Source organism: Panthera tigris, chromosome B2, assembly GCF_018350195.1.
Source record: "Panthera tigris isolate Pti1 chromosome B2, P.tigris_Pti1_mat1.1, whole genome shotgun sequence".
Classification (NCBI taxonomy): domain Eukaryota; kingdom Metazoa; phylum Chordata; class Mammalia; order Carnivora; family Felidae; genus Panthera; species Panthera tigris.
The window spans coordinates 32833799-33101411 of record NC_056664.1 but is presented as its reverse complement, the minus strand read 5'-3'; the positions used below and the strand labels follow the sequence as shown (position 1 = coordinate 33101411).

Here is a 267613-nt window from a genome sequence, read left to right as displayed (position 1 = left end):
ATTCTTCCGGCCCTGACCGTCCGTCTGTCGGTTTCTGGCCTCTCCTAAACCTACGTGTTCTGGTACGAGCGGGTGCGTGTATGGTGAGAGTGAGTGTGTGTGTGTGTGTGTGTGTGTGTGTGTGTGTGTGTGTGTGTGAGCGAGCGCGCTCTGGAGGGACGGCCCCTCCTCCCCCATCCCATCCTCCCCCGCCCCACATCACCTTCGCCCAGAAGTGCCCCCGTTGACCCCATGGGGCAGGCATTAAACCTCGTGCCCTAGTTCCTGTTGGACGTGCTGTCCCCAAGATAGACCCTAGGCCATCTCCTCGGGGCTGGGGGGGGAGTGGGGGGGGAGGGGGGGAGTGGGGAGAGGGTTGTTGTAACCCCCACCGGCTTTGCCTTGACCCCTCGCTCTTCTTGCCCTGAACCGGGAATGTTTCGGGGAGCGTGGACACTGCAGGGAGACTGGGGCAACTCTCCTCACTGTAGATAGATGCAAGGGGCTGATCATTTATTCAACACCGATCTGTTGAGAGCCTATCTTGTGCAAGGCACCACCGGGGCTGGGCTCCCTCCGGTAGAGTGCAAAATAGACCAAATCTCTACCCTCAGGCAGAGCATGTGTGAGGGAAAAATGCTGAGTATAATAAATAGTATAAAGAATATGTTTTAAGATTGTATGCACAAAGTAGGAAAATAAAGCTAGGGAAAGGGGAAGATAATGGGAGTATTCACAGGGTGATTAGGTACTAGGCATTTATGGGGAACGGGGGTGGCTGAATCTGATTGTAAGCCCCTCAGGTGGTCCTGCAAACTCTCCTTAGCCACAGACCTCACCACTCCCTATTGTGTGTACCTGGGCTGATCACACATGTTTCCTGCCATCCCTCTCCCATCCTCCCTCACCAGAGGCACCAAACGAAATTCATGACCCTAGTGACCAGGGGGAATGCCCACGTGCAGCATTTGTTCAATGAGAATTCTCTGAGTACTGATTTCCTGTTAGGTGTTAGAGCCTGGAGGAATTCAACAATTCAACACCTAGTTAGGGGGGCCAGATGACAGTACCTACCCCAAGGATGAAGAGGATAGCCACGTGAGTGCACAACGTCCCAGAGAAGGTCAAAGGGCTCTGGTTTAGGGTCATCCAGGAAGGCTTCCTGAAGGAGGCAGCATCCCGATGAGTGTGCTGGGATTCTGATGAGCCAGATGGGGCAAGAGGCAGCAAAGGATTATTGAGACAGGCCAGCAAAGCCAGGAGACATTTGGCAGGTGGCTGGGCTGGGGTCCCAGAGCATACTGGACACCCTCCATGTAAGGAATACGTTCATGTCTGGAACTGATGAAATCCCACCATCTTCCACACCCTAGCAGTTCCTGGTTCCAGTTGCCCTCTCATCAACCTGGAATTTCCCATTGCCAGGAGGAGATGTGTTGAGCATGTAGAGGAGAAATCACGGACTCCACTCAATTGCTTGTTTGCTGGGTAAAAAAGGACATATTACTTAACCCCTCTGAGGTTTAACTTCCTTGTCTTAATAAGCTGTGTGACAACTTACTTAATTGATCTATGCCTTGGTTCCCTTGTTTGGAAAATGGACACGGCAACAACACCTGCCTCACAGGTCCTGTGAATGTTACACAAGACAATAAAGATGAATTGCTTAGCACGTAAGTACTCAGAGACTTTTCTTGTTTTTATTATCATGATAATTACACTTGCTTCACAGGTTGTTGGAATTAGACAAAGGATGTCAGGCACCTAGTTTAGTGCCTGGAACATAACAGGTGTGAAATAAATCGTGACTATTATTACCATTAACTACATGTACCCCCAAATCTCTCCCCTTTTGGTCTACCGTGGTGCTGTGACGTTCCTGTTAGAATTTTCTTAATGTGAAGAGGCTAATTCCCCAAGAGCTCTTAAAATACAATCTGGGATGGATACACTACAATACCTGCCCCTCCCCTACGTTAGCCTGCTTTGATGTAGATGGAATGGAGCCCAGGACTGGTATGTTTTAAAAAGGTAGTAAAATCCAGAGCATGGGACACTGACGGATAAAAGACACTCGGTGTCCCTTGGCAGCCAGGCATTTGGTGGAGGATGGTAAGAGTGGGAAGGGTATGGGTATTCCCAGGGGATGGGGTCATAATGCAGAGGGGAAGAAGGGCTAGGGGGCTGGAGGTTGACAGAAGCTGAAACCAGTTAGGGCAGCTGTGGGAAGGAGAATAGAGGGTTAGACCTGATGGGGCAGATGATGGAGAGAGCAGTAGGGAAGTGAAGAGGCTGACAGGCTGGGCTTACTCCCCTTGAAGTTGAGATATGCCCAACCTACAATTAAGACCCTAGCAGCCCAAGCCCGGGGGGGGGGGGGGGGAAATGGGAGTGGAAAACACACACACACTGGTCCATGTGTAAACAAAATAACATTTTATTTTGGAAATTGACACAGAATTTCCATGCTTCTTAAAATTGAACTAGCTTCCTTCTCCATTTTCTGATTGTAAAACTTATGCTTATCAGAGCTGACCACCCCCATCTCTCTCCCCCCTTATTGTTCTGTGCCCCATCCAGAGAATAATACATTTATCTGTTTCACTCTTCAAGGCACTTTTCACATCTCGTTTCCCCAACAATTCACTGTTCTCAGTCCCATTAAGTTCCAGATACAGGGATTCAATGGGACCCTTCTCCCCACTGAGAGCCCCAAGCCATGCCTCGGTCATGCTAGCCTCCTGTGCTAGACTCTGCATGCCACACAGAGCAAGGAGGCAGGCACAGCCCTCCCCGGATGAGTTTCCAATGCAGACAAGACAAAAAGGACATGTTCAGACCGGCACTGAACAAGCCTGTGGAATCCACCAACGAGCGAATAATGGATTAGTGATCAACATCACATGGTTAGCCTGGGAACGATGGAGGGGAGATGGGAAAGATTTGGATTCCCTTTTTGTTCCATCCAATATGGAAGGCTTCAAGGAGGAGGTGAAGTTTTGAAGAGTTTCTCTATACTCCCCACATCTCTGGTTGGAAAGGAAGGGCAGGAAGTGTGTCCCAATTTTGACAGAGCAGGACTCTGAAGCCCAGAGAGGAAAAGTGACTCGTCAAGGTCACACAGCGCATCGGTGACAGAGCTGGGCTAAAAACAGATCTCCTGACTTTTGGTCAGGTGCTGTCGTCACCAGATTCCTCTACCTCCCCCGCAAACCTGCACGGAGGTGGGGCAGGACAGAGCAGGGAAGCCATTGGCCCAGGAGCCCATGGTGTTTTATTTTTTGAGCTGCCTCCCAACAGCACAGAGGTGAGCAAGACACCCCCAAGGGACAAAAGTACTGTAAAAACAGCCTCACAGCCCCTTCTGCCCTCTCCTTATCTTCCCACCAGCTGGCTTCACACTTGCAAATTGGTTTCCATCACCTGCTGGGTGGACAGAGGCTGTTGCCAGCTGTGCCCTGAATCTGGAGACCAAAGTGTCAGGAGTCTTGGAATTGTAGCTTTCTCTGCTCATGACTCATGCCAGGGGGGTTAAAAATGTCCCGAAGACCTATTGTCTTGACAAGACATTCAATCTTGGGAGGTGCCCAGAGTTGGGACCCAGACTATGCATGAGAGAGGGCTCACCCTAGGACATACACAGACAATGGCAAAGTCGGAGTGCTTTTCTTAGACCAGGCACTTTCCAAGCACTTTACACACATTAACTATGAGGATAGGTTCGATTACTACAGACGTGGAAACGAAGGCCCAGAGAGGTTAGGTAACTTGCCCAAGGTCACACAGTTGGTAAGCAACAAAGCTGAAATTCAAACCCAGGCAATCTGGTTCCAAAAGCCAGGCTTTTAATCATTTAGCTAGGAAAGGAGCAAACACTTACTGAGGGTCTTATTGTGCACAGGAGGATTTTACATGACCTCATTTAGTACTATTATCCCCATTTTACAGATAAGGAAACTGAGGTTTCGCCAGGTCTTTCCATGAGGCCTCAAAGCATAAAAAAGGAGATCTTTGATACGGTCCATAGGGTTTCTGCTCTGGAACACACGACAGTGGCCTGGACACCATCGCCACCTAGTGGCATTGTACCTTAAATGCGTGCAGGTTACCTAATTGGATGCTGGGTATCAAGTTCAACAACACCCAATGAAGATTTTGTGTTCTGGCTTTGGTTTTTAATTCGTGTCCTGAACAACAGAGAGACGTGGTTCACTAATATCTGATATTGAAGACGCGGTAATGGGCAGAGTTCACCATTTGTAATATCAGCCTCAAAATTAATACCTAGGGGAGAAGAATGTATATGGTGTGTTGATTTTTTAGTTTTCTAAGAGCTTTTGTATACATTATCTCCTTTGACTCTTACCACATCTGGTACTACTTTGACTCCTACTATTTTTTAAATGTTTATTTATTTTTGAGGGGGAGGGGGAGAGGCAGAGAGAGAGGGGGACAGAGGTTTTGAATCCAACTCTGTGCTGACAGCAGAGAGCCCAGTGCAGGGCTTGAACTCACGAACTGTGAGATCGTGACCTGAGCGAAGTCAGACACTTAACCAACTGAGCCACCCAGGCGCCCCTTGACTCTGACTATTTTTAATGAGGAAATGAGATTTGTCAAGGGAGCCTTGATTGAGTTGGCATTGGAACCTAATCCTAGTGGCTCCAGAACCTGTATCTTATGATTGGAGAAGCCCCATTGGGTCAAACTCCCACCTTCCAGACCCAGAGACTTGCCCAAGGATTTCATGGGTCAGTGGCAGGCCTGAGTCTTGATCGCAGGTCTCCTGAATACTAGGGCTGAGTTCCTTTCCAACCCTGGACTGTATTTTGGCTTCCAAAGCAAACCCTACCAGAAGGAAAAACCAAGGTTTATGCAAAGGCTTTGCCATGAGGCTCGCTGCTGCAAAACACCCCCTTCAGCCCATGGTCTCTGCTTTGCTGCTTTCCAGGCTGAGGGTCTGGGGTCTTCCTTCCAACTGGTTCTCCTTCATCATGCAGCCAGTGTTAGGCCGAGGAAGAGAAAAAAAAAATGACACTGGTAAATTTGTCTGCTCGCCACCCCCACCCTCCTGCCACTCGTCCCCTTTCATGCTGGTCCCCCCCCCTCCCCATTCCAGAGCCAGGAAGCCCAAGCCAAGAGGAAAATACCCTCATGGGATGTAGAGCAAGGGGACTGGAATCTGATCCTGGTTCTGCCACCAACTCTCCAGGTGGCCTCTCAAACCTCAGTTTCCTCACCAACACAATGGGTATGGATCCCAGCATAGTGTGTTAGAGCTGCAGACTGCAAACCACCCAAGTGCCCCTCTACATGGGATGTATTAGAAATGCCATGGCATAGCCAAGCGATGGAGTATTGTTCCTTTTTAAAGGAAAGCTATTTGGGGCGCCTGAGTGGCTCAGTCGGTTGAGCGTCCGACTTCGGCTCAGGTCATGATCTCGTGGTCTGTGAGTTCGAGCCCTGCGTCGGGCTCTGTGCTGACAGCTCAGAGCCTGGAGCCTGCTTTGGAGTCTGTGTGTGTCTCTCTCTCTGCCCTTCCCCTGCTCATGCTCTGTCTCTCTCGCGCGCTCTCTCAAAAATAAATAAGCATTTAAATAAAGGAAAACTATTTTATTTTATCTTCCGTAGGCTTCAGGCCAGCACAGAGTCCAACGTGAGGCTTGAACCCATGACCCTGAGATCGAGAGTCGCATGCTCTACCAACTGAGCCAGGCAGGCACCCCTCGAGCAATGGAATATGATGCAACTGATAAAAAAAAAAAAAAAAAAAAAAGTGGGGCTGGGGCACCTGGCCGGGTCAGTTGGTGTAACATGTGACTCTTGATCTCAGGGTTGTGGGTTTGAGCCCCACGTTGGGCGAGGAGACCACTTAAAAAAATCGAACAAGGCAGCTCTTGGTGTTCTGATACAAAACAATCACCAAATATCTACTTTAAGGGAAAAAAGGTGCAAGGTTGTGAGTATAGTCACTACCATTGTGTGTGTGTGTGTGTGTGTGTGTGTGTGTGTATTCTTTTAAGTGGTGGTGGAAGAATATATACCCATGTTTGCTTGTAAATGCAGAGGGTATTTCTAGCAGGACACAAGACCTGGTTGCCTCCTGGGAAGAAAAGAAGGTGGCTGGATACCAGGCAGGAAGACTCTGCTTTGTGGACCCTCATATTCCTCTCTGATGTGTGAACTATTTAAGCATTTAACTTAACTCAAAAAATTAAATCACATATTTTAAAGTCTATTCATTTTGACAGAAGGAGAGAGAGAGAGAGTATGAGCAGGGAAAGGGCAGAAAGAGAGGGAGAGAGGGAGAGTCCCAAGCAGGCTCTGCACCAGCAATGCTGAGCCCGACACGGGGCTTGAACCCACGAAACCATGCGATCATGACCTGAGCTGAAACCAAGAGTCAGACACTTAATGGAGTGAGCCACCCAGGCTCCCTGAAGATAGAAACAAATACAGTCGGGGGAGGGGGCAATAATCATAATCACCGCTCACATGGGCTTGCCCACCGCTCATAAGAGCCCCACAGCCAATACCTCTCTTGTCACAATGAAGCTACCAGGGAGGCATCCTTATTATCTCATTTTGCGGATGAGGAAACTGAGGCTTAGAGAGGCGAAGGAAGGAAGGAAGCAGTGGCACTTGGATGCAGACCCAGGTGGCCTGGCCGCCCACTGTGATACCGCCTCCTGCACACTGCCAGTCCCCGTCCCCCGCAGGGATCGTGATGGACATGGGATGCAAGCCCTTTAAGAGTCGAGAGTGCCCTGCCGATCTGGGCAGAACCGCACCACAATGCATTCTGAAGCTATGACAGAGCGCACTTCCCAAAGATGGCCCCACAATGACTCCCACCCATATGCCCTCCTGCATGTTTCCCCGGGAAGAGGTGGGGTCTATTTCTCCACCAGCCTTCAATCCGGGTGCCCAGGGACTACATGGACCAACGCAACGTGGCAGGAGCGAGGCTCTGTTAGCTCCCAGTGTAGCCCTGAACCAACCTGCATCTTCGGCTCCCTGCTACCCGTCACTGCTCTGGCTGACTGCCGGCACCAACCAGCACCAATGAGCAGCCGTGAGAGAGAAAGCGGTCCTGGGCTTCCAGACCAGTCAGGCCTTCAGAAGACTCCAGCCCTGGCAGCAGTCTGACTGCAGACACACCAGAGATCGGGAGTGAGAAAACCACCCAGCTGAGCTGAGTCAACCCACAGAGTCAGGAGACCACGTAACACATTTTTGTTTGAAGCCACTGAGCTTTGGCCTGGTTTGTCATCAAACCAGCAGTGGATAACCAGAATGGAGGCCCTACGGTGAGCCTGCTCTTCTTGCCGCCCAGTTCTTGGCTGCGGCACTGTTGCACTGTAGTGTTCGATTGGCAGAGGGGAGGGAGAGAGGCAGAGACCCTGGACGGCTCCTCGGTGACAGCCTCCAGCGACGACAGCCATCACGAAGCTCGAAGCTCGAAGCTCGAAGCTCAGCTTGAGTGTTGTCACAGCTCCACCTCCTTGTCTGTCTCAGTCTCTCCTTTTGCCCTGATGGCCTGGGAGGCGCCAGCAGCACCATTTCCGGTTGTGTTGACAATGTGCCCTGCTGCCCCTAAGCCACGTGTCACCACATCATAGCACCGCTCAATCACACTGTGGGGCACAGGCTACTCCGTCGGGTATCTGTCTCCCTGGCAAAATTGGGAGCTCCTTGGAACTTGGCTCACCCTCAGTGTGGAGTGGGACGGCTTGGCCCCATCATCCGGGCCCCGGGACCCTTCTCAGTCCCGCATTGTTTCTCTCTTACTCTCTGCCTCTCTGTCTGATAAGGTTCCGCGTGGTCTCACTCACAGACTCACTGAGAAACAAATACAGACCGGCAGCATTCTATCCAAGCCATACTTCGTTTCTTCATTCATTCCAAGTATGGAGGGCCTATTGTGTCCCAGGCACTGTTCTGGGTGCTGGGAATACAGCCATGAACAAGCGAGGCAAAATCTTTGCCCTCCTGGGGCTCCCAGCCCAGTGGGAAGAGAGACAATAAGCAGATAAACAAATACACAGTCATGTCAGGTGAGTGGTGGTACTATGGAAAATAATAGGACCTGAGAGTTAGATAATCTTTAACAAGGATAATCTTTAATAAGGAAGATCAATGAAAGTTCCCGAAAAGTCATCAAAACAACATGAAAATGACTCAAAGAAAGAATCGAAACTTCTTCTTTTTTTTTTTTTTTAATTTACTTACTTATTTTCATAAGAGAGAGAATCCCAAGCAGGCTCTGCACTGTCAGCGCAGAGCCTGACTTGGGGCTCAAACTCAACAACCGTGAGATCACGACCTGAGCTGAAATCAAGAGGCAGATGCTTACCTGACTGAGCCACCCAGCTACCCCAGAATCAAAACTTCTTGACAAAATTCACATCTGCAAAATCTGATCAGGGAAATTATACTTGGTAAAAATAGGAGCACAAAGAAAATTCACAAACATAGGAGCTTTAGATAGTAACACCTGGTGTGTACTTTCCTTCCATAAAAAAAAGTCAATAAATCACATGGAAGGGGCGTCTGGGTGGCTCAGTCTGTTAAGTGTCCAATTCTTGATTTTGACTCAGGTCATGATCACATCGTTCGTGAGATGGAGCCCCGCTTCAGGCTCTGTGCTGACAGCGTGGAGCCTGCTCAGGATTCTCTCCCTCTCTCTCTCTCTCCCTCTCTTTCTCTCTCCCTGCCCCTCCCCTGCTTGTACATGCACGAGCTCTCTCTCTCTCTCTCAAAAATAAATACATAAATATTAAAAAAATAAATCACATGGGATTTTTTTTTAATTACTCGAAAATAATTGGTCCTGGGGCACCTGGGTGGCTCAGTCGGTTAAGCATCCAACTCTTGACCTCGGCTCAGGTCGTGATCTTATGGTTTTGAGATCGAGCCTTGCATTGGGCTCTGCACTGAGCATGGAACCTGCTCGGGATTCTCTCTTTCCATCTCTCTCTGCCCCTCCCCCATTTATTCTCATGCACTCTCTCTCTCTCAAAATAAATAAATAAACATTTTTTATAAAGGCATAAAATAAAATAAAATAAAATAAAACAAAATAAAATCTTGAAAAATTTTTTCCAAGGGACTCCTGAGTGGCTCAGTTGGTTAAGCATCCAACTTCAGCTCAGGTCATGATTTCACAATTTGTGAGATCAAGCCCCACATCAGGATCTGTGCTGACAGTGTGGAGCCTGCTTGGGATTCTGTCTCTCTCCCTCTCCCTCTGCTCTTCCCTGACGTGAGCTTTTCTCTCTCTCTCAAAATAAATAAATGAATTTTAAAAATTAAAAAATAAAACTTAAAAATTTGTTTTCCAAAAAAATATTTTTCCAACCTGTTTTGTTAAACCTTTTTTTTTTTTTTTTTTAACAGTTTATTTATTTATTTTGAGAAAGAGAGTGCATGAGCAGGGGAGGGAAGACAAAGAGAATTCCAGGCAGGCTCCTTTCTGTCTGCGTGGAGCCCGATTCGGGGCTTGAACCCACGAACTATGAAATCATGACCTGAGCCAAAATCAAGAGCCGGACACTCAACCGAATGAGCTACCCAGGAGCCCCTCCATCTGAACTATTTTTAAGTGCATGGTTCACCAGTGTTAAGTGTATTTAAATTACTGCGCCATAGATATCTGGAACTTTTTCATCTTACAAAACTCTATAGCCATTAAACACTAATTTCCCCTTCTCCCTCCCCTAGCCCTTGACAACCACCTATTTTCTGTTTCTATAATTTTGACTACTTCAAGTACTTCCTATCAGTGCAATCATAAAGAATTTGTCCTTCTGTGACTGGCTTATTTTGTTGGGCATAACGTCCTTGAGTTTCATCCACGTTGTAGCATAGGACAGTATTTCTTTCTTTTTTAAGGCCATGTAATATTGCCTCGCGTGTAGACGCCACATTTTCTCCACCTGTTCATTGAACCGTGGACATTTGGGTTACTTCTGCCTCTTGGCTACTGGGAACGATGGCTGCGATGAACATGACATGTGCAAATATCTCTTGGAGACTGCTTTCAGTTCTTCTGGTTACATACCAGGAAATGGGATTGCCAAACCATATAGCAATTCTACTTTTAATTTTTTGAGGAATCTCGATATTATTTTCCACAGTGGTCACACCGTCTTCCATTCCCACCAACAGCGTGCAGGGTTTCAACCTGTCCACATCCCCACCAGCACTTGGTGTCTTCTGGGGTTTTGATCGTTGCCATGCTAATGTCTATGAAGTGATATTTAGCTGCATTTTTACTTGGAACCTGACATTTTCTAAAGCTCCCCGGGTGACTCCCACATGGGACCAGGGCTACACTCTGAGAATCTGAGCGCTAAGATGTTTCCCAGTTCAAAAAAAACCCAAGGACATCAAGCACAGGGGGACAACAGGCACCAGGAGATGACAGTAGCAGGGACGCTCAGAGCCTCCACAGCTGGTAGGGGCTCCACACCCAGCCTGGCTCATCTTTGTCCCCTCCGGTCCTCCTGACACCGCAACTCACCGGGAGCCCGACAGCAAAGGTGTTTGGGGAATTCTGGAAGGTACCACTCCCTGTTTCTGATTCTTAAGGATGAAAGGTTCAGTCTGTGGAATTTGACTGGAGGCAGAAAGTCAAATCGTCACCCTGAAGGGAAAAGCCAGGCGCAGAAGGCAGCTGGAACACGGTTCAGCGCCTGCTCCCAATTTGCAAAAACCCACTTCTATTGTTGAGGAAGTGGACCCACCATATGGCATCAGCCTTGCCAGCCCTCCCAGCCAGCCCCAGAACAAAAGCTGAGGCATCAGAGGGGAACATGACCAGCCATTCCATCCATCAGAATGCCGGGGCTCCAGGAGGTAACTCGTCTCCACACTCAGCCAGGTGGCTCCCTCCCACACAGGGAAGGGCAGCAAGGCAGGAACAAAATGATGACTTTTGGAGTGGCCCTGATACATCAAATTATCTGCCTTCCCCTTCATCTGGCCTCGCCCTGCAGGCTGCAAGGAGCTTTGGTGTCTGGCTGCTCAGTTTGTCATTTCAGGCCAGAGGCGAGGGAGGGGGTGCCTCCAGGATACTCCAAGGCCAGTGAAATGGGCCTGCAGGGCGACCACCACGCCCGCAGTGTTATTTATGGCACCGGCCAGGCCAGCTGGTTTGTGCCTTCCTCCTGCTCCATCTGGCCCTCCCTGGCAGGGCTCCCGCCTTGACTTACCACCGGCAGGGCCATATGTCCTGCCAGCCTTCAGGGGGCCTGTGAGTGCCAGGGGCGGGGAGGAAGATGAGAGCTAATTTTCCTTCTCTTTTCACCGTGCTGGTCCCCAGGAGGAGGGTCCACCCATCCTGGTGTTTCCCAGAGCCCCAGGTAGAAACTCCCAACCGGGTGGAAAGGGTGGAGGACGGTGGAGTTGGAACAGCAGGATTCCCTTCTGGAACTGGAGGCTGGGAGCCATCCATTCCTCCCTCCTTGGGTTACCCCTTAGTGACAGTGACAGGTACAGGCTTCTGTTAGCCCCAGGCAAGTTTCCCAAGGGCTGGGGATGGTACTTGCTTGGGCTCTGGGTCAGACTGGGATTCCAAAGATGGCCCCATCCATCGCCCTCTGCGTGCACCTGCTGCTCCCTTCAGGAGGTGGAGTCTGTGTCCCTCTCCTTGAATCTGGGTGGGATTTATCTCACACTGGGGAGAAACTGCTGGTCATGGAAAAAAACTGAGTTGCGGGACAGGGATGACAGAAACGGAGGGAGAAGGGCCAGACAAAAAGTGGATGGGCCAGTTACAAGTTTACTTGCCTCTTGGCTCCAACACCTCCTTTCTTCTCCATACCAGCTGAGCTCACAAGGTAGCACATAGAGCACCTAGTCTGTCCACCAAAAAGGCTAGATGCAGTGATCAACCCAACAGCAATGAGCTTCCCGAAAGCCCAGATTGTGGTCCTGAAATATCATTTCCCAAGAAAATGGGAGAAATGCCTGGCTTCAAGGCTGGAGCAGAAAGGTAGGAAGTGCAAGGTACGTGATGAGCCTTGATGCACCAACTAGCCAGAGGCTCCAGAGACTAAGAGGATCGTGTCAAAAGGACTCAGAGCCAGTTTGAAGAGGTTCCCACTGGACCCTGTGAGCTCTAATGAGGATAAGAAATACCATGGATTCAAATCAATCAAATACGCATAAATCCATGGGTTCACAATGCTATTAAAAAATAATTGGGGGGAGCCTGGGTGGCTCAGTCGGTTAAGCAACTGACTTCGGCTCAGGTCATGATCTCATGGTTCGTGGGTTCGAGCCCCATGTCGGGCTCTGTGCTGACAGCTTGGAGCCTAGAGCCTGCTTCAGATTCTGTGTCTCCCTTTCTCTCTGCCCCTCCCCCACTTGTGTGCGCGCACTCTCTCTCTCTCTCTCTCTTTCTCTCTCTGTTTCTCTCTCTCTCAAAAATAAATAAAATGTAAAAAAAATTTTTTTTAAATAAAGTAAAATAAAATAAAATAATTGGCCATGCCCTGATTCTCAGAACGACCTGACCTTCCTTGCACATCGCCAGCCAGTTTGCGAAACCCCAAAAACGTGCGTCTCCACTTCTCTTGAAAGTTTACGCCAAAGAGGGGTTGGGTTTTTTTCCTTTACAGGGTTGGCACACAAAATCACTGAGTGGCCATGGCTCTGGGAATACAAGTGGAGTGCCCCCCACCCCCACAATAATTGGCCTCCTTGATAGGGAACCAATTCATTGTCTTGGAAATTGGTAAATAAAAGGAATGACCCAAGCATTTATCCTGCCTTCCCAAGATGAACTATGTGACTGGGTAGCCAGGTAACAGATAAGGGGAAGCATCTCTTTATAAAAGTATTGAACCAATAAATGAAATCATAGAAATTGAACATCATCATTTTGCTACAGCCTGTGAATTAACTGATATAGGCATTGAGCACTAATGGCTGCTAACATCACAAAAAGAGAGACAGCCAGACATCATGTGCCTCCTGAGGGAGTATCCCACCACCACCTAAATGTTGGCAAAGGAGTCTGACCTGAATCTGATCAATCCTCTGGGTCCCGCTGCCGATTTGCCATAAACGCAGGAGACAGAGGGACATGTTGAATTGCACTCTGCATCGATTAGAAAATCTAGGCTGGGAAACTCTACAGTAACAACCCAGGACTTCAACAAATTCACCGTTAAGAAAAAAAAAAAATGGGTGAAGAGTGTGGCCAACATAGCCTCAGTGACCCTGAGTGAGTCATGTCCCTGTATAATCCCTTCCTCTTGAGTACAAGCATGACCTACGGCTTGCTCCTACCCAAGAGAATAAGGCAAAGTGATGGGATGTCACTACCATGACTATGTTTTGTTATATAAGACTCCATCTTTTTTTTAAGGTTTTTTAAAATTTATTTTTGACAAAGAGACAGAGCATGAGCAGGGGAGGGGCAGAGAGAGAGAGAGAGACAGAAGTACAGAATCCGAAGCACGCTCCAGGCTCCGAGCTTCAGCACAGAGCCCAACACAGGGCTCGAACCCATGAACCTGGAGATCATGACTTGAGTTGGAGTCAGACACCCAACCAACTGAGCATCCAGGCACCCCAAAAAACCTTTTTGTTCTGGACTAATTGTAGACCTAGACAAAAGTTGAAAACATAGTACCCAGAGTTGTCTTATACCCTCCACCTGGCTTCTCTTAGTGTTATTCTGTGTCGCCAAGAGTAGGGAGGTAACACAGGTACAACACTAGTTAAACTACAGACCTGACTTGAATTTCATGAATTTTTTTACTAATGTCCCTTTTTGTTTCCATGATCTGATCCGGGACCCCACACTGCATTTAGTTGTTATTTTCCCTTAAACTGCTTGAATCTATAAGTCTTTCCTTGTCCTTATGATGCTTATCAAGAATATTTTTTTAATGAGCAAACCAAAACAAAAATTTTTTTTTTTTAAAAGAACAAAGTGGGGCGCCTGGGTGGCTCAGCCAGTTAAGCATTCGGCTTTGGCTCAGGTCACGATCTCACGGCTCATGCGTTAAGAGCCCCGAGTCAGGCTTTTTGCTGTCAGCACAGAGCCCACTTCAGATCCTCTCTCTCTCTCTCTCTCTCTCTCTCTCTCTCTGTCTCAATCTCTCTCTCTCATTCTGCCCCTTCCTTAATCATGTGCTTTCTCTCTTTCTCTCAAAAATAATAAATAAAAAATTTTTAATAATAATAAAGAAAAGGAAAGAAAGAAAGAAAGAAAGAAAGAAAGAAAGAAAGAAAGAAAGAAGGAAAGAAGTTAGAAAACTTACACTACCTGATTTCAAGACTTCTGCAAAGCAATGGCATCCAGAAAGTGTCGTGCCCGTGTCAGGACAGGCCCAGGGAGCAGTAGAAGAGAAAAGAGAATCCAGAAGCAGATCCAGAAATTTATGGTCTGTTGATTTTTGACAAAGATGCCAAAGCTATTCAACGTGGAAAGAATGGTCTGTTCAACAAATACACTGGGAGAACTAGATGGCCGTTGGAAACAAAAAGAATCTCCATCCTCACACACACACACAAAATTGAATTTGAAATCGATCATAGATGTGAGTGTAAAAGGTAAAAACGACAAAACTTCTAAAAGAAAACATAGGAGGCAATCCTTGTGAACTTCAGGTAGACGAAGATTTCTTAGCTAGGACACAAAAAGCACGGTTGTTAAAAAATTAATAACGTAGTCTATTAATAATTAATTAATTAATTTAAAACTTCTGGTCTTCAAAAGACACTGTCAAGAAAATGAAAAGACAAGCCACAGAATAGGAGAAAACAGTCACAGCACATGTATCTGCAAAAAGGACTGGTATCCAGATTATATAAATAACTCCTACAATTCAATAACAGGAGGAAAAAACGATCCAGGCTTAGAAACAGGCAAAAGACTGATCACACGCTTGAAAATGGTTATGATGGTGAGTTATGTGCATTTTACCACAATTTAAGGAAATGTTCACGGGCAAAAGATAAAAAGACCTTTCAGAAAAGAAGGTATCAAAACACCAGGTGTCCACCTTAAATATAGGCCATGATTGTTTGTCAATCATACCTCAGTAAAGCTGGGAGGGAAAAGAAAAAGACGGATGAATGGTCAATATGCCAATGAAAAGATACTTAACATGATTGGTCATTAGGGAAATGCAAATTAGAACTATCGTGAGATACCACTATATACCCTACATACCATAGAACGGGTTAAAAAAAAAAACAGAAAGAAACAAACCAACGGATTTAAAAAGAACTCTGATGATTCTAAATGCTAGCAGCGATGCAAAGTAACTAGAATTCTCATACGTTGCTGATGAGAATGTTCTCCGCTTTGGAGAATAATCTGACAATTTCATGCAGATTTTAACACACACTTCTTATGCAACCTAGCAATCCCACTTGTGGGTATTTACCCAAGGGAATGAAAAGCATACGTCTGTACCAAAACCTGTACACTCATGTTCACAGAAGCTTTAGTCAGATAGAGAAAAATTGATGTTTTTGATGGTGTTTTGATGGTGCCCATCAAAACGGAATGCATAAACACATTCAATATATTTGTTCAGTGGAATATTACACAGCAACAATAAGGAAGAAAATATTGATACAGTCTACAAGGTGAATAATTTTTTTACTGTTTTATTTATTTTTGAGAGACAGATAGAGTGCAAGTGGGGGAGGGGCAGAGAGTGAGGGAGACACAGACTCTGAAGCAGGCTCCAGGCCCCGAGCTGCCAGCACAGAGCCCGACATGGGGCTCGAACCTATGAGCTGTGAGATCATGATCTAAGCCAAAGTCAGATGCTCAACCGACTGAGCCACCCAGGCGCCCCCTCCGCCATGTGAATAAAATTTAAAACCATTATGTTGAGTGAAAGAAGCCATTTGCAAAAAGGAATATACCATATATGATTTCATATATATAAAAGTTTATTTTTGTTTCAAAATTTTAGAAAAGGGAAATTTAATCTATTGTGACAAAGCAGATCAGTAGTTGCCTGGACCGAGGAGTGGGAAGGAGGGAGGAGTGTAAAGGGGCACAAGGGAATTTTCCGGGTGATTGAAATGTTCTTCTATCATGATTGATGGTTATATGACTATATATTTGTCAAAACTCATCAAACCGCACACTTAAAATTGGTGAACGTTCTTGGGTATAAATTTTACCTCCATTAAGTTCATTTTCAAACTGGGCACTGAACTACAGCATCTAGAGATGGACACATAGGTGACAATGCTCCGTGGAAGTGAATACTATGAGCCGGGCTGGTGGACACTGTTGGAGGCAGCCAGGGGCCGTACTCGGGATGATGTAGGGAGGGGCTTCTGGATGGGGGGGTGCACAGCAAAGTTCTAGTTCTTGACATGGACGGTGGTTACAAGAGCATTTGCCTTACAAAAATTCATGAAACTAGGGGAGCCCGGATGGCTTTGTCGGTTAAGCGTCTGACACTTGGTTTGAGCTCAAGTCACGATCTTAGGGTTTGTGAGTTTGAGCCCCACACCAGGCTCCACACTGACAGCAGCGGGCCTGCTTGAGATTCTCTCTCTCTCTCAAAATAAATAAATCATCTTTTTTTAAAAATTCGTGAAACTGTACCTTTCTTTTCTATGGTTTCCTGTATGGTTTTATTTTATAATGGAATAGTAAAAAATAAATATGAAAAATTTTAAATACTAAATAATTAACGTCTTGAGTGCACGCCGTGTGCGAGGCACTGCTCCAAATCCATCACTTGTGTGAACTCTTATAATCCTTCCCACAACCCCACAAGGTTGGTACGACTGTTATTTCCACAAAGGAGATGAGGCAACTGAGGCACAGAGAGGAGAAGCGATCTGCCCAAGGCCCCACAGTGACAGTGGCAGAGCCGAGATTTGCAGCAGACCGGGTAGAGGGAAAGACAGGCTCCAGTGGGGGCGGGGAGAGGAAACTCCAGAGAGGAGCGTGGCTACCTTGCTCATCCTACTGGACTGAGCCGAGGAAGGAAGTTCAGTAGGAAGAGCATATTGACTTAGGAATTCCAAAACCAAAATGCACCACAAGCTTCGTTTATTAAGAAATCTTTACTGAGCCCCTCCTGTGTGCCAGGCACTGTCCAGGCTGCTGGGACAGCAGCTCACCAGCTGTGAGCACTGCTGGCAGAAATCCGTGCCCTCGTGGAGCTGACATTCCAAAGCTTCCCAAGCATCAGTTTTTCCTGCCATAAACGGGTACTCAAAGCTATAATTAGGCAGTTGAAAGGAAAACACGGGAATAGGAGAAATGCTCAGAGGTTTACAGGTGACAGTGGATGAACCAGACCTTGACAGCAATGTGGATCATCTCTGCAGCAGCAAAAAGAGCAGGGACTCAAGGCAACAGACCCAACAGACTGTAAAAATGTGGCATTCCTGGGGTGCCTGGGTGGCTCAGTCGGTTAAGCATCCGAGTTCGGCTCAGGTCATGATCTTGCGGCTCTTGAGTTCGAGCCCCATGTCGGGCTCTGTGCTGACAGCTCAGAGCCTGGAGCCTGCTTCAGATTCTGTGTCTCCCTCTCTCTCTGCCCCTTCCCTGCTCGTGCTCTCTGTGTCTCATAAATGAATAAATGTTAAAAAAAAAATCTAAACAAAAAATGTGTCATTCCTGAACTCTGTCTACCGTTTTTGTCTCAACACTGATCATTATCAAATAATTTGGGGAACTAATCATGGCTGCTCCATGCAGGTGAGGTCAGAGGAGCTGCCCCAGTGACATACAAAGAGATGACAGTCCCTGAGGGAGAGGTTGTCCATAAGGCATATGTGGAAGGCATGTTCAGGCTCCATTTAGAGGAGAAATCCTACCATCAGCCCCATGGCGCCAGATGTGGGTAACTCATGTATGCATGCGTGTGCGTGTGTGCGTGTGTGCGTGTGTGCGTGTGTGTGTGTGTGTGTGTGTGTGTCCGGGAATGTATCTGCAGCCATCTACCTACATATCACAAACTCACATATGCTGTGGGAGCTATAAATGAAAATTCGCAGCACAGATGGCTCTTTTGAGGAGGTTTCTTCAGGAGTGGGAGGAGGTAACAGGCTACAGGATTAGAAAGCTATTCTAGATGTGGCGAAGGGAGATGCAGGGAACCGGTGAGGCCCAAGGTGTCTGTTGGTGACATGTGATTCACTGCTGTTACAGCCAGTGCATCACCTTACTTGGACCATGAAAGAGTGTGTGCACTGGGTTCCCAGAGGCTCAGAAATAGAGGCCACCCTGCGGGCCATAGGGGCACTGCTCCCCAGGTCTCCCTCCATTCCTGCCGTGACACAGATTCTACTAAAGGCTCCGGAACCTCAAAAGGAAAGGAACTGCAACCAAAAAAATCTTTACAAGCCACAGTTACCTCATTTCAAACCTGGAGCTCCCAGGGGCTCCAGGGACCCCGACCCTGACTTTCATCTTTTGCAATAGCAAAAGGAGTTTATAGATTCCTCAAAGTCAGTGGTTCTCAAGGTTTGCTGCTTTAGAAACTGCTGCTACTCAGCACCCGGGTCCACCAGAAGACGTGTGTAAGACCATTCATTCTCAGCAGCTTTGTTACTTTTTTTCTTTGAGAGAGAGAGAGAGAGAGAGAGAGAGAGAGAGAGAGAGAGACTGGGGGAGGGGCAGGGAGAGGGAGAGAGAGAGAATCCCAAGTAGGCTCCACGTCCAGCACAGAACCCGATGCAGGGCTCAATCCCACAACCCTGGGATCACGACCTGAGCCGAAATCAAGAGTTGGGCACTCAACCTGCTAAGCCACCCAGGAGCCCCTCAGCAGCTTTATGTATAGTGGCCAAACACTGGCAACAACTTAGATGTCCATCAACTGGTAAATAGATAAACAAATTGTGATCTATCTATACAACGGAATGTCACTCAGCAACAAAAAGCAACAGACTGCCCATACCTGTGACACGGATCCTCACAGACCTAGTGACTGGGAGTTGGGCGGGGGGGGGGGGGGGGGGGGGGGGGAGGGGGGGGCGTGTAGCCAGACCCAAACAGACACATCTGTGGTGCCATCAGTCAGAATAGTGTGTATGTGGGAATTGGGGTGGGGCATCGATGGAGACCAAGACTAGGGTTTTGGTCATACCCCATTCTCTCTCTTTATTTTTATTTATTTATTTATTTTTTAATTTTAATGTTTATGTATTTTTGAGACAGAGAGAGAACATGAGCCAGGGAGGGGCAGAGAGAGAGGGAGACACAGAATTGGAAGCAGGCTCCAGGCTCCGAGCTGTCAGCACAGAGCCCAATGTGGGGCTCGAACTCACAAACCGTGAGATCTTGACCTAAACTGAAGTCAGATGCTTAACCGACTGAGCCACCCAGGCGCCCCTCTCTTTATTTTTTTTAAGTTTATTTATTTATTTTTGAGAGAGAAAGAGAGAGGGCACAGGCAGGGGAGGGGCAGAGAGAGAGGGTAAGAGAGAGAATCCCACACTTGTCAGTGCGGAGCCCGACTCAGGGCTCAAACTCACGAACAGCAAATTCATGACCTGAGCTGAAACCAAGAGTTGGACACTTAACCAACGGAGCCACCCAGGTGCCCCACATACTCCATCTCTTGATCTGGATGGTAGTTAACATGGAGTCACATGTACACACACGTAACGACACATTGACTTGTAGTCTTAAGATGTGTGCACTTTACCGCATGTATATTACACATCAAGAAAAATGACAAAATAAAATACTGATGCCTGGGCTCCACCCCCAGAGCAGTTGACTAAATTGGTCTGGGGTATGGACTGGGTGAATGGATTTTTAAAAGCCTCCCAAGCTATTCTGATGGGCAGCAGGGGTGAGACCAAACCCCAGGAGAGCTAGAGTCCCTCCTCTCACTGTGCTAAGTCCTGGGCTCTGGCTCCCTGCCCCTGACCTTGACCCCAGTAGAAAGACCCCATTGCAGAGGGACAGCCTAGGGCAACAGGGGAGGCTTGGGGCTCTGCAGTCAGACTCCACTTCCATCATTTCCTACGTCTTGTAACCTAGAAAGAAGCATCTGTTTCTCTAAGCCTCAGTTTTGGGCTTTTGGTTCTTTGTGGTTTCTGAACCTTTAACATGTGGTAGGTGACGTAATTACACCTTATGCACAGTATAGCATGGCAGTGGTAAAAATGGTGTTGATCTTTATAAAAGTTAATCTTCCTAAAACATACATCTGATCCTGTCACTACTTTCTTTCTTTCTTTCTTTTTTTTTTTTTTTTTTTTTTTTACGTTTTATTTCTAAGTAATCTCTAGACCCAACGTGGAGCTTGAACTTATAACCCTGAGAGTCACATGCCCTCCCGACTGAGCCCACCAAGAGCCCCCTGTTGCTCTTCTTGAAAGCTGTTGCTTTTCACTGCCCTTTGAATAAAATCCTGCTTCCTTCCTGAGGCCACTTGTGCCTTGTCTGTCCCAGCCAGGCTGGCTGCCTTTCAACTCAAGTGCTCTTCTGCAGTAGAACCTGTTGTAGGAACTGCTCCCCTAGCCTGTTCTCAACCCAAGCTCGACTCCTCCATAGGTGTTAACCTCCTTACTCCCCCTTGCTTTCTGTCACCACACCCTGATCATTTTCTTCATAGCTTCCAGCACATAATGGAGGTTTTTGTTGCTTGGCATGGGATCCATGTGTGTTCCTGCCCCGACTCTTGCCCCACCACCTGGCCCAGCGCCAGGCGCTCAGTGCCTAACTGATGCATGGAATTCAGTGAATTCAAGGATATACTGTCATCAGAGAAGTCTTCTATAAAGTCAGAGGGTATTATTATTCGTCCTCATTCCCCATGAGGTTGCTGTTTATTCTGGAAACATTTATTTAAAATTTTTTTTTAATGTTTATTTATTTTTGAGAGACGGAGAGAGAGAGACAGAGCATGAGCAGGGGAGGGGCAGAAAGAGAGGGAGACACAGAATCAAGAGCAGGTTCCAGACTCTGGGCTGACAGCACAGAGCCCACATGGGCTAGAACCCACAAACCGTGAGATCACGACCTGAGCTAAAGTCAGACACCTAACGGACTGAGCCACCCAGGCACCCCTGGAAACATTTATTAAGTATACCTAACGTGTGAGACTTTGTGCTCACTGCTGGAGAGGACACAGAGAGAAAAGCATGGTCCTTGCCCATCAGAAGGGATCTACCCAGGGAAGGAGACACCTACAGGAATACCATCCACAGGTATTTCCAGGTGAGCTGAGAAGTTCTGTGAGGTCCTTCTTCACCCACACCCTCTCTAGATGATCTCAGATACTTACAAGGTCTTAGATGACTCCCTTACCTAATCTAACCCAACTCTATCCCACAGAACAAATTCTGAGCTTTTTATCTAAAATTATACTGGGGTCGAACCACTCTACTGAAACCACACCTGAAACTAATATAATACTGCATGTTAACTAATGGGAATTAAAAACTTTAAAAAAAATTTTTTTTTTAATTTTTTTGACGTTTATTTATTCTTGAGACAGAGAGAGACAGAGCATGAACGGGGGAGGGGCAGAGAGAGAGGGAGACACACAATCGGAAGCAGGCTCCAGGCTCTGAGCCATCAGCCCAGGCCGGATGCGGGGCTCGAACTCGCGGACCGCGAGATCGTGACCTGAGCTGAAGTCGGACGCTTAACCGACTGAGCCACCCAGGCGCCCCAAACTTTAAAAAATTTTTAAAAGAAAATGAGACTGGTATTTCACCAGTGCGTCTCATAGGCACAAATGCAACAAAACCTGAAATTGAATTCATCTCTCATAAACAATTCAGCGGGATTTCAGAGAAATAGAAGCGTAGCTTATTGAGGAAATGATGTTGAGATAGCAGCTAACCCTTTGGAGTTAAAAATTTTACATCAGAAAACACTGCGGAATAAAAGATCTAAACACAAACAGTTAAGTCACAAAAAAAGACTGAGTATTTTTGCAAGTGAACTAGGGAGTTATTGGAGGGTTTTACGCAGGGGAATGATATGGTCTGATATAATAGAGGGATCACTCTAGCCATTACCAGGGAGGTGACCTGGGAGACTCCATTTCGGCAGAGGGCATTCTATTGCTGCTCTGGGAAGAGAGCAGTCCTACTTGTCTTTTCCAGCTTTTAAGATCTTCTCTTTGTTTTTGATGCGCTGCAATTTCATTATATGTTTAGGCATGGATGTATAAATTTTTTATGTTTTGGGGTTTTTTGTTTGTTTGTGGGCATGGATATGTTCTTAGGTAAATCCACCTTGGGATTCGATGAGCTCAGTGAATCTGAAGTGTGTTGTTTTCCAATAATTCTGGAAAATATTCTGACAGTGTTTCCTTCTTACATACTCTATTATGAGACTTCACTTGATAGTAGACTTTCTCACTCTATCCGTCATACTTCTTATCCTTTCTTTCAAATATTCCATCTCTTTTATTCCCTGAACTACAGTGTCAATTTTTTTCACTTCCATCTCCCATTTCACTGAAATGTGTGAAATCTATTGTCTGTTCTTCAAGTGTGTCAAATCTATTGTTTATTCTTTATTAAATGAAATTTTAAATTTCAGAGGCGCCTGGGTGGCTCAGTCAGTAAAGCGTCCAACTTTGGCTCAGGTCATGATCTCATGGCTGGTGAGTTTGAGCCCCACATCAGGCTCTCTGCTGTCAGTACAGAGCCCTGCTTCGCATCCTCTGTCCTCCTCTCTTTCTACCCCTCCCCCAATCGTGCTCTCAAAAATAAACATTTGAAAAAATAAACAAAAATTTTAAAAAATTCTTTTTTATTTTTTCAAACGTTTATTTCTGTTTGAGAAAGAGAAAGATACAGACCAGGAGCAGGGGAGGGGCCAAGAGAGAAGGAGACACAGAATCTGAAGCAGGCTCGAGGCTCTTGAGCTGTCAGCACAGAGCCCAACATAGGGCTCGAACTCCCAAGCCGTGAGATCATGACCTGAACCAAAGTCTGATGCTTACTCGACTAAGCCACCCAGGTGACCCCAAAATAAAAAATTTCTGTAAACATGTTATGAATACTTATTTTTCAAATTGTGGTAAAATATACATAACAGAATATTTACTATCTTACCCATTTTTAGGTATACAGTTCAGTAGCATTAAGTAATTCACATTGTTGTGCAACCAATCTCCAAAATTTTTTCCATCTTGAAAAAGTGACAAATATTTTTTAGGTAATAAGACCACAGAAATACTTGAAGAAACTAGATGAATATGTATATAATCGTGAGATGTTGAGTGATGTTTTAAGCATTGTACCAAAGTCTGAAAATCATAAAGATCTGGATATAAAGAAACGTGAAACTTCTACTTCCAAATACCATGAAAATCAAGACAAATGAAAAAAATGGGGAAATTCTTGAAAAAGTATGTGATAAATGATTAATAGCTTTCATATGTAAAGAGTGATTTCAAACCAATAGAAAAAAAAGTTTTCAATAGGAAAACTGATCATGGAAACGAACAATTCATAAAAGAAGGAACACAAACGCCTAAAAAGAAAACTGTTTAACCACAGAAGTAATCAATAAAAATAAATTAAAAGAGCATCTATCAAACTGACAAAAATGAGTAACAATATTACCCAATCCCAGCAGGGTTAATGGGGAAGTGAGTCTTGTTAATAACTGCTGGCTAGAATGAAATTGATAATGCCTTCCTGAAAGTCAGTGTAGAATGTGTCAAAAATGTAGAATGTGCTTTGTTGGTGTGTGTGGGTGGTTCAGTCGGTTAACCATGGCACTCTTGATTTCAGCTCAGGTCATGATCTCATGGTTTGTGAGATGGACACCCCCTAGGCTCTGTGCTATTATTAGCTTGGGATTCTCTCTCTCCCTCTTTCTCTTCCCTCACCCGCTCTCTGTCAAATAAAAAAGTAAATAAACAGTTTTTTAAAAACGTGTGCCTTAGGGGCACCTGGGTGACTCAGGCAGTTAAACATCCGACTTTGGCCTAGGTCATGATCTCACAGGTCCCAAGTTCCAGCCCTGCTTCAGGCTCTGTGCTGACAGCTCAGAGCCAGGAGCCTGTTTTGGATTCTGTGTCTCCCTCTCTCTCTCTCTGCTCCTCCCCCACTCACACTCTCTCTCTCAAAAATAAATGTCAAAAAATAAAAATTTTAAAAAAATGTGTGCTTTATTGCTCAACAATTATACTTCCAGGAATTTATGCTAAAGAAAATACTGGACAATGGTGCAAATATGTGTGTGGTATTGTTACTTATAACAGTGAAGGATTTTAAAAATACATATCCAGGGGCATCTGGGTGGCTCAGTTGGTTAAACGCTGGGTTGACAACCGCTCAGGTCATGATCTCACAGCTCATGAGTTCAGGTCGCGCGTTGGGCTCTCTGCTGTCAGCACAGGGCCTGCTTCGGATCCTCTGTCCCCCTCTCTCTCTCTGCCCCTCCCCAAGTTGCTCTTTCTATCTCAAAATAAATAAACTTAAAAAAAAAAAAAAAGAAAATCCCTGGGCACCTGGGTGGCTCAGTTGTTAAGCATCTTACTTCCCGCTGAGGTCATCATCTCACAGTTCATGAGTTGGAGGCCCGCATCAGGGGAGCTCCAGCCCCACTTCAGATGAACACGAGTCCCCCTTCGGGTAAAACACGAGCTCCGGGCGAGCCCCACTTCTCTGTCTCTCTCTGCCCCTCGTGGGATTCTCTCTCTGCCCCTCGTTCCCTTGGGCCCTCTTCTCTCTCAAAAAGAAAAAAAAACAACAACAAAAACAACCATACCCACAGTGTTGATTCAACTATCCACCAGTGGACTCCCCTCAATTACATGAAAAGAGATTCATGATGTGTGATAAGCAGAAAAACACAGGTCACCACCATATCTTACATAATGTACATACAAGACATCCCATTGTTGCTATCTATCTATCTATCTATCTATCTACATACTTGCTTGGGTGCGTTTGAGTGTAGAAGCATACATACCAAAATGTCAATAGTCATTACCTTTAGCTCATGGGATTCTGTATTTATTCTTATATTATTGTTATTGTTTCGCCTATATGTTCTCTACCTGCTCAAAAAACATGTATTACTTCCACAATAAGAAGTTGAATTATCGGTGGGAAATAAAGAATTAGCGTGTTTCTGAAGGGACTGCGCAAGCATAAAAGGGATCATTTTCCGACAAAACACGCAGGCTCACAAGCTCCGGCGTCGGCTCCCACGTGCGTGGAGTCCCCCGGGCGGTCGAGGTTCCGAGCCGCAAGGAGCCAACCAGTCCCTCAGGCACCGCCGAGGCCACCCCAGGCAGCCCGCGGGTCCTCGCAGGGGGCGGGGCACGTCAGCCCGGAAGAGACGCCGCGCCGCGCATGCCCCTTCTTTTCGGCCCCGGTCCCGGACGTAGTAGCTGCAGAGGTGAGTTTCTCCGTGGTGCGGGTTCCATCGGCCTCCATCCTGGCCATCCAGTTGTCGTAGTCGCCGCTCCGCCCCGCAGTCGGGGCGGAGGGGCCACTCTCCTGCTTCCCGCGCGTCTATTTCTGAGTAGTGAGAGGGGCCGCGGGCGCTCTTTGGCGGGTAGTGGGGCGCTGAAAGAAGATCGGCGTCCCGTTTGCGGAGGCTGAGGAGGGGGGGATGGAAGCCCTTGTGTCGCGGCGACCCTAGTGGCGAGTTTGAAGACACTGTGCTCCTCTTGCCCGTTTTTGTTTCGATTCTGAATTCTTTCCTCCGGGCTCCCTCCTTGCCTGGCCTTGCAGCTCTAGTGGAAGAGTGGTAGGAGATGAGGGAGGGAAGGCCTTGGCCCTTCGGTTTGGGGTCCTGCGTCCCTGAAAGCATGCCTCGCCGTTCCGCGCTAGGTACAGTTCCCCAAATCCCCCCAAATACTGCCGAGAGTACAGGGTTTGCGCCCCCCATTATGCTTCCGTGAGTGTGAGAATGAAGTCTGGCGCGAAGGGCCACCCCACATCTGTTTTGCCCAAACGTCACGGCACCTTCTTCCTCGAGCGTTTTTGGCAGGTGGAGGAGGGTAACTGGCGGGTGTCAGTTTTGAGGAGTTTTGAACTTCTCTTTCCTGCATATTTTCAAGTGCGTGGTTTGAGATTTCAACCCACTGGACGATAATTTTGTGTGATCGTTTTGGGGTCATGAACTTTGTTGCTGGACCCTGGCTATTTTGCCCAGAAATGCTCTTGGATCACTTCCTTCTAGATGTTGATGCCCAAGAAGAACCGAATTGCCATTTATGAACTCCTTTTCAAGGAGGGAGTGATGGTGGCCAAGAAGGATGTCCACATGCCTAAACACCCTGAGCTGGCAGACAAGAATGTGCCCAATCTTCACGTCATGAAAGCCATGCAGGTAGCCTGGGGGCTGCTGGAGTGGGGTGCAGATGGAGGGATTTTCCACTAAATGTTGGAGGCAGATTCCAAGGAGAGGTCAGGATAGCCAGAGCTGCTTGCTGCCTTGAAGGGCGCTGAGGTAGATACATCCTGAAAGCTTGTCTACGTAATTTAGCTTCCTTTTGCACCAAGTTTCTAGATTCGGGTCTCTAGTTGCATCTTGACAGTTGTTTTCTGTTTTACAGTCTCTCAAATCACGAGGCTACGTAAAGGAACAGTTTGCCTGGAGACATTTCTATTGGTACCTTACCAACGAGGGTATCCAGTATCTTCGTGATTACCTCCACCTGCCCCCTGAGATCGTGCCTGCCACTCTGCGTCGCAGCCGTCCTGAGACCGGCAGGCCGCGGCCCAAAGGTATGTTGCCCACATGAAGGCCTGCTCTGAAGTTGCTCTCTCTCTCAGAGGAAGGGTATATGTGAAACGGTGGGGAGCAAAAGGGCTCTTATAATACACCATTGGTGTCAGCTGGACCATGGGCCAAGTCCTGGAACCTTTGTCCCCTGGCGTAGGACTCGTAATGGAACTGCAATCATGCCAGGTCTTCAGGCCATTCCAGGTGATGCCATTAAACAGAATATAGTCTGTGGCCAGGCACATGTGGTAGAGCATGGAATAACTTTTCCAGGACAGAGATTGTGCTGGTCTCCAAAAGTCCAGAACAAAGCTGTTTACCACATGTGAAAAAAACGGAGAGTTTATTTATAGAGTCTCCTAGCAATAGGAGCAAAAATGATCAAGGGGTGCCTGGGTGGCTCAGTCGGTTAAGCATCCGACTTCGGCCTAGGTCACGATCTCACTGTTCAGAGTTCGAGCCCCACGTTGGGCTCTGGTTGATTTGATTTAAAATAATCAAAACTGGGGCACCTGGGTGGCTCAGTCGGTTGAGCGTCCGACTTCGGCTCGGGTCACGATCTCGCGGTCCGTGAGTTCGAGCCCCGCGTCGGGCTCTGGGCTGATGGCTCAGAGCCTGGAGCCTGCTTCCGATTCTGTGTCTCCCTCTCTCTCTGCCCCTCCCCCGTTCATGCTCTGTCTGTCTCTCTCTCTCAAAAATAAATGTTTAAAAAAAATTAAAATAATCAAAACTCAAACTCCTAATCATAGTGTGAAAGGATGTGCTTGTGAGAAGGGTGGTGAATTACCTTCTGGCTGGGGATCACTGCTGGCTCACAGTTGTGTTTTGTCAAGGTTATGGTTTTCTTTCCTTAGGTTATGGAAGAACTTGTCATAGGAATTTTGTGGGAGGAGCAGTTTGTGGGCTTGGGTAACGAGGTGCAGTGTCCTAAAACCAGATAATCACCACACTGTCCAGGTTCCCCTGGCGAGAGACTTCTTAGCGCTCAGGAATCTATTTTTTTGTGAACGTTCCCTAGGGGATTCTGGTGGTTACGTGGGATTATGTATCAGTAGAGCAAAGGTTCTCTGCTGTATCTTGGAATCCCCGGCAGGGGGAAGAACAGTCTGTGCCCCCACAGATTCTGATTTAGTTGGCATAAATGAGACTTGGCATGCGTTTTAGCCACTCACTACAGGTTCAGTCTTACTTCTTGTACTTAAAAAAAAAAAAAATACACTTGACCTTTGGAACAATATGGAGGTTAGAGGTGTCTCTGTATTTACTGTACTATTCGTTTATCAAAAGAAATTGTGTCTGGGTAGACCCCTGCAGTTCAGATGTGTTTCAGATCAATTATAGTTTATATTCTAATCATGGATTCTAGGTAAAGTTCTAGGGTGCTGGGTAGAGAGAATGAGATTGACTTCTAGTGTTTTGGAGAGTGTTTTAAAAGTACCTTTTAAATCTGCCTAGGGGCACCTGGGTGGCTCAGTTAAGCATCTGACTCTTGGTTTCTTCTAAGGTCATGATCTCCCAGTTGGTGAGTTCACACCCTGCATTGGGCTCTGTGCTGCTGGTGCAGAGCCTGCTTGGAATATTCATTCATATTCATTCTCTCTCTGTCTCTGTCACTCTCTCAAAATAAAGAAACTCTGAAATAAGTTAATCTGCCTTAACATACATCCCACAGCCCAGGGACTAAAGGGTTCTTGGTGGCCTGTATATTTATATGCTGACTGTTGGAGGTGGGGCTTTCAGCACCTCCTTTCCCATTTGCACAGGAGATTTTCCACTTCAGAGATGGGTCAAGTTCAAAATTTTGGCTCTTCAGAGATTTGTAGAAATGGTCAGATTGCTTAATTTGCCAAGTATTTGGAAGATGTGTATCTGTGTTGAGAAGTGCGCTAGAAGAAAGCAATACTTTTGCAGATGGGTGGCATTTTAATTGTGCGTTTTCTCCATCACATTTGAGGAGCCGGTGTCAGTGATGACAAAACTTCTGGCCAGTAGTTCTGTGTCAGTTCTGTCCCCTTGAACTCATCGTAACTAAGTTGCCAGTGAGAACAGGAGAGCAATTTCACTTTTCTTGGCCTGGAGGCAGCAGAGTTCCCACATTGCTCTATGTTCACAGTGTGGTTTCATTTGTCTAGGTCTGGAAGGAGAGCGGCCTGCAAGACTCACACGAGGGGAAGCTGACAGAGACACCTACAGACGAAGCGCTGTGCCCCGTGAGTAATGCATCATCTGTATCGGGGATTTGGGGCGGGATCTCTGGATTCTCAGTCACCTTGGCTGGGGCTCAGCCCTTGAAAATGCCAAGGTGACCAGGAAAGATTCTTGGTTTCAATCTTTAGGTCATCTTTAGCTGGATTCCTTTATGTTTCTTGCCTTGTGCGGGGATTGGATAGATGGGATTAGGAGAAAAGGCCTTTTCACTGGGGACACGGAAGACTTGATTGAAGACCTTAACTAGAGCAAAACTGAAAACTTTCAAGAAAGCAACGTGCTTTTGTTAGTTGGTGGTTGTGTTCCTGTGTCGCAAGCTCGTTGCGGGCAGGGCCCATTCACATTGTCTTTTTCTTCTTATTGCAAAAATGGTTCAAAACCTTGTCTTTAAATAGGTGTTTGCATTGTCTTAGAATAACAGGTGTTTGTTCATTCAACCAATATATATATATTTCTGTGATGCACCGGGCAATGTTGTAGGAGCTGGAGAGACAGTAGCGTACGTAACAGATAAAGGGTCCTTCTCACTGAAATTGCATTTTAGTAGTAGGAGACTGGTAAGCAAAAATGAGTATATAGTCTGCCTCTGGTGTGGATGCTTCAGGGAAAAAAATAAAGCAGGGGGATGGTGCAGTTTTCAATAGGGTTTTCAGTCACAGAAGCGAGATTTAAGCAAACATCTGAAGGAGGTATGGGGAGTCAGCCAGTAGCTCTCTGTGGGGTGAGCATTAAGGCACCTGGTCTGGCTTGTCTGAACCACAGAAGACAGGAGAGTCAGATGAGGGTGTAGGTCTCATAGCTTTGTGGGCCACTTAAAGAGTCCTTCTCTTTGTTGAGAAGCAGTTAATTGTAATACGAAAGCAGGGTATAAAGGAATTTTTGTCAACTTCTTCCACACATACCTGCCTCATGTCCTGGTTCCTGATTCTTCATAAAAGAAATAGACATGAGCATCTGATGTGAATTTGTTACTGGATAGTAAGAAAGAATTTCTCCAGCCCCTAGTTCAGAGAAAGTTAATGGTTGCTCTTACTAGATGTCACATCACCGGGCACCTGGGTGGCTCAGTTGGTTGAGCTTCTGACTTGCGCTCAGGTCGTGATCTTGTGGTCCGTGAGTTCGAGCCCCGTGTTGGTCTCTGTGCTGATGGCTCAGAGCCTGGAGCCTGCTTCAGGTTCTGTGTTTCCCTCTCTCTCTCTGACCCTCCCCCGTTCATGCTGTGTCTCTCTCTGTCTCAAAAATAAATAAACAGTAAAAAAAAATTTTAAAAAGTCACATCACGTGGGGATTGGAGTAGTTCTCCAGAGGATGTGAGGTTGGGCCTGAGCCCCAGTTTGAGTGGCAATGAGCATTTCGGGTGAGAGCAACATGAACAAAAGTACAGCATTGGGAACACGATAGCTTGCTTGTCGAAGGGGCCGGGGAGGGAGGGGAGAAAAGCAAGATTTTATTTGTTTATTTTTTAAGCTCTATATCCGATGTGGGGCTCCAACCTACAACCCTGAGATTGCGTTGTGTGCTCTACTGATTGAGCCAGCCATGTACCCCAAATCCAGTATTTTTAAAAATGTTATTTTAGGGGCACCTGGGTGGCTCACTCAGTTAAGCGTCTGACTCTTGGTTTCGGCTCATGTAAATGATCTCATGGTTCATGAGATTGAGACCTGCATTGGGCTCTGTGCCAACAGCATGGCACCTCCTTGAGATTCTCTCTTGCTCTCAAACTAAAATTTTAAGAAAAATAAAATATGGTGCTATTTTAACATGTAATCTGTATAAACATTGTTTTGCGCTCTCTCAAGTCTTTAAGTCTGATGTATTCTGCACATACCTCAGTTTGGACCAGTTTCTGCCACACAGGACAGGGCAGCACCGGATCTTTTCATCTTTGTTCTTTACCGTGGTCATAATGAAGTTACTTTTTCCTTCTGTGAGCCTTTATGTTCTTTATCTCTTCCTTCTTTATTGCGCTGTCTCTGTAAGCTAGGTGCTGATCTGAAGCATGTAAGTAACTCGATGGGAAGTGGGGGACTATATGAAGGGCACATAATTCAGACTTGGTGGTCTGGGCAGCCTTCCTGGAGGAAGCGGTAGTTTGAACTGTGAGTTCTGAAGGATGACGTAAGGAAAGCTGCCACAGGAGAGGGATGGGGCAGAAGTGATTCACCATTGGGTATAATTTACCTGCACTTCATGGTGTACAATTGTTGAAATGGCTTCCCTTGGTCTGTAGTAGATCACCTCATCTGATGGTTCTAAAGTGATGTTTCTTGTTCCAGCTGGTGCCGACAAAAAAGCTGAGGCCGGGGCTGGGTCAGCAACTGAATTCCAGTTTGTGAGTATCCCCCTGATTGCTCTCCGTAGATAGGCAGTCATTGTTCTGGCCTCTGCCCTGGGGGTCTGCAAGTTCTGGGGGTACGGTGTAGTGTCGTGGGTCCCACCCCTTGTTGCAGTGGAGCCCCCTCCCAGAGAAGTATGAACCAGGTTTTTACATTAAGATATAGCATACAAACTTCTATAAATATGTAAGTTACTGAAACCTTAAGACCCCAAATCAATACGACATATAGCATAGTGATTTCTTCATTGATGAGCATCATAATTCTAACTGCCGTAAGTAGTTTTGTGAACTAAAACTTACAATTAAGAACTACAAACTGGAGATTGAGCTCCAGGACCAAGATGGTGTGGAATCAGGTCCTTCATCTTCCTTTTGGTGGTGTCATATTGGGCACATTCTCTCCATGCCTGTTTCCTCATCCTTAAAATAGAGGTGATGGTCTTAGCTGTCGCGAGTACTTGTGAGATTAATTGATCTAGGTAAAGTGCTCGGGGCAGGTGCTGGCATATCACTGTTGAGGCCACAGCTGTCCCGTGCTGGGGGTGCTTCTGTGTGTGTGTGATTGGAGCACACTCTTGAATGGGTCTCCATATTCCCATTTTACAAATGTGGAAACAGGCCTAGGAGGTGGCCTTGTAGCTAGTAAAGAGCAGGGCTGGGAGTTACGGCTTGAAGTCTTGAGCCCTTACATTGGATAATGAGGCCTGTCTGGCATCCTGCTAATGCTGATGTCATATGTTTTCTCTTGCAGAGAGGCGGATTTGGTCGTGGACGTGGTCAGCCACCTCAGTAAAGTTGGAGATTGTTTTGTGTTGAATAAATCTGTAGCCAGAAAAAAGTTAATCTTGTGTGTCCTGTTTGGTTTGCATTCTGTGGGCTGAACAGGAATGATATAAGGATCAGAGTGTAAATGGGGCAAGACCGTATACGTCTAAAGAGTTGTCTTCATCCAGGGTGGCATCACTTGTGGCTGTTAGAGCTGCAGTAGTTGGCTGAGACACAGGCCGTCTGTTGCAGCACGTGCTCCCCTGTTGAGTCCCATCCAGCGTGGTTACCATACTGGGGGGTAGTTGGAAAGTTAGCATCTTCACTAGACGAGGCCATGCTGGTGCTACTCTGTGTGGCAGGAAGGTAGCTGTTTTGTTAGCCCTGGAATTAACAAATCTCAACCTTCTCGAAGCTTAGGGCTTACACAAATCAGGAGAAAACTGCATCAAGATTGCACAAAATCCTCTGAAAGAGACTGCCAGCAATATGAAGACCCCTGGGAGTTTTTGGTCTTTACGTAATCAGAATAACCGCAGTTGGAGCTCTTGATCTCGCAGGGCTCCTTCAAGGAGGAAACACTTGTCCATGCTTTTAGAGCCTTTGAAAGTGGTGACCCTGCATATGACATGAGTAAATGGATAAGAGCAGCAATGTTGTCCAACAGGGCCAAGTGCCATCTTGGTACCAAGAGGGCTTTTTGGGGACCATGTCTGGCCCTGCACTGCAATACGGCCGGCTCGGTGTTGGGCAGGGGCCGTGAAGGTGCAACCTGTGAAAGGGGACGATACTGCAGACAGGTTTGCTAGGTGAGATGCCGGCTTGGCTTGCAGATGGAACCACAACTGACGACGGTTGCAGTGAGCACACGGCACAGTCCCAAGTGTTTGAGGCAGCAGCTCTGGGCCAACTAGCAACTCTGGACGTGCCCACCCACTGAGGTAAGGTTTTTCAGTCAGCAGGACTGGTAACTCATAGTGGACCTTAAGGGGGTGTGGACACTTGGGAGTCGTATTTATGAGCTACTACAGGCCAAGCATTGTGTGGATTTGGACAGTAATTAGCCAAGTGAGATTTGTAACCTTGAAATCCTGAAGGGGTGTGCCTGGGTGGCTCAGTTAAGTGTCCAACTCTTGATTTCAGCTCAGGTCATGATCTCGGTGGGTTTGAGCGCCATGTCACGCTCTGCTGATGGTGCAGAGCCTGCTTGGGATTCTCTCTCCAGAGAAATGAACTTTTTAAAGAGATGTAAAAATTTAAAATTCCTGGAGTGGTTTTGTGCTGGTAGCCATCTATTTCAGTCTTGATAGGCAGTTGTAATTTGGGCCACAAGGTGGCAGCCGACAGCAACTCCCAATGTGCACTTAATATTTAGTTTTGGGAGATGAGCTTTGTATTCTGAGGCACCAATGAGTAGAAGCTTGCCTTGGCAGAAAGAGGTGGTGTTTGGGGAAGCTGTTTCAGTGCGGCCTTGGCTGCCTAGCCAAAGATTGCTTTTTATCCAATTTTTCTGCTGGCTCAAGTGATGTCAAGTGGTTTGCCCGTGTTCACACGCCTTGTGATTGTTTAACCTGGATTCCACTGTGAAATGTTAGTAGCTCCCGGCCTTTCTGTTTCCCACCCAAGCCAGCAAGCAAGCAGATGGGTTTCCATTATAGCCCTGGTGATTTTCTGGCCCTTAAATGTTACTTTTTCAGCTGGGGCTCCTTGCCAACCCTCTCCCTCATGATTTCAATTAGTCCTAGGATGTGTTCTCCAAGATCACCCATGGACTCTGGGAAAACCCAAAGATTCTACAAAGTAGAGTCATAGCCCGTGGATAAAAACAAGCTGTTGGAGGCAGCTCTTTTGCTGCCGGCCAGCGCCCTCCCCCTCCCCTGGTAGATTGGCTACTGCCGGCCAATAATCATTGATTAGCTGTTCAGGGATCGGTGTTAAGTGCTCTGGGAAACAGAAGCCTCAAGATTTGCCTTCAAGAACTTCACAGTCTAAGTAGGAAAACAAAACCAAAGCTAAGCTTTAAAAGTCCATACGCAGGCCACCCAGCTGGCTCTCAGGGTCTTGGGTTCAAGCCCCATGTTGGGCATTGAGCTTACTTTTTGAAAGAAGTCCCTATGCCAAATACTACATAAGAGGTAAATGTTTATGTCCAGAGCTAAGTGCAGGGCAGGACGGATGAATGTCAGCTGAAGTGACACACAGGTGGGCTTGTGGATCAGAGGAAGGGTCAGAACAGTCGGGGCATCCTGAGGATTTACTGGAAAATAAAGATGTCAGATGGTGTCAGGTTATGAAACTCCTATAAAAACTTGAGGGTTTTGGGGTAAAAATGGATGTTGATTATTACGGGTGCCTAGGAAGGTCATCTGGGGTGGCTCGTTACAAGGGACAGGGAGAGGGATGCCTGGGTGGCTCAGTTGGTTAAGCATCCAACTTGGGCTCATGGGTTCAAGTCCTGCCTTGGGCTCTGCTGACAGCTCAGAGTCTGGAGCCTGCTTTGGATTCTGTATCTCCCTCTCTCTGCCCCTCAGCCTCTTGCTCGAGGGTGCTCTCTCTTTTTCTCCCAAAAATAAAAACATTAAAAAAGGTGGGGGGAGTGCAGGGAGAGGCCTCCATGGCCACATCTATCAGTGGGTGAAAGCTTTAGGACAATTTTGGGGTCAGTTTCCATCATGGCCTCACATCTGCCCACTAGCCCCGAAGCTCACCAGCTAAGCCCCACCACCACTACTGCCACCAACAAAGGTTCCGAAGGATTTGTAAGGGATTTTGGAAACGCGGCTGAAGAGACATTTTCCAATTTATCACAAACTTCCTGATACACAAACCATCTCTCCCTGAAGCATAGTTCCCCTGTGGTAGTGCCAATAGCAGCTTTAAGTCTCTGTGATGCTTTTAAAGTCCTAACTAGATCTACCGTATACCTATGTTAGTTGCTGGGAGACAAAGATGTTGAGAAGGATGCATCCTGAAGACATGAGGACCCGCTGGAACACTCCTTACATGGATGGATGGGCCTCCAGTAGGGCAGCATGAGTCCATCGTGGCTAGGAGTTCCCCCATCCCAAGCCCCATCCAGAAGCCAAGGCCCGCTTAATGCCCAGACTGTGCTCCAAGGTAGCAGCCAGTAGCAGCCCCACAGTAATGAGGGGTCATGGGCTCCTGCTGCTGCTTTAATGCTGAACCCTTAGAATGGATTTATCAGCCCCTTTACTTCTTAGACCTTGGAGAAAGATGGGAGAAAGTCTTGCTGAAAGCACTAATTAGGACAATTGTATCAAAGCCCACAGGTGAGGGAGATCTTGGTTTGATCAGTCTTGGGACAAGGTTTGCCTATTTCCAAGGAGTGTGAAGCACTCTTGGCTCCCAGAGGAAGTATCAGCGACTTTGGGGAGAGATGGCTTTTTTTGGTTAGGCTTTCAGGACAAGAACTTGGTCTTAGGATGCTATGGAAGGAAGCCGGTGGTCTACGGGCAAGTAGGTTACTGGGCCGGGAGTGGGAGTGGAAGTGTAACAGGTCCTCCTACTTCAACTTTCCCTCTTTGCCAGTGCCTCAGGCTGCCAATAACTTCCCCAAAACCACTGCAGTCCCTTCCCAAGAGGTCCCCTGCCCCTAGCTTTGCCCTACCAAGGTTATTTTTTGGAAACACAAATGTGAACGAGATATTCCCCAACTTAAAATCTTTCAAAAGCTCTATGTTGCCTTCCAGAGTCTTCTAGAATCTAAACAAATGCCAAACTCCTCACATGGCCTGACGGATCCATCACAACTTCACCTGCCTACCAAATCAAGCCTCCAAATTTCAGCATCCAGCTAAACTAGCTTGCTCTCTTTCTCAGCATGCAGTGGTCCATTTACAGGGAAACTCTTCCCACCCCACCCCACTCAGGACTCTTATTCATTCTTCATTGTTCAGATTAAATACCACCTCCAAGAAGCTTTTCCTGACAGAACCCACCCCTACTTCAACATCCAGTTTGGTGTCTTCTTGTTAGTGCCCGCGTCATCTCTCACTTAGGCTGTGTTGCAACTGCTTGAACCTTTGTTCATTTCCTCTCTGACACTGAGCCTTGCTCCAGGGGCCCAGCCCAGGGCCTCACATGCAGTAGCTCCTTTGTAGTTGTTAGCTGCATGAATGATGTCCCTAAAGAGTTGTCTCTGAGACTCTGTCCCCTTATGTGCAAAGAACACTTGTAAAGTTAAAAACAAAAATCTCTGCAAGCCTAAATTAGGAATATGAAAGTAGCTGAAACACATCCTTACTACAGAGGTTCTGCCGGAATTAGAGAAGGCAGACCTAGAAATAAATACTAAATAGTAAATGGTCTGGTGGCAATGGCAAGAGTTTAATTGGTAGCCTGCAGGGAGGAGAGAAGCAAACACTATTCAGGGGAAGGCTAGTGGGTCTTCTGTGACCAGTGGGTCCCCATGACCATCTGAACTGAATCTTACAGTTTGGACTAAGACAGTATGAGGCAATAATGGTGGCTGACCCTAGTGGTGCCCCATTGAGCATTGGAGAAGGCTGGGGCTTCCTTGGCCAGGTCTAGGACTTGCCTTATTTTCAATTCTTTTCTTTTTCAGCTCTAATGAGGTATAATTGACATTTGATAAAGGGCATATATTTGGACATACAATCCAATAAATTTTTACATACGTATATGCCCAAGAAATCAAGATAATCACTGTTAAGAGTTTCCTTCTGTTAGTTTGTAATCCCTCACCCTACCCCACCCTCATCTCCAGGTAAACGGTGATCTGCTTTCTGTCATATAGGGAAGTTTGCATTTTCTAGAGGTTTATAAAAATGGCATTTTACAGTATGCATTCTTGTATAGTCTGGGTTCTTTTACTTAGCATCATTGTTTTGACATTCATCAGTGTTGTTGCTTGCATCAGTACTTACTGCTGTGTGCATTCCCTTGTGTGGATATGCCACACGTTTTTTAAATGTTTGTTTATTTTTGAGAGAGAGCGCACATGCGAGCGGGGCAGAGGCAGAGAGAGGGAGACAAAGAAGCCAAAGCAGGCTCTGCGCTGTCAGTGTAAAGCCTGATGTGAGGCTCCAACCCACGAACCGTTGAGATCATGACCTGAGCCAAAGTCAGACACTCAACCAACTGAGCCACCCGAACTCTCCAGACACACATTTTTAATCCATTCACCTGTTGGTGGGCATTTGAGCAGTTTCCAGTTTTTGGCTATTATGACTAACACTGCTACGAACATTCATGTACGAGTTTTGTGTGGACATGTATTTTCAGTTCTCTTGGGTATCTAATTAGGAATGGAGTTGCTGGGTCATATGGTAACTCTATGATTAACATTTTGAGGGCCTGCCAGCCTTTTCCAAAGTGGCTCCACCATCTTACATTTCCCATCAACAGTGTATGAGTTTCAGCGGCTTCTCATCTTCATCAGTAGTACTTGGTCTGTTCAGTCTTTATTTTAGCCATTCTTATAGCTATCAAGAGTTTGGATTTTGTCCTGTAGATGATAGAGAGCCAATTAACAATAGAAAGGTGAGGACTGATGCTTCCAGGAGTGCTGGCTGGTTGGCAAATACTTAACCACCTGCTGCCGGAAAGAGTAGACTGAATCTGGGTCCACACAGTGACCACACTGGGGCACTGAGTGGTCATGGGTAAACCACTCGGTCAATAGTGACCACAATACACATTCAGCCTGCTAACGGGAAAGGGAGGGGGGAACTCCATCATTTGATTGCTCAGTTTTAGAAAGGGAAACTAGGACAGAAGGAGGGCATTAAGGGGGAGAAATGAAAGGAATTGTTTAAAAAGTTACAGCCCATAGAAAGCCTGGAGCCTATTTCTTTTTAAAAGTGCTTTATTGGAAGCCTGTGATAAATGCATGGCACAACTCCAAAAGAACAGCCACTTGAAAAATAAGCCCTGAATGGTTTACTGACACATCAAAGAGGCCATTGTGAGGAAAAGGGCATCTTTAAAAATAAATAAATATTAAATGGCAGAGGATACCCAAGCCAAGGGAATAAGGAGATCTTAAAACAGGGCGAAAAATTGTGAAAGCTCAGAATCAAATGGCATTAAACATTTTTGAGGAGTACCAGCAAAAAAATGTCCAAGTAAATAAGCTCTAGCTTATTTAAGTGCATGAAAAGCAGGAAGTCAGTTTGAGAATCTAGGGGCATCAGTTCATTAATGTGCAAAAAGTGTCCTGGGGGGATGAATAGTCAACTGACTTCTGTGACATCTTTGCCTCCATCACATAATTTCCCCTTCCATCAAAATTAACAGGAACAACTTTTTATTATGGAATATTCCAAACCTACATAAACATATAGTATAATAAACTACCATATACCCACCACTGAGCTTCAACATTCTGCCTCCTGTGTTATATCCATCCCCACACCCAGGCCTTCTCAGCCATAACACAGTTGTTTTTTTACAGTCAGGCTTATTGAGGTATCATTTACATGCAATAAAATCCATCCTTTATACAGGTACAGTTCTGAGTTTTGATAAACAGGGATAGTTGTGTATCCTATACAGTCGTATTATCCTGTATCATCTGAGTGGCCACAGTACAATCACAAGGATCCTTATAAGGAAAGAGGGAGGCAGGAAAGTCCGAGACAGAGATGCGATGACGGAAGTAGAGGGCAGAGAGAGAGGAGTGACCAGAAATGGTGGTCACGTGGCAAGGAGTCAAACCCCTGCAGGAAATAGTAGACTGAATTTAGCTCTGCACAGTGACCACACTGCTATAGCGAAGCAATGGAACGTTTCTATCACCTTAAAAAGATCCCCCATGCTGACCCGTTGTGGTCAACACCTTGGCAACTGCTGTTTTGGTCTCTATAATTTTGAGTTTTCTGGAATATTACATAAACAAATGCAACCATTTATCTAATGTCTTCTTTCTTTCGCTCAGTGTAATGTTTTGAGATTCACCCATGAGGTTGCATGTATCCATAGTTGATTCCTTTTTATTGTTGAGTACTATTCCATTGAGTGGATGTTCTACCCTTTGTGTAGTCATCTTGATTTTTTTTTTTTTTTTAAGTAAGCTTTACGTCCAACTTGGGCCTTGAACTCATCACCCTGAGATCAAGAGTTGCGTGCTCTACCGACTAGGCCAGCCAGGCCAAGCACCCAGTCATGGTGAGTTTTTTGTTTTTTTTTTTTAATGCAGACATTTGTGGGTAAAAATTGAAATAAACCAATCTTAACTCCATCCTTTTGACGAATAGCTATAACCATGTAACTCACACCCCTGAGAAAGAGAAAACCAGCCCCTGACATCCAGGAACTGGCCTCACCCTTACAGCTGGGTCTTGGTATGTTTAAAGTTGGCCTGGCATTCATAGTGAGGTCATGTCATTCTCTTGGACATCAATAGCATCATCAAACAACAACATAAGACAAGGTCGCTTTGTGACTCTGATAAAGTAGACAAAAAAATCAAGACTATTTTATGATCTTATCTAAAGACAGACAAAAACAAGTTCACTGTGAAAACCACTGAAATACCAAAGATCCTCTCTCCCAGCTAACAGGAGTGACTACTGCTTCTCTACCAGTTATCACATTAGCTGTGTTCATTCCAGCCTCCTTCTAGGTAAGGTTTTTGAAGATACCCAATCACAGAATCATCCTGCTTCCTGAAAGCATCTGATCCAGAGCAAAGCCCTACTTCCTTAAAACCTCCCCCAAAATCACCCAGCACAAACCCAAATCCTACAAAACATCCTTTTTTAAAAATAAAAAAAAAATATTTATTATTTATTTTTGAGAGAGAGAGACAGAGAGAGCACAAGCGGGGAAGGAGCAGGGAGAGAGGGAGACACAGAATCTGAAGCAGGCTCCAGGCTCCAAACTGTCAGCATAGAGCCCGACATGGGCTCGAACTCATGAACCGTGAGATGATGACCTGAGCCGAAGTCAGATGCTTAATGGACTGAGCCATCCCAGCCACCCCTGTAATAAGTCATTCTTAATATCTTCTTCCAGAGACACCCCATGGTTTTCAATGGTATGTATTTCTCCCTCATTGCAACAAGCAAAAAACCCAACCTTGTTCAACTACAAGTGTCTTCTTGGTCTTTGGCTGGAGGGCACTGACACCCCTGTCAGATCCAGAACATTTCACTGTCCCATGGACACATGTGTTGTTTGGTTGTTATGCATAAAGCTGCTGTGAACATTTTGTAAAGTTTTTTTACGAACATGTTTTCATTCTTGCTAGGTGTATTAGTTTCTTAATTTGCTGCTGAACAAATGATCACAAACTTAGTGGCCACAAATCAATATAAAATTGTCTTGCAGTTCCAGTGGTCAGAAGTCCAAAATGGGTCAGCAGAACTGCGTTTTCTCTGGCAGCTTTAAGGAGAATCTGTTCTCTTGCCTCATCAGCTTCTAGAAGCCACCTGCATACTGTGGCCCCTTCCTCTATCTTAAAGCCAGTTGAGCTCTTTAAATCTGTCTCTATGCTCTCTACTCTCATCACCACATCTCTGACTCTGAATCTCCTGTGTCCCTCTTTCCCCTGTAAGGACCTGCATTGGGCCCACCCAGATAATACACGATAATATCCCCAACTTGACATCCTTAACTTAACCTCTGCAAAATCTCTATTCCCGTGTAAGGCAATGTATTCACAGGTTCTGGGGATTGGGATGTGGACCTCTTCGGGGGGCCATGATTCTGCCTACCACACCGGGTAAATACACCCAGGAGTGGAATTGCCTTGTTACTAGGTAGATATATATTTAGCTTTATGAGACACTGCCAAACAGCCCTCCAAAGTGTTTGTACTATTTTGTATTCTCACTAGCAATGTAGGAGAGTTCCCATTAACTCAACATTTGATACTGCCAGTCTTTTTAATTTTAGCCACTCTAATAGAGGTGTATAAAGTGAGAAATTATAAAGAATTTGCATGATTATGCAAATTCAAAATAGATGTAGTGGCTTCTCATGGTAGTTTTAATTTGCACTTTGCTGATTACCAATTATGTTGACCACTTTTTCTGGGGCTTGTTGGCCATTTATATATTTTTCTTTGTATCTATTCCACTATTTTGCCCATTTTTATTTTTTTTAATTTTTTTTTTTTTACGTTTATTTATTTTTGATAGAGAGAGACAGAGTGCAAGGGGGGGAGGGACAGAGAGAGAAGGAGACATAGAATCTGAAGCAGGCTCCAGGCTCCGAGCTGTCAGCACCGAGCCCGACGTGGGGCCCGAACCCACAAATCTCGAGATCATGACCTGAGCTGAAGTCAGATGCTCAGCCGACTGAGCCAGCCAGGCGCCCCATGGCTATCCATTTTCTGATGAACAGAATTTTAAAATTTTGATGAAGTCTAATTTATCATATTTTTCTTTTATTGTCATTGCTTTCTGGGTCCTACTCAGAAATCTTTAACCTCAGGCCCTGGAAATATTCTCTATGATTTCTTCTAAAAGTTTTATGGTTTTAAATTTTACTTTAGGTTTATAGGTTTATGATCCATCTTGAATTAATTATTGTGTATAGTGTCAGGTAGGAATCAAGGCTCTTTATTTTTTATGCAAATATCCAGTTGTTCCAGCACTGTTAGTTGAAATTTTTTCCTTTTCATTGAAGTCAGTTGATTGTATAAGGGTGGATTGATTCCTGGACTCTATTCTGTATAATTTCATGTTCTTCCTAAGACCAAAATCACAGCCTTGACTACTATTGGCTTTAGACTGTTAGACAGATAAGTCCCCCAGCATTTTTCTTTTTCAAGATTGTATTGGCTACTGACTTTTTACATTTATATGTAAATTTTAGAATCAGTTTGTCAATTTCTAAAAAAAAAAACAAAAACAAAAACCAATTAGCTCTCCATGATTTTGATTGGGATTGCTTTGAATACATAGATCAGGTTGAGGAGAGGTGACTCCTTAACCATGTCAATCAAGTCTCTCAATTCACTCGTGTAACATCTCTCTCCATTTATTTAGATCTTCTTCACTCTCTACAAAATTTTGTAATTTGTAGTGCAAGGTGTTTTGTTAAATTTATTCCCATTTTTGTGATATTTTAATATTTTTTAAATTTGAGAGAGAGAGAGAGAGAGAGAGAATGTGGAACTCGACGTGGGGCTTCATCCCATGACCCTGGGATCATAACCTGAGCCATAATCAAGAATCTGGTGCTCAACCAACTGAGACACCCAAGCACCTCTCTATATAGATTTTATATAAGTGGAATTATGTAATATATATTTTTTATTTTTTAAAGTTTATTTATTTTGAGAGAGAGAGAGAGCATGAACAGGGGAGGGGCAGAGAGAGAGGGAGAGAAAAGATCCCAAAAAGTCTCCATGTGGCCAGAGCAGAGCTCAACACAAGGCTCGAACCCATGAAAATGAGATCATGACCTGAGCCGAAATCAACAGTTGGATGCTTAACTGACGGAGCCACCCAGGTGCCCCTAGTCTAGTTACCATATGTCACCATACAAAATTGTTACAATATGATTGACTGTATTTCTTATGCTGTACCTTACATCCCCATGACTCATTTTAAAATTAGAAGTCTTGGGGCGCCTGGGTGGCGCAGTCAGTTAAGCGTCCGACTTCAGCCAGGTCACGATCTCGCGGTCCGTGAGTTCGAGCCCCGCGTCAGGCTCTGGGCTGATGGCTCGGAGCCTGGAGCCTGTTTCCGATTCTGTGTCTCCCTCTCCCTCTGCCCCTCCCCCGTTCATGCTCTGTCTCTCTCTGTCCCAAAAATAAATTAAAAAAAAACGTTGAAAAAAAAATTTTTTTTTAAATAAATAAATAAAATTAGAAGTCTGGGGGTGCTTGGCTGGCTCAGTCAGTAGAGCGTGCAACTCTTGTTCTCAGGGTTGTAAATTCAAGCCCCACGTTGGATGTAGAGATTACTTAAAAATAAAACCCTAAAAAAAATAACGATTATAAAATTAAATTAAAAAAAATAAAATTGGAAGTCTGTACCTCTTAATTCCCTTTACCTATTTCTGCCCATTTCCCTCTATCTTCTCCTCTAGGATCCCTATAATGCCGATGTCAGCGCACTTGATGTTTGTTGTCCCAGAGGTCCCTTACAATAAATATCCTCATGTTTTAAAATTCTTTTTTCTTGGGGCACCTGGGTGGTTCAGTCGGTTAAGTGTCCAACTTCGGCTCAGGTCATGATCTCATGGTTCATGACTTCAAGCCCCACATCAGGTTACCTGCTGTCAGTGCAGAGCCTGCTTTGGATCCTCCGTCTCCCTCTCTCTTTGCTCCTCCCCTTGCTTGCATTCTCTCTCTCTCAAAAATAAACATTTAAAACAGTAAAGTAAAAATTCTTGCTTCCTTTCGCTCTTCAGCTTGGGTGATTACTGCTACCCTGTCTCCACATCCATTCTTCTGCACCCTCTAATCTTCTGTTGATTCCCTCCAGTATCTTTTTCTTTTTATAACTTTTTTTTAAGTTTATTTATTTTGAGACAGAGAGAAAGAGAGAGAGAGATTGAGGGAGGGGCAGAGAGGGAGAGAGAGAATCCCAAGGAGGTTCCACACTGTCAGCACAGAGTCTGATGCAGGGCACGAACCCATGAACCATGAGACCATGACCCAAGCCAAAATCAAGAGTCGAATACCCAACCAACTGAGAGCCACCCAGGTGCCCCGCCCCAGTGTATTTTTCAGTTCAGTTATTGTATGCTTCAGCTCTGAATGGTTCTTTTTTATATTTTCTTTTTTTTCCTTATTTATTTATTTAAATTATTTTTTTAGTTTCCATCCAAGTTAGCATATAATGCAATAATTATTTCAGGACTAGATTCCAGTGATTCATCCCCTATGTATAACACTCAGTGCTCATCCCAAGTGTCCCGCTTAATGCCCCTTACCCATTTAGCCCATCCCACCACCCACAACCCTCCAGTAACCCTTAGTTTGTTCTCTGTATTTAAGAGTCTCTTGTGCTTTGTCCCCCTCCCTGTTTCTGTATTTTTTTGCTTCCCTTCCCTTATGTTCATCTGTTTTGTATCTTAAATTCCACACATGAGTGGAGTCATATGATGTTTGTCTTTCTCTGACTGACTAGTTTTTTTATATTTTCTGTCTCTTCGTTGAAGTTCTCACTGTTCATCCACTTCTCTCCTGAGTTTGGCGAGCATTTATGACCATTAGTTTGAACTCTATCAGGTAGATTGTTCATCTTCTTTTCATTTAGTTCTTTTTCTGAAGTTTTGTCTTGTTCTTTTGTTTGGAGCATAGTCCTCTGTCTCTCCATTTTGCATGACTCTCTGTGTTTGTGTCTATGTATTAGGCCAATCAGCTATGTCTCTTGGTCTTGAAGGAGTGGCCTTATGTAGAAGGCATCCTGTGGGGCTCAGAAGTACAGTCCGTCCTGGTCACCAGAACCAGGTGCTCTGGCTCATGAGTCCCCCATCGGCTGGCTGTGATGCCTGGATGCTGGTGCTGGAGTGAGCTTGTGGGTGGGGCTGGCCCCCTACTCCGCATGGAAGCCAGTCCGCCCTGAGGCTGTGGAATACCTAGCAGGGTGAGAGGTACTAGCAAGGTAGATAGAGAAATTGTGCCTACCAGTGCCAATCCAGCTAGGTAGAAAGAGAGTAAGAAAAATGGTGCCTGCCAGTGCTTCCATTCCCAGAGAAAGTTCCTACTGATCCTTGCCCCTCTGGCGCATGCCCTAAAATTAGTCAGTAAGTTTCCTTCTCATACGGCCCAGGCACTTTTCAAACTGCTGGGTTCACAATGATTAAGTTTGTGCAAGTGCCCTTTAAGGGCAGAGTCTTGGTTTCCTAAGGCCCCCTGCTCTTCCAGAATTAAGCACTGCTGATTTCCTGAGCCAGATATTATGTGGGCTCTTTCTGGTGCAGGTCTCCAGGGCAGGGCTGCCTCACGTGAGGCTTGAACTCCTCGCTCCTCAGGGAGGACCTCTGCGTTGGTGATATCCCTCCTGTTTGTGGGTCCCTGTGCCCAGGCTGTGGGTCCTGACTAGACCACATCTCTGCCCCTTCTGCCTTTCGATGTGGCTTTTTCTTTATATCCCTAGCTGTGGAAGAGCTGTTCTGCTAGTCTACAGGTCATTCTCAGAAAGAGTTGCTCTACATGTAGCTGTAGCTTTGGTCCTGTCTGTGGGAGGACATGAGCTCAGTACTCCATTACCTGTTCCTCCTCCTCCCTAGCTCATTTTATTTTATTATTGAGTGGTATTCCATTGAATGAATATGCCGCTATTTATTCACTCTCCTAGTGATGTATGTTTGGGCTACTTCCATTTTGAGGCTATAAAGAATAGGACTGCCACAAACATTCCTGTACAAATTTGTGTGTGTGTGTGTGTGTGTGTGTGTGTATGTGTGTGTGTAAATTTGTTTTCACTTCTGTTGGATAAAATATCTAGGACTAGGCATGTTTTTAACTTAATAAGAATGTTCTAAATACTTCCTCGGTTTCATTGTACAACCACTATACACCAATTATTTGAGAGTCTCAGTCATTCCATATCCTAGCTAGTCGATATTCGCTGTTATGAGTCGTCTTTATTTTACCTATTCGAGTGTGAACTTGTATCTCATTGTAGTTTTGTTGATGGTTACCTGATAACTAATGGTCTTAAGCACTTTTTTTATGTGCTTGCTGGACATTTTTACGTCTGATTTTGGGAGGCATCTGTTTAATTGTATTTTCCATTTAAGTTTATTTATTTACTTTGAGAGAGAGAGAGAGAGAGAGAGAGAGCAGGGGAGGGGCAGAGAGAGAGGGAGAGAGTCCCAGGCAGGGTCCACACTGTTTGTGCAGAGCCTGACTCGGGGCTCGAACTCACGAACCATGAGATCATGACCTGAGCTGAAATCAGACACTTAACCAACTGATACACCCAGGTGCCCCAATTTGCATAAATTTAAAAATATATTTTGGATACCAATCATCTGTCACACATATATGTATTACAAATGTGTTTTCCAGGCTGGTCCGTTTGTTTTCTTAATGGTGTCTTTTGGTGAGCAGGCTATAACTAATTAATCAAGTTTTTCCTTTTATGGATTGTGCTTTTTGTGGCCTCTAAGAAATTTTTGCCTGCTTTGAGGTCATGAAAATATTCTCCTATACTTTCTTCTAGAAGTATTGTGAGTCTTGGTTTTATGTTTAGGTCTATGACCTCAAATAAATTTTTGTGTATGGAGTGGCATAGAGGTCAAGGTCCATTTTTAACCAACATTTTATGAAAATCTAGCCACATACTGTAAAATCCATTATTGAATATTTGTATTCCCACTACCTACATTCTACCATTAACATTTTACTATGTTTTCTCACTTATTGCTATCCTTCCATCTGTTCATCCATATATCCATCCATTAATACATATTTTTCTTTCTTTCTTTTTCTTTTTTTTTTTTTTTTAAGTAGGCTCCATGCCCAGTGTGGATCTCAGTGTGGGGCCTGAACTCATGACCCTGAGATTAAGACCTGAGCTGAGATCAAGAGTCACTTATCTCACATCAAGAGTCAACTTAGCCAACTGAGCCACCCAGGTGCGCTGTTTACATCTTATTTTTCAAATTCATTTCCAAATAAACTGCAGATAGTAGTACTTTGTCTCCACATCGCCTGGGTGGCTCAGTCAGTTAAGCATCTGACTTCAGCTCAGGTCATAATTTCATGGTTTATGGGTTTGAGCCCCACATCTGGCTCTGTGTTGACAGCTTAGAGCCTGGAACTTGCTTCAGATTCTGTGTCTCCCTCTCTCTCTCTCTGTCCTTCCCTCGCTTGTGCTCTGTCTCTCTCTCAAAAGTAAATAAATAAACATTAAAAAAAAAAAATGCTGTATCTCCTAAATGTTTCAGCATGGATATTATTAGTTATAGCTCAATACTATTTCCACAGGTGAAAAACACAAATCCTAAGAATATGTTCACTGGGTTGTGACAACGGGACTTGTGTAACCCAAACCTCTAAGAAATAGAATTTTACCATCATTCTAGAAAGTTCCCTCATTCTTCTTCCCAGTTAATCACCATCATCCATACCCACAAAGCAACCATTGTTCTCTTTTGTTTGTTTTTTTTCCTCACCTTAGATTAGTCCTCCCCGTTCTAGGACTTCCTATAATGGAATTATACAGTATGACTCTTTTGTATGAGGCTTATTTTTACTGTTTCTGAGATTCGTCAATGTTGATGTATCTATCAATAATGCATTCCTGTTTGTGGATGAATAATATTCTATTGTATAGTTACACCTCGATTTGTTTACCCACCCTTCTATTGATGGTTGCCAACATCCTTCTGGGATGTCGCTAACTTTTTTTTTATATAGATTTTTTTTAACGTTTATTTATTATTATTGAGAGACAGAGAGAGACAGAGCATGAACATGGGAGGGGCAGAGAGAGGAGCAGACACAGAAATCTGAAGCAGGCTCCAGGCTCTGAGCTGTCAGCACAGAGCCTGATGCAGGGCTCAAACTCACAAACCGCAAGAAGTTGGGGCTTGAACTCACAAGCTGAAGGTGGATGCTTAACCGACTGAGCCCCCCAGGTGCCCCTGGCTTTATGGACATTCTTATACAAATTTTCGGTGACTATATATTTTCAATTCCCTTGGGTAAATACCTAGAAGTGGAATTGTTGGGTCATGTGGTAGGTATATTTCTCACTTTTTGAGAAATTGTCATGCAGTTTTCACAAGTGGTTGTACCATTTTACGTTTCCACCAACCATGGATAAGAGTTGCAGTTGCCCTACATTCTCCCAACAACATATGTTGTCAGTCTTTTTCATTTAACTATTTCAAAATTTAGCCATGCTGGTATATTTCATGTGGTTTTCCTTTGCACTTCCCTGACAACTAATGATGTTGAACACTTAAAAGAATTTTTTTTTAAATGTTTATTTTTTGCGGGGGGAGGAGCAGAAGGGAGGGAGACACAGAATCTGAAGCAGGCTACAGGCTCTGAGCTCTCAGCAAAGCCTGATGCTGTGCTCGAACTCATGAAACCCGAGATCATGACCTGAGCTGAGGTCAGACGCTTAACTGAACCACGCAGGTGCCCCTGAATACTTTTTTAAGGTGCTTATTGGCCATTCCTTACATCTTTTAAATGAAATATCTGTTAAATCTTTTGCCCAATTAAAAAAAAAATGAAACTTTAAAAGCTTTTAAAATGATACTTCCCACAAAGCTGGAAAAAAATAAAATTGAACATTCAAGAAATTAATCTTTTGGGGCACCTGGATGGCTCAGTCACTGGAGTGTCCGACTCTTGATTTCGTCTCAGGTCATGATCTCACAGTTCATGGAATGGAGCCCTGCATAGGGCTCTGTGCTGGCAGTGTAGAGCCTACTTGGTATTCTCTCTCCCCTCTCTCTCTGTCCCTCCCTCTCTCTCTGTCTCTCTCCGTCTATCTCAAAAATAAACAAATAAACATTAAAAAAAAAAAAAAACCTGTACATAAATGTTTATAGAAATGTACTAGAAATGTTCATTTCCAGTAGCCCCAAACTGGTAACAGTCTAGATGTCCTTCAATGAATGACAGGTTAGATAAATTCTGGTGTATCCATACCATGGAATGTTAGTTACTAAGCAATAAAGAGGAATAAACTATTGAAATAGGAAACAATATGGATGATCTCCAGAGAATTATGTTGAGTGAAAAAAGCCAATCCCAAAAGGTTACATATTGTATGATTCCCTATATATAACATTTATGAAATAACAAAATTGTAGAAATGGAGTATGTACCAATGGTTGCCAGGGGTTAAGAAGGATATTGGGTTGGAGGGAAGTAGGTGTAACTATAAAGAGCAAGAGAGAGATCCTTATGGTGATAGAAATACTCTATATCTTAACTGTATCAATATCAATATCCTGGTGGTGATAGTGTTTTGCAATATTTTATTTTTAAGATATGGTTTTGCAGGGTGCCCGTGTGTCTCAGTCAGTTAAGTGACTGACTCTTGATTTTGGATCAGGTCATGATCCCAGGGTGGTGGGATCAAGCCTCAAGCCCCATGTCGGGCTCTGTGCTGAGCATAGAGCCTGCTTGAGATCCTCTCTCTCTCTCTCTCTCTCTCTAAAAAAAAAAAAAAAAGATATAGTTTTGCAAGATGTTGATGTTACCATTAGGAGAAATTGGATAAAAGTACAGTCTCTCTGTACTATTTTTTTCTTTACAACATACACATTTACAAATATCTCAAAATTAAAAGATTAATTTTTTAATGTTTATTTTTTGAGAGAGAGAGAGAGAGAGAGAGAGAGAGAGAGAGAGAGAGAGAGAGAGAATATGCATGTGCCGATCAGCACAGAGCCCAGTGCAGGGCTGGATCCCACGACCCTGGGATCATGACCTGAGCCAAAATCAAGAGTCAGACTTAATGGACTTAGTCCCCCAGATGCCCCTATGTACAGGTTTTTGAATAAACATAAATCTGCATTTCTCTGAAATAAATGCCCAGGAGTTACAATTGCTGGTTTGTATATGGTTGTTGCATGTTTAATTTTTTAAGAAACTGTCCAGCTGTTTTCCAGAGAATACGGTAAAATGTACCAAATTACATCCCTACCAGCAACATATGAGTGATTCAGTTTCTCTGCGTCTTTGCCAGCATTTAATATTAATCCTATTTTTAATTTTAGCCATTCTCTTGGTGAGGAGTGAGATTTCAGTTGGTTTTAGTATGCATTTCCCTAATGGATAGTGGTGCTGAATGTCTTGTCATGTATTTATTTACCATTTGTATACCCCTTTGGTGAACTGTCTGTTCATGTCTTTTGCCCATTTTCTAATTAAATTGTGTGGGTTTTGAAAAAAAATTTTAATGTTTATTTTTGAGAGGGAGAGAAAGCATGAGTAGGGGAGAGGCAGAGAGAGAAGGGGACAGAGGATCCAAAGTGGGCTCCCCAATGAAAGGAGAGAACCCTGTGTGAGGCTGAAACTCACGAAAAGTAAGATTGTGACCTGAGCTGAAGACAGATGCTCAACTGACTGAGCCACCCAGGCGCCCCAAATTGTGTGTGGTGGGGGGTGTTAGTTTTTTTAATGTTTTTATTTATTTTTGAGAGAGAGAGACCGAGCATGAGCTGGGAGAGAGAGCATGAGAGAGAGAGGGAGACACACAATGTGAAGCAGGCTCCAGACTCTGAGTTGTCAGCACAGAGCCCAGTGTGAGGCTTGAACTCACGAACTGTGAGATCATGACCCGAGCTGAAGTCGGATGCCTAACCAACTCAGTCATCCAGGTGCCCCATTGTGTGTTTTTTTAATCACTGTGTTTTGAGAACTCTTTATTGTAGATACTAGTCCTCTGTCATATATGTGCTATGCAAACATTTTCTTCCAGTCTGTAGCTTGTCTTTTCATACTCTTAACAGGGTCTTTCACAGAGCAAAATACTTAAATTTTAATGAAGTCTGATTTACCATTTTAAAAAATTTTGTTTTAACTTTTTTTTATTTTTAACGCTTATTTATTTTTGAGACAGAGAGAGACAGAGCATGAACAGGGGAGGAGCAGAGAGAGAGGGAGACACAGAATCTGAAACAGGTTCCAGGATCTGAGCTGTCAGCACAGAGCCCGACGCGGGACTCGAAATCACGGACCGTGAGATCGTGACCTGAGCCGAAGTTGGACGCTTAACCGACCGAGCCACCCAGGCGCCATTTTTTAAAAATTTTATAGGTCATATTTTTCTTGTCAAATCTAAGAAGTCTGCTTAGCACTAGATCTGAAGATTTTGCCATATGTTTTTTTCCTGTAAGTTTTATAGTTTTTTATATCTTACATTTTTTTTAAGTAGCCTCTATGCCCATGGGATCAACAGTCAGATGCTCTACTGACTGAGCCAGCCAGGTGCCCCTATGTCTTACATTTGAATCCATGATCTACTTTGAATTAATTTTAAAAAATATTTAAAAATGTTTACTTATTTTTGAGAGAGAGAGAGAGTCAGAGTGCAAGCGGGGGACGGCAGAGACAGGGAGACACAGAATCTGAAGCAGGCTCCATGCTCTGAGCTGTCAGCACAGAGCCTGATGCGGGGCTCATGACCTGAGATCATGACCTGAGCTGAAGTCTGACACTTAACCAACTGAGCCAACCAGACGCCCCGACTTTGAATTAATTTTTGTATGAAATTTAGGTTGAGTTTCTTTTTTATTTGTTATGGATTATTCTAGCATCATTTGTTGGAAAATCTATATTTTTTCCCAGTTTTAAATTAGGTTATGTGTCTTTATTATTACTGAGTTGTAGTAGTTACTAATATATCCTGGATACTATCCTTTTGTCAGATATGTTTTATAAATATTTTCTTCACATTGATGACTTATCTATTAATTGTCTTAATGATGTCTTTTGATGAGTAGAAATTTTTAGTTTTGATGAAGTCTAACTTATCAATTTCCTTTCATGGTTATTGCTTTTTTTTAAGTTTACCTTTTGAGTAATGAAGATATTTTATGTTTTGCACAAAAGTCTTTATGGGTTTTGCTTTTATGTTAATGTCTACAATCCATCTTGAATTAATCTTTGCATATGGTGTGAGGTAAGAGTTATAGTTCATTTTTTTCACATGAATATCCATTTATTCCAGCACCGCTTGTTAAAACGTCTGTCCTTTCTCCACTGAATTGCTCAGGTGTCTTTGCTGAAAATCAAATAATCATATAAGTGCGGGTTTATTTTTGGGTTCTCTATTTTCTTCCATTTATTTATTAGTGTGTCTTTACACTGCTATTCCACAACCCTGATTACTGTCATTTTACAGTAAGTATTAAAATTTGGTAATATCAATGCTGTTTCTGTTCTTCTTTGAGATTTTTTTGGCTATTCTACATCCTTTTTGTTTCCATGTATATTTTAGAATTACTATACCTACTTTTTCCAAATAATCTGATAATTTTTTTAAAATAGAAATTACACTGAATATATATATCAACTTAGGGAGAATGGATTCTTTTCAATATTGAGTTTCCTAACCCATAAACATGACACATCCCCTTCATTCATTTAGGTCTTCTTTAATTTCTCTCAGCAATATTTGTAGTTTTCAGTATACAGGACTTACACGATTTTTGTTAGGTTTATTTTTAGATATTTGACTTAAACATTTTTTTTTAATGTTTATTTATTTTGAGAGAGAGAGAGAGAGAGAGAGAGAGATAGCGTGGGCAGGAGAGGGGCAGAGAGAGGGAGACACAGAATATGACGAAGGCTCCAGGCTCTGAGCAGTCGCACAGAGCCTGATGTGGAACTTCAACTCCCAAATGTGGGATCATGAGCTGAGCCAAAATCAGCTGCTTAAATGACTGAGCCACCCAGGTGCCCCTAGATATTTGACATTTTTGATGCTATTGTAAATGATATTTTGTTTAAATTTCATTTTCCAATTGTTTGTTGCTTGTTATACAATAAACCGACTTTTTATGTATTGATCTTGATTCCTTTCGTTTTGCTAATTTCACTTATTAGTGCTAGTATTTTGGGTGGAGCCTTGTTTTTAGATTTTCTTACATATACACTCGTGTTGTCTATGAATAGTGATGGTTTTATTTCCTTCCCAATCTTATGCCTTATATTTATTTTTCATTTTTTATTTCACTAAGTTCTCTAATATAATATTTACTATAGTGGTGGGAAGGTATTCTTGCCCTGTTTCTTATCTTAGTGGGGAAGGATTTATCTTACCTTTTACCTTTAAGTATAGTGTTAGTTATTGTTGAGAGATATCCTTTAACAGGTTGAGAAGTTTCACTTTTTGAAAAAAATTTTATTTTTATTTTTTTTATTTTATATTTATTTTTTTTAAGATTTTATTTTTAAGTAATCTCTACACGCAACATGGGGCTTCAACTTACAACCCTGGGATCGAGAATCACACGCTCCACCAACTGAACCAGCGGGGCACCCCCCCCCCCCCCCCCGCCAAGTTCACTTTTATTCCTAGTTTGCTAACCATTTTTATTATGAAACAATTTTATTACACATTTTTTATAAAATACTTTTCCTGGATCAAGATGATCATATAGTTATTCTCTTTTAGTCTGTTCATGAGGTTTATGTCATTGTTTGATCTTTGTAAAGTTAAGCTAACCTTGCATTCTTGTATTTCCCTGTATATGTAGGTGGATTCTTTTTTTTTTTTTTTTAAGTTTATTTTGAGAGAGATCAAAGCACGAGTAGGAGTGGGGCAGAAAGAGAGGAGAGATAGAGAATCCCAAGCAGGCTCCACACTGTTAGTGCAGAACCCCATACAGGGCTCAAATCCACAAAGCCCCAGAGATCATGACCTGAGGCAAAACCACCCAGGCGCCCATATTTACTGATATTTTTACTGATATTTTTGTTCAGGATTGGTTTTTTTTTTTTTTTTGTATGCATATTCGTAAGGAATATAGGTCTGTAACTCTTATCTTGTAATGTCTTTATCAGATTTTGGAATCAGGGTTATCTTTGCCTTATAAGACAAATTGGGAAGTACTCTTACGTCTTCTATTTTCTGAATGTTTGTGTAGGATTAGTATTACTTCTTTGGATATTTGATAGATTTCACCAAAATACCACCTGACACTGGAGTTTTCTTTGTAGGGAGACTTTTTTTTTTAAATAGACTTTTTGTTTTAGAATAGTTTTAGATCTACAGAAAAGTTGTGAAGGTAACTGAGTTCCTAACCCCACCCAGATCCTATTGCTGACATCTTACATTAATATGGTAATGTTTGTCACCAATGTCAATCTTTGTCACCAATGTCAATACATTTTTATTAACTAAAGTGTGAGAAGGCTTTCAACAAATTCAATTTGTTACATAGATAAGGATGTTCAAATTTTTTATTTTGTTATTTTTGGTAAATTGTTTTTCTAGGAATTTGTCTATTTCACCTACTTGTTGACATTGTTGGCTTAAAGTTTTTCATTATATTCCCTTATTACTCTTTTGCTGTCTAAAGATCTATTGTGCCCCCGTTTTTCATTAATAATATTGGTAATTTGCTTTTTCCTCTTTTTTTTCTTTATCAGTCTTGCTCATGATTTATGAATTTTATTAGTGTTTTCAAAGAACAAACTTTTGGGCTTTGTTAATTTTCTCTATTGTTTGTTTTCTATTTCATTGATTTCTTCTCTATTCTACTTACATTGGGTTTAATTTACTTGTTTTTTTTCTAACTTTTTAAAGTAGGAACTTAGATCATTGATGATTTTAAGTTTATTTATTTATTTTGAAGGAGAGAGAGAGAGAGCGAGTGGTCATGAGAGAGAGGGAGATAGAGGATTCTGAAGCAGGCTGTGTGCTGACAGCAGAGAGCCCAATGTGGGGCTGGAACTCACAAACTGTGAGATCATGACCTGAGCCAAAATCAAGAGTCCCACACTTAACCAACTGAGCCACCTAGTCACCCTAGATTTTGATCTTTTTTTTTTTATGTTTATTTATTTTGAGAGACAGAGAGAGACGGAGCTCGAGGGTGGGGTGGTGCAGAGAGAGGCAGAGGGAGACACAGAATCCAAAGCAGGCTCCAGTCTCTGAGCTGTCAGCACAGAGTCCGACACGGGGCTCGAACTCACAGACAGCGAGACCATGACCTGAGCCAAAGTCGGACGCTTAACCAACTGAGCCACCCAGGCACCCTGGATTCTTTTTTTTTTTTAATGTTTATTTTTTGAGGGAGAGAAAGAGCAGGGGAGGGGCAGAGAGAGACAGAGACTGTCAAGCAGGCTCCATGCCCAGCACAAAGAGCCTGATGTGGGGCACCATCCCATGATCTGTGAAATCGTGACCTGAGCCGAAATCAAGACCTGTAGCTTTACCTACAGAACCACCCAGGTGCCTCAACTCCAAGATTCTTAACCACAGAAATCATGAGAAATGATTCATGTTTTAAGTCACTATGTTTTGAGATTTGTTATGCATCAATGGGTAAGTACTACAACAGCAGGGATCAGAAACACTAGGTGCTCCTGGGGGACTTGATGGGATGGACAAGGTAGTCCTGGGAGGTGGACAGAGTGAATGGCATGTTAAGGACGCAGGATGGAGCAAGGAACCTGTGAAAACCAATTTTCTGTATTTTGTCATTCCATTCAGGATTAACCCTAAAAAGTTACTATGGATGATCCCTGAAGTGTGGGATCAGGAGAATGCTATGTGGTCTTCATTCAAAGGGCAGATTTTGGGTGTGTCGTTGAGCGGGGGGGGGGGGGGGGGGGGGGGGGGGGGGGGGGGGTCCTACAGACAAGTGAGTCTCATTCCATACTGAGCAAGTAATTAAGCTCTGTACTCAAGATCAGGTTTTGGAAGAGCAGGAGTTGTTTTTTCATTAACAAAATTGTTTTGAGGTGTGTTCTGTGTCAGGCCCTGAGATAACTGCAGAGTGAAATAAACAAGGATAAGTGAAACATAGACTGCCTTCAAGAAGTTTAAAATGTGAGATTGGCAAGAAAACTGTGACAGTACTGTACCATGTGACAATGTGATAAAGCAGGACAAACTCAGGCCAGAGGTAGCCTTTTTTTTTTTTTTTTTAAAGTAGGCTACATGCCCAGCTCGGGGCCCTGTGTGGTGGGGCTTGAACTCACAACCCTGAGATCAAGACCTGAGCTGAGATCAAGAGTCAGACACCTAACTGACTAAGCCACCCTGGCACCCCTGGAGGAGGTAACTTTTAATTTGTTTATTTATTTATTGTTTATATCTTTTTATGTTTATTTTTGAGATAGAGAGAAACAGAGCATGAGTGGGGTAGGGGGAGAGTGAGAGGGAGACACAGAATCTGAAGCAGGCTCCAGGCTCTGAGCTGTCAGCACAGAGCCTGACATGGGGCTTGAAACCACCAACTGTGAGATATGACCTAAGCTGAAGTCGGATGCTTAACCAACTGAGCCACCCAGGTGCCCCTTAATTCAAGTTTTTAAAAATATTTATTTTGAGAGGGAGAGAGAGACGGTGGGGTAGAGAGAGAGGGTGAGAGAGAATCCCAAGCATGTTCTGTGCTGTCAGGGTAGAGCCTGACGTGGGGCTTGATCACATGAACTATGAGGTTATGACCTGAGCTGAAATCAAGAGCCCCTCAAGTTGAGTTTCGAAGGATAAATATAATTTGGCTTCTTCTGGGTTGGTGGGGAGAAACAATGAAGTGAGGGTCTTGGAAGAAAAGCCTTCTAGACACCAGGGAAGCATGTTCAAAGACCTGGATGATGCCCTAGAGGTTCAAGAAACTGTAAGTAGGTTTTTTTTTTTTTTTTTAATTTTTAAAATGTTTTTTATTTATTTTTGAGAGAGAGACAGAGAGAGGGAGAGAGAGAGAACAAGCAGGGGAGGGGCAAAGAGAGAGGGAGACACAAAATCTGAAGCAGGCTCCAGGCTCTGAACTGTCAGCACAACTACGGGCTCGAACTCACGAATGGTGAGATCATGACCTGAGCTGAAGTCGGACACTTCAACCCACTGAGCCACCTAGGTGCCCCCATACTAGTTCTTTCTTGTAGCACTTTTGGAGAAGTATTTAACTGGAATAATATAATAATTTTTTAATGAATTTAAATCTGGTCTTTACTGCTATCTTCCAGGAAAGGGTGGGATCCTTTGGTTGAAAGTAAAAAGAAAAATTACAAAGAAAAAGTAATTACTACAAAAGCAAGAAACCTGGAGTGGTCCTGTGGGTTCTTGCAACTACACAGGCCCGTAAGCTGGGGAAGGAATTAGAAACAACAGAAAAACTGCATCCACCTACTTAATCAACATTTACTGAGCTCTTATTTTGGACAATATGCTAAAGGTGCTAGAAGGTGGAGGCATGCAGGTAGATGACACAGGGCCTGCCCGTGAGGAGTTTACAATCTAACTTACTTATTATCTTCACTCTGGTGTGCTGAGACCAGGAATGTCATTTTGCATTTCTGCTCTCAACCTTAAGAAAACAGCAGATAGTACAGTGTGGCTGTATAGCTGCTGGATTGATTACACTCATAGACTTTTCTGCAAAGGCTTTGGCAACAGGCAGCAAGAGCCACAAAGATATTCCTACCCCCTTGATCTGCCTCTGGGAATTTATCTTGAGGAAATACCTGAGATAGGGTTAAGGATTTATGTTCATGGACATTCATTGCTGTTCTAATGAAACAGGGGACATAACCTAAACTTCTAACAATGGGGAAAAGATAAAATAATTGATGGGGCATCCCTATGATGGACTATTAGGTAGTAATTAGAAGTGTTATTAAAAAAAAAGTAATAACATGGGGGAAAAGGCTGGGGGTCGGGGGGAGGGCTACAAGTCTCTACTGAATGTGCTCAGAGATACGTGATTTAATTTTGTATGCCCTCTGTATTTTTCAGATTTTTGACAAACACGTTAGAGGATTTCTACAGTCAGAACTTGTTTTCTTTCTTCCTTCCTTTCAGAGATGTAATGGCAGAAGAGAAAGCTATAAAGACAACCAAAATGACCAAGATTTTGGGAATTGTATTGCATGTGGATTGACCCAAATTAACTGAAACTCCACATTTTACATGTCAAGCATTGAGTGAAGTATCACTAATACTAGTTGCAATGTATTAAGTTACTACCATGTGCCAGTTGCCAAATAGAGGGGTAAATAAATATAATTGAGATCCCAACCCAGGTTTGGTTTAGAACCTGTTTTTTTTTTGACTGTGCCAAATACAAGCAAGTTAAAGAAGGGAAATAAACAATTCATAGACAAATACTGCACATTCAGGGAACGGGCATCGTATTATGTTTGGTCTGGGCTGCTGAGAATATCCACAGGTTATACGTTTTTCCTTGTTCTACAGTGTGTGGGTATATATTTTCCCCTGGAGAATATATGTGTTTGACATCCACACTATATAGTCCTAGTTTATTGCCAGGAACGATGATGCCTTATGATTTGCATTATGTGTGTACGTACACACACACACACCCATCTTCCTTTTCTGGACCTTCTGTTTACCTTAAGAGAAAACATTTGTTTTTGCACCTATCAAGGATTGCAGGATAAACATCTGTTAATGTCCCAGCCCCTGAGACTTCCACAGCTTCTGGATGTCAATTGAATGTGCACCCGCCACCCCCCACCCGCGTTGACGTGCAGTGCCTAATCCCAGATAATTTAGGTTGCACACTCCAGGGCGTTTAATCGCATCCCACTTTTTCCTCCAGACCTTCCCCTTCACCCCCTCCCAGATGAACGGACAAGGCCGAGATCGGGCGGCCTGACCTTGGGTCATCTTCGCCCGTGGAACTGCGGTGTGACCTTGGGCAAGTCCCCCGCTCTCCCTTCGCCAGGCCGCGTAGCTGGATAGCCGGATCTCCGCTCCGGCCGCTGCTCAGCCGAGCGGGGAGACCGTGCGTCCGCACCCCTTTCTCCCCGGACTTCCTCCGCGCACGCCCCACCTTCCCCACCCCTACGCTCCTGGCGTTGCGGCCGCCTCCATTCGCACGGCCCTTTCATTCCAGACGCTCGTTTACGCCGCGCGGACTGGGAGGGTGCGATTCCCGGACGCGGCCTGCGCTGCGAGCGCGTGGCCGTCCCGCAGGCCGGCGCGGCTTTACGCCGCTGACGCAGCGCGCCCAAGATGGCGGCGCGGTCGTCGTCGGGGGTGGCGGCGGCAGAGGGGGCGGCGGCCGTGGCGGCAGCGGCGACGGCAGCCGTGACGGCGGCGGCGGCGCGGGGCCTGGGCCGGGGGGAATGAGGCAGCCGTGGCGGGCCAGCGGCCGAGCCGTGTAGCGGAGAAGCGGCTTCCCCTCCCTGCTTCCCTTGGCCGAGCCGAGGACGCGCGCGCGCGTCCGTCCGGAGCGGGCTCCCCACCCTCGACTCCCGCGACCCGCTCCGCACCCCCACCCGGGCCCGGAGGATGATGAAGCTCAAGTCGAATCAGACTCGCACCTATGACGGCGACGGCTACAAGAAGCGGGCCGCGTGCCTGTGTTTCCGCAGCGAGAGCGAGGAGGAGGTGAGGCTCCGGGCCCGGCGGGTTCGGGGGTCGCCGGAGTCGGCGGCCACCGCCAGCCGAGGCGCGGGGGGCGCGGCCGCCGGGGGACGGTGTGCTGCCGCCCCTGGCAGGGCCGCTCCTTTCGTCTGAATGAAGTTCCGACGGAATTTCTTGAGCCGAGGAAGAGGAGAGAGGAAAAAGGACGGTGGGCGGAGGGGAAGCGGGTCCGAGCGTGGCCACACGGCACCGATCCGGCCGAGGGAGCTTCAGAGCCCGTCGCCTGTCATAGGGGAGAGTGGCGGCGGAGACAAGGCGGTGGGTGGGGAAGTGTGTGGCTTTCGGGCCAGGCCTCCAGCTTTGGATCCAGGAAGGGCAGCTCAGCACTTGTCAGCCCGCACATGTGTGCAGAGGCCGCGGTGCACGAGGCGCAGGCCGGCCCTTTGTGCCAGAGAAATAGTCCACTTCACTGGCGGGTTTCGGGGTTGCAGAGGGATTATGTGTGTCTGTGAGTTTAAGGGGGGGGGGGTTGGGAAGATTTAGGGCGTAGTGCAAAAGCCAAAGCTAATTGTTTATTTTACAATGCGCTGGGTAGCCCCTTCTGGTGTAGCTGAGAAGAAAGGACATTTGATAAGATAATTTTTATGGGCTGAAAATATTTCATTTTCATTGGGAAGGCCAAAGGCGGTGTTTCAGATCTGTGCCCTGACATTGCCCTATAGGAAGGCCTTTAGGATTAAATTTGCTAGCTAAATAGAAATGCTTAAAATCAGTTTTTGCTTGGGGTACTTAAAAAAAAATCTCAGCTTTTCAGAGCCGTTTCTGTTGTGATAAAGGGAATTTAGAGAAGGCAAACGTTTTTGTAAATCCACAAAGAATTAGCTGCTTTGGAAATTCATAAGATGCCTGTGGGGAAAGCGTTTGTCTCCTGTGCATGGTGGTAAAATGGCAGTTAAAGTGGAAACAATGAAGGACAGTGAAATTCAATATGCTATATTCTGGCATTCAGCAGTGGGCTGTCGCGGCAGGCTACAAGTACAGTGCATGGTGTTGAAATGGGGGGAGCGGAACTTGACCCGTTAGTTATGAAAAGAAGCTGTGATGAAAGAGACAGATGGATTGCCAAGAGTTGCTGTCCAGAGATATTTAGGAGGAAGTGGGACTTTAAATTATTGCCTGAAAAAATTTAGTAAAGCAGTAATTGTGCTGTTGAGGGACTGTGTGTGTGTGTGTGTGTGTGTGTGTGTTCCCTTTCAGCAAAACAGAAGGAAATGGAATTTGGAAATATATACTTTGTGTCCTATCATATATTGTAAAAGTCCCCAAAACAGATGTCTGGTAATAGAGGTACTAAGTAGGGCCATGTTGTAAATTACATAGTTTTGGAATACATACTTGAGTAAGGTAAAATTGTTGGTGGTGTTTACTGCTCCACAGGCTTTGTTCTCTTATCATATCATATTATGGGAAATCAGATGGGATCACAGTCTGTTTTAACTGGAGGGAAAATTAATTAGCATAATAACATGTCTTCAGTACTGTGGTTAAGTCTGTGAGCACCCCAATTATAAGTAGAAGGGTGTATAATTTAGTTGTATGAAGGATGCAAGACTTTATTCGTTTTTAAAAACTCATACTAGAAATTGAGAACATGTGAGTATTTTGGATAAATTGGCAACTCTTTGTAGGCATACACAAACTCAAACTTGATTTTCCATTTTCTGTTAGTTTTATTATGTACTGACATTAGCCATTAGCAGGCTTAATGTTAAAACATTTGACTGATTGTGGAGTTCCCTTGAATTTCTTTTTGAACATTGGTTAATGAGCAGAAGATTCATGCAAATTTTTAATTACAGATTCAGTGGATGTTACAGCTAAAAGCCCAGAAAGAACAAGAAAATTAATGAAATGCACCCATTTTAGACTTGTTCAGTTCAACTAAACAAGTATGTATTAAGAGCCTACTATGGGTGCAGAACCCTATAATGTGGGATTTAAAGATAAACATCCTTCCCTGTCCCCCCAAATTGAGTACTTACTGATGGGATCCCTTAATTGGGAGGGATTTTGGACCACAAAATAATCTCTAGGGTGTCGTTCAACTCTCAGATTACATAATTGTGTTAGAAGGGAAGTAATTTGTTAGTTCCGGGAGAACTTTTATGTTCTCAATAGAAGTGCCAGAAACTGGAAGTATTAACTGCCACATATTGTGGGAATGTGAAATTCAAACTCAGTAGGACATTCAGCCTGGTTTTATTTTGTAATGGGAATTTATGGCTTTAATCAAGATGGAATAGTTCATAGAATATTATCAGTATTAATATAACAGTAATATAAATATAAATGGAACTCTGGTTAATAAATTCAATTAACCAGTGTCAGGAAACATACATACAATGTAAAGAAAAAGAGATAGAAAATATTAGTAGGTAGTAGACTGTGAATCAGACCTTCTAACGTTTTTTTTTAGCCCCAGGAAATTTTACTTGTAAGATCCACGTTAGGAAGTGGGAACATACTCAGCAAGTGAACTGAGCAAGTTTATTGAGATAAAAGGAAACAGACATGTAGGGAGCTTGGAGTCTAGTGGGAGAGAGAACAAACAGGCCCAACAGCATGAAGACAAGGAATTTCCTTTCCTTCAAACCTCTGGCTGTTTTTCCTGTTGATAAATAAGAATCAATAGCCAGAAAATCCACACACACCCCCCCCCCCTTACAAGTTTTACTGATTGTTAATTTTGGGGCATTCATGATAAGTAACATATTTATTACAGTACTTTGAGCCTGGTACACAGTAGAGAGTCTTTTACCCAGCCACTGCTTTAACCAGCTTGGTGCACTGAATACTTGGTGTTGCCCTCTCCACCACTGGGTCTGATATAACCCCCCAACCATGAGGCCTCCCAGCCAATGTGTGCTTACAAAGATTCAGTTATATTTATTCCTGTATTTGTTTATATTCATCATTCTTGTTATTGTAATTCTGCAGTGTAATTAAATATGATGTAAGCCCATGAAATTTGAATTCAAAAAGAATGGTTTTGTATTTCAAATGCTTTATTTATTTATTAAAATTTTTTTTTAATGTTTATTTATTTTTGAGAGAGATAGAGACAGAATGTGAGTGGGTTAGGGGCAGAGAGAGAGGGAGACACAGAATCCGAAGCAGGCTCCAGGCTCTGAGCTGTCAGCACAGAGCCTGACGCAGGGCTCTAACTCATGAGCTGTGAGATCATGACCTGAGCCGAAGTCGGATGCTCAACTGACTGAGCCACTGAGGCGCCCCTCAAATGCTTTAGAATGACTCAATTGCAAGTCATTAAAAGAAATTACTGCTCAGTTGTATGGGTAAGCAAACTGTAAGAGTTGGAAAGGGAGTCTTGAAGGTCTAGAAGGACTCTGCACATAGATCTGCACATGAATGTTTTCAGGGTTTTTTTTTCTTTATAGAAACCTGAACTGGAAAACATAGGTCATGGTGGGTGTGGTATGTGAAAGACAACTCACTGTTCAATAGTAGGCCTACATTTAAGATAAGATCTTGGACCCACAAAAAAGATTAGCAAATACATATGCGTGTATGTTTTTAATCTGCCGTATCTTCCAGTTAATATTTTATCCTAAACAGTATAGAAGACTGAAACTGATCTCTTGAGTAAGACTTTATTGTTCTGGATTGGGTAATATAACATTCATCTTTGTCCTGTTATTCAACTTTGCCTCTCCGAAAGCACTTCCAGTTGTGATTTTCCTTCTTCCCCCTTTTTGGAGCCTCTATAATGACAGGAAGTGAGGCACACTAGGAGTGGGCTTGCTTTGTACCCTCCCCAGAGTGGAGTGGGGGGAGTATAACAGGCCTTTTAGACAGTTGAACTATCTAGCAGTGTGAAATACTCACAAAGGCCAGTGACACAGGCTATACACCAGATGATGTCACAGTCCCTAGGAAAGTTAAAGCTGTGCCTATTGGGTCTGTTTTTACTCAAGGGGAAAAAAAAAAGTACTGATAGGATCTTTCTCAGTTAGATTTCCCTGTATATTAAAAATTAAAACTGCTTTTATTGTTTTTTAATTTTTATTATTTTTTAAATTTATTTTTGAGAGACACAGAGAGAGAGAGAGAGAGCACGAGCAGAGGAGGGGCAGACACAGAATCTGACACAGGTTCCAGGCTCCGAGCTGTCAGCCCAGAGCCCGACGTGGGGCTCGAACTCATGGACCGCGAGATCATGACCTGAGCCGAAGTCGGACGCTTAACCGACTGAGCCACCCAGGTGTCCCTAAAACTGCTTTTAATAAGAAAGGACAATACTGTCTTTAAGGGTCTTAGTTTGGTTTGTTGAGCTTTTCCATCTCTTGGCAAGGGGTTGCCGTTTCATTTTCTCAGCTCCTTGAACTCATGAGGTTGGGTGTGTAGATGATTGATACAGGAGATCCTCAGTGGGCAGAGACTCTGGTGGCCTTAGTGTTTGTCAGTAAAACTGACTCCTAGAGGAGCAGGTGGAAGGACGTCACTGCAAGACCACACCTTCCCCTGGGCTCTAGACAGGGGAGTAAAACACGGGTGGTAATCCCAGAGGCGATAACCATGACGAAGAGCTTCCAGTAGATCCCAGGCTGTTTGGAGAGTCTTTTTGTAACAGATCTTGGTGATTGTCCGGTATTACATTGTTCTAAGATCAGGATGGGTGCGTTGATCCAGTCACCTGACTGGACATTTCTGATTCTCATTTCTCTGTCTTTCATGGAAGCTTTCTTGTGTGCGTGTGTTCCCTTGTGCCTACCTAATAATGCCGGTTAGTCAGTTAGACACTTCTCCCACTACCTCCTTTTCTGCCTGTTTCCTGAGATGTGACTTCTGTTCTGAAATCATACTGCAATCTCCATTTTCTCCCATTCTTTGCCCTAACCTTTTTTTTTTTTTTTTTTTGCTTTTGAGCAATTCTCATTTCTCCGTAAATATAGTGTTGCCTATCTACTTTGTGTGAAGCAATCTATATTTTTCTTCATAGCCTAGTACAGAAAGGAAGGGCCCTTGTTCGAGAATATTTATTTATTTATTTGTTTAGTTTATTTAGTTTATTTATTTTTTGTTTATTTTTAGTTTATTTATTTAGTTTATTTATTTATTTATTTATTTAGTTTATTTATTTTTTGAGAGCCCTATTACGGACTAGTCTCTGTGTAAGAACCTGGGAATTCCCAGGTAAATAAGGCTGTGGTTCCTCATGAAGCCAGCCTGTCTGCCTGCTGTGCATTTGTATGCACCCCCTCCCACCTGCCCAGGGGCCTCACTCTGATCGGTGTCCTGTCTTTCCTGCTTCATTGCCTTTCCTTCTCTACTTTATCATTCCCAGGGCAAATAGGCTATAGTATTTCCCATCTTAAAAGAACTGCTCCCTTGCCCCTTGTTCCCTCCAGCTACCATCCCATTTCTCTCTTTTCCTTTTACAGCAAAACTTTTCTGTACTTGCTGTCTCCACGATCCCGGTTCCCATTCTCTCTCGAACTCATTCCAGTCAGGCACTCTTTCCTGTGATTCTGCCAAAACCAGTCTTTAAGATAACAAGTTAACAAATCCAGTTCTCAGTCCTTGTTACCCCATCTTTCCTTTCTTCCTGAAACACTTTCCTTACCTTGCTTCTAGGGTATCTTTCTAGTTCTTCCCTTTCTTTCTGGTTGTTCCTTGTTAGTATTGTTGTATGCCTCCTCATTTTCCTGACTTCTTCCATTGCAGTGCACGAGGACACAGTCTTTGAACCACCCTCCACCCCAACACGCACTAGTAGGTGATCTCATCTAGTCTCATCTTTAAGTACCGTATTTATACTGATTACTTTCGGCTGTCTCTGTTTAGCCCTAATTTCTCTCCTGAAATCAGGGCTTGAATATCCTGCAGTCTACTCAGTATTTCCATTTCGGTATCTGGTAGGCATCTCAAACTTATAATACCCAAACTGAACTCTTGATTCCATCCACCAAAAAACAAACAGCAACAAACCTGCTTCTCCTACTGTTGTGCCTCTTTCAGTAAGTGAAGTCTCCATGCTACCAGTTGCTCAGGTTAGATATCTAGGAGTCATCCTTTACTTCTCCCTTTGTCATACCCATGTCTAATCTGACAGCAGATCCTGCCTAACCTTAACCCTTCAACCTCCACTGTGCTGTCCTACCCTAACCCATGATTGCCGCTTGTCTGGACTACTGCTGAATCTTCCTGACTGGTCTCCTTGCTTCTGCCCTCACTCCTCTAGTCTTGTCTACCACAGCTGCTGGAGTGATTCTTCCAACACAGAAGTCAGATCATGTCACTCCTCTGCTCCAGTGGTATTCTGTCTCTGTGAATCCACAGTCTTCACCATGACCTCTAAGGCTCTGGATGTTCGGGTCCCCTGCCGTAGTTCTGATCTCATCTCTTACCACTCTCCCTCTTACTCATTCCTCTCCTCCAGCCACACTGGCCTCTGTACTGTTTGTTCTCCGTATTATCTGCATGGCTAGCTCCCTTCTTTTGGGTCTTTGCTTAGTTTTCGTCTCATCAGACAGGTCTTTAAGGATCATGCTACATAATACACCAGTCCATTGTCACTGTGTCTCTTAGGCTTTGTTTTTTCTTGGCAGCACAAATCACCACCAAGACATGGTATGTACTCATTTGTTGTTGTCTGTTTCCTCTCACTAGAATATAAGCTAGTTCATGGGGATAGGAGTTTTTGTCCGTTTTATTCACTCCTGTATCCTTGTTGTTTAGGACATAGTATATGCTCAATACTATTTGTTGACTCTATGAATGAATGAATGAAGACATTGCCCCTGTTTTTTAAGCTTACGGTCTAGTAGAGGAATTGAAAATACCCCAAATACACTGAATGCTAGGGTCTACCAATAATGTGGTGATAACAGTGTTTCAGGGAAGTCTTCTGTCTCTTTTTTCCAGTATCTTAGTGACAAGGTGTCTGATAATGTTGAGTATCAGCCCAGTGGGAGTGTATGTGTATTTGGTTGTAAATCTTTTTGGAATCTCAGTGGATCGTCCCATGACAGGGCACTTAGGATTTCTTTCAGATGTTGAACTTGTGAATCTATGCCATCTTGCAGGATTTGTGTTGGATGGTTGATAAAATGTACTGATCCTCAATCCTAGTGATTCATCACCTGAGGAAAAGGATTTTCATTTTGCTGATAGCTTGGAACCTTTTATTTCTAAGTAAATAAATACATCAACAAACTATAATCAAGCAGTGGATAGCCAGGGCGCCTGGGTGACTCAGTTGGGTAAGCATCTGCCTTCGGCTCAGGTCATGATCTCATGGTTTGTGAGTTCAAGCCCCGCATCAGGCTCTCTGCTAGCTGCACAGAGCCCACTTCAGATCCTCTGTCCCCTCTCTCTCTGTACCTCCCCCTCCCGCATGCTGTCTCTCTCTCAGAAAAAAAAAAAAAAAAATATTGTGGTTCATAGCCAACAGTGTATGTCAAATCTGGATTCCAAAGTTTAGTTGATAGTAGAGTAATTAATTTGAAAATGAAGGTTGATAGGGATGGTCATAATATTTTCCTGTCATCATCGTTTTGTTCCTTATCTAGGTCAAAGTGAAAGAGATATGATGTCAAGTTTGTGAGTGCTGAGTCTTGAAGTGTTTCCTTTATGGTGGTTAACATACGAAACAGAACAAAGGAACCATCACAGGCAAAAAAGATATGTGGATAAAAGAATAGGGAATTGGATTTGGAAATAAAACCCCCAAACCTAAAACTTAGTAATAAAACATATGCACCTGAAGACAACTTGTTGAGTAAAATCCTCTCAGACCGAAGAAAACTTTCTTGAATCCAGTTCGAGAATTTCTGCCCTAAAGTAACATGGCTCAAGAATGTCCACAGTCTTTTTCCTAGCCTTCTTGAAACCCTTGCTTCCTAGCTTACTAACCCTTTGAGTAGGGAAAAATGTTCATTCTTATATTCATTCATTCATTTTACAAACTTTATCGAATGCCTGCTTCTGGGCCAGACACTGTTCTTGGAATGCAGCTGTGAATGAGGCAGAGTGGAGGCTCTTGCTCTTGTGAAGTTTCTGATAACAAATGCGGGGAGACAGTCAATGAGCAGAAATGTCAGTGAACTTGATTTTAGGCAGTGGTGGTGCTGGGCAGGAGATAAGTGTGTGATGGTCCTGAGAGTGGGGAGGGGATTGGCAAATTGTGGCTGGGTAGGCTCTGAATGGCAGGGCAGGGGAAGAGCAATTACCGAGGCCCCAAGAGGGGGACGACTTTGGCCAGGAGGAAAAGCAGCAAGCAGGCCAGAGTGGCTGGCGGCCAAGTGGAGGAGAGTGGTGGGAGATATTGCAGAGGTGGGAGGCCACCATTTCCCATGAGGCTTTGTTACCCACCCTTCCAGTTCTCCTGGTTTTCCTTTACTCTGTCCTCTGTCCCTTAAAGCAACCCAGCAGACACGCCAGCAACAGCCCTCAAAACCACCTTCTTTCCCTTGACTGTGAGGCACAGAAGTGGTGGTGACAGGATGGTGAGAGTTTATTTAAAAAGGTTGTGGTTAAGAAATGTACAAGTGGAGAGAAAAGAAAGTACTGTACTGCAATCTTTTTAAAAGAGAAATCTGAAAGGACCCAAAGAAAAGACCCTAACGTTTCTTTACACAATCTTAGGGTAATTTAGTCAGAAAAGCTACTTTGGATAGATAATATATGTGCCCAGTACAAAATTCAAAAGGTACAAAGAACATGGAGTGAAGGACTCAGGTAGTTATCTTATAAAAGATAAGACTGTGGTGCATTGCAAATGAAAGATTGAAGGGTATTTTTGTTTAATCGAGGCTTGCCACTTTTTCCTAGGAATATATTTGAGTCCAGGCCACTTGGGCACCTATGATTTTTCAGCACTTACCTAGTTTTATTGAGGTTTGGTTACCTTAAGTGCCAGGGATCCTTCTAGAATGAAGAACTGCTGGGAATGGAGTGGTGTGTGTGTGTGTGTGTGTGTGTGTGTGTGTGTGTAGAATCAGTGTTGGCAGTGGGCTGTGTGTGTGTCAGGAAAGCACTCCTGTGTAGAAGCTCCTTGTCTAACTGGCCTTCGGGCCCCTGAAAAGCAGCTTAGCAGTTGTCTGGGTCAGATGGGGTTTGCTGATTTCTAAGCTCTCATTGTTTGGACTACTCAGAGTCAGCCTTTTAAGCCAAAGTACCTTCCCAGCACTGGTAGGAAGCTGTTCACTTGGGCCATGTGCCTCTGTCCCCAGCTGTGGAACGGGGGGTAGGCAGCATTCTGAGTGGAATTGTGGCCTTCCAGCTCTTCCTGGGACAGACTGTGAGATACTAGAAGGTGTGTGTTGGTCTCTGGCCCCGCTTCCTGGCACAGAGCTCCTGATCCTCTTGTGATTTCTTACGCGGTAACATTAGGAGCATCTCTTGCTCTAATATTGGTCTTTGACCTCTATTCCTGACACAGGGCTCCTGAAACTCATGTAATTTCCTGGGTGATAGGAGGGTCTTTGGTTCTAATGAGGCCATTCTGGGTGGGCTCCTGGATAGTTTCTGGGTGAAGGCTGGTCGCTAGAAAGACTAAGCCATGAGTAGACGCTTGAAATTTTCAGCCCTGCCCCCCATTCCCTTGAGCAGGCAGAAGGGCTGAAAATGGAGTTAATGATCAATCATGCCCATGTGATGAAGCCTCCATAAAAATCCCGATAGTACAGGGTTCGGAGAATTTCCAGGTTGGTGAACACATACTGGTGGGGGGGGCTGGGGGGGTGACACACCCCACCTCTACCGGGACAGAAGCTCCTTGCCCTGTGTATCTCTTCATCTGGCTTTTCATCTGTATCCTTTACCATATTCTTCAATAAACTGGGAAACATAATGAAGTATTTCTCTGAGTTCTGTGAGCCACTCCAGCAGATTAATTGAACCCATGGAGGGGTTGTTGGAACCTCTGGTCAGTAGCCAGTTGGTCATAACCAACACCGGTGATAACGTGGGCTCGTGACTGGCATCTGAAAGGGCGGTGGCAGTCTTATGGGACTAAGCTCTTAACCTGTGGGATGTGATGCTATCTTTGGGTTGAGAGATGCCTGTCAGAATTCAATTAAATTGTAGGACCCCTAGCTGGTGTTGCAGAGACCTGCTTGGTGTAGGGGAACCCCACTCATTTGGTGACCAGAAGTGCCCGAAGTGAAATGTGCTTTGTGAGTAGTGAAGGAGACTCTCAGGAAAGAAACACACAGTAGGGAAGAACTGGGTTTTTCCCTTTTCAAGTAGGAAGAAAACTGGGGTTTTTCTTCTTATAAACTGTGCCTTACCCTTCTTTTCTATCTCCTTGCACCAGTCCCCCAAAAGGCTAACCCAGAGTTAGGTATGAGAAACCTAACTGAAGAAGATCATCATAGTGTGATGTCCTTATTTTATGAAATAGGAAAAAAAAATTACCAGAATGATACAAAAATACTCATACGTGAGCACCAAAAGTATTTGCAAAACAAACATGAGTGGTTCCCCCCCCCCCATTTTTGACATTTTATCATTTGTATTGTGTGTGCTGCTGCTTTCTTATTAGCACAGTTACCCAGAAGTGGACTGTGTGCAAATCGGGTTATGTATCTGAGGCAGATAAGATCATGCTTTTTGTGTGCTTTATCCAAATATACTTGAAGAAATTCTGAGGCAGTTTAGGATACTTTTTAACTCATTTTCAAAATGGGAAGTTAGTAACTCGATTATCATGAAACATTTTTGAGCACTTCCAAAAGGAGATAGAGTGAATGAATTTCTACTCCATGTAAAAAAAATTATTACAAAACAATAAAAACTTAAATCTGACACAAGTAGAAACAAACTTATAGAGAAGACAAGACTATTATAAACATAGAAAAGAAATGATCCCTTAAATAGACTTTCTTTGTATACACTTAGTTGATCTCTTTGTTCATAAAACAGTCAAGTCCTTTTAAAGAACTGCTTGGAGGGACTCTTGGCTGGCTCAGTCGGTAGAGCATGTGACTCTTGTTCTCGGGGTTGGGAGTTTGAGCCCCATGTTGGGCTTAGAGATTACTTTAAAAAAAAAAAAATGGATGTGTTTTAGATGATATTAAAAAAAAAAGAACTGCCTGGAAAATCTTTTCTTAGTTGGTTATTTAAGACTATTCTGATTTTCTCTTTGTTTCTTTCATTCTTTCTTTATTAAAAAAAATGTTTTTAATGTTTATTTTTGAGAGAGAGAGAAAGAGAGACAGAGACCGAGTGTGAGTGGGGGAAGGGCAGAGAGAGAGAGGGAGACACAGAATCAGAAGCAGGCTCCAGGCTCTGAGCTGTCAGCACAGAGCCCGACGTGGGGCCTGAACCCACAAACCTCGAGATCATGACCTGAGCCGAAGTTGGAGGCTTAACTGACAGAGCCACCCAGGTGCCCCTCTGATGTACTTTATAAGAGCAGCTTAGCAGTGATGAACAGAAATGGATATGAACTCAGACATACAGTGCTTCTATTTCTGTTAAAAGGAAGAAACACATGGGGGCACCTAGCTGGGTCAGTCAGAGTGTGCGACTCGTGATCTCACGGTCATGAGTTCGAGCCCCACATTGGGTGTAGAGATCACGAAAAAAATTAAAAACAAAGGAAAGATAGTGATTTTCCTTTGAATATTTAGGAATCCTAATAAAATATGCTTTAAAAGAAGTTATGTGCTTTTATAGAACACTTTATTTTTGTGAGTAGCTTGAAATAATATATATTTTGAATCATTGGAATTTTAATTATATTTCCTTCCTCTTCGCAGAAATGACTTGGTTGTTAGACTTATATTCAGTCATCATTTGCTAAATGTGCTGAGCCCTCACTGAGGGCTTTTACACCTATCACTGTAGTGATTTTTTTCCTGGGAGGTTTTGCACTTTGGGGAGACTGCCTTTAATAATAATAATAATAATAATAAGATGAAACTTTTAGATTTTATTGGTAAAATGAGTTAGAAAAAGAATCCAGAAAGTTTCTGTGTGTAATAATTATATTTCTATGTTATTTAAATAAGTTCACCAACTATTTTTTTTTAAATGTTTTTAATGTTTTTTATTTTATTTTTGAGAGACAGAGACAGCATGAGTGGGGGAGGAGCAGAGAGAGAGGGAGACACAGAATCCGAAGCAGGCTCCAGGCTCCGAGCTGTCAGCACAGAGCCCGATGTGGGGCTCGAACCCACAAACCGTGAGATCATGACCTGAGCTGAAGTCGGACGCCCAACCGACTGAGCCACCCAGGCGCCCCATAGGGTTCATCAACTATTTAATAAGGACGTAGCTTGGGATCATCCTTGTGCTAGACACCATGAGTGATTTTTTTCAACAGAATTGTTTTTTAATTACAAAAATAGTTGTCATATATCTATAAAGAATACTCTAAACTGAGGAGGTTAAGATGTGTAGAACAGAATGTGTGCTCCTAAGGGGCTGTGAGCTGTTGGCAGGATGTAGTGTAGAATGTAAAATATAAGCCTATTAGAGAAGTGATGGAGAGGAGTGTTTAAGGGAATTTGGGGGAGTCTGTGAAGATGAGCTGAAGTGTCAGGAGCAGTTTTATGGAGTGTGTGGGGCCATACCTAGAAGTCTCGGTTAGATTTGGGTAGCTGATGAAGAATATTCCAGGTGGAGGACATCGGGCCAGATAGGTGACCTCATGGAAAGTCAGAGGCCTTTGGAAACCTGTTTGCCCTGAAGTGTCATGAGGACCACAGACTGATGGCTCATGGCTGTGTTTGGGCTGCAAGATGATTAAACAATTTTTTAAAATTAGTTGCCAATATTTTAGTATTGAAAATGTTCAAATAGGAAACCTGGTCTTTAGGTTTGTTGGAAAATCGGAAGATCTGGCAGTTCTGGGCCAGCTTTCCTGTATGATGGCTGTAGCCAGAGCTGACTGGTGGCTGCCCTTTGGACTGTCCACCCCTCTTGAGTTGGCCACAGTCCTTGCCACTCCGCGTGGTCCCTTTGATATCGAGGCCCAGCAACAGCTACCATTTATTGTGGTAGCTGAGGTGTTACTGCCTCCCTGAGGTAGCGCTAAGAGGAAGGTCAAATAGTTCTTGTACCCTTGTAAATTTCACTCTGAAGTGGAAGGGTCGAGATAAAAGGGCTACATGTTGCAAGGACAATGGGAGAGTGCCTATTTCTTTATGGAGATGGAAATACTCCTACCTCTTTGCTTTGGACCCACGATGAGTCCTTGTCAGAATAGTCTGACTGACTTCACACACTTGTGCCCCCTTGCCCAGGCCTCATAGAGTAGCATTTGAGTTTTGATGTTTGTAGTGGTTAAGAGCTTGGGCCCTGGAGTCAGACAGACATGGGTTGGAACCCTGGCTCTTACACTCACTACGCCGGTGATCTTAAGCAAATTACTTTATGTCTCTGCCTCGTCTTCCCTCTTGTAGCAATAATAGTACCTCCCTATTCTATTGTATTGTTGGAGACCTGAGGAAAATCACTTAATATATAGAACAGTTAGCCCAGGGCCTGGCACCAGTTAACACTCAGTGTCAGCTGTGTAAATAGAAAGCTAAGAAAAAGGCAGTTTCTGACTTCATTGTAACCCGCGCTTGTAGTGAATTGTGGTGAGAAGAACGTTGTGGCATTCGTGAGCCCCGGTTTGCATTTGTTTATGAGTTCGGTTTGTGCTTCTCGAGCAGTACCGCACGGGGCTGCATTTCAGCGAATGAGGCCGACACAGGCCCTGCTTTCATGTTCTTGCAGTTTGACGGTGGAGATCGATAACTAAACCAGCGATTGCAGTACGGTGTGATATTTGAAGTAGAAGATCTTAAAATAGAGTCCTTCAGTGGTTCTCTGGTTTCGTCATCTTCTATGACAGTTTCAGCGTGAGGAGAGGTACCAGACAGGGCAGAGTACTTGGTGACGGTGGGTCCTGTTCATAGGAGCACGGCACTGTTAAGTAGTATACGTCTTTCCTCAGATCATCATTTATGGAGCACCTACCGTCATTTAGGCAAATGTCCAAGCCTGACAGAAAAAAGAGAAAGAAGCCTTTCTCTGGATAAAGAAAGCTTTTGTCCTCAGCCTGCCTCTCCCCCTCTGCCCCAGATCTGTACTTGGAGAAAGAGAAAGTAAGAGGGTCTCACCCAACCAACGTCTGAGAGAGGAATAAAGACACTTCTCATCCCCAAGGACTTGAAAACAAGAAACTCAACAGAAAACCCTACCAGTTTGGAACCTTGGAGCTGCCACCAGAACCAGGAAAATCCTTCAGAATTTAACTTACTTTTTATTTCATGGTATCAATACTTTGTACCATTAAAAGCTAGTACTTTATTGCATGTCTAAGAAAGTATTTTAAGTACATAAACAAAAACTGATTTAACAACTTACATTTTATTTAAAATAGTCCCTGTGGGGGCGCCTGGGTGGCTCAGTTGGTTAAGCGTCTGACTCTTGGTTTTGGCTCAGGTCATGATCTCACAGGCCCCACATGGGGCTCTGTGCTGACAGCGCAGAGCCAGCTTGGAATTCTCTAGCTCCTTCTCTGTCTGTCCCTCCCCCACTCATGCACTTGCTCGCGTGCGCGCTCTCTCTCTCTCTCTCTCTCTTTCTCTTTCATAAAATAAATAAACTTTACAAAAAAATTTAAAAAATAATCTCTGTGGATTAGTTTTATAATAAAACAAAATTTTTAAACTAGAAATACAGTGCTGTGTGAGAAAGAAGTGGGGGGATGAATTCTTTGGTTTTATAAGGTGTGCGTCTGGGAAGGACTTGGCAGAGGACTTGATCAAGGGACTTGGGGGGAGGGTATACTGTGGCCAGACTGGGCAGAAGAGGCCAAGGGCAGCTGAGGCAATAGCATACACATTAGAGCCTCTAGAGAGGAGTTTGTGGGCCCTAGTGCAGGGATTTAGAGTGTATTGAACGATTGATTTTTCTGGCAGAAAATCAGAGCATAGAATGTTTGTAGAGTCATTCTGAGAGTGACTCTGCAAGTGGGTATGTCTCTGACGAGAGGGATAAGTGCTTTTTATTTCTAGGGTCTCTGGTCAGCTCTTCTTTCCTCAATGCATTCTTCTTTTTTGGAGAAATCCTCTTTTGGAGAGGAGGAAGGGCCCACACTACCATCCCCAAAACTGAATGGCCAGTGCGCTAGCTCCCTTCTCTGGTGTGCCTGTGTGGATGCAGGACTCAGGCTCCGTTAGTTGGTGGCTCAGTCCTTGGAATCTGGGTCCTGAGAAGGCTGTGGGGAGTGCTGGGGAAGGGGAGTGGCTACCTTGCTAACCAGATATTTGTGTTTCAGATCCTGGCTGAGGCCCTAGCTGCCAGTCCTGGAGTGCCATGGTGTGGGCTTATCTTCCCAGCCTGGCCTTCTAGTCCCTGCCTCTCCAATTATCTGAGCCTGTGGTATTTCTTTCAGCACATTTCCTTTGGCTACAGATGGCCAGACTTGGTTTCTGTTGCTTGCAACCCAAAAACCCTGTCTTATGCCTTGGGTAGTTTTTAAGGTAACGTCCTCACTAATTCAGTACCCCAGAAGAAATGTGTATTCGTTGAGTCCAAATTATCTTATCTTTTCTTATCTTTTCTTATCTTTTCTGGGAGAGCTTTAACATTTTTCTATTTTTTTCTGTGGTAAAAATTTCTTCCTGCTAAAGTAATGGCCAAAGAATAATCCAGTCAGATTAGAGCCAGTGTAGCTAACATTGGCCTGAACACTGGTGTTTTTACTAAATGCTTATCAGCATGATCATACCCTCCCTACCCTTGATGCTTATAGTTTCTCTTTTTAGAATTGTCCTAAAGAATATCTGAGGATGTGTGAATTTTTAATATTTTAAACCTTGTGGATGTCAAGGACCAGATTAAAAAATGTTTTTTTTTTAATTAAAAAAATATTTATTTATTTTGGGGGAGAGTATAAGCAGGGGAGATAGAGGGGGACAGAGGATCCGAAGCAGGCTCTGCACTGATGGGCTGTCAGCACTGAGCCCATTGTGGGGCTAGCGCTCACAAACTGCGAGATCATGACCTGAGCAGAAGTTGGATGCTCAACCGACTGAGCCACCCAGGCGTCCCAGTGTTTTTTTTTTTTTAAGATTTTATTTTTCCAAAGTAATCTCTGCACCCAATATAGGACTTGAACTTATAACCCAAAGGTCAAGAGTTGCATGCTCTACATACCGACTGAGCCACCCAGGCACCTGAAAAATGCTTTTTAAATGCAGGTTTATGAAAGCTCTAGGATGTTTCTTAAAATATACATTGTAGTCTCCCAAGTTCTATCTTGATCAACAAGAATTTATTGAAGCCTTTATATAAAGCACTAGTCTAGATGCAGTGATGATTTTTAATACTGGGGATGTGTTCACTGGTGTCCAGGAAGAATGCTTTTCTATATTGATAATTAAATTTTCTTTAGGCATTTCAGTGCAGTTGAGCAAGCAGCTATTTTGTGTCTTAAGTGGGGGCAGATAGACAATTGGAAGAGACAGGACTAAAGTACATGGTACAATTAGAAGTATAGAGAGGCTGTGCTTTGGAGGGGCTTCATGTTGGAGACAGAATACTGAAGTAGTCAATCTTGGGCTTTAGGAGATGGATAGGATTTAGGTAGGTAGGAAGGAGGAGAACAGGTATGTTTAGAAGGGGATCCAGTGTGGTTTTGGGTTGATTAGGACTGGTTTCAGGAAAGAAGTGAATTTTAATCTGAGATGGCAGGGTGGAGAAAAGAAAAAACCTAGAGCCTGAATTATATTGATGTGAATTTGAGGAAACTCCTTCCAGATGGCCCCATCATTCTGAGAAGGAAAATGTATATACTGAAAGGGGTCTGGTCAGAGGCATTTTAGAGGCGAGAGAAAGTCTGACAGACTGGTATGGTTGGGATCAAAATGATTGCTTTTTAAGTTTGGAAGTTGAATGGTATGTATCCTCACGAGCAGTTGTGGGCCTGCTGTGTATAGAGCACCATGGAGAATAAACTATAAACAGGAAGGAGAATTTTAGAACTCTGGAAACTTAAATCCTGTCTTCAAAAGAGAGGCTAGAAGCATTTATATTTTTTGTATTTCCCTATGCCTTTGCATGTAGGAGCTGTAGAGAGGAAGGGGAACAGAAGAGGTGTTTCAAGGGTGGGGACTGATTCAAGAGCATTATGTAAGGTCAGAGGAGTCCGTGTTTTCATCTGTAAAGTGGGAATAAGTAGCACCTAACTCATGAAGTTCTGTGAAACTTGAATGAGGGAAGATAAAGCGCCTCCCAGGTACTTGTGGAGCATTCGGGAATTGTTAGCCATTGTTACTAAGACAGGATCCACTGAAGGAATCACAGTGGTCAAGTAATTATGAGGCAGTGAGATAAGTGTCGTAAAGGGACCCTGTCCAGAATGCTTAAGGCATAGTGGGTTGACTAATACTGAATTGGGAAGTTGGAAATAGTGGGAAAGAAGTAAATCTGGGTGTCGAAGGGTGAGTAGAGGTTTGCTTCCACTACATTAATACAGATTGTGCAGATCTTGAAAAAATACCAGATCCCGATCTTAACAGCCTAGCACACTGCACAAAGATAGGCTTCAGTGTGATGTGTGATCCAAAAGCGTAGGAATTGGAAAAGAAAGAATTTAAATGGAGCAAATTGTAAAAAGGATTTATTTATGGGGCGCCTGAGTGGCTCAGTCGGTTAAGCGTCCGACTTTGGCTCAGGTCATGATCTCGCGGTCTGTGAGTTCAAGCCCTGTGTTGGGCTCTATGCTGACAGTTCAGAGACTGGACCTTGCTTTGGATTCTATGTCTCCTTCTCTCTCTACCCCTGCCCTGCTTTCTCTCTCTCTCTCTCTCTCTCTCTCTCTCTCTCAAAAAGAAATAAATATTTTAAAAAAATTTTTAAAAAAAGGATTTATTTATTTAATTTTTTTTTTAATTAAAAAAAATTTTTTTTTAAACTTATTTTTGAGAGAGACAGAACACAAGCAGGGGAGGGGCAGAAAGAGAGAGAGACACAAAATCTGAATCAGGCTCCGGAGTCTGAGCTGTCAGAGGGCTTGAACTCACAAGCTGCAAGACCATGACCTGAGCCAAAGTCGGACGCTCAACCAACTGAGTCACCCAGGCTTCCCTAAAAAGGATTTAAATGCAGGAAATGAAGCTATATGAGTTTGCTTTCAAAGGGCTTTATCTTCGGAAGGAGGGAAGAATCTTTACATTTGTAAGCCTGGAAGTAACCTTAGACAAAATCCAGCCACTTCAGTGAGATAAGGGAACTGAAACCAAAAGGGTGTTCAGAGCTGTCTACTGTGGTATTTCTGGTGAAATAATGTGTCCAAAAGAAGAAAAGGGCACAGTTTTTTTCTGACAGATCCACAAGAAGAAGGTAAATATGTGGAAAGGAAGAAATGTGAATAAAGATATATTTCTAAAGCTGTCTCCCAGCACCAGCATGGAAAACAAAACAAAAAGCAGGTGGAATGAGAGGCTGTGATACAATTATAGAAATAAAATCTATACTGACTTTAGCAGCGTCTATTGGTTATTGTCACTTTTGGCTGCATCTGCTCACACATCCCAGAGCCAGCACATGTGTGTTGTGGGAAGAAGTGAATTTATCAGAAACATGGATATTTTTGGCAAATTTTGAATGCCAAAAACTTATTTTGGAAGGCAGTTTTATTAGTCTTTCTTACATTATAATGATATTTCACGCTCGTTGTAGTGAATTTGGAAAACTTCCCTTCTTTTGAGCCCACTGGGTTGTAAATTACCAGAGATCTAATGCGTCTCTCCTGCTTCTAGTTTATCTTCCCTGGTGCCTACATGGTGCTTTATACATGGCAGGCTCACAGTTGTTGGGAGGATAAATACCTACTCTTAATTTCTTCCAAAACATAGGGAGGAAATTCTTTAATCATTATGGTTTTTGTTTTTTACAGCATTGTGATTGGTTTAAATACAGTTTTGTAAACTGGTTTTTCATGTATGATAAACTTTTTTTTTTCCTAATCTGAACTCACCATATACATTTTAACGTCTGTGTGTCCATTGAATAGATTAAATAATTTATTTAAATGTTCCTCTGTTGCTGTAAATGCCGTGTAAATGACATTGTTAAATCACAAATATAATATTGGCAGCCACAGTAATTACTGTTTTATCTTTCTCCAGTCTCACAAAATACACATTTTTTTGAAGATGACAGCCCACCATCTTAAAGAATTGCCACCGTCTTCCCCCAGTGCTCATTAATAAGAAACAAGTGTGAGATTTAGTGACAAGATTGGTGGTATTTTACACTTTTTACAAATCCACAGATATTCTTAGATAATTGATAGCCGGGTTTTCGTATCTGCTATTCAGTACAGGTTCAGTGTTTTGATAGGTTGTTTTGAAGTATCTGAAGAAAATTGAGTCTCACACAGAATATGTAGTGAATTATTTTGTAGAATGTTCCTTAACTTGGGTCTCATGGTTTCTTAAGATTAGATTGAGGTCATGCATTTTTGGCGATAATGTCTCAGAAGTGATGTCCCCTTGTCAGTGCATCATATCAAAAGGTACGTGATGTCAGTATAACTTATTGGTGATGTTAACCGTGATTGTTGGGTTAAGGTGAGGTCTGTCTGGTTTCTCCACTATAACATAGTTACAAATCTTTTTTTCTGTTGTTGAGCACTTTTGAGATTTACTTTCTTAGCAACTTTCAAATAACTGTATACAACAGAGTGTTGTTGTTGTTGTTGTTGTTGTTGTTGTTGTTGTTTTTAAAGCAAACCTCACTTTATTTAGCTCACGATTTTGTTGGTCTGCTGCATAGTTTTTGTCCTCTGGATGAGCTCAGCCGATCTACATCTCTCATACATACTTCTATATAACCTGGATCATGTAGGGGGGCCCCCCCATCCGTGTGTCTGGTTGTTGGCCAGTTCCAAGCTGCATTACCTTGGTTTCCCTCCAGGTGTCCTCTTAACGTCCTGGGGGATAGCTCAGGTCCAGTCACATGGCCATCTTGGAATTTCAGGAGTTTGCAGCCATTCTTTCAATCTATGTCAATCTTGATTTAAATGTTATTTACATGGGTGTATACACATTGTCCAAATGTATACTCAAAACCAGTATGTTTTAGTGTATGTAAGATTTGTCTTTTTTTTTATTGTGATTTTTTCTTTTTTTTATTATTTTTTCAATATATGAAATTTATTGTCAAATTGGTTTCCATACAACACCCCGTGCTCATCCCAAAAGGTGCCCTCCTCAATACCCATCACCCACCTTCCCCCCCTCCCACGCCCCCAGAGTATTGTTAGCTATAGTACATAACATCCCCAGAACTTTTTTTATTAAATTTTTTTAACGTTTATTTACTTTTGAGAGTGAGAGAGACAGAGATAGAGCAGGGGAGGAACAGAGAGAGAGGGAGACAATCTGAAGCAGGCTCCAGGCTCTGAGCTGTCAGCACAGAGCCAGACTCAGGTCTGGAACTCATGAGCTGTGAGATCATGACCTGAGCTGAAGTCTGACACTTAACCAACTGAGCCACCCAGGCACTCATCCCAAGAACCTATTTATCTTGTAACTGAAAGTTTGTAGCTTTTGACCCTGTTCACACCCTCCCATCCCCACCTCTCATAACCATCAGTCTGTTCTCGGTTTCTGTGAGTTTGTTTTTTAGATTCCACATGTAAATGAGATTATATAGTGTGTATTTTTGATTTATTTACAAAGCACAATGCCCTCCAGGTTAATCCAGGTTGTTGCAAATGGCAGTTTCTCTTTTCTTTGGCTGAATAATACTCTTATGTGTGTGTGTCGCATTTTCTTTATCCATTCATCCATCTGATGGACACTTAGGTTGTTCCTGTGTCTTGGCTATTGTGATAATGCTTCAGTGAACATGGGCATATAGATACCTCTTCGAGGTAGTGATTTTGTTTCCTTTGGCTATACCCAGAAGTTGGATTGCTGGATCATATATAGTTCTGTTTTTAATTTTTTGAGGAACCTCCATACTGTTTTCCATAATGGCTGCACCAGTTTACATTCCCACCAATAGCACACAGGTTCTCTTTTCTCCATATCCAGTGCTTGTGATCTCGTCATTTTAATGACAGCCATTATAACAGGTGTGAGGTGATGCTCATTGTGGTTTTGATTTATATTTCTCTGATGATGTTGAGCATCCTTTCAGGTACCTGTTGGCCATTTGTATGTCATCTTTGAAAAAGTGGTTTAAAATTTCCCTCCCCAACCCCTGAAAAAATGTTTATTTAGTTCTGCCCATTTTAAAATCAGATCTTCTTCTTTCTTTTTTGTTTTGTTGTTGTTGTGGAGTTATATGAGTTCTCTGTATACTTGGGATATTACCCTTATCAGATGTATGATTTGCAAATGTTTTCTGTTATTTGGTAGGTTGCCTTTTTATGGTTTCCTTTGCTTGCAGCTTTTTAGTTTGATGTAATCCCACTTGTTTATTTTTGCTTTTGTTGCCTTTGCTTTTTTTTTTAAGGAGTTTTATGATTAAAAAAAATATTTTTTAATGTTTATTTATTTTTGAGAGAGCATGCACGAGAGTGGGGAACAGGGGCAGAGGATCCGAAGTGCGCTCTGTGCATACTGCAGAGAGCCCAATGTGGGGCTTGAACTCAACAACCCTGAGATCATGACTTGAGCCAAAATCGGATGCTCAACCAACTGAGCCACCCAGGCACCCTAGCTTTTTTTTTTTTTTTTTTTTTTTTTTTAAGTAAAATCTGTGCCCAACGCAGGGCTCAAACTCACGACCCTGAGGTCAAGACTCACATGCTCTACTGACTGAGCCAGAGTGGCACCTCTGTTACCTTTGCTTTTGGTCTCAAATTAAAAAAATCATTGCCAAGACTGATGTTAAGGAGCTTATCTGCTGTGTGTTTTCTTTTAGGAATTTTCTGATTTCAGATCTCACGTTAAAGTCTTTAATTCATTTTGAGTTAATTTTTGTGTATAATGTAACACAGTGGTCCAGTTTCATTCTTTGGCATGTGGCTGTCCAGTTTAACCAAGAGTTGGACATTTAACCAACTGAGCCACCCAAGTGACCCTCCCAGCACCATTTATTAAAGAGACTGTCCTTTCCCTGTTACATATTTTTGGCTTCTTTGTCATAAATTAATTGACCATAAATTCATGGTTTTATTTCTTGACACCCTGTTCTGTCCCATTGATCTATGTATGTTTGACACCAATACTGTTTTGATTACTGTAGCTTGGTAATGTGGTTTGGAACTGGAAGCATGATGCCTCCAGCTTTGTTGTTGTTTTTTTTTTCTTTTATAAAAAAATTTTTTTTTTACATTTTATTTATTTTTGAGAGACAGAGAGAGACAGAGCACAAGTGGGGGAGGGGCAGAGAGAGAAGGAGACACAGACTCCAAAGCAGGCTTCAGGCTCTCAGCACAGAGCCCGATGTGGGGCTTGAACCTACAAACCGTGAGATCATGACCTGAGCCGAAGTCGGACACCTAACCACTGAGCCACCCAGGCGCCCCAGCCAGCTTTGTTCTTCTTAAGATTGCTTTGGCTATTAGGGTCTTCTGTGGTTCCATACAAGTTTTAGGATTGATTCTTCTCTTTTTGTGAAAAATGTCATTCAAATTTGGGTAGGGATTGCATTCAATTTGTAGATTGCTTTGGGTAGTATGGAGCATTTTAATAATATTCTTTCATCCATGGTCATGGGATATCTGCCCATTTATTTGTGTCTTTGGTTTCTTTCATGAATGTGTTACAGTTTTCAGTGTAAATATCTTTCACCCCCCCTTGGTTAAATTTATTCCTAAGTATTTTATTCTTTTTAATGCAACTGCAAATGGGATTTTCTTAATTTCTTTTTCTGATATTTCATTTTTAGTGTATAGAAATGCAGTTGATTTTTTGAATATGGAATTTGTATCCTACAACTTCATGAAATTTATTAGTTCTAACTTTGGCAGAGTCTTTAAGGTTTGCTTACATATAAGACCATGTTATCTGCAAATAGTCAGTTTTACTTTTTCTCTTCTGACTTGGATGCCTTTTCTTTTCTTTTCTTTTCTTTTCTTTTCTTTTCTTTTCTTTTCTTTTCTTTTCTTTTCTTTCGCCTAATTGCTTTGGCTAGGGCTTCCAGTACTGTGTTGAATAAAAGTGGCAACAGTGGGCATCCTTGTTCTGTTCCTGATTTTGGAGGAAAAGCTTTCAGTTTTTCACCTTTGAGTATGATGTTAGTCTTGGGCTTGTCATATGTGGCCTTTATTATGTTGAGGCACATTCTTTTTTTACCCACTTTGATGAGAGTTTTTATTATGAATTGATGTTTAATTTTGTCAAAAGCTTTTTCTGTATCTACTGAGATGACAATATAATTTTCAGAATTAAAAAAAATTAAAAAAATTTTTTTAACATTTATTTATTTTTGAGACAGAGAGAGACAGAGCATGAACGGGGGAGGGTCAGAGAGAGAGAGAGGGAGACACAGAATCTGAAACAGGCTCCAGGCTCTGAGCTGTCAGCACAGAGCCCGACGCAGGGCTTGAGCTCACGAACCGCGAGATCATGACCTGAGCCAAAGTTGGACGCTTAACTGACTGAGCCACCCAGGCACCCCAAAAATTTTTTAATGTTTATTTATTTTTGACAGAGAGAGAGAGACAGAGCATGAGTGGGGGAGGGGCAGAGAGAGAGTGAGACACAGAATCTAAAGCAGGCTCCAGGCTCTGAGCTGTCAGCACAGAGCCCGACACGGGACTCGAACCCACAGACCGCGAGATCATGACCCAAGCCAAAGTCAGATGCTCAACTGACTGAGCCACCCAGGCGACCCAGAGATGATAATGTAATTTTTGTGTTTTATTTTGTTAGTGTAGTGTATTGTATTGATATGTGGAGGTCAAACTATCTTTACATCCTGGAATAAATCCCACTTGATTATGGTGTGTAAAATATTCAGTTCCTTTTTTTTTTTTTTTGAATGATTAGTCTCAGTATGATGCTTCAGTAATAATATTAAAAAATACTTTGTTGGGGCGTCTGGGTGGCACAGTTGGTTAAGTGACCAAGTCTTGATCTTGGCTCTGGTCATGATCTCACAGTACATGAGTTCAAGCCCCGCATCGGGCTCTGCTCTGATGGTGTGGAGCCTGCTTGGAATTCTGTCTCTCCTTCTCTCTGATCCTGCTTGTGCTCAATTTCTCAAAACAAATAAACTTTAAAAAGGTTAAAAAAAACCAAAAAACCTTTGTTGCATAAAACATAATAAGGTAGATTATTAACATCTACAAATCTAAGGGTAAGATGGCTTCCATCTTCCATATTTTTGTTTCTTACTACAGTTTCATCCAGTTTCCTTGGAGTAGACTCCTCCCTTTCATGAATCCGACAACTCACTGATATGGTCAGTTTCATCATTTTCAGCATCTTTAGACATGGATGGTGCAACTGTGGGTTGAGAAATCAAGTCTTCTAATCTTCCTTTTTTAAAGAAATAGTCTATCCTTAAATATAAAAAAGTTATAGACACATTGTCTTTTATTTGAGAATAAAATATTGTTAAAGTAATAAAATGGTGGTAAAGTAACAGTTTTAGATACAATTTAAAAATTTAGAAAAATTTAAAAATTTGAAATATACTATTGCCAAACTAGGCTACAGAATGTATTGTTTGTGTTTTTGTGTAGGCATAAGCAAAGCTTCAGAATTTGGATTAATGATATGTAGGGCAATATTCAGGTTGTAGGAATTTATAGCAGGTGTAAATGACTGGTAAGAGCACAGAACGATCAAACTGAGTTAATCTCTGAGAAGCATATTTGTATCCTAAACCTGTTATCTTAGAAAATTCTAGATAACAAGACTATACAAGTACACATTCCATTAACGGTCGGAGTGATGACATTGTTACCTGTCACGTAGCCTCTGGAAAACTCCACTGTACACACATGAGAGAATAAGAGTGCAAAGGGCAGATAATATCTTAGTATTAATATGAAAATAGTATTGGCCCCTCAGGGACCTGTGCCCCCCAGCCCCCAAAGGAGGTTTTGAGAACCTCTTTTTCTGAGTGATTCTTAACTGCAGCCTGATGTGAAATTTTGGTGGGAGGAAGGGCATTGTTATTAGTCAAGTGCTTTTTTGTGCCAGACACTGTTAGGAATTTTATTAGATACAATCTCATTTAGTCAAGGTCTTTGGAATGGTGACAGTGGAGGTCATATGAAGTCACAATTGGGTTATTCTTGAAGGTGGGATTTTGTTGATTGGTTGAGTGTAAGATGTGAGTAGGGTCAAGGGGGGCCTTAAGCTTTTTGACCAGAGTATCTGGAAGGGTAGAGCTGCCATTTCCCTGGAATGGAGTAAACGACTGAAGGAGCAGGTTTGGGATGGGGAAAAGATGAGGTATATATAGAAAATGGCATTCAGGGGAGAGGAATGGGCTGGAGGTATAAATTTGAAAGTTGTCAGCCTATCAGTGGCATTTTAAGCCACAATCCTGGACAGAATCACAAAGAGAATGAGTAGGTATAGAAGAGAAGACACTTTGAGGACTAAGCCCTTCAACACTGCATGATTTAGAGGCCGAGGAGATAAGGAAAGAGTAGCAAGCAAGGGAGCGAGGAAATCGGAAGAGTATGTGTTCTGGAAGCCAAGGAAAAGTTGATTCAGCGCAGAGTGAGAATGTCATCATGACAAGGGCTACTGATGGGTCAAGTGGATGAAGACTGAATTGGCCATCGGATTGAGCAACAAGAAGGTAATTGGTGACTTTGATAAGGGGGAAAAATTCTGTTTGCAGTGGATTCAGGAGTGAGTGGGAAAAGAATATAGATCAGTAGTTACAGACAATTTTACTGAATAATTTTGCTGTAAAGGAGAGCAGTAGATAGAAGGGGGATATGGGGTCAAGAGAGGGTTTTGTTTCTTCTTGAGGGAGAAATACAGCATGTTTTATGCTTTGGTAGAGAGGTAAAGTCGTTATGCAGAAGAGAGGGGGAGAATCGCTTGGAGCAATGTTTTTAAGTGGGGCATAGAGAACCACTGGGTTGGTTTCCACTTGGAGCACAAATAGTGCCTCTGTGGTACTAAGAGGAGAGACCCGGTTTATGGGCCTGGGTGCAGCAAGGTAGGGAGATGTAGAGATGGAAGCAAGTGGATATTCTTTTCAGATTGCATCTGCATTTTCAGCAAAACAAAACCAAGAGAGTGAGGGTGGAGCAATTAAGGGCAACGTGCCGCGTCAGGTATAGCTGTGAAATGGCAAAGAAGCCGCAAAAGGACAGCCTGGGGTAATGTGATATAACCAGAAGTTAGGCCGCTTGCGAACTTCACGTCTGATTACCTCATGCGAATTCTAGGATTATCTGTGACAGAGCTTCCATTTTGGCTCCATAGTCTCACTGAGTGAGACGTACTTACATTTTTTTAAGTTTATTTAAATTTTTGCATCCTACCTTTCGTATCAAGGAGTATTTTTAAATGTACTGCCTGGTTAGTGTTTGATATCTTAATATTTGTGTTCAAACAATTAGCTTTTGCAGTCATGTTGTACCTTAGAATTATCCTTGTTTTAATGGTCGTGTTATACTTCACCGTTCTTGTAAATAATATAGAAAGGTGTCAGAAAACTTTATTAACTGGAAAGCAAAAGGGTAAAAACAGCTGATTACATCAAGTCTGTTTTATAGGCTACTAGCACTAATAATAAAAGCAGCAGGCATTAGTTATGGAAAATGTGTTTTTGAACTTTGATACATGATGCAGATCTGTAAAACCAATGGCCAGTTGCTTTCTAGTGAAGGAAGAAAAGCAAACAAACCCATAGATCACAGTTTTGTCAAGTCACCCATGTCTAGAACTGCTTAAGGACTTTGCCCAGAGTGGTCTGTTACACATTTGAAATTATGTTGCTTAATATTTACTCTTTTGTGTGAAGCTCAAATTCATTTTCATTATTGAAGTATATCATCATAGCCTTCAAACAGCTACCTTTAGGAGAAGCAACAAAACAAAACCGACCCTCCATCATTCATGCTTTTGCAGCTTTTCCTCTGCTCTTGATCTTTAGCGTGTCATACACATATGGTCATTTTTTTTGTATTTGCGATGTTGTAAACTGGTATTTGATGTGCAGGTTTGAAAAGACAAAGGTGATTAGCTGGTTTCTCACTCGCTTTGTTGCTATGTCGCTAAGTCCAGGACTTATGGAGCTTGTTTTGGTGGTGGGTCACCTCTTACTGGTAGCACAGCCCTTCTGAAATGGTCAGGCTGATCAGCTGTCACATTTCTTTCCCTTCAGGTCACATCTCTTGGCATTGCTGTAGGTTGAGTTTCAGTGCCCTTAACGTGTTTCTTTTGCATCCTGGATTAATGGTACAGGGGCTTCTTGAGAATGATCATTGCCTTGGTTGTGTACAGGAGGAGGACAGCCTATTCTGCAGAATTGGCACTATATTGTGGACTGACAGTAATCCTGAAGATTGCCGGGTACATAGCTTAGACTTCACTGGAAAAATTACATATACAGGCAAAGCTTTTCATTGTGAGTATGGAAGAACTGGAAGCTGTCACCTAATTCCACCTGTAGGCAATATGCCGAAAGATAAAGAAGTAGAAGACTGATAAAAAAATTCTATACATGGGGCGCCTGGCTGGCTCATTCGGTAGAGCATATGACTCTTGATCTCAGGGTCATGAGTTCCAGCCCCACGTTGGGCATAGAGCCAACTTAAAAAAAAAAAAAAAGTTCTATACACATTTTAAGAAATTGGCAGGCAAGCTGTGCAGTGAATGTGATATCAAGTTATTTGGTTCTGTGCAACGATAGGTATCAACAACCTTCTTAAGGGCCCTGATACTGGAGGCTGGCTAAACACACTGAAGGGCTGATTTAAACATTTGGTCAGTGCCACCTAGGAACACTAGTGCTGTGGTTGGTGCTCCATAGGAGCATATGATTAATTGGCAATATAGGGTTATCGCTTTAAGTCTTCTAGTAACCACCAGATAAACAGCCATACTTCTTTTTTTTTTTTTTATTTAAAAATGTTTAATTGTGATAAAATACACACAATGAAGTTTATCACTATTTTGTGCAGAGTTCCATAGTACTAAGTACACTTACATTGTCAAAGCTTACATTTACATTTACAAAGTCCAGAACTTTTTCATCTTCCCAAATGGAAACTATATTCATCAAATAATTTTCTGTCTGCCCTTCTTCCCCCAGGAACCAGCATTTTACTTCATTTCTGAGTTTGATTACCCTAGGTATCTCATATAAGTGGAATTATACAGTATTTATCTTTTTGTGACTGGTTTATCTCATTTAGCACAGTGTCTTACAAGTTTCATCCATGTTGTAGCATGTGTCAGAATTTCCTTTTTATTTATTTATTTTTTTAAGTTTATGTATTTTTGAGAGAGAGACAGAGCACGAGCAGGGGAGGGGCAGAGAGAGAGAGGGAGACAAATTTTCTGACACCAAAAACAGCCATACTTCTTAAAGAGAAAAACGGAAGAGGGATTACTTAGTCAGTGGCCTGGTATATATAACCAACTCAACCTCCAGTAAACACCAGAATGGGACTAATGTTACCAGGGGGAATTAGTGAAATACAAGGGCAAACATTTGACCCCAGTGATAATCAGGAAATAAATACTGTAATAGGCTGTCAAGTCTTTCCTTAAAGATAGTCTCCCACTGTCTGAAATTGAAATGCAGCCTTTCCTGCAGGTAGAGAATGATCTAGTTTTCAGGTCTGCCCTTTAGCTCTGGTTTTATAATAGCAAATAATAAAGCAATCTTTTCTTTTTTTTTTTTCCAGTTTATTTTTTGAGAGAAAGAGCGAGAGCACACAAGCAGGGGAGGGACAGACAGAGAGGGAGAGAGAGAGAATTCCATGCAGTCTTCATACCATCAGTGCAGAACCTGATGTGGGGCTTGGACTCCTTAACCATGAGATCATGACCCGAGCTGAAGTTGGACACATAAGCTGCCTGAGCCACTCAGGCACCCCAATAATAAAGCAGTCTTAAGAACTCTCCTTATTAGATTAGGAAAGAATTTCTGTTAAACCTTTTTACTGAAAATTTCTTAGCAAAAAAATTTCTAAAAATGAATGAAAATCTTTTAATGCCCTTATTCAGGTTTCGAGTAGTCTTATTCTTACAAGTTTAGCAGTTGCTTAATGTTTATGAAGAGAGGTTACCCCAAATTTTTACAAAGGAATTTAAAGTTTGCTTACTCCCATGCTCTGCATTGGGGCCAATTTTGTGTTTTTAAACAAAAAATATGTAGAACCTTTTTTATGTTTTTAAGCAGAACCTTCTTAATTCAGACTCATTTTCCAGTAATTGCGAGTTAATAGTCTGGACTACATACAGGCATATCTCATTCTACTGTGCGTTGTAGATACTATGCTTTTTACAAATTGGAGGTTTGTGGCAACCCTGCATCAAGCAGGTGTGATTGGTCTATTTTTCCAATAGCATTTTCTGGCTTTGTGTTTGTCACATTTTGAAAATTCTTGCAATATTTCAAACTTTTCCATTATTATATTTGTTAGTGTAACCTGTGATCAGAGATTACAACTTGCTGAAAGCTCAAATGACAGTTAACATTTTTGGCACTAAAGTATTTTAAAATTAAGATATGTATTTTGTTTTTTGAGACATAATACTATTGCACACAGAATAGACTACAGTATAATGTATACATAGCTTTTATATACACTGGGAAACCAAAAAACTCGTTTGACTCACTTCACGGAGATATTCACTTTATTTCGGTGGCTTTTGGAAACCAAACCCTTAATATCTTGGAGATATGCCTATACTATGGAGCTTTCTTTCTTTCTTTTTTTTTCAATTTTTTTTTTTTTTAACATTTATTTATTTTTTGAGAGACAAAGAGCATGAGCGGGGAGGGGACAGAGAGAGAGAGAGAGTCACAGATTCCGAAGCAGGCTTCAGGCTCTGAGCCATCAGCACAGAGCCCGATGCGGGGCTCGAACTCACAAACCCCAAGATCATGACCTGAGCCAAAGCCAGACTCTTAACCGACCCAGGCACCCCCTATGGAGCTTTCTTGATTGATAGATACATATATACATAGGGTTCAAGTATTTCCTACTGAGTGAAGGGCCCTACTATCTAGCTGTAATTGACAAGAAGAGTGATTAGTAGTTAACATGGATTATTTCCATATGAGCAAGTGCTTGAGGGTGCTTAAATTGTTTTTGGACTTTACTGTCAGTTTACTTAGCAGGTCATAGGTAGAATAAAAGTTAAATTTGTAAGCAGCTCCTCAGTTATAAATTTGGATTAATGGTGGCTGAATTAATTGGTGAAGTCTTTTCCACATACTTGATGCAGTCTTTATTTAAAAGATATTTTGATAAATTTAGTCTCTTGGCTGGCCATAAAATTATTTCTTAGGGTCCTAATAGCACTGTAGTTCTAAGAAATACTGAAATAAATGTTCAAGATGTCACTGTCCAGATACATGAGTTGTTACCCTAAATGTTCACACGTTAAAATAATCAGAATTATTTAAATCTCATTTCTGCCTGTCACCCAGGTGTTTTGATAAAATAAAAAGACAGACCCATTTAATGTTACAGTTTCCCACATGAATTATACAACTTAAATGGCATTGTGACGATGCCTGGAATATATTACAGAAGGACTGTCTGTGGCGATCACAAGGGAAGCAGAATGGTGAAGTCCTGGGGCCTCTGTTGAAGCATTCCTAATAGAAAGCTGCTTGCCAGCCATCTGGAGCAGGACGTGAAGGGAAGTTCCTGGGGTCCGAGAGAGAATTCATCGCCATGTGTCCTCTACTCCTTTGATCTTGATTTTGGGAAGGAGGAGAAGCAACTATAAAAAGAGTGAAAAGAGACCGGGTTGTGGGTTTGTGTGGTTATTTTTGGTGGGTAATCATGATACTTCCATGACGGGAATGCTAAGGACTCCAATATCCCAAAAGAAAGACACTACTGAGGGAACAAATAAGAATGATTCCTCTGTGCCACTTGCAGAAAACGGAGACCAAATGGCAAATAATTTTCAAAACTTTAGAATGTGTTTTGTTACAGGGAGTTTGAAAGCAGTTCCATTGATAGTCTTAGATAGTAAAATAGATCATTCAGCTACCTTTAAATCATTGGCTCTCTGCCAAGTCCTGTGCTAGATGCTTGATACTCACCGATAAGCAAAAACATGGACTCTGTTCTTATGAACTTTAGAGTTGTCACACTCAGAAATGTTTGATCACAAACTAAAGTGACATTGTGTGGGAAAAGAACATCAGTCAAGTGAGTGCATTTGACAGAAAACCTTGATGTGGACGTGGTGGGCAGGGGTGTATTGGGGAAGGCCGCCCTGGTCTCTGAAGAATGAGTAGGAGTTGAGTAAGAATTGGGAAGGGCATTCCAGATTGATGGAACAGCATGTGCAAATACTTTGTATCAAGCAGGAGTGCAGTGTTTAAAGAATTGAAATTAGGCCAGTGGTGCAGAGGTGCGGAGCACAAACATGAAGTGGGGCCAGACCGTAGAGGTCCTTGTCAGCCATAGTCTTTGGCCTTAGGTCTTTGTTTCTTGGTTGTTATTTATTTTTTAACTTTTTTTTTTTTTATTATTGTGGAAAATCTCAGACATACACAGAAGAGAGGCTAGTATTAATACACTCATCTAGCTTTCGTCGGTACTTGGCCAATCTTGTCTCATTTCTGTTTTCACCCATCTAATCACAGTTGTGATTCTTAAAGTAATGGGAGGCATTGCTTTGAAGAGTTTTAATAAAAGCAGGGATGAGTAGGATATTTGACCAGATTTTTGTTTTGAAAGATAATTCGGGCTACAGGGTAGGGAATAGATGAGAGAGGGAAGAGCACACATACTGGCGGACAGTTGGGTAGTTTACTGTAGTGGTCCTGTCAAGTACATACCTTGAATCAGGTTAGCCGCTGCAGAGCTAGGAGAATGGACAGATTTCCGAGGTGTAGAGGGGAAGATCCCCTGGACTTGGGAACAGGTTGGCTACGAGGGATAAAGGAGAGGGAGAAGGTGACCCCTTGGTTTCTGACTTGAACCTGGGATGGTTGAAAGATCCTGAACTTAAAGGATAGTTGTGTGAAGACCAAGTGCAAGAGGAAAGAAGGCAACCAGTTTTGCCATCTCCCCTCCCCACACTTCCCAAACTCTGCCTTTCTCCAGGTTACATGACAGCTTGGCTTCTCACACTAAGACCAAAGAACCAAGCTGATTTGAACTGTGCGCTTTTTTTAAATTATATTTTTAATGTTTTTATTTATTTTTGAAGGACAGAGAGAGAGAGAGAGAGAGAGAGAGAGAGAGAGCATGAGCAGGGGAGGAGCAGAGAGAGAGGGAGACACAGAATCCGAAGCAGGCTCCAGGCCCTAAGCTGTCAGCACAGAGCCTGACGCGGGGCTCGAACTCACGAACTGCGAGATCATGACCTGAGCCAAAGTCGGACGCCCAACTGACTGAGCCACCCAGGCGCCCCATGAACTGTGCGCTTTAAAAAAAAAAATTTTTTTTTAAGTTCATTTATTTTGAGAGAGCATGTGCACACATGTGCAGGGGAGGGGCAGAGAGAGAGGAGAATCCCAAGCAGGCTCTGTACTCTCACACAGAGCCCGACATGGGGCTCGATCTCACAAACCGTGAGATCATGACCTGAGCCAAAATCAAAAATCAGATACTCAACCGACTGAACCACCTAGGTGCCCCTGAACTGTTTGCTTTTAATATTTCTCTGGAGCAAAAAACATGGTCCTGTTTGGGTTCAAAGAACATCCTGGAGCTGTCTCATAGAATGGTGCCAAGAAGGCAGCAAAACCAAGCTTAGGGCAGGTTTAAACTGTCAGAAATATTCTATGAGTAATCTGTTTAGATTTTGAGTGTTTGCCATGTTCTTTCAGAAGTCACCAATTCTTAAAAATAAACCAGAAAAAAAGTAAGACTTTCTAAATATTATGTTTCAGGTCCTTATTCAGGTTAAGAGATTTATAATAAACTTCCTCTAGGCAATCTCAGATTTGTTTCCAGGATTTTGAGTAGTATGTATTGTAGCACAGGTGCAAGCGTTAGTCATTCCAGGAAGAGGTCAGGGTTAGAGTTCCTGTCTTCAGAGTCCATACCAGCTAGCTGCCTGATAACTCCGTGAGGTTCCTGAGAAGACCATCTGGGCACCTGTTCAGCTCATTGCTAGCTGTAATCTTCTGTAGGGATTCTTAAAAATCTTTTCACCATTCTGAGGTGGCATGTGATAAATGATGTGAAGTAATTAAGATGAGTCCCTTTAGATCAGTCTGTTGGTTTTTTTCTGAGAGGTCTTCCCTGGCCCTCTTTCATGTAGCATTCCATCCACATCACACACTATCACATCATGCTCTTTCTTCTCCCTAGCACCTGTGACCGTCTGAAGTCCCCTTATTTATCTGTGACGTGACTCCCTGCCTTAACAGTGGACTCCACGAGAGCCGCAGTCTCCTGTCACTTTCATCTGTGTATCCCCAGTGCCCAGACAAGAAAGAGCCTCATGCATATACATCCTCAAGAGATAATTTTTGGATGAATAAATGAATGTTAATATCTAAATATATTTCTACATTTTCCTCATTTACCAGATAATTCACATTGCTCAATTTAGTTTAATCATGTAGGAAAAGTGTGATTTCTCAACAAAGAAATTATTTGGTACCTAATACATGTTGAAATGTACATTGAAATGTAACTGTGCATTATGGTTTTACAGAATAGACAAAAGTTGCTTATATGTTAGGACGTTTGGATTTTTTACCTTTGAATCTTAAAAAACTACTGGTTTATTTCATATTTTTAGAATAATTTTATTTCTAAATGATGAAAGAGAAGAGATTTCAGGATGCTTTTTGGAAGAATCTTTCAGTAAGCAACATGGAAGGTATGAATAACCTTTAATTCCCACTAAGAAAATTCCAGATGCACATATTCATCATTCTGTTTTTTCTTTTGCTATTAGTTTTGAAGTGTGGGAACATACTCCTGTTATATATTAGAGATTTTGTCCAGTTGAGTACAATTTGCACATCTGATAGATATTGTTGTGAAAGAAATTTGTTCCTTCTGTATCCTATATTCAACTGATGGCCTGTTATAGGTTGTGACATGTGTTGAGCCTTAAAGGATGGATAGAATTTACATATGGATTTCTGTTGTTTGGATTTAGAAACTGTCCTTAGCGGTTTATTTAGAAATTATTAGTAAAAATATAAGTTTTTTAAAATTTATTTATTTTTATTTTACTTTTATTTTTTTATTTTGAGAGAAAAAGTGGGCGGGGGGAGGGGCAGAGGAAAAGAGAGAGAGAATCCCAAGCAGGCTCCGTGCTCAGTGCAGAGCCCGATGTGGGGGCTCCATCTCATGACCCTGGGATCATGACCTGAGCAGCAATCAGGAGTTGGCTGCTCAACTGACTAAGCCACCCAGGTGCCCCCAAAATATAAGAATTTTAAAATACAAGTACTTATTTTTTATTTACTATTTAAAATTTTTTTTATTCAAGTATAATTTACATAGTGTTACATTAGTTTCAGGTATACGGTATGATTTAAAAATTCTATACATTATTCAGTGCTCATCATGATTAGTGTACTCCTAATCCCCATTATGTATTTTACTCCTCTCCCCACCTACCTCCCCTCTGGCAACCACCAATTCTCTGTATTTAAGAGTTCTTTTGTTTTATTTGTTTCTTAAATTCCACGTATGAGTGAAATCGTATGGTATTTGTCTTTATCTGACTTATGCCACTTAGCATTGTACCCTCTAGATCCATCCATGGTATTGCAAATGGCAAGATTTCATTCATTTTTATGACTGAGTAACATTCCATTGTATATATATGTATGTCTTCTTTATCCATTCATCTGTGGATGGTCACTTGAATTGCTCCCATGTCTTGGTATTGTAAATAATGCTGCAATAACATCGGGATGCACATATCTTTCCAAATGAGTGTTTTCATTTTTGGGGGGTAAATACTTGGTAGTGGAATTACTGGGCCATATGGTAATTCTATTTTTTAATTTTTTGAGAAACCTCCATACTGTTTTCCACAGTGGCTGCACCAGTTTGGATTCCCACCAGCAGTTTCATGAGGGTTCCTTTTTCTCCACGTCTTTGCCAACACTTGTTTCTTGTGTTTTTGATTTTAGCCACTCCGACAGGTGTGAGATGATAGCTCTTTGTGGTTTTGATTTGTATTTCCCTGATGATGAGTGATGTTGAGCAACTTTTCATGTTTCTGTTAGCCATCTTTATGTACTTCTTTGGAGAAATGTCTGTTCAAGCCCTCTGCCCATTTTTAAATTGGATTATTTTGGGTTTTTGCGTGTTGAATTCTACAAGTGTTTTATGTATTTTGGATATTAACCTCTCATCAGACATACCATTTGCAAATATCTTCTCCCATTCGGTAGGTTGCCTTTCTGTTGATGGTTTCCTTTGCTATGCAAACAAGTCCTAACTAAAAAAAAATTTTTTTTTAATGTTTTATTTATTCTTGAGAGAGAGACAGAGCATAAGCAGGGGAGGAGCAGAGCGAGAGAGGGACACAGAATCTGAAGTGGGCTCCAGGCTCTGAGTCGTCAGCACAGAGCCCAATGCGGGGCTTGAACTCACAGACCGTGAGATCATGATCTGAGCTGAAGTTGGATGCTCAACCGACTGAGCCACCCAGGCACCCCAAGTCCTAATTTTTCTAAAAGCTTCTAAAGAAGGGATGCACAGGTTGAACTGCTGTTGGAAATATTGGAAATGATGCAGGAGCTTTTTTAGTGCTAGAGAACAAAGGGACTGAGCTTCTAAATGAGAGCATATAAATTTAGTTATATTTGCAATGATTGACAATAAGGGCAACTTAAGAACTATTACTGTTTCCTCTGTCAGCCTTCATTTTCTGACTTTTTAAAATCTTCTAAAATATGTCTTTTGATTCTTGATGTCCAAAGTAGATTAAAAACAGCCTTTGTGACATAATAATTTGACAACAGCGGAAAATACCACCTGAGAATTTTGTGACCTAAGACAATTTGTGGTCAAGCATAGTTTTACTTGAAAGCTTGACTCAATCTGGTTAGTTAGCAATAGCTTCCTTGTTTAGCCTCCCAAGGATGAAGCCAGGAACAGATACTGGGGGACAACTAGGAGTCATCTTTGCCACATTTCTCTTCTTTCCCTTCCTGCTTTCCTTAGGCTGCCCCACCATCATACCCACCTGCAAATCAGATGTGGAACATAGAGGTTCCTTTTGACTGGAGGCAGGGGTGCAGGGGAGAAGGTGTATGGTGGGGGTGAACACTGTCCGGGTGGCTTTACAAGGTTACAGGACAATGGCATAGTCGGTGCTGGGCTTTGAACTTGTAATTATTTCCATGGTGAAGACGGTTGTGGGGAGAGGAATAATTTTTCTGGCATTTCAAAAGACTGGTAGCTAAACTAATTTTGAACTCGGCATATGAACGTTATAAATGCGCAATCACTAAAAATATGTGCTGATCAGAATTCTCACCTAGCTGTGTTTAATACATCTATTTTGGGCCCTCTTTTCCCACTGCCAAGACTCCCTAATCTCCCATGACTGCTGAGTTTGCTTCTTACCCTTAAATGACAAGCCTGCTTCTCTTACTCCCCCCCCCTTTTTTTTTTTTTACTGTTTATTTCATTTTGAGAGACAGACAGAGTACAAGTGGGGGAGGGGCAGAGAGAGGAGAGGGAGACACAGAATCCGAAGCAGGCTCCAGGCTCTGAGCTGTCAGCACAGAGCTTGACGTGGGGCTCAAACTCACAAATTGTGAGATCATGACCTGATCTGAAGTCAGATGCTTAATGGACTGAGCCACCCAGGCGCCTCTTCTCTTACTCCTTTTAATGGGTAAGGATAAAAATTGAGTTTTCAGTGTTGTGGGTGGTTGAGGAGTTAAGTCTGCTGTTGTGTTTTTATTTCTCGTTGGTTATTTCCAACTTTTGCTGATCTGTTTTATATAGCTGCCTTCCTCTAGTGGAAATGATGAAATACCAGTACGTGTTAACTTGTAAAAGGACCCAAGTAACCCTTTATCCTTGTTGAGGTGAGCATGGGCATCTGGAGGACTCCCAGGCTATGCAGGCTTAGAACAGAACGAACCTTGGTGTGGCTGCTAGCACGTAATGTAGCCACACAGTTCCTACACCAGCTATGAACATCTGTCGGCATTTGGTTCCTTAGAAAAATGGAGAGGAGGATGATATTCTTGCTGGGTTGAGTATTCCGATGAATCATTATCATATACTAAGCATGTTTTGCGAATTGGCACCATGTGCTATAGAACTGAAGCTACAAGTGTAATTTGCTCTTCATCCAGATGCAGACTCCCAGGATTCTCGTTAGCTAATGGTGTTAGCTAATGGGGGCCAGTGCTGCAGCATTCAGATGGAGTCAGTGTGGTGGAAAGAACGTGGTTTTAGGGTCAGGCCTGTAGTTCAGGGCTGAGTTACCCTCCTAAAACCACAGTTTCTTCAAGTGTAAAATAGAAATGCATCCACTAACAGCATCTAATTCCCAGGGTTATTATGAGAATTGCGTTAGATTATATTTACACGCTTAGCATTTAGGACATTTCAGTTGCTTGTAGATACATTAGTTATAACTGTTACTAATAATTCTATGAATTTAGGTTGACCTTTACCGACCCTTTAAAGTAATCCAGCAATTGTGTTTTAAAATAAATCCAGTACCTTTAAAACACATTTTAATACTTTTTTTAAGATTTTATTTTTAAGTAGTCTCTACACCCAATGTGGGGCTCAAACTTAAACCCTGAGATCAAGAGTCCCATGCTCTACAGACTGAGCCAGGAAGGTGCCCCTTAATACTTTTTATTTTTTTATTTTTTTAATGTTTATTTATTTTTGAGGGGGAGAGAGAGAGAGAGTGTGTGTGTGAGCGGGGGTGTGGGGGACAGAGAGAGACACACACACAGAATCTGAAGCAGGCTCCAGGCTGTCAGCACAGGGCCCGACGCGGGGCTCGAACTCACAAGCTGCGAGATCATGACCTGAGTCGAAGTCGGACGTTCAACTGACTGAACCACCCAAGAGCCCCCGCCCCTTAATACTTAATAGACTTTATATTCTAGAACAGTTTCTGGTTCACAAAAAAAATTGAGTGGCAAGTGTAGAAAGTGCCCATGTACCCTCTGACTTCACACACTTAACACCTTCCCTACTGTCAACATCCCCCACCAGAGTGTCACATGTGTTACAGTCACTGAGCCTACATGGCTACATCATTATCATCCCAAAGCCATACTTTATATTAGTGTTCACTCTTGGTGTTGTACATTCTGTGGATTTTGACCAATATATAATGACATGTATCACCCTTATAGTATCGTACAGAATAGTTTCACTGCCCTAAAAATCTCTGCTTTTCCTGTTCATCCTTCCCTGGCTCCACTCCCTGGCAACTGTTCATCTTTTTACTGTCCCCATAGTCTTGCCTTTTCCAGTATGTCATGCGATTGGAATCATACAGTATGTAGCCTTTTCAGGTCGTCTTCATTCACTTAGTAATATGTTTTTAAGGTTCCTTCATGAACTTTTCACGGTTTTGATAGCTCCTTTCTTTTTAACGCTGAATAATATTCCATTGTCTGCATGTACCACAGTTTATTTATCTATTCACCTGTTGAAGGACACCTTGATTGCTTCCAAGTTTTGGTGATCATGAATGAAGCTGTTGTAAATGTTTGTGTGCAGGCGTTTGTGTGGTCATGTTTTCAACTCCTTTGGGCGAATATAACGGAGCATGACTGCTGAATTGTATGGTAAGAATATGTTTAATTTTGTAAGAGACTGCCAGATGTCTTCCAAAGTGCTCATACCATTTTGCATTCCCACCAACAGCAGTTCCTCTCACTCCATGTCTTCCCCAGCATAGCATTTAGTGTCAGTATTGTGACACCATATGGATTTTGGCCATTCTCAGAGTGTGTACTGGTATCTTATTGTTTTAACTTACACTTTCCTAGTGACATATGGGGTTGAGCATCTTTTCATATGTTTATTTGCCCTCTGTATAGCTTCTTTGGTGAGGTGTCGGTTCAGGTCTTTTACCCAATTGTTTTTAAGTTTTTTTTTTTTTTTAAGATTTTAAGTAATCTATACACTCAATTGTGGGGCTCGAATTTACAACCCTGAGATCAAAAGTCACATGCTCCACTGACAAAGCCAGCCAGGTGCCCCTCTTTTAACCATTTTATTTTTTATTAAAAAAATTTTTTTTTAATTTTTATTTATTTTTGAGAGAGAGAGACAGAGTGTGAGCAGGGGAGGGGCAGAGAGAGAGGGAGACACAGAATCTGAAACAGGCTCCAGGCTCTGAGCTGTCAGCACAGAGCCTGACACAGGGCTTGAACTCAATGAACTGTGAGATCATGACCTGAGCCAAAGTTGGATGCTTAACTGAGCCACCCAGGTGCCCCACTTTGACCCATTTTTAAATCAGTTACTTATTTTCTTCTTGTGAGTTCTAAGAATTCTTTTGGATGAGTCCTTTACAAGATATGGCTTTTTTTGTTTTTTAATGCTTGTTTTTGAGAGAGACAGAGCCCGAACAGGCTAGGGGCAGGGCGAGAGGGAAACACAGAATCTGAAGCAGGCTCCAGGCTCTGAGCTATCAGCACAGAGCCCAATGCAGGGCTCGAACTCACGAACTGAAAGATCATGACCTGAGCCAAAGTTGGATGCTCAACCGACTGAGCCACCCAGGTGCCCCTCATATACGACTTTTGTAAATGTTTTCTCCTAGTCTGTGACTTGTTTTCTCATTCTCTTGATATCTAATACATTTTTACTTATTTTCTGGGAGAAAAAGTCTACTTATTTGAGTTTTCTGTGGGGTGGGGGGAAGAGGAGGAAATAGGAGTTTAATATTTCCCATTCCTGCTTATCACTATTCTACTTTCCTTCAGTATTTAAGTAATTATTAGGACATTCTTAGAACTAGGTTTTACACTTTCCACCCACTAGGATAGCTATAATTTTAAACATGGAAAATAACAAGTTAGGATGTGGAGAAATTGGAAGCCTTGTACACTGCTGGTGGAAATTTAGAGTGGGTCAGTTGTGGAAACAGTTTGATGGTTCCTGAAAAAGTCAAACATTAAGGAATTATGTTTGACTTAGCAATTCCATTCCTAGGTATGTACCTAAAAGAACTGAAAACAGGTACTCAAATATTTGTACATAAATGTTTAGCACTGTTCATGATAACTGAAGGTGAAAACAGCCAGACGTTTATCAGTGAATGAATAAACAAATTGTAATGTGTATATATAATGGGCTAATATTACCCATAAAAAAGAATGAAGTACTGGTACATGCTAATACATTGCAGATGAACCTCAGAAACATGCTAAGTGAAAGAAGCCAGACCTCTTGTCACATTGATTCCATTTACATAAAATATGCAGATAGGTAAATCTGTAGATGCAGATAGCAAGATTGATGGTTACCAGGGGCTGGAGGTCTGAGGTCCTGGATGAGGAGTAACTGCTTAATGGGTATGAGGTTTTATTTTGCGGTGATAAAAGTGTTTTGGGATTAGATAGAGGTGGTGGTTTTATGACATTGTGAATGTATTAAATGTCACTGACCTGTTTACTCTGAAATGGTTAATTTTAGGGGCACCTGGCTGACTCAGTTGAAGAGCATGCAACTCTTGATCCTAAGGGTTGTGAGTTCGAGCCCCATGTTGGGTGTAGAGATTACTTAAATAACTTAATAAAAACCAAAAAAAAAAAAAAGGTTAATTTCAAGTTGTGTGTATTTCACCTTTTTTAAAAAGGCTACTTTTAAGATTATAGTAATTTTTAAGAAGTATTCTCTTAAAAGTTTTCCTTTTAGAGTGGTCTGTTATTAAATGGCAATTTATAATTTAATATGATTTCATGGATAAAAAGGCTTTGTTTTCTACATACTTCATTGGGTGGGTGTTGTTGAGGGTATTTCATTCTCCACATGCTTTGAAGTATAATCGAGAGATAAATTTAGGGTCAAATTGTTACAGTAAAAGTTTTAGAGGCACTACCAAAATGTGGCCAAATTAATTGTTCAAGAATGATGCTTTTCCAGAGTAGAGCAGAGTAAATTTTTGTTTTGGCCTCTTAATGGTTGAAAAAAGGAATGTCAAGAGTAATTTATAATTTTGGTTTTCTTTAAGAAAAAGATTTATGAGAGTTTGCATTAAAAATATATGAAACAGGTCAGCTAAAAGTTTTAAAAGATCAGTAGAAGAGATATTACAAGAATGGGCAGTTGTCCACTAAATCTAGCTCTCTTATGGGTTAGTTAAAAAGAAAGAGGAAAATGTGATGGGACTAATGGCTTTTTAGTGACTGATAAAAGAACAAATGTAAGTTAGTCTAGAAATAGACTTTTACTTTAAGATTCACTTATGTAGGGAATTTGAGTGTTCTAATGATTTTTTTTTTTTTTTTTTTTTTTTTTTTTTTACTGTTTATTCATTTTTGAGAGAGTGATCAGGGGAAGGGCACAGAGAGAGAGGAACAGAGGATCTGAAGTAGGCTCTGAGCTGACAGCAGCGATCCCGATGTGGGGCTCAAACTTAGCAACTTGTGAGATCATGACCTGAGTCCAAGTCAGACACTCAACCAACTGCACCACCCAGGTGCCCCAACAATGTCTTTAAGCGTTGTTTATAGAAGGTTCAGAATTGTTCTTCAGTTGGTCATTTTATAGCATCTAATGAGCCCTTTAAAAAAAATTTTTTTTTAATGTTTATTAATTTCTGAGACAGAGACAGAGCATGAGTTGGGGAGGGGCAGAGAGAGAGGGAGACACAGAATCTGAAGCAGGCTCCAGGCTCCGAGCTGTCAGCACAGAGCCCGATGTGGGGCTCAAACTCCCAAACTGTGAGATTATGACCTGAGCCGAAGTCGGTCGCTCAACCGACTGAGCCACCCAGGCGCCCCCCTGTAATGAGCTCTTAAAATTAAATTTTTTAAGTTTTTTATTTAAGTAATCTCTACACCCAACATGGGACTTGAACTCATGACCCCAAGACCAAGAGTTGCATGCTCTTCTGACCTAGCCAGCCAGGTGCCCCAAAATGAAATTTATTTTTGAATAGGCAGTACATTTACTTGGTTTAAAATTCAAAAGACACAATTGGGATACAATGAAAATTCTCCTTCCCATACCTGTCCCCCCCTTTATCCAGTTTCCTTCCTCACAGACAACCAGTGTTATAATCAGTTTCTTATGGTTCTTTTATTGATGTTTGATTATATAAGATTTATTCATACTAATTTTCTATGAAGTTGAAATAATTAAAACATCTTGGGTATAATGAACCCTCGCTCTCTCTGTTTACTCCTCTTTATTCTGAGTCTTAGAACAATGGATTGTCTTCAGGTAAAGGACTCTCAGCCAAGGTTTCTCAATCTTAATGCAGTTGCTACCTAGTTTTTTCTGATTTCTGGTGATACTCTCCATCTTCTACTAGAGTAAATGAAGCATAATTTATGGTAGAATAAAACAGTTTGACAGTTCAGTTATGTTAGAAACATGGAAAGTTGTGAAATACAGTATTTGAAATTACATGAAAATTATCTTTCCGTCTTAATTTTCTCATATATAGTTAAATGTTTCGTTTATTCTTGGTGCACCATATGTGTTTGGCCCTTTTTTGTTTTCGTTTTTGTAAGAATGGTAAGTTGGAATCTACAGATATGTGGTCAGAATTGCAACAGAATAGTTACTTGTGACCTGCCTGCCCCCTGCTTACTGCTCATCTGACCCCACCATATGATGTGGCTTTCCTGTACACCTGCTCGTGGCCATAACTGGGCAGCTGTAGTCATGATGGAAACCATGATGGTTTATAGTACATTAGCATAAGGTAAAAATTGCTTTTTTACTGAAAATAATTTTCTCTTAATCATTTGTGCTTATGCATGGATTTAATATAATCTTAATAGTAATCTATAAAAAGTTGGTATGATTTTTTTGAAATAATAAGCAGTAGAATAGGAGCTCAAGAGTAACAAAAAAGAATAAACTGAAGAAATCGGCAAGATCTGTGGAAAGAAAACTTTAAAAATGTCACTGAGAGGATTTGAATAAGTGGAAAAATGTACAGTATTCCTAGGTAGGAAGGTTCAGCATTGTAAGATGTCAATTCTTGCTAAGTTGATCTGTAAATTTAACTTGATCCTTGTAGAAATTACAAGTCAGTCATTTTTTTAAAAATGTTCATTTGTTTTTGAGAGACAGAAAGAACACAAGTTGGGGAGGGGCAGAGAGGGGGAGATGTAGAATCCGGAGCTGGTGCCCGGCTCCAAGGCATCAGTGCAGAGCCTGTCGCAGGGCTCAAACCCACGAACTGTGAGATCGTGACCTGAGCCAGAGTCAGATGCTTAACCAACTGAGCCACCCAGGCGCCCCACAAGTTGTTTTATTTAAACTACTCAAGCAGTTTCTGAAGGTCAAATGGATAAGCAATCATGGAAGAATAGCTAGTAAAATTATTGTTATTTTTTAAAGATTTTATTTTATTTGCATTTTTTTTAAGTTTATTTATCTTTGAGAGAAAGAGAGAGAGCGAGAGAGAGGGCACACGCAAGGGCAGGGCAAAGAGAGAGACAGAGAATCCCAAGCAGGCTCTGTGCAGTCAGTAAGAGCCTGACATGGGGCTCAAACCCACGAACCATGATATCATGACCTGAGCTGAAACCAAGAGTCAAATGCTTAATGGACTGAGCCACCCAGGCTCCCCAAGATTATATTTTCTTTTTTGAATACTCTCTACACCCAACGTGGGGTTCAGACTCACAACCCCAAGGTCAAGAGTCTTGTGCTCTATCAACTGAGCCCACCAGGTGCCCCTGGCCAGTAAAACTCTGAAACAGAAGAGTGAAGGGTGGGAATGTTAATGTCTAGTCCAATTAAACCATGTTGCAAAGCTATAGTACTTAAAATAGAATGCTTGGAAACTGGATCAGGAGTAGGCAAACTAATCAATACAACAGAATAAGTTGTCCAGAAATAAATTGGCAGGTCATCTAGAAAAAAAAGTTGGATTCTTTTTTTAGGTTTATACTAGAGTAATTTCCATTGTAGATAGGAAGTGTAAACATTTAGAAAGTTAAAACCATAAATTGCTACAGGAAGACATGAGGCAGTTTTGTTATAGTCTTGGACGGGCAGGACCTTCTAAATTTATGCCATTTAATTCGAGTCATAAAAGAAAAGATTTGAAGAACAGCCTACATAAGTGGAAAGCCACACCTCGCTAATGAATGAGAAGACATTATCGTTCTTACCAAATCATCTATTGGTTTTCCATTACTACTAAAAATCTCAGTAGGTGTTTTAAAAAAATAAATTCATTCCTGAATATATATGGAAGTATATGGCTAAGAATAACCAAGACATTAAAAAAAAATTGAAAATTTCAAATCTTTACAAAAGTAGACCAGATAGTATAATGAGCTCCCATGTACCTCTCACTCAATGTCAACTGTTACCAACTTATCGCCAGTTTTGTTTCACGTGTATTGTTAACCACTTCTCTCCTCTTGTGATATCTGATCAAATCTTAGACAATAATTTCACCCATAAATTTTTATTTTTTTTTTTATTTTTGGGACAGAGAGAGACAGAGCATGAACGGGGGAGGGGCAGAGAGAGAGGGAGACACAGAATCGGAAACAGGCTCCAGGCTCCGAGCCATCAGCCCAGAGCCTGACGCGGGGCTCGAACTCACGGACCGCGAGATCGTGACCTGGCTGAAGTCGGACGCTTAACCGACTGTGCCACCCAGGCGCCCCCACCCATAAATTTTTAGAACGTACTTCTAAAAGAGAACACTCTTAGAAGTCCCGTACAGTATCCTAATCATACTGTAAAAAGTTCATATAGGAATGACAAGATAAATAATTGGTATTTCCCCCCTCAATTTACCATTATCGCTCAAATTAATGAGTTACTGTACATCAAGTATGCTTCAGTCCATGAGTTCATATTGATTTTTGACCAGGTAGAGCCTCTTGAAGTTAACTAAGTCCTATTTATATTAACTAAATATTAGCAACTTGAATCCACCAATATACGAAAGAGTAACATATCATGACTATCTAACTGGGTTTATTCCAGAAATGCAAGGCTGATTTAACATTTGAAAATCAATCAATGTAATCTACTACATTAACAGACTAAAAAAGAAAAGTCATTTGACAGAATCCAACATCCATTTATGATAAAATGCCTCAGCAAACTAGGAATAGATAGGAACTTCCTCAACATGATAATGGGCTATTCAAAACAGCTAACATTATACTTTAATATTGAAAAAATAAGTACATTGCCCCTAAGTTGTGAACCAGACAAGGATGTCTATTCTCACCACTTCTATTAATCATTTTTCTGGAAGTTCTATCCAGTACAGTAAGGCATGCATGCATTAATTAATTAACTAATTAATTTAAAATATAAATTAGGAAGAAGTAAAACTCTTGATTTTCAAATGACTTGATCTTCTGTGTAGAAAATCCTAAGGAATCTATCAAAAAGGAACTAGAACTATTAAGTGATGTTGGTAGGGCCACAAGATAATAAGGTCAGTATGCAGAAATCAGTTGTGTTTCTGTACACCAGCAGTTAACAGAAATTGAAATTTTAAAAGAGCATCAAAAGATAGTGTCGGACAGGGACTGGCAGATGATGACTCATTTTTGTAAGTAAGGTTTTCTTGAATCACAGCCACATTCATGTACATATTTAGTGTCCGTGATGCTTCTGTGCTACATTGGTAGAGCTGAGGAGTTGCGACAAGGTATACAGCCCACAGAGCTGAAAATATCAACCACCTGGCCATTAAAAAAAAAAAAAAAGTTTGCCAACACCTGATATAGAAGAGCTTTATAATCTCAGGGAAGGGGAGGATTTTTTATACAGGAAACAGAAAACACTAACCATAAAAGGTAATACAGTGTCTTCATCAAAATTAGTAACTTGTGGGGGCGCCTGGGTGGCACAGTCGGTTAAGCGTCCTACTTCAGCCAGGTCACGATCTCGCGGTCCGTGAGTTCGAGCCCCGCGTCAGGCTCTGGGCTGATGGCTCGGAGCCTGGAGCCTGTTTCCGATTCTGTGTCTCCCTTTCTCTCTGCCCCTCCCCCGTTCATGCTCTGTCTCTCTCTGTCCCAAAAATAAATAAATAAACGTTGAAAAAAAAATTAGTAACTTGTGTTCATCAAAAGATACGAAAGAATGGAAGGAGAAGTCTTCAAGAGTGGGAGAAAATATTTGCAAAATATAGCAAAAAGCTATAACAATCAGAAAAGAACACAGTAGGAAAATGGACCCTAGACTTGGCCAATAAAGCCTGTCATAAAAGCAGATGGCCTGAGAACATTTTTTAAAGTACTCCAACCCATTCATAATCAAAGAAATGCAAAAAAATCCCACAATGACATACTATTAAACACTCACCAGAGGAAATGTAAATTGAAACAGCCATTATGGAGAGCAGTATGGAGGTTTCTCCAAAAATTAAACTACCATATGATCCAGCAATTCTGTCTCTGGGAGCATCTGAGGGAAATGAAATGAGCATCTCAAAGAGATAACTGTACCCCCATGTTCATTGCAGCATTATTCACAGTAGTCAAGATATGGGAGCAACTTAAGTGTCTATTGATGGATGAATGGGTAAGGAAAACGAGGCATGTGTGCACTCACAATGGATATTATTCAGCTATAGAAAGAAGGAGATCCTGCCATTTGTAACAACTATGGATAAACCTTGAGGGCATTATGCTAAATGAAATGTCAGAGGAAGACAAATACTGTATGATCTCACTTATATGTGGAATCTAGAAGAGTCGAACTTGGAAACACAGTGGAATGGTGGTTACCAGAGTCTGGGGGATGGAGGAAATTGAGAGGTGTTGATATAAGGGTGTAAACTTTAAGGGTTTTTTTGTTTGTTTGTTTGTTTAAACTAACCTCTACCCTCAACATGGGGCTCAAACTCGTGACCCTGAGACCGAGAATCTCTACCAACTGAGTCAGCCAGGCACCCAAACTTTAAGTTATAAGATGAAGTTCTGGAAATCTAATGTGTCACATGATGACTCTAGTTAATAATACTGTATTGCATGCTTGAAATGGAATATTCTCGCCACACACTCACACAGTGGTAACTATATGAAGTGATGAAGTGAAGTATTAACTAACTTTATTATTGCAGTAATCATTTTACAATATATGTTGTACCCTGTAAATTTACACAATTTTATTTGTCAATAAATAAGCTAATAAACAAACATTACCTCAGTAAAACTGGGGAAAGCATCTGATTGGCGGGGAAAAAAAAGAATACAATTAATTACGTAAAAACAGAAGGCTTCTACACGGCAAAATCACTATAAAGTCAAATCAACAATCACCAGGTCAGCATTTATTAAAATTACAACTATGTCTTATATTTGACATAGCAGTTCTTAGGTTCTGTAAAGAAATACCTTTATCATGATACAAATGGCCTCTATGTTGTCAAATCCAGTGGTCAGTTCTTAGCCTTTATCTTACTTGATCTCTTAGTGGCATTTAATCTAGTTGATCATTCTTTCAAACACTTCACTTGGCTTCTCGTATGCCTTATGGTTTGGTTTTCTTTTGCACTTACTGTTGGTTCCTTCTCGGACTCCTTCGTTGGATCCTTCAAAACATTGAAGAGCCCCAGGGTTCAGGCCAGCAGTGCTCCAGACTTTTTCTCTAAGTGATCTCATCCAGCCCCAAATTCTGCATACTGCTAGATGTTAATCTCCAGCTCTGACCTCTTTGCTGAACAGCAGACTCCTCTCTCCAGCTGCCTTCTCAGCAATTCCATCTATGTTGTCATTTAGGCAGCTCAGGCTTAACATGTGCAAAACTGAACTCCTGGAATTACCAAACCTGCTCCTCCCATTGTTTTCCCACCTGGTCCATTTGCTCAGGTCAGGGAACCAAAGTCATCCTTGACTTCCTTCTTTTTCTCATAGACCAAATCAAGAATTCTATTGGCTCTACCTTTGGAAGAAGTCAGAATGTTATGACTTCTCACTCTCCCCACTGTTACCTCTTTAGTCTAAAACCATCTTCACTTCTCTCCTTGGATTATCGTAGATCCTCCTAACTGGTCTGATCCCGCCTTCATTCCACCTTGCAGTCTATTTTCTATGCTACGCTCTGGTGATTCTGTTCCAGGTGTTTACTTAGAACCCCTAAGGGGCGTAACTTCAGATCTTATCCCAAGTGAAGAAGAATTAACTTGTTCTGGGAAGCCCTCTTTGACCTGTCCCGCTCCTCATCCTTTTTTCCTTGCTTATTCTGCTCTAGCCACTCTGGCCTTCTTACTTTGATCTTGTGGCCTCAGGGCAGGACCTATGTTTCAGAGGGTACCTTTCCCTAGAGAACCAAAGGCTTGTTTTCCTCACTTCAGTCAGATCTGTGCTCAAACCTCACCTCTTAGGAGAGACCTTCCCTGACTTCCCAATCTAAAAGTACTCTGTTAATTTCTGCTTCCTTATTTGGTCTTAGGTTTCTTATTACTACTTCTGACCACCTGACATTATTTTTGTTTATTGCCTGTCTTCTCCCATTAGATTGTATATTCCAAAAGAACAGGGCCTTTGTTTGCTTATTGCTGTATCCACAGTGCCTAGAACAGTGATTGGCACTGAGCAGATAGTCAGTGAATATTATTTGAATGAATGAGTGAGTGTGTGAATTCTACCAATATATTCATATTTGGGAAGTGATTCGTGTATAGGGCTATTTATTGTAGCATTGTTTAATAGCAGAAATTGGAAATGCCCAAAATGTCCATCAAGAGGTCTAATGAAATAAATTGTGGTACAACCATATAATAAAATCCCCTGTATGAACTCATTTATATGAAGATCCAGAACAGGCAAAACTAATCTGATGGTATAAATCACAATAGTGATTGCCCCTGGGTTGGAGGCATTGATAGGAAAGAGTCACAGGGAACTTTTTGGGGAGACGGAAACATGTATCTTTATAGGAATGTGTGTGAAATCAGGTGCATGTGTTAGACTTTGACCATCTGTAAATTCCAGTGAATGTGAATTGTAATTCAGTTACAACAAAATGCATTCCTAAAAATGGAAAACAAACAAATGAACTTGTGTATCAAGCTGTGGCATAATCCTACAGAAAATCTTTCATGTGGCTCTAAAATAGTGTTTTGATTGAACATCTCTAGTGGGATCTGTCCTTAGGCTAAGAAAACTACAAAGAAACCTTAAACTGTAGTTAGTAGTTTTATGGTTAATAGTGCTATTAATTTGACACTATTAAATTATATTACAGGACAACTCAGATAATTCTATTAATGTTATTTTGAGCATAAAAGATACATAGGGATTAAATCCAAGAAGTCAAAAGCTCAGTAACTTTTTTTTTTTAAGATTTTTAAAAAATAATGTTTTTATTTTTGAGGGAGGTGGGTAAGGGCAGAGAGGGAGACAGAGGATCCGAAGTGGGCTCCATGCTGAAAGCGGAGAGCCCTTTGTGGGGCTTGAACCCATGAACTGTGAGATCATGACCTGAACAGAAGTCGGGTGCTTAATTGACTGAGCCACCCAGGCACCCCTAAGATTTTATTATTTTATTTTAATTTTTTTAATGTTTATTTATTTTGGAGAGAGTGTGCGTGTGTAAGTGAGGGAGGGGCAGAGAGAGAGACATGGAATCCTAAGCAGGCTCCAGGCACTGAGCTGTTAGCACAGAGCCCAATGTGGGCTTGAACTCAAAAACCATGAGATCATGACCTAAGCCAAAGTAGACGCTTAACCGGCTGAGCCACTCAGGTGCGCCCCTGCCTCAGATTTTAAGTAATCTCTACACTCACCATGGGGCTGGAGCTCATAACCGCAAGGTCAAGAATTGCATGCTCCACCAGCTGAGCCAGCAAGGTGCCCCAAAAGCTCAGTAACTTTATTTATTTTTTATTTTTATTTTTTTACCGTTTTTTTTAATATAATTTATTGTCAAATTGGTTTCCATACAATACCCAAAAGCTCAGTAACTTTAAACCAGAAATGGAAATATCGGTATAACCCATAATTCATTTTTCTTTTCAATTATTCTCTTTATTGTTTTTGTTTTAATAATACACGTTTCCTATCTGCTATTGAAAAGCCATAGAGCGATGACAACACAACAGCGCCTGTACCTAAATTGAGGTCTCTAAATATCCTTTCCCACCAAGAACCAGAGCTCCTTAGAGAAATACCTGAATTCAGATCTGGGGCAGGCAATGCTTACAATGAGCCTGAGATGTTACAGTGACAAAAAAGCAAGACAAAACCAAGATTAAAGATTTATGTCAAAAGGATATGAGATAAACAATATTTGTACAACATTACTGGTAGAATATAAGTGGTAGGCATATGGGTGGTTACTGTACAGTTCTTTCAACTTAGCTGTATGTCTGTAAATTTTTATAATTAAGTGCTGGAGAAAAAAAAGACAAGAGCCAGTCTGAAGCAGCTCTTGCTAAAGGTGGGGGCATCAAAAGATTAATGACTGCAGTAGATTGAAACACAGGAAGTATTAAATCTACTAGTTAATTGTACAACAGTAACAAAAAATATTTGGAGACTGCTTGGATGCTATCTCATTTTTCTTTTACTTTTTCTTTCTTTTTTTGTGTGTGTGTGTTTATTTTTGAAACAGGGAGAGACAGAGCACAAGTGGGAGAAGGGCAGAGAGAGAGGGAGACACAGAATCTGAAGCAGGCTCCAGGCTCCAAGCTCCAAGCTGGCAGCACAGAGCGTTGACGCGGGGCTGGAACTCGCACACCACAAGATCATGACCTGAGCCGAAGTCGAACACTTAACCAACTGAGCCACCCAGGCGCCCCTCATTTTTCTTAAAATTAGTAAATTAGGAAGGAAAAAAATCAAGTATTTAGCTTGCCTTTCTTACATTAGGGTAATCAATGAGGAAATTTCTTTGTGGAAATTTCAGCTAATAAATATAAAAGGGACAATAGAACTAGAAAATAACCATTTGCATTCCCTAATGCGATTATGGATATAGATGGCTGTCATTAATAGACGATAAAACCAATAAAAGAAAGGCTGCTGATGTGTTCTGTAGTGGACAGATCATGTGATGGTACTTGAAACCAGTTTCATCGTCTCATCACTAAAGGTGATGTCAGATCTTATTATCCGACAGTGCGATCCTATAGGAAGCATGTCGCACCGTCTGTGAAGTTTTTTTGCCAAAACAAATCCAAACCTGATCAGGCTTCAAGATCTAACAACCTGGATACAGGAACTATGAGAGAAGAGATTGAGGACCAAGTTGAATATTACAACAGAGGGAGGGCATTAGCAAATGCAGGAATGTGGGAAATCCTACAAGATAATTAAATGATCTGTTTTCTTCAACAAATAAATGGCTTGAAAACAATGGGCCATGATGGGGAACTGTTTTAGAAAACCAAGGCTTAAGAGTCCTTCTATCAGTCAAATGCAATGTATGTATGGGCTTGGTTTGGATTCTTCATTTAAATAAACCAGTTGTAAAATAACATCTTTTAAACAGTTGGAGAAATTGTCATATGGCTTGTTTACTAGCTGATTGAAGCAATTGTTCATTTGCTAGGTATGATAAGGATATATTTTTCAAAAGTCCTTATCTGTTAGTGATATGTAACTGAAGTATTTAATAATGAAATATGTTAATGTCTGGGATTTGCTTTAAAATACTCTGGCATCTGGGGTGCCTGGGTAGCTCAGTCAGTTAAATGTTGGACTCTTGGTTTCTGCTCAGGTCATGACCCCACATCAGGCTTGTGCTGCCTGCTTGGGGTTCTCTCTCTCTCTCTCTCTCTCTCTCTCTCTCTCTCTCTCTCTCTCTCTCTCTCTCAGAATAAATAAACTTAAAAAAATACTCTGGCATCTAAAATTAAAAAAAGGAGGGGGACACCTAGATGGGTCAGTTGGTTGAGCTGCAGACTCTTGATTTCGGCTCAGGTCATCATCCCAGGATCGTGAGATGGAGCCCTTAGCTGGGCTCCGTGCTGAGCGTGGAGCCTGCTTAGGATTCTCTCTCTCCCTCCCTCTGCCCCCCTCCCCTGTTTGCGTTCTCTCTCCTTCTCTCTCTCTCTCTCTGTCTCTCTCTCTCTCTCTTTCTCTCTCTCTCAAGTAAACAAAATACTCTGGAAATGGGTTTAGGTAAATGAAACATGATAGGCAAAATGTTAATAATTATTGAAGCTGGGTAATGAAAACATGGAGATTCATATGGATTTTCCTCTACTTTTGTGTATGTTTGGAATTTTCTACAATAAAAGAGTTTTTAAAAATACCACATAGTTGGGGCCCCTGGGTGGCTCAGTCGGTTAAACTGTGGTCTCAAGTCATGATCTCAGAGCTCCTGAGTTCAAGCCCCGAGTGGGACTCTGCTGACCGCTCAGAGCTTGGAGCCTGCTTCGGATTCTGTCTTCATCCCTCTCTGCTCTTCCCCTCTTGCATTCTATCTCTCTCTGTCTCTCAAAAATAAACGTTAAAAAAATTTTTTTTATTAAAAATATTACGTAGTCTTTAAAGGAAAAAAGAGGCTTTGTGGTTATCTAGTGATAAAATGATTGCTGCGATTTAAGTTAAAAAATAAGGTAGAACAGTGTGTCTGATGGGTTACTATTTGATTTAACAGAGAGAAAAGAAAATAATAAATGTGTTTCTATTTATACTCCTATATGCTAAAATATCTCAAGAAGTCTTCATAAGCAGTGCCTCTGGGGAGAGAGGTAGGAGAGAAGGCTTACTTTTCAAGGAATGTCCCTTTGTACCTTTTTAACAAGTGCCATGTGTACTATTGAAAAAATAGGTCATAAAAGAAAGAGTAGAATTAGGAACCACTATTCCAGGCACAAACATGTGTGTAAATTTAGAGCAATAGAATGTTAATACTGGGAGGGGTTTTGAGGTTATTTGAACAGTCTCATAAAACTGAGAAAGTTGAAGTATGTGGATTTTTTTTTTTTTTTTTTGCAGTTGTATGGCTGATTGGTGTGAGGCAGACCTGTAAGCCAAGTCTCTGACTGTTCTCTATAAAGTAGACAGCATACAACTGTGGTTTTAAACTTCCACATCTCTGTAATTAATATAATCTCAAGTTAGATTGAAACGTGATTGATACGTTGATGGCTACTGTAGGGACACAATACATACCTGTCTTTGAGTCCACTGTCAACGTCTTTTTTATGAACCTGTATTTTAGAAGACTTCATTTGTGTTTGGCTCAGCAGAATCAGTGTATTGATGAACAGTGATTTTACAGTGTATTCCCACAGTTCTAAGATCGTGTGTGGGAAAATAATGCAGTTTGTGGATGTCAGGAATGTTGTTGCTGTGGCTTCGTTTGTTTTAATGACCTCAAGAAGCTTGAATGTTCTAAATATTTCATTCACTCTTATTTGGCTTTCAGAAATTTCCTAGGGAATAATGCTTGGCATTCTTCTTGGCCAAATATAAAAATCTTAAATGCTTGTTCTAAAATATTCAAGCTGTACATGAAGTTTTAAAGAAATGCCTTTAAAGAAAATGCTTTCTCCTCCTTAGTGCCACCAATTGTACTGTTACAGAGGCAGTCTTTGTTTCTGGGGTGAATGCTTTCAAATGGACATTTAAATTGAAGCTGTGAAGTTCCCATCACATAGAGTGCAGGAAGCTTCACTTCTCCTGCCGGTGCCTCAACCTTTTTCTCTTTTCCCATCTGCTCCCCTCCTGTTTGTCTCTTGAAAACTGGGTATCTGTGTCCATCTGCTAACCCCAGTAGGAAGCCATAGCCCTTACATCCCTTTTTTTAAAAAAAAATCTTTAAGGTTTATTTGTTTATTTTTAGAGAGGGGGAAGTGAAGGGGCAGAGAGACAGAGAGAATGAGAATCCCAAGCAGACTCTTCACTGTCAGTGCAGAGCCGGATGCGAGGCTCGAATCTGTGACCCGTGGGATCATGACCTGAGCTGAAATCAAGAGTTGGACGCTTAACCGACAGCCATCCAGGTGCCCCGCCCTTACATCCCTTTCACAGCACCCTCCTTTCTGATTAATTACCAGTCCCTGCCATTGCTGCCCCCTAAATGAGACGTAACGCACTGGTTGCTCCCCATCTCCAGGGATGCCGATTATATCCAGGTCCCTAATCCTCTCTAACCAACCCCTCTGCCCCAGCTCCAGCCCATCGCTCATTCAGCCTTCAGATTCAGGCTTCGAAAAGAAATGAAATTGCCATCTTCCTCTTCAAAAACCAAGGAGGATTCCTAGTTGCCTTCTGTTGCTGTAACTCTTTGGCATGCTTGCTGTATGAGTTTTTTAGACTGGTTTCCAGTCTGATTAATCTGCCTCCTTCGTTGCCCTCTTTTTCTTTCCCATCATGCACCTTACACCATTATCAAACTACTCGAATTGCTCAGTGTTCCCTGGATAAAATACACTGTTGGAGCATCGGTCCCTTTGCAGTTGCAGTGCCCCTGTCTGGAGCGCCTCTCGTTACTGAGCTCGGGAAAGCCCTCCTCTAGGCCCCTTTCACACGTTCCTTCTAGAGAAGTGTCCTGGGACCCTCTCAGAGCCTTTTCTCCTCTCTCATACTCCTTGCTGACATGATGTTGGAGCTACTTGGGCCCTTCATTAGATCCAAGGTTGACAAACTTTTTCCTGTAAGGGACCAGATAGAAAATATTTTTGGCTTTGTGGGGACATGTTCTTTATCAAAACTGTTCAGCTTTACCCTTGTAGCTTGAAAGCAGCCATAGGCTGTAGGTAATGAACGAGCATGGCTGTGTTCCAATAAGCTTTATTTAAGGATACTGTAACTTGAATTTCATGTAAATCCATGTTCCCAAATATTCTTCTTTTGATTTTTTTCAAACTTTTGAAAACGTAAAGACCGTTCTTACTTAGGTCATGGGCCATACAAAAACTGATGGATTTGGCCCATGGGCCACAGTGTACATACCAGTCCTTGCGTGAGAGAGATCAGGGGTAAACTTTATATATTTTTACACATCTCTGCCTTCCCTTCACACACACTGCCCTTCCTCCATGCCTCACTTCACTTAGAAGCAAATAATGACTGAACCAACCGTTGTTTATAGAATAAATGTTTAAGTAAGGAATTACTTAAACTATGGTAGTATCTAAACAAATGTGAAAAATAAGAGACTCATGTTGCAAATTAGTAGCCATTTTTAATATTTATTAATAAACACTTCCACAAAAGGAGGTTACAGAAGTTGCACAATCTAGAGGAGCTCACAGTCCCCCTCTATGTAGAAGACAGCTCTGGCCAGGAAAGATGCAATAAGCAAATAAATAGTCTCTGCTCAGAGAATTTTGAAAATTGGCCCAAATCTTTGGATTCAGTATCAGATTACCTTCTCCATCTTTTCCTTCTACCTGGCCTGGAGAAAGTCGTGTTGTACCTTTTATCCAGTGGTAGTTAAGCTTTCAGAGGGTTTTTCATGTAGGACTTGATACGTCATGGGTGTGACAGGCTCTCAAGTGGCCCGGTGGTCAGAGTCAGACCTGGAGACTTTTGAATCCTGGCTCAGCACTGATCTTTTATGTGCCCTTTGCCACATCACCAAATCATCTTCAGGCTTAGTTTCCTCATTGTTTATAATGGCGAGTATTGAATAATACCCAGCTTGTATGGTTGTTTGAAAATTAGGAATAGTATAGTAAAAATAGATTATGTAAAAAGCCAGCACCTGGCCCAAAATGAGCACTGAATAAATACTACCTGCTGTTGTTATTTATTTTCCCCCAGGATTGGTCTGTTTTCTTTCAGTATATACAGGGCTTGTGGGAGTGGGTTAAGGTTTACAGAAATAGCCTGGGACATTCCAGTAAGTTATGTTGAAATAGTGTGATCCAGCAACTTTTAGTCTTTGTCTTTTCCTATAACCTGCAAATATAGCCAAGTTTATTGGTTTCTTTAGGCTTATTAAAAAAATAAAAAATAAAACAGTCATCGAATACCAGGCAATATAAAGTGCTGTATGTGGTTATCTTAACATTTGGACATTAATTGAGGAAGACCGGGCAGAGCGGGGGGCAATCTGACTTCGAAGTCTAGTATTACACTCTGTACCCTGGGACTTATACTTAAGAATGCTGTGTAGGTTAGTTTGTGTCTCTGACCACTTTTTCATATTGTTCTTAAAATACCTTGTTACTTCCAAAGTTAAACTGGCAGAATATCTGTTCACAGCAGTGTGGTAGTTCTTTGTACTAGACAGGGAACTTCCTTTCATTAAATAAACAGCCTGATTAGCTAGATAAAGTGAAGGGATGTTTATAAGGCATTTTGTAAACTGACTGTTTATGTCTGCTTGTTCCTTATGTTAGTATTTTGAGCTCCTGTGTAGGAAAAAAAAATCGAAGGGTAAAATGGCTTTAGAACTCTAGGAACTGATCCTACTAATGCTTGGTCCTGTGATAATTTATTGATTTATCTTGCTTGCTCATCTTTACTTACCTTTTAAATATCTTTATGGGGTCCTGTGCACAGGAACTTGTGGTGGCTGTTCTTTAAAATATCCTGTTTTCAGGGCACCTGGGTAACTCAGTGAGTTAAACTTCTGAATTCGGTTTAGGTCATGAACTGGTGGTTGGTGAGTTTGAGCCCCGCCACGGGCTCTGTGCTGACAGCTCCGAGCCTGGAGCCTGCTTCTGCCCTCTCTCTCTGCCCCTCGCCCACTTGCAGTCTCTGTCTCTCTCTCTCATAAATAAATGCTAAAAAAATTTTTTTAAATATTCTGTTTTCTGGAATCTAAGCAACTGCAGACAATTATTCATTATTATTTCGGTCTTATTTTTCTTTTTTTAATTTGTATTTAAAAAAAATTTTTTTAAGTTTATTTATTTTTGAGAGAGAGAGAGCAAGCACATGTGCACATGCACAAGCAGGGGAGGGGCAGAGAGAAGGAGAGACAGAATCCCAAGCAGGCTCTGCACCATCAGCACACGGTCCAAAGCAGGGCTTGAACTCATGAACTGCGAGATCATGACCTGAGCCAAGATCGAGAGTCAGTCGTTTAACTGACTGCGCCACTGAGATGCCCCTTCTTTTTCTTTTTTAAGTACAACTTCTTTTTTAATGTTTCATTTATTTTTAAGAGAGACAGCACGCGAGCAAGGGAGGGGCAAAGGGAGGGAGACAGAGGATCTGCGCTGAGCACAGAGCTCAATGCAAGGCTTGAACTCAACGACCATGAGATCATGACCTGAGCCGAAGTCAGATGCTTAACCGACTGAGCCACCCAGGCGCCCCTATTTTGGTCTTATTTTTAAGAAGGAGCATAGAAATGATTAGAAAGGGTTTGTCTGTAGAAGCAGTTTGCAGGGTGTATCACAGAGTTCATAGTGTGTAGCCCTTGGACTGTCGGGAATATCCACACAGCTCTCTGGCAGTAACAGCAATGCTGAGGGGCCTGCTGAATGTAGGAGGCATTGCATTGTTGGAAATGAGACCATGTTATATATATTACTGAATGTAGTTTTCTGGAAGTTGGTAATATGTCCGAGATCTATAGCTTACCTATCAGAATTTCCCGTGATGTAGATCGTTACTGTAGATATTCTCATTTTTTGAGGAAAATATTTCCAGAATTATACCTGAAATATATTTACCTCCATGATGCTCTTGGTGAGGGAAATGGAAACTTATCTGATACCAAGGGTAGTGGACAGGTAGGGAGAACAGGGATAGCTCCTCTAGCTAGAACTTTGCAAAGATACATATTCTGTCTTGTGTTAGTCTCCTCCTGGTTGGAAGAGTCTAAGACCATTTTTCCCCCCAAATCTCTTTTTCCCTCTTCTCAGCTCCAGTCCCACATTTATATGCTGGTCCACTGAAAATACTCATTAGATATCTCATTATACTCTCAATTCAAGTGTTCACAGGATAGCTTCCTATGGTTCCCTCCTCCACTGATACTTTTTTCTCATTTTCCTTGGAGGGCAGTTCCTCCTTTGACCCAGCCCGTAGCTATCAATCACTTGGTCCTCTGGATGCTTCTTTCTGTTTATCTGAGAACCTGTAACTCCCTTCCCACTCCCACGTCTGTCCTCATCCTTTCTCAACCTGAATTCAGTGCAGAGACCTATTCTGCTTCCAAGCTTGCCCACCTCCAGCTCAAGTAAGAGTGACCTTTCTAAAACCCAAATTGTGAGGAACGCTCCTGGCTACTTCTGGTTTGGCGCTGCCCAGAAGAAATTAGTTTTTGTTTAAATAAACTCTTAAAAATTAAACACAAAAACAAATTGGGTTGTGTTATTTCTTTGCTTAAACAACTTCCTGACTTACCCATTGCCTTTAGGTTTCAATCCAAACTCTTTATAATTAGACCCTTGCCTTTTTGTTCAACCTCCCTAAGTAACCCCTTCTGGATGCTTTCCGTGCCCCTTTTTTCAAGCACTTGTTTGTTCATTCAGCCTTTGGTCCATTCTTTCATTTGCTCATTAAACTTTTATTGGCCACTAATATGGGTCAAGCTCTGTGCTTAAGGCTTGGGTCTGAGGCAGTCAACAGAACGGATCCTTAGACATTTCACTGACCTCTCACACTGTTAATCAGGATTGATTAGGTTATGCTGCAGTAACAAATTTACCCTGAAATCTCATTGTTTTAACACAGCACAATTGTATTCCTTGTTACGATGCCACTCAGTCTTGGGTTGTCAGAGGCTCTGCTCTACATAGGAACCCTTCCATTTAGAGGCCCTGGCTTATAGCTACACCAGCTAGAACTCACTGTGCTCCTGGGCACTGGGACAGAGGAAGGGAGAAGCTGGATGGGCTTCTCCCTGCCTCAGCCCAGAAGTGACATGTGTCCCTTCTGCTCACATTTCATTAGCCAGAACTAGTCAGATGGCCCCACCTAATAGCAGGAGGGCTTGGAATACCATCGACAAGAACATAAAATATCTGGTGAGCATGATGGTCCCTGCCACAGGCCCTGAAGTATAGTTACCTGACTTCTGGTCTGTCCTATCCACTGGACTTCAAATTTCTCAAGAGCTGGGATTGTATCTATCTTGCTTTGTGTCCCAAACACGTGGGCACACAGTAGGCTTCTCATTTTTGTTGAATCAATGTCCTTCTTGAGCTTGAATTTAACTCAGGTCACTTCTTTTAAGAAGCATTCCCTTGCCATCTCTCTACTGTCCTCCCCCCAGCCTAGATTAGGTGTTTCTTTTCAGTGTCTTTGGGGTATCCTGTGCATACCTCAACCAAAGCACTCCTCACCCTGTATTACTACTCTTTTTTTCTTTCTTATTTTTTCTTCCCTCTCTCCACTAGATACTCCTTTCCTGGGTAAGGGGCTTTCTTTTATATTCTTTTGAGAAGTTGTATTAAGCATTGCTTTTTTAAAAGTTTATTTATTTATTTTGAGAGAGACGGAGACAGTACTAGGGGGCAGAAAGAGAGAGAGAGAGAGACACACACACACACACACACACACACACACACACACACACACACACTATATCCCAAGCAGGCCCCAAGCTGCCAGTGCAGAGCTCAACGTGGGGCTCCGACCCACGAAGCTGTGAAATCATGACCCAAGCCGAAACCAAGAGTTGGGACACTTAATGGACTGAGCCACCTAGGTGTCCCTGGATTAAGCATTATTAAAGCAATTTAAGAAACCTTAAAAAATAAAACATTACTGTTCCAAGCTTAAGTCCATTATAGAAATCTTTCCCTGTTAGGTTTATTATTCCCACAGATTTCTTTAGTCTTTCATTGTATACCTGTGTCCCTAATCAATATAATGATTGTCCCCTGTGTCCATGTGGATAACAACTTGTCCCAGCCCCACTGTTGATTTCTCCCTGCTCTGTAGGGCTAGCTGCATCATGTTCATATGTGGGTGGGTGTGTTCTGTGGGCACATTTAGCCATCTCTGCACTGATATCACCTGTCTTGGCGATAAGAGTTTCATGAAAGGTCTAATTAATACCTGGTTGTCCAGTCCCCTACTTTGATCTGCCTTAAAATTGCAGGGGTTTTCATCTTTGCAACCGCCATTCCTAGTTTATAACGATGCTGAATGAATGTTTGTTGAATAAATAACAAATTCTGTGGTTGTTTTCCTTAGTATGTCGTTTTCAGATTTAGGAGCTTTGCCATTTGATTTCTTTTCTGATAATTTTATATTTAAAAATCAAGCTTCAGAATCGAAATTTACTGACCAGAAACACCACTTAGTGTTTTATAAGATAGGAAGGAGTAAAGCCTCTGGCTAAAGGAAAGATGTTTTGTTTTTCAGTGGGTTGTCAAGGAAACTTAGGAGAACTGTTTACTGGTAATGGTGTTTGCTTTGAAGTGTGAAGACAAAGTAATGAGGCTTATTTTTCCCAATGTCTGTATTATACATAGTCTGACCTCATGTAGGCCTGCTTTGAATGTGCAAAGTAGTAACACTTGCAAGATTTACTAATTAATATTTCACATTGATTGAAATTTAGAAATGAAATTATACTTTATGTTAGAGGTTTCCTTTGCTTTAGCTTTAGTATTGTCCCCATGAAGTTCTTTCATTTGGACTATAACCTAATTGAATGGCCCTAGTCAGCCTTTTAAGCAAATGCTTAGGTTCAGAATGGCTACGTAACACTTTGCCAACAAGTGGGAGAATTCTAGGAAGAAAGACTACATGTTCTTTATATAACAAATCCTTGAAAGATTAACCCATTTTCTACCCTTTCTTGAGTTTTCCTTGCAGATTGGATTGGTATGATTTAAATGCCAATATCCAGAGAGTCTCGGGAGGACTTTTTAAAAAAAACTCTTTGGGGCGCCTGGGTGGCTCAGTCGGTTAAGCGGCCGACTTCAGCTCAGGTCATGATCTCACGGTCCGTGAGTTCGAGCCCCGCGTCGGGCTCTGTGCTGACAGCTCAGAGCCTGGAGCCTGTTTCAGATTCTGTGTCTCCCTCTCTCTGACCCTCCCCCGTTCATGCTCTGTCTCTGTCTGTCTCAAAAATAAATAAACGTTAAAAAAAAAATTAAAAAAAAACATTATAAAAAAAAACTTTTAACAAACATGATTGCGTTTGGGCTTATTTTTATTTTGAGAAGGAATTTTTAAAAATATAAGATTTGCCACAATTATCACAAGATGGGAGGAGTGTGGCAGTGACTCCCTCCCCCCTTTTTTTTTTCTTGAGAGATCAAGAGAAGAGAGAACACGAGTGGGGGAGGGACAGAGAGAGAGAGGGAGAGAGAGAGAGAGGGAGAGAAAGAAAGAATCCCAAGCAGGGTTCCCACTGTCAGCACAGAGCTGGATGCAGGGCTCGAACCCACACACGTGAGATCATGACCTCAGCCAAAACCAAGAATTGGATGGCTAACAAATTGAGCTACCCAAGCACCCTTGCCCTTTTCTTTTACGGAAATAGTGTATTATTTCAGCTTTATAATTTAATATGATGTAAAACTAAGGATCACTTCTTGGAAGGCTACTCCCCTGGAATATAGGCTCTGAGGAAAAAAGTAGTGGCACTGACTCCTAAATTTAGCTTTTGAAAAGTTACTGTGATCTTAAAACCAGTTTTATTTTATTGAGATGAAGTTCACATAACATGACATTAACCATTTAAAAGTGAACGAGTCAGTGGCATTTCGTACCACTAATTCAGTGGCATTTAGCAACCTTTGTATAGTTTCAAAATACTATGGTCACCCCAAAATAAAATCCTGCTCTCCATTCTTCCCTTCCCCCAGTCCCTGGCAACCACCAGTTTGCTTTCTCTCCTCTCTCTTGATTTACCTATTCTGTATATTTCACATCAGCGGAATCTTACAGTATGTGACTTTTGAGCCTGGCTTTTACTTCGCCTGATATTTTGAAAGTTCATCCACACAGTACTTCATTCTTTTTTAATGGCAGAATAATATTCCTATGTGTGTGAATGCCACATTTTGTTATCCATTCACTGATCGGCATTTAAGTTGTTTCTACTTTTTGGCTAGAGTAAATAATGCTGCTGTGAATATTTGTGTGTAAGTATTTGAGTGCCTGTTTTCAGTTCTTTTGGGTGTATACCTAGGAGTAGAATTATTAGGTCACATGGTAATTTTTTATTTAACTTTTCAGGAACCACCAAACTTTCCACAGTGCCTGAACTATTTTACATTCTTACCCAATGTTTGAGGGTTCCGATTTTTCTACATCCTTGCCAGTTCTTGTTATTTTTAAAAATTATAGCCATTCTTGTGGGTGTGAAGTGGCATCTCATGGTAGTTTTACTTTGCACTTTCCTAGTGACTAATGGTGTTGAGCATCTTTTCGTGCGCTTCATGGCTATTTGTAGATCTTCTTTGGAGGAATGCTGCTTCTTTGGAGAAATGTCTTTTTGTTATTGTTGTAAGAGTTTTTATATTTTTATGTATTTTTATTTTGGATACCAGACCCTGATCAGATAGATGATTTGCAAATATTTCCTCCCATTCTGTAAGTCGTTTTTTCACATTCTTGATAATGACCTTTGATGCACAGAAGATCCTAATTTTGATGAAGTCCAACTTATCTAGTTTTAGTTGTTGTTCATACTCTTGGTGTGTCATGTGAATTGGCATATCTTGCCAAATTCAAGGTCATGATGATTTATTGCTATTTTATTTATTTTTTATTTTTTTAATTACTTTTTTAAGTAAACTCCATCCCCAGTGTGAGGCTCAAACACATGACCCCAAGGTCAAGAGTCACACATTCTACCGACTAAGCCAGCCAGGCATCTCAGATTTATTGCTGGTGGGTGTACAATGAGGACTCTTATTTTAAAAACAAAATTTCGGGGGTGGGTGCCTGGGTGGCTTAGTTGGTTAAGTGTCCAACTTCGGCTCGGGTCATGATCTTGTGGTTCATGAGTCTGAGCCCCACGTTGGGCACTCTACTGTCAGAGAAGAACCCACTTCGGATCCTCTGTCCTCCCCTCCCTGGCTTGTGCCCTCTCACTCTCTCTCTCAAAAATAAACATTAAACAAACACCCACAAAATTTCATAGAACCTCCACATTTTACTTTAACCTCCCTTAGATTATACATTTATACACATCACCCAAAAACTGTGGGTTTCATATTATCTTAAATTACTCTGCATTATGCAAAGCAGAACCTAAGTACACTTAACAAATGAAATAGTACTTGTAAATTTAAAGGCATTATTTTCTCCATCCATGGGCTATATTTTGGTGACTATGTATGGATTCATGGATTTTCTTTTTAACTCCAGACCCCCTCTGAGTCAGCAGATCACCGATTTTGTAGAGGAGCACCAGGGAACTGTATCATGACATGCAGAAAAGGGATTAAGGATAGAGAAAAAGGTAGCATTTCCAGGGGCCCAGGTAGTTGCAGAAACGTCAAGGGAGAAAGGGGAGATGACTGAAAGATGACTTACCTTACTAAAAGGTAAGTCACCGGAAGTCAGAGGTGGAATCTGTAAGGGCTCCAGAGGACGCAGTGTTTGCTTTCAGGCAACAAGAATGACTGCAGAGTGGAAGTGAAGTTCAAGGGGGAGTGTGTTGGGATTAGGGCTGGACACTCAAAAGACATCATCAGAAAGTGATGGTTTAGGGAGCATTAGAGGATTCCTTTAGTTTTAGAAGTAATGCCAACCCAGTTCTACCTCCAAAGGAGGAGTCCAGCTAACTGTTTAGCTCCTGTCCTGGAGAAGGATAAGGAAAAGGAGCTGGAGAAATCCTAGATTTTATTTCAGCCATGATTAGAATGCAGTTAATTTTGAATTAATAATACTATAGTCTGTATCCGTATTTTGTGTGTGTATTTGGTTGGTTTTCTCATTTCTTAAAATTTTTTCGTAAAAAGTATCCAGTTTTCTCTCAGCTGCAAGCCTGATGAGGTTTTTCAACTTGACCTGTAGATGAGGGAGTTGGGTTCTCAGGACACACTTAGAGCTTGGGGTGGTGATGGGCCAGGAGCTGGGACACACGGGAGTGAGGACCTGGGAGGGAAAGTGTTGGGACTGTGGTGCCAACCAGGGCTAAGGACTGCTCTCCTTCTGGCCAGCCCTTCACAGCGCTCACAGGCTCATCAGTGACTTTCCACCCCCCCCACCCCCCCCCACCCCCACCCCCAGTCCTTGTCAGCTCTGTGTTCAAAGGGCTTTAGAGAAAGGAGCTAAGAAGAGGATAGATAGGCCTGAGGGGAAGGTAGAGGTAATGGCCACTGGTTCACATGCCCTTCTGCTTTTACAAGGCGGATTGTCTGCTTTTTCCAGTAGAAATAAAAGCTACCTTACCAGAAGTGACCTGGAGAGATCTAAACAAAAAATAGGCTTAGGTACTTAGACTTTGGTGGTGTTTAAGAGTCTGAGTTTGTACAAACGTGTCTTTTTTTTTTGTTTTTAACTGCCCATGTAACCTCTGTGACTTTCAGGTGCTACTCGTGAGCAGTAGTCGCCATCCAGACCGATGGATTGTCCCCGGGGGAGGCATGGAGCCCGAGGAGGAGCCGAGTGTGGCGGCAGTCCGTGAAGTCTGTGAGGAGGTGAGCGTTGAGAACAAAGGGCACGGCAGTACCTTGTAATCCTGCATCTGTCACGTCTGTGTAGTTCTTTATCACCACCCACTGACTAGACATACTCCTGATCCCAGAAGGAAGGCATTTAACAGTTACCCTGTGCTTCCTTGATGACAGGGGTGATCGGGTTGTGACGTGGTCATGTTTATCCAGCACTCTGTGCACTCATAGTAGTGACTGTATCTAATTATTCCAGACAGTTTTTGTGATTTCCCATGGAGCTCTTTCAGCATCGCCTCTGTCACCTGTGGCAGAAGATCAAGAACAAATAGTTCATCAGCCCTAAGAAATCAGAGGAACAGGCAGTATTGATATAAATGGCTCATTCTCATTAACCTTTAGATGAGGAGGTGGTGGCCCTTATTTTCCTGTGCTTCCTGAGTCCTGGCCTTAGAACAGTGGTTAACGCAGCAGTTCTGTTAGCCAGAAGATGTTATTAATGATGCCATTAGATAATAGCATCTTCTTTGTTATTTAGTCACATGACATTCAGCATATATGTACTGAATTCCTGGGCTATGCCCAGTATATCTTACTAGATACTCTAGAATAAGTAGTCGGAAGAAGTAAAGTCTTGGACCCCTAGTTCCCTTACTTTGAGGAAACTAAGAAAGAGATTGCAGTTCAAAGCCGGGAGGAAGGAACTGACTAACATTCCTCCATAGCCTGCTGTGCTCTGCTTACATGATTTCACTTAAGATTCCTAACTTGGTGGTGTGTTTTATCACCCTCGTTTACTTGCCCTGGCCACATAGTTGGTGCCTTTTAGATCTATTTCTTTGTTCCAGAGGGAATTTAAAACTGATTCTAAGGACATATAAAATCGCACTAAGAATGAGTCTAACTCCTACAGTTCTTCGCTGTTCAGCCCTTGCTGAAGTCCTCTGAGACTGACTGACTCTTGGAATACTCAAGGAGTTCTTTGCTTGCTCTGAAACTCCTGCAGACTTGTGTTGGCTCGTGTGCCTCTCCTTTTATCATATATCCGGTGTCCATAACTAGACTATAATCTCTGGGAGCAAAGAGTATGTTTTAAAGTTTAAATCCTCCCTTCCTGTGCCTCGTACACAGGTAGGTAAATGGAAAGTAATGAATACATGCTTCCATGACAGATGGAGTAATGGATGGAACAGTAAAAGTCCTGAAGAGTCCCCTTTCTTATCAGACCTGGGATAATGGGGAATGCACAGGGGCAGGGTGGCCTGGAGGGGCAGATGTGATTCTGTACTCTGCCCTCCCATGCCGCAGGGCTGCACATCTTTGCCTGGTCCTTGGAAGATCTCAGAGGCTTGACTGTTTAAGTAAGTGGCAGGACCGGTTGGTGGACCTAAGCTGCACACTCTTAATTCAGATCCACTTGGCTCCTGTAGGTTCTAAGACACGTAAAGCAAAAGTGATGTTTGAAAGAGGTTCTGTGGCAGTTGTGGATTAAGAAAGGTGGTTGGAAGACCTGAAATAGAGGGTTGATCTGATATATATCTGATATAGAACAGAGAGAAAGGAAAAGGTTCAGAAACTTTGCAAAACTTGCTACTTGGTTTTAGGAGTCATGGGGGGAATCTGACAGCTGTACCATTGTGGAGCACGTTGGGATTGGCGTCTGTCTCTGGAGAACTTATATTGCTGTTACTGTTGTTTGATTTTGAGAGTTACAGTTGAGTCATCCCTGACTATACACATGCAGCGAAGATGGAGAGAACTAGGAGAGATGCAGTGAGGGGCAAGAAAGGGTGTAGGACACCCCGCTCACCTTTGTTTCCTGGAAAATGCCATCCCACGCGCCTGAGTTGGTGAGAGGGAGGCTGTGGTGAAGGAGGAGGCAGAATGCTTGTGATTTGAGAAGGTAGTGGTGCAGCACCGAAATGAATCATGTCCTCATATGTTCAGGATCCCCCTCCCTCCTGTCCGGGTGGGGTCCTGAGCTTGAAATTAAGCCCTGCTTGACTCTGAGCAGATTTTCCCCCTCCCGTCAAAGGAGAGTCCTGCCACACTATATACTTTATTCTAGCATTATTGAGAGATAAAGAATGGGAGCTGCTTGCAACTTTAGAATACGGTACCGAATAAATCAAATGTTTGCACAGACAGTAAACATTAGTGAAATATGTCATTACGAAAACAAACATTTCAGTGGCTTCTATCAAAATAGCAGGGATGGTTTTTCCAATTCCACATCCGTCAACAGAGTACAAGACTTGGAATCAGAGAGGATATAGATAGATTTTTTTTTTTTTAATTGCCCTTGAAAGGTAGCTTTTGTAAGCAGAAATCGCTATTCAGGGAGTTTATTTAGGTTTCAAAATGTTATGACTTTTGTAAAAGTACACATTCAAAAACTTTGGTTTTTTTTTTTGTTTTTTTTCATAATGCTCACAGCTCTGTTCTCTAGATAAACATAGAAGATTTTACTAGTCACTTTTAGATAATATTTAGACCAGTTAATTGAAGACCTTCAGATGTTTCAAATTGGTTTTATACAGCTAAATGTATTTTATTGCTTTCTAAAGAACTTCAGTTATCTGATTTAAAAAAATAAAACCCTGGGGTGCCTGGGTGGCTCAGTCATTTGGGCATCCAACTTCAGCTCAGGTCATGATCTCACGGTTCGTGAGTTCAAGGCCCATGTTGGGTTCTGTGCTGACAGCTCAGAACCTGGAGCCTATTTCGGATTCTTTGTCTCCCTCTCTCTCTGCCCCTCCCCTTGTCACACTCTGTCTCTCTCAAAAATAAATAAACATTAAAAAATTAAAAAATAAAATAAAGTCCTGATGAAGCTCTTCAACTGAAGTCCTGTGAATCTCATACATTAAACTTACAAACTAGGTGAGTCTTAAATTCTTTAAATATTCCCATAATATATGTAAACTTACTAAGATTTTCAACTTAAAAACACAAGTCAGAAAGAAATTATTCAATTATACTTTCAAAACTGTGGTTACAATCTAATAGGCCAAGTTTTTTTTTTTTTATAATCTCTACGCCCAACTGGGGCTCAAACTTACAACCACAAGATCGAGGGTCGCATGCTCTATGACTGAGCCAGCCAGGCGCCCTAGGCCAGATTCTTTTACATATTACAAAATCATAAAACATGCCTGGTTTCCTTTGTTTTTTGTTCTTTGTTTTCTTAAGTTTATTTATTTATTTTGAGAGAGAGAGAATCCCAATCAGGCTCCGCCCTCTAATCCCAGCGTCCGATGAAGGCTTGATCCCATGAACCATAAGATCATCATCTGACCTTAAATCAAGATTCCCTGGTCATCTTCTTAACATAGAAATATATTATGGTTTTGAGGTGCCTGGGTGGCTCAGTCAGTTAAGCGTCCGACTTTGGCCTAGGTCATGATCTCGCGATTCGTTGAGTTCGAGCTCTCTCAAAAATAAATAAATGTTAAAAAAAAATGTTTTTTAAATAAAAAAAAGAAATATATTATGGTTTTGATTCCCTTAAACATTTTTTTAATTAAAAAAATTTTTTTGATGTTTACTTTTGAGAGAGAGAGAAAGAGAGAGAGAGACAGACAGCATAAGCAGGGGAGGGACAGGGAGAGAGGGAGACACAGAATCCGAAGGAGGCTCCAGGTTCTGAGCTGTCAGCACAGAGCTGGACGTGGGGCTCAAACCCACGAACCGTGAGATCATGACCTGAACCAAAGTTGGAGGCTTAACTGACTGAGCCACCCAGGAGCCTTTCCCTTAAACATTTCTTTATTTCATTCTAAATATTTTCAGCATTGCACCAGGATAGGGTGGTTCAGTTGGTTAATTGTTGATTTCTGCTCAGGTCATGATCTCACAATTCATGAGATCAGGCCCTGCTGCAGAGCCTGCTTGGGATTCTCTCTCTCTCTCCCCCTCCGCTGCTTGTGCTCGCTCACTCTGTCTCAAAAATAAATAATCATTAAGAAAAAGAAAAAGAAAGAAAGATGTTTACGCACCAAAGAAACCAGGCCCTTCCTGTTAAGTGAGACCAAGACTCTTGGGTGGCCTGATAGGAAATGCTGATCCAGACCACTGTTGTTCTGTCAAGGTATAACTTTGGGGTGCCTTGGTGGCTCCGTTGGTTAAGCATTGGACTCTTAGTTTTGGCATAGGCATGATCTCGCAGTTCATGGATTTGAGTCCCACGTTGGGCTCTGCGCTGGTGGTATGTAGGAATCTGCTTGGGATTCTCTATCTCCCCTTCTCTCCCTCCCTATCCCCTGCTCATGTTTGCTTTCTCTCTCTCTCTCCCTCTCCCTCCCTCTCTCTCTCGCTCTCTCTCTCTCTTTATAAATAAATAAACTTAAAAAAAAAAAAAAAGAGGGTAGCTTCAAAAGCCTGGTGTCGTGGAGTCCACGTTGGGTGGGAATGGGTGTTGAGTGAGCACTTTGCAGTATCCGGCACACGTGGCTAACTTTGTCCTTCAGCCTGCAGGCTCCTTCCTCCATCAAGCCTTTGTGATTCCTCCCTGCAGACTCAGTCTTCTTGCTGTGTGTTTCCATTGCAGTCCATGCTTCCTAGCGTTGTAGTGCTTATCATTGGTACTGCTTGCTTAATTGTGTCCTGTGCTAGACTTCACATTCTCTGTAGTCAGACGCTATTCTCTTTTGCTCACTGTTCAGTCTGCAGTGCTTATTAACACATAGCAAGTGCTTCACAAAATAAATGTTTCCATTGGTGACGTGACCCCTAGAGCAGCCACATAAATATGAGGTAGGCCCTTTTTGGGTTGCCAGGAGCAAACATGCCTACAGGTGTCTCAGAACTGTGCCTACAGGCTGTGCAGAACTGGAAACTTGGGTCACAGTGCACAGGAGGGCCTCGCTCATGGTGGGTGGAGTGACGGTGGGAGTGCAGTGTAGCTCAAGGAGCCTGGTCACCTCACCTGTGGCCCAGCCCCCGTCTTCCACGGGGATGATGCCTTCCTAATCTCTCTCAGTGTCCTGGCTTCTGCTTACCACCTTCTGTGTTTTCCCTCCTCTGTGCGCCACACTCGGCCTTCCCGACAGAGGTGACCTGTGGGCACAGCTGCCGGGTGACATCATCGGCTTCTGGCTATTTTGAAGACGTTTGCCTCAACTTTGCATCAGTTGCTGATTTCTTATTTCTCTCTGCGCTCAGAGTGTCCAGATCATGTGCTATAAAAGCATGGCGGCTGGTGCTTCAGAACACCTGCAGCAGCTTTGCCGGGAGGATCCTGTGTATGTAGTAAAAAAAAATATTTACTAACACAGGAAAATGTTTGTGACACATTCCTAAGTGGTCAAAGCAGACTCAAAAACAGGATTTGTGACATAAAACCATTCAGTGGAAAAGAAATGTGTGTGTCTATTTGTGTGGAAAAAATGAATAACACTGGTTGCACACTACGTGCCAAGCTCTGTTCTAAGCATTTTGCAAATGTTGCCTCATCGAATTCTCTCCGGACTCTCTGAGCTGGGGGCTGTTACTGTCTACATTTTACAGGTGAGAAAAAACAGGTTGAGTGAGATTAAGTATTTTGTCCGAACAAATTGTGCCCAGCTAAGTGTGCTCAAGGTACAACCAGGTGCGATAACACCCTGATATCAAGGATCATGGTTGTCTCAGGAGTGCACAGGTGCTCTCTGGTTATCTCCAGCCTTACCAGTCTTACAGTCCAGAGCATCTAGTCTCAGCACGCATCCTCCTCTAATTCTATGCTCCTTGAAAGAAGCTCTACCAAAATGCTCATGGCAGTTCTCTGGGTTAGCTCATAGATTATCAAGTTTTTTCCATGGAACACACATATATGTTATTACTGGAAGAATTTTCTATATAAACATGAATGGAGTGAAATTATTAAGTCTGGCGTGGCGTCGCCGGGCCAATGTACCATTAGACTCAACCTGTTCAGAAGGTTTGTTTAACCCGGCTTAAAAACTTCAGCATATTGGCTGAATTTCAGAGACCGATAAATCTGTAGCACTTGAAACATTAGCAGTCACATCTAACGGGCTAAAATATTCCCTTTTGGAAACTGGCATCCATTTTTTAGCTGCTTATAGTCAGAATCCTATTACAGTGACCCGTCAGAGGGCGAGAAGGATGAGGCTTTCTCCCAGGGCCAAGCAGGGGCCTTGGAAACAGTGCATCTCTAGCCCAGGGCAGCAAAGGCTTGTGTGAGCCAGCCATGTGACACCCTCTGTAATGAAAAGAAAAGCACCTCTTTGTGTAGTTTTCAGAGCTATTCTTTCTTGCTAATTCAAAAGGAAAGGTAAAACTTTGGGCTGACAGGGAGAAAAGAGAGAAACTGGATCTGAAACTGTTCTGTCTTCTGTTCGTTATATCCCCAGTTCTCACCTCAGGCGAACCAAGAGCGTTATCACAAAGGTAAAGAACATCTGAAAACAGAATCGGGAGAAAAATACGTGCATACTTTCAACTGCCTCCTCTTCAAGGATGACAGAGATGGGTACCTTCTGCCTCTAGAGAGACGTAGTCAGTGATGACACTTGACAATAGGTGGCCAGATTCCAGCTCCTTTTATCTGCTGCTTCGCGTCTGGACAGGGCCCATATCCTCAGCACCATTTCCAGCACACCAACTATAAAGTATTTGTAGGCAGCCTGATAATTGATCTGTGACATAGACACAGCTTTTAAAAAAAATGTAGCTTGTTTTCTCACTTCCTCACTTGAATCCTAATATCACACTTCCCTGCTACTCTGGCTCTTACCACCTGTTGCTTTGCGGTATAAACTTGCCATCTTGGAAATTTCTGTAGATTAGTTAGTGATGTCTTCTACTTCCCTGTACCTCTTGCTGTCCTTTCGTAAGTTTTTAATACACTGTACAAAAAGTAAAACTTTCACCACATGTTTGACTTAATTCACCTTCATTTAGGAAAGTTTTTTTTGAGCAGCCAGGTGCTGTAACATAGTATCAAGGATCATGGTCGTCTCAGGAGTGCCCAGGTGCTCTCTGGTTATCTCCAGCCTTACTGATCTTACATCATCCCATCAAAATCTCTTGTATCCTTTCAAAAATCTGTATCAGGGTGACTGGGTGGCTCAGTCGGTTGGGTGTCTGACCTTGGGCTCAGGTTATAATCTCAGGGTTTGTGAGTTTGAGCCCTGTAACGGGCTCACTGCTGTCAGCACGGAGCCCGCTTCAGATCCTCTGTCCCCCTCTCTCTCTCTGCCCAACCCCCCCCCCCCCCCCCCCCCCCCCGCTCACGTTCTGTCTCTCTCTCTCAAAAATAAAGAAAGCATTAAAAAAAGAAAGAAAAATCTGTATCATCTCAGGGTGCCCGGGTAGTTCAGTCAAGTAAACATTTGACTCTTGATTTCGGCTCAGATCATGATTTCACCACTGTGACACTGAGCCTCACATAGGGTTCCGCACTGAGTGTGGAGTCTGCTTAAGATTCTCTCTCTCTCTTGGGGCGCCTGGGTGGCTCATCTGAGTGTCAGACTCTTGATTTCTGCTCAGGTCATGATCTCACAATTTATGAGTTTGAGCCCTGCATTGGGTTCTGTGCTGACAGCAAGGAGCCTGCTTGGGATCCTCTGTCTCCCTCTCTCTGCCTGCCCCTGCTCACTGTCTCTCTCTCTCTCTCTCTCAAGATAACTAAATAAACACTAAAAAAAAAAAAAAAGATTCTCTCTCTTCCTCTGCCCTTCTCCCCTCCTCATGTACTCGCTCTAAAATGGAAAAAAAAAATCCATATCCTCTTATCCCACTTCTTGTACTGTGTGTTCCCTGTCCCTGCAAAACAATGGTTGTACTCTCTAATATGTGTGTCATAGCAACTGGAAGTCTCCGTATGGAATCTCAGAACCGTCTCTAACAGGGAAGTAGTATTTCATGTCTCTTGTTAACATTTTGGAAACAATTTTTAAAAAGCCTATACCTACTTGGGAATAATTTAAAATACTATTTTGTCAACCTTTTTTTTTTTCTTTAGGTCGTAAGTGTTTGACTCTATTCGGAGTGGAGAAAAACGTGAAGGCTCTGTGTGACTGTCTTGTATTTTCATCTTTATTTTTTGGCCCCAACCTGAACAGTTGGGAATGGAAGATGGGGATATAGGGTATCACAGAATTTATTAGAGAAATGACATGATTCTCTTTAAATCCCAAACTTTGATCACAAAATCTATATCACAGTATCTTAAGAATATTTTTAATCGGTTTAACATGCTAAGTGAAAGGTGGGGAAGTCCTACTACAGACCAGGGAACCTCAGAGGTCATAAGCTCGTAGGGAAGTGGACAAGCAGCTGACAGTAGATGTAGCTCTAACAATGTGGGGGGAGCCTGCCCTGGTCAGGAGGCGGTGCCTGCCCAGGCCTGGCCATTAGCTGTCATGTGGCAGTCAGGACCCCGTGTGGTTCTGACATTTCAAGAGAAGCTTGAAAGCTAGATTCTCATGTGAGGGTTCCTGGTCTTTCAATATAGGCAACTAATTTTTAAAAATTGTTTCCAGAATGTTAATCAAAATAATACGTGCCTGTGCCTATGGATTAAGACAATAACAGTAGTAATACGAAAAGGCCCATAATTGAAAAACAACCAAAGGATGTGTTCATGAGGTGAATGAGGTGTGTTTCAGATTTTTACATTATTTTCAACTGTAAAGTGATAAGCTCCACCCTCTTTGAAAAAGACAGCTTTACTTTGCAGTCTCCTAAATGATAGATGAAAGCAAATAAAGGTTTTGAACCTTAGCAGTACTTTTCACTGTTTAATAGAAATGTTAATATGAGAAAATACGTACAGCTGTAAATTTCTGTAAGTCAAGAGAGACCATAAATCACCCTAATTTGTTGAACAGCAGGTTTTATTTAGATACTGTGCTCTGAATTTCCATGATTTAGTGTTTAAGAAATTTCAAATTACATGAATATGAGTTATTAATAATAAGGTACATGTATGGCTGTGCACCTACAGATTTCTCTTAAAAATAGGTACAAAAGTAGGCAAAGAATTTTTCTATATATTTGAACTTTTTCAAAATAAGTTGGGCAGCAAATAGCCGTAAGTGCTTATTATGTGCCAACTGTATTCACATCTCGAGGAGGAGACTATGACGTACAACGATGTGGTGGATTCCACTTTCCTTAAGACAGATTGTGTTTCTGTAAGTACTACCGAGTTTTTATTTTTACTTGGAAAGAAGATATTTTTAGCTCATTTGGTCACAGCATTATAAAATGCAAGAATCATCATGTCTCTTAAAACATCTTATTTTGATACTTAATTCCTTTTAAAGAATTTAATAGGAAATGTGGTTCAGTGATCAAAAATTTCAGGAAAGCCTGTGGTTTGCCTAACAGGGATATACATTTTTGCGTGTGGAAGCGTCTTTATTCTGACCTCCTAAGAAGGCAAATATACAAAAGCACAGTGAAAGAAGAGCTTTTCCTTAGAGAAACTAATTTCGAATATAGAAAACGAACAGAGAGGGGCACCTGGGTGGCTCAGTCGGTTAAGTGTCCGACTTCGGCTCAGGTCATGATCTCACGGTTTGTGAGCTCGAGCCCCGCGTTGGGCTCTGTGCTGACAGCTCAGAGCCTGGAGCCTGCTTCGGATTCTGTGTTTCCCTCTCTCTCTGCCCCTCCCCTGCTCATGCTCTGTCACTCTCTGTCTCAAAAATAAATAAAACATTAAAAAAAAAAAAAAGAAAAGAAAAGAAAACGAACAGAGAAAGCACACCGTGTTGAAAGCATACCGTGTTTTAGCGTGGAAGCCCGTGTGAGGCTGTTTTATGTGAGAGGACAGAATGAATCCCACAGATCGCTGGCAAAGGCCCTTAAGTAAATCCGTATTGAATCTCCTGTTTCTGGCAGCTGAGAACTTGGAAAGGGCCTTTCTTCTCAGTTACAGTTCAGGGATGAAAGGAGACCTTGGCACAGACACCGCCTCCAGTGAAGGGCCTGGCTGGGGCGCGCTGTGCTAATCCTCGTGCTCAGCTTTTGCTCCTGTGCTCACGTGGCTGAGAGTGTAATTCAACTCTGGCCCTAGAGCAAGGAGGCCTCTCTCTTCTTTCATGGGCGGGCATCTCTCCACTGTTACCAAATGGCTTCTCTTGGGTTTCTTCCATGATTACTTCGAGAGTCCACCTTAAAATGATTGACAATTTTTAGTGACTGTCATTTTGGCTTTTGCACGAATACTGGATACTCGCCGCTTTATGAAAAGTGGTACTCAACACGTTATAACACGCTTGTGTTAGTGAGTCAAAAGTTTAAATATACAAGTGCTTCTGACTGGAATTTCCATTAGGGTAGTTTGCAAAGTTTTTAAAACTTAAAAATAGAAACAGTATAATCTGAACGGTGCTCTTAATCTGAGGGCTTTTCTGTCCTCCTTGTAGCACTTAGTGAAGTTTTTAGCATAGCCAGTTTGATCACTTAGTTAAGCTGGTGACTTATGATAGCTCACCATTTTTCTGATTATAAAAATAATTCACAGGGGCGCCGGAGTGGCTCAGTCGGTTGAGCGCCCGACTCTTGATAACCATTTAGGTCATGATCCCAGGGTTGTGGGGTCGAGCCCTGGGTCAAGCTCCACGCTGAGCATGGAGCCTGCTTAAGATTCTCTCTCTCTCCCTCTGCTCCTCCCCCACTCACACGTGGTGTGTGTGTGTGTGTGTGTGTGTGTGTGTGTGTGTGTGCGTACAGACTCTCTCTGTCTTAAAAAATATATATGTGTGTATATGTGTGTGTGTATGTATGTTCCTAGAAGAACGAAAATCCAGAAGGTCCAAAGAAGACAGTATATTAACATAATACCATGGCTGGCTGTATTTTCCCCAACATTTGAATCCTCAAAATTTTCAAATATAAGAAAAAAAATTTTTTTTAAGTTTTTTTTTTTACCATTTATTTATTTTTGAGACAGAGAGAGACAGAGCATGAATGGGGGAGGGTCAGAGAGAGAGGGAGACACAGAATCTGAAACAGGCTCCAGGCTCTGAGCAGTCAGCACAGAGCCCGACGCGGGGCTCGAACCCACGGACAGCGAGATCGTGACCTGAGCCGAAGTCGGACGCTTAACCGACTGAGCCACCCAGGTGCCCCTAAGAAAAATTTTTAAATAGCAAAACAAACGCTGTATACCATCTTCTGGATGTAATATTTGTTAGCTTTTTGCAGATTTGCCTTATCTCTATATGTACTTTCTTGGCTCTGCCATTTATTTACTTATTTATTTTTCTTTTAAATTTTTTTTAACGTTTATTTATTTTTGAGACAGAGAGAGACAGAGCATGAACGGGGGAGGGTCAGAGAGAGAGAGAGACACAGAATCTGAAACAGGCTCCAGGTTCTGAGCTGTCAGCACAGAGCCCGACGCGGGGCTCGAACTCACGGACCGCGAGATCATGATCTGAGCCAAAGTCAGCCGCTTAACCGACTGAGCCACCCAGGCGCCCCTTGGCTCTGCCATTTAAAAAGAAGTTACAAGTATAATGCCAGGTCACCTCTAAATTCTGTTCTTTAGCATGCATCTTTTTAGAATGAAGCCAGTTCCCTACATCACCACATCCCATTGTCACACTTAAGAAAATTCGTAATTCCATAACGTCATTACAATTTTTTTCAACGTTTATTTATTTTTGAGAGACAGAGCACAAACTGGGGAGGGCCAGAGAAAGAGGGAGACACAGAATCCGAAGCAGGCTCCAGGCTCCGTGGTGTCAGCACGGAGCCCAACGCAGGGTTCGAACTCATGTACCATGAGATCATGGCCTGAGCCGAAGTCTGACGCGTAACTGACTGAGCCACCCAGGTGCTCCCCATACTGTTGTTTAATACTCCATATTCATGTGTCCCTGGTTATCATGAAATGTCTGTTGGCTCTGTTTCCTCACCAGGACCTAATCTAGGTTCACGTGTTACAATTGATTGTATGTTTTTTTTTAAGGCTATTTTATCACAGAATCATGATCCCAGCTTTTCCATTGCCCCATGCCCCATGATACTGACTTTTTAAAAAAGAGCCCAGGGTAGTTGTCTAGTAGAATGTCTCACATTCTGGTTTTGTTTGATTGTTTCTTCTTGGTGTCCTTTAACTTGCTTCCTTATCCGCTGTATTTCTGGCAACTTAGTTTAGAGCAGTGCTGTCCAGTAGAACATTCTGAAGTTCTGTGTATGTACGGTCCAGTACTGTAGCCACTAGCCATATATGGCTATTTAAATTAATTAAAATCAAAACTGTAAATTCATTTCTTTAGTCACACTATCTGCATTTCAAGTGCTGCTTAGCTGCATGGCTGCAGGTGGATAAATGGCCACTGTATTGGGCAGCACAGGACTAGAGGCTTGATTAGATGTAGCATAGACATTTTTTGATAGGTTGCTGCACATCGTAGTAGGTGATGCCATGTGCTTCCTAATATTTAATGTCAGGAGGCACCTAATGTCAGGTTGCCTTGTCATTAGTGATAAAATGTTCCATCAGATCATTACTGACAGATCTCTCCCTTGTAGAAGTGCATTTCTGTCTATGTAGCAGAATTGGTTAGCAATCTATTGAGTATGAATATCCACACTGTATGAATATCCTGTCTCCCAGCAATCTTTCACCTAGCAGTTTTAGTCTCTACTGATGATCCTTACCATATAGAGCCTTTCTTTCTTTTTCTTTCTTTCTTTCTTTCTTTCTTTCTTTCTTTCTTTCTTTCTTTCTTTCTTTCTTTCTTTCTTCTTTAACATTTTATTTGTTTCTGAGTGGGGAGAGAGAGAGAGAGAGAGAGAGTGTGTGTGTGTGTGTGTGTGTGTGTGTGTGTGTGTGTGTGTGAGTGAGAGTGAGCAGGGGAGGGGCAGAGAGAGAGGGAGGCACAGAATCTGAAGCAGGCTCCAGGCTCCAAGCTTTCAGCATAGAGCCCACCTCAGGGCTCGAACCCACAAACAGCGAGATCATGACCTGAGCCAAAGTTGGACGCTTAACCAACTGAGCCACTGAGGCACCCCAAGATCCTTTCAATAGAGACTGAAATACAACGATTTTCTAAAAATTTTTTTAATTAGCTGAATTCTTCTGTAAGAAAAAGCTCTTCCCCTTTTATGCCTCCTGCCTTCCCATTTTTTTCTTCTTATTTTAAAGTTCGTTTATTTTTGAGAGTGAGGGGCAGAGAGAGAGGGAGAGAATCCCAAGTAGGTGCCTTGCTGTCAGCACAGAGCCCAACAAGAGGCTTGACCTCACAAACCATGAGATCATGACCTGAGCTGAAATCAAGAGTCAGGTGCATAACTGACTGAGCCACGCAGGCACCCCTTTTTCTGCTTATTTTAAATACCCCTCTGGGCTCATGGATCTTAATTTTTTTTTTTTCATTGTATTACAGTCAGTTACAGGCTTTATTCTCTTTGTCTTAAATTTGGCCAGTGTATATCCTTTCAGGTAGCCTACTTAAACAAAAAAAATTTTTTTTAATGTTTATTTTTTGAGAGAGAAAGAGAGACAGAGTGTGAGCAGGGAAGGGGCAGAGAGAGAAGGAGACACAGAATCCAAAACAGGCTCCAGGCTCTGAGCTGTCAGCACAGAGCCCAATGCAGGGCTTGAACCCAGAAACTGTGAGATCGTGACCTGAGCCAAAGTCCGATGCTCAGCCAACGAACCACCCAGGTGCCCCATGTGTACTTTTGACATAACCTTTTCATTCTTTGAGTACTTCCTTGCTCTGTAATGCAGTAAAGTTATTCCAAGCACACCTTGAATCTTCCTGTCCCAAACCTGTTGTCAGCTATTTCTCCAGAGTTTCCTTTAGTGGCAAATGTTATTTAGAAACCAAGGTTGGTGCCTGGTGTGCTTACTGATACTGGAATGTCATTGCTCCTAGGCCTTTTTAATATACAGTAATAGCACAGTAAAAAAGAAGAATCGTGGGCCACATGGGTGGCTCAGTCGGTTGAGCATCCGACTTTGTCTCAGGTCACGATCTCACAGTTTGTGAATTCAAGCCCTGCATCAGGCTCCGTGCTGTCAGTGCAGAGTCTGCTTCTGATCCTCTGGCCCCCTCTCTTGCCATTCCCCTACTTGCACTGTCCCCAAAATAAATATTTAAAAAAAAAAAAAAAACAAGAAAAATCATGATTTCATCTTAATATTTCCACTTCAGATTTAACATTACAAGGTTTTTCCCTTGTATTTGTATCTCTTTTACTCAATAACATTGTACTGATAATCTTGTTACTGTTTTCTAGTAACATTATTTGCATTATCATATTATAAATAACATGAATATTTTTGTGTCATTGATACTTTCAAGAAAGGTATTAGCCAAAATTGTTAGGCTCATAATATTCTAAGCTATTAAATGTGAACCCATTGATTTTAGGGAGGGGTGCTCTTAGGAGTAGAATTAGCCTTTGGTGCTAATTGGGGTTCTTTAGGGATTGTATCTGGGTTGGTTTGGTGGTAAATTACAAGACAGTATTAAAGAGGAAGTTTTGGCACCAGCAGGGAGGGATCACTTTTCTTGTAAACCTGGGTTATGGTTTGACTTACATTAGGGACAGTATACCTAATGTACCCTTCTTTATCCCATTTGGGGACCACTTTGAGGCATAGATATGGTAAAATAAGTTAGGAAATATGACCGAAGAACTGGGTAGGGGGGCTTGTATTGCTTCTGTGTAGATTTCTGGCCTGTAGGTGTTCTTGATTGTGTGCGTCGATGAGGCCGTAGGCATGATACACGGCGTGTGCTTGTGTGCCAATATGGTTAACCATTCTCTACCTGTGCTCCTGTATTTACAGATGCTTGTTTAGATTGGAGTGGTTCTCAACCTTGCCAGTTGGATTCTAGGCTCAGATAGTTAAAAGCAGGTTTCCACCCACGTAAACGTGTGGCAGAAGTTTGAAAAGTTACACAGGGTATAGAGTTGTTGGGTGAGACAGACCGTACTTCTTACTGCAGAATATCCAGCACTTCTAGTCCCTTCCTACTAATTGCCAGTTGAGCCCTCCAGTCATCATGACAACTACACTCACACATTTCCACAGTGCCCTTGGGGACAGTCGCACTTGTAGAAAAACTTTATTTTGAATGACCTGAGAGTTCCTTTTGTCCTCCAGATCCCAGTTGCTTAGTTACTCAAGCTTAATTGGTAACTGTTGTCAAGCTCCTGCTGTAGGGTTGGGGCTAGTGTCCTGAACATGGCAGGTAATGTAGATGGGAAGAATAGGTCATGAGCGCAATAGGATGGTGGAGAGCCTTGGCAGCCTGGTAGAAGAGTTCATAGTTGAGAAGGTTCTAGGACATGGGTACCTTGCTGAATGTGTAGTACTGCTCAGTGACCTACAAACTCATGGAATGAAGAGAGAAAGGTAGTGATTGAAGCAAAGTTGTTCTTCCCTGGGCTTTCCCACTTTGAAGCGGAAAGGAAATGTTAAGTGGAAAAATATATATATTCCATCTCACTTGTCATCAGATAAAGGCCAGTTAAAATACGCTGGTATCTTGCTCCTGTCAAATGAGTGAAGATTTCAAAAAATGAATTCTGTCCACGATGACGAAAGAGGCGGCATGTATTAAACAGCTGAAAAATGTCTCTACTGTTTGGGACACTGTACACGAGTCATTGCAGATGCTTTCCATTTCAGGACATGTCACACATCGGACATAAGGCACGTGACTCCCTCCAGGGAGAAGGCTTGCCTTGCTCCCTTGCTACCTGGGCACGCCTGTTTGAGTTGTCAGTGCAGTCACTTCATTTTATGAAAGCTTTCATGACTTTCCAGGCTGATACATAGGTGCTCTGTCCACCATCCCATTGTAATGTAAGTTTCAAATATGTTTTCCTGTGTATTCTTATTCAATGTGGACATTTTGAAAAACAGAAAAGTAAAAGAAACAAATTTAAAGTTGTCTGCTCCCCACTAGTAACATTCTGGTGTATTTTAACTTCTTTGTTTTTGCCTATCAGCCTTCCAGGTTGACTGTAAGCCTCTCAGTGGTATCCTCGCATATCAGAAATAAAAGTGAACTGGGGGTTCTTAAGAAGTATGGGGAAAAAAAGGAGGCAGGGACTTTCTAACTTTTTTCTTTGCTGTCATTTTCTGTTTTCCCACCTCTTCATCCTCCTCTCTCACCACAGGCTTGGAGACCTTGACCAAATCTTATAGCTAACTTCTGGTGCCTTTTGGTTCATATTTGAGCCCGGCATTTTCGCTTCTAAGTATCTGTAGAGAAATGCTTATTCATGGGCACAAAGAAAGCATGCACAAGAGGTTCATTACAGCTTTAAAGTGTAATAGCAAAAACTGGAAACAATCTAAGTGCCCATCAATAGGAGAATGATTATCTCAGTTGTGGCGTATTCATATTTTGTATTATCATCCAGCAGTTTAAAAACAATAAAGGAAATCTACATACCCTAACATGGAGTGCTGTCAGAGACATTTAGTGAAATGAAATGGCAAGTTTGGTTGATTTATATATAACAAAATGTCCTGGGGGTACCTGGGTGGCTCAGTCGGTTAAGTGTCCAACTCTTGATTTCGGGTCAGATCATGATCTCGCAGTTTGTGAGATTGAGGCATGCCCCCCCCCCCCCATTGGGCTTTGTGCTGACAGCACAGAGCCTGCTTGGGATTCTGTCTCTGCCCCTGCCCCTTCCTTGCTCACACGCATACACTCTCTCTCTCTAAATAAATAAATACACTTAAAATAAGATGTCCTAAAGCATTTGTTTGTGTATATATGTGTATATTTATATCTGTATGTAAATACCTAGAATGGAGTCTGGAAAGAAAACCACTAAACCGATTACCTGTGGGGGTGGGGATGGAGGGGAGGTGGGACTAGAAGGAAGCCCATGGGAAATTTTGCTTTATCTAAACTTTGTTTTTTTACAACCCCATCACTTTTTCCAGAGTCTGGACAGAAATGTGAAGCCGTCAAGCAGTTGTAAAAGTCAGTATTTAAAGTGCTTAACAGTATAGCCACAATCCCCCCATGGAATTCTAAAGGAATATATTTAAGCTCAGAAAGGTTAAAATTAGACTTGCAGAAATTCTGTTCTGTATTGTCTTGACCTTGCGTGTAAGAAAGTGAAAGCAAAGCCATCTCTGGTGGCAGCGGCGTCAGAGCTTCAGTTAGCTTTTTGTTTTAGTTTTTGATGCCAGCTTATTTTTAGCTTTGCCATCTGATCTTGCTATTCTTTGAATTTGTTTAGATTTGAATTAAAATGGTTGATGAAGATAAGGTGGTTGAGAAAGGGATGATTCACATGGAGATCATTCAGACAGTTTGCTGTTTCCAGATGACTAGGTTAATCTTTAGAGGAGTCGGAGTAGAAGCGATCCATGAGAAGACATCAGATGTGTTCATCAGCCTGAGAACTAAAGGTTATTGCCATCAGATAAATTTGTGTGAACTCTTTTGTTGGTTATGTGGACAATTTTGACTTTAGAAACTGTGTTATTTATTGCCGCCTAGCAAAACCTGAAACAAGACTAATCATGTTATCTCCTGATTTCTGTGAGACATGAATTCAGACGAGGTACAGCAGTGACGGCTTGTCCCTGATGACTGGGGCCTGAGCTGGAAGAAGCAAAGGAGAATACTGTTGGGGAAAAAAAATCTTGAATACCTTTTTCTACTAGGCTTCCAGGACTGTATACTTTGCTGATTTTTCTCCTGCGTGTGAGTGTTTGCTGATTCCTCCCTTAAGTTTGAATGTCCTAGAGTTCAGTCCTTTGTCTTTATTTCCTTGTTTGTCTTTCCATCTACTCCTTGGTGATCTGACCCAGTCTCAAGGTTTTGAATCTGGTAGGTGGGTAGTTGAGTTAGTGGGTAGGTAGGGAGATGGATGACCCATTCATCCTAGACCACAGCTCTCCTGAACCTGCCTACTTAGTATTTCCATTTGGTTGTCCAATTGGCCACTGAAACTTAATATATATGAAGCTAACACTGTGATTCCAGAACCTTCTCCCAAACTTGCCCCTCCAGCAGTCTTCCCCCATCTCAGTAAATCTAACTCCCTCCTTCCAGTTTCTTAAGCCAAAAAACTAGGAGTTTTCCTTGATTTCTTTCATTTCTCACACCCAGTATTTCATTTATCAGCCAATCCTGTTGATTCTACCTTTAGCATACATATATATCCAGAGGCCAACCACTTCTTACCACCTCTCTCACTACCACCTTGGTCCAAGTCACTATCACCCCTCCTTCAGTTCTTACCTCTTTCAGTCTGCTTTCTACACAACAGGCAAAATGATCCTGTTAAAAGAAACCAGACTGCAACACATCACGTCACTTTCTAAGCTGAAGCCCTTAGAATGGCCTATGATCTGGCTTCTTCTGGGACCTCATCCCTCACTTCTGTCTTGCTCACTGAGCTCCACCGGTACTAGTAGCCCCCTAGCTGCTCGTCTAAAGCCAGGCCCTTTTCCCCTTGGGTGCTGTTTCTTCTGCATAATCACCATGGTCTTGACACAGTCTCTAGGTATTGAATCTGGAGGAGAGAGACCATCCTGCTGGTTTTTTCTAATGGGTTATATGTATGGCAGTTGCCTCCTATTGGTGATGAAATACCAAGCTATTGAGGATGGGAAATTAGCAGTTTCAAAAAAACAGATATAATCTATACTGTAAGTAGCAGATCTGTGCATGTTATATCTGTGCCAAATGAAATGCCATTTTTCCATCCATCTACCTGACATCCTTGCTCATCTAGATCTTGCCACACTGAACAGTCCTGTCCTCCAGATGAGGTGGCAGTTATTGAAAGTCCCTTGAATGCCTCTAAAATGTTCATGCAGCTTGATTTCTGTTCCTCTTTACTCCCTTTTGGGTTGAGAAGTGACTTGAGGGCATAAGAGGGCAGTCTGGGATACCATCTGAACAGCCTATTCTGTCAGTTGAGAGACCTGGTAGGGCTCCATGTCAGGCCCTAGAACAGATAGGGTTTGAGTTTCAAAGTACGCCATAAAAACACACAAAAGAGCTTTTTACTGTGGAGAGTGAGGCAGTTCAAGAAGGGAAGAGTATCGTTTTCAGCCAAGAGCTCCTCTGTGACATGCTTTCACTAAGATTTATGAGAGCTGGAAGGAAAGACGATCAACTATTTATGGCTGTGTGAGCAGCAAAGTTCTGGGTGCAAAACTGAATGAGGACATCACTGAGAAGATCTCCAGACTTGAGAAACCTGGGGGAGTGTGCCTGTCTCTACAGGGACTATGATGTTAAGAAGAAATCATTTTTATGGAGTCATAGCATCACATTGTTGACAAGGACTTCAGGAGGTTATCAGGTTTAATTCTGCACTTTTGCTCAAGCAGAGCTAAACAGCTACACCATTCTAGCCTTCATTTTTTTCCTTTTGAATATATATTTATAAAAGATACTAAATCTTGTATGTTATCTAAATGAGTAATTTCTTAAGGTCTAGTTTTTTTTTAAGTTACTTTTAATGCCACCCAACAATGAGATAACCACTACATACCTATTAGAAATAGAATAGCTAAAATAAAAACTGCATGATGGCATTTAGTAGCAGATTGAGGCTGAGAAATGTAAGTATATTTGCTCACTGCTTTCAAATCAACTGTTCATCTCTGTTGGACCAGTTAAAAATATGCAATATTTGGGGCGCCTGGGTGTCTCAGTCATTTAAGTGTCCCACTCTTGGTTTTGGCTCAGGTCTTGATCTCACAGTTTGTGAGTTTGAGCCCCAAGTCAGGTTCTGCACTGACAGCATGGAGCCCACTTGAAATTCATTCTCTCTCTCTCTCTCTCTCTCTCTCTCTCTCTCTGTCTCTCTCTCTCTCTCCCTCCCTCTCTCTCCCTCTCTCTCCCTCTCTCTCCCTCCCTCCCTCCCTCCCCCTCCCTCCCACCTTGTGTTCTTTTGCTCTCTCAAAGTAAATAAACTTAAAAAATATATGTAATATTAAATGTTCAGAAAGAGCAAGATACCTTTATGGTGATATTTAACAATACTGAATTTTTTTGTCATTTCAAACTGAAATTGCCAGTTCTGCCTTTAAAATAAAAGTTAGAGTATTGTTAAGAAAACCTCCTTTTTAAAGTTGGTCCTTCAAACTGATTTTCTAGATTCTCAGGTAGTCTAGAAGCCAGATTTATGTAATACCCCTTCAGTAATTGCAAACTCAAAAGATAATTTAAGGTTCCATTTATATAAGCTTGCCTGCCCTCCAGAAGGTGTCCTAATTCATTCTCTCAGCAGCAGAGAAAAGGAGGGCATTAATACATTTGGTGTGTGCACAGGCTTTGGAATCAGTCACCTGTGTTCAAATCCTAGTGCTGCTGCTTAACAGTGTGGTGTTGGCACATTATTTGTCTTATCTAAGCACTGGTTTTCTTATCTGGAACATAGGAACCACGATAATACTTGCTTTATAAGTAGACATTTAGTAAGAACTAAAATAACTAGCTATTATTATTACTAGAAAAGAGGAGTAATTTGCACCAAATCACAGAGTAGAACAGGACTTACCACACAAGAGTATTTCCAAAAGCCCCGGATTCTCGTTTCCCCATCTCCTACCCCACCCTCTGACCCTAATCAGGAGGATCCTAGTAAGGTTAATGAACTGTAGGAGCATCATTATAGGTTACTTTAAATACACAGTTAGAGGGGCGCCTGGGTGGCTCAGTTGGTTGAGCGTCCCGACCTCGGCTCGGGTCATGATCTCACAGTCTGTGGGTTACAGCTCCACGTTGGGCTCTGCTGACAGCTCAGAGCCTGGAGCCTGCTTCCCTGTCTCTCTGCCCCTCCCCTGCTCATGCTGTGTCTCTCTCTTTGTGTCAGAAATAAATAAACGTTCAAAATAAATAAATACATACATAGTTAGAAAAAAAACTAGATTTGTATTTTTGGCATTGGGTTCATTTAATTTTTTGTTACTTTAAAAAAATGTTCACGTAATTATTTAAAAATGCTTCCACTACCACCTTGCAATGGCTTCTGTAGCATATTTTGTTGATGAAATGGAAAGGGGAGTACCTTATTTTTGGATTCTAAAATGATATTTTTCTCCTGCAAATTTTCAGGTTTGACATTTTTTCCCAGTATTAGACAAATTTTCAAACTCCCTGCCTTATTAAAAGAATTTTATTGTAAACACCCAATATGTCCACCACCTAGATTCTACCATTAGTACTTTACTGTACTCGCTTTATCACATAATCTACACCTGTTACTAAAATCTTAAGAAATAACCAGTACTCAACAACAAAAATCATTTACATTGCCATCACCTAACAATAACTAACCTTTGTTAACATTTTAGTAATTTCAAACATGCTTACAAACCCATAAGTGTGTGTATGTGTGTGTATATTTAAAAATAATACTGGAGTTTAGCCATTTCATTAGCTTATTGTGGACAAACATCCTTTTGTGGTAATAGGCACATATGTGAGCAGTTATTTTGAAAGGTCTCTTAATAGTCTATGTATAAATATGCCATAGTTTGGGGCTCCTGGGTGGTTCAGTCATTTGAGCATCTACCTCTTGATTTTGGCTCAGGTGATGATCTCAGGGCCATGAGATCAAGCCCCAAGTAGGGCTCTGTACTCACGTGGACCCTGCTTAAGATTCTCTCTCTCTCCCTCTGCCCCTCCCTCACTCATGGGCTCATGCTCTCTCTCTCTCTTTCTCTCTCTCTCTCTCAAAAAAAAAAAAAAAAAAAGAAATGAATATGGTCTAGTTTGACTATTTTTTGGTTGAACATTTAGTTTGATCCTAATCTTTCATTCTACACAACATTGAGAAGACTATCGAATACCTGTGGGGTTTTTTTTTTTTTTTTTTTTTTTTTTTTTTTTTTTTTTTTTTGGTACTCACCCAGTTATTTTTTTAATATCAATTTCTTGAGGCGGAATTGTTGGTAATATGCTTAAGTTTTGTGTTTAAGTGTCTAGTTGCTCTCTAGGAAGAGTACCTGTTTATAGCCCATCTCCATGAAAATGCCAAGGCATTTTTCTTTATTTATCTTAGCTACTTTGAGAAATGAAAAATTGTTTCTTATTCTGCTGATTTCCAAATTTGATTTGGGAAACAATATAACACTTTTAAATAACTCTTGAGTCCAAAAGAAAATAAAAACTGCAATCTCAGATGATTCCTTAATTAATCATGATAAAAATGGTGGAAGGTTGGCTTGTAAAATTCTCTTGAGGAATTTATTAAGAAAATCTTTTTTGGGGGCGCCTGGGTGGCTTAGTCGGTTAAACAGCTAACTTTGGCTCAGGTCACAAGCTTCCGGTTCATGGGTTTGAACCTTGTGTTGGGCTCTGTGCTGACAGCTCAGAGCCTGGAGCCTGCTTCAGATTCTATGTGTGTGTCTCTCTCTCAAAAATAAACAAACATTAGAAAAAAATTTTTTAAAGAAAATCTTTTTTGCCAAGTATATGTCAGTTTTCATAAACATTTCATTTTATACACAGATTCTGTAGTTTTTGTTCATACATACATACAGACCGTTTATTGTTCCATAGGTTTAAGCTGTCAAATTTTGAGAAGTTATCTTTCTTTGTAATTGTGAATTCTATTTGTTTTTCCATATATTTTGCTTTCTGTTTTTATTTATGTAATTCAGCATGTAAAGAATGATGATTGTTTTATTTCCATAATGGGTCATATCAGTGTAAAATTACCTTTTTTGTCCCATTTGTTCTTTTTGCTCTGAAATTTAGCCTCTTCTGGTTTTTAATGGGTGATGAGGGATGACTATTTCACTGGTATTACTTAACCCTTTATTTTCCTGCCTTTTTATGTCATTTTGTTTTAGTTATATCTTTTGTGACTGTACTTTGTTTTTCACTGAGTTTGAAAGTCTTTGACCTTGGAATGATGAAATCTAGCTTTTAGTAACATTATGATAATTTTTTTTTAAGATTTTATTTTTAAATAATCTCTACACCCGCTGTGGGGCTTGAAGTCACAACTCTGAGATCAAGAGTTACATGCTCTACCAACTGAGCCAGCCAGGTGCCCCTAATTATAACTGTAAAAAAAATGTATTCCTGTCACCTTTCGTACTTATTCTTATTTGCTTTTCTTATGACGAGTCTACATTTTGCTAAAGTGATTGTTCTTTATTTTCTCTAATGACATGGAAGTTATATATACTATTTCTTTATTGCAGTGGTTACTTTCTTTTTTTAATAGATTTCAGTTTTTAGAGCAATTTAGGTTCATAGCAAAATTGAGCAGAGTATAGAGTTCCCATATATCCCCTACCTACACACACACACACACACACACACACACACACACACACACACAGGTAACATCCCCCACCATCAACATCCTATACCCGAGTGGTACATTTGTTACAATTGATGGTCCTACACTGACACATCATTATCCCCCCCAAATCCGTAGATTATATCAGGGTTTACTCTTGGTATTGTATATTCTGTGGATTTCAGCAAATCTGTAATGACATGTATCTGGTATTACAGTATCATACAGAATGGTTTTCACTGTGCTAAAAATACTATGCCCTGCTGGTTCATCCTTCCTCCTCCCCTAACCTCTGGCAACCACTGATCTTTTTACTGTTTGCATAGTTTTGTCTTTTCCAGAATGTTGTATAGTTGAAACCATACAGTATGTGGCTTTATCAGATTGGCTCTTTGACTTAGTAACCTGCATTTAAGTTTCCCCCATGTCTTTCTAAGGCTTGATCGCTCATTTCTTTTTAGCCCTGAATAATCCATTGTCTGGATGTACTACAGTTTATCCATTCACCCTTTGAAGGACACCTTGCTTCCTTCCAGTTTGGGTAATTATGAATAAAGTTGTCTTCAATGTTGGTGTGCAGGTTTTGTGTGCACATTAATTTTGTATTCCTTAGGGTAAATACCAAGGAGCATGATTGATAGATTATATGGTAGAGTATGTTTAGCTTCGTAAGAAACCTCCAAAATATCTACCAAAGTGGCTATACCATTTTCCATTCCCACCAATAATAAATGAGAGTTCTTCCTGCTCCACATTCACCTCAGCATTTGCTGTTGTCAGTGTTCTGGATTTTGGCCGTTCTAAAGTGGTATAAGTATTTCCTTGTTGTTGTTGTTTTTAAATAGGTTCCACACCCAGCATGGAGCCCACAGGGGGCTTGAACTCATGACCATGAGATCAAGACCTGAACTGAGATCTAGAGTCTGAGGCTTAACCAGCTGAGCCACCCAGGCCCCCCTCCTTGTTGTTTTAATTTGAAATTCCCTAATACCTTATGAGGTTGAGCATCTTTTTATATGCTGATTGGCCATCTGAATGTCTTCTTTGATGAGGTGCTTATTCAGGTCTTTTACCCATTTTAAACATTTATTTATTCATTTATTTATTTATTAAAATTTTTTAAAATGTTTATTTATTTTTGAAAGAGAGCGCATGCAAGTGGGTTAGGGGCAGGGAGAGAGGGAGACAGAGGATCCTAAGTGGGCTCTGCACTGACAGCAGCAAGCCTGATGCAGGACTCAGACTCACGAAACCGCAAGATCATGACCTGAGCAAAAGTCGAATGCTTCATCGACTGAGCCACGCATTTTTGAGAGACACAGCATGAGTGGGGGAGGGGCAGAGAGAGAGGGAGACACAGAACCCAAAGCAGGCTCCAGGCTCAGAGCTGTCAGCACAGAGCCCTATGCGGGGCTTGAACTCACAAACTCTGATCGTGACCTGAGCCGAAGTCAGATGCTTAACCGACTAAGCCACCTAGGTGCCGCATTTATTTATTTATTTATTTACTTACTTATTTATTTATAAGTTTTATTTATTTTTGAGAGAGAGAGAGTGAGAGAGAATGTGAGTGGGTGAGGGGCAGAGAGAGAGAGAAGCCTTCCCTAGAGAGAGAAGCCCTAGCAGGCTCTGCACTGTCAGCACAGAGCCTGATGCAGGGTTTGAATTCAGTGAACCATGAAATCATGACCTGAGCTGAAATCAAGAGTTGGATGCTTAATGGACTGAGACACCCAGGTTCCCCTTACCCATTTTTTAATCAGGGTGTTCATTTTCTTACCGTTGAGTTTTGAGAGTTCTTTGTTATTTGGATAACAGTCTTTTATCAGATATGTGTTTACAAATATTTTGGCTTGGCTTCTCATTCTCTTAACACTGCCTTTCACAGAGCAGAAGTTTTTAATTTTAATGAAGTCCTGCTTATCAGTTTTTTATTTTTATGGATTGCACCTTTGGTATTCTATTCAAAAAACTGGGGCGCCTGGCTGGCTCGGTTGAGTGTCCTACGCATGCTCGGGTCACGATCTCACGGTTGGTGGGTTCAAGCCCCGCATCGGGCTCTATGCTGACGGCTCAGAGCCTAGAGCCTGCTTTGGATTCTGTGTCTCCCTCTCTGTCTGCCCCTCCCCCATTCTCTCTCTCTCTCTCAAAAATAAACATTAAAAAAAAGTCACCATCATACCGAAGGCATCTAGGTTTTCTGCTCTGTTTTTTAGTTTTGCATTTTATGTTTAGGTCTCATCCATTTTGGCTTAATATTTGTGAAGGGATGAAAGGTCTGTGTCTAGATTTGTTGTTTTACCTGGAGACATTCACTTGTTGTAGCACCACTTTGTTGAATACACTGTTCTTTCTATTTTATTGCCTTTGTTCCCTGTCAGAGATTAGTTGGTCATATTTCTGTGCTCTTTGTTCTGTCCCTTAAATATATTTGTCTCTTCTTTCATCAAAACCATACCATCTTACTCACTGTAGCCTTATCCTGAGTTTTAAAGTTAGGGAGTGACAGTTCTTTGTTACTTGCCTTCAATACAGAGGTTGGCTGTTCTGAATCTTTTGCCTCTCTGTATGAACTTTAGAATCAGTTTGTTGCTATCCACAAAAACTTGCTGGGATTTTGATGAGGATTGTATTGAATCTGTAGATCAAGTTGGGAAGAACTGACATCTTGACAGTATTGAGTCTTCCTATTCATAAGCATGGAATATCTCTCCATTTATTTAGTTCTTTGAGTTCTTTCATAGAGTTTTGTAGTTTTCTTCATATAGATCTTGTACATGTTTTGTCAGATTCATATATATGTATTTCATTTTGAGAAGTGCTAAGGTAAATGGCATTGTGTTTTAAATTTCAAATTCTACATTTTCATTATTGGTATATAGGGAAGCAATGGACTTTTGCATATTAACCTTGTATCCTGCAACCTTGCTGTAATCACTTCTTAATTGCACAAGTGTTTTTTTCCAGTTCTTTCAGAATTTCTACAATCATGTCATCTGCAGACAAAGTTTTATGTCTTCGTTCAATCTGTATGCCCTTTATTTTGTTTTGTTGTCTTACTGCATTAGCTAGAACTTCCAATAATGATGTTTAAAAGGAGTGGTGGGAGGGGACTTGCCTTGTACTTGACCTTAGTGGGAAAACTTTTGAGTTTCTCATCATTAAGTATGATGTTAGCTGTAGATTTTTGTAGATCGTCTTTATCAAGTTGAGGAAGTTTACTGAGCATTTTATCCCCAGTTTACTGAGCATTTTTATCGTGAATAATGGGTGTTCAATCTGGTCAAGTGTTTTTTATGTATCTATTGATAGGATCCTGTGGGTTTTTTTTCCTTTTTAGCCTATTGATGTGGTAGATTACATTAATTGATTTTCAAATGATGAGCCAGTTTTATATACCTAGGAAAATCCCACTTCATCCTATTTATAATTCTTTCTTTACATAGTGTTGGATTCCATTTGCTAATATTTTGTTGAGGATTTTCGTATCTCTATTCATGAGAGAGATTGCAGTTTTTTTTTGTTATATCTGTCTGGTTTCGGTATTAGGTTAATGCTGGCCTCCTAGAATAAGTTAGGAAATATTGCTTCTGCTTCTGTATTCTGGAAGAGATGTAGAAAATTGGTATGGTTTCTGTCTTCAGATGTTTGGTAGAATTCACCAGTTAACCTATTTGGGTCTGGTGCTTTCTGTTTTGGAAGATTATCAATTATTGATTCAATTTCTTTAATAGACATAGTCCTATTTAGATTGTCTATTCTTTTTTTTTTTTTTTAACTTTTTAAGTTATTATTTTAAAGTTATCTCTATACCCGTCGTGGGGTTCAAAATCACAGCCCTGAGATCAAGAGTTGTATGCTGTACTACCGAGCCAGCCAGGTACCCCTAGGCTGTCCATTCTTGTGTGAGTTTTGGCAGCTTGTGTTTTGCAAGGAATTGATTCATTTCTTCTAGGTTATTGAATTTGTGGATGTAGTATTCACTGATTCATAGTGTTCCCTTATTATTAATCCTTTTGATGTTCATAGGATCTGTAGTGATGGCCTCTCTTTCATGTCTGATATTAGTAATTTGTATTTTTTCTCTTAATTAGCTTGGGAGACCTACTGATTTTATTGATCTTTTCAAAGAGCCACCTTTTAGTTTTATTGATTTTCTCTTTTGATTTTCCGTTTTGAAATTCATTGATTTCTGTTCTAATTTTATTTCTTTTCTTGTACTTTTTTGGATTTAATTTGTTCTTTTTCTAGTTTCCTAAGGTGGAAGCTTAGATTATTGATTTTGGATCTTTCTTCTCATCTAATATTTGCATTCGGTGCTATAAATTTCTCTGTAAGCACTGCTCTAACTGCATCCCACAAATTTTGGTAAGTTGTGTTTTTATGTTCATTTAGTTTATTTTTATTTTTATTTTTTATTTTTTGTTTTGTTTTAAATCACATTTATTTATTTTATTTATTTTAATATATAATTTATTGTCAAATTGGTTTCCATACAACACCCAGTGCTCATCCCAACAGGTGCCCTCCTCAGTGCCCATCACCTACTTTCCCCTCTTCCCCACCCTCCATCAACCCTCAGTTTGTTCTCAGTATTTAAGAGTCTCTTATGGTTTGCCTCCTTCCCTCTCTGTAACTTTTTTTCCCCCCTTCCCCTCCCCCATGGTCTTCTGTTAAGTTTCTCAGGATCCACATATGAGTGAAAACATATGGTATCTGTGTTTCTCTGCCTGACTTATTTCACTTAGCATAATACTCTCCAGTTCCATCTACATTGCTACAAATGGTCAGATTTCATTCTTTCTCATTGCCAAGTAGTATTCCATTATATATGTAAACCACATCTTCTTTACCTATTCGTCAGTTGATGGACATTTGGGCTCTTTCCATAATTTGGCTATTGTTCAAAATGCTGCTGTAAACATTGGGGTACAAATGCCCCTATGCATCAACACTCCTGTATCCCTTGGGTAAATTCCTAGCAATGCTATTGCTGGGTCATAGGGTAGATCTGTTTTTAATTTTTTGAGGAACCTCCACACTGTTTTCCAGAGCGGCTCTCTAGAGATTTCTTCTTTGACCTATGTGTTATTTACAAGCGTGTTTTTCAATCTCTCTAGTATTTTGGATTTTCCAGCTATCTTTCCTGATACTGATTTCTAGTTTAGCTTCATTATCGTCTGAGAGCTTATATTATATGATTTCTATACTTTTATATTTATTTATCTATTTTTAATGTTTATTTTTTGAGAGAGAGGGAGACAGCGCAAGCAGGGAAGGGGCAGAGAGAGAGGGAAACACAATCTGAAGCAGGCTCCAGGCTTCGAGCTGTCAGCACAGAGCCCAACACGGGGCTTGAACTCACAAACCGTGAGGTCATGACTTGAGCTGAAGTCAGGCACTTAACAGACTGAGCCACCCAGGTGCCCCTGATTTCTATACTTTTAAATAAGTGTGTTTTACAGCCCAGAATGTGGTCTGGCTTGGTGAATACACATGTGAGTTTGAGAAGAGTGCATATTCTGCTGTTGTTGCATGAAGTAATCTGTAGATGTCAGTTATATCTGATTTCTTTTCTGCCTGCTGGATCTGTCCATTTCTGATAGAGAGGTGTTGAGGTCTCCAACAATAATAGTGGATTCATTTAGTTTTGTAGTCCTGTCAGTTTTTGCCTCACATATTTGGATACATTATTGTTTGGTATACACACATTAAGGATTATTATGTCTTCTTGGAGAATTGAGCATTTTATCATTATGTAACACTGTTATGTAGCACTATATAATATTCTTTATCTCTGGGAATCTTACTTGCTCTGAAATCTGTTTATTCTGAAATTAATATAGCTATTCATACTTTCTTTTGGTGTGTGTTAGTATGGTGTATCTTTCTCCATCCCTTTCCTTTTCATCTGTATGTGTGTTTACATCTATATGAGCTCCTTGGAGACAGCATATTAGTTGGCTCTTGTTTTTTGATCCTCTCTGAAAGTCTTTTATTGGTTGTACGTAGGCCATGATGTTCAGAGTGACCATTGACACCATTTTCTATTTGTTGCTCCTGTTCTTTGTTTCTATTTTTGTCTTCCATTCTTTTTTCTGCCTTTTGTGGTTTTAGTTGAGCACTATATATGATTCCATTTCTGTCTTTTCTTAACATACCAGTTTTGCTTTTTTTTTTTTTAAGCGATTGCTCTGGTGTTTGCAATGTGTATTTATTGCAATATGTATATTGTAACTAATCCAGTCCACTTTAAAACAACACTATTCCACTTCACAGATAGTGCAAGTACCTTTTAATGACAGAGTAGCCCTTACTCCTCCATCCCTTCTATCATTTCTGTCATTCATTTCATTTATACATAGGTTTGTGTACACATGGTTGAATACAGTGTTCCTGTTATTTCCAACTATTATTAGATCAATTAAGAATAAGAAAAATAAAAGTTTTTATTTTTCCTTCTTTCTCTAATGCTCTTTTTATGTAAATCTGACTTCTGACCTATTATCATTTTGCTTTTCTTTAAAGAACTTTTTTTTTTTTTAACATTCTTTCAGGCCAAGTCTACTGACAATAAATTTCCTCAGTTTTGGTTTTTCTGGAAAGTCTTTCTTCTTCACTTTTAAAAAAAAAATTTTTTTAATGTTTATTTCTTTTTGACAGAGAGAGACAGAGCATGAGCGGGGGAGGGGTAGAGAGAGAGGGAGACACAGAATCCAAAGCAGGCTCCAGGCTCTGAGCAATCAGCACAGAGCCCGACGCGGGGCTCCAACTCACAGACCGCGAGATCGTGACCTGAGCTGAAGTCGGACGCTCAACCGACTGAGCCACCCAGGCACCCGTCTCCTTCACTTTTAAAAAATAAGTTTGCAGGATACAGACATCTCGGTTGATGTTTTTTTCTTCTCAACACATTATTTCACTCCATTCTCTTTTTGCTTGCCTGCTTTCTAAAGTAAAGTCAGATACAATTCTTAACTTTGCTCTTCTGTAGGTAAGCTGGGGTTTTCCCCCTCTAGCTTTTTTTAAACTTTTTTCCATATCTTTGATTTTCTACACTTTGAATATGATATGTCTACATGTAGTTTTTTGTGTATTTATCCTGCTTGGTGTTCTCTAAGCTTCCTGGATCTAGGTTTTGTGTCTGACGTTAATTTGGGAAATTCTCAGTCATCATTGCTTCAAATATTGCTTCTCTTTGTCTTTCTTCTTCCGGTATTCCCATTATGCAGTGTTACACCTTTTATAGTCATCACGCAGTTCTTGGATGTTTTGTTTTTTATTTTTGTTTTTTTCAGATTATTTTCTTTTCTTTTCAGTTTTGGAAGATTCTGTTGACATATCCTCAAGTCGACGGACTCTTTCCTCAGTTATGTTTAGTCTACTGATGAACCAATCAACGGCATTCTTCATTTCTGTTAACAGTGTCTTTAAACTTTAGCATTACTTTTTGATTCATTCTTAGAATTTCAGTGTCTCTGGGGAGCCTGGGTGGCTCAGTTGGTTGAGCATCTGACTTCGGCTCAGGTCATGATCTCGCAGTTCATGAGTTGGAGCCCCACCTCGAGCCCTGTGTTGACAGCTCAGAGCCTGGAGCCTGCTTCAGATTCTGTGTCTCCCCCTCTCTCTGCCCCTTCCCTGCTCATACTCTGTCTCTCTCTCAAAAATGAAAAAATGTCAAAAAAAAATTAAAAAGAAGTTCAGTGTCTCTGTTTATAGTACCCATTGGTTCTTTTTCTATTAGAACCTTTAACATATTAATCATAGTTGTTTTACATTTATGGCCTGTTAATTTCAGCATTCCTGCCATATCTCAGTCTGGTTCTGATGCTTATTCTTTATCTTCAAACTGTGTTTTTTCCTTTTAGTGTGGCTTGTAATTTTTTTAAATTTATTTTTTATTTAATTTATTTAAAAAAAATTTTTAAAGATGTTTTATTTATTTTTGAGAGAGAGAGAGTGCGAGTGGGGAGGGACAGAGAGAGAGGGAGACACAGAATCTGAAGCAGGCTCCAGGCTCCGAGCTGGAGCCCGACTCAGGTCTTGAACTCACGAACCGTGAGATCATGACCCGAGATGAAGTCAGACGCTTAACCAGCTGAGCCACCCAGGCGCCCCTGCCTTAGTAATGTTTTGTTGAAAGCTGAATATGATGTACCAGATAAAAGGAATTCTGGTAAACAGGACTTCAGTAATATGGTGGTTAGTTGTGCAAGGAAGGGAAGAAGTCTATAGTCCTGTGATTAGGTCTCAGTCTTTTAGTGAGCAAGCCTGTGCCTTTGGGCTGTGAACTTCATAAATTCTTCTCTGTATTTCCAGCTCTTCTTCACCTCTCCTCCCCACCCCCACTTTAGGTGGGACTGGATGACTGGAGGGTGCTGGAATTGGATATTACCCTTCCTCCCCATTGGCTAGGCTCTGAAAAAAAAACCAATACATTAGCCTCTGGTAAAATATTTTCTCTTAAAGTCAGGCTTTGTTAAGAACAGAATGCTCTGGAGTATTTGAAAACGGCTGTTTTTTCCTCTCCCTAGAAGCAAGAGGGAGGTACCTGGAGGTAAAAACACAAAAGTATGGTGGGGCTTCCCCACTGAAGTTTTTGATTCTCAGACTTGTCTACTGAGCCTCTCGCAATCCATCAATTACAGTTTAGGTTTTCCTTCCCCACCCTCTCGCACTCCCATTGGTTCCCTTGGTGGCTTCTGCTCCTGTAAGTTGTGACCTTCTGTATTCGCCTGTCTCTCCAATTTTGGAGGCAGTGGTTTGCCCTTTTACTTCACTTTTGCAAAAAATCTAAGAAGAGTTGTTAATTTTTCAGTTTGTTCAGTTTTTTTTGTTGTTGTTAGGACAGAGTGGCAGTTTCTAAGCTCCTTATATACTGGACCAGAAACTAAAATTCCTTTTCAAGTAGCATATTTGAACAAGTATTTATTTTTGTAAGCAAACAAAATAGTCCACCCACAAACACACACAATCTAAAAGACAAAAACTAATATCTACTATTGCACAACTCTCATTTTGTTTAAATTTTTAACTTTAGGTATAGATTATCATTATTGTTAAGATACTATTCTTTAAAATACAAAAAGTTATTATCTGGGGCACCTGGGTGGCTCAATCAGTTAAGTATCCCAACTCCTAATTTTGGCTCAGGTCATGATCTCACCATTCATGGATTCGAGCCCTGCACTGGGCTCTGCTCTGACAGCATGGAGCCTGCTTGAGATTCTCTCTCTCCCTTCTCTCTGTCCTTCCCTCACTTGTGTGCACACATATACTCTCAAAATAAATAAATAAACTTAAAAAAAAAAAAGTTACCAGCTGTGATATTGAAAACAACAATATCAACAATAATTTAAATTTAAGGCCAGGGTGCTTGGGTGGCTCAGTTGGTTAAGCATCTGACTTCAGCTCAGGTCATGATCTCACAGTCTGTGGGTTTAAGCCCCTTGTCGTGCTCTGGGCTGACAGCTTGGAACCTGGAGTCTGCTTGGGATTCTGGTCTCCCTCTCTTTCTGCCCCTCCCCCACTGCTCTCTCTCTCTCTTTCTCTGTCTCTCTCAAAAATATAAATAAACATTAACCATTTTTAAATTTAGGGGCACCTGGGTGGCTCAGTTGGTTAAGCGTCCGATTTTGGCTCCGGTCATGATCTCACGGCTTGTGAGTTGAAGCCCCACATCAGGCTCTGTGCTGGCAGCTCAGAGCCTGGAGCCCGCTTCAGGTTCTTTGTCTCCCTCTCTCTGTGGCCCTCCCCTGGCTTGTGCGCTTGCTCTCTCTCTCTCTCTCTCTCTCTCTCTCAAAAATAAATAAACAAAAATTTTAAATTAAAAAATGTTTTTAATGTCAATGAATTTTACTGCTATCATTGATCACACCTCTTTTTCCCCTTTCTTTCTCTCTTCATGTATTCCCCTTTGTGTGTTTTTTCCCCTCGTCTGTTATTGGTTGACTACAGCATACTGGGTAACTACTTTTAAGAAAAGTAAAGAGTGTTATGTGTTTTAAAATTTTTTTTCACACTTGAATGTTTTGCCTAATTATAGATTCCTTGAAAAGTAATCTTTTTCCTTAGGACTGTTGACTTCAAGCATTTGGTGTTGTAGAGGAAAAGTCTGGTATCAAATTATTTTTGCCCTGTGTAAATGCATGAAAACTTTCATCTATACTGAAACTCAGAAATGTCACTGGAGTCTGTCCCATATTTGATGAGCTCTTTTGATAGGAAGGTTTGTGTCTTTCCTTAGCTTCAGGAACTTTTCCTCTTTTTTTCTTTAATTATTGTCCCACCTTCATCACTTTTATTTTCTTTTGCTGAAACTTCTCTTTTATATTGTATTCCTGTATCCTTTTTATAGTTTTGATCTCCACATGTTTACCTGTGTGCTCGGAGAATTCCTCAAACTTTGGCCTTCCAAATCTCTACTTTTCTGTTGTATTCAATTAGCTATCCATTGCCTTCTCTGGGACTATTGGTATGTAATAATAATGGTGATGTTATTTAGGATTTTTTTTTCTGTTTTCACCTTGCTCCCTATTTGTGATAGCCTGCCATTGGTTTAGAACTGTAATGTCTTCTTCAATCTTAGTGAATAAGAATTCAGTTTTTCTTATGATAACTGTTTGTTGAATTGTCAGATTGGTTCCCCTTTTGTTTTGAACTACTGCCTTTTCCTATATTTGACTTTTGTCTGAGTACTCATTCTTAGACTGAACTCTGAGTTTGTTTCGTAGTTGTAACTGAAATAAATACTTCCGGTAATGATGGATGTTTTCATTAGGGACAGTCTCTTTTTGATGTTTCTCTCTGTTTTTCTCCAGCTCATCTGCCCTCAGCAGTCATCCACCCTCTACCAGCCTGCCAAGCTTGCTCCTTATACCTGATTGGTCTGGCGGGGCCCCTGTTCCCATACACTGCAGAATTAAAGTTCCGCTGATGGTTCATTCCCTGCTTTGTGCATGCAGAGTTTAGTAAGACTGTGTGTGTGTGTTTGTGTGTCAGGGGCAATTGCAGGGAGTGTCAAGGGGCTGGAGTAGAAGATTCCTTTACTTTCTTCATAGGCTTCATCTGTCCTTGATGCTTTTCCATTTGCTCCATTCTTGCCTGCCCAGTCGTCCGCTGAGATTCAAAGTTCCATGTGTGTTGGTTGTTATGGAAGGAAATTAAGACTATGAGAGTCAATATATGGGCACAGACCTGTCCATCTTTTTTTTTTTTTTTTTTTTTTTTAATGTTTATTTTGAGAGAGAGGGAGAGCACAAGTGGGGAAGGGCAGAGAGACAGGAAGAGAGAGAATCCTAAACAGGCTCTGCACTGATTAAGCAGGCCCTGCACTATCAGTGCAGAGCCTGACACGGGGTTTGAACTCATGAACCGTGAGATCATGACCTGAGCCAAAATCAAGTCGGACACTCAACCAACTGAGCCACTTGGGCACCCCTAAGAATTTTGCCTTTTTTTAAGATAGACTTTTCCCCTGAGTTCTAAAATTGTGTCAGAATAATATTTTTGTGTGGTCCATGGCTTAAAAATGAAATAGAACTGGAACACTTAGAAAGAAAAGAAACATTCCTTAAGTAATTCCCTAAGGAAGAGCACACACTAAGTAATATCTTATTGTTTGCCTTATACTTTCATTGTCTCACTGAGGGTTTTGCCCTTCTACTGAATTTTTTTTTTTATTTAAAAAATTTTTTTAATGTTTATTCATTTTTGAGAGAGAGACAGAGCATGAGCGAGGGAGGGTCAGAGAGAGAGGGAGACACAGAATCCGAAAAAGGGTCTAGGCTCCAAGCTGTCAGCACAGAGCCCGATATGGGGCTCGGAACTCATGAGCTGAAGTCAGCACTTAACCAACTGAGCCACCCAGGTGCCGCTACCTAGTGAATGTTTTATATCAGCAGTCACATTTTTAAGTTCTAAAATGCCATTTTTATTCTTGGTTGCTTTTGCATACATTTTGTTCTTTTTTGGGATGCCACAGCCTCTCAAATTTCTTTAAAGATAATAACTAATTTTCTCTAAGTTTTCTTTTCTTTTCTTTTTTTCTTTTTTTTTTTTTTTTTTTTTTTTGACTAGAGCTAGTTTTCATTTGCTCATTTTGATTTTTCCTTCCTTTTGATGATGCTCCTTGGATGTTGGGTGATCCGTGGGTGTCCTGTCCCAGTTAGGACTGAGTCAGTTAGGACTGAGTCAGTAGCAGCACTGAATGGGAGATTTGTGTAAAGAGGGACCTGGAGGGAAGTGGGGCTGTCTTACCAGGAGCCAGCTAAAAGAATGCCACAATAGGTGGACTCTATTTGGGGGATATTTATGGATATATATGCTACAGTAGTTCTTCCTGTTTCTGTTTTTCTGCTTGGATTAGAGTTGTCTAGGTGATAGATGCCTGGCTCCAGGCCATTCTCCATGTGTGGGGATGGCTGTTTGGTATGTAGACATTCAACTTTCAGGACCCCTTCTCACTTCCACCCTGGGTTCCTGCCATATGCTATCCTGGAACCTCTCCAGAGTCTGGAAGCTGAGCTACTTTTTTTGCTTTTCTTCATCTTTCCAACCCTCACTTATCACTTTGCATATTCTTGGAATTTTTTTTAATGTTTATTTTTGAGAGAGAGGGAGGGAGGGAATGAGCAGGGGAGGGGGAGAGGGAGAGGGAGAGGGAGAGGGAGAGGGAGAGGGAGAGGGAGAGGGAGGGAGGGAGGGAGGGAGGGAGAGAGAGAGAGAGAGAGAGAGAGAGAGAATGAATGAATATCCCAAACAGGCTCCACGCCATCAGTGCAGAGCCTGATGTGGGGCTCAAACTCATGAACAGTGAGATCATGACCTGAGTCAAAATCAAGAGTCGAATGCTTAACCAACTGAGCCACCCAGGCGCCCCTGGAATTTTCTTTAAAATCTCCTTTCTTCCGATAGCCACTTTCTAGTCTCACTTTGATTTTAATGAGGTCTCAGGAAGAAGAGATAATATACTTAGTCTACTACTGTATTTTTTTAAGTTAAAAAAATTTTTTTAGAGTTATATCTGTTTTTTTCCTTGACTCTTAAGTGATGTTATGTTTTTTCTTACATAATCTCTACATCCGATATGGGGCTCGAACTCACAACCCCAAGATCAAGAGTTGCACGCTCCAGGCGCCCATAAATATTTTTGTTTCTCTAAGAAGCTAAAGACAGATTTCTTGCTTTTAGTAGATTAAAAAAAAATCTAAGTAGGTCATGATTTTTAAAATTCAGCCACCCTTATATATGATTTAGCTCAAACACTAGCCACTTTTTAAAAGAACCCACTCTTTAGTCACAGAATTGAAATTTTATTTATTATTATTTATTTTAAACTGATTAAGAGTGGGTGCCTGGGTGGCTTGGTCAGTCGAGCGTCCAACTTCGGCTCAGGTCATGATCTCGTGGTTTGTGGGTTTGAGCCTTGTCTGGGGCTCTGTGCTGACAGCTCAGAGCCTGGAGCCTGCTTCAGATTCTGTCTCTCTCTCTCTCTCTCTCTCTCTCTCTCTCTCTCTGTCCTTTCCCCTCTCATGTTCTCTCTCTCTCTCTCTCTCTCTCTCCCTCTCAAAAAAAAACATTAAAAAATTTTTAACTTACTAAGAGAACCTAAAGGTTAGCCCTCTTTTACTGCAAATAACTCCTAAATTATGTTTTAATCATTGTTTTTAAAAACTAGAATAAAAGAAATCTCTTGACTCAATCTATCTGTTTACATTATCACGTACAATTGCATTCTACCCATTGATGAATAGTTAATTCATTGGCTTAGTGAAGAGATTAGAATCTGCCCTGTTAGAGAATATAGTACTGTATTTAAGCTGGTTTGTGTTGGAGCCCTGAATAGAAGCTGAATTGCTGGGAGAGGAGCCAGTAGCCTTCTGCTAAATGAATGGAGTCCAGATGACTCTTCCAAACCAGTTGTACTTGCTTTCCTATCCAGCTTCACATTCCAGGAAAGGATTTTTACTCATTAGGAGGTATATCCACAGCGTACTTTCCATTGACTCCAATACCATCCACACTGGCTTTGGCAAATACTAAATGCAATTCTTGCCTCTGGAGGCTCCATAATCTTTAAACCACCAACAGCCACTGGACCTGGGTAGGTCTAACTGACCTGGCTGAGGTGCCACTTCACCAGCTTCCTCCTAATTCAGTGAACTTACAGATGCCAGCTGCCTAGCATTGAGCTTGCTACACAAATAAATTTAAGGACTCTGATTCTGATTCACCTTCAAGAGACCCCATGTGGCTCAGAAAAAGCTATGCTTCCAGGTTAAATATCACAATAAATGTAACTTGGTTATACTTTAGACTTACTCATTAATAGGCACAAACTTGTATTAAAAAGAAAATAAAACTTGTCATATGTTTTCAAACACAGTAATACTAAATGACTAAGAATGAAGGGATGGTAAAAGGTGTATCCGGCAAATACTAATCAAAAGAAAACTTGGATAGTAATTACAGTATTAAACAAAATAGAATGTAGGTGAAAAGCATTTAGGAGGGACAAGAGGGACATTTAATATTGATAAAAGAGACGGTCTATCAAGATATACAGTGGTCATGAACTTAGGTGCACCTACCAGACTTCATCTATATAAATCAAAATTGGCAGAGTTAGGGGGAAAAGTTGACAAATCTATAGCCATATTGAAGACTTTAAAACATCTCATCTAGAAACTGATAGAAAAGGCTACAAACAGTAGGAAAAATAGAAAGATTGAGTGATACCGTTAGCAAGGTTGATCAAACAGTTATATATGGAGAGAGAACCTTGCTTTCAACAAAGAATATGTAATTTTTTTCAAGCACACATGGAAGAATTATAAAATTCCAGCTATATAGTAAGCTATAAACAAAGTATTAAAAATTCTAGAGCAGCAATAATATAGACCACAGATCTTCCTCAACCTATGATGGGGTCATATCCTGATAAACCCCCTCATAAATAGAAAATGCTTTTAATACACTTAACCTCTTGAACATCATGTAGCTTAGCCTAGCCTACCTTAAACATGCTCAGAACCCTTACATTATAGCGTACTGTTGGGCAAAATCATCTCCTACACAGCCTATTTTATTTTATTTTAAATGTTTTTATTTTATTTTTGAGAGAGAGGGAGACACAGAATGTGAAGCAAACCCCAGGCTGTGAACTGTCAACGCAGAGCCTGATGCAGGGCTCGAACTCACGGACTGTGAGATCATGACCTGAGCGGAAGTCAGATGTTTAACCAACTGAGCTACCCAGGCGCCCCCTACAAAGCCGATTTTATAATAAAGTGTTGAATATCTCATGTAATTTATTGAATACTGGATTGAAAGTGAAAAACAGAATGGTTAAATGGGTACAGAATGGTGTGAGTGGTTGGTTGTTCACCCTCATGGAGCTGAGGCTCACTGTTTCTGTCCAGCATGACAAGAGACTATCATACCACATATCGCTAACCAGGAAAAGATCAAAATTCAAGGTACAGTTTCTACAGAATGTGTATCACTTTTGCACCATCATCATCGAAAACTCCTAAGTCAGACCATCATAAGTTAGGGACCGTCTGTATATATACTCTGACACATGCAGTAAGATTAGAAATTAACAATAAAGCCAGCTTGACAGAGAAACATGAATTTGGAAACAGAAAAAAAAAGTTCTAAATAATTCTTGAGTTGAACCACAAATCACAATAAAACTTAGTAAATAGAGCCGAGCAAATTGAAAGCACTTCACATCATGACTTATTGGGTACAGCTCATTCAGTTCTTTGAGCCAAAGAGGCTTTTATTGGAAAGCAAAATAGACATTAAGTAAACTAAGCAATCGATTCAAGAAGCCAAAAACAAAAACAAAACAAAAAACACAGGATATACTCAACCTAAGAGGATGGAAATAACCAGGAAAAAAGGGCAGAAATTAATAGAGGAAAATAGACATGATCAACAGAACCAAAAGTGGGTTACTTTTATTTTTGTAATAAAATAGACCTTTTGCAGGACTTGTAAAGGAAATGAGAAAAGGCACCAAGTAAAAACAAAATAAGAAATAACCATAGAATATAATAGAGTCTTTTAAGAGAATGCTACATAGAGCCATTAACACAAAAATTTGAAAACTTTGATAAAAATTTTCTAGAAGTTACCCCAATTTACTTAAAAATTAGAAAATCTTTATATACATTATTAATTTTTACCCAAATTGTTATCCACCCCACCAACAAAAAAATACTAAGACTAATTGAACTTTGCCAAAATTTCCAAAATTACGTTTTTTTCTCTTAAAAGAACTATTTCAGAAAGGAATAACTACACCTCATAAGACTATTATAATCTTGATCAGTGATCAGCAAACTTTTCTGTAAAAGGCCAGATAATAAATACTTTAGACTTTAGAAGCCATATGGTATCTGTCACCAGATATCCAATTCTGCTGTCATAACATGAATGAGCCATACACAGTACTTAACATGAGTGAGCATGGCTATGTTCCAATGCAAGTTTATTTATAGAAATCGATGGCAGGGGGCGCCTGGGTGGCTCAGTCCGTAAGGCGTCTAACTTTGGTTCAGGTCATTATCTCGCGGTTTGTGGGTTAGGGCCCCATGTTGGGCTCTGTGCTGACAGCTCAGAGCCTGGAGCCTGCTTTGGATTCTTTGTCTCCTCCTCTCTCTGCCCCTCCCATGCTCATGCTTTGTCTCTCTCTGTCTCTCTCTGTCTCAATAATAAACGTTAAAAAAAATTTTTTTTTCAAATCGATGGCAGGATAGATTTGTTGGCCCATGGGTTATAGTTTGCTGGCCCCCGATCTTAATAATTAAAAGTAGAAAGAAGGCAGCTCTTTCTGTCCACGGGTCCTGTCCCTGTCCCTGTACTTTAATAAAACCACCCTCTTGCACCGGAAAAAAAAAAAAGAAAAGAAAAAAAAGTAGAAAGGAGCAATAAATTCTCACTTATGAACTTGGATACAAAAATCCCAAGCAAAATAAGAGCAAATAGAATCTAAAGCTCTCTCAAGATACCACACAACTAAATTATCCCAAGAGTACAAGTCTTAGAAAATACATTTATGTAATTTACTTCATTAAGAGATTAAAATTATCATCTCAGTAAATGAGGAAAAATTATTAAAATTCAATATCCAGGGGCGCCTGGCTGGCTCAGTCAGCAGAGCATGCAACTCTGATCTTGGGTCGTGAGTTCAAGCCCCACATTAAGGGGTAGATTGTGCTTAAAAATTTTTTTTAAATCTTTAAGATAAAATTTGGGATCCATTCATCTTGAAAGTTATTAGCAAACTAAAAATAAAAGGAAGCTCCTTAACCTGATAGAATGTCTAATAAAACCTGTGGTAAGCTTTATATTTTGAAACGGTCAGTGTTCCCAACAGACAGGGAAAAGGCAGTTATGTTTGCTATAAGGCTACCATTTAATATTGAACTGAGGTCCTAGCCACTGAAGTAAGACAGAAATAAATACAAATTACAAATATTCCAAAGGAAGCTGCAGGGGTGCCCGAGTGGCTCAGTCGGTTAAGCGTCTGACTCTTGAGTTCAGCTCAGGTTATAATCTCACAGTTCAGTTTCTCGTCAGGCTCTGCGCTCTCTCTCCCTCTCTCTCTTCTCCATTCCCCACTCGTGCGTGCATGCTGTCTCTCAAGTAATAAACTTTAAGAAAAAAAAAAAAGCAAAATTGTCATTATTTGAAGATGATGTCATTGTTAACTTAAAAAACCAAAGGAACACAACAGAAACTAGTAGATCTAGTAAGAGCATTTAGAAAGGTTGTAAAACATAAGATTAATATGCGGAAACCAGCAGTGTTTCTTTAAAAACAGTAATTGATTAGAAAATGTGTGACTTTTAGGGGTGCCCGGGTGGCTCAGTTGGTTAAGCCTCAGACTTCAGCTCAGGTCATGATCTCATGGTTTGTGGGTTTGAGCCCCACGTCGGGCTCTGTGCTGACAGCTCAGAGCCTGGAGCCTGTTTCGGATTCTGTATCTCCCTCTCTCTGCCCCTCCCCTGCTCTCATACGTGCCTTCTCTCTCTCCCTCATAAATAAGTAAACATTTAAAAATTTTAATTAAAAAAGGAATTATGTAACTTTTAATATAGGATTCATAGCAATAAAACTAGACTAAAATGTCTTGCTGTAGACTAATAGAGTACAGGGCCTTTACAATAAAAATAATAAAACCTTCTGTTGAAGGAATGAAAAAAGACATAAGTAAAGGGAGAGATACAGTCTGTTCTTGGATGAGAAGACTACATACTATAAAGGTATTTCTCAATAATTAATCTAAAAATTCAATGATAAAACATCCCAAAAGGATTTTTCAGAGATCTGAAAAACTGATTTTTGAAATTTATATGGAAGAATAAAGGTACCAAAATGGCTTTGAAGTTTTTGAAAAAGAACGGAGGATAAAGCTGTATTAATTAAAACCATGTGATATTAGTATATAAATTAATAACTAGATTAGTAAAATAGAATGATCTGTATGGGTCTATTCTGGAGTATCCAGACTACTGGCTATTGGGGAATAAATTCCCCTATTAATTTCGGTGGATCATATTATAAAACTCTTCAAACTAGGGACGCCTGGGTGGCTCACTTGGTTGGGGGTCCGACTCTTGGTTTCAGCTCGGGTCAGAATCTTACAGTATGTTGGTTCAAGCCCCACATTGGGCTCTGTGCTAACAAGCAGAGCCTGCTTGGGATTTTCTCTCTCTCTCTCTCTCTCTCTCTCTCTCTCTCTCTCTCTCTGCCTTTCCCTGCTCTCTGTTTCTCTCTCTCAAAATAAATAAACTTGAAAAAACTTCAGAATGTTAGAAAAAATGTGGGAGACTAAAAGAATACTAAACAGGCAAAAGGAAAAGATAAGCAAAATCAGCAATATCTAATAAAACATGTTTAGCAAAGGACATGAGAAACGAAGATAGAAGTAAGTCAGAGAAAGACAAATACCGTATGATTTCACTCATATATAGAATTAAATAACAAAGGGCAAAAAGAGAGAGAGACAAACCAAGAAACAGACTCATAACTGTAGAGAACAAACAGGTAGTTATCAGAAGGGGGGTGGGAGGGTGGGGAAATAGGTGATGGGCATTAAGGAATACACTTAGTGTGATGAGCACTGAGTAACATATAGAATTGTTGAATCACTGTATTGTACACTTAAAACTAATATAACACTGTATGCTAACTATACTGGAATTGAAATTGAAAAACAATAAAATTTTTAAAAAATGAAGTTAAAGGACAAGTGTCAGATTGGGAGCATATATTTACCACAGAGATTAAGTGTTAAAAAGATATAATTTCTGGGGTGCCTGGGTGGCTCAGTCAGTTGAGCATCCGACTCTTGATTTCAGCTTGGGTCATGATCCCAGGGTTGTGAGATTGAGTTCTATGCTGTGCATGGGGTCTGCTTGGGATTCTCTCTCTCTCTCTCTCTCTCTCTCTCTCTCTCTCTCTCTCTCTCTCTCTCTTCCCCTCTTCCTCTCTCCGCTGCTCATGTGCTCACTCTTGCTCTCAAATAAAAAATTTTTTAAATATGTAATTTCTGAAGATCACTGCAATCAAATAAGAAAAATGGATAAACAGTATGAATTTCCAGAAGAAATTTAAATGCCCACTAAACAGGAAAAAGTACACAGAAAACTTACGCAATATAATTTCATATTCATTATGTTGACTTTAAAAGGCTGACAACAAAAACCATCCTCTTGTTAAAGAGGAACAAAGTGATGGGAACTGGTACATTGCCTGTGTACTCGAATATACGAGGTAGTTATTGCCATATAAGAAACTATCCCAAAACTCAATGGCTTAAATTAGTTAAGTATTGATTATTACAGGGGCGCCTGGGTGGCTTAATCAGTTGAGTGTCCAACTTCAGCTCAGGTCATGATCTCACAGCTTGTGGGTTTGAGCCCAACATCGGGCTCTGCGCTGACGGCTTGGAGCCTGGAGCCCGCTTCGGATTCTGTGTCTCCCTCTCTCTGCCCCTAACCCACTCACATTCTGTGTCTGTCTCGCTCAAAAATAAACAAACATTAAAAAAAAATTTTTTTAAAGTATTGATTATTAGACACAGACCCATGGGTCTGCTTCTAGTGTCTCCTCCAATGTCTGTGGCCAGCTCTGGGTCGAGTAGGCAGCTCTGCTGGTTTTAGCTGGGCTCTCACAGTGGGAGGTTAGCTGGCTCTAGGCTGCTTTGGAACACCCTCAGCTGAGACAGGCCTTTCATTTTTTTTTTTTTTTTTTTTAATGTTTGTTTATTTTTGAGAGAGACAGAGACGGAGTGTGAGCAAGGGAAGGGCAGAGAGAGAGGGAGACAGATTCCGGAACAGGCTCCAGGTTCTGAGCTGTCAGCACAGAGCCCGGCACGGGGCTCGAACTCACAAACCACGAGATCATGACCTGAGCATGACGTTTAACCAACTGAGCCACCCGGGTACCCCTTTCGTTCTTTAGGAGAGTAGCTCTCGTGGCGATGGCAGAGTTCCAAGAGAAAAAGTAGAAACTGCGAGACCTGTTGAGGCCTAGGCTTGGAACTGGTATGCCATCCTTTTGCATTCTGTCGGCCAAAGCAAGTCATAAGGCCAGCCTTGTATAGGAGTAGGTTAATAGATTCTGTCTCTTGATAGGAAGAGCTGTAAAATTACATTTCAAAGGATGTGGATGCAGGAAGAGGTGGGGAATTGCACTGATTTCTGCCACTGATGTACTGCATAGAAGAACTTGATAATATGTGGGAAAATTGGAGGTACCTATCATATGATCCAGAAACTCCCATACCTGGTAGGTAGCAAGGATATCTACAAGAAAAGTTTTGGGTTTGTTTTTGTTTTTTTGTTAAAGTGTTTTTCATAATAGCAGGGCTAAATGTCTAGCAACAAGTAAATGGATTAATTGTGGCAAATTTCTAAAGTAGAATACTGTTCAACAACTAAAATGAATTAACTAGATCTATATGTTTCAATATAGCTAAGCCTCAGAATCATGATACTGTGAGGGGGAAAGGTTGCAGAAGATACTATCTTTTTTTTTTTTTTTTTTTTTTAAGAGAGAGAGAGCAGGCACACATTTGGGGGGTGGGGGGCGGGCAGAGAGAGAGAGAGAAATCTCAAGCAGACTCTGTGTCCAATGTGGAGCCCAGCGGGGCTCAATCCCACAATCCTGGGACTGTGACCTGAGCCAAAATCAAGAATCAGGCCCTCAACCAACTGAGCCACCCAGTTGCCCCTACCCTAATCCTTTTTTTTAATTGAGTAAAGAAACATACAGAAAACACTATTTACCATGAATAGTGGGTATATACCTAAGTAGTACAAGTATAAAGACATGCAGGAGAATGATAAACACCAAATTCAGGTCAGTAGCTACCTCTGAGGGCTGGGGAGTACCCAAGGGGCCTCGGTTGTACCAGCAGTTTTATTTGTTTCTTTAAAAAAAAATACACAAAATGATACATTACCATTATTATTTTATTTACTTTTTTGATGTTTGAAATATTTCATTTAAAAAACAAAACAGGGGCACCTCGGTGGCTCAGTTGGTTAAGCGGCCAACTCTTGATTTCAGCTCCCGTCGTAATCTCATGGTCGTGAGATCAAGCCCTGCGTTGGGCTCCTCACTGGGCATGGAGGCTGCTTAAGATTCTCTCTCCCCCTCTCTCCGCCCCTCCTCTTTCTCTCAGAAACAAAATACTCTGGGATGGGATATCACTGGACTTAGTACAGTGGCTTCCCATCTACTTTCATCTGTCTTCACTGTGATTCTTTCCTTCCGTAATTTAAGTTTGGCAGGTACCAGAAAGGTATGTGCATTAAGACAATATATTTGGGTTCATGGGTTTCCTCATACAGACACTTGCATTAGAGTTGCTCCCCTGAGCTCCTTTTGGGTCTGGGTTTATTGCTTTAATAGAGCAAGCTTTTCTACCACATTGCCCTTGAATGTTCAGACTCTTCCTCTGAGAGCTACCTTCTAAATCAAAGGAAGTAGCAGGAAGCGTGCTGATTCAGGACCACAATACCTGACTAAAAAAGGGGCTTCAGCCATACTGGTAATTTTTCTCACGTGAGAAGTTCAGAAGTTGGACATTTCCCTCATTGCTTCAGCAGTTCAGCCACCTCAGGACTTTGGTTCGATTCTCATCGATTCTCATTGATTCTCTTGCCCTCCCCCTTACAATCACAAGATGACTGACCGTAGCAGCTCCAAGTTTCAGGTCCCCGCTTCACAAGCAAGGTGTAGGGTTTCTTTTTGTGTAGCTCTTTTTATCATGGTGGGAAATCTTTCCCATAAGCCCCAAGGGACATCTTCTCAGAAGCCATTGACCCAGAAGTGGGTCACGGCACACCTGGACCTGTCACTGCAGAGGGGAGCGGAACTCCCTTCGCCATACCGGGAGGGCCACAGCCCTCATCTGAACGGGATCTGGGTCTTACTGGCAGCCAAGTGGAAGGAATGTCTGTGGGTTAGACATCCATCATGTCTGCCAGAATGTCCACCTTACAGTGAAAAATAACTTTCGGAAGGTGACGATCCGCTTTGTACCCCCCCAAACTAACAACAAAGCCAGACCATTTTAGGGGCATTCTCAAAGGCCCATCCATGCTAGTGCCTCTGCCTGAGTGTCGTGTACACACTCGGAGAGCTTACTAGAAGGAAAGATGGGATCCCTGGAGTCAACCTGGTTGGTACTTCCAATCTCAATAAAACACCCCACAGGGAAAAAAGACATTTGTGGGTTTTTTTTTTTCTTTTTTCTTTTTAAAAAGTAGGCAGTTGGACGCCTGGTGGCTCAGTCCGTTAAGCATCCGACTTCAGCTCAGGTCAGCGTCTCACGGTTTGGGGGTTCAAGCCCCACATTGGGCTGTCAGCACAGAGCCCGCTTTAGATCCTCTGTCCCTTTCTCTCTCTGCCCCTCCCCTGCTTGTGCTCGCTTGCTGTCTCTCATAAATAAATATTTTTAAAAGAGGGTTTTCATTTTTTTTTAACTAATTTGTTTATTTTGAGAGAGAAAGAGAGGGAGAGAGGCAGAGAGAGGGAGAAAGAGAATCCCAAGCAGACTCCGCAGAGCCCAGTGTGGGGCTCGAACTCAGAACCGTGAGATCATGACCTGAACCAAAAACCGAGTCGGACGCCCAACCTGAGCCACCCAGGCGCCCAATAAACATTTTTTAAAAATTAAAAAGTAGGCAGTTGCTCAAATTATTTTTGTTATCTAGACCTAAAGTGCTAGAATTGATGTTTTATACTTTGAAGTTCAAGGAACCACTTGCCTGCATATGGTTGAATAGCGAAGGGCAATAGATACTTTATTTAGAATTCTTACTACTAGCTAAGATGGGCTTTTAAATAAAGACTCTGCCTCTGGATTAGGGGCTTTTGACATGTGGATTGGAATTATAACTGCTTTTATATGATTTTAAGAAGAACAGGTTCATGCCAGCACGGACTAGACCAAACTTACATATGCCCCGAATCAGATCTATCCCCAATGTCTGAGCCAACTCTCTGTCTCATGTGACCCTGACACCTACCCCAGCTCGCAGGCAAGAATCATGTGAGAGATAAAAATAACTCTCTCCTGTTGCTTGTGGCAGCAGTTGAGCGGGAGCTAGCTCAGAGTTAATTGGACTATGGAGAATCGTGAAAACGTTAAATAGTTGCAGTGAACTCTGTCTTGAAGGACCTTTGCCTCTGAGGAATCTCCCTCTTGCTCAGCACTGTGACTTTAAAGAACTGAAATCCTCTTTCTTACTAGAGAGGCACCTCCTCTTAAGGAAACTGCTGAATCTCAATTTAGAAGCTGGTAAACATAAGAACATTCCTTTGCTTTTCACCGTAGAATCACTGGTAGGATCACCTTAGAATTCTCCAAAGTGGGGGCACCTGAGTCACTCAGTTGGTTAAGCGTCTGACTCTTGGCTTTTTGGCTCAGGTCATGATCTCATGATTTGGTGAGTTCAAGCCCTGTGTCAGGCTCTGCACCGGGGGCACGGAGCCTGCTTGGGATTCTCTCTCTCCTTGTCTCTGTCTCTCCCCCACTCACACTGTCTCTGTCTCTCTCAAATAAATAAGATAAAATAAAACTTGAAAAAGAATTTTCCAAAGTAGATCCCTTAAATATTGGTATAAAACTGGAAACACAGAGACAAATAAAGCTATTGTTAATTTCTACAACTTGACAGTTAATTAGAAGTGAAGAGAAATGTCACTGAAATTTAACTGTCCAGATGGCAGCATTATGTAATTTACACTAACCTTGATAAGAAAGCATCTGTTTTGGGGCGCCTTGGGTAACTCAGTTGGTTAAGCATCCAACTCTTAATCTCGGCTCAAGTCATGATCTCATGGTTTGTGAGGTCTAGCTCCATGTCAGGCTCTGTGCTGACAGTGTGGAGCTTGCTTGAGATTCTCTCGCTCCCTCTCTGCCCCTCTCCTGCTCATGCATGCATATGCACATGCTCTCTGTGTCTCTCTCAAAACAAATAAGAATTTTTAAAAATGCATCTGCTTTATAAAGAAAACTGTTTTTGTGTTTTTTTCCAACTGCCTATGGCACAGTAAATCATAGATATATGTTGGTATTGAATGCAGAAGATACTGTTAAAAGTTTTAAATAAATTATATTGAGTTGTCATAATATTAAATTAGTTGTTGAAGGTCAATTGAAGGTCATTTTCTAAACTTTTGGTTTCTTTAAGAAAAAAAATTAGGGGCACTTGGGTGGCTCAGTTAAGCATCCGACTCTTGATCTCAGCTCAGGTCTTACTCTCAGGGTCCAAGCCCCACGTTGGGCTCCGCGCCAGGCATAAAGCCTACTTTAAAAAATAGGGGCACCTGGGTGGCTCAGTCGGTTGGGCGTCCGACTTTGGCTCAGGTCATGATCTCACAGTTCATGGGTTCGAGCCCCACGTCGGGTTCTGTGCTGACAGCTCAGAGCCTGGAACCTGCTTCAGGTTCTGTGTCTCCCTCTCTCTGCCCTTCCCCTGTTCACACTCTGTCTCTGTTTCAAAAATAAATAAACATTTAAAAAAATGTTTTTAATAAAAAATAATTGAACCGTTAGAACTACTGAAGAGAACTCTTTCTCTACTTTGTGGAAGAGCAATGTGAATGATGGCCTGTGTGAACCTCTGTGAATCTCCTTACCCCCCTTCCTTCCCTACCAGCCTGACAGCCTTGCCCTTAGTCCCTATCAGTGGGGACCTGTCACTGTGCAAGAGCACCGCTAAATTGATCTGAGCTTTTGGGTTGCCTGGGATCAGGGTACAGAATTGGCTTTCTAGCCTAAACTGGCCTGCCATCTTGTCCCACTTGTTCAGGCAGCTTCATTGGTTAATTCATGAAGTACAATCTAACTTCTTAGCTCGCCGTGGAGTGCAGTTATCTCTAAAAATGTAGAGAATCGGTTTAGTAGCACCTGGCTGGCTCAGTCAGTGGAGCATGTAACTCTTGATCTTGGGGTTGTGAGTTTGAGCCCTACACTGGATGTGGAAATTACTTTAAAAAAAATAATATATTTTTTAAAAGGTGGTTTTTTGGGGTTTTTTTGTTTTTTTTAATGTAGAGAATCAGTTTAAATAAGAAAGGGTAGACGTTTCTATTTGAGTAGACTCAAAAGCCACAGAGGGGAAAGAATGGGTAGGAACTGAAACAAGCATGTTGGCAAGAGAAAGGAAAAGGATTCTTTGGCACATAAATAGCAAAAATTAATTTCAAAGTATAACCTACCTAGGAGTCTCGCCTTTAAATTGGCTTCTATTGTTTTTATTACTAAATATCTCTAGAGAACTTTTAGAGCACTCATTTTAAAATTTTGTTCATTCTCTACAAACTTAATGAGCACCTAATTTTTAGTTTATTGTACAAATAACATGGCAATGGTAATAGGAAATAAGTTACAGCATTCCCCAGGCATTTCCAGAGATTTCTCCTTCCCTTATTATCTCTCCCCACTTCTGCCCCTAGAATAGACAGATAAAAAAAATATAAAAAGCAAAAGCTAAAAAGACACAGCCTGGCTCAAAAGCAAGGTGGACACCATATCCGCAGATCAGAAACAGTAGAAGTGCTGAATATCATGGAAGAGCTGCAGCCGGCCTGGCCTTGGGTGCTCAGACCCCTTGCAGTCGGGGCAGCCCAAGTTCCCAACGGAAAGGATACCAGGAGCTGAGACTTCCAGTTTGAAAAAAAATTTTTTATTTTTTAAAAGTTTTAAAAATTTTTTATTTTTATTTTATTTTTGAGAGAGAGAGAGAGAGAGAGAGACAGAGCGCAAGTAGAGGATGGGCAGAGAGAGAGGGAGACACAGAATCCAAAGCAGGTTCCAGGCTCCGAGCTGTCAGCACAGAGCCCGATGCAGGCCTCGAACTCACGGACCATGAGATCATGACCCGAGCTGAAGTTGGACGCTCAACCGACTGAGCCACCCAGGCGCCCCAGGAGCTGAGGCTTTTAGAAAGATGTGGGCCTGCGTAGAGAGGGGACACAGACCCAGTGCACACTACAAGATGGAGCCAAACCACCCCCTAATTCCATGACTCGCCTGTGGTATTCCCTGTGTCACCTTGGGGCAGGAGCCCTTAAACTGTCACTTTAAGACCAAGCTTTGGAGAGCTTGGTGAAAGCAGCCTCACAAGGAAGCTCTTCACTAATTGGAATATAAATTTACTTGAGATGAAGTGAATTTTATAGCATGGCCTGACAAGGAACTGAAATATGTTTAATTAATTCCAAATTAAAGAAAGAATAACTTCCATTTTAAAAGAACAAAAAAATCATGGAAACCAAGGCATACATAATGGAAACAGATACGTAAAGAACAGGTAGAAATGAGTAAAATCAAATGACTAGGGATGGGACAGTTCTAGTTTAGATTCAGTTGAAAAGAAAATTAAGTAATTGGAATAGACTGAAAAATTTACCTATGATGCATCAGAAAATCTTTTAAAAAATACCAGAGGGCCAGTGGAAGATACAGAGTGTATAAAGGCCTGCCACTGTGTAAAGTTGCCCCCTCCCTGTCACTGTTCTGTTCGTCACCTTGTCCTGCGCATCTCTGTCAATACCTGTCACTAGCAGAATCACCACATTTGTGTATTTGTTGATTTACTCTTCACCGAGTTTCTATACAGTATGCGCTCTGTTTGGGGCATACTGTATAAAGACAGCCAAGAATAAGTAAGATAAGGATCTTGCTCTCGTGGGTCTTATGTTCTAGCCTATTCATCACCATACCTCTGGCACATACACTGTTATCTGGCTCAAATTAGCATTCAGTGTATTTGTTAAGTGAATGGATTCATTAATGAAGTAATTAATCTCTCAAAATACCTTCTGTGTGCCTTCATGGCCTTGATTATCTGCTGTGTTTGGCCAGCTTTGCAGTGGGGAGAGAGACGGGGAGGAGAGGAGAGAAATCCTCCCTCCCCAGAGTACACCCTGCTCTTACCAGTCTGTGACACACAGGAAATACTGGTGACCTCCAGAGACCTGGAGTTCGCCTAACGTGTGTCCTCTTCAGAATGAGACCAGCAGTGTGAACAGTATTAATGTGTTAATTTTTCTTTTTCACTTTCCAGGCTGGAGTAAAAGGGACATTGGGAAGATTAGTTGGAATTTTTGAGGTAAGTCAGTTAAAATCTTTGGTGCAGTTGGTATCATATTAGTAACCATATTGTGTTATGCATGTGTGTGTGTATGTATACACACACACACACAATGTATATATATACATACACACATATACGCACACACACACACACACATATATATATATACATGCATGTATACATGTATATATACATACATATCTTTGTCTTAGTCCATTTGGGCTGCTATAACAAAACAGTGGCTTATAAACAATAGAAATTGATTCCTTACAGTTCTGGAGGTTAGGAAGTCCCAAGATCAAGGCACCAGCAGATTCAGTGTCTGGTGAGAACCACTTCCTGGTTCATAGTTACAGTTTTTCCTGCTATCCGAAAGTAGGGTGTTCGTATGCAACCTTTTGTAAGTTGAAGTGATAAGAAGTGAATAAGCAATTTATATGCAGACTTTTTTTTAGCATTTCCAGAACCAAAACAGTACCTCTCTCAGGCTTTTCTCATACCTCAGGACACATCTTGTTAACGGACGCGCAAAGTAAATCAAGATAAAGCACAGATGCTCACAGCCTCATTTCAAAGCCTTGGCGGCTTGATGAGGAAGTGCCGAGTGTCGCTCCCGGGGAAGGAGTTTGGGGGTGCCGCTCCCCACATTCCAGATGTGCACTGCTGCTCTCATGGCTCGCTGCAACATAAATGCTAAATGGTGGTTTTGCTTTTCACCTCTTTTTTATAAAAGCAAAACTCCTCTTCGGATTTCTTTCAGTTAGCAGAAACGGGTACTAATGTAGGTCTTCCGTAAAAGTGAAGCGTCATACCTAGAACTTTTGAAAAGCAGCACATTCCAGTAGCTGTCTCTCCACATGTTCTCACATGGCAAAAGAGGGAAGGTTGCTCGCTGGGGTCTCTATCATGGCACCAATCTCATTTGTGAGGGTCAGCGCTCCTCACCTAATCCCCTCCCAAAGGCCCTCTCCTAATGCTATCCCATTGGGAATTAGGATTTGAGCCTCTGAATTGTGGGGGGGCGTAAACATTCAGTCCGTTATAGTCTCAAACTAGCATAGATGCTGTTTTTGTTTCACTGACTTTTCAAAACAAAGCAGCACCAGCAGAGAATAACTAGCTTTCTTCTTTAAACTCCCATAGTCTCCTCCAAACAAATAGCATTATTTGTAAGTGCAGGCATACCTCAGAGATACTGCAGGTTCAGTTCTACACCACTGCAATAAAGCAAATATTGTGATAAAGCAGGGCAAATGTTTCTTTGTTTTTGGTCAGTGCATATAAAAGTTGTATTTACACAATACTGTAGTCTGTGAAGTGTATACATACACTTAGAGTACCTATGTTAACATATATACCTTTATTTAAAAATACTTTATTGCTGGGGCACCTGGGTAGCTCAGTCGGTTAAACGCCTGACTCTTAGTTTCAGCTCAGGTCATGATCTCACGGTTTGTGAGTTCGATCCCTGCATTAGGCTTTGTACTGGCAGCATGGAGCCTGCTTGGGATTCTCTCTCTCTCTGCCTCTCCCCCACCCACACGCACACGTGTGCTCTTTCTCTCTCTAAATAAATAAACTTCAAACCCTTTATTGCTAAAAAATGCTAACCATTGTGAGCTTTCATCAAGTTAAGTTATAATCTTTTTGCTGGTGGAGGGTCTTGCCTCCATGTTGATGGCTGCTGACTGATCCAGGGTCATGGTTGCTGAGAGTTGGGGTGGCTGTGGCAATGCCTTAAAATAAGTTTGCTGCATCGATCGACTCTTCCTTTCATGAACAATATCTGTGTAGCAGGCAATGCTCTTTGTTAGCATTTTACCCACAGTAGAACTTCTTTCAAAATTGGAGTCAGTCCTCTCAAACCCTGCCACTGCTTTATCAACTACATTTATGGAATACTCAATCTTCTGTTATCATTTCAACAGTCTTCATAGCATCTTCACCAGGGGTAGATTCCATCTCAAGAAATCACCTTCTTTGCTCATCCACGAGAAGCAACCCCTCATCTGTTAAAGTTTGATATGAGCTGGGCAGTCCTGGGTGGCTCAGTCAGTTAAGTGTCTGACTTCGGCTCAGGTCACAGTCTCGCGGTTCGTGAGTTCGAACCCCCCATCGGGCTGTGCACTAGTGGTGTGGAGCCTGCTTGGGATTCTCTCTGCCCCATCCCCACTTGCGCTCTCTCTCTCAAAATAAATAAATGGGACACCTGGGTGGTTCAGTCAGTTAAGCGTCCTACTTCGGCTCAGGTCATGATCTCACAGTTTGTGAGTTCCAGCCCCACGTCAGGCTCTCTGCTCACAGCTCCGAGCCTGGAGCCTGCTTTGGCTTCTGTGTCTCCCTCTCTCTCTGCCCCTCCCTGCTCTCACTCTGTCTCTGTCTCTGTCTCTCTCTGTCTCTCTCAAATTAATTAATTAATTAATTAAAAAATTAAAGAAATAAAGAAGATGTTTAAATAAATAAGTAAAGTTTTAAAAAAAAAATTTGATAATGAACTTGCAGCAGCTCAGTCCCGTCTTCAGACTCCACTTCTGATTCTAGTTCTCTTGCTGTGTCCACCATATCTTCAGTTATTTCCTCCACTGAAGTCTTGAACCCCTCAAAGTCCTTCACAAAGGTTGGAGTCAACTTCTTCCAAACTCCTGTTAATGTTGGTATTTTTACCTTTTTCCATGAATTACCAGTGTCCTCGAGGGCATCTAGAATGGTGAATCCTTTCCGGAAGGTTTCCGGTTTACTTTGGCCAGATCCATCAGAGGAATCACTATCTATGGCAGCTGTAGCCTTATGAAATGTATTTCTTAAATAGTAAGGCTTGAAAGTTGAAGTCGCTCCTTGACCCATAAGCTGTGGGATGGATGTTTTGTTAGGCCTGAAAACATTAATCTCAGTGTCCATCTCCATCAGAGCTCTTGGGTGACCAGGTGCCCTGTCGATGGCAGTAATATTTTGAAAGGAATCTTTTTTTTTTTCTGAGCAGGAGGTCTCAGCAGTGGGCTTAAAATATTCAGTAAACCATGTTGGAAACAGATGTGCTGTCATTCAGTCTTTGTTCCATTTATAGAGCACAGGCAGGGTAGATTTAGCAGAACTTTGAAGGGCCCTAGGATTTTTGGAATGGTCATTGACCATTGGCTTCAACTTTGAGTCACCAGCTGCCTCTAAACAGAGAGTCAGTCTGTCCTTTAAAGCTTTGAAGCCAGGCATTGACCTCTCTAACTATGAAAGTCCTAGGTAGCATCTTTTTCCAATAGAAGGTTGAAAATCTGTTGTTGAGTGTAGTCACCTTCATGATTGATTTTAGCCGGACCTTCTGGATAACTTGCTGCGGCTTCCACATCAGCACCTGCCGCTTCCCCTTGCGCTGCGGTAAGAGGGAGACGGCGTCTTTCCTTAAACTTCATCAACCAAGGCTTTCTTCTGCAGCGTCCCCACCTCTCTCAGCCTTCATAGAATCGAGAGTTAGGGCCTTGCTCTGGAATAGGCTTCGGCTTCCGGGAATGTTACGGCTTCTTTGATCTTCTATCCAGACCACTCCAACTTTCCCCATATCGACAATAAGGCTGTTTGGCTTTCTTGTCATGTGTGTGTTCACTGGAGTAACGCTTTTGATTTCCTTCAAGAACTTTTCCTTTGCGTTCACAAGTTGGCTAACTTGTATGAGTGGCCTAGCTTTCAGCCTTTTTTGGCTTTCCACATGCCTTCCTCACTGAGCTTAATCATTTCTAGCTTTTGATTTAAAGTGAGAGTAAGAGACACAATTCTTTCTCTCCCTTGAACATTTAGAGGCCACTGTGGGGTTATTGATTGGCCTAATCTTAATTTTGTTGTGTCTCAGCAAATAGGGAGACCCAAAGAGAGGGAGGATGACAGGGAGGGACAGGAATGGCCGGTCAGTGGAGCAGTCAGAGCACACACATTTGTCAGTTAAGTTCACTGTCTTACAGGAGTGTCGTTTGTGGCACCCAAAACAATTACAATAGTAACATCAAAAATTATTGATCACAGATCACCATAGCAAATATAATAATAATAAAAAGTCTGAAACACTGTGAGACTTACCAAAAGGATAGACACGAAGTGAGCAAGCACTGTTAGAAGAATGGCACCTATGGGCTTGCTCGATGCAGCGTTGCTGTAGACGTTCGAGTCGTAAAAAAGCAGTCGCTGTGAAGCACAATGAAAGAAGGTATGCCCGGATTACTTATCCCATCCCTACCTCTCTTCCTCTTCTCTCAGGGTGTGAGGAGGGCAGATAAGTGTAGAGAAGACAGGAGGAAAAAGAAGATCCGAGTCACTATCGCAGAGGTGGAAGAAACAAGGAAGTAGGCCGGGGTAGAGATTTGGAGGGAGGCGGAAGCAAGTGAGAAATCGGGAATAGAGATGAGCCAGGTTAGCAGAAGGGGAGATGCGTGACGTCAGAGCTCGCTAGCACTGATAGAACCCCCGCCACCCGCAGCCTCTTCTCCTTTTTGTGTTTCAGCGAGTTAAATTTACTTGGTGCCTTTTGCATGAGAGATCACAAACTTCATTCTCACAGCATTCCTGTGAGGTTGTACTGAGGGGAAGGGGAAAGAAAAAAGAGATTAAAGCCTCGGCTTTAGAAGCCCAGCCAAAGAGCACAACCTTAGATGCAAGTGTGGCCTGTTCTAAATAGGCCATCTGGCACCATTCCCTGTATGATTGATTGTAGGACAATTAAAAGTGAAAGGAATCCTTGTATCTGCGCTCTGGACATATGGCTAAGAGTGTGTTTCACTTAAGTAATCTCAGCTCTCTAAGGGAAAGCTGTTTCTCTGTCCTCTCTTTGCCCTTCAGAACCAGGAGAGGAAGCACAGAACGTATGTCTATGTGCTCGTTGTCACAGAAGTGCTGGAAGACTGGGAAGATTCAGTTAACATTGGTAAGTTGTCCCCAGATAGCCTCCAAAATGCTCCCCACAACGGGCCCTGGCCCACAGGTCATCACCCAGAGCCAGAAGCGAGCCTGATAAAAGAAATAATAGAAGGATACGTTTAATGACACAAACATGTCCATTTTGAACTTGTGAAAGTTAGTATTTTGAAGTGTTTAAAAGGAAGTTGAAGTTGGGTACGTGGTCCACAAATAGAAACATAGCACGTAAAAATAAGAAAAGACTGTTTCTAAAGTCGAATCGGACCCTCCTCAGCAGGTACCGACCCTTCTCCACAATGCTGGCCACGAAACCCCCGCTGAGAGCAGACCCTCGGTTGTTCCTTGTGATGATGCTTGTTCACATGGTTGGGGAAAGCTGTTGGTTTGGCAGGGTGAGCCTCTCCCTCCAGAGTCATTTAATAGACACGGAGTCGTGGGAGTAGTTTCCAGTGTTACTCCTATTACCCTTTGGGTGCCCCTGCCTTTCTCCTAAGGAGCCGTTTTCTTTGATCTCTCAAATCACTATTGGACGTGTATCTTTTGAACTAAAAACATGGTGATCCAATGGTTGGTTCATGGTTTAATCTTTTGCCTCTAAAGGAAAGTATATTCTAGAAAAGTGTAATATTAATTTAACAACATCTGTTATAACCGGCAAACGGATAAAATTCACTTGCTAGAACCTCTCCCTTTATTGTGTGTATGCGCTTTGCCACCATGGCCCTCACACTGCTGATCGGGGCATCTCACAGCCCTTCAGCTTTTAACGGCTTCGTATCTGGTAAGGATGCAGTATGCTTAAGTAAATACATTCAGTGGGGGGTTATTAAAAATAGACTCCTTGACAGCCAGTGCTAGGGCTTTAAAAGGAGACAGAGATGAGTGTGGTGTGGCCCTGTCCTCAGAGCACTCTGTCAGGCGGGAGTCACACACTTGTGAGAGGAATTTTCAAGGTACCATTGCTCTATTAATATCCAACAAGCCTTTCACCTTGTACTACTTCTGAGAACTGAAATAATGAAATAATCTAAAATATGGAGGCTAACTCTGCAAGCCTTCCTTCCAGTGAGCCTTTTCCAGGTGGAAATTGGGTCTTAAATGGACACCTCCGTGAAGGATAAGTGAGCTAAGGCACACTCATCTGATGGAATGTCACGCAGCTGTTAAACGCGGACTTACGAAAGCTAGCGTACCACGGGGAGGTGCTTATGAATTGGTGTTGGTGAGTGAGGAAAGCAGGGTACAGACCCATATACACATGACTTAGAGCTACTTTAAATAGGAATTTGAAATGAAAACAAAAACGAGGGACTGGCTTTGACCTACAGACTTGGCAGTGACAAAAGACAAGGTAGCAGTGCTGGCGGGGTGCGGTGAGAATGGCATCCCAGCACACACAGGCAGCCCTGGGGCTCAGGATGGTCTTTCTGGAAAGCAGTTTGGCATTACAGGTCACAAGGTCTTCGGAGCCCAAATGTTTTATTCATCTCAGTTCTAGGCATCTTCCCCTGGGAGGCTAAAAGAAAAAATAAACAGATAAAGTGTTTTTTTTTAATTGTAGCATGATTTATAACAACTGAAATCGCAGACTGTTGATGTCCAGTGATGGGGACGCGGTTGCGTGAACGACAGCACGTCCATGCTGGATGTTACGATGTAGTGCAGCCATTAAATGTCACGTTTGGCATAACCTAGAAGAGCGCTCCAGAAACGGCGTGAAGTAAAAAAAGAAGTGATAACAATACTGATCATAAGCAAGCTCTTAACAGCATGTGCTGTGCCAGGTCTTGTTCAGACGGCTTACATATTAATCCTCACAGCAGACTTGTGAGATAGGTGCACTGTCCCTACAGATGAGGAAAGTGGGGCACAGCTCAGTACCTAGTGCAGCCACTTATGCCCAACTGACAGTTCATGAGAGCCAGTGATGCGATGGGAGCCCAGCAGATTCGCTCCAGCAGCCATGTGTCCAACCACAGCACTCTTACTAGAGCTTCTCGGGATTCGGGGCATCTTAAAAGCACGATCCCGTTACAGCTGTCAAGCGCAGTGCCTTTTTCCAGTTCGATGAAGGAAAAGCAAAAGGCACTAAAATATTTAGAGTAGTCCTTTCTGGTTTATAATGTTAACGGGTAATTTCCATATTCTTCATACTTTCTTCCATTTTCCAATTTTAAGCAATCCTCTTTTACTGTGAGAGAAAAAATAAAGGATTTTAAAACACGAATTTGGGCGGGGGGCAGGGGGGTGGGGAGGTAAGATAACAGACCGAAAAGTTAATAGTGATGGTGTTCTTTTTTTAAAAATATTTTGTAATATGTTAGTACATAACTCTTAAACACAAATTTTAAATGAACATCTGATTGATTACAAGCAGCCATCCTAATAATTCTGGAAGCTGACGCTCATGTTGAGTTTTGCAGGAGGTGGGGATGCTGGCTGCACCTCGGGTGTGTACCTGCAGGCCGAGCAAGGCCCAGAGGCCCAGCAACACAGGAAGAGACCCCGAGCAGCGGCTCTCTCTGGAGGGCGCGGTGTACCGTTAGCCCCTCACTCTTCAGATGTCAGCATTGCACATGGTCTCTTTCCTGCATCTGACACCCGTAGTGTTGGAGGCATAGAAGCGGGCTTGCATTGTTCTTGTAAGAAAAGAGAGTAAGGAAAACTAGCTCTGTAATGCATCGTCTTAAAGTGTTGATAACCGTGGCTTTCCTGTTTTCATCTGCATTTTCTCCAGAGTTATAAGATCAGAAACTTTTTGTCGCTTCCCTTTTGTGCTGATTTTCTTTTTTCTCTCTCTCTGCCTCCACAGGAAGGAAGAGGGAATGGTTTAAAATAGAAGATGCCATAAAAGTGCTTCAGTATCACAAACCGGTGCAGGCATCGTATTTTGAAACGTTGAGGCAAGGCTACTCAGCCAACAACGGCACCCCGGTCGTGGCCACCACGTACTCGGTTTCTGCTCAGAGCTCGATGCCAGGCATCAGATGACTGAAGGCTTCGTGTAAGAGGAATGGAAATTGGAAACTAGACTGAAGTGCAGATCTCCCCTCCCCTGCTCTTTTCACCTCTCCTCACAGGCCTCCTCTTCAATAAGACATGATGGGCGGCAGAGAAAGGGTTTATTGATGATGTTGCTGTTTGGTGTTAAGTGATGGGCTTTTTCTTCTCTTTTTATGGAGGGGGGCGGGGGGATGGGCATGTAATTTGTAAGTACTTTGGTGCATGATCGGTCCCTCCCTTTTCACACCCCCACAATTGTCTAAGGAGACAAACAGCCTTCCCTCTGCCTTGGATTCTGAAGTGTTCCTGTTTGTCTCATCCCAGCCCTGGCCAGACATTTTTCTTTGATTTTTAATTTTTTTTTTTATTAAAAAGATACCAATATGAGATGACACCTTTCAAGAATTTGTCCTGTACTGCGCTGTTCAGTCCAGTAGGTTGGTCACTTCCACTGCAGGATACATTTATCTACACATTATATACTGGGCATATAATATGTAAATAAATGACTTTTAGAAGAGGAATTTAACCGTTTAATTTTTCAAGGTTTGGTCTTGTTTCTTAAAGTCGGGGTGTTTCTGGAATGGAGAGCCTCGGAGTTAATTTACCTTTTTGTTTTTGATGCTAGTGGCTAGGTAAGTTTCCCTGTCCGCTCCCCTTTCCCCAGTCACTGACTGTAGTTCTATAGGGTACGGAGAGTTTAGCTACCTTCCTAGTGCTCCCAGGACTCATGGCCTTCTCTTCTCAAAGCTGTGTTTCCATGCCAAGAAAGAAACAGGAAGAAACCTATTTTCTTTTTTATTACCGAGTCAGGAGCAAATGGCCTCAGCTCAGACCTGGAGAAACAATGATAGAAATTGAATTCCTCCCTACATGTTGACAATAGGGATTTGAACTGGATTCTTGGGATTACTCTCGCAAAAACTGGAGCATCGAGCTTTGTTTCTATCCTGCTGGTTGGAATTTTTTCCATAATGCTACTTATTGCCAACAGTGGCCTCTCTCCTTGTGCATACATGCCTTACACTATGCCGAACGGGATACTGTCCTTGTGCTGAAGCATCCAGCTGTACTTGGCAAGCGCCAGGGTTCGGTCCCGTCCCCATCCTGGGTAACCATGTTAAGTTCCTGAAAAGTAACACGGGAGGAAAATTCAGGTGTTGGCTTATCTTTGTGATGTTACAGCATTTGGAATTGCACCATGGAGCATGCACAGAAATATTAAATTTGTCTCCCACTGGGATGCAGAAGGTCCACCTTCTGCTGAGAAATCGTGTGGGAGAATGCTCCGTCATTTACTAGAACGGCTACATAACGCGTTGGCTCAGTGCAGCTGTCGCGTTGGTCTCTGATACAGGTTTCATGCTGGCTTCACTTGCCAGTTGTGTTGTTCGGTTGGGAGGTGAACAGAAAAGGGTCTTGAGATCGAGGGGTGGGCCTGGGAGTGGGGACACTGATCAATCCCTGGTGTAGGACAGGAGTTTGTTGCTGTCCTCTTAGTGGCATCTCCTTTGTCAAAACGTAGCCAAGATGTGAAATTGAAATCGTAGTTCTCTTTATTTAAAACTTCTAATAAATACTCAAACGTTGAAAAGTTTTGCTCTTCCCTCCCACTAAAAGAGATGTATGTATCCAGTAGGCCTGTGTCATTCAGTGTTCCACATTTTGGGGGACATCTTTCGGTGAGCTTTAAACTTTGCTGTCTGTTCTCAGTTTGCATCTTCTCCCAGTCTTGAGGCACCGATCCAACAAGTAGTGCCCACAGTTTCCTTAGGATGCTGTCCTACCTCTGGGATAGGGATGTCCCCAAGTAAGGGTCCCAGTGGATAGAAACAGTACCATGGGATTTGAGTCTAAATACCAACTCGCTGTTCACATGTCCTACTCAGAAACGAACATATTGCTGCTTGTTGCCTAATTGAGAGCATTGTAAGTTTCTGTCCAAAGAAATAAAGGAGAAAATGAATTAAATTCAACTAAGCACTGAGTGGAATCCAAAAACACATTCTTCCAACTAAATTCTACCTTTATGATATGGATTGAAAGTACTTCGCAGGAAAACAGTCAGTACCCCTGAAAAGGGAACTGCAGCGTTCATAGTGATTTGTGCATTTTTTTTTAATTGTCTAAGGATGCTTTTACTGGGCTGGTGTCACAACACGTTACCCTACCGGGTCCACTTGGGATTGATGTTGGCGTCTTTGGGTCAGGAAAGTGAACTGTGCCAAGAAGCATCTTTCAGTGACATGAATGGATCCTATTAATGCAGTTAACTGAGGAAATTGTGCTGATGCTTTCTTAACTGACAAAAAGAGGCTTTGTCCAACCAGAATTGTTGAAACTGGTGCTATTTTCTGTTGCACTGGGATTCTGATGAGCAGGGATTGGTGGTTTTTTCCTCCCTGGCACTGTTAACAACATGGCTGTCTTTCCTGGTGTGTGGTCATAGCCCTTTTGTGATAGATTACTTAGACCCCTGGGTGCAATAGCCTTTATACCTCCCCAGAGAAATCAAGGAGAAGCAAAAGGAAGCACAGAAATCCTACTTGCAGAATCTTTCTTTGACGCTGATTTGCCATGAATTCTACAAGTATTCACCTGATTCAGGCTTGACAGAAACCAGTTGTTGTGTACAGGGCAGGTTAATAAAGTCTCTTTCTCACAGTGAATTTGCATGTCCTAGATTCGGGTTATTACTGGGGCATCCATCACAGTCTGCCATGCTCAGGATAGAGAAAGATAGCATTGGATATTTTTAAATAAAACTTTGTTTTTAGTTTACAAATTTGCAGCCATTGGGGGAACATCAGTGAGGTTATGCCATCTTTTTGGACCAGGACTCTGTGTGTGTGTGTGTGTGTGTGTGTGTGTGTGTGTGTGTGTGTGTGTGTGTAAGAGAAAGGCTACCGGGAGTCAGCTGTATTAGATTTTTTTGTAGCCTCCCAGAATGGCGCAGCCCATGAAACAGAGGAGTCTTGATTTTCCCCATAGCAAACATAGCACGATGGAAAAGTTAACGAGTTGACCATGTTTTGTTTTTACAAGTGTCTGCGGCCCCATCTGCCCTGCGGGGAGAGGGTTCCCTCACTGCTGAGTCTGAGCTGAGGCCATCTGGTGGGATCAAAGAGTGTGGGACTATATCACCCGCCTTGAGGCTGCGGAAGGCCTAGGAGGTGGCTTCGCTGCAGGATTTCCGCCCTCTGCATCATGCTGAGTGGTGCTGTGGAGCTGTGAGGCACCTGAGGCTTTGCTTCTCGCAGCCTCTGGGGAGCAGAGTGGGTCACTGCCCTTCAGCAGCTTTTGCAGCAGTTTTGTAAACGTGTTGCTACCCCGTCAAGTTCCTTCTTGACAGATATTTTCAGTTTTGATGTTAGGAGTCAGTCTCTTAGACTTGCTTAAAAGAAAAAAAAAATCACCTCTTGTTTTGTAAAGAAAACAAAAGTTCCACACAGGGCTGCTGTTCCTCCTTCTTCCCCTTTTGCTTCTCTACATCCAGTGCTCCTTGGAGGCTCACCCTGAACCTTGTTAACCAGAGGAGTAATCGGTCTTCTGCCGGACCCGGCTGTGCATTTCACACGTTGTACTTGTCATTTTACGGGCTTGTCAGTTCCATCTAGTGAGTGCTGCATTAATGCCTTCGTTGGTTTCCCCAGCTGATCTTTTTTTAAAACTTAGCTTAGCCTGAGCCACGTTTTGTTTTTTTGTTTTTTTAGTTCACAAAGAGGATCTAACAACCACAGAGCGATTTTTACCACAACTGTGTGATTTGTAGTATTTCTGAAGTGTTCTCGAAGTCCATCCCAGTTGAGAGAAAATTTAAAGTTGGAAGAAATCCCTGGAGAAGTCTTCCCAGTGGGCTGTATTTCTGCTTTAAGAGACATGAGGATTAGTTAAAATTGCCAATTGAGCCTCATCCTGGTCCCATCTGCATTTCAGAAAATAATCCACATCTTTATAACAAATAGATGTGTTAACGCAAGCAGCTCTGGGGTGAGGAGATTATTCAGTGCTGATTACATAATGGGACAGCTCTTGTGGTTCTTATTATTGAAACTCTACAAGAGGTCAGGCCTGAAGCTATGCAGGTCATACTGCCGAGTTGAGGACAGTCACTTCTTCTGAGCCCTGCTGGGATGGAACCTACTTCCCCAAGGCTGTGGGAATCTTCCAGACTGTGCAGCTGTCCATGTCAGTGACCTCAGCCTTGCTCCATCCGGGCACCCATCTCGCTTAGAGTAGGTGGGGAAGCACCACAGGGTCAGCTTCTGTTCTCCAGGGTGAGCCTTGCAACAGAGACCTCACCATCCCGGAAGAGCTGTATTTTCCATGTCACTTTAGATGTCACCTAAACCGACGAGACATTCGAGATTTTCAGGTAGTAAATTGGGAAGCATTGGCTGCAATCCATAAAAGATAACTGTTGTCTGTATGTTAGGTGACTTGAGGTCACCACAGCCCCTGGGAACCTAGAGATGTGAGGCAGACTCTCCTTTGGAAGCCAGCGTCCTTCTTCTGCCTCTAAAAGGGCAGTTTCACATTTTGACCACATTTTTGCATTAGCTGATAACCCTTCAGGGATGTGAGAAGCCTAATCAGAACATCGGAGGAAACGATACCTCTCACCTTCAGATTGATCAAATGATTTGTCCTCCTAGTCCCCTTAAAAATTAATAAATAAGAGAAAGAATGCCGTTTGGTGTTGGTTTGGACACACTCCTTGAGCTGAGGCCAGTAGTCACGTGATTTTGTGAGTCTGCCAATAGGAAGCCTTCTAAGCAAAAGAGGCATGTGTCTCCCCTAAGGCTTTGTTTATAGTGATGATTTGGCGAGCTAAAAAAGGCGATTGTCCACTTGGAGGGGAGCTCGGAGGGAGGGAAGCCGGAGGGAAGCCGTTCACTCTGAATTCACACCAGGAGGGATTTTGCTGGAGAAGAAAGTGCCTCTGGCCAAAAAAGTAAGATTAAGATCTGAAAGGTGGACAGGCATTGCTTCTGTTCCTTGGCATTCGGCTAATAATTAACTCTGGGTTTCCTTTGGTTTACATTCTCAGTTCTTAACCCCAAACAGGGGCCCCTAGAACACCAAAAACCGCTGGAGATAGCCTTTAAAAGATACAAAAACAGCAGCATTGCCATATTCCAGGTTCATCACCATTTCCATATGCTCCGCATCCTTCCGTATGCACTGCAGCCCGGCCAGATATGGAGACCGCGTCATCACTGAGTTGAGAAACAAATTCTGGGTCTGGAACAATCACCTGCCAAATTGCTTACCGTCTGTGGAAGTTGTCTGTGGGGGTGTACCTTTCACAGAACATTTCAGCAGTATAGTGAAATTGCTCTGGGCTTGACGTCCCAGTCAGGCATTTGGGTCAAAATTGTAAGTCTTTAGGCCTCCTTAGGAAAAAGGAAAGATGCCTACGGCCCAGTGCTGGGCCTTGAGACTGTACCCCCCTCTCCCTAGGGTGGGGCAAAGTGGCACCTCCAGGAAATCATTTTTCCAGTGAGATTGTCCATAAATCCCGACGGGACTTATGAACCATAATCCCAGTGTGAACCTGTCGTAGCACTCTGATGCTCCACTGAAAATGGTATGCTAGAGCGGCTCACAGATCCTTACAGCTGCTTTCACCTCTTTGTGGTCCCATTGCGGGGAAGAAAAGCTTTTCAGGGTTAAACCTTGGTCTTTAACCTCTGGTTTGTTGTGGAGAAAATGTGTCACTGACACAGGATCTGAAGAAGACCTCTCGTTTTGGTTACTCGAGTCCAGCAGCATGACGATATGCCGCACGCCAGGGAAGGTAGAGGCCGATTGCCAAGACACCCAGACCCCAGAATGGTCCATTCCACAGCGAGCCTCCATAGGGAACGGGTCTGAAGTTAGGTCTTGGAGAACTTTCAGAGCGCTGAGGTGAAGGAAGGACTCCGAGGGCCTTTGCTCAGCAAGGAGGCAGCTTGTGCTCATCCCCAGAACATGAAGGAGCTTCGAAGGGAATGGCAGGCATCTGGGCCACAGCCTGCAGACACGAACCTTCCCTTCTGCCGCTTCCCACATGGCTGTGCGCTTTTTGCTCTGAATCCAGGGGCAATCTCCTCTCCAAAATCGAATTTGCTTCCGTTTTGGTTAACCTCTGAGAACCTCACTCACCCTTTCACTCCCACCTGTGGATGGACGTAGATGTGTCGCTCGGGGCCCGGATGCGTAAGTGAGCATAGCCCAGCAGCACAGTGTTGTATTTAGTAGTTAGAAAAACAGCTGGTCCACTCTGTTATAAAAGAAATACGGTATGTGGTGCAGTTTTGTAAATATCAGGTCCGTTTTATTGCTTCATGGTCTGAAAGCTTTCTGCCGGGTTTGTAATCAAGGAAAAGGCAGATGGCTAGAATAAGTAAAACTTAGTTAATACCTCTGTCTTAAGAAAGATAGCTGCCAGTTTGCCATGTGCGTAAGGAAGTCAGGAGCACTTGAGGATGTGGGGGGCTGTTGTGAAAGGAAAGCAGGTGGCTGTGGCCTGCCCACGTGTGTCAGAGAGAGAGAGGACGTGGAAGCCCGTTGGTAGCATCTTTAGATTTGCTCTGGCCGGCCCAGCCTTTACTTCGTGGATCTTGTCTCCCATCCTGTCCAACGACCTTGCTAGGGAATGGGCATCGAGGCCCCAGCTCTGTTTGCCCGGCTACAGGGTGTGGCCTCCAAACGGTATGAGGTTTCTTGAAGGGGCTTCCTCACTACGATTCCCTCCACGTCACTCATCTACCGTCAGCATCAAAAAGGTTAAACTCCCCGGGACCATGCCAGTTGTAAAACAGGTGAACTAAATGTGCTTTTTTTTCCCCTTTCGCAAGTGTGTTGTCCAGATGCAGTCCCCCTTTGGCCAAGTTCAGCAGGAATTTCCAGGGAACCCCTTCAATTGAGGCAAGCAGCCAAGATGTTTTGAGTTTTTTCCCCAAAGGACAAAGTCTTTTGTCCCTTCCCCCTAGTGCTCATACAGTGTAGCTGAATCTTAAAAGGTCAAGTCTAGTAATAGCTCCCTCCAGAACTGAGACGAGAGCGAGGGGCCCATGCCCCTGGGGACCAGTCCCCCGGGGGACCCCACATGCTCGAACTAGACTGTTCTGATCCCACCACGAGTCTGCTGCTCTCCCCTTCCATCAGGGCCACCCAGAAGAGCGGACAACTTCACCTTCCCATCATTAGGTCACCTAGCCCGCCGGTGACCATTCTGGAGGGAGAGTGTGTGTATCACCTGCCTCGGCGGTGTGCCTCCTGTTTGTAGAAAGGGTAGAAAGTGGAACATCCAGTGGGCCAAGCACTGCCATCCTTGGAGAGGCTGGCAGAAATGACCCCAGCGAGCTCAGCACAACTGAGGAAACCAAGGAACGGCACTTATATGGGAGGAGGGGTTGGTTATGGTCCTTTTACCTCTTGGGACCTGATGGTGCAGTATGGAAACTGGATTGGGAACCCTGTGACCCTTCCCCCCAATGCAAATGCACCCCAGGACTTGGGAGCTTCCAACCCATGGGTGCACGGTCTTGTTTTCCATTTCTTGTTTCCAAAACAATCTTGCTTGGTATTGCATGGAAAGTCCCATTTTCCTTCCTTCCTCCTTGGGGCCACCTGCCCAGACCTGGCCCCTTCCCCAGTATCGTCCTAGCACTCGCAAGCAAGACCCGCGCGGTGCCCGGAGGCGTTGAGGGGAGTGGAATTTGGTCCGGAGAAGGCGGCAGATACCTGAATATTCTGGCTTCCTCTTCTCAGGGAGGGTGTTTTTAGGCTTCCTTCACACCCCTCCTGTGGGTGCCATCGGGTTGTGGAGGAAGGGCTGAAGAGAAAGGGAGCTGTGTCCAGCCAGCCCAGGTTTGTGTCCGAGACAGGTACACAGATGTGAGTCCCACTCTCCCCCTTTACTGGCAGGCCCGTCATATGTAACCTTTCACCTTTACTAAAGTGTCTGTTTCTGCCGTGCCAGCAACAGAGGACAGACAGACCCTTCCCTATAGTCTGGATAGAGCTTTGGTACTTGCCCTAAAGTTTCACCGTCCCCACATCCCACTCCTTTTTGTAAAAACGATGCTTAAGCCTGTGAGCGTGCTGTTCCTTTCTATGTGTTAATCAGTTTCCTTCCATTTGAGCTGTGTGGGAGGGAAGGGCATTGGAATTGTAGGTTGTAATCTTGTGCCAACCAATAAAAACCAGTATTTCACACACATCCCTGCTCAGTGTCTGGTCTCTTCTTTCTCGAGGTTTTCCTCGAGACACCAGTCTTCTTTGGGTTCCACCCCCGCTCTCTGCTGCGGTCTTGAGAGTCAGAGGTGGCCCTGTTCGAGGGAGAAGCGAATTGGGAGAAGCCCATGGCAGGCAGCGAGACTCGGTGCTTGGGTTCCGCCAGCCCTGCTGCGAGGTGCCCAGGGAGACTCGGGTGACCTGCCCCCCCATCCCAGTGGGGCTTTCCTTCCTTAGGAGCCCAAAGGGGTACGGAAGAGAGGCGAGCCACATCTAGGACAATACGAGAGTACGGCAAGAAGTTGCTCTCCTGTGTGGGACCAGGAGTTGGCTGCGGGAGAGTCAGGAAGCCTTTATTTCAAGGACCTTGTCTCCCGTCCTCTCCGGCGATTTGGGGAGGGCTGGAGAGGACGGGATGGGCTAAAGGGCTGGAGCCGCGTTCGGAAGAGGTGTAGCGGCAGGACTTGCGGGCAGAGGAGAGCAGGCAGAAGCCATCGGTGGGAGAGCCACGCTGAGTAACCTGGGAGACCAACAGAGAACATTTTGGGCTGTCATGAAAAACAAAGCATGATGAGGCCAAATTACGAAAGACCAGGAAAGCCCGGCCAAGGAGTTTGGCTTGGTCCACGTAAAGCATTCCTGAACAAGATAGTCCCGTAATGTCGCCCGTGTTTGAGGAGGAGGCAGCAGGAGAGGTTGGAGAGGAGTGGTTTGGAAGCTTGTGCTGCCCAGTCCATGAGGTGATCCAGACTCAGGGAGTGAATGAACCTCGGGATGAAGAGAGGGATATAGAAGCAAGAATAAAGAGCATGTCACGATCAGATAAACATGTCCATCCGCTGAGGCGGGCCGGCCTTCCTGGAATTCTGGTGGCATCACCACTAGCCAAGTTTCGTAAGCGAACAAACCTGATGTGGTCCGTGTACCCAGAGAGTCACTACCAGGCTGAGACTCACACGGAGACCTAACTCACAATGGACTGAGGTGGATGTGCCGGGACGACAGTTGGCTCTTGTATATGATGATAAATGTCAAACCAAGTTAACCTGGTTAGTGCAGTGGCTATCTGTGTGGGTAGCCAAAAATAGGCAGGAAGTTGGTTACGGAACAATAATAACCCGATGACTTCATTCCACCAAGGGCAAATGCCCTATCAGTTGGCCAGGGCACCCTGGGCCCCTAAACTCTGATTCCGCAGCCCTCCTTTGTCCGTCCTGTGATGATCACCCCTCCTTTATCAAAGGATTCCTTCTTTTGCCAGATTGAGTGTGCACAACGAGGCTGTGAGCTTATAAACACTAACACAAGGGATGTGCTATGCTTAACGAAACTACCAGATGGCAATCTCTAATTGGGATCTGGGGTCCCCAGAACTCTCCACTCTCCCGTGTCCGACTGTGACAGGCCATTACGCAGGTGGCCCATCACCATCACATTTACTACATGTTGATTGTTCTTCACCCTCGGAGGATAGATGCAAACTAGGATTATTTTGCTGCAGCCCGGTGTTTCTATAGCCTGTAGGACAAGAGAGAGGTCTGTAGGGTCCCCAAAACTTTGTGCACGGGTGAGGGGAGGAAATGAGCTCAAAGGACACCAGTGCAGCTCTGACCATCCAAGCCAGACTTAGGTTGGCACAATTCTCGCCCATCCCTCAGGCAGGCTGGCTCCCATCCTCTCCAGAGACCTGATAATCGTACCCAAGAAAGCCTGGCGTTGTAAACCATGATCTTGTTTGCTTACTGGTTTCAGTCACATTTGGGGTGTGAAAGGTTTATTTTACCTCCTCGGTCTTGTGACACCCAACGAACAGCCTCTGAGGATGCAGCCACGTGGCTCCATGTTCTGTGTCCTGAATACCAGCAACGTGCTAACCCCAGGACACACAGTCCTCACAGAGGCACCTGCTTGGGTGACAGATGGCATGAAATCGGAGAGATGACAGCCTGGGGAGGTAAGCCATTAGGGGTGGGGTGAGAGGGGACGGTGGAGAGAGCTCAAGCAGGAGGACCATAGGGTGGAAAAGAGGAAGGGACCGGGCGCCCGGGTGGCTCAGTCGGTTGCGTATCCAACTTGGGCTCAGGTCACGATCTCACAGCTCGTGGGTTTGAGCCCCGTGTCGGGCTCTGTGCTGACAGCTCAGAGCCTGGAGCCTGTTTCGGATTCTGTGTCTCCCTCTCTCTCTGCCCCTCCCTTGCTCTTGGTCTCTCTGTCAAAAATAAATAAACAACAGGGGCGCCTGGGTGGCTCAGTCGGTTGAGCGACCGACTTCAGCTCAGGTCACGATCTCAGGGTTTGTGAGTTCGAGCCCCGCATCGGGCTCTGTGCTGACAGCTCAGAGCCTGGAACCTGCTTCCGATTCTGTGTCTCCCTCTCTCTCTGCCCCTCCCCCACTCATGCTCTGTCTCTGTCTCAGAAATAAATAAACATTAAAAAAATTTTTTTTAAATAAATAAAATTTTTTTTAAGAAAAGAGGGAGTCGGAAAAGGGAGGAAAGACACGTCGAAAGGCTGCCTGCTGTAATAGAAGAGTGAGTGTTGCAATTAGACCAGGGTTCAGGTCTCAGCTGCTGACAGGCTCTGTGATCTTGGACAAGTTACCATCCCTGTTCCCTCCTATTCGGTGGGAGAGAAGTCTCTTTTTGGTGATTGTTGTGAGCCTTCAATAGGTGAAGGAATGTGTGGACGGGGCACCTGGGAGGCTCTGTGAGTTAAGTGTCCGACTTCAGCTCAGGTCGTGATCTCGTGGTTCACGAGTTCAAGCCCCGCATCGGGCTCCGTGCCGGCTGCTCCGGATTCTGTGTCTCCCTCTCTCTCTGCCCCTCCCCCGCTCACTCTGTCTCTCTCGCAAAATAAAGTAAAATAAAATAAAAGACATTAAAAAAATAAACAGTAAAAGTAAAGGAATGTGTGCAACGTCCAAGTTGGTGGGTGATCATCCAATGGTAGCCGTGAGTGGACACCTGTTTGGGAATCGCCAAGGGCCGTGCCAAGGTCACTGAGTCACAGCACGTAGAGATCATCACAACGCAGGGGAGTGACGAGTGCAATAAAAAGAAGGCTGAGGGAGGGACTGAGGAGCCGCCGTCTGGGATTCAGAGGGCTGAAGGAATTCTCAGCTGAGGGGACAGCGTGTGCAAGGGGAGGCCACGGCACCGTGCTCGTGTAACGGCAAGTTGGCTGGAACACGATATCGACAGTGAGCCGGGAGGAGAGAGAGAGACGGGAGGTGCCGCGGGAAAGGTCAGCTGGGGTCAGGTGGCTTGGCAGGCCGTTTGAACTTTACTCCGCATGACTGGGAAGCCAACAAAGGTTTTAAAACAGAGCAGTGACTGCATCGGGACGGGCATCTGAGGAAGATGATACCAGCATCTGCCGAGCGGTCCCGGTGTTCCGGGCCCTATGGCCCCGCAGTGTGTTCACGGCTCTGCATTCACATTTCGGCTCTGCATTCCCGCGACGCGTAGGACCTGTATCATCGCCACTGGGTGGTAAAGGCTTAGGGAAGCAGACTGCTTTTGAAAGGAATTGGACCAACTCATTCGAAAAAATCGTAGGGTAAAGTGCCAAGGACGCCTAACGATAATTGTGAAAAACAAGGGAGAATACCGGGCTACGAGGAAGTCCTGTGTTCTGTCTGTAGTAAGACTTAATATCGGGGGGCGGGGGGGGGGGGGGGCGCCCGCCCGGCTCAGCCTGTAGAGCACGCGACTCTTGATCCCCGGGGCCGTGAGTTCGAGCCCCACGTTGAGGGTAAAGATGACTTAAATAACAAACCTTAAAAAAAGGGAATCAGATACCATTAAAAAAAAGATTTCGGGGGCGCCTGGGTGACTCAGTCGGTCGCGCGTCCAACTTCAGCTCAGGTCATGATCTCGTGGTTCCCAAGTTCAAGCCCCGCATCGGGCTCTGGGCTGACAGCTCGGAGCCCGGAGCCTGCTTCGGATTCTGTGTCTCCCTCTCTCTCTGCCCCTCCCCCACTCATGTTTTGCCCCCTCTCTCTCCCCCTTCCTCTCTCTCTCTCTCTCAAAAATAAATATGTATTAAAAAATTTAAAAAAAAAAAAAAGATTTCCTATAGGGGCAACCTGAGAGACTTAGTTAAGTGTCCAACTCTTGATTTTGTCTCAGGTCATGATCTCATGGTTCGGGAGATCAAGCCCCGCATCAGGCTTTGCACAGACATGGAGGAACCTGCTTGGGATTCTCTCTCTCTCTCTCTCTCTCTCTCTCTTTCTCTCTCTCTCTCCCCCACTTGTTCTCTCTGTCTCAAAATAAATAAACTTTAAAGAAAAGAAAATTTCATATAAAGATATAGTAACTAAAACTAAAACAGTGGGATAGAGAAATAAATGAGACAATACAGGGGACCGAGAAACAGACCCATGCAAGTTGGTAATATGTAAAGAGCCAGAGGCTACATGCACCTGAGTGGGGAAAGACCGGGTTCCTCAGTAAATGGTGTTGCAAGAGCTGGCTGGCCAAATGGAAAAAAAATAGATTTAGCTCCTTACAACATACATGAAAATAAGTTCACAAATGTGTAAAATGGATACCTTTTAGAATAAAAATAGAAGTTCAGTAATATATCTGGGGCCACCCAGGTAATAAATGGAGACACTGTATCTCGTCAAGCCTGAGGGGTCTGGTGCCAGATCCTGCCCTCTTAACGCACTCAGTAGGTGTTCTGTCCCAGTCCCTTCAGAGTGTAAGACGGACCAGTGCAAACAGACACTGAAGGCAGGGCGGTGGCGATTGGAGGCTGGATTGGCAGCCGGTCCCCACATACCTTACGTGAAGGATCGCTGAGGAGGCAGAGGGAGGGACTGTCGCCATATCACCGTCACTCAGTCGACAGATTGGGCACCGATGATGTACCACCCCCTGCCCGGTGTCCGTGTGATAGATACCATCACAAGCTCAACAAACGTTTACCGAGGGTGGTCGTGTTACCGGGTGGGTGTGAGAAGGATAAAAATAAGGCAATAGCAGTGAATCATTGCATGGTAGGGCTGGGAGGATTTGGGAGATCAACTGTCCAGTCCTCTCGTTTTATAGATTGGGAAATAGGCACGGTGAGAAGGGACTTTTCTCTTTTTTCACAGTATTCTTGTTTGGAACCCTGAGCAAGGAACACAGCTCCCTGGCCGTGTTGTAAATAACCAGCTCCTCTGTCTTTCTTGGCGTGAAATTATCTTTTTATTTTTTTAAGTTTATTTATTTTGACAGAAAGAGTGTGTGTGAGTGCAGGAGGGGCAGAAAGAGAGGGAGAGAGAGAATCGCAAGCAGGATCCCTGTTGAGAGCGTGGACCCTGAGGCGGGGCTCGGTCCCACAAACTGTGAGATGATGACCTGAGCCGAAATCAAGAGTCGAACACTGGGGCACCTGGGTGGCTCAGTCCGTTAAGCGTCCGACTTCGGCTCAGGTCATGATCTCGCGGTTTGTGAGTTTGAGCCCCGCGTCGGGCTCTGTGCTGACAGCTCACAGCCTGCAGCCTGCTTCGGATTCTGTGCCTCCCTTTCTCTCTGCCGTCCGCCCCACCCCCCCCCCACCCCCCCCCCCCCGCCTCGTTCTCTGTCTCTCAAAAATAAATAAATGTTAAAAAAAAAAAAAAAGAGTCAAACACTTAACTGACTGAGCCACCCAGGCGCCCTGAAATTAACTTTTTTTTTTAACTGGTTATCCTGCTCTGGCCACCAAACACTATCCAGCCAGTGCCAGGCAGGTCTAACCCTGTTTATCACTTCCTTACTCATTCAACCATTTTTTTTAATGTTTTTATTTATTTTTGAGACAGAGAGAGACAGAGCATGAGCGGGGGAGGGGCAGAGAGAGAAGGAGACACAGAATCCGAAGCAGGCTCCAGGCTCTGAGCTGTCAGCCCAGAGCCCAATGCGGGGCTCGAACTCATACACCGCGAGATCATAACCTGAGCCAAAGTCCGACGCTCAACCGACTGAGCCACCCAGGCGCCCCACATTCAACCATTATTTACTTCCATCTTTTTTGTCCCCATGTTCTTCCCTGCAGCCTTCCTATAGAATTCCATCCTGGAATGACCCCATTCATTCCTATCCCTCCCTATGCAAGAGCTGAGCCTGCCCAAAGAAAACCATATACTGTGGGGTCACCATGGGTTCATGCCTCCCCTCCACAGAGCCTCCGGTGCCACCCATCAGTGGCCAGCGACTGCCACATTGACAAGTCCAAAGGTCACTTTTCTTCTCATCTGACTTCACGGACCCCTCCCTTCTCCTACTGATGTCTTCAGCAATACTTCTCATTCTCCTCCCACCCATAGCTTTCAGAGTAAAGTTCCAACTCCTTAGATTAGCACTCAGTATCTTTTGTGATTTGGCCCCTGCCCACCTCTGCAGACTCTTTTCCTGCCACTGACCTTGCCCTTCTTTACCCCTGGCCGCAAAGAACTTTCTGCTGTGCCCTTCTTCGGGAAAGATCTCTGCGATTCTCTCCCGTAGGTGGGGTTGTGGAAATCGGCATGTGCCTTCATTCTGAAGGCACCTTCTCAGGCAGGGAGAGTATCTCTCTGTTCTTGGTATCTGGCTGAGTGCTTCAGAGCAGGTACCTAGGAAATGGAGGTTGGAGGAAGCTAAGAGCCAAATGGCATTGTGGGAACGTCCACAGCACAAGGAAATGTATGCCTGATGTCACCCTGTACTCTAGACAACAACACCACCAGCCGTACACACACCCCTTCACTTTTCCCCAAACTTGGAAAGAAGCCAGTGGCGGCCTGACCTCAGGGATCTGGGGGGGGGGGTGGGGGGGTGGCGAGGGAGATGTTTGGACAGGGGGAGGAGAGCACCACAGTAGTCTCTTCCCTTTGGGATAAGGGTGATGCTCAACCAGCGTAGCACCCACCGAGTCCCCCTCCCCAGCTTTCTCTTCCTGCCTTGAGTTTGTGGGTTGGAGGGGAAGAGGGGGAAGGTGCTTCTTCAGGGGAGAGGAAAACCCCAGTTCCTATTCCCCTGATCTCTCAGCCCAGGATCCTGCGAACCTCAGGGCGGGACCTAATGGAAGGCTGGTCACTTCCTGTGGGGCCTGTGCCTGCGACCAGCCGCGGAGGCCAAGTTGGGATTGAGACCTGAGAAGGGCAGGGCAGTTATGGATATTTGCAGATCGAGGGGCGGAGTCCAGGGTAATTTGTGTTACTGGTGGGGAACTTGATTTGAGAAAGTTGAGCGGACCCACCTGTATAACAGCTAATATTATCTGACCAGCGCTTTCCAGTTTACAAAGTACTCTCCCATCAGTTCAAACAATTCCTTGGACACCTACTGCCGACACAGGGCCAGGGGCCAGGGCCTTGACCCGCACTTATACCCTGAGGGGCGGGTGCTCTGATCCCCACCTCATTGTTGAGGGAGCTGAATGAAGCCTGGAGGAAGAGTGAAGGGCAGGAGGAAAAATAGGTCGGGTGTGGGTCAGGTTCAGAAGGTGAAGGAAAGCCAGAGCGAAGCAAGTCGGGCCTCTGGTGGTGACAGGGGCTGGCCAGTAAAAAGGTGCCTCCAGCCGCCCCTTCCTTCTGCTGCATTTTAAGACCCACTTAGTCCCTCCTCACTCTTTCAGGATGTGCAGGCCCGGCCTGGGGGCACCTGATGGCCTCCTTCGCTAGCCTTGGCCCTGCTGGCCTTTGGAAAGAGGGTGAGCCTCCTTCCTGATAGTTGCAGACAAATCACCCGGGCCTCTGCTATTTGGGGGCCTGGGGTGGGACCATCACGTAGTCGAGGCAAGCCCAGGGCTGGAGGCCAGGGTGGGAGGGGCCCTACTCCTGGAACTTCTGGCAGCTCCTGCGAGGACCCTGAAGTGGAGAGAGCCCCAAAACAACAAAAAGACACGGCCTTGCTCCGAGGCCCCGTGCCTCACCTCCTCCGACCGCCGGTGACATCACAACGGCAGGAGCAGGGACTATGGGGACCTTCTGCCTCAATCCCAACCGGCCTTGATCCCAGAGTGGGGTGGGGGCCGAGGCTGACCCCGCTCTACTGGCCAGTGTCTTCTCAGAACCTCTTCCTCCACGCCTCCCTCCTTCTGGAGCTGCCCCCCCCCCCACTCCCCCTGCCTGGGGGAAGACCCACGGGCTTCTGAAACAGGCAGAGGAGCAGCTGAGTAGAGGCACAGAGAAGGTGCGAAAAAACAGAGGGGCTTCGGGCAGAACGCCAAGTAACCTAGCAAAAAAAAGTGAGCCGGTGTGAGAAAAAGCCTAGAAGGAAGCACCCTCTGAAGTTGGGGTTATTGAGTACATTTTTTCTGTGTTATGTTGCACATCCTCCAGCTCTTGCTGGTAATCTGTTTTTGCGGTGAGAAAGGAAATCATCCCTTGCCCTTAAGGAGCATTTTATTTTACCTGATGTTTAGTCCTTGTATGTTATTCCTGCCAGTCAGCCGATCGTCTTATTTATGAGGTAGGTGTGATTAGCATTTTGGAGGCAGGGACTGTGAGACTCCATCGTGGTGAATGACGGACTTGAAGGCACAATAGCAGCCTGTGGTCTGTTCTGGAGACTGTTCTGTGTGTCCTCGAGAACAGTGCCTATTCTGTTGTCGGGAGGAGTGTCCCGTAGTCTTTTAGGTCCAGTTGGTTTCTAGTGTTTTCCAAGTACTCTATTTCCTTACTGATCTTCTGTATAGGATATTCTGTCCATTATTTGTTTTTGTTTTTTTTTTCATTTTTTTTTTAACGTTTATTTATTTTTGGGACAGAGAGAGACAGAGCATGAAAGGGGGAGGGGCAGAGAGAGAGGGAGACACAGAACTGGAAGCAGGCTCCAGGCTCTGAGCCATCAGCCCAGAGCCCGACGCGGGCTCGAACTCACGGACCGTGAGATCGTGACCTGAGCTGAAGTCGGACGCTTAACCGACTGAGCCACCCAGGCGCCCCTGTCCATTATTTGTTTTAATGTTTATTTATTTATGAGAGAGTGCAAGCGGGGGAGGGGCAGAGAGAGGGGGACAGAAGATCCGAGGAGGGCTCTGCGCTGACAGGCTGACAGCAGGCAAGCCCGATGTGGGGCTCGAACCCACTAACTGAGAGATCATGACCTGAGCCGGAGTTGGATGCTCCACTGAGCCACCCAGGTGCCCCTGTCCATTGTTTTTTTTTTTTTTTTTAATTTTTTATGTTTGTTTATTTTTGAGAGCGAGAGAGAGCATGAGTGGGGGAGGGGCAGAGAGAGAGGGAGACACAGAATCCGAAGCAGGCTCCAGGTTCCGAGCTGTCAGCACAGAGCCCGATCCAGGGCTCGAACTCACAGGCCGCGAGATCATGACCTGAGCCGAAGTCGGCTGCTTAACCGACTGAGCCACCCAGGTGCCCCGCCCCTGTCCATTATTGAAAGTAGGTGCCTGGGTGGCTCAGTCGTTTGAGTTGATTTCAGCCCAGGTCATGATCTCACCGTTCATGGGTTGGAGCCACCCCCACCCCCGTCAGGCTCTGGCTGACAGGGCAGAGCCTGCTTGGGATTCTCTCTCTCTCCTTCTCTCTCTGCCCCTCCCCGACTTGCGCTTTCTCTCTCTCTCAAAGCAAATAAACTTTAAAAAATAATAAAAAAGAAAAGAAAAGAAAGTAGGGCTCTGAAGTCTCCGACTATTATTGTAGACGTGTCTATTTCTCCCTTCACTTCTGTCATTGTTTGCTTCATATATTTTGAGATTCTGTTATCCTCTTTAGAGAAATGGCTATTCAAGTCCTTTGTATTTTTTGATTTATTTTCAGTTAGATCATTTTTTATTTTATTATTTATTTATTTGTTGTTGTTGTTGTTGTTGTTTTTAAGTAGGCTCTACACCCATTGTGGGCCTTGAACTCATGATTCTGAGAGCAAGAGTCTCATGTTCTACTGACTAGGCCAGCCAGGCACCCTGGTTAGATCATTTTAAAATCCATCCTGGGGGTGCCTGGGTGGCTCAGTTGGTTGAGTCTCTGACTCTTGATTTCAGCTCATCCCAGGGTCGTGGGATTGATCCCAGGGTCGTGGGACTGAGCCCTGCGGGCTCCACACTGAGCGTGGAGCCTGCCTAAGATTCTCTCTCTTCTGCCACTCTCTCCCCATTCGTGCTCTCTCCCTCTCTCAAAAAAAAAAAAAGAAGTTTAAAAAAATCCATTCAGCCAATCTGTCTTCTTATGTGTGTAGTAAAATATACATAAAACTCACCATTAAGTATATACTTCAGTGGCATTAAGTACATTTATAATGTATAATCATCACCAATCTCTGTCTTTTAATTGGTGAACTTAATCCGTTTACATTTAAAGTGAGTAGTGGGGTACCTGGCTAGCTCAGTGGGTAGAGATTGTGACTCTTGATCTCCAGGTCATGAGTTTGAGCCCCATGTTGGGCATAAAGCTTACTTAAAAATATGAATAAATAAAATAAGTGATTACTGATATTGAAGGATTTACTTTTGTGATAGTGTTCTTTTCTATATGTCCTCTTCTTTTGTTCCCCAGTCCTTCCAATACTGTGTTCTTTTGTGTTTGATTTTTTTTTCTAGTGTACCATTTTGATTTCCTCTTCACTTCCTTTTCTGTATATTTCCTACTTGTTTTCTTAGTGGTTACCATGGGGATTACAGTTAATATCCTAAGATTAGTAGCTAATTTATCATCAGACACCATGAAGGCCTAAAACCAGTAGGATGATATATTTAAAGTAGTGATAGGCAGGTGCCTGGGTAGCTCGGTCGGTTAAGCATCCAACTCTTGATCTCAGCTCAGGTCTTAATCTCAGGGGTCGTAAGTTCAAGCCCCACATTGGGCTCTGCACAGGGCATGAAGCCTACTTAAAAACAAGTGGGAGGAAGGAAGGAAGGAAGGGGAAGGGAGGAAAGGGAAGGAAGGAAGGAGAAGGGAGGGAGGGAGGGAGGGAGGGAGGAAGGTAGGTATTGATAGGGTGTTCCCTATTGTGGCACATATACTAAAATTGGAATGATACACAGGAGATTAGCGTCACCCCTGCCCAAGGATAACATTCCATTCCATATGTTGAAAGTTATGCTTACAAAAAAATAAATAAAATAAAGTACTGACAGTATTATCGTATTTTTGGTATGTAACTCCTCTTTTGTGTTTCTTATATGATTTAAAAGGCAGATGCATAAAACAATAATTATAAATCTATGTTAACATGTACATAATGTATACGGATGTATTTGTAACAATAACATAAAGGGGGTATGGAATTGACTAGGAGGAATTAATGTATGTTATTGAAGTTAAGATGGTATCAGTTCAGTCTAGATTGTTGTAAATTTATCTATTTCTTCTTAAGTGCACTTAGGTAATTTGTGTCTTTCCGTGAATCTTCCTTTTCAACTAAGTTGTTGGATTTATTGGCATAAAGTTGTCCCTAATGGCCCCTTATTAGTCTTTTATTATCTGTAAAATCTGTTGTGATGTTACTCTCTCATTCCTGATATTAATGATTTGTATTTTTTCCCGACCATTCTGGCTAGAGGTTTATCCATTTTGTTGATCTGAAGCAGCATTTAGTTTCATTTATTTTTCTCTATTTTTCTGTTTTCTATTTCATAGATTTCTGCATTGAACTTTTGTTTTCTTCTGCATACTTTGGTTTCAGGTGGAAGCTGAGGTCATTGACATGAGATCTTTCTTCCTTCTTCCTCCCTCCCTCCCTCCCTCCCTCCTTCCCTCCTCTCCCTCCCTCCCTCCCTCCCTCCCTTCCTTCCTTCCTTTTTTTAAAAAAGGATTTTTACGGGGGGTGCATGGGTGGCTCAGTTGGTTGAGCATCTGACTTCAGCTCAGATCATGATATCACAGCTCATGATCATGATATCACAGCTCGTGGGTTTGAGCACCACATTGGGCTCTGTGTTGACAGCTTGGAGCCTCGAGCCTGCTTTGGATTCTGTGTGTGTCTCTCTCTGCCCCTCCCCCACTTGTGCTCCGTCTCTCTCTCTCAAAAAAAAAAAAAAATAAACATTAAAAAGTTTTTTGTAAGAAAAGACTTTTTTGGGGGGGGGGGTCCTGGGTGGCTCAGTCAGTTAAGCATCTGACTTCGACTCAGGTCATGATCTCGGGGTCCATGAGTTCAAGCCCCAAATTGGGCTCTGTGCTGACAGCTCAGAGCCTGGAGCCTGCTTCGGATTCTGTGTCTCCCTCTCTCTCTCTCTCTGCCCCTCCCCTGCTTGCACACTCTCTCTCTCTCTCTAAGTAAATAAATGAGTCAGATGTACCTTAAAAAAAGGCATTTAGTCAGGGTGCCTGGGTGGCTCAGTTGGTTAAGCGTCTGACTCTCGGTTTTGGCCCAGGTCGTGATCTCATGGCTTCATGGGTTCTAGCCCTGAGTGAGGCTCTGCGCTGGCAGCATGGAGCCTGCTTGGAATTCTCTCTCTCCCTGTCCACCCCTCCCCCACTCACACTACATCTGTCTCTCTCAAAATAAACAAACAAAGGCATTTAGTGCCATAAATTTCGGTAATGGAGGTGCCCCACAAATTCTGTGTTGTGTTTTCATTTTCATTCAGTTCAAAATACTTCCTATTATTAAAAAAATTTTTTTTTAATTTTATTTTTACGTAATCTCTACACCCAACATGGGGCTCGAATTTACAATCCTGAGATCAAGAGTCACATGCTCTACCAACTGAGCCAGCCAGGTGCCACTCTAATTCTTTTTTTTTTTTTTTTAATGTTTATTAATTTATTTTGAGAGAGAGAGAGAGAGAGAGAGAGAGAGAGAATTTCAAGCAGGCTCCACACCATCAGCCCAGAGCCCAACATGGGCCTCAATATCACAAACTGTGAGATCATGACCTGAGCCAAAATCAAGAGTCAGACACTTGGCTGTCTGAGCCACCCAGGCACCCCTAATTATTTTTTGATCCAGAGGTGTGTTACTCATTTTCCAAGCATTTGGGGATTTTCCAAGTATCTTTCTGTTATTGGTTTCTTTTCTTTTCTTTTTTTAGAGAGAGAGACAGCATACGCCCATGGGAGCAGGGGAGAGAAGCAGAGAGAAACTTTTTTTTTTTTAATGTTTATTTTGAGGGAGAGAGAGAGATAGAGCTCGGATGGGGGAGGGGCAGAGAGAGAGGGAGACACAGAACCCGAAGCAGGCTCCAGGCTCTGAGCTGTCAGCACAGAGCCCGACGTGGGGCTGGAAGTCACCAACCGTGAGATCATGACGTGAGCCGAAGTCGGACGCTTAACCGACTGAGCCACCCAGGCGCCCCTCCACAGTCCACTTTTAAGTGATATTACACAACCTCATGTATATCTGAATCTTACTATATTTCCATTTCTTGTCCAACCTTTATGCTATTGACATAATACATTTTGTATCACGTCTGACTCCATAATACATTTTACTTTTACGTATGTTAGCTTGAATCCTTGTAAATGTGAGATTTGTTTATGGCCCAGAATGTGGTCTATCTCAGTAAATATTCTCAGTGCACAAACCCCACAATACATTATCACTTTTTATTTTTTAACACAATTCTCTTTTTAAAAAATGTAAGTAATAAGAAAAAAAATGATATACTTACTCATGTAGTTATCATCACCAGAGTTCTTCATTCCTTTGGGTCGGTCCATATTTTTATTTGGTACCATTTTCTTTTTGCCTGAAGAACTTCCCTTAAGAAATTTTGTAGAGCAGGTCTGCTAGTGATGAATTCTTTCGGTTCTTATATATCTGAAGATGTCTTTATTTCCCCTTTATTTTGTAATCTTTATTTGAGAGTGGGGAGGGGCAGAGAGAGAGAGGGAGAGAGAGAGGGAGAGAGAGAGAATCCCAAGCAAGCTCTGTGTTGTCCGTGCAGAGCCCGATGTGGGGCTCAGACTCACGAAAGACGAGATCATGACCTGAGCCGAAATCAAGTCGGGCACTTACTCAACTGAGCCAGGCGCCCCTCACTTTTGTTTTTGAAAGATATTTTTTATTTTAATTCCAGTATAGTTAACATAGAATATGTCAGTTTCAGGAGTACAAGATAGTGACTCAACACTTCCAAACATCACCCAGTGCTCATCCGGACAGGTGCACTCCTTAACCCCCATCACCTGTGTAACCCATCCCCCCACCCACCTGCCCTCTAGTAACCATCAGATTGTTCTCTACAGTTAAGAGTCTGTTTCTTGGTTTGTCTTTTTTCTTTTTAAAAAAAATTGTTTAATGTTTATTTGAGAGAAGAGAGAGAGTGTGAGTGGGGGAAGGGGGGAGAAAGAGGGAGACACAGAATCGGAAGCAGGCTCCAGATTCTGAGCTGTCATCACAGAGCCTGACGCGGGGCTCGAACTTGCGAACTGTGAGATCATGACCTGAGCTGAAGTCAGGCGCTTAACCGACTGAGCCACCCAGGCGCCCCTCTCTTTCTTCTTTTACTCGTTTGTTTCCTAAATTCCACATGAGTGAAATCATATATATATATTTGTCTTTCTCTGACTGACTTATTTTGCTTAGCATTATACTCTCTAGTTCCATCCATGTTGTTGCAAATGGTAAGGTTTCATCCTTTTTATGGCGAAATACTATTCCATTGTATATTTATACCACATCTTCTTTATCCGCTCATCTATCAGTGGACATTTGGGACATTTTTCTCTTCTTCTGGGCCTCTAATCACCATATGTTAGGCCACTTGAGATTGTCCTACAACTCCCCGATGCTCTTGTAATTTTTTTCTAGACTCTTTCTTCTGTTTCATTTTGGGTAATTTCTATTCTAATGCCTTCATGTTCATGTACCTTTTCTTCTGCAATATCTGATCTGCCATTAATCTTACCCACTGTATATTTTATTTTGGACATTGGAGACTTCATGTCTAAAAAATTCAATCTGGGGCTTTTTTTTTATATCTTCCTTGTCTGCCCTTAACTTTTTGAGCATAAAGAATACAGTTATAACTGTTCTATTTTTATTTTTTAACTTTTACTGCTTATTTTTGAGAGAGACAGAGTGCAAGCAGGGGAGGGGTAGAGAGAGAGAGAGGGAGACACAGAATCCGAAGCAGGCTCCAGGCTCTGAGCTGTCAGCACAGACCCCAATGTGGGGCTTGAACTCACAAACCATGAGATCATGACCTGAGCCGAAGTCGGATGTTTAACTGAGTCACCCAGGCACCCCCAGTTATAACTGTTTTAATGTCCTCCTCAGGTCTAACATCTGTCAGTTCTGGATCAGTTTCAGTTGATTATAGATTGTGTTTTCCTGCCTCTTTGCACGTCTAAGTATTTATGAATCCATTTTTATTTATTCATTTATTTTTTATTTATTTTGAGAGGGGCAGAGGCAGTGGGGAGGGGCAGAGAGAGAGGAGAGAGAGAATCCCAAGCGGGGCTTGAACCCACAAAACCATGAGATCATGACCTGAGCCAAAACCAAGAGTCAGACTCTTAACTGACTGAGCCATTCAGGCGCCCCTTTATGGATCCATTAAAAAAATACATTTATTTATTTTTGAGGGAGAGAGAGAGAGAGAGAGAGAGAGAGAGAGAGAATGTGGGGGAGGGGCAGAGAGAGTTGAGGGGCAGAGAAACTGAAGCAGGCTCTGTGCTGACAGCAGGGAGCCCGCCATGGGGCTTGAAGTCACAAACCTTGAGATCACGACCTGAGCTGAAGTCGGATGCCTAACAGACTGAGCCACCCACGTGCCCTTTAATCCATTTTTTTAAATGGATGCCACACAGTATGAATGTTACCTCGCTGGGGGCTGGGTAGTTTTGCATTCCTATAAATCTTCTTGCGTTTTGTCCTGGAATGAGTTTATATTACTTGCCAACATTTTGATCTTTCCAAAGGTTGCTTTTATGATTTGTTAGGTGGGTCCAGAGTAGGGGGACACAAGGATGAGCAAAGCATCAGTGGAAGTGGATACATAAGCCTAGGCACTCCCCGTAGCAACACGGGTAAGGGAACACGCAAAACTTGATCAGGGTGGCACAGTGCAGCCTCAGCTCTGCCCTCTCTCTCCCCTTCCTGAGGTAGCAGCAGCGTGAAGAGAGCAGAGAGGGCTGCAGTATTCCCCGGCTGGGCTTGGGGGTACCCAAGGGATTTCTAAAGCCTTATCACTAGAACAAATCGGGCTTCAAATCATTTGTAAATTGGGGCCACCCCCACCTGCCCTGCCTAGCTCAGAACGGTGTTCTGTCCTGGCGGGAAGGGAAACGTGCTGAGTTTCTGACACTGAGACCCCGACATACTGGCTTAGCCAGTTGACCACTAAGCCCACTCCTAGAGGGCCCTCGAGATATGTGGTCAGAAGCTGTGGGGATGAGGACAAAAGCTGGGTATGTGAGCAGCCAAAGGGGTCTGAGTTCTCAAACTAATTATTTGCTCCTAACCTTGCAAGATGAGGCAAGCCCAGGGCATCTGGGTGGCTCAGTCGATTTAAGCATATATTAAAAAATACATATATAGGAAGCAAGTCCTGCCTGGGGAGGTGGTTTCCTCCGTCTGCCCTCACCTCTGATAGAAGCCTGGGATGGGTGGTCTCCTTACTCTCCAGACTCAAAAGCCTGAGAAACACCAGGGAATCCACCCGGAGCCTCCAGACCTGGGCATTTCTGTCATTCCTTTCCTTTTATCTCTGATTTCCCACCAGTCAGATGATGGTGTCTGAAGGCAAGAGGCCAGAGTTCTCAACTGCCCTCTGGTTCTCCGTTGGGTCATCTCTGCATCAGACCCGCCCTTATCCAACCTCCTTCGGAAGGGCCTGAGGAAACTGGCCAGACCAGACCAAGTGGCTCAACCATGTCCACGCCACTGGCTGTCTCTGGCAAGAATAAGCCGATCCAGCTTATTCCTGTATCTCCAGTAGCACCCAAGGACCCTGGAGGGCCTCAGCCTCGTTCAGCTCCCACAACTTTTGTGTTCTTGGGTGGCTTCCATCACCTGCCAGTCTGGAGTTTTCCTAATCGTGTGTAATGGGCTGGGGGGGGGGGGGGTCTGGTACAAAACTACACATACCTACCTGAGGTAATTGTAGATTCACATGCAGTTGTAAGAAATAATAGAGCTCCCTTATACGCTTTGCCTAGCTTCCCCCAATGCTAACTTTTGCAAAACTATAGTGGAAGATCACAACCAGGATACTGATATCGGTAAAATCCATCCACCTTATTCACATTTCTCCAGTGCGTGACATTGTAACTAACAGACCACGAAAGCTTTCAAATTCACCGGTGTCGCGAGTTGCTTGTGACCCAGGGGGACTGCACCGCGCTGCTCCACCCGTGCCCCTGCAAACCACGAAAAGGTTAACGGGGCTTTTAACAGGGCATCGCATGTCATCGGTTAATCCGCACACCAGCCTGTTTTACAGACGTTAAGACTGAGGCGCAGAGAAGGGTGGGTGGGTAAGTGGGCCCAGGTCCCACGGCCGCGCAGGACCTAAGCCGGGCTTGTCTACTCTATCTACCCTCTGAGCACAGCCTAGGGGGCCACTAGGAGGCTTGGAAGGCTAAATAAACATAATGGAGACCTTGTGGGCCTGGGGCAGGGTCCGGCCGTGAAGGGAAGAGCAGCCAGCCGCCCCACGCCGCGGCTTGGCCCTACACCGGAGCTCCACCCAGAAGCCTGAGCAAACCGGACGTCACACCTTCCCTGGCCACCTGAGCTCCCCGGCGGGGGCGCTCGGCTGGGGTCCCGCCCCGGGGGACGCCGGGAAGCGGCCCCGGCCCCGGCCCCGCCCCGTCCCTCCCCTCCCCGCGCACTCTCCTCCCCCTTCTGCGCAGCCCTCGGCTGCCCTCTGCTGCCGCGGGGTGGACCCTGCAACCCGGGCCGTCCCCGCCTTCGCACCGCGCACCCCCAGCCTCCGGATTGGCCGCTCCAGCCGTCTCCGGGCCGTCCGCCTTCGGCCACTGGATTGGCTGCGCCCCTGTAGTGAAGCCCCGCCCATTTCCCCGGGTCCTTTGATCACGCGCCTGCCGGCTCTTCCGGGGCCTGGGAGCCAACCGAGGGCGTTCCTGTCCGGGCTACAGCGGCGGGAGGTAAGGCATGAACGGGTTGGATGGGCTGCAGAGCGCCCGGACGGGTCCATGCCTCGGGGTGCCGGGATTCTAGGATTCCTGGGCCCCTCTGCGCACCGCTCCCCAAACCTCCCTCCCTCCCCCGGCCTGAGCCGCCCAGCGCAGTGGGAACTACCTCCCACTCGCCGATGCTGGTCCGCATCCCCGGAGCGGCCTGACACTCGCCCCACCTCGGCACGTCCCCTCGACTGTGGGACGGTGTGCATGCGACTGGGCAAGCTCGGTGCCCCGACGGACACCGGGACGGGTAGTTCGTACCTTGCCCTCCGATGGAGACCCAGGCGAAGCGGGGTCAGGGACGTTGGGGTCTGCGTGCAAGAGCCTATGGACAATCTCCTTGCATCTGTTGATGGGAGCTGACCCTGTCACCTCCCGCCTGTCAGCCCTCGCTAAGAGGGGAGGGACCTGGGCGGAGCCCCGGGTGGGGACCAGAGGGAGGTGACATCACCTCACAGATACAGTCCAGCCCTGCCCACTTGTGTCCACCCTGGCACATGAGACCAATGGGGGGAGAGGCTATCCAGGCTGTATGTCTGCAGTCACACCGGGGACAGGGAGGGCACAGGGAGAGCCCATAGTCTAAAATGTGGGGACTGGACCAGGACGGAGGCAGTCTCCTTCAGATGCTCCTCCCTCACCCCCTAGGCCACAGTGCAGGACCAAATCTCCCCTTTGTGCTCCACTGGATAGGTGCTGGCAGCCCAGCGTCCCAGGAGGTGGGAGCAGGACCTGGGAACCTGTGTCTAAGCTTTTCCCAGTTGAGATGTGCAAACGTTGGCCACCCCGAGCTGGGCCACACCCTGATTTGGGGGGTAGGAGCCGAGCGGGACTCTGGGCCTCCCCTCGATGCCCTCCAAACCCAGGATTTGCTGAGAGTCACTGGAGGGTTAAACCCAGCACCCTGACCTGGAGGATCCCTTGTCCCGGTGCCTGACCTAAGTTGTGATACATCGCTCTTGGGGAGGGATCCAGAGCTTGAAATTGATAACCTCCCTTCCTCCTCCCCAGGGAGCCCAGTGGAGGCGCCCTCCCGAGGCACTGCTGCCCATGCTGACTACCCAGCCCTCCGGCTGCCGATGTCATGAGTAACACTACAGTGCCCAATGTCCCTCAGGCCAACAGCGACTCCATGGTGGGCTATGTGTTGGGGCCTTTCTTCCTCATCACCCTGGTCGGGGTGGTGGTGGCTGTGGTAAGGAGCCCCCACATCCACACATATACACCCACACCTTTGCTAAGGCACGGCTGGGTGGGCCTGAGCCAGCCTGCACACATCGTCTCAGCTGTCCTGCTGTTTTGGGAGTGGAGGGGGTAGAGGTGGGTCCCTCTCGCTTGTGGGCCATCCTGGGCTCGCTCAGCAGCCTCCACAGTGCTGTGTCTCTGTTACAGGTAATGTATGTCCAGAAGAAAAAGCGGTGAGTGTCCCTGCCCTGTTGTTACCTCTCCTGCATTCTGCTTCAGTTTCTTCCCTTGGGATCTGGGTTCCTCTGCCTACGCGTTGAGATGCCCCTCAGCCATCCTTCTACAAGCCCGAAATTCCCTACACCCCATTGTTAGGTTTTCCTGCCCACGTGCGGCTTACCCACCGGAGAGGGGCCCCTTGTAGATTCGGGCATGGATGCTTAGAACCTTTGTGTGCCCCTAAAGGCACCCACTGCAAGTGCCCCTGCCTTGGACAGTCAGGTGTTTGAAGGGAGTGGGCACCCCCCTGGGCTGAGCCCCCTCCCCTGCTCCCCAGAGTGGACCGGCTTCGCCATCACCTGCTCCCCATGTACAGCTACGACCCTGCTGAGGAGCTACATGAGGCTGAGCAGGAGCTACTGTCTGATGTGGGAGACCCCAAGGTGAGCACTCCGGGGGCAGGGACAATCAGCAGAGGTCCGTGTTCTCACCCATACTCCCCCTGAAACAAGAACCTGCTTCTGCCCTCGGCCCTCCCCATTTGGGGCCGCCACCAGTGTGGGGTGCCCCGGAGGCTGTGTCGTGGCCTCTGCCCTGGAACCCAGCCTGGTGGCATGATCTCTTCCCTCACAGGTGGTACACGGCTGGCAGAGTGGCTTCCAGCACAAGCGGATGCCCTTGCTGGATGTCAAGACCTAACCTGACCCCCTTGCCCTGATCTCCAGAACCATGGGGTCTTGGGAGTGCCCAGGGCCTGCAGCCTGCTGCTTGCCTTCCCATTTGCACTCACCCAGCTCCCCCTGCTGGGTACCGGGTCTCCTCTCCTCCCATCCATACCCAGTAGCACCTCACAACGGACCCTCCCCGCCCCTCTTCCGGCCTTCAGGCCTTTGTGGGCTGAGCCTACCATCCACTCCCAAGGGGCTAATAACACAAGTTTTTCCTTCTGGGGTGGAAGGGTGGTTGGAGACCGTGTTCTCTGAGCCCTCCCCTACTCGGCTTTGGATTGGTTTCCATGGTGACAAGGCCTAATGTATAGTATTCAGTATATATATTTTGTAAATAAATGTTTTGTGGCTAGGGGTGTGGTCGATTTCTTCGAGAGGCTTAAGTTACCCTTCCCTGGAGCTAATGCTTGTCCTCCCCCCCCCCCCCCGCCCCGCCTCCCGCAGCCTGAAGAGCACCTTGAAAGCCACCCCCAACAACTAGATCCTTAGTTTCCAGGCTTCCTACCCCAGGTGCCCACCACAGAGAAGACTCCAGTCCAGAAAAGGATATTTTTTTTATTCAAGTAACTGCAAATAGGAAACCAGATGGGGGGGCCCCAGGCTGGGACAAATAATGGCTACCTCCTCCCCGACAGAACAGGGGGAAAAGGTGGCCCCTACACCCTTGTCGGTCAATACAGGCCCCCCCCACTCCTCACTCTGCTGCAGCATCCTAGGGGCAGGGCCCCCACCTTCCCTGGGACTGGGGTGGTCGGTAACCCAGCCTGCTCTGCCCCAGGCCCCTTCCCCTAAGAGCATCTTGGAGGAGGGGGATGTGGGCAGAACAGGAGGAGGCAATGAGGATGAACATTTGGCGCTGGTCGCAGCAGCAATGACGGATGTCTAAGAATGGAAACATTGAACAAAAACAACACAACTGTCCAGAGGTAGTTTGTGAACAGAGGAAAGATGGAACCAGAACCTTGGGGGGTGGGGAGGAGCAGAAGGGTGGGAGTGGGCAAGGCTAGCTCCTTGTTATTAGTGCCCCGTGTGAGGAAAGGGGAAACTGAGGCCTAGGGTAGAAGCGGAGAGGGTTGGGCAGTGGCTCCAGCCCACCTTAGGTGGCTGCCACAGGGAACCTGGGCCTCCTGGATAAAGGGTGACCGAATTTCCCTCACTGCAATAGATTCCAGGGTGGCGGTGAGGTGGGCTGGAGCCCGTTTGGAGAGGGTAGGGGGCTCAGACCCCTCCTGCCTTCCTTCCCGTGCCCCAAACGGGGCTGTCCGACCTCGAGCAAGGACTAAGCAAGGTGGGAAGGAAGAAAAGTGGGCGTGAGCCACACCTGGTGAGACACAGGCTGGGTGGGCGCATCTTGGGGCTGAGCACCCCTCCCCACTGGCCGTACCTGCTGCTGCCAGTGCTGTGGAGTGGGGCAGATCAGAATGAGATGGGGCATGGCCCCTTTTAAGGCCAGGGGAGCCCTCCCAGGCCCCTTAGTGGGAAGCCAGAAGGAAGAGTGGGGAAGCAGAGGGGACCCCCATACCAAGAGCCCAGTCAGCAATGTCCCCAACCACTGAGCGTGGGGACGCAGCAGGGGCAGGGTGCGGCGAGGCGGGAAGTCGGCTTTGTCTGGAAGGGCAAATGTGCGCATGGGTGAGGGGTCGCTGGAAACCTAGACCAAAGGAAACTGCTCCCCACTCAGGCCTTGGGGCCCCGCAGCGGCTGGTGTGCTGTGTAGTGTGGTGGTGAGGGCACAGGTAGGTGGCGGTGACGCGTGGGCCTGGGGGGAGGGGCAGGGGCGGTGGGAGCGGAGCGGAGCTGTCCAGTCCCAGAAGGAAACTGCTCCCCGGTGAAGGAGCAGGCGGCACGGCGCGGTCACTGCTCCTCCTCGGAGGACTCCTGCGAGATGCCCTCTTCTTCCTCCTTCTCCTGTGAGGTGGGCAGGGCAGTCAGCAAGAGTGCCAGGTCTGCCCCCCTCCCACTCAGGGGGGAAAGGGCACAGGCCAAGATTGCCCCCACCCCTCTCTGTGCTCCCTGGCTCTCCAGAAGGGGGATGAGTCAGGGCTGAGTGTATGAGTGACTCAGCAACCTCCACGGCCCAGTTTCATTCATAAAAAAGGAAGAATTTAAAGGGAGGGAAAAAACCCACACACACGCCGCTCTCACACAGAGCCAGCCCTCCTTGGCCCTGGGGCCCGTGGTGGGTGCAGGGTGGGGGGACCCGCACAGCTCAGTGCAGCCCTGAGCTCCAGGCAGTGAGGAAGTCACTACCGGGCTTTCTGGAGGAGGGGAAGGGAGAGGGGAGGGGGCCAGGGAGAGGACCGAGGAAGGTGCGGCTGCAGGGTGCGTGAGCCCCCCCTGCTGGGTGCAGTGCAGGGGAACCAGGTGGCCTTGGCCCGCAGGGGCAGCTGCTGGGCTGGGGAGCTGGGCCGCTGACTGACCCCAGGCCAGGGCGGGGAGGAAGGGGAAGTGTGTGCCGCCGGGGCTCACTCACTGGGCGGGAATGTCGGGACACCACACGGGCCTGCGGCCCCCGTGCCAGGCACAAACTCCAAAACAACTTGTTTCCTGTTACTCACTCCTGGGGCCCAGCCAGCACCCTCTGACCCCCCTCCTCACCCTGGTGGTGGCTCAGCTCGAGGAATGAAGGCCTCAGGGAGTTCAGGGAGCAGGTTTGGGGTAGAAAAGGGCCAGGAAGATCAAGGCTGGGGTGGCCGTAACTTCAGTGTAGGCCCTAGGGGCAGCCTCCGGACTCAGGCCACCTTCTTCCATTAGCAGCTATTTGTGGGGGACTCAGAAATGGATAGGTGGAGGACAAACCTCACCCTATGCCCAGGTAGCACTCTTTCCTCATTTCTACTGGTGGGGGGCCGGGGGGACTAGATGGCCTCCAAGTTCTCCCTAAAAGTTGAGTCTGTTCTAGTAGAGGAAGGAGAGGCGGCCCCACCCCCCCCACCAGGGCGGGGGTCTAGTCTGGTTTGTGCCTGGGACCCCTTACTGCTATGGACACAGCCCTTTAAAAGCCCTGGGCTGGGTGCCAGGACCCAGAATCCCTTTCCCTCTCTAGGCCTGGATAGAGGGATGATGTCCCACCATGCCCGGCTCTGGTCAGCCAGAGCCGTCTTTCCACGGTGAGTGCCCAGGAGGAACAGGCATCACCCAACCTCAACACCCTCCCCAGAAAAACCAAACCACCGCTGTCCCTTCACCTACCAGTTTTTTGGGTCTGCCCCTTGGTTTCCTCCCTGGAGTTGTGGTAGTTTTCTAGATGGTCCGAGAAAAGATTCACTAAGTCAAAAATGTTCCTGACAGTGCTCCCCCAAATGACCAAGGGCCCCGATGGTGAGCGAGAGCAGGGAGGAGCAGAACTACGTACCTCTGCTCAGGGCGGCCCAGGACTGTCACCCCAGCAGGCCCACCCGAGTCCAGCTGGTGATGACTGGCCAGCCACACTGCCCACCCCCCCCAATATACACACACGCCCCCCACTCCCTCCTCCACCCATGACTCAGAGGATATGAGTCGTGTCTCAGAAAAAATAAAATAAAAAACAAAACAACTGCTCCGAGAGGCTGATGCCACTGTGAATCTGGCCTTCCCTGCTTAACCCCACTCCCTCGGGACCCAGGGGACCCTGGAATGGAAGGAAGCACTCTCAGCCCAGGGACTGGTGCTGCTGTCCCTTCGCTCTTCCTGACTCTCCCTTCTCCGGACGAGGAAAGCCGCAGGACTTCTGACCTGACTTCCCCATTGTCCTGGGCAGGACCAAGTCCCTGGAAGGAAGACCTCTATCATCACCCTGCTTTCCCCCAATTCGCAAAGACTCCCCCTGCCACCCATATGCCAGGGAAGAGGGGGCAGGGTACAGGCCCTTCCCAGAGCCCCCCACAGCCGTGGCCACGGGGACAGGGCCCTCCTCCTTTGTCCTTACCCGGGTCTTGGCAGCACCCTTGTTTTTGCTCCCCTTTGGTCGGCCCCGAGGTCTCTTAGGTGTTGGCACTTCGCTGGGTTCCTTCTGCAAAGACAAATGGGGTCATCAGGGACACAGATGCCACCTGTCCTGCCCCTTTCAAAAGACACAGCTCTCTCCCGTGCCCCAGCAAGGCTGAGTCAGCAAGCCATCACCCCGACCCAGAAATCCACAGGAACCATGGCGGGCAAGCCCTCGTGATGCAGGTTCTGACTTTGACCGTCTTTCGCAAAGCCCCTCCCATGCTGCCCTATGACAACAAAGTGACAAGAAACCAGAAAAGGGAAAGGTGTCACCGGAGAAGAAAGACACTGTCAGGGAGCTCTGCCACCGAAGGGCTCTAAGCTCTTGGGCAAGACACAGAATGCCTGGGCCTCAGTTTCCTCAACTGTAAATGGTGACCACACTCACCTCACGAGGCATCACGAAAAGTAAAGGAAGGATGTGGGAATGTCTAGCACTGGGCCAAGACTGCTGCCCACCCCCTCAGACGACACAGGCTGGAGACTGTGGAGGACGCAGAAGGGGAAAGGAGGCCCCGCGACAGTGGAGGGAGCCTCCAGCCTCCACCTGCAAACTGGACTCCCTCTAGGCTGTCTCCCAGAGCAGGAATGATGCCCAGATGTCAGAAACAGAGATCCTGGCCATGGTTGCCGCTGAAATTTTAATAAGCCTGACAGGATAAAAAAGCTGCTGCATAATGCATAGAAGCTGGGCAGTAAAGGCAGGTCAGCTATGGTTTCGGGGGGACTGCCCATAGGCTGTTTAGAACTATGGTCCAGTAACCCAACACTCCTTCTCGGACACCCCCCTGTGGACCCCAGCTAACTGGCTCCAGGTGGAGACCAAGGGAACCAGACTGACTTCCCTCCACACATTGTGGCCTCTGAAAGAGGCAGCTGAATCCCACCACTCAGACATCCCACGGCTCATTATCTCCCTAAAGAGTCAGTACAGACGGCACTCTTCAACCTACAGATGCGGAAGCCGAGGCCCACGGTATAAAGGGCAAGGGTTGCCCTCAATCCCTTTCCTCTTCCTGGGGAAAGGGAAGTGAGCTGGGCCTCACCAGTTACTGCCCCTGTGAGAGAATCCAGGATCTCCACCACAGGGCAGGGGGCCCCCAAAAGGCCAAGCTGGCCTTCTAACCCCGGGAGACCTCAGCAGGGACAGCACCAGGGTTGAGGGTTACTCTCTCACCAACTCCCCCACATTTTCAAGTTCTTGGGCTTCAGTTTTCCTTTTACAGAGCCAGAGCCTGGCCTAGGGCCACTCTAAGGGAGGCCCATGGATAGATGCTGGCCCAGGATTTTTTTGTTACAGGCCTGGGATGAGGAAGTACAGAAATTGACAGGTATTCGTAAACTTTCACAGCCAATTGACAGAATAGTCTGTACAACGAAATCTCGGGACTGAAAACGTGAACTTCTATATACACGTAACTCCTCTTTTCTGTGTTTTATCAACGCATTGGTCCACAACAGACTGGAAGTCAAGGGTGGGTACTTCACCAGAGTGCGAGCTCTCGCCTGTGTGACTGCAAGGTCGCTTCTGGCTTGGATCGGCCGGCAAGGGCTCAGAGTTCACTCAGATTCCTCAGCCCCCACTTCTCTCCTGGGGTCTCAGCAACGGGCCAGGGTGGGCATGCGCTGGGTGCATGTTGGAGGACACACACTGAGCAAGGATCCTGCACCCCTCTTCCAGTTTTCACTTGGCACCTCCCTAGCCCAAAGGGGTAAACCGAGGCAAAGGTTCGGACACCCACCTGACTCCCTACCAGCGCCGTCCCGGGACTCACCGGAGGCTGCTTGCGCGGCCTGCCCCGACCCCGCTTCTCAGTGCCGTCCTTTTCCTGCTTGGAGGCCAAGGGCTGGCTGGACTTCGAGCTCGACTCGCTCATCTTCCCTTCTCTCCGGAGCAGGTGGAGGAGCGATGGCTGGGATGCTAGGAAAGCAGGAGAAGTCGTTTTAAACACAACATTTTGCTTCGGCCACCTCCTACCCCCTTTACCACTCCCACCTTCAAGGTGGCCTGCCTGTAGGACCCTGCCTGCTCCCAGGGATCCAGGATCCCCACCCTGCTTAGGCTGGTGGGGGCGGGGGTCCGCCCAGCCCAGCATGTTGCTACAGGGTGGGGTCGAGCCGTTGGCTCTAATCAGCTCCTTATCTCCTGCTCAGAAGGGCGCTTTGTTGTCCTGCCACCCCCACAGGGCCCAGGCCCAAGAGGCACAGCAGGCTCAGATGTGGCTGTGGGTGAGGTCACCAGGGCAAAGGTGTGGATGAGGTGGGGGGATCCTCACACTGCCGGGGGTCCCTTCTCTAGCCAGCCGCCCTTTCTCTTAAGAGAAAGCCAAGCCTGAGTGGCCCACAGGCAACAAGGGAGGAAAGGTAAGCAGAGAATAAGCCTTGGGCTTCCATCTGGCAGCCGTGGGCATCAGTCCCTGGCCCACCTGCCTTGGCCCAAGCCTCGGGACCAGGCGCTACCAGGGCCAAGCTTGATACTCTGTACCAATCGCCCAGCCAGGGATGGTGCCTACCCCACTAGTTCTCTCTGTTCTCTCTCCGGATAGAGCCTTGGGGACTCAAGGATGGGAAGTCTGGGAAGGGGAAGTGGGCTGAAATCACACGGGGGCGGAAAAGAAACCTAAAGCTGAAAGGTGGGTCTCCTCTTCCACCCCCGTCCACCTGGAGCCAAATGAGATTGTCCCCTTTGATGCCTGCTTTCAGGAGGGGCAGGAATTCTGCACTGAGATGGATCCTTCGGAACAGATGCTAGCTGCCCTCCCCCATGCCCCACTCCCCCAGCCTGGGCAGAGCTGGTCGTCAGTCCTCCAAAGCTTCTTGGTTCTCTTCTAGCATCTTTCCTCTTCTTATATACAGGCCGTTTTGTGTTTAATCAGCCCCACCAATTTTCAGCTTACCTAAAACTTCCCACTGCTTGCAGCATTTGCCCCCTTTATCTGGGAGCCTCTTCCAGAAGCTTAAAAGACAGTGAGGGTGCTCCACCCCGTCTGTCTTCCCAGTTAAAGATACTCAACCTGGGAGACCTATGGCTCTACACCTTCCTGGTAACCAATCCCTGGTTGCACTTGGCAAAGGGTGGGCCCAAGCAGCCTCAGTTCTAAAAGACCTGCAATCTGTAAAATGGGGGTAATGGTAAGACATCCACCTCAACCGCCTGCTTCTCCAGACTGACGCAAGATCAAACCAGATGATGGTTGAAATGTCTAAACAATGGGAAATCTCACTCCAATCAAAACGAAAACTAGAACATTTGAAAATGACTTCTCTTTCCCTTTTTCCGATTTTCAGACAATTTCCAATTTTAACTCGATGAGGGCGGGGAGGAAATGTTTTTTGCAAACTAGGGACTTTTGGAGGACTGGAGGCCCCCATCCCCAAGCATCAAGATTCTCCAGACGGCGAGACTTTGTCTGGTAATTATTCTATTTTATAATATTTCAGACTTGAAGACCCTTTTAAACAAGGTGGTTGGTGATTTATCCTGCTCCGTCATTAGTGGCTTGGCCTGCTCTGTAATTACAGGCAGTGATTAGAATCTTATATTACACCACAGGTTCCCCTTCAAACTAAACATCAAAATTAATCAGCCTAAATGAGTGCTGACCTCACATGAGGTCTGTTGAAGGCCCCCTCACAGAGGGGGTTCCAGTTGGGCCAAGCCAGCCCCTAATCCCAGAAAGCCTGGGCCCAGCAGGCCTGGGAATCCTGGTGGGTCTCTGGGGGAAGTTCTTGCATCATCTGGTGCTTCCCCCCACTTTTTGCTACTGGGGACCCTTTAATCCATTCTCCAATCACCCCCCTCCCAATCCAGGCCTCCAGGAACTGAATGAAGGCCTGAGGCCCTCTCTGGTGAGACCAACAAATGCTTGTCTCTTCCACCTGTTTCTGAAAATCAGAGGCCTAGCTGGGCGAAGCCATGTTTAGGGCCCGACCTCAATCCTTCAGTTTGTAATAAGCCTTTCTGGGCCTCAAGCTTGTCCCTCTCCATACACCGGGCACGCAATGTGTATTCCACAAAGGCTTAGGGAATCTACAAGAACGACCCTAGGAAATCCTCATAGCACTCCCTTGTTTTCTGGAAAAAAAAAGTAGCCCAGAGAGGCCTGAAGAGTTGTCCAAGGTCACACAGCAAGTAGGCAAGCAGGATACAGTAGGTTCCTGGCGACCCCTCTAGCCCGCCACTTTCCCTACCCGCCTAGAGAATGGTTAAGTCCCTGTCGCCCCCTGTTCCAGACCCGGCCCCAGGGTGACTCTGCAAGTGTCTGCGCCGGGCCGTTGCAGGTCGGCCGGCGGGACTAGGGGCCAGAGCGCACGGGGGGAGGGGCACAGGCTGCTCTTGCAGGCGCGGGAAACTGGTGCACCCCGACCGCATGCACCGCCACGCGGGTGCACCCGGCCCCACTTCCTGCCAGAGGGGGCACCCAAGCCCGCCTTGGGGCAGGAAACCTGGCGCGCGCGGGCGCGGGGCAGAGGAAGAAAGACACCTCCCTCCGTGCCCTCCCCGCAAAATAAAGCCCCAGAAAAAAAAAAAAAAAAAATGAAACGGGGAGTCAAAGGGACTAGTTCCAACAGAGCCCTGCAAAGCAGAGAAACCTGTTTGTGGGGGCGGAGGGCAGGCCCGGCCCTGGGGGCTGAAGAGGCGCGGGCCGGGCCAGAGGTGGGGTCCGGGTGAAGCCCCAAACCCAGGCCCGCGATTCGGCCTCATCTGCGTGGGGGGGGGGGGGGGGGGGGGCACCAGGAAAAAGGCCGAGCGGGAACGGGGCCGAATTGCGGGGTTCCTGCCCATCCCCCTCACTTCTAGAACTTCCCCAGGCTGCGGGGGGCGCCCGGCCCCCCACCCGCCTGCGGCGCCGCAGCCTGTTCCTCTCCCCGCCCCCCACACCCCGGGCCCCGGCTCGGGCTCCGGCGGGAGCGGCGGCCGCGCGAGGTGCACCGGGCTCCGCCGGGTGCACAACTCGCGCTCGCCGCAGCCGCGCGCCCCCTCCCCCACCGCGCGCCTTTCCCGGGTCCCCGCCCCCCGCAGGGCGCCCGCGGCGCGGGGGAAGGGGTGCGGGCGCCCTCCCCGCGCCGCCGGGCCCCGCCGCCCGCCCCCGCGCCGCGCGGCCCTCCCCCGCCGGCGGCTCGCGCAGCCCCGGCCTGGGAATAAAGCCGGAGGCGCGCGCTGCAGCCCTGGGCGGCTTGCAGGAGGGGCGGCGTGCAGGCGGGGGCGCGGGCGCCCCCCTCCGCCGCCGCCGCCGCGGGCCCCGGGGACGACTCACCGCGAGCTCGGCCGCCGGCCTGCGGTGCGCGCTCCGGGCTGCCGGGAGCGACGGTGCTGGGCGCTGAAGACCGGCCTGGCTCCGCCGCCGCCGCCGCTGGTAGCAAATGCGGATCTGAAACCGGGAGAGAGAGCAGAGGCGCTCAGAGACCGCCGCCGCCGCGTGCTCGCCGCCCAGGCCCCCACGGGGTATTTATCTGTCACATCCAGGCGGGGGGACAAAAATATTCACCCTCCCCCGAAGGATGGCGAGGGGCAGGAAGCTAGGCACGGCCCGTGCGCGGCCTCAATAAATAAATAATTTAATTAAATGATAGATATAAAAAAAAAAGAAGCCACCGGAGGGGCCGCGAACTCACGCCTTCTTGGAGCCGCGCCAGCGCCAGAAATAGCCCGGGCTCGGAGTCCCAATTAGAGGAGCGCAGCCCCGGCTCAGGGGAGCTTAAAAAGAGCGACCCAGGGGCAGGGGGGACGGGCCCGCCCGCGCCAGCCGTGTCACTGTGGGGGGCGGGGCCATGCAAATGAGCCCGGGGATTTAAAAGGGCGGCCGCCCGCCAGCCGCCGCCGCCGCGCGGGTGGGTGCTGACTACGGGGAGGGGCGTGCGGTGCCGGGTGCCTGGGGGCGGGCGCGCGGGAGGCCTGGGCTGGGAATCCGAGGCGACGGCCCACTCCCCACTGTCCCGGGCCGGGAGACACGGGAAGGTGCACAGAGGGATCACCAGGGAGCTTTTCGCGGGGGAGGGGGAGGAGGGCATCTTTACATCCAGCATGGGGGTCCCCGGGAGAGTCACCTCTAGGGGCCTTCCGGGCGTGTGGGCCTGACGCCCGCGGGGCGCGTTGGATGTGGGCGGGCGTTCGTGCCTGCGGGGTCCGCGCGGGCGGGAGGGGGTGGAGAGAAACGCGCCTGTGAGAGAATTCCGCGGCCTACCCGCCGCCCCCTGCGCCCAGATAAACGGCTCGTAGATTTCCCCTGGGCGGACAGGTGTCAGCATGTGCATTTTAGTGCCAACGTGCGTGTGGCTGACTGGTGAAATTCAAGTCTTGTGAAATTCAAACGTGAAACTTGTGAAATCCAGACTTTTCGTTTATTAATGGCCGCGAGTGAGCCGTAATCAAGGTGCAGCCTCCAAAGGAAACAAACGATTGGCTCGCTTGCAGGTAAACCTGAGGGAGGCTTCATTCCTTTAGGTGACTCGGATGATGTTTTGGAGACGTGCGTTTCCACTTTGTGACCTGGTCCTCTCCGCTGTGACTTTTAAGAAAAATAAGAAAGCGTGAATCAGTGGTCGCCTGGAAGCACTTTGAGGGCAGGGACTGGGTCTACGCAAGCCATACCCGCCACGCTTGGCCCGCCCGGCGCCAGGCGCAACAAAGACTTGTTGCACGTAGAAGAAGGAAGCCAAAGTGAAAAGATGGCGGGGAGGGCGGTGGGAGAAGAAAGGGCGCTGTCAGAGCGGCGCGCCCTGCAGGCCGGGCCCGGGGCCTTCTCGGGCGCACCTCCCCGCCCCTCGTCCCTGAGGCGGCCTTCCACACCTCCCGTGATGCAGGGAAATGCAATGCGGCCCAGTGACACACGGCTGTGACTCATGTTTTTCTTTGCTCCCCTTCTTCCTCCCGGCCGGCCGAGGCCCCGGCCCAGCCCCCTCCTCAGGGGGCGAGCCGCCGATGGAGGGGGGACGCCAGGAAAACCCTGAGCCCGGAGTGGAGGCGGGGTGGGGAACCGGAGGGGCCGGGCCTCCTACTTTCAGGAATGTTTCAGGAATGTTTCCGGTGGGGGTGGGGAGCAGAGCCGGGAGTGGGCCCAGCCCCCACCCGGGGCGGCGGGCTGGCGCTCCGGGCCGGGGGCAGCACGTGCTCGGCCGGGTGGGGGCGGGGGCGCCCGGGCGGGAAGGCGCTGGGGGCCCTCGGAGCGCGTTCAAAGAGGAGGGCGCGGGCCTGGGGCCGGCCGGGGCTGGGGGTGGGCCGGGAGGCCGCCCTCCAAGCGCTGGCTCCCCGCCCCGCGCCCAGGTGAAACGCAGTTCCTGCGAAGTGCCCAGGCTGCCCCTGGAGGGGAGAGGAAGTCACCGAAGGGCGGCCGGAGGGGAGAGGAGGGTGGAGGGGAAAGCCAGGGAGAGGCTGGGGGAGGGGCGGCCTGCCCCTTTGTCTGGAGCCGGGGGTGGGGGTGGGGCGGGGTGGAAGGCGCGCTGCGCCCTCCATCTTTGTGCCCTGCGTGCGGAACGCGCGCTTAGTAGGCCGCGAGTTGAGTTGGCTGGAGGCATTGAGTTAGCTCGAGAACCTTTGCGGCGTTGAGTGGAAGAATGGCCCTTCGGTTGTGGCCCTACTCCCCCCAGGTCACAGCTCCCCGCCAGCAACCCGGGCCTCCACGCCTGGCCCAGGGATAGCCCTCATGGAACCTCGGCGCCCCTAGACACGGCCCTCCCCAAGGCCGCCCGCGTTGCTAGGCCCGGGGCTGATGGCCGGGAGGCGTGGGAAGGGTCCTGGTAGGCCCCTTCCCTGGACGCAGCCAACCTGGGGCAGCTCTTGCCTTTTGCTTGTGACTTGTGGCCTGTGGCGGTCCCTGAGGGAGGTGGGGAAGGGAGACGGACTTCTGCCTCAAGAGGCTGTGGGAAAACTTGGCCAACTTTTTGGCCCACTTCTAACAAAACGACTTGATCTTATTTTTCCTACTCTTATTTTTCCCCTCGTCCTGATTTTCTCACCGACTTGTTTTTTACCTTGTATTACGTGTATTTTTGTAAGCCACCTCAAACCCTCTCTGGAAGGAGGGGCAGGTATAAATAAATTTGTGCGCAAGTAGAGTAGCTTGCTACTTGCATTACCCACACCCTTGTACAGAACTGCCCACTGACCCCCCATCTCCTTGCTTTCTGGATTACAGATGGCCCGAATTCCCTTCCTTCCCTTCCCTTCCTCCTTCAGGAAGTAGTTATAACAAGATATAGCCCTTGCCCCAGCGAATTTCGTATTTAGAGGAATCAGAACCAGGAACACCTGAGAGAAAGCTGAGGCACAATCCAGGAGATGCCACCAGGCAGAGTCCATTCATTCATTCAATAGTTATGGAAGGCCTACTGTGTACCAAGAGCTCGTCCAAACTCTCGGGGTATAACAGAGTTCCCTGTGCTCTTGAAACGGAAGACTAAGGGGTCAGGCCCTTAAACAGAGACTCAGTGGGTGCTACAGAGGGAGACAGGATGGGAGCTCTGGGTAGTCAGGGAAGTCAGCTGGAGCAGGCCTTGACCTGGCCTTGATGGGATTTGGATAAGTGAGGGGCCATGGGGAGCATGCAGGAAGAAAGAGCTATTCTGGGCCTGGGGAATCGACCTGGTTGGTCAAAGCCTGAGGAGTCCCAGGGGAATTGGTCATGTCATAACTGCTCTAACCCACAGGAAGCATTTTCTTAACTATCAGAGTCGGGTTATACGGTTTCCACAAGGGCAACCCAGTGAACTTCAGGAATCCAACAGGAATGTCCAGGGAATGGGGAGTTCGGGTCACCTTTGTATTTCAGGACAGCTGAAGGGTAAGCTCGTTTTCTCCTGAGCTACTGTGATTCTTTCCGACGTTTGCTACTTTTTCCCCTGCCTTGCTAATTGGCGTGGTGGGAGCCTGACAGGCTCCCAGTCGAAGCTTGCATAGTCGTCGGGGTGGCCCTTGGCATTCCCTGGGGGTTCACGTCTCTGTACATCTCTCCAGTCAGCACGCTTGCTTGTCAGCTTACCTCTTGCTTCGGAATCAACTCCAGCTCTTAGAAGAGTCAAGGGAAAGACCACTGTGAATGGTACCACGTGGTGTTTGGATTAGTCGAGGTTTTCTGAAAGTCACAGGGATGAAGTTTGGTAATGTTCTGTGTCCAGCCCAACATGAAAGGTAGATGGGAGGACGTGGGAGGAAGAGGAACAGGAATTGTTTAATCTATGGCCCAAACCGGGATACTTTTTAACGTAAACGTTTTACGGATGAGAACTACATCCAGAAAATGCACAATCCGGTTATCAGCTCAAATGGGTTTTCATAGAGGGAACACCATTGTGTCACCAGCACCCAGATCAAGAAGCCACCTCCAGCTCCCCTTGTGTAACCGCTGTCCCCACTAGCATCCTGTAGTTTCGCCATTTATGCACGTTGTATGGACGGAATCCTGGGTTATGTACTCCTGGGTTAATTTCCTTTGCTCAACGTTGTGTGTGGGTTTCATCCATGTTGCATGTGGCTGCAGAATGTTCATTCTTGCTGCACAGTTATGTGGTATGAATGTGCCACAGTGTTTGCATCTGTTCTGTTCAACGGCATTTGGATAGACTCTGGTTCGGGGCTATGACAAATAGTGCTGCTGTGAATGTTCTAGAATATGTTTTGGTGATGAGATGTGCAAATTTCTGCTAAGTACATGCCTAGGAAAGGAATTCTGGGATCATAGGGTATGTATGTCCAGCTGTTACAGACAAGCAGGACATTTCAGAGTAAAAGGGGGTACCGTTGGTAGTTATGACCAGACAGTGGGCATAAACCTGGCCTGGCCCATTCTAACTGGGATTGACCCAGGACCATATCAACCAGCACTGACCCACGGCAGTCGAATATAGGGTCACCCTGGTGCGCAGTGTTTGACCACTCTCCTGGAGAGTCACCCAGCTACTAGTACATCTGGTCATCTGGCAGGATCAGGTCTCCAGGCCCTGCTGACCACAAGCTGTGCTGCCAGGAGGCCTGGCAGGCCTAGAATGGGAGGAGAGCCTCTTCTGCTTCCAACTTTCGAGGGAAAAACTCTCCAACGAATTGGAAGGCCCAGGAGGCAGGCACCCCCGTGCCCTGAGCCAGCCACCCACGCTGCATGGCTGCAGGACACCATGGACTTTGTCAGCTTTCTTCTTCAAGGCTGAAACCCAGGGCAGCCCCGCTCCTCTCCAACCTCAGAAAAACCTGAGGAAAAGGAGTTTATGAGCACATACTAAATGCATATGTGTTCTCAGATCCCTCAACACTTCTACCAGGTCGAAAGTACTGTTGTCCCCATTATACAGGTGTTAAAACTGAGGCTCAGGGAGGTTAAACAACTTGGCGTTTAAACAGCTTGCTTCTATTCCCAGGCTAGGTAGGGCTGCTGCCTTCTCCCAGCCTGGCCAGATGGATTCCCTCCAGGCACCAAGATAGGTGCTGGGGATGTGGCCTTGAACTAGGTAGCTACATTCCCTGTCTTTAAGTGGTGTACTTTGGGCGGGGTGGGGGGCAGACAAGTACGTGGTAATACACTTTTACCACTGTGGTGCCTGCTGGAATGAGGGCCTGAGGAGCACAGGGCAAGGGCCCAGCGTGTGAGTGGAGCATCCCAGGAAACCCTGGAAGCAGGCAGCAGGGCATGTGATCCAGAGATGGGCTCAGGGCTGTGGCAGGCATGGTAGGCTGGATTCAGCACCATTCCCCACACGGTTCTGGATGTGAGTTAGGTCCCAGCAAAGAAAGAGTGAAATTTGGAGGATGCAAGAAAAGGAGATATTGCCGTGTGGGCTATGGAAACTCGGGGTTTTCTGTAGCACATACAGTGTCCAGTCATCAGCTTTATGGGGATCAAGAGGGTAGGCATGGGGGCAGAGTAGCCTCCTGCCCCTGGATCACAGCTCCACTGCAGGTGAGGTCTTCTGATTGCATTCCCTACCCCCCACCCCCATCAGAGCAGAGGGAGGCTGTTGTGTTGTTCCAGGAGGCCCAGCCTGGAGCCGGCTCCTCCAGTTCCTCCAACGGCTTTATAACCACCTAATTCCTGATATTAAATCTCTTTCCACCTAAAACATAAGGCATGTCCCACCTCTGCTCAAAATCCTCTAACAGTTCCCATCTCAGAGTAAAAAGTCCTCATAAAGGCCCACAAGGCCCTGCAATCTGCCCCGCTCCTAACCTCATCACCTGCCTGCTGCTCCGCTTCAGTCACACCAGCCTCTGTGACGTTCCCCCGACCTGTCAGGCAAGAGCTCACCTCAGGGCCTTTGCACTTGCCATTGCCTCTGCCTGACTTGCTCTTCCCCCTGATATCCTCAGGGCTTACCCTCTCACTGCCTTCAAGTCTCTGTTCAATATTACTGTCCACGCTATGTAAAACTGCACGTTTGCCCCTGCGGTCATTCATCCACTTTACCGTGCTTTTTCCCCCATAACACTTCTCAATTTCTAACATACTGTATAACTGACTTTTCTACTTAACTGTTACCAGTAAAAATGGCATATCTGCTTCCTGTCCAGCGCTCTCTATTGGAAGGCCCGAGGATTTGATGGTTGTGTTCACAGGGGGATCCCCAGGGCCTTGCAAATTGTTCAGACCTAAAAAAAGTATTGAATGAAGAATGATCAGCCAGAGTGATTTCTGTTATTACAGACACCAAGCCACAGGGCATTAGGTTGGGGATAGGACATCTGTCCCCAAACCTCAAGGCAGAGAAAAGGGCGAGGGACCCAGTAGATCATCATGGGAGTGACAGGGTCGCCCGGCCTGCACCTTGCAAGACACCTGTTTTTTTGTCTCACTGTGTTAAAATCATTGTACCGTCGCTGTCACGTGATCTGCACACAGACTCATTTCTAGCAGGCACTACCTTCTGATCTTCTAGTCTGCCAGCAATCAGGGGAAATTGTTTTTTCCCTTGGTTTCAGGTTTAGTCATCAGGAGCTGGCAGCCACCTGACAACCATCTTGGCCCTTTGGCTGGGGCGGACCGGCTGGGTTGCTTGTTGGTTGGTGGCCGGGCAGTGGTGGCGGCTCTCCAGAGTGTGCTTTGGGTGAGTGTCAGATTTAAGCTTTGCATGGGACAAAATAGTTTCCCTTTGGTCTGGGGAGCTACCTGATAATATCCAGTGCAACGAGCTCTGCGGGTACAGTGCCCCAAACAGGAATGGCTGGAAGTGCACCCACTTTAAAGCTGTGTGGTCTATGAAAGCCCATCCAGGTGAGCCAGTGGAAGGAAATGTTAGGACAGCGACTGCGGGCCTGTGACCCTGCTCTCTGGGGGCTGAGCCGTGTTCTGGAGTCCGGCTTGAGGCCCTGGGCTGGGTTTCTCTCCAGGCCACACGCCCTCTGGGGTTGGACGTTCGTGTCAGTTTGTTCGCCAGCTCTAGTACTTGGGGACTCCAGTCCTGCACCTTTGGCCACCTGCTCTCCCCCACCTCACACCCTTTTGAAAACAGGCCCCGAGGGTTCAGGAGAATCTTTTGTGGTCTTGAACTTGTTTCTCTTGTCTCTATTCCCTGCCTGCCTTCCAAGCTGTGTGAGACTAAGGGCTGGGGCTGGGGAAGGGGAATAGTGACCCCTGAAGTCTTCAAGAGTGACTGTCCTCCACAACTTGTGGGGAGGCACCCTCCTACCCAATGTCTGGGGTTGCATGGGTCCCCGCTGGGTCCTTCTGTCTCGGTAGCGGCGCGCTACCCTAACTGGGATGTGTCCTGGGTCGCACAGTACTCTGTCTCCTCCAGGACCCCCTGAACCTTTCTTAGGGCTGAGAGCATGACTCTGGGGTCTCCGTACTGGGGAGGAGCGGGAGGACTGCTGCCTGCCTGATCCCAGTAGCACGTGGGATGCCTGGGCTCGGCTCACGGCCTGGCCGGCCAGAGTCTGGAGAGAGAAAGGGAGAACAGGGTGGAGGTCGAAGGGTGGGGGCCGGGGTTGAGGAGGAGGTGGGCTAGGGGTGAGGGGAGGAGCCAACACCAGGCCCGGGATTTGTCGGAATCCTCCGGGGCTTTGTTTTGTTCTTCTCCCCACCCCCGAGCCTCGCACCAGGGCCTAAGGGGGCCTTGGCGCTCAGCACAAGTTTGGTGAATGGATGGATGAATGAGAGCCAAAGGAGCTGGGGGAGGGGCGGAGGAAGTGGGTAGCTGGGGGGAGGGGAGAGAAGCAGGCTGGGGGAGGGGAGGTAGCCACTGGCGGGAGGGCGGAGGAGGAGGGAGGCGGGCGGAGCAGGGCGAGCCTGCTGGTCTGGAATCTGGCTAGGAGATGGCGGCCGGGACGGGCCTGCCCGGCTCACCTCTCCATCACGCTGGCTTAAACCTCATTACTCCCTGCTCACCCAGCCGCCAGGCCTCTCTCCCACTCCATGAAGACCCCGGGGTCGTAGGTCTTCCTGGGCCTACTCCTTACTGAGAATTGAATGGCGCCATTCTTAGTCTTCTTACTTACTTTGTAGGAACCCAGCCGCTATGGGGTGGGTGGCCCTCTGGGGCTTGAATACCCGAATGGCCCTGGTGGATAGATGGTGAACCTGAGCTTGGACACCCCCTCCCCTTTCCCCACTCTGAGGTCTGGATGACGGAAAATACAGCGACTAGGATCTGGGCCACCTTGGAGAGTCTGGGGTGGGTCTCCAGGAGTAGAGCAGGGAGCCGGTGGGCAGAGAAAATCCAAGGGCTTGCCTCATTGGCAGCTGCCAGGGACTCCTACGGGAAGCAGCGGAGCTCAGTGTGGACAGTGCCAGGCAGGAGCTGCTGACAGCCAGGTTTCTGGGTCACCATCCGGGGTGCCCTGCCAATTCCCAGGCCTTGGGGGTGGGGTGAGGGGTGAGGGCCGTCTGCATCCCAAGCCCAGACCCTGCTGTCTCCTTTGTCTGGGTCACTTCTGGGCCTGCTCCCATCCCCCACTTCCAGCCTTGCTGGGGCCAAGGAGCCAAGGAGGAGTTGATCCTGGAACTTCCCTTGGGTTTGTGGGCCTGCTGGCCTACCTGCCCTGAAGGTGGGGTGTATAAAGGTGATCTAGAACCTTTCCCACAGCAACCCCTTGGCTTGGGTCCCTCTGTCCTCAACCCCTGCTCCTGGGCTCTGCCCACAGTTCTATGCATGTCTTTTTCTGGCAGTCTTGTCCTTGGTGGGAGGGGTTTTTGTGAGCAGGATATCTTTTGTGGGCAGAAATCCTTCTAGTTCTCAAAGAGGGAATTGACCTTTCCAGTATCATGAGGTTGGCACCTGGGTCCAGCTTAAGCGGTGGCTTGGTCCCCAGAAGTCTACAATACTTTTCTCTCAAGAGCTCTGAGTATCCATCCCACGGTGAAACTGAGGTCCAAAGAGATTAAGTATCTTGCTGTAGGAAGGGGTAGAAACGGATAAAAGTTGGAGAGAGTGGAGGTGGGGTGGGGAGCTAGGTGGCCTTTGGTGGTCACAAAGTGTTGGGGGTGTTGGGGTGTGACTCGGAGATTGGGAGCCTCTGCGCTGGCCAGTGGTACAAACAGCTGGAGGGGTGGGGACAAAAATAGCATGAGTGCTCATTACTCCTAGATAGGAGGGGGGGAATCACATCTCCATTTTGTAGATGAGGAAATTGGGGTTCAGTAAGGTCAGGTGACTTGGATTCAGAATACCTACAAGTCTCAGTTCTCTGAATCCTGCCCCTCCCCCACCCAGCTATCCCCACCCCCTAACCTTGCTCTACTTTTTTTTTTGAATTCCATAGCCCTTATCTGACATCTAGACTGTGCTGCCCATTACTGTTGCCACCAGGCCCAGGTGGCAACTGAGCCCCTGAAACGTGGGGGGTCCGAATTGAGATGCGCTGGAAGTGCCAAGTACTGTGGATTTCCAAGGCTTAGAACAAAACAACCCGTAGCAATACTGATTTTTTGTATGTTGATTATATGTTGACATGATACTATTTGGTCGTATTGCCTTAAATGAAATATATTATTAAAGGTCATTTCATGTATTTCTTTTGACCATCTTAATATGGCTGCCAGAAAAACTAACATTGCATATGTGCCTCCCGTCCTACCTCCATGCACAGTGCTGGTTTAGATCCTTGGCTTTTTAGTTATTGTCTCCCTTCCACCCCCCAATATCTGCTCAGGGAGGGCAGGAATCAACATATTTTGTTCATGGTCTTCTTGGTCCTGTCCCAGGTTTTTAAGAGTCTGGCACTGGATTTTATTATAGGTGTTCAATAAAAATGTGTTTAATTGAATCCAGCCGATCTGATCCTAGGCCAAGGTCAGAGGGTTAGGAGGAGTGCCTGAGGAAGGGGATGTTTTACCCCGGTAGGACCCCAAGTTGCCAATCCCCTGCCACCCCGCGGGGCTCCACAAGGTGAGCCTGTCGACCAGCAAGGGGGGGCCTTCCTGACACCGTGCCTGCGCCGTGTGTGTGTGTGTGTGTGTGTGTGTGTGTGTGTGTGTGTGTTGGGCGGGGGGATGGGTGTGAGGTCCGGCAGCTACTGAGCGATGCAGGCGGGGAGAGGGGGATCTGTAAGCGCCGCCGGGCCCTGGCTGGGGGTAGCTCTCGGGCGCCCACTTTCTTGGACCCTGACTGCGCACCCGGGAGTGGTGGGCTTGGGGGTGTGTGTGTTGTCGTCTGCCGGTAGGGTGTTGGGGGTGTGCCCAGCCTGGGCTCACACAAGGTCACTGTGTCAAAGGAACGTCCGAACACTTTCTCTTTCCCTGTGATTCGATTGCGGCTCCGAAAGCCCCTTCCGTAGGGACTTCCCTCCGCGCCTGACTCACGCTGCCTCATGCGTGTGACTCAGGCCGGGCGCTGCGCCAGCCCTGCTGTCCCCGCCCCCGGGCCCTGCCACCGAGCCGCAGGGGCGGAGGGACGGGCCGGCGACAGGAGGCGGGGCGTGCAGGGACTGGGTGCCCGCGGCAGAGATGGGAGACTGTGGGGCACAGGGGACAGCCCAGAGGAGAGTTGCAGAGAAGCTGAGCTCTAGGCGGGGTGGCCGGAAAGCCAGCCATGTAGGAGAGAAAGGCTGAGAGAAATGCGGACAGACTGAAAGCCAGAGACAAGAAGGCTAAGAAATTGGGAGGACAGAGAGATAAAGTGGAGAGGGACACAGAGACCCAGGAAGGAGAGAGCCCAGAGCCTTCACGGAGGCCAAGGCGGACAAGTGAGAAGAAGGGACAAGTGACCAGTGAGAGGGAGGGAGGAGAGAAGGGTGGCAGGGGCTTCTGGGCGCTGCCACCCTGAGTGCCGCTGACCCAAGGGGCCTGCAGCCTGTCCCCAGAGGCTGGGCTCGGACCATCATCGCCTCTGAGCCTTGCTCTCCTCTCCCAGCTCCACCTTACCAGCTCTGTAACAGTGGGCAAGTTTCTTCCTGTCTCTGGGCCTCAGTCTTCTCATCTGCAAAATGGGAGGTGGTGGTGGACAGTAATCCTATCCCCCTGAGCTCCCTCATCCACCCCTTGCCCTCCCCATCCATCGGTGCTCTGGCTCTGGGCCTGGGCCCCCTTGCCAGCTGGCTTTCTGTTGGGCAGCACCCACTCTAAGGAGATCTGAGGGAGGGAGAAGTGGGGATACTCCTTCCCAGGCCTGGCCCTGCTGTGGCCCTTGGTCTGGCTGTCGCTGTGTCCCTCCGTGACTCCCCTTCCATCTTCAAGCTCCCGGCGCATCTACCCCTTGCCTTTTCAGGCCTGCAGTCACGGTGACTTTCTGCCGCCGCTGGTGCCCGTCCCACGCACACCCTCACTGGCCCTCTTCACCCCACGAGCACCCCTCCATCAAAGCCTCTTGAAGACCCCAGGTTGGGTTCCATTTCCTGCCAGGGCCCTGACTGTGCACAGGGCTCACCTCCCGGTCAATTGCCCTCTTACCATCCTGCTCTTTCCTTCCTAGAGTAGCGGTGGGAGGAGACGCTAACCCTCAGTGGAGTGATATACAACGTTAAAAAGTGCTCGGATACCTATTAGAGCTTTACATCATCAGTGCGTCTGAACAGGTGTGGGGTTAGCTTCATTTCAATGGGAAGCGTGAAGCTCACACATCTAGGAAGCAACACAATGGAGTACGAGTGGCGATGTGGGCTGTTTCCTATGGGTGACAGGCCAGGTTGCTGGGGGGCAGCTATGAATGACAATAATAATAGTAGCAGCTAAGATATATTCATACTTCTCGAGTGGGGCGCCTGGCTGGCTCAGTCCAAGGAAGATGCGGCTTTTGATCTCCGGCTTGAAAGTTTGGGTGTAGAGATTACTTAAAATCTTTAAAAGAAATACTTCTCAATTGCCAGACACAGTTCTTTTTCTTTAAGTTTATTTTTTGAGAGAGCGAGCATGGGAGCATGAGTGGGGGAAGGGCAGAGATGGAGGGGGACAGAGGAACCGAATCAGGCTCCATGCTGACAGCAGAGAGCCCGATGTGGGGCTTGAACTCACAAACTGCAACTGACAAACACTTAACTGACTGAGCCACCCAGGTGCCCCCAGACACAGTTCTGATATTCTCTTATTTAACTCCTTAATCCTTACTGCTATTTTACAATTGCAGTGACAGAGGCACAGAGAAGTTGAATAGCTTTCCCAAGGCCTCACAGCAGAGCTGGGCTGGAGCACAGTCAGTCTGGCTCCAGATCCGACACTCAGCCTCTCTTGGGTACCTTGGGGAGGGGTAAACAGGGCAAGTTCTGGGCAGAGTGGACAGGATGGGCAGAGTGTTGGAGGGAAGGCACTTTTGCAGTACGTTTCAGAAATAGCCAGCCATGCTGTAGGGCAGGGTTGGAAAACGAAGCCACAGAATTTGACAAGAGAGTAAATGGGACCTGATATTGGGGTGCCCACCTGACAGCTGGAGGCATGGGCTTTATTCTGAAAGTAATAGGGAGCCATGGAAGGTTTTTAGCAGGGGTGGGATAGGTTGGCATTTTAGAAAGGATTACTTTGAAATGCAAGGGAAATGCTGCATTTCTCCTATCAAATGGCAAAGAGCTTTAAAATGATAATTTCCAGTACTGGCAACGTTTCAGCGCACTGAGTGCTCGCACATGTAGCTGATGGGAATGAGTTGGTTTGACCTTTCTGGAAAGCAGCTGAGCCACGTGTAGTACTTGAGGAGGGCCCAGGCCTTTGACCTGCTAATCCCATTTCTAGGAATCCTTCCTCCCTCAAGAAAAGAGGTCAGAGATTTATGTCTCAGGATCAAATTTACTCCGTCATTAATAATAATAGTAATAATAATACAAGGAAATAATGTCAATATCCAGTAGGAGGAAATTGCTAAACTAAAGAGTAAAGTCTCATGGAATGTTTTATGGCAATTAATATATTTTTTCAAAGAGAGGAAATGCCATCAAAAGTGCTTAAAGATTTCTAGAGCTTTGGGCCCCTGGCTGGCTCAGTGGGAAAAGCCTGTGACTCTTGATCTCAGGGTTGTAAGTTTGAACCCCACATTGGGTGTAGAGTTTACTTAAAAATAAAATCTTTAAAGGGCCCCTGGGTGGCTCAGTTGGTTAAGCATCTGACTCTTGATTTTGACTCAGGTCATGATCTCACAGTTTTCGAGATAGAGCCCTGCATCCAGCTCTGTGCTGACAGTGCAGAGGCTGCTTGGGATTCTCTGTCTCCCCTCCTCTCTCTCTCTGCCCCTCCCCTACTAGTGCACCTGCGGATACTCTCAAATAAACGTTTTTTTTAATGTTAAAAAAATAAAAATAAAATCTTTTTTTTTTTTTTTTTTTTTTTTTTTGAGAAGGAGAGACAACATGAGCAGGGGAGGGGCAGCGAAAGAGAATCCCAAGCAGGCTCCTTGCTGCCAGCACAGAGCTGTCACAGGGCTCAAACTCATGAAACTGAGATCATGACCTGAGCCAAAACCGAGTTGGATTGAGCCACCCAGGCACCCCCTACTCCCGCCCCGCCAAATAATTATTTGTTTTTTAAAAATGTTTATTCAATTTTGAGAGAGAAAGTGTGAGTCGGGGAGGGGCAGAGAGAGAGGGGGACAGAGGATCCAAGGTGGGCTCTGAGCTGACAGCAGCGAGCCTGATACGGGGCTCAGAACTCCCCAACCATGAGCTGAAATTGGACCCTCAACCGACTGAGCCACCCAGGTGCCCCAATGAAATCTTAAAAGAAAAAGAAAAAAGATTTCTAGAACTCTTACAAGTAATAACTGAGTTCATCATGTCTGTAAAGTACATGATTAACACACAAAAAAATCAATCTTATTTCTATATGCTAACAATGAACACTTGGAAACAAACAGGTGCTTGGGTGGTTCAGGTCATGATCTCATGGTTTGTGGGTTTGAGCCCCGCATCAGACTCTGTGTAGAGCCTGCTTGGGATTCTCTCTCCCTGTCCCTCCCCTGTGTGCTCTGTCTCTCTCTCAAAATAAAGAAATAAACTTAAAAAAAAAAAGAACTTATTAAAAAAAAAAAAAAGACAATTCTATTATAACAGCTCCAGGAAGGAAGGAAGGAAGGAAGGAAGGAAGGAAGGAAGGAAAAAAGAAAGAAGGAAAGAAAAGAAGGAAAGAAAGAAAAAAAGAAAGAAAAATAGACTTGTGTATAGATCTAACAAAACATACAGGGTGTCTATACTGAAAACTATGAAATGGTGATGGAAGAAACCAAGATATAAATAAACAGGAATGGGGACCCCTGGGTGGCTCAGTTGGCTGAGAGTCTGACTCTTGATTTCAGCTCAGGTCATGATTCTAGGGTCGAAAGCCATGGGATCGAGCCCCACATAGGGCTCTGGGCTGAGTGTGGAACCTATTTATGACTCTCTCCCTCTCCCTCTCCCTCTCCCTCTCCCTCTCCCTCTCCCTCTCCCTCTCCCTCTCCCTCTCCCTCTCCCTCTCCCTCTCCCTCTACCTCTCCCTCTCCCTCTCCCTCTCCCTCTTCTTCCCCTTTCCCCTGTTCACTCTCTCTCTCTAAAATATAAATAAATAGGGGCGCCTGGGTGGCTCTGTCGACTAAGCATCCGACTTCGACTCAGGTAATAATCTTGTGTTTTGTGAGTTCGAGCCCCGCTCCGGGCTCTGTGCTGACAGCTCAGAGCCTGGAGCCTGCTTCAGAATCTGTGACTCCCTCTCTCTCTCTCTGCCCCTCCCCTTCTCATGCTCTGTGTCTCTCTGTCTCTCAATAATAAATAAGCACTAAAAAATTATAAATAAAATAAAATGCAAACAAACAAACAGGAAAGTACCATGTTAATGGATTGGAAAACCCAACAGAGTAGAGCTGTCATTTCTCCCCATATTGATTGTGTTCATTTCCTAGGGCCGCCTTAACAAAGTAGCACAAACTGGGTAGCTTAAAACAACAGAAATTTACTGTCTCACAGTTCTGGAGGCTAGAGATCCGAAATCAACAGGATTTGATTGCTTTCTCTCAAGCCTCTAGGGGAGGATCCTTCCTTGCCTCTCCCAGCTTCCGCTGGTTTGCCCACAGTCCTTGGTGTTCTTGGCTTGCAGCTACAGTACTTTAGTATCTGCCTCCCTTGGCACATGGCGTTCTCTCTGTATGTCTGTGCCTCTTCTTCTATAGGGACCTCCGTCACATTGAATTTAGGACTCACCGTATTCCACTATGGCCTCATCCTAACCACAGCTATAATGGTCCTATTTCCAAATAAAATCACGTTCTGAGGTAATGTATTTGGCCCAGGTTAGGACTTCAACATATCTTTTGGCGGGGGGAGGGACACAGTTCAACCCATAAAAGTGATCTGTAGATTTAACATACTTCCAATCCAACCCCAGCAGGACTTTTTGTAGATATGGACAACCTGATTGTAACATTAAATGGAAAGGCAGAGAAACTAGAATAGCTCAAACAATTTTGAAAAAGAAGAATAAAGTTGAAGGAGTTATCTGATTTTGGGACTTACTACAACAAAACTTGCAACAGCAATCAAGAATGTTCATGGGCTCCTGGGTGGCTCAGTCGGTTGAGTGTCTGATACTGTCTCAGGTCATGATCTCACGGTTTGTGAGTTTGAGCCCTGCCATTGGGCTTACAGCTGTCCGCGCAGAGCCCCCTTTGGACCCTCTGTCCCCGTCTCTCTCCTTCCCTCCCCTGCTCGTTTTTTCTCTCTCTCAAAAATAAACATTAAAAAAATGAATGTTGGGGTGCCTGGGTGGCCCAGTAGGTTGAGAGTCCAACTTTGACTCAGGTCATGATCTCACAGTTCGTGAGTTCAAGCCCCATATCGGGCTCTATGCTGGAGCCTGTCTCGGATTCTGTGTGTCTCTCTGCCCCTTCCCCACTCACACTCTGTCTCTGTCTCTCTCTCTCAAAAATGAATAAACATTAAAAAAAAAGAATGTGGTGGGTTCAGAGGAGTGGACACAGTGAATGGATCAGCAAAACAGAATAGAGTCCAGAAATAGACCCACACAAATATGTCCAACTGACTTTGCCAAAAGTGCAAACACCTTGCCAGTGAACAGTGCTGGAGCAACCAGATACCTATATGCAAAAAAAAACCAAAAACAAAAAAACAAAAACAAAAAAACACCTCGTCCTAAACCTCACACATTATACTAAAATTAACTAAAGATGAATCATAGATCCAAAACATAAAACCGTAAAATGTCTGGAAGAAAACACAGGAGAAAATCTCCATGGCCTGGGGTTAGTCAAAGAGTTCTTAACTATAACACTAAAACCATGATCCGGGAAAGAAAAAAATTGGTAAGATGGACTTTATCAATTTCTTAACAATGTCTGTGAAAGACGCTGTTAAAAGAATGAAAAGACAAGTTATAGGCTGAGAGGCAATATTTACAAGGTATATATTTGGTATATTTGACAAAAGACCTTTATCCAGGATACATAAAAAAATTCTTAAAACTCAACAGTAAGAAAACGACCAATTAATTTTAAACAGGCAAAAGAGTTAAACAGACACTTCATCTAAGAGGAAATACAGATGGCAAACGAGCACATGCAGAGATGCTCAACATCCTTCGCCACTGGGCAAGTGCAAATTAAAACCGCCCAGACCCAGCAGTCTCGCTCCTGGATTTTTACCTTAGAGAAATGAAAACTTACATCCACACAAACAGCTGCACAAGAATGTCGGTAGCAGCTCTGTTCAGAATCCCCCCAAACCGAAGCAACCCAAATTGGAAGGCTGGGTAAATGAACAGCAGTTCATTTATGGAATACTACTCAGCAGTAAAAATGAACAAAATTTCTCTTGTTCTCTTTACCTGCCTCCCCCATCCCTCCCTTCCTTGTGTAATTGACATACAATATCTTTTTAGTTTTATCATATAGTGTACATCATAGTGATTTGATACTTTTATACATTATGAAATGATCCCCCTGATAAGTCTAGTTACTGTCTCTCACCATCAAAGTTATTACAATATTGTTGACTATATTCCCTGTGCTGTACATTATATTCCCATGACTTATTTACTTTATAACTGCAAGTTTGTACCCTTTAAACCTCTCTGCCTATTTTACCTATCCCCTCCCCCTCCCCACTCTGGTAACCAACAATTTGCTTCCTGTATCTAAAAGTCTGTTTCTATTTTTGTTCGTTGATTTGTTTTTTTTTGTTTTTGTTTTTTTTTTTAGATTCCACATATAAATGAAATCATACAGTATTTGTCTTTCTCTGTATGACCTATTTCACTTAGCGTAACACCCTCTAGGTCCACCCATGTTGTCACAAATGGCAAAATTTCACTTTTTATGGCTGAGTGTTATTCCTTTTTTTTCTTTTTAACTGATAATCAATTTATTAAAAAAGTTGATTTAAGCATCTGCAATGGTAACTTCGACCTCAACTCCTGGCTCAATACTGATGGAAATAATCTGTTTAACAATCTCCAAAAGTCTGTGCAAATCAATGGGTCGCTTGTGGATCCTCACCTGAAAACAGTCCCAAGTCTTAGAACCTTCACCACAAGGAGTTTTTCTTGTAGTGATGCTCAGAGTCTTGGTAGGCATCCAAACTGGTCCTTTCACTGCGACTGCATCTTCCTCAAAGAGTGGCTGAGTGTAATTCCATTGTGTATATATGTGTGTGTGTGTGTGTGTGTGTGTGTGTGTGTGTGTATCTATCTATCTATATATCTATATTGTGTGTGTATCTCTCTATATATCTATAGATATATAGAGAGATACACATATGTATATATCACATGTATATATATGTATATATCATATGTCTACGTATATCTCACATCTTCTTTATTCATTCATGTATTGATAGACACTTAAGTGGCTTCCACATCTTGGTGATTGTAAATAATGCTTCAGTGAACACAGGAGTGCATGTATCTCTTCGAATTGGTGTTTTCATTTTTAATTTTTTTAATGTTTATTTATTTTTGAGAGGGAGAGAGAACGCGAATGGGGGAGGTGCAGCGAGAGAGGGACACACAGAATCTGAAGCAGGCTCCAGGTTCTAAGCTGTCAGCACAGAGCCCGATGCGTGGCTCCAACTCACAGACCGTGAGATCATGACCTGAGCCTAGGTCAGATGCTTAACCGACCGAGCCACCCAGGCTCCCGGTGTTTTCATTTTTTTTAAAGATTTTATTTTTAAGCAATCTCTACACCCAGCATGGGGCTTAAACTCATAACCCCGAGATTAAGAGGACTGAGCCAGCCGGGTGCCCCTCATTTTAATTTTTTGAGGTACCTCCATACTGTTTTCCACAGTGGCAGCACCAATTTACCTTCCCACTGACAGTGCACGAGGGTTCCCTTTTCTTCACATCCTCACCAGCACTTATAACTTTTTGTCTTTTTGATAACAGCCAATCTGACAGGTGTGAGGTGATATCTCAATTTGGTTTTGATTTGCATTTCCCTGAGGATTAGTTATGTTGAGCATTTTTTCATGTGCCTGTTGGCCATCTGGATGTCTTCTTTAGAAAAATGTCTATTCAAGTCCTCTGCTCAATTTTTAATTAGGTTGTTTATTTTTTTTAATACTAAGCTGTGTAAGCTCTTAATATATTTTGAATATTAAGCCCTTATTGGATGTATGATTTGCAAATGTCCTCTCCCTTTCAGTAGGTTGCCTTTCCATTCTGTTGATGATTTCCTTCACTTTGAAAAAGCTTTTTTAGTTTGATATAATCCCATTTGTTTATTTTATTTATTTATTTATTTATTTATTTATTTATTTATTTATTTATGTTTTTAACGTTTTATTTATTTTTGAGACAGAGAGAGACAGAGCATGAATGGGGGAGGGGCAGGGAGAGAGGGAGACATAGAATCGGAAGCAGGCTCCAGGCTCTGAGCCATCAGCCCAGAGCCCGACGCGGGGCTCGAACTCACGGACCGTGAGATCGTGACCTGAGCCGAAGTCGGACGCTTAACCGACTGAGCCACCCAGGCGCCCCACCATTTGTTTATTTTAATGTTAGTTGTCCTTGCCTGGGGATACTGGTCCAAAAAAATATTGTTAAGACCAATGTCAAATTGCTTACTGCCTATGTTCTCTTCTAGGATTTTTACAGTTTCAGGTCTTACATTCAACTTTAATCCATTTTGAGTTTATTTTTGTGTATGGTGTAAGAAAGTGGTTAAGTTTCTTTTGTATGTGGCTGTCCAGCTTTTCCAACATCATTTGTAGAAGAGACTGTCTTTTCCCCATTGTACATTCTTGCCTCCTTTGTCATAGATTAATTGACCTTGTATGTGTAGGTTTGTTTCTGGGCTTTCTATTCTATTCCATTGATCTATGTGTCTGTTTTCATGGCAGTGCCATAATGTTTTGATTAGTATAGCTTTGTAGTATAGTTTGATAACTCCAGCCTTGTTTTTCTTTCTAAATATTTGAGAAATAGCTTTGGCTATTAGGGGTCTTTTGTGATTCCATTCAAATTTTAGGATCCTTTGTTCTAGTTATATGAAAAATGCCATTGGCGTTTTTTTTTTTTAAGATTTATTTTTAAGTAATCTCTGCACCTAATGTGGGGCTCAAACTCACAACCCTGAGATCAAGAGTCTCATGCTCTACTGACTGAACCAGACAGGTGCCCTGCCATTGGTACTTTGATGGAGATTGTATTAAATCTATAGATTGCCTTTGGTATATGGACATTTAAAAAATGTTTATTTATTGATTGTGTGTGAGAGGGAGAGAGCTAGGGAGGAGCAGAGAAAGAGAGAGGGAGAGAGAGAATCTCAACTAGGCTCCACTGATAGCACAGAGCCCAACATGGGGATTGATCTCCCAACATGAGATCTTGACCTGAACCAAAATTAAGAGTTGGAGCCTTAACTGACTGAGCCACCCCAGTGCCCCTGGTCTATGGACATTTTTAACAATATTACTTTTTCCAGTCCATGAGCATGGTATATCTTTCCATTTATTTGTGTCCTCTTCAATTTCTTTCATCAATGTCTTACAGTGTTCAGAGCACAGGTCTTTCATCTCCTTGGTTAATTTTATTCTTAGGTACTTTATTCTTTTTGATATAATTGTAATGAGATTGTTTTCTTAATTTCTCTTTCTGATAGTTCATTATTAGTGTATAGAAATGCAACCGATTTCTGTATGTTAATTTTGTATTCTACAACTTTAGTGAGTTCATTTAGTAGTTCTAATAGTTTTTTAGTGGATTTCTTAGTCTATACACACACACACACACACACACACACAGAGGACCATGTCACCTGCAAATAGTGATAATTTTACTCTCCTTTTCCAATTTGAATGCCTTTTATTTATTTTTCTTGTTTAATTGCTGTGGCTAGAACTTGCAATACTGTATTGAATAAAAGTGGTGACAGTGGGTATCCTTGTTTTGTTCCTGATCTTAGAGGAAAACCTTTTAGCTTTTTACTATTGAGTATGATGTTAGATGTGGGTTTGTCATATATGGTCTTTGTTATGTTCCTTCTATCCCCAGTTTTTTTAAAGTTTATTTATTTACTTATTTACTTATTTTTGAGAGAGAGACAGAGACAGAGACAGAGAGAAAATGCAAGTGCGGGAGTGACAGAGGGTGAGAGGGACAGAGAGAGAATCCCAAGCAGGCCCCACACTTTCAGACAGAACCTGATGCAGGTTCGAATCACAAACTGCAAGATCATGACCTGAGCCGAAGTTGGCTGTTTAACCAACTGAGCCACCTAGGTGCCCCTATCCCCACTTTGCTGAGTGTTCTTATCACTAATGGATGTTGAATTTTATCAAATGCTTTTTTGCATCTATTAAAATAATCATATGATTTTTATCCTTCATTTTGTTAATGTGGTGTATCACATCAATTGATTTAAGGATGTTGAATCATCCTTGCATTCCTGAAATAAATCTCACTTGATGGTGGTATATCATCTATTTAATGTATTCTTAAATTTGGTTTGCTGATATCTTATTGAGGATTTTTGAACATGTGTTCATTAGGCATATTGGCCTATAATGTTTTTGTTTTGTTTTGTTTTTTTGTGATGTCCTTGTCTGGTTTTGGTATTAGAGTAATGCTCTAATGTGAGTTCTGAAGCTTTCTTTCCCTTTTATTTTTTGGAATAACTTGAGAGAGATAGGTGCTGACTCTTTAAATGTTTGGTAGAATACACCTGTGAAGCTGTCTGGACCTGGGCTTTTTTTTTTTTTTTTTTTTTTTTTGCAGGGGAGAGTTTTCAAATTACTGACTCAATTTCATTACTTGTTACTGTTCTATTCAGATTTTTTCTCTTCTCTTCTCTTCTCTTCTCTTCTCTTCTCTTCTCTTCTCTTCTTTTCTCTTCTCTTGGTTTTGAGAGAGAGTGCAAGTGGGGGAGAGGGGCAGAAGGAGAAAGAATCCTAAGCAGGCTCTATGCTCAGTGTGGAGTCCAACATGGGTTTTGATCCCATGACCCTGGGATCGTGACCTAAGTTGAAATTAAGAGTCAGACACTTAACCAGTTGAACCACCCAGGAGCTCTTCTATTCAGATTTTCTATATCTTTGAGATTCAGTCTTGAAAGGCTGTGTATTTCTAGGGCTTTATTCATTTCTTCTAGGTTTTTCAATTTGTTGGCTTATAATTGTTCATAGTAGTCTCTTATGATCCTCTGTGTTACTGTGGTATCAGTTGTAACTTCTCTTTTAATTCTGATTTTATTTATTTGGGTCTTTTTTTTTCTCATTTAAAATTATTTTTTAATGTTTATTTTTGAGAGAGAGAGACAGAGACAGAGCACGAGCAGGGGAGGGGCAGAGAGCGAGGGAGACACAGAATCCAAGGCAGATTCCAGGCTCTGAACTGTCAGCACAGAGCCTGATGCGGGGCTCAAACCCGCAAACTGTGAGATCATGACCTGAGACAAAGTCAAATGCTTAACTGGCTGAGCCACCCAAACACCCTCATTTTTTTTAATAGATTTTCTTTTTTAAAGGATTTTTTAAAATGTTTATTTACTTTTTTTGAGAGAAAGTGAGACAGAGCAGGAGTGGAGTGGTGGGGGGCGGGGGCAGAGAGAGAGGGAGATACAGAATCCAAAGCAGGCTCCGGGCTCTGAGCTGTCAGCACAGAGCCCGATGTGGGGCTCAAACCCACGAACTGTGAGATTATGACCTGAGCTGAAGTTGGCCACTTAACCAACTGAGCCACCCAGGTGCCCCTTAATAGATTTTATTCTTAGGTAATTTCTACACCCAACATGGGGTCTGAACTCACAACTCTGAGGTCGAGTTGCATGCTCCACCAACTGAGCCAGCCAGGTGCCCCTCCTCTCTTTTTTTTCTTAATGAGTCTTGTTAGAAGTTTATTGATTTTTGTATATGCTTTCAAAAAACTGTCTTTTAGTTTCATTATCTTTTCTGTTGGGTGTGTGTTGTTTTTGTTTTGTTTTTTGTCTCTATTCATTTATTTCTGCTTTGGTCTTTATTATTTCCTTTCTTCTGCTAACTTTGGGCTTTGTTTGTTCTTTTTCTAGTTCCTTTAGGTGTAAAGTTAGATTTTTTGAGAATTTTATTTTTTGAGGTAGTCCTGTATTGCTATCAACTCCCCTCTTGAAACTGCTTTTGTTGCATCCCATAGATTTTGGAAAGTTGTGTTTCCATTTTCATTTGTCTCCAGATATTTTTTAAACATCTTTGACTTCTTTTTTTGACCCATTGGTTGTTTAGTAGCATGTTGTTTATTCTTAAAAAATTTTTTTAATGCTTATTTATTTTTGAGAGAGACAGAGCACGAGTGAGGAAGGGGCAGAGACAGAGAGGGAGACATAGAATCCAAAACAGACTCCAAGCTCTGAGCTGTCAGCACAGAGCCAGACATGGGGCTTGAACTCGGGAATGGTGAGATCATGACCTGAGCCTAAGTCGAACGCTCAACCCACTGAGCCACCCAGGCGCCCCGGCACGTTGCTTATTCTTAATGTATTTGTGTTTTTTCCAGTTTTCTTCTTGTAATTGATTTCTAGTTTTGTACTCGTGTGCTTGGAAAAGATGCTTGATATAATTTCAGTCTTCTTGAATTTTATTGTGACTTGTTTGTGGCCTAATACATCCTAGAGAATGTTCCATGTACACTTGAGAAGAATGTATATTCTGCTGCTTCTGGTTGGAAGTTCTGTATAAATCTATCAAGTTCATCTGGTCTAATATGTCATTGAAGGCCAATATTTTCTTATTGATTTTCTGTCTGGATGATCTATCCATTGATGTAAGTGGAGTGTTAAAGTCCCCTACTATTATGGTATTACTGTCAATTTCTCCTTTATGTCCATAAAGATTTGCTTTATATATTTAAGTGCTCCTATGGAACAAACTCTTGCTTCACATAATGTGATTGCAAGAACCCAATCTCAAAGGATACATGCTGTATGGTTCAATTTATGTGACGTTCTAGGACAATGGTGATGAGAACAGATCAGTGGTTCCCAGGGCTTAGGGGTGGGGGAAAGCATGCCTACAAGGGGGATGATGGAATTATTTGCGGATGATGGAACTGTTCTGAATCCTTATTGTGGTGATTACATATATCTCTACATGTAAACATTGTGGAAATGCACACCAAAAGAAGTCACTATTACTGCATGATAATTTTAAAAACCATCTATATTCAGCTGGATAACTATGCAATAAAACAACTATAGTACAATGTTGTTCATTAAAAAAAATTTTTTTAAATGTTTATTTATCTTTGAGAGACAGAGTGTGAGCAGGGGAGGGGCAGAGAGAGAGGGAGACACAGAATCCGAAGGAGGCTCCAGGCTCTGAGCTGTCAGCACAGAGCCTGATGCAGGGCTCAAACTCACAAGCTGTGAGATCATGACCTGAGCGGAAGCCAGACGCTCAACTGACTCAGCCACCCAGGGGCCCCTAGTACAATGTTAATGGGAGAATCTAGGGGGTGAGAATAAGTGGTCACTGAGCAATTCTTTTAGCTTTGCTATCTGCTTGAAAATTCTCGTAACAAATATTGGAAAAAACTATATCCAGAATGATTCTAAGTTAGAAGATTGAAGGCATCACACTTATTAACAGTGAGACTCTCTCTGAAGGGTGAAATTGTGGGTAATTAAAATTTTCTTTTTATATATTTCTGTATTTTCTATAATGAGCACCTATTATTTTATTTAGAGAGAGTAGAGGCTATATTTGATTTTTTTAAAATAGCTCTCCCTGACTCAGCATTTTAAAATCATTTATTTATTTATTTTTAAGAAAGACAAGAAGAACGCAGGAGGAGCAGAGAGAGAAGGAGAAAGAAAATCTCAAGCAGACTCCATACTGTCAGTGCAGATCCCCATGTGGGGTTTGATCGCATGAACCGTGAGATCACGACCTGAGCCAAGATCAAAAGTCAGACACTCAACCGACTGAGTCACCCAGGTGCCCCATAGGCTATATTTGATTTTAAGTCTTTTTTTTTTTTCTCATGTATATGTGGAATCCATGCTTCTTGTAAGGTTCAAATGGTCCAGAAATAGGTAACCCCATAGGAAAAGTCCCTTGTATCAGTCCAAACACTGTTAACATTCTGTGGGTAACTTAAAGAATAAATCTTAAATTCAGGTACATTTCTTTCATGTTATGTCACCATTTAGAAATGAAGCAGCTCAAACATATTCCATTTTTGTTTCCCATTACTATCACCTAACAATAAAAGTTTTATATTTACAAGGAAGAACACAGGCTCTTTTCTAGGTTCAAGGCAGAGAGCCTGAGATGCAAAGAAGGTGTGATAATTTTTCCTGATTCCAAGAACTGAGCCAGGAAAGAGTTTGCCTCCTTAAAACACGGGGCCGCCGTTCTTTGTTATTTTAAAAGCTGTAACTATAAAGATTTCCTTTCAATTTTTCTTTTGTCACTTAGGTCAAAACTAGAATGCTCTTTTGTTGTATGTTTATGTGTTGCATTGCCCCAATTATAAAATATTACCTGCTGAGAAAACTGAGGCCAGAGTGGAGAGGGACTGTGGTTGGGGAGTCTACTTCTGACACAACCACCAACTCTCTGTGACCCTTTTCTGGGCCTCCCCTTCCTAGACTATGTTATTTTTATAATGAAGAACAAAAGCGAAGAGTAACAATAAAACCCTCTACTAGGCAGCAGCGTGGATGGTGCTGCAAAGACTGCTGGTTGTCCTACATGCCATTCTTCCTGAGTACAACATTTTTGTATTTTTAGTTGAGCATATAATTGACCCACAAAATAGACTGTTTCCTTGCCTCCCTTGCTAGATGTGGTCAGTGGAAAATAAGCAAAATGTTTTTAAAGGGAAGGGGTGTTTTATTTTTCTCCAGTTACTCCTTTCTAATGGCTGGAATGTGGACATGATGGCTGGAGCACAAGCACCTACTTTAGACCATGAGGAAACTTTGGGAATGAAAACTACACACTGCAGATCAACCAGATAGAGCCTGGGTTCCTTGTTCGGTGGTATATCATGCTAACCCTGGACTGCATGCCTGCCTCTGGACTTCTTCTTTTTTTTTTTTTCTTTTTTAACATTTATTTATTTTTTGAGAGACAGAGAGAGACAGAGTGTGAGCAGGGGAAGGGCAGAGAGAGAGAGAGAGAGTCACAGATTCTGAAGCAGGCTCCAGGCTCTGAGCTGTCAGCACAGAGCCCGAAGTGGGGCTCGAACTCACGAACCATAAGTTCATGAGATCATGACCTGAGCCGACGTCGGGTGCTTAACCAACTGAGCCACCCAGGCGCTCCTGGACTTCTGGAATGTGAGAGGGAAATACACTTCTGTCAAGTGTAATCTGCTGGTATTTGGGGATTTCTTTTGAAAAATTTAAAGTCCAGTTAGCAGACCGTGTAATATTAGTTTCAGGAGTACAAGATAGTGACTCAACACTTCCATACATCACCCAGTGCTCATCCGGACAGGTGCACTCCTTAACCCCCATCACCTGTGTAACCCATCCCCCCACCCACCTCCCCTCCAGTAACCATCAGATTGTTCTCTACAGTTAAGAGTCTGTTTCTTGGTTTGTCTCTCTCTTTCTCTCTTTTTTCCCCTGTTGCTCGTTTGTTTTGTTTGTTAAATTCCACACGAGTGAAATCATACGGTATTTGTCTTTCTCTGACAGACTTATTTTACTTAGCGCAATACTCTCTACTCCATCCGTGTTGTTGCGAATGGCAAGATTTCATTCTTTTTCATGACCGGGTAATGTTCCATTGTAAAAATAACCACTACCTCTTTTCTTTTTAATTTTTAACATTTTATTATTTTTTATTTTAGAGAGAGAGAGAGAGAGAGAACGCACGAGCAGCGGGTGGTGGCGGGGGGAAAGGCAGAGGGAGAGAGAGAATTTCAAGCAGGCTCCATGCTCAATGCAGAGCCTGATGTGAGGCTCGATCCCGTGACCCTGGGATCATGACCTGAGCCAAAATCAAGAGTAGGATGCTTGGGGCACCTGGGTGGCTCAGTCCCTTGAGCATCTGGCTTTGGCTCGGGTCATCATCTTGCAGTTCATGAGTTCGAGCCCTGCATCAGACTCCCTGCTGTCAGTGCAGAGCCCGCTTCGGATCCTCTGTCCCCCTCTCTCTCTGCCCCTCCCCTGCTTGCTCTCTCTCTCTCAAAAATAAATAAACATTTAAAAAGAAAAGGAGTCAGATGCTCAACCAACTGAGTCACCCAGGTGCCCTGACACCACATCTTCCTTATTCATTCATTAATCAACAGACACTGGAACTGTTTCATTAATTTGGCTATTGTAGGGGGGCACCTGGGTAGCTCAGTCAGTTGAGTGTCCAACTCCTGATTTCAGCTCAGGTCATGATCCCAGGGTTGTGGGACTTGAGCCCTGTATCGGGCTCCGGGCTGAGCGTGGAGCCTGCCTGAGATTCTCTTTCTCTCTCCCTCTATCTCTCTCCCCTACTTGCTCTCTCTCTCAAATGAAATTAAAAAAAAAAAAAGGCTATTGTATAGACTGCTGCTATAAACATAGGGGTGCACGTATCCCTTTGAATTAGTACTTTTGTATCCTGTGGGTAAACACCTAGTAGTGTGACTGTTGGATTGCAGGGTAGTTCTATTTTTCACTTTTTGAGGAACCTCCATACTGTTTTCCAGAGTGGCTACACCGGTTTGCATTCCCACCAACAACGCAAGAAGGTTCCCCTTTCTCTGCATCCTTGCCAACATGCATTTTTTCTTGTATTGTTGATTTTAGCCATTCTGACAGGTGTGAGGTAGTGTCTCATTGTGGTTTTGATTTGCATTCCCCTGACCATGAGTGATGTTGAGCATCTTTTCATGTGTCTATTGGCCATCTGGATTTCTTTTTTGGAAAAATGTTTACTCATGTCTTCTGCCCTTTTTAGTTGGATTTTTCATTTTGGGGGTGCTGAGTTTTATAAGTTTTTTATATGGTATTTTGGGATTTTGTTATTCGCAGCCTTGTACAAGGCAGGAGAATCAGTGAGGGGGCTGTTTCAGTAATTGAAGGGAGAGTTGATGAGAGCCTGAGCCATGGTGGGAAGCGGGTTTAAGAGATATGGGAGACATGCTAAGTGCCCATGCCTGAGGGACCTTAATGGGGATTGCTGATTTGTTTGATCTGGAGTTCAGCAGAAAGGTCTGAACCAGAGAAACCATACGCTCAGAGTGGTAAAGTTCCCACAGTCACACAGCCAGGAGGGGCCGGACCCTGAATGATGTGTGTATCAGTTACCTACTAATAACCTCCAACATGTAGTGCGTAGGAGTCAGGGGTCTGGAAGCTGCTCACCTTGGTGGTTCTAGCTTGGGGTCTGTCATGAGATTGCAGTTAAGATGTTGGCCACGGCTGCGGCCATCTGAAGGTTGGAAGGGGGCTGGAGGAGCCATTTCCAGGATGACTCATTCATACAGCAGCTGCCCCACCTTCACCCCGAGCCCCACCCCCACCCCCACCCCGGTGCTGAGGGCCTGCCCTGTGTTGAAAGTTTTCCCCGAGTAAAGACCGATGCCACGTTCAGGAGTGCAGGGGAGAGACAGTGTAGCATAGAGGTGGCCTCTGATATGTTCCAGCAAGGGTGGCTGGGATGGGTAAGGGGAATGCTGTCTATAAGGCGTGTGGCCCACAACGAGTGTTCATGAAACACTAGCTCCTGCTGGGGATAGGACTTGAGGTTCAAGTCCCAGCTTTGCCACTTGGTGGTTGTGGTGCTTCAGTGTCTCAGCCAAATGGGATGCTAATATCCATCTCATGGGGTTGGCACGAGGATTAAGGAAGGAAACACATGGGGCACCTGGCTGACTCCATCAGCAGAGCATGTGACTCTTGATCTCCGGGTTGTGAGTTCAAGCTCCACATTGGGTGTAGAGATTATTTATTTATTTATTAAAAAAATTTTTTTAATGTTTATTTATTTTTGAGAGAGAGAGACAGAACATGAGCAGGGGAGGGGCAGAGAGAGAGAGAGAGACAGAATCCGAAGCGGGCTCCAGGCTCTGAGCTGTCAGCACAGAGCCCGACATGGGGCTCGAACCCACGAACTGTGAGATCATGACCTGAGCGAAAGTCAGACACTTAACCGACTAGCCACCCAGGTGCCCCGAGATTACTTTAAAAGAACAAAAAAGGAAATACATGTAGATCATCTAAGCTGGTGCCTGGCACATCACAATTGCCCAAATAAAGCTTTACAGACATCCCTTGTTTTATTGTACTTTGCTTCAAAGATATTGCATTTTTTTACAAACTGAAGGCCAAGCAAGTCTGCATCAAGCAAGTCTGTGGACATCATTTTTCTAGCGGCAAATGCTGCTCACTTCACGATTCTGTGTCATGTTTTGGTTACTCTCATAATATTTCAAAAGTTTTCATTGGCATTATAGTCATTATTATTATGTCTGTGATCAGTGATTTCAGCTTGCTGAAAGCTCAGAAGATGGTTAGGATTTTTTAGCAATCATTTTATAAAAAGTAATCTCTAAACTCAACGTGAGGTTTGAACTCATGACCCCGGAATCAAGAGTCACTGTTTCACCCCTGCAATAAAGTTTTTTTTAAATTAAGTATGTACCTGGGGCACCTGGACGCCTCAGTTGGTTAGCTTCTGACTTCCGCTCGGGTCATGATCTCATGGTTTGTGAGTTCGAGCTCCACTCTGGGCTCTGTGCTGACAGCTCATAGCCTGGAGCCCGCTGCAGAGTCTGTGTGTCTCCCTCTCTCTCTTCCCCTCCCCTGCTCACGCTCTGTCCCTCCAAAATGAATAAACGTTAAAAAAAATAATAAAATAAAAAAAATTAAGTATGTACATTGTTGTTTCAGACATAATACTATTGCACACTTAATAGACTGCAATATAGTGTCCACATAACTTTTATACCACTGGGAAACCAAAAGATTCATTTGACTGGCTTTATTGTGGTGGTCTGGAACCGACCCACAATATCTCTGAGGCACGCCTGTAGGAGGTTAATTATCCTGCTCGAAATCCCCAGGGGCCTGCCCATGCTGTAGCACCAAGGACATCCATAGGTTCTTCTGTGTAACCTTGCCAGCTGAATTTTACCCCCCTGCTTAGGGCCTGGCCCCTATCTTCCTGCACCCCTTTTCTCTCCACCTGACAGGCCATCCCCACGCCCAGCCCTGTCACTCTGTTCATCTCTCCCTGGAGCCCTTTTCTGGTGGGATCTCCCAGAAGGGGCTCGCCTTCCTCTGTTCCTCTCAACGCATGCGTCCTGCCTGTTTCTTGTGCCTGGCATCGTGCCGCGTGTGGCCTGGTGGGGGGAGTGGGAAGATCCACACTGGACCGGTTTGGGGGGAGGGGTGGGGCGTGGGGAGGGGGGTGGCTGACTCAGCTGAGTTGGAGGGCCTCCAGGGGGAGCAGGAGGGTAACCCAGCTGAGATGGTGAGCAGCAGAGGTGGGGGTGAGGAGGGTGTGGGTCTGGAAAGGCTGCCCAGAGGAAGCGAGCCTGAGCCGAGAGGTAAATGATAATCCCCTGCCACCTCCAGATGTCAAGCCAGCAGTAGGCAGCACTTGTGTCTTTTTCATCTGCACACTCTAGGTGCTCAATAATTGCTTTTGAATTTAATTGAGAGGAGGGTCATTTGAGGATTTGAAGAGTGATAGAATACCTGCTTTTCCCCCAAATATGCCCCACCAGCTTGTTCAAGGTGCTTGAAATCTCCCCCCATTAGATTCACGTTTGACTTCAAAGCCAGTGCCTCCAGAAAGCTCCCTCTCAACTGTTCAGATCTGCACCCAGCATGTTCCGTGGGTGGTATCAGAGCAGCCCATTAGTCCCGACGAACTGATCTGACAAGCCATCTGTCACCCACAGCCCCAAGCCACCCTGAAATCGCCGAGTGTGTCGCCTGGCTCCGCGCCTCTTCTGGGCCCCCTCCGCCAACCCCCAAGTGACCTGATGGTGGTCCGAAGTCCCCTCTGAGTAACCCTGCCCCCAGCACTTCCCACCTGAGCTTTCACACCGGATGGCCTCACAGCACTTGTAGGAGGGAGGCGCACCGTACTAGAGCAAGATTCAGGATGCCTCAAGCTGACACTTGACTCCGGTGGCTTCCACGGTGAGGAAATTTCTGCTTTCTCGTAACAAGGTGGCAAGAAGTGAAATGGTGCCAGTAGTGGGTGAGTGGCTCAACAGCGTCGTCAAGTACCAAGGCTATTTTCAATCTTTGTCTCTGCCATTGCCAAGAGGTCAGCCATGTTTTTCTTTATGGTCACAAGATGGCCGCCTGTCGGCAAGTGTCACGTCTAGACGTGACAACGTACAGTGAACGAAGAGAGCTTTCCTGGAAGCTGCTAACAATTCAACTTTATGTCTCAGGGGCCATAATTACACTGCTGCTCACTCAAAATCCAATATTACTGCAATGCTGGGAGATGATTCTCTGCGGGTCTCTCATGTTTCTGCACACCTCTCAAAGAGGTGTGTACAGCAAACAGCCTTAAAGGTAGCGTTTTCGTCCAGGTCAAAGGGCAAGTTTGTTAAGATCTGGTTTTAAAAGACTCAGGTTCCCCGGGTCACCCGGGTGGCTCAGTTGGTTGAGGGTCCAACTCTTGATTTTGGCTCAGGTCATGATCCCGGGGTCGTGGGATTGAGCCCCGCCTTGTGCTCCACGCTGGGCATGGAGCCTGCTTGAGATTCTTTCTCTCTCCCTTTGCCCCTCTCCCCTGCTCACACTCTCTCCCTTGAACCCTCTAAAATAATAAATAAATAAATAAATAAATAAATAAATAAATAAATGGAAAGTTTCAGGTTCCCTAAGCTCGGGGTTCCTCTCCTATAACATAACCCACTGCAGTCACATGGCCACCCCTTACTGCAAAGGAGTTGAGAAATGCAGTCTTTGGCCAGCTGAAATTTCCATTTCTATGGAAGAAGGGAGAATGAATGTGGGGGCAATCGGCAGTCTCTGCCATAGTTACTCCAACAAAACTGTGGTTCCGTGAGGAAGTCAGGAGGAATGATGTTGGAGAGGCGACAAGAATGGCTACACAGAAGGGTTGGTGTCCTGGCCCCACTTTACAGATGAGGAATTGAGTTCTAGTCAGGGAGGTGTCGGGGCCAGATCTGCTGACCCCTGACTTCAGGTTTTCTCATCATATCCCTGCTTCTGCATCAGTACAGGTCAGGGAAGGTCACGGCAGGGAAGGCCTTCTCTCTCTCCTCAAAACACTCAATCCCCTTGGCTTCCATGAGAGCTCTGCCTTCTGTTCGTCTCATCTTTGGTCTTGCTGTTTCCTTCTCCACTTTCTCTTCCCAGCCTGTCACTGATGGGATTACCAAGGCTCAGCCTTTGCCCTCGCGCCTGTGTGTGTTCCTTTGGCCTGTGGCATTACTAGCATCTTGTCACCATAACCCCCTCACTCCTGTCTGCCCTTTGGACCGCTCTTTGTGCTCTGGACTTGTGTAGGCAACTGCCCGCCAACATCCCCACTGGGATGTCTTAAAGGCACCTCAGACATCACAAGTGCAAACTGACCTCGCTCGGTCACCCACAAACTTACTTCTCTTCCACTCTGGTCTTGGCATCTTCGACATCTCCTCTCCCTCTTCTTCTGCATCCATTCCACCCCCACACCACTGTGCCTGGACCGTTGCTGGAGCTTCCTCCTGCCTCCCTGAAGCCACCCTGACTGGCCAGCCACTCCTTACCATCCTAAAGTGAAGGTAGGACACTATTCTTGCTCTTAAAACCTTCAATGGCTATTATTACTTTTAGGAAAAAGGCCAACATTCTTTTCGTGGTGTGGCAGCCATGTGCCCATCCCCCATGATCAATTCTTTCCTTCATTTTAAAAAATTTATTGGGGGCACCTGGGTGGCTCAGTCAGTTGAGTGTCTGACTTCAGCTCAGGTCATGATCTCGCGGTTCGTGAGTTCGAGCCCCGCGTCGGGCTCGGTGCTGACAGCTCAGAGCCTGGAGCTGCTTCAGATTCTGTGTGTGTGTGTGTGTGTGTGTGTGTGTGTGTGTGTGTGTGTGTCTGCCCCTCCCTGTTCATGTTCTGCCTCTCTCTCTCAAAAATAAACAATAAAACATTACAAAAATTATTTATTTATTTATTTAAATTTTTAAGCGTTTATTCATTTTTGAGAGACAAAGAGAATGCAAGCCGGGGAGGGGCAGAGAGAGAGACAGAGACAGAGACAGAGACAGAGAGAATCTGAAGTAGGCTCCAGGCTCTGAGCTATCAGCACAGAGCCTGACATGGGGCTCAAACCCATGAATCATGAGAGAACTGTGAGATCCTGACCTGAACTGAAGTCAGATGCTCTACCGACAGAGCCACCCAGGTGCCCCTTTAATTTATTTTTTTAAATTAATTAATTTTTAAATTTATATCCAAGTTAGCATATAGTGCAACAATGATTTCAGGAGTAGATTCCTTAATGCCTCTTACCCATTTAGCCCATCCCCCCTCCCACAACCCCTCCAGCAACCCTCAGTTTGTTCTCCATATTTATGAGTCTCTTCTGTTTTGTCCCCCTCCCTGTTTTTATATTATTTTTGTTTCCCTTCCCTTATGTTCATCTGTTTTGTCTCTTAAAGTCCTCATATGAGTGAAGTCATATGATATTTGTCTTTCTCTGACTAATTTCACTTAGCATCATACCCTCTAGTTCCATCCACGTAGTTGCAAATAGCAAGATTTCATTCTTTTTGATTGCCAAGTAATACTCCATTGTATATATATACCACATCTTCTTTATCCATTCATCCGTCGATGGACATCTGGGCTCTTTCCATACTTTGGCTATTGTTGAAAGTGCTGCTATAAACATGGGGGGTGCATGTGTCCCTTCGAAACAGCACACCTGTATCCCTTGGATAAATGCCTAGTAGTGCAATTGCTGGGTCATAGGGTAGTTCTATTTTTAGTTTTTTGAGGAACCTCCATACTGTTTTCCAGAGTGGCTGCACCAGTTTGCAATCCCCCCAGCAATGCAAAAGAGATCCTCTCTCTCCACATTCTTGCCAACATCTATTGTTGCCTGAGTTGTTAATGTTGGCCATTCTGACAGGTGTGAGGTGGTATCTCATTGTGGTTTTGACTTTCCTTCTTTATTTTTTGAAGATATTATTTTACTTTATTTTATTTTATTTTTTTGAAAACGAGAGGGCGCGAGTAAGTGAGGAACAGAGAGAGGGAAAGAATCCCACAAGGGGTAGAGAAAGAGGGAGAGAGAGAGAGAGAGAGAGAGAGAGAGAGAGAGAGAAGCAGGGCTCCAGCTCATCAGATGCAGGGCTCGAATTCATGAACCGTGAGATCATGACCTGAGTAAACTCAAATGACTAACTGACTGAGCCACCCAGCCGTCCTTAAGATTTTACTTTTAAGTAATCTGTACACACAATGTGGGGCTCAAACTCACAACTCCGAGACCAAGAGTCTCACACTCCACCAACTGAACCAACCAGGCGCCCCCATTCTTTCCTTCTTTAGAAAGAGCATCCTTGCTTATAGCCAGGCACAAAGCCATTTATGTAGACTCTATTTCCCAGCCTCCCTTATAGCTGGGATGGGCCAAATGATTAAATCATGACTGACTGGATGCAGGCAGGTGTTGGGTTCTAATGTGTGTGTGGGGGGGGGGGGCGGGGAGGGCTTCCTTTGCCCCTTTTCTTTCCTGCTGACTAGAATGTATACATGATGGCTGAGACTCCAGCAGCCATCTTGGACCATGAGGAGGAAGCTAATACTGGGGCCAGTAGAGCAATAAGACAAAAGGGGCCTGGTCCCTAACACTGCTATGCACACACCTGCCAACCTATGGGCTTTTCTTATGGGAAACAGAAATAAAATGTGATCTAAGTTAAATCACTTACTTTGGTTTTTCTCAGAGTCCAACCAAATCCCATTCCAATCACATGGCCCCTACCACCCTCTGGAGTCTCAGCTTGTGGCCCTTCACCTTTGCTCACTCTGCTCTAGCCATAGTGCCAGTTTTGAGTTTTTCCTCTGCTGTGATGCAGGGCCTTTGCACATGTTCTTCTCTCTGCCCAAAGCATGCTCTTTTCCTGGCCATCTCCAACTCACCCTTCAAGCCTTAGCTGGGGTTTCACTTACTCAAGGGAAGCCTTTCCTGACTGCAGAGGCATACTTAGAGTATTTGATATCCAGAGTAGATTTTTTTTTTAAAGATATCCCTCTTCTATACGTGATTTTCAATAATAATCATGACATGAATAGCAACCGTGACCAATAAAAAATGCAGTGCAAAATTTCTTTTATTGAATTTCATACATATAATCATAGTAAAAAATAAAACCAATATTATAGTACAATAAAATGTTTTAAGCAATGGATTAATACCTTTTAATCAATGTATTTTTTGAGGAAAGGGAAAAATGTCTATTTACATCTATTGTGGTAATAAATGATAACACTGCATTTTCTGTTTTCTAGCCTTCTGCAGACATGTCAGACTGTCGAAACTGATCTTTGCAGGGCGCCTGGGTGACTCAGTCGGTTAAGCAGCCAACTTTGGCTTGGGTCTGATCTCATGGTTCATGAGTTCGAGCCCCACATGGGCTCACTGCTGTCAGTGCAGAGCCAGCTTTGGATCCTCTGTCCCCCTCTCTCTCTGCCCCTGTCCCCTCCACCCCCCCCCCCCCGTGCTCTCTCTCAAAAATAAATAAAAAACATTTAAAAAACCCTGATCTTTGCATATTTTTAAAAATGTTTATTTACTTTTGAAAGAGAGGTGTGGGGGGGGGGTGCAGAGAGAGAGAGGAAGACAGAGAATCCGAAGCAAGCTCCAGGCTCAGAGCTGTCAGCACAGAGCCTGATGCGGGGCTTGAACTCACAGACTGCGAGATCATGACCTGAGCCGAAGTCGGACACTTAACTGACTGAGCCACCTGGGCTCCCCTGATCTTTGCATATTTTTATGTTCAAGAAGTAGCTCAGATTGATTAAATTTATCAATTTATCTTTGATCATAATTAACCAAAGAATATTTTCAATTAATTTTTATTTGGAAATGTTCTTTCTCACCCGAAGCAATAGACACACAAATAATTAGGGAGAGCCTTAAACATAAGGATGTTTGGTGGAAATTCAGAAAAAATCCATTTTCAACAAGAAATTCCAGAAATTGCGGTATTGTCCACACGTAGTTCTTCAGGATCGATTCTAGCAGCTCTCAGATAACTTCCCTAAGTTGAAAAATTTTAAACAAATAAGAACTCCAAATGGTCACATAGAACTATGCTACCAATGTTTATTCCAAACGGACTGTTTAAATGAAGGACAGTGCAACAGGGATTCGAGACACAACATTCCTCTGAAGTGAGCATGAACAATTCTGCATCCACATGACCGCGGGTAGCTGGTCCCGGGAGTGGCTCAATGACTGGGAATTGTCCCAATTAATTTCCAAGCAGAATACAATGTTTTTTAAGGGATAAGTAATGAAAATGTACTAATTTGAAACTTACATGTATATTACTAAAAATTAACAGTAATGGAAACAATCGTTGAGGTCTTAAACCAACAACAGAACCTAGGGGGAGGACACTGTTTAGAATTGCTGGTATGCAGTGATAATAAAAAGCAGACTCACTTTTAGTGGGTTCTTATTGTTTTAAAATTTGGTACTGACGACACCCCTTCTTGCTGCCTGCATCGGGGCGGATGCTCCCTCCCCCCACCCTCGGGTGTCCTCCTCGGTAAGGCTCCTTCCATGTCCCTTTGAGAGGCACTTACCTTAATTACATGTGCGTCTGTGTCATGACTTTGTCATCTGCTCCCCGCTAGCTTGTCTGCTCCTCGCGGGCAGTCACCATCCTGCTCGTGGCTGTGCCCCAGGTCCCCGCCAAGTACTCGGCGCCCACTAGGGCCCCAGCACACAGCTGTTGAACAAATGTAGGTGAGGAACCTGGTGCAGAGTATATACTCAATAAAGGGTAACTACATTCACTGTTTCCTGCAGCGTGTTTAGAGCCTGAAACGTAATAAATGTTTGAATGCCGCCACATTTAACATCAGGAAAATGCTGCCTGACTTTTGAAGCATGGATTTTATCTTCCCCAAAGGTCATTCTCGGAGGGCAGCAGTCACATCCCCTTCATCTCTGGGATCCCTTGAACACCAGCAGAGGGTCTGATACAAAATAGGAGCCGATGAATATCCAATCAGCAGAGTTTATTGAGGATCCACTACACACCAGGAATATTCTTTCATGGGTATGGTTTCTACCAGTTACAACCTCCCGGGGTGGGCACGAGTGCTTTCGCTTTACAGATGAGGACAGTGAGACCCAGAGAGGTTAGACGACTTGCCCAAGATCACACAGCCAGTAAGTGCAGAACCAGCTTTATTCCAGGTCTGCCTGGGCTCTAAAGCTCCTCTTCTTTCCAGGCCTCCTGGTTCCCCAACAGGGTGTGTGGGCCGGGAGGGAGGTGGCTGCAGTTCAGGGGTAGATTGGGTGGGGGTGGGGAGCCTGTCCTTCTTCAGGCTGCAGGAGCCTGGGCTTCAGGTTAGGAGTGTGCCAGGTCCCTGGGATGACTCCTGGCCCCGCACAGTGGTGAGCACTTCTGGTCCTTCCGTGGGGTTGAGGCGCCCCTGCACAGATGGGGTGGCCCTGGCTGAGGGTTTGGGGCTGAGTGGCAGACGTGAGCTCCACTGTCAGTGAGCTCCCACCACCGAGAGCTGTGCAGCCTGGGAAAGGAAGGTGGAGAATGGTTGGTAATAGGAGCATCCCTGTACAAGATTAGAAATACTAAGTCTGGCCCAGAGCTGGGCACAGGCAGAATTGGGCACCCGAGGTGCTCTGCCAATGACAAGGTCTTCTATTTCTCCTCCATGTTCTATTCCCTTACTCCCTTTTACGATCCAGGAGGAACACGGCTCACCCCAGGGGTTCTGTGGGGAGGGTGGTCTGCACACCTGATGGGGGCACCTTCAGGACCCCGGATATTGCTGGTGCACGCGTCCAGCCTCCAGGTCGCCCTGGACCGAAGCGGTCCCTAGGCTCCTTCCACGAGGATGTCCCGACAGCTGCCCCGCTTCCCCCGCCTCCTCTCCGGCCCGCGGCCCACCGGCTAGGCTCTGCTGTGAACCGAGGCCCGGGTGCGGACGAGCCGAGGGGACCCCGGCCGGCGCGGAGAGAGGAAGAGCTATGAAACCGGGCTGGGGCTGGGTTTGGGCGTCTCAGGCGGTTTCCTGGCGCCACCTCGTGGCTGTGGTCGGCGTTGCCGCGCCTGCTCTGAAGGGGCTCCAGGCTCGGGGCGTCTGGCTGGGGTTGGGACACTTTGGGCTCTTGGGCTGTGACACTGAGGCGAATCCCCACCTCTGTTCCTGTTCTTTGAGGACGAAACAAGGCTCCGAGGGCCCCTGAGGCCTGTGGCAAGCGGAAGGGTGGGGAAGGAAGCACTGAGGGGTCCAGTCTAGAGAGGCAGGAATTGGGGGTGACCCTCCCTGGGGCTCAGGAGGGGAACAGTGCCCCACTACCTGCATGATAGCTCTCTTGACCACGAGTCTAATCCCATAACCTTTCTAGATGTTCATGTGTGGCCCAGGTGAGATAACCTGGGTTGGAGAGGGCATCGTCCACTCTCTCCTGATCACTGAGGGCAGGTGCGGGGAGCTGGGGCCACAGCCCAGGTCCCAACTCTTGTCTGGGACCAGAACTCAGGGTGTGGCTGCGGAACAGAGACAAGTTCCCTGGGCCCAGCCTGCTCACCTGTGGGGCTTCCAGCTCCGAGGCAGCTCCCGTGTCAGCACGACTGTGTCCATCCATTGCCCCGAGACATCTCCAGGCCCAGCAGCCAAGGGCAGCAGGGCAGCAATGTGGGAGACCCTGGGCCCCGCAGGACTCCTCACAATACCCCAGGAGCCTCGCCAGCAGTGCCCACGGCTGCTCTGGTGCTCAGGGAAGTCCAGGAATGCCCCTTGGGAGAGGGTGTGGCCATCCATCGGACTGCTCTGCCTTAAAGCCCCCACGGTCCAGGGGTCAGCCCTGTAGCTCACCTGGCTGGCTTGACTTCTTGCAAACTCCCGCCTCAAACTTTCCATTTTAGGTGCACTCACCTATGTTCCTTTGCATACCAGCTTCTGGGACTTCATGACTTCTGGACACATTCTTCTCTCCACTCTTTAATTTTTGCCTCAATCAAAAGAAAATCTTAGAAAATTTTATCAGGCAGGATTTGCACGTGCAGAAATGAAAATGGTAGTCAGTATACAAAGTAACAGAAGCCTGAGAAGGGCTGTCTATTTTTGGCAGGTGACGGCTTCCAGGGAAGGTCAGCTGAACAGAGCCTCTGGTCACAGTCTGCCTTCGGCTCTCCTGAGAGGGGACTGGAGCCTCTTCTGGAGAAGCCGGTGAGGTTATGAATGGGTCCTGAAAACCTGGGGCTCCCAGCAAGTCGATGGCGAGGTCTGTGCCTGTGTGTATGTGTATGTGTGTATGTGTATATGTGTGCCAACGTATATGGGGGGAGTGGGCTCTTCTGGATTTCTGCTTCTCAGTTGCCACTTGTTCAATCATGAGGTCAAAGCATGAGGGTTCCCAGCTGACAGAGGTGGTTGTGCCTGGGGGAACAAGAGGAAACTCATCAGCAAATGATCAAGAGCATGTGGAAGCTGGGCCAGGCTGCCCTTTTCCCTATGTCATATTTTCTATAGTCAACACTCACTATTTTACCTAGGGGCGTATAGACTATAATTTATTTTATTTTATTAAAACAATTTTTTTAATGTTTATATTTATTTTTGAGACAGAGAGAGACAGAGCATGAGCGGGGTGGGGGGTGGGGGAGCAGAGAGAAAGGGAGACAGAGAATCTGAAGCAGGCTCCAGGGTCTGAGCTGTCAGCACAGAGCCCGATGCAGGGCTCGAACCCACGAACCATGAGAACATGACCTGGGCCAAAGTTGGACGCTCAACCGACTAATTTTATTTTAAAAGACAGCAGAGGTATCTCATGTGATCTGGCTGCCCTCTCTCTGCCGGGTGCTCGGCTGGGACCCTGGGCTCTCCCTTCACCCTTCCCGATGTCCTTTCCCCTCCACTGTGATGGGCCCCCTTCTGTACCCCACATCATCCATGGTTTACCCCTTCCTATCGGTGGGACACATCCCCTAACTTCCTGAGAAGGGCTGGTGGGAGGGAACCCTTTCAAGAATGTCTTTAGTTTACTCTCACATTTGATTGCTACTTTGGCTGGCTCCAGAATTCTGTGTGGGAAATCACTTTCCTTCAGAATGTTGAAGGCGACGAGGCGTTGGTCTTGTATCTAAGGTTGCAGTAGAGCGGTCGGAAGCCATTCTCGTTCCCGACCCTTTTTAGGAAAGTGACCTATTTTTCCTCTTTGAAAGCTCATAGAATATCCCTGTCTGAAATATCATGATGATGGGCGCTGGTGAGGGTCTATTTTTGTCCATTGTATTGGCACCTGACAGGCCATTTTAGTCTGGAAACTCCTATCCCTCACTTCAGAGAAATGTTCTTGAATGCTTATCTTTTTTTTTTTTTTTTTTTTTAATTTTAGAAACAGCTTTATTGCGATAAAATTCACACACCATACAACTCACCTATTCAAAGCGCACAATTCACTGGCTTTTAGTATATTCACCAAGTTGTGCACCCACTACCACAATTGATTTTAGAACATTTTCATGACTCCACAAAAGATAGCCTATACCTCTTAGCTGGCACCCTTCCCTCATTCCCCCATCTCCTCAGCCCTGGGCAACCACTCATCTACTTTCCGTTTCTTTCATTAAAAAAAAAAAAGAAGAATTTATTTTTTCAGTCATCTATCCACTCAACCTGGGGCTCGAACTTACATGCCTGAGATCAAGAGTCGCACGCTCCACTGACCGAGCCAGCCAGGTGCCCCTCCTTTACGTTTTGATAGATTTGCTTATTCTGGACATTTACATGTAAACGGAGCCATACGATATATGGTCTTTGTGTCTGGCATGGCTTCAAGATTCATCCTGATATTTCGTGCTGACATTTCATTTCTTTTTATGGCGGAATGATACTCCATTATATGGCTATGCCACCTTTTATTTCCCCATTCGTCAGCTGATGGACATTCGAGTTGCTTCCGCGTTTTGGCTTTCTGATCAAATAATTTCCATCTTTCTGTTTTCTGTCTCTTTCTGTTCCCTCCTCTGCACTTCCTGCAGTTTGGGTGCTGACTTTCCTGAACGGGTCTTCCATTTGAGCAGGAGGAGATAGACGTTGGAGGGGGGACAGCGGGCAGAGAGAAAGGGCAGCCCGCCCTCCACTGTTTGGCAAATGTGTGTTTACCATGAGCGGACGCAGGAGCCTTGCCAAGGCCGAGGCCTCCACAGGTAAGGGGAGTCTGAAAGCATGGGGACCTGGGGTCGGAAGGAGCCGTAGGAGAAGGGATCCCTCCATCAGACTCCAGGCCCCCGGCAGTGCCCCTGAAGAAAGTTCACCTGCCCCCCGGGACAGAGCAATGTCCCCTGGCACATCATGGTCTTGGTGTACCAGAACTGCCTCCCTTTGGGAGAAAAGACTGTCCCTTCCCACTCGCCTCTTCCCTGATGTCCTATTCTAGTGGTTTGGGGATGGTCACTTCCGGGCTATTGAGCTGCCCCTCTGGGGAATGAGACACTTGCTAGATTCCCCCTCTTTCAGGCATCCCTCCCAGATCACCTTGGAGCCCTCTTCTTGATGGGTCTGCAGTGGGGGCCGCGGTGCAGGTGGGAACTGGCAAAGAGGGAGATGCCTCAACATCACTTTGCGCTGGGCTGGGGGTGGGGCTGCCCGCTGTCTTCTCACGGGGCGGGGGGGGGGGGGACCCTGGGGGCTGTTTGCTCTGGGAGCAGCTTTAGAACAAAGGAGTAGAGTGCACAGTACCTGGTTTTCCTGGTTTTGCAGCTTTAGCAATTCCAGGGCAACAGGGAAGTCCCTCTCCATATCCTGGGCCTGCAGCCGGGCTCCTCATGGTCCAGCGCGCACACAGGTCTCTGGGATTTTGCCTGAGATTCTGCATCTCTAACAAGTTCCCAGCTGAGGCCTGTGCTGCGGGTCTGGGGACCACACTTTGAGAAGCAAAGCTTTAGATAATGTTGAGGGGCGTTCTGGGAAGAGCGGTATTACCTCAATCCCTAAAATCATAGTGGCTTAAACAAGTTAGAATTTCCTTCTCTCCATGGTCAGAAAGACCACGGGTGAGCTTTTCAAGGCTGGTAGGCCAGCTGCACAAATGTGAGGGACCCAGGTTAATTCTCTCCTGTTGTTTTATCATCCTTAACATGAAGTAAAGTTACTTTCTCAGGGTCACACAGCCAAGATGTGGCAGAACTACTGTTTGAACCCACATCTTCTGGCTTTAAATCCCATGGTCTCGGGGCGCCTGGGTGGCTCAGTCAGTTAAGTGTCAGACTTCGGCTCAGGTCATGATCTTGAGGTTTGTGAGTTCAAGCCCTGCGTCGGGCTCGGGCTCTGTGTTGACAGCTCAGAGCCTGGAGCCTGCTTGGATTCTGTGTCTCTCTCTCTGTACCTCCCCTGCTCATGCTCTGTCTCTCTCTCAAAAATAAATAAAAGATTTAAAAAAATAATTTAAAAAAGTCCCATGGTCTCTGCTCAGCCTTGTGTGATGAGTGATGGGCGGCCATCTAGGACATGCATCCAGTAGGAGATCGTGGTCGTGGGGCATCAGGAGCAGGTGACTGTCAGGGATCCGGGCAGTGCCGGCAAGGCCTCTGATCAGATGAGCAATGGCTGGGTCCTGGGGACAGGGTGGGAACCCTGGGGATGCTGGGGACTACCACAGTGTGTGTGGTGGGGGGAGTGGTAGTCAGAGAAACTGGGACTCCAGGCAGGGATGGAAATAGTGACCTCTCCCTGCCATCATCCCTGCTCTGACTAGCATCACTACAGGATCGTAGTACTCTTTGTTTTGCTTTTAATCACAAATTTTGAAATATTTGAAACATATGGAAAAATACAGAAAATGATGTAACAAATATCTATACTCTAACAAGGTTATTTGTTTGAAATATTTTGACTTATTTTGTATAATATGTATATATTTTAATTAAAACATTTTTAATGTTTATTTATTTGAGAGAGAGAGAGAACGAGAGAACATGAGCAGGGGGGAGGCAGAGAGAAGGAGAGACAGAATTCCAAGCAGGCTCTGCACCATCAGTTCAGAGCCTGATGCAGGGCTCGAATTCACAAACTGTGAGATCATGACCTGAGCTGAGATATAAAATTCAGACACTTAACCAACTGCACCACCCAGGTGCCCATATATATATAAAAGTCATGGAAAAAAACTGAAGCCCACCCTTGACCTCCTTTCTCCTTTCTCTGAAGTATTCTTTCCTTCCCAAACATGCTTGACAACTTACCAAATAAGTATATATCTGCAAACAATGTTGCTTTGCGTTAGAAAATTCTGCATGAATGACATCATCACATTGCATATCATTTTGCCAGTTGCTTTATCTCAACATGATGCTTCTGAGATCTATCAGTGCCGACTCGAACCCACTCCTTGTAATCTGCGTGTCCTTTATTTTCTGACGGCCACAATTTATCTACCTTCCTGCTAAGGATAGTTGCTCGCAGGAGTTCATGATTTTAATCTATGCCGCAGAGAACCTTCTTGAACATGACTCCCTGGACACACAACACAGAGTTTCTCTGCGGTTGTCATCTGGAGGTAAAAATTTGCGGTCGTGATGTTTATACATCTTCAGCTTTACTAAGAATCATCAAACTATTCTCCAAAGTGGTAGCACGAATTTACGCTCCCACCACCAACTACAATTGCTGTCTCTTCACGTGCTCCGCGAGGTGTATCAGTCTTTGCCAGCCTGTTGGGTGCAAACTGGTATTTTCTTCTTGTTCGAATTTGCATTTCCTTCGTTACTAGTTAGACTGAACAACTTTTCACGTGGACTGGCCATTGGTAGTTTCTTTCTTTGCAAGTCCTGTTTAGATCTTTGGCCTATCTTTCTTTTGGGCTATTTATCGTTTTCTTACTGGCGTGTAGGTGTCCTGGATATCTTTTGTTGGTTACGCTGATTGCAGACATTGTTACAGCCCTCCGGTCATCTGATCCTGGACAGGGACTGAGGATCAGTGCTGGGATGGATTAGTGATGTCTGCCACAGGTGTGGGAGGGGAAGCCCCAAGGGCTTTGGGTTAAGGCAACAATGTGGAGGCCAGGTTATTAGAGAAGGGCCATTGAGGAAACTCCATCACAAGCAGAAGGCTCAGTAATGAGGCCAGAGCAGGTCTAGGCAAGTCAAGCCAGCAGGTGAGGCCCAGGTCACCAAGGCAAACCTCTAAATCTTTCTGAGAGACCTCTGAGAAGCCCATGGCTAGAATTTCTCTAGCCCCTTAGAACTTCTCTCATTGAGTTGAATTGGATACATGTATCCTTCACTAAGGGAGACTGCGGGAAAGTGTCACAACAGATATATTGCTGTATTTGTGGAAGGGATATTGTTGAGGATGCTTTTTTTTAAAAAAAAATTTCTTTTTAACATTTATTCATTTTTGAGATTGAGAGAGGCAGAGAATGAGCAGGGGAGGGGCAGAGAGAGACACACAAAATCTGAAGCAGGCTCCAGGCTCAGCACAGAGCCTGACACGGGGCTTGAACTCACAGACCATGAGATCATGACCTTAGCTGAAGTCGGACGCCCAAGTGACTAAGCTACCCAGGTGCCCCAAGGATGCTTTTATTACATCACATGATGTTATCTCAAAGAGGACCAGGGAAGAAATCTCTCTCCCATGTTAGTACAGGAATGGCCAGCTTTCTTCTGAATAACCGTGTTGTATTTATGTTTTGTATCTGATGATGTTATTACTTCCCTTTTTGCTATGGCCACCAGGAAACTCACAGCCCAATCCAGAGACCCATGGAGTAACAGGGTACAAGATTAAGGCCACTTTACCTCAATTTTGCCTCTTATTTGATGCAACAAGTCTTGTTTTGCATGGTTTTTTTTTTTTTTTTTTTTTTTTTTTTGGTTAATTAGAATCCTTTTGAGATGAGATGGGGTAAAAATAATACCCCCCTCACTCTGCCACTGCTGTATTGTCTTGGGGTAGAACAAGGCCAGGGACTTGGAATGGGGGCTGGAGCTGAGAAGAGGTGATGGGTGAGCTGCTGAGTAGTCCCAGAGAGAGAGAGGAGACAGGCCATTACACAGCAGTGGGAGCTGTTTCTAAAACACCTGGGCCTGAGCGGTGTCACATTTCTGTATTTTTCAAAATAAACTTAAAATTGGCTTGGAGCCACTCCCTACCTGGCTGGCAGAACAACTGGCAGGGGCTATTATTGAGTCTCTATCCCTATTATATCAGCTCATGTGAGAATCTGGAGTTTCCCTGGTCCTTGTCCTTGTCCCTGTTGCCGTGGGGCCTGGTTCTTGACCACATTAGGCACTGCTCCTCTGAGAGGGTCTTGACCACAGAGCCTGTGGCCGCTGTTTGCAATGCCCTGTCCTGTCCTGCTCTTGAGTTCCACGACATGCACGCCTTTGTTCTGGACAAAGTATGTTTGTATATTGAACCGTCTTGGAAGATGGAGATACTATCTCTCTTCAGAGCAGAGGGCAGGTTTGTTTACTGTCCCATATTGTCTCCTTCCAGGGCAAAGGTTGGGCAGATTTGCTTGTAGTTCCTTATAAAAGACTTGAGTTCGCTAAGCCTGGGGCTCCTCAGCTGTGATGCAGACCCACTGTGTGGTGGCACCCACTTGGGCTGCTTCACATCACCCCATGGGACTTGTGGGGCAAGACGAACAGCGCAAACATGAAACTCACGATGCCCGCTCTGTTTTAAGTAATACAGTCCTTTGTCTCTGACCCACGAGTCTCCTGTCTTCTGCCAGTCTCCATGAAACGGTGGCAGGCTAGCTTGTTAGCTTGCAAGTAGGGCAAAGCCTCAGACTTCTCATAGCCTTTCCCAGGGTCCTAATAAGTACTACCTGTAGTGGCCCCATGACATGCCTTTTGGCTGCTTGAGCATTAAAAATGTTTTAGTTATGGTAAGAGAAATCCATATTACATGAAAATTACCATCTTAGCCTTTCCAGCATCTTTTGACCACATTCCCTAAATCTGGAGAGGCCTGCCTGCTCAAGGAAGAAAGCAGAACCATGAGTCTTTCTCCCAACTAGAGCTCAGCCTCCGCCAATCAGATGCTTGTGAGGGGCTGTGAATGGCAAAAGGGTGGTAGGTGGGCAGGAGGGAGGCAGGCACCTTTCTTTTCTTTTTAATATTTATTTATTTTGAGGCGGTGGGGAGAGCAGGGGAGGGGCAGAGAGAAAGAAAGAGAGAGAACCCCAAGCAGGCTCCATGCGGTCAGCATAGAGCCTGATGTGGGACTCAAACTCATGAACCTCCACATCATGACCTGAGCTGAAATCAAGAGTCAGACGCTTAACTGACTAAGCCATCCAGGTGCTCCCTGGAAGTCCCTTTCTTGGTGAGGACAGTGGTGAGCTGGACTCTGGCTCTCAGGGATGTGGTTGTAAGTGGCTGAGGTTCTGATGCTCAGCCCCAGGGTCAGTGGAGTGACCTTGGGCACCTCACCTGAGCTGGTCTGGACTCTCCCTCTCAGCATTCCCCCCATGTTCCACAGCTGTCCACACTTCCTTCATCCTTTCATTTCCGCTCTTGGGCAGGGTGGCTTCCTATTTGGAAGCCAATAAACAATGGCTTCCTCATTGTATATTTGTGACTTCTCTTTCTCTTGGTCAATCTCACCAAAGGTTTGCCAATCTAATAGGTCTTTTCACAGAACAATTTTGACCTCATGGATTTTCTCTCTCTTGCATTGTTTTCTGTCTATTAATTTCTGCTCTTATTTTTGTCATTTCCTGACTGCTGCTGTTTTTGAATTTATGTGGCTGTTCTCTCTGTAACTTGGACAGTTAATGTGTTATTTTCAGCCTTTCTTCTTTTTCAAGCTTTCAATGTGTTATGTTTGCCTCTTCTCATTGTTTTCACTGTATCCCCCAAGTTTTGATTAGTTTTCATCGTTTATTGTAAAATATTTAAAATTTACTGTTAATTATTTGACACATATGTTATTCTTGAGTATTGTTTTTCAAAATCTTTTATCATGGAAAACAAATACATAAAAGAGAAGAGAATATATAATGAACCCCTAGGTACCTACAGCCAGGTCCAATTGTGAACATATGGCCATTCTATTTTCATCTATAGTCCCATGTGCTCTCCCAACTCAAACCTCGTTTATTTTGAGAGTGTGTTTTAAATGTATGGAAAATTTTTATTTACTTTTTTGGTTAATGAGTAATGATGTAATTAGATTGTGGTCAGAGACTACAGTCTTCATGATACTGAATTATTAATGTTTCTTGAGACTTGTTCTATGATTACCATGTGGTCATTTTGTGTGAATATTCTATGTATTCTTGAGTGTATCTATTTCATGTGCAGGCTGGTATACATGTCCATTAGATCAAGTTTGTTAATTCTGTCATTCAAATCTTCTATACCCTTGCTGGATTTTTGTCTTCTTGATTTGTTAATGATTGAAAAAGGTCTATGAAGTGTTCTGTCATGATAGTGGATTCTTTCTCTTATGGTTCTGTCCATTTTTTTGCCCCATATATTTGAAAGCTAATTAGGTGTTTAGAGTTGTTATATCTTCGAACCAATTTGACTTTTATCATTATGTAATGATTTTCTGGATCTCTGATAATGTATTTTATCTTAAAAGTGATCTTGTCTGATATTAATAAAATTACGCTAAGTTTTTTGTGGGGGGATGTTAATGTTTGCTTGCTATATTTTTTTCATCCTTTTACTTTCAAACTTTCTTTGTCTTATGCCTTATAGGTGTCTTTTGTCAACAATATATAGCAGGATTTTAAAAAATCCATCTGTAGATTAACAGAATGTGTTGTTGAGCAATATATTAATGTCCTTCTTGAATAATGCAACCCTTTGACGCTGGTTATCCTCTCCTGCCTGACCTAATTTTATTCTGTACTTCAGGTCTGTCCTTTTTGATTGGCCCCCTCAAACTCTACCTTATTGTTATTTTCTAGGGTAGGGTTTGTTTGATTTTCCCCCCACATGTTCCTCATTTGATTTGCTCACTGTTTCCTCATGCATTTCAGCCTCCTTTTCTGGGATCATTTTCCTTCCTCCTGAAGTACATCCCTTAGTGT

At 44.4% G+C, this 267613-nt stretch overlaps 4 protein-coding genes, 1 long non-coding RNA gene and 1 other non-coding gene across 11 annotated transcripts; 5 read left to right on the top strand and 1 right to left on the bottom strand.

Annotated features, from left to right (window-relative positions):
• The first annotated feature begins 25243 nt into the window (after positions 1-25243).
• Positions 25244-32045, top strand: RPS10 (ribosomal protein S10). Its single transcript, XM_042986152.1, has 6 exons — positions 25244-25318; positions 26108-26257; positions 26484-26655; positions 28786-28863; positions 31141-31196; positions 31954-32045. Exons 2-6 carry the CDS (start codon positions 26108-26110, stop codon positions 31993-31995), a joined length of 498 nt encoding a protein of 165 aa, XP_042842086.1. The 5' UTR covers positions 25244-25318; the 3' UTR covers positions 31996-32045.
• Positions 32046-58673: 26628 nt separating this feature from the next.
• On the top strand, positions 58674-190509 carry LOC102971995 (diphosphoinositol polyphosphate phosphohydrolase 1). 2 transcript variants are annotated; one of them, XM_042986150.1, is made up of 5 exons: positions 58674-58921; positions 123454-123564; positions 174372-174416; positions 179220-179304; positions 182110-190509. In XM_042986150.1, the coding sequence occupies exons 1-5, from the start codon at positions 58823-58825 to the stop codon at positions 182286-182288; spliced, it is 519 nt and encodes a 172-aa protein (XP_042842084.1). In that variant the 5' UTR covers positions 58674-58822; the 3' UTR covers positions 182289-190509. The 2 variants fall into 2 exon arrangements, with proteins under 2 accessions (XP_042842084.1, XP_042842085.1); XM_042986151.1 differs by lacking the exon at positions 58674-58921 and adding an exon at positions 84067-84646.
• A 10929-nt stretch (positions 190510-201438) lies between these two features.
• Positions 201439-201543, top strand: LOC122238925. The gene has a single exon (XR_006218069.1). It is a non-coding gene; the product is annotated as a U6 spliceosomal RNA (small nuclear RNA).
• A 6867-nt stretch (positions 201544-208410) lies between these two features.
• Positions 208411-211011, top strand: SMIM29 (small integral membrane protein 29). 3 transcript variants are annotated; one of them, XM_015538960.2, is made up of 5 exons: positions 208411-208497; positions 209545-209668; positions 209926-209951; positions 210275-210380; positions 210571-211011. In XM_015538960.2, the coding sequence occupies exons 2-5, from the start codon at positions 209618-209620 to the stop codon at positions 210634-210636; spliced, it is 249 nt and encodes an 82-aa protein (XP_015394446.1). In that variant the 5' UTR covers positions 208411-208497; positions 209545-209617; the 3' UTR covers positions 210637-211011. The 3 variants fall into 3 exon arrangements, with proteins under 3 accessions (XP_015394446.1, XP_015394445.1, XP_007085356.1); XM_015538959.2 differs by having other exon boundaries at positions 209545-209728; positions 210314-210380; XM_007085294.3 differs by having other exon boundaries at positions 209545-209728.
• A 189-nt stretch (positions 211012-211200) lies between these two features.
• Positions 211201-220750, bottom strand: HMGA1 (high mobility group AT-hook 1). 3 transcript variants are annotated; one of them, XM_042986148.1, is made up of 6 exons: positions 220686-220750; positions 219896-220009; positions 216380-216558; positions 214576-214659; positions 213858-213908; positions 211201-212573 (listed from the first exon to the last, which is right to left on the bottom strand). In XM_042986148.1, the coding sequence occupies exons 3-6, from the start codon at positions 216512-216514 to the stop codon at positions 212520-212522; spliced, it is 324 nt and encodes a 107-aa protein (XP_042842082.1). In that variant the 5' UTR covers positions 216515-216558; positions 219896-220009; positions 220686-220750; the 3' UTR covers positions 211201-212519. The 3 variants fall into 3 exon arrangements, with proteins under 3 accessions (XP_042842082.1, XP_042842081.1, XP_042842083.1); XM_042986147.1 differs by lacking the exon at positions 220686-220750 and adding an exon at positions 220254-220380; XM_042986149.1 differs by lacking the exon at positions 220686-220750 and adding an exon at positions 220254-220380 and having other exon boundaries at positions 216413-216558.
• A 23578-nt stretch (positions 220751-244328) lies between these two features.
• On the top strand, positions 244329-254963 carry LOC122238605. Its single transcript, XR_006217598.1, has 3 exons — positions 244329-244371; positions 250274-250517; positions 254863-254963. It is a non-coding gene; the product is annotated as an uncharacterized LOC122238605 (long non-coding RNA).
• Positions 254964-267613: the final 12650 nt, after the last annotated feature.

Excerpts from the sequence above, each read along its gene's own strand:
- LOC102971995 (XM_042986150.1), top strand. The coding sequence starts at position 58,823 with ATGATGAAGCTCAAGTCGAATCAGACTCGCACCTATGACGGCGACGGC. Across the intron at positions 58,922-123,453 it reads GCAGCGAGAGCGAGGAGGAG|GTGCTACTCGTGAGCAGTAG; the intron begins GTGAGGCTCCGG and ends TGTGACTTTCAG. Across the intron at positions 174,417-179,219 it reads GATTAGTTGGAATTTTTGAG|AACCAGGAGAGGAAGCACAG; the intron begins GTAAGTCAGTTA and ends TTTGCCCTTCAG.
- SMIM29 (XM_007085294.3), top strand. The coding sequence starts at position 209,618 with ATGAGTAACACTACAGTGCCCAATGTCCCTCAGGCCAACAGCGACTCC. Across the intron at positions 209,729-209,925 it reads TCGGGGTGGTGGTGGCTGTG|GTAATGTATGTCCAGAAGAA; the intron begins GTAAGGAGCCCC and ends TCTCTGTTACAG. Across the intron at positions 210,381-210,570 it reads CTGATGTGGGAGACCCCAAG|GTGGTACACGGCTGGCAGAG; the intron begins GTGAGCACTCCG and ends CTTCCCTCACAG.
- RPS10 (XM_042986152.1), top strand. The coding sequence starts at position 26,108 with ATGTTGATGCCCAAGAAGAACCGAATTGCCATTTATGAACTCCTTTTC. Across the intron at positions 26,258-26,483 it reads ACGTCATGAAAGCCATGCAG|TCTCTCAAATCACGAGGCTA; the intron begins GTAGCCTGGGGG and ends TCTGTTTTACAG. Across the intron at positions 28,864-31,140 it reads CAGACGAAGCGCTGTGCCCC|CTGGTGCCGACAAAAAAGCT; the intron begins GTGAGTAATGCA and ends TTCTTGTTCCAG.
- HMGA1 (XM_042986148.1), bottom strand. The coding sequence starts at position 216,514 with ATGAGCGAGTCGAGCTCGAAGTCCAGCCAGCCCTTGGCCTCCAAGCAG. Across the intron at positions 213,909-214,575 it reads AGGGTGCTGCCAAGACCCGG|AAAACTACCACAACTCCAGG; the intron begins GTAAGGACAAAG and ends CGGACCATCTAG. Across the intron at positions 212,574-213,857 it reads GGGGCAGACCCAAAAAACTG|GAGAAGGAGGAAGAAGAGGG; the intron begins GTAGGTGAAGGG and ends CCCACCTCACAG.